The sequence below is a fragment of the Jaculus jaculus genome, chromosome 5 (genome assembly GCF_020740685.1).
Source record: "Jaculus jaculus isolate mJacJac1 chromosome 5, mJacJac1.mat.Y.cur, whole genome shotgun sequence".
NCBI classification, from domain to species: Eukaryota; Metazoa; Chordata; class Mammalia; order Rodentia; family Dipodidae; genus Jaculus; species Jaculus jaculus.
In genome coordinates this window covers 86,459,904-86,746,813 of record NC_059106.1, presented here as the reverse complement: position 1 = coordinate 86,746,813, position 286,910 = coordinate 86,459,904, and the positions used below count along the sequence as shown (strand labels likewise).

Sequence of the window (286,910 nt, the reverse complement as noted above, 5' to 3'; positions counted from 1 at the left end):
CAGTCAAAAAGTTTATGTGCTTGAGCTGGAGAGATGACTCCACAGTAAAGGCACTTGCTTGCCAAGCCTGGTTTGATTCCCTAATACCCACAATAAAGCCAGATGTACACAGCATTGCATGAGTCTGGAGTTTGTTTGCAGTGACAAGAAGCCCTGGCATACCCCTCTCTCCCCCTTCTTACAAACAAACAAACAAATAGATATTTTTAAAAGTTTGTTTGCTCACTAAATGATAATTATTATCAGTTGAAATGTGACCAGGATGGTGAGACATGAGGAATAACTCCCCACTAGAAATGAACAAAGAAACTGGAGCTGTATATCCTTGAGATAAAGAAATAAGAGGGAGGAGGAGTGGGAAATCATGGTCTAGCCTACTACAAAGTTAAAGTGACATCATAGAATAGAGGAAGAGGAAGCAAACTTATTCTCTGCTGCCAAGAAGTAATAATCAAACCAAGAGAAGAAATTTCAGTAAAACAAACTTCCACTCAGGATGAGGTAAATGTTCTAATAAAATAGACTTTACAACCATTGTTGGAGCTCCCTTAGAAGGTAGTGAGCTTTGAAATTTTCAAAGAAGACTCTGAATAGACATCCATTACAGAGAAAATAGAAAGGACCCTTTTCTAGGAATAATAGTATGTGACTCTGTAGAAAAATAACACAAGGCAGCTGGCTACATTTCTATGTGACAGATAATGGAGTGTACAGTATAAAAATATCATTCATCACCAGACTCAGCAACAAAAGTATCTCTGAATTACAGAACATGGACCCTGCTAATGCTTAGCATTCTTTTCAAATTTTATTTATTTATTTATTTATTGGGGGGCAGGGAGAATGGTATGCCAGGACATCCTGCCACTAAAGACGAACTCCAGATACATGCACCATTTAATGCATCTGGATTTATATCCATACTGGAAAATTGAGTCCAGGTTGTCAGGCTTTAAAGCAAGAGCTTTTAACCACCGAGCTATTGCTCCATCCTATGTTTAGCATTCTTTAAGGTAGAAAAAAAATGCATGTTGGCAGAACAGAAAGGAAAACACTGGCTAGAGTGGTCCTCCTGGAGTGCTAGGCTAGCCCAGTTTCCCCTTCATTCTCTTGGACAGGGCTATACCCATGATGTCAAGGGACAGAAAGGTTTTTCAGCACTGAGGAGGAAGATAGACCAACAGAGGCTACTTGCCCATTCTAACCAACAGGGAGCACTGTAGCCTACTGTCTGGTCTACCTACTTCCTTCTTAGAGAGAGAGCTATCTATGCATAGAAGAAGGGTAGAGTATATGCTGTGTGTCTAGCTGGTTACCACTCCACTGGTCATTCTGATGCAAGGCTAGGGCTGCTCTCTGAGACAATACTGAAGTCTATTTGCTCTCCACAGCTGCAGCCACAGGCTGCTAAAGCCCACAGCAGGGGAGACAGATGATCTACATTAATGATGCTCTTTTCTTTGGAGGGTGGGCTTTATCTGGGAACTTTCCCTATCCTTTTGAATGCACACTAGGGTCAAGATTAGCTTGTATTCTTTCACTGTAACTCAGTGATACACCTGAGGGCTGCCTTAAAGAAGCCCAACTCAGCTTTAATAGAGAGAGCAGGACCAACAAGGGAAGTGGGAGATTAACATTTGCTAAGCAGGCATCAAGTCATCTATCTACCACTTACTGGATACCATTATGTTGTATGCCAGGTATTGTGCTAGATGGTTATGTTGGTTCTGTTTCCCCTGCCTAAGTGGATATTCTCAAAAGACTCTCATGAAGTGAATGTCATTTACTGATTTCCCAGTGAGAATTCTGTGAATCCTTTCTTTGCATTCATATGGCTGTAAGAAAATGAATTCCCACTACTCTACACTAGGATTTCCTTACTTGTCTCCAGGTAAAATCAGGTCCAAAGAGAAGACAGATTAAAGCAGAATGACAAGTAAACAATGTCACATTTAGAGGTGGTAGGGAATAGGAAGAGGGGAAAGATCCTAAAAATCATCAGGCTCAGAGGATCATGTAAGGGTTTCGGTACTTCCTACCAACTGCTGCTGCTGCAGTCCTCTTCCTCCCCATCTCCTTCCCACACACCTGTCCAGTTCCTACTGGGAACTCCAGATCCTCCAGAGAACAGAGTTTGGGAAAGGGTCCTATTTATCATGTGCCATGCAAAAATTTCTAGCTGTACTAGGGCCCTGGAAGCTCAGCAAGGCAATCTTTTCAGGGCTCTCCTAGAAGCCCCAGAGTTAACTAATCTAGTATGTTCCTTGGTGATTCCTCCTTATGTAGACTAGAACCCAAGCCTACTGTGTCCCTCACTTACTCAGTGCCCTTCCTCATGTCTCTCCCTCCTGAGCACTGTGAGAGCATCAAGATTTGGAGTCCTTTGCCTGGCTCAGCTCAGCCAGTAAGGCTCCAGGTTCAGAGTGAAATAGGGGAAACACAGCACAGCTGGAGCAGCTTGAATTTAAGTCAGGTCAGTCCCTGCTCTTCTCTCTATGCTGTCAACCTAAACATGGGTCCCGGCTCTTCTGTCTACTTACTCTGCAGTTAGCAGCAAAGGATTTGGCTTTTGTGGGTTTCCAAGATCATCATCTGCAAAATAGGAATGATTTATATGTATTTCCCATCATTATATTGAGGATTAAATATAATATCTATGCAATACTTGGCACAGAGTGAAACCTCTGTCCAAGCCACCCAATAGCCCATCCCACCACTCTCCTGCTGGAGTTAGAAATCCCTTTTCTTTGGATCAAAGGGCAGATGAAGGTAAGCACACTTTCTTAGAAGAGGACATGCATAAAATGGTGGTTAGGAAAATACAAGTTGCACTGAAGGCTCACAAGTCAGGCCAGACACCTGTGTGACATCCTGTGGCCTCAGCACTTAGCACAGTTCCTGCAACAGAGGGAGGCTCCCTGAGTGGAATGAATGATGATGGAGTAGGTCACCCATAGGCCCTGAAGCCCCTGATGGGGAGGAAAGAGATGAGTTCAGGTTCCAAACAATAATACGGGTTGGACAAAATATTCACCCTACCTGATAGGAAACAAAATTGACAAGATTTAAAAGAAAGGGGGGAAGATTCTACAAGATCCCATATTCATGAAAATAGCAGCATGATGATCTTACCAACATACACCCCAGGTACCTTCTATGCTACTTTCTACCGGTAAGTGACAACTCAGGGATGGGATGGACTATGAAGCAGGGAGTGAAATTCTTGGCTAACTGGAACTCAAGGCTTCCTTGACCCACCCTTATCACTCTCACCAAACTCTAGGGTGATTTCCCCACTCTGAGCTGAAGAGGCTCAGAGCACGGTGAGTTATTTCTCCGTCATGCTTCACAGATGGTAAGTAACTAGGACAGGAGAGACCTCAGCAGATATTCAACTCCACACACCCCCATTGCCTTTGCGTTCAACCCCAAACCTCAAAGCCAAGCCTGGCCATTTCAGAGAGTTCTGGGATGCTCTTTCAGGCTTAAAATTTGCTTGTCCCAAATCTGTGATCTATTTTCAGCTGACTCCATGCCAATCTTCAGTCTAAATCTGCTTCTTGCCCTGGCAGCACCTGTCTTGGCTAATGCTGTCTTTTGCCCCTGTGTTGTTCAGAATGAAAAGCATACTACTGTCTGAGATCATTTTCTCCCTTCCCACACAGCTGACCAGTTCCCAAGGCCCATTGCTTCTGTGTGTGCAATGTGTCTTTCCTAAGCAGTATAATGGGCAGACTCTGGAGTCAAAATGACCTGTTTCTTATTCTCACTTCTAACACTTACTAGCTGGCTTTTGAATCATTTAAAAAAGTTTACTCGCCCATTGTCAAAGTGGGCAGGACTGTCCATTTCTTCATTCCCATGCCCTCCCTCCTGTTTACTTCCATCACCATCCCTGCCTGGATGGCTGGAGCAGTCCTTAACTGCCCTTACTGCATCCAGATGCTCTTCTGCCAATCTACTCTGTCCTTAAAATCTCTAGAAAACAATCTTCATGTGTGTAGTGCCTCTTTAAGAGTGGTTTTTCAAGCCAGGGAACTAGATACCATCATTTCATTTCTGTGTCTTTCACACCACTTCCATTCACTCTGCCATGCACTCTCTCTCTCATCTTCATCCACCATCTCTATTCCTTTGAAGTAACAGAAGCTTTTTTTTAATCATTCAAGACATGGGGCATGCTGGTCACAAACCTATAATCCAGCACTCAAAGCTTAGGTGGGGCATTGTGAGTTCCAGGCCATCCTGGGGTACATAGTGAGATCTTGGCTAAGCAAATAAATAAATTTAACTCACATATCCCAACTCCATGCCACCATCCCAGTCTTTGCTTGTTTAGCCACTATTTCACATGTGTGATGTCCACCTCCTCTGCTATCATTTATTTGGGAATAGAGATTCACTTGTTCTCATCTCTGCACCTCTCATAGCACCTGACAGAGTTCCATCTATTTAGGTTGAAGGCACACAGCAAATGTAGAAAAACAAAAGGAATAAGTGATGCTTGAATCCAAAATTCTATCCTGATCTCACCTTAATAACCAGACCCTAATTACAGATTCATCTTCCCCAAAACATTGACTCTGCTGAGACACCAGCCAGCGCTGTTCTGCTCCTGCCACGGCCGTCCTCATCTATGGAATTGAGTGCCAGCGCAGTGGGGGAGGCCACGTAGTTTGGTATAGTGCTTTGGACTTAAGAGTCAGCAGTCCTGTGTGGCCTTTAAGGCTGCCAGTTCCGTGGGGGAAGCTTATTTATTTGCGGGGGGGTGCAGATTTAGTGTCCAGCTTACATGGACGACTTGAGAATTAAACTAGGCTGCCAGTCTTTGCTAGCAAACACCTGTAACCATGGAGCCATCTTCCCAGCCCTGTGACCTTACTGTTGAAAGCACCATCACACTAAAATAGCTGCTGCTGACAGCATGACTGCTGCTGTTGGCTGCAACTACTAAAGATGCCAACACCGGTACCGCTGCTCTGCTGCCACCCACTGCTGCTGCTGCTGCTCAGCCCTGACCTTGTGCCACTTAGCTGCAGGCCCTGCTATGGTTGCTTGGACTTGCACAATCTCCTAATGACCTCACAACAGCCCTGTGAAGCAGGTGCCACAATCACTATTTCTCTGATGAGGAAAGAGAAGCACCGGCTAGGTAAGAACTCTGTCATAGTCTTCCGGCATTCTTCAGGCGGAGGCATCAGCATTTCCTCAGACTCTCGGGCCCTGATACTCACGTTCTTTCATTCCCCACTCCCTTCCACCTTTTTGTTTACAGTCCTAAGACTGACACTACAATAAATATTTAATGTGGGATGTAAAAAAATCATAACTCAGCCTCAGGGAGCTCGCTGGTTCATTTCTGTACCTATATGCAACATTTTGCCTTATTTTCCTGAAGCTGACTTTAGGCATTCTCCTTTGAAGCTGGACGTCCTTGCATGTCCTCTATCATGACTCTTCCTTTGAAAATGTGGCCAAGAACGAATAGGAGCATCTTAATGGGAGCACTTCTACCCTCAGTACTGGAGCAACAAGAGAGATATTTGTGGTATCGAGCAACTGGATAGGGGAATGTGAATAGACACAGCTCCTCCTACCTACACCCCCCTTTTACACTGCAGACCCTCTAGTAACACTCCTCCCCTTACTCTAACTGAAGACCTTCTAGTCACACTGATCCCCTTACTCTAAACTGCAGACCTTCTAGTCACACTCCTCCCTTACTCTATTCTGCAGTAAGTTTCCCCAATAAATATCCCAGACTCTCTTCCTCTACTCCAGCCACTTCCTAGCCTGAACTCCCAAGAACTCCAACTAGAAAGTCAAACTGATTCAGAGGTGATAGGAAACTGATATCTGCACCCAGTTCTGATGCTACCTGGCTGTATGACCCTAGGTACACCTCTAGCTCTGGATAAAGTACCCTCCTCCCTCGCCCCATGCTTCAGCTGAGTTTAGTTGCTTTAAATTTTTGATACGGGGCCATGGTTTTCAGGCAATATACTTCCCAAGTATTGTATGAATGATATAACAGATCTATTTTTCAGTATTTTCTCCCCTTCATTTGAGACTCAGGAAAACTTTGACTTCGTCCTTGGCTTTGCTTTGAACCTGATGTTTTTTGGCCATTAATCCAATGAAGTGTGTTGAGCATCTCCAGTCACCAGGTACCTCTCTACTCTCCTCTGCTGTCCTGCCTCCTACCACAAGGCCCCTCCAGCAAAAGTTTCATCTAATGCTCTGGACCTCATAGATAAACCCTCCTCTGAGCTTCTAAACAACCATTGCCTAGACATTTTGTTGGTCACTTAGCAAAGGTTCTTATCTTACTTTCTCTAGGTACTATCTCTATCTCCCAACTCAGTTTTGCATTATTCTGGGCTTTAAGATGACTAGAGGTGGTGAAAATCCCAATATTCTTCATCCTGGATGCCCCAGCACAAGGCCAGAGATCGGTGGTCGCTGGTTGAGAGCTGGCAGCTCTCACTGCAGATGCTGCACAGGAGGGTGAGCATGCCCGCTCACATCAGAATATTTATGTGGATCTCACAATACGCTGCTTCCAGAAGTTCACAAATGGAAGCAAACCCTTGAGCACCTAAGAAAAGTGGAGCAAACCTAGCTTCTAGGCTCCACATTGGAAATGATCAAATTTTAAGGTCGAGTGTCTATGGGATACTAGGAGAGATGACAGAGGTAAATGGACTGTGGCTGATTTCACATGTGGATGTGTGTGTGCTAATGTATTTGCACAATGAGCATCTTTTATCAGTAGTTTCTTGACATTTGGGCAGTTGTGATGTTTGTGTAGATGCATCACTGAGGATCAAGTGACAGATTGTTATTGATTCTAGGCACATTTTTACATTGACTCATAGTCAGAGGTCCTGGGTTAAGTTCCTCTTTGAAATTCTGTCTACTTTCTTGACATATCATCCATATTAATGGATCACCTTTGCCCAGCTCCCTGGGACTGTGCCCAGCAGGATGTCCAGGCTGCCTCCTCTCCTTCCCAATGTCAGTGAAGGCTGATCCCCACCCCCTGGACCAGTCCCTCTGGGTGGGGAGTTCATCAAGGACCATGTTTCCTATTTTTACTCCCAGGTTATTTCATGCTTCAGTTTTTTCCCTGTAGTTCAGCCTGGTGCCCCTATCTGCTTTTTCCTTTTTCTTTCAGGCCAGCTTTGACTAAACATTGGAAAACATGCGATGAGGTGATGTTATAAAGATAAGAGATACTACTAGTAATTCTCCCAATTTCTTCCCAAATTGCTCCCCCAAAGCTGAAATTCAGTGACTCCAGACCACTCATGTTGGCACCATCTCAGAAGTACTTAGCAATGGCCTGATCTAAAATAGCCTGAGTGTTAGCTGGTAGTTGAAAGTGGTCATGTGCACACATGTGAAATAAGCATTTCATTGCTGTGGCCCACAGAGCAGCTCTGCCAAGCTTGGCCCTTTGACTTTATTAAAGGTAAGTGTGTGTGTGGAGGGGATTCCAACATTAGGCCTTGTTCATCGTGTCCTCATTTTACAATAAGATTAATACTTACTCATCCTGATCCTTATATAGACCCTGTTGTTTGTTGTGAAAGACTAACCAAGAAGCCTGGGTTTAAGCCTTCACCTGCTATTATCCCCTCCTTGTGTCTCCATTCCCTCGCCTGTACTATGGAATTAAGGAGGACTACTTACATGAGTGGTCCTGGGTTCTCTGAGTTTGACACTATAGCACCACAAAAATAAATGCTGAATGCCAAGGAAAACCATCTGGATTCTAATCTCAACCTGTACCAAGAATTTATATAACTTCAGAGAACACTTTCTCTCTTTGTCTGTCTCCCCCCATCCCACTCCTCTCCTAATTTTTCCTAAAGATTGAGTTTCATCCTCAGCTCAAAAACACTGGTGGCAATTTTCTAACGGCCAAAGATTGTCTCTACCTTGGACATGATGCTAAACCAGAGACCTCTGGAGAGTTCAGACCTACAGGTAAGTGAAGAAATTTGCATATGAGAAGAGCAACACTACAGACCTAATTCATAGCAGTGCATAGTAGGCACCATGAAGCATACTTGAGCTTCCAGAGTTAATAGGAGTAAGACTCCTGCATCACTTCTAACACTTTCATGCACAAACCAACTATGGCTGCCCTAGGCCCAATAGAAGGCACAGCCTCATTTCAATATAGAAACTGCTTGTCAAGAAGCAGGAGAATCAGGGCTGTGAACGCATGATGTAATAGACTCACAACGAAATGTAGGCACAAGGATGTAGAGTCTGGTATATGATGGGTCCAGCTGAGAGCCCTGCTCTGCCATCTTGTGACATTGAGTCATTTTAATGGAAGTTAGTTTCTGCACTTATAAATTGAAATTAATTAATGCTTGGGTCAGAGGAAGGTTGCAAAGAATAAACAGAATGATAACACAGTACATATGAAATGTCTAGAGAGGGTAGTTTTATTCATAATTATAACCACATTAGTCTAATGTTTAGTACCTGTACTCTATTGCTTAGGAAGTCAGTGGAAGGAGCACCCTGGCACATTATCTGGAAGCTGTGGGCCCTAATTGTGGGTGGATAATGAAGGACCTTTCTTAAACAACAGTAGGTGGTCATCTGTCTACCTGCAGCAGCTTTCTCTCCCTTCTCATCATAATATTGTAACCAATTGCAGTCATCTATTCATTACAGTCATTCATATAGACATGCATTCATAGTATTTTAGTTTGGGTTTTTCCAAAAACAGACAGTGGGACAGAAACTTGGGAAAGTTGTTTATGTGCCAGGTGACACTAGGAAGCAAAAGTAAGAGTAGAACATTAAAAGCATGAGCCTGAAGAGTGGTTAAGGCATTTGTCTGCAAAACCAAAGGACCCAGGTTTGATTCCCCGGGACCCATGTAAGCCAGAAGCACAACGTGGCCTATGCATCTGGAATTTGTTTGCAGGGTCTAGAGTCCCTGACATGTTCATATTCTCTCTCTCTCCCTCTGTCTCTCTCTCTCCCTCCCTCTCTCTCTCTCTCTCTCTCTCTCTCTCTCTCTCTCTCTCTCCCCTTTCTCTCAAATAAAAAAAATAATAATAATTGGTATCAACTTCCAGTCAAGATGGCATCCACTTAACCACACCTCAGCTCCCAGGAAGGTAGTGAGACCTGAGGATATAAACTTCAGCCAAGCCACAGATGAACCCTCAGAGGAACTAGGGAGGTGAGCAAGAGCGCTGCTTCCATGCTGAACCTGACAATCAGCACCAGGGTGAAGGAGACAGACCCTGAGGACACCACTTACCAAAGCAAGGATCCAGAGGCTCTTAAGAGCTCATCACTGAAGTAGACTTTAAACCTACCCAACAAGGCTCAGGGAATTTTGTAGAAGAAGGAGTAGAAAGACTGTAAGAGCCATAGGGTGAGACATCATGCCCAGAGGCATCCCCCCGCCCCCGCCATGAGGGAAAAAACTGCTGCTCCCTTAACACATATCCCACAACCCCATGAGGAATACCTGTGACCCCACTGAGGAGGGTCCCCAGTGGAATGGGGTCAGGGACAAGGCAAAAGAGGGTATCAACACATAATGTACCTACCATGCCCAGCTTTAAAAATATTTTGAAATTTTACCAACTTCTGAAAGGCAAAAAGATTTTTTTGCTTGTTTTTGAGACAGGGTTGCACTGTAGCTCAGGTTAGCCTGGAACTCATTATACAGCCCAGGGTAGCCTAGACTCAAATGAAATTTGGGTACATTATGTGTTGCAAATAAATAAATAAAATTTAAGAAGAACCAATAGAGCCAAGTATGGTGGCACATGCCATTAATCCCAGCAGAGGAAGGAGGATTGCTATGAGTTTGAGGCTACCCTGAGTCTACACAGTGAGTTCCAGGTCAACCTGGGCTACAGCAAGGCCCTACCTGGAAAAACCAAAACAAAAAGTAAAAATAGGGCTGGAGAGATGGCTTAGCGGTTAAGCGCTTGCCTGTGAAGCCTAAGGACCCCGGTTCGAGGCTCGGTTCCCCAGGTCCCATGTTAGCCAGATGCACAAGGGGGCACACGCATCTGGAGTTCATTTGCAGAGGCTGGAAGCCCTGGCGCGCCCATTCTCTCTCTCTCCCTCTATCTGTCTTTCTCTCTGTGTCTGTCGCTCTCAAATAAATAAAAAACAAAATAAAAAAAATTTTAAAAAAAAAGCAAAAATATATGTTAGTGGGGTAATTACCAGAGAGGGGAAAGGGCCTTCCATTCCTGTAAAGACATTCTTAGCATTCCTCAGAGGTGAGGAAAATGTAAAACTAAGATGAAAGTGCCAAGGAGTTCATTCTCAACAAGTTGATAGCCATAGCAGGAAACTCTGGCAGCCAATACAGAACTCATATGTCAGAACTACCTCACAGGAGAGTAGAGCAGCTGGGTCATTTTCACAACCCCAGTCACTCTTGGTTAGGGTTTCTTTCAAGGTGTTCTTTTCTGCCATTGCCAGTGCACTGCTATGGCACAGGGGCAGACGAAAGGCAGAATGTGAGTGTTTCCTGTAGTAGTGATCACTGAGAGTGGCATCTATATCAAAAAGCCTCACTGTCACAACTGAAATTTGATCCCAGATATTTAGGAGCCAGCTTCATGAAGAAAATCGGTTTCTTTATGGATGTGATGGGGAAGAGTCTACCTGCAATTGCTGACAGGTCAGGAGTCCACAGGATGGACATGTCTGTGCTTTGTTTATGCGCAAGGCCATTTCATCTGTTCAGCATTACTGGCCACTCCTGTCACCTGAGTAGGAGTCACATCCTGCAGGCATTCAGTGCTTTCTCAAGGATAACTAATTGAAAGAAGTTAAATAGAAGGTGGGCTGGTTCCCTTAGTTTATGAGATGAATATTTTCTAGATTAATTATATAATATACAATATACACATGGCTCATTGAAATACAGTCTAAGTCCTTGATGGATTTTGGAATATTTCATTCTTCTGGCAAGAGGGAGACAGGTACACAATTTCTCATCTCTATGCACCAACAGTCTTCAGGTCTGCATTCCCCAAGGAAGGGGCTTAATTACTCCATAAGCTTCAGATTCAAGGGCTCCTCAATGCTAAGCTCCTGACAAACTGTATGAAAGTAAAAATGACAAAGATACCAAGTGACACAATTATCAACTATGCAGATTCTGCAGTAGTCAACCTGGACTGCTCACACCAGTGAGGTTCTGGACAGAAGTCACTGCTGCTGCAGCTTCCCCACCCAGCAGGTGAGGCTGAGATCAAGGCAGATTGGAGATTCAAAGCGTGGTCAATCTGACTACAAAATCCATGCCTATTCTCTGAGACAACCTATCTCTGTGTTCTCTCCCCTTAAAATGTTTTGACAATTTTGTTTGTTTTTTCAAGGTAGTGTCTCGCTCTATCCCAGGCTGACCTGGAATCCACTCTGTAGTCTCAGGGTGGCCTTGAACTCATAACAGTCCTCCTATCTGTGCCTCCTGAGTGCTGGGATTAAAGGCATGGGCCACCATGCCCGGCTTTAAAAATATTTTGAAATTTTACCAACTTCTGAAAGGCAAAAATATTTTTTTGCTTGTTTTTGAGACAGGGTTGTACTGTAGCTCAGGTTAGCCTGGAACTCATTATACAGCCCAGGGTAGCCTAGACTCAAAGCGATCCTCCCACTGAAGCAGGCAAGTATAATGAATAGCTTAGCTGCCAAGGACTCCACTTAGCTGGAACAATAACAGTCTCCTTTCCTCAGAAATGACTTAGCAACTTGTTGGGAGCCTAAGATCCCCCACATGCATGGAACTACACATGCATACTCCACTCCAACCTGTGCAATAAATCTCCCTTCCCCTCTTGAGTGAATCTCCCTGACCCTCCTTTAAATCATACTTTTTTCCTTTAATATTTTTATTTGTATTTATTTATTTGAAAGAGAGAAAGAGGCAGATAGAGAGAGGGGGGAAGAGAATGGGGTCACCAGGGACTCTAGCCACTGCAAGTGAACTCCAGATGCATGCAACACCCTGTGCATCTGGCTTACTTGGGTCCTGGGGAAATCAAACCTGGGTTCTTTGGCTTTGCAGTCAAGTGTCTTAACCACTAAGCTATCTCTCCAGCCCCGAAGTCATATTTTGCATGTGTGTGTGTTCACCTTGTGTCATCCCAGGCATCACTAGATAGAGGCGACAACAGAGAACCACCTAAACTATGCTCTTGGCTACTCTTCCTTCTTGTGGACTCCTTTAAAAAGAAGACGTGGACAGGGCCCCTGAACACTTGTCTACTCAGGTGGCTCACTGTCCCTCTTGACAGTGTACTATTGCTTTGCTCTTAATGAAATTTCTAGATACTTTACTTTTTGTGTATATTTTTTCCAATTCTTTGAAGAAGGCACAAAGAACTTAGAAATACTCAGAGACCACTGGGTACCACCTCAGCCTACAATGTGTGCCACTGCATCTGGCTTTGCAGTGTAGATTTAACTAGATAGCATCTCTAAGAAAATGTTTGTCTAGATGTTTTCGTTCACATTTGGGGGACTTCTGGCTGTTTATTTATTTTTATTTTTTCTTTAAATTTTTTTGGCTGCTTGGGGGAGAGGCAGGTGTATGTGCCCTTGCAGTGCCCTGTGTTCTCACCTGCAGTGGGATGCACTCTCCTGTTGTAACCATAGAAGAACATTGAGGGTACCATTCCATGTCTTCTGCCTGTTCTTCTTTGAGCTGGTGACTCTTGCTGATACTGGAGCTTGCTGCTTTATCAGCAATTCCCAGGTCTTTGCTCCCTACAGGACTGGGACTACAGATGTGCATGAGCATGACAGCTGTTTTATGTGGGTCCTGGTGATTCAAACTCAGGTGGTCTCAGGCCCCCTCAAGCCCTCGTGCTTGTGCAGGAAGCTTACTTACACTTGAGCCATATCTCCAGTGCTATTGTTTTTTCTTCACACAGGCTCCCACTATGTAGCCCAGCCTGGCAATCTTCCCACCTCAACTTCTCAAGAGCAGGGATTATGGGTATGAGTTGCCACACCAGCTCTGGGAAGCAAATATGCATTGGTTGCACAGAGCCATTCCTATATGCCAGCTCTCTAGAGCAACATTTCTACCCAGCACCTGTGCTGGTCTCTGCATATTTATCTAGATTTTATTATTTTGATGATATGGAGCATGAGTTAGTATTTCAATGAGTGGGATTTATAAAATTAACAAGCTTGTTCTGAGATACCACAGCTACATGATTGTTAATTTTGATTGTCAACTTGATTGTATTAAGAAACATGTAAGGGGGCGGGGACTAAAGATACAGTTCAGTGGTTAAAAGCACTTGTAAAGCCTGACAGTCTAGGTTTGATACCCCAGGACCCACGTAAATCCAGATGCACAGAGTAGCATATGCATCTGGAGTTCATTTGCAGTGGCAGGAGGCCTGGTATGCCTATTCTCTTTCTCCCTTCTCCTTCTCCCTTCTCCTTCTCCCTTCTCCTTCTCCTTCTCCTTCTCCCTTCTCCTTCTCCCTTCTCCCCATCTCTTTCTGCCCTTTCTGCCCTTCCTCTGTTTCTCTTAAATAATTACATAAAAACATTTTTAAAAAAGAAATAAAATGCCAAAGGAATTAGTGCAGCAGAACCCTGAGTGTGTGATGCCACTTTCAAAGATACTGGATCATAAAAGCTCTGACCTAGTGTGTGCATTAACCCTTTGACAGATTCGTAATATGATGGTGTAGTACGGAGTAACGAGAGGCAGGAAATGGGGCTTCCTTGGAGGAAGGAGGTAATTATGGGAAGGGTATCCCTGGGGGCTATATTTTGCCCTGACCAATTCCTGAATATCTTTCTTTCAGCTTTCTGTCAGGCAAGAAGTAAGGATCAGCATCTATAATACGTTCTCACCACCATGACATTCTGTCCAAGCTGATGGGCCAAATAACCACAGACTAAACACTCTGAAGTCATAGGCTAAAACAATTCCTAAATTATTATGTCAGATACTTTGATGACAGTTACAAGTAAATAAAATGATCTACAAATCAAGTAGCTTTCACAGGTGAATGACAGTACTGCCATCTCCAATTCTTAGTCCTACCCAAGCCAAGATCCACAATGTTTTCAATCATCAAAATAACTCCAAGAGGGACGACAGTCCCCCTATTGAATATAAGGAGCTGGAGATAGAGAATTGCATGCCCATTGCCACACTGACAGAACATGAAGAATTAAGATTCAAACTCACTTCAGCTTGGCTTGAAGATACCACAACACCGCCTATATATTTTCCTACCTCAAAAATGTGGCTTTAAAACTCATAATGTTCTAAGTAATAAAGTGCCCATGCTTCCAGATTCTTATTTCCAGACTAATTCTACTCTAGAACTTCAGATTTATATAATTGGTTACAGACATCCCAAACCTAAACAGCGTTCTTGATTCACACATTTACCCCCCCCCCAATTTTCTACATTATGCTACTATCCATTAAGTTTGTTGCTGTTCCTAATGCCTTCTCTTTAACCTTTTATATCTAGAATACTAATTGGCCCACAATATACCCTAAACTCATCCCTTCTCTATTATAGCCACTTTATAGTAAGCTTGTGTAACTGTGGAATCTCCTTAAAGATCCCTGTTTTTACTTCTAGCCCTCATAATCCATTCTCTACACACAAAGTATTCTGTAAGAGGGAAAAAAAAAACATAAATCGCCATTTTCCTGCTAAGATGCCTTTCTTTGTTCCCAATCATACTTACAACACACAGATCAATTGAAAACTGCATAGCTTAGCTTGGCATTTGTCATTCTACAAGATAGGGCCCTTAACCACCTTTTAAACCCTTACTCCTATTATATTGTGCCTTGTACTCCACACTCCAGCCACAGTGGCCTTCTTCCTGCCTTTCAAACACGGTAGATATCTCTGGGTTTAGCATTATCATACTAACTCTTCTTTCCCTGATTTGTTCAACTCTCATATTTTTAAATGTTCTTTCCATGATCACTCAGTTTGACTGGCTACCTAGACACACATGTCTTTCTAGGTCATTTTGCTTTGTGACACTTTACTGCTCCCGGGTGCAATTATCATGATGTCACAAGTATAGTGAACCAATGTGACAATCCATGTACTGGTCCAATAAAGTTCTTTTAACACAGCAGAGTGGGAGAATTCATGTAGCTCTGTACCAGGACTGAATAGGTACTGATGTACTGAGTATATTTATCTCTGATTCTTTTCTATGATGTGGATTCAAAGAATACTGTTACCTGAGCAATAGGCCAAATGCCAGGAGCTGTTCTGATGTTCTCTAGTGAACAGATCATATCAATAACTGTAACTAGGTGATCCTTTAGTTCCATTTACAGTAATACACCATCTTCTTTTGAATCATTTCCTCTTGTTCAGGTGTCAGATGGTGAATTAAATGGAAATATGATGGAAACTACAACCCCTCCATCTCCTAGATTTAGCATTACTACTTCTCTGGTCATGTTGATTTTATTATTTTTCCAATGAGGAGTGTAATTTTGGCAGCATTCACATTTCTGGTCCATCATGACTCTTATTCTACCAGTCATGAAATAAGAATATGATGTATGCCAGCGAGTTGACAAGTACATTTAGCTAATGTATGCACTCAGGTGGGTTCCCCAGTAAACTGGCCAGACTAGTCTACTGTGCTGTGCACATGAACCAGGACTCAATTTATTGCTGGTTTTCCTAAACTCTTCTAGTAAAGAAACTATGTTGGTATTCGATTCATTGTCACACTTTTCACAATGGCTATGGCATAGAAACAACCTACATATCCACTGACTGATGACAAGATACAGATACATACCATTACTCATTAGGAGATTCTGTATATGTTATACAGTAACATAAACAAGCTTCAAGGACATTATGTTAGATAAAAGACAAACTGTACATGACTCCACTTACACAAAATAAAGAAAATGGTCAAATTCATAATATGAAAGACTAGAATGATGATTGACAGTGTTGGGGGTAGGGAAGTGGTGAATTGCTAGTTAATAGTCATGAGGTTTCAATTAAGCAAAATAAGCTCTGGATATCTGTTGTGCAACAATGTACCTATTGTTAACAATAACATTCACTTAAGGTGTTAAGAGGGACTAAGGATATAGCTCAGTAGTAGAGTGCTTTCCTAGCACAAGGCCATAGGTTTGATCCCCAAAATCAAAAACAAAAATATTGAGAGGGAAAATAGTTATTCTCATCATAATTTGATTTAATTTCAAAAATTAAAGAGAATTTAAAAGACTGAAAATAATACACTGGTAAGAATATAGAGCAAGGACTATTGTCTTTGCTGCTAGTATGCCAATTGGTATAATTTTGGAAAATAATTTAGCATCATGCTAAATGTATGTGCTCCAGTGTTGTGGGTTTTGGGACTGACAGCATTTCTCAGCTCTAGGTAGCTTGTGTGTTGAAGCATCAGGTTTGCAATGGTCACTAAAAGACAGTCACTCTCAAATGCCAGTAGTTCTTTAGTTCTTTGTCTCCAGGTCACATAAAATGCTCAGCACTTTTTTTCCCCCCCTTTGGTTTTACAAGGTAGGGTCTTGCTTAAGCCCAGGCTGACCTGGAATTCATTATGTAGTCTCAACACTTTTTCTTAATTCCTTTTGTTTATTTTATTTATTTATTTAAGAGCAACAGAGAAAAAGAGGCAGGGAGATAGATAGAGAATGGGCGCGCCAGGGCCTCCAGCCCCTGCAAACAAACTCCAGACGCATGCACCCACTTGTGCATCTGGCTAAAGTGGGTCCTGGGGAATTGAGCCTCGAACTGGGGTCCTTAGGCATCACAGGCAAGCACTTAACTGCTAAGCCATCTCTCCAGCCCTCAACACATTTTTTAATGAATGTTGTCAGATACTTCTTATGCTGGTCCATCTGTGTCCTACTGACCAGGAAGTAGAATGTAGGAGAAAGCTGAGAGCAATTCTTGGGACCCCCCTGTTCTTGGCAGCTCTCTAGAGACCTGACTGAGGGCTTAACCTGCTGATCAAAAGGCTCTGAGGCAACCCATGGGAACTCTACTAAGATGTTCAAATCTTGCCGTGCATCATACCCATGTGTTGCAGTCTGGCTCACGTTGCTGGGAGATCACCCAACCAAGAGCAGCTTGTGGGAAAACAAGGTTTGTTTGGCTTACAGGCTCAAGTGGAAGTTCCACGATGGCAGGGGCATGAGCAGAGGGTGGACATCACCCTCTGGCCAAGACAAGGTGGATAATAGCAACAGGAGAGTGTGCCAAACACTGGCATGGGGAAACTGGCTATAACACCCATAAGCCAACCCCCAACAATACACTCCCTCCAGGAGGCATTAATTTCCAAATATCCATCAGCTGAGAACGTAGCATTCAGAACACCTAAGTTTATGGGGAACATCTGAGTCAAACCACCACATTCTGCTCCTGGCCCCCATAAACTGATAACCATACATGATGTAAAATGCAGTGCATTCATCTAACTTTAAAAGTCCCATAGTTTTTACCAATTTCAATGATGTTCATATATCCCCATAGTCCAAGATCTTTTAACTAAGCCATAATACCAAAAATAACCTCAAAAAAACCATAATGGCACAGAATAAATATTCACACTGCAAAAGGTGGCATTGGGCATAGCAAAGAAACATTCAACCAATACAAGATTTAAAACAACCAGGGCAAACATGAAACTCTGTAGCTTCAAGTCCAACAACTCTAGCCAGTGACAAATTTCCAAGTTCAATAATTCTAACCAACAACAAGTCTCTGGCATTCCAATTCTGCCCCTCCAGCTAGGCTACTCACTGTCTTGGAAAACTTCATCAGGCCGGCAGCTCCTCTTGGCAGCCATCTCGTGGTCCTGGCATCTCCACTGTGTCTCTAATGCAATCCACAGTTCATCCTCATGGCCCCATGGGGTCTCTATGCAGGCAACGAACAAAACCTGCTTCACACTGCCCATGGCCATTTCCAAAACACAAGACCATGTGGCAAACTCAATGACCCACTCTTTCCTGCATTTCTTATACTCCACAATACCATGTAGGATGCCAATTTCTTAATCCAAGGGGGGAATAAAGCAGTCTTTGAAGAACAGGACACTCCTTGAGCACTCAGGTCCCCTCAAAAGAATTGATGTTCTTCCTGTTGCCCCAGTGCAGGTCAGCTAGACCAGTCTTAAAGGTTGTAATCTCTCAGTTGCAGCTGAACAGGCAACAGTTCACCCAAAGATTTTTCTTTCTGTGCCATATCCCTCTGCTCACACCAGTACATTTCTATGCAAAGCAACCCTGCACAACTTCTTAGGACATGGGCATAAGAGCAAGCTTCTCACACAAACTGCTTGCCCAGTCCAAGCAAAGCTCTTTCTCACCCTCATAAGCCAAACCTCACAGTCCACAGTTCTTACTGCATTCAGGTCTTGCAGCTCTGACCAGAATAGTCTGTCAAGCTGTACTTACAGCACTGCAAGGCATCTCTTAGGCCAAGATTTCAAATCCTCCCACATTCCTCTTGAAAATCAGCTCCAAAAGGCCAAAGCCACATAGTCAGGTGTCTAGCAGCAATCCCACTCCTCAGTACCACTTTACTGTTGCAGTCCGGTTCATGTTGCTGGTAGAAATCACCCAACCAAGAGCAGGTTCTGGGAAAAGAGATTTATTTTGGCTTACAGGCTCGAGGGGAAGCTCCACAATGGCAGGGGAAAACGATGGCATGAGCAGAGGGTGGACATCACCCGCTGGCCAACATAAGGTGGACAATAGCAACAGGAGAGTGTGCCCAACACTGGCATGAGGAAGCCGGCTATAACACCCATAAGCCCGCCCCCAACAACACACTCCCTCCAGGAGGCATTAATTCTCAAATATCCATCAGCTGGGAACCTAGCATTCAGAGCACCTAAGTTTAGGGGGGACACCTGAACCAAACCACCACACCATGTCCTTGATGTTAAATAAGCCTATTTATTTGCTTCTGCCAATACTTGTATTAGCTCATTTTTTTAACTTTGTTTTATGTTAGCTAATATTTTGATTACAAATAATAAACTTTTTAGAGCTGGGACCATTAAAAACATGTAATACATAAGGACTATGGTGGACCTAGTTTTCTTTCTTTCCATCTGTTTTCTTGGGCTTTAGTTTTATACCAGGCATGCTGGCAGTTGAGATTCTCACTTTCACTGTCAAAGGAAGGACTTGATGAGTGGAGAGCAGGAGTTGTGTGGTTTGGTTTTGTTTTGTTTTTCCTGAAAAAGCCAATTAGTCAATATTTTAGGCCTTGCAAGCCATAAGGGTTCCATCCCATTTACTCAACTCTACTAGCTGTAGCATGAAAGCAGCTATATAGAATTGCTATGGTTTGAATGTGAAATGCCTCGCATGGGCTTGTGTTTGTGAACACTTGGTCCTTAGCAGTGGTGCTATTTTGAGAGGTTATAGTACCATTCACAGGTGGTGCCTCACTGGAATAAATTTTTAGGGAAGTATTTTATCAGTGACCACACAAATAACTAAAACAATAAACATAGCTGAGCTCCAAAGCAATTTTATTTACTGAAATTTGTGGCTGTACCCACACTTAACTGATCCCTGGTCCCTCTCCAAAATGACCCAATACAAAATGGTCTAATTGGCAACATTTTGAATGTTCTGAGGGGGAGAAAAGAACCCTAGGAACTCAGCTCTAACTGTGGCCCCCAACCCTGCTTTACCCAGCAACTTGGCAGAAGTGCAGAGACTCAGGTCCTGGTCCAGAGTCAGAAGCTCCAACACTGGGACTCAACCAGGTCTCCAGATTTTGCTCATCCACATTCCAGTTTAAAAACCACTGTTCTAGACTTGGTCTAGTGTCTAGTATAACCAAGAAAATTTCTACCCACTTGCTAAAATGTAAATTGTTTTGTGTAGCAATTTCTTCCAAGTTGGAACCCTTCTTTGGACAGCAACCTTTAGAAAGACCTAGAAGCCTAGGCTGTAAGGCAGGAAGTTTTGACACTCATTGAGGCACAAGAAATAAATAAGGCTGAGGCCCTCACATGTTTCAGCATGTTTCTGAATCTTTCAAGAGTCACAAACTGCTCCCCAAGGTGACAAAAGAGTAAGACCTGCTTTGGAGACTGACTAACCAAGGTTCTGCACATCATTCAGTGAGCTCCAGAGATGCAGTTTCTGTGAGCTGTCACCTATGCTGGGGTGGGCACTTTTGGTGATAGAGCTGCCGGAGTCCTCCATTCTCCTGAAAGTAAATCCTCACCCATACTCTGTAGGTAACCTGAATAAACTCATTGGCTCACCAAATTGCACTGTGGTACAATTGTTACTTTCGTAAATACACATTTTATTCATAAAAATTAAATTTCTCCAACCATAAGGATCAGTTTAAGAATGACATAATACAGGGAGAAGCTTCAAATTGTTTTGACCACTGGCATGGCAAAGGTGCCAGCCAGTTTTGAGGGAAAAATGCCAGGCACTAATACTTTCTGTGCTGAGGGCTCTGGAAAGGAGTCAAGAAGAGTAGATGAGACATATCTGAGAGGCAAATAGCTACCTGGTAGAGAAGTAGCTACTTGTCAACTGCATGTTTCATGACTTGAACACCTGGTTCCTCTGCCAGTGCATGCTGTTCAGTCACAGCCATTGTTCCTGAGAAAGGACAGTTGACAGTAGTGCTATAGAGATAAAGTAGCCATGCCTCTGTCAGTTCCTTCTGACCAGGGTAGAACAAGAGGAGAAAGTTGCCAGCCTGGGCAGGGCATCAGGACCAGGTAATGTTCTGATCTATGACTTTGTAACATCTTCTGTGCCTTCTTTCAGCCCCTGACACTAGTGACCCCAGCCACATTCACCCTATAGCAGGGCCTTGTCTCTAGTTAGAGAACCCTGCTCTTTAAAGGTTTAAAAGTAAGGAATTTCTTTTGTTCTGACAGCTTCTGCCTTTGATCCTATTAAAAACCTCTCACAGCAGAGTGACCCCAGTTAATAAAAGAAATTCTACCTAAAGATCCACTCAGCACCTCTCCATTCGAGCTGAATCAGAATCTTCAGTGCATATCAGCTGCAAAAATGCCCTGTTCAGCCAAGCATGGTGGTGCATGCCTTTAATCCCAGCACTCAGGAGGCAAAGGTGTGAGGATCACTGTGAGTTTGAGGCCACTCTGAGACTACAGAATAAATTGCAGGTCAGCCTCGGTTACAGTGAGACCCTACCTTGAAAAAACAAACAACAATAGCAAAAATAGCCCTGTTCAACCCAGAAAAGCTTCAACATTCAACTTCATTTACCTCTGCTTTCCTGTGCGTAAATGCCTAAGACATCAACCTCAGGACAAGACCACCATAGCACAAGGTCAATTGCTGGTGCTTCCCGGAAGGCGTCACTCCCAAAGCACATCCTCCCTCTGGGTGTGCCTCTTACGAGACCCAGGTGCAGATGAACTTTCTAGCTTTTGCATTTGAAACATTGTATTTGAAAAATAATTAATACAAAGGTGGCCCAGAGGTGTCCTAAGGAAAGGGTTTCTAAGAGCAAAACCAAAATGGTCCTTTTTCTTCCTGGTGTTCTGAGTAACTTAGACCCCTCCTCTTCCACACCCAGGCTTCATCAGGTGTCTGGCCAGATCCGCTAGGAATCCTCCCCCAGTTGTGTGTTGGGCAGGCTGCAATGCTTGTTTATTAGCAAAATGCATCTGATCAGAGAGGCCCGCTTGACAAGTTCATTACATATCAATTTAATTAGCTGATTTACATTTAATTTACATTTCAATTAATGTCTTTAGCAACAAAACGCTGCCTTAATAGGGTAATTGCCTGTTAGGCAATATGTAAAAGAATAAATACTCGCATTCTGAGGAAGAATTCTTATTTTCAATTTTTTATTACCATAAATAACTGAAATAATTATTGCTCTTAAGGGCCACGTCCTCATTTCCTTCTGGGCCTAATTATAAAGACTTAGTACCTCATTAAGTAAAATGGTTTTGTAGTCACAGAAAACCATCACTTCAATAGTGACTCATTAGTTTCAACAAAAGAGGGGAAAACTGAGATAGTAGACAGATTTAGGGGTCTGAGGGGCTCTTGGGCTTTTTGAGCCACACCAAAGTGATGTTACAGGGTGTGTGCTTGCACCACAAACCTGTGCTGATGGTCTCAGGAGAATTCAGTCAGTTTGAAGTATTTCTAGACACCAGAAACTCACTACCTCTGAAAGCAGACTTTATAGAGCCTGGTGTTTTCAAAGTTTCTTTCTTCCTTCCTTCCTTTCTTCCTCCCTCCCTCCCTCCCTCCTTTCTGTCTTCTTTTCTTTCTTTCTTTCTTTGGTTTATCGAGCTAGCCTGTAGCCCAGAATAACGTGGAATTCACTATGTACTCTCAGGGTCGCTTTGAACTCACAGTGATCCTCTTACCTCTGCCTCCCAAGTGCTGGGATTAAAGGCGTGCGTCACAACGGCACAAAAGTTCCGTCTTATATAAGATCAAATCTGCTCCTTTCTTTAACACAATTGTAGCAGGCTCCTGCTGGATAAATCGTTTTGCCAGAGGTATATAACCATAACTGTAGTACGAGAAACTGGAAGCTATGCCTGAGAAGGGGACCTTCAGAAGGAAAGTCAGATGGTCTATAAATGAGGAGAAAGAGATCTCTTGTGAGAGCTCGAGGGAAAGGCTGCCAGACAACGGAGTGAAGTCTAGAGAAAGGCCAGGACACAGGTTTGGTTGTGTGAAGTCAGTCACGAGGTCAAAGGGCCAATGAAGCTGGCTTGTGCCTCAAGAGGGCCTGTATGTCTTCCAGGAAGCTGAATTTCCGGAAAATATGAAAATGTGAGAAAGACAAGTCGTTGATAGCGGAAACGTTAAAGCCACAGGCTGTTGAGGATCGGGCTATCCTTCCTCAAAGAACCTCGGTAAACCATGCTGACAAGCTCCTCAGAGCGCTGCCACTGGCTCTGTTCACAACTGAGCAAATGCCACCTTGTGGGAGAAAGATGCAACAGCAGGAGGGGAACGGCCGTCCAGGCTTGGTCTGCATGTGACTGAGAAATCCCAACAGCCTTAGCAGTCCGCCCCCAGCCCCGCCCCCCGCCCCGCCCCCGCCGCCTTTTGAATCTTTCTTACAGCAAGGACGTGAGGGCTCAGGGAAGAAGTAATGGGCTTTCAGAAAATAACTCAAACAACAATGACACTGGGAGAAGGAGGGCGTTGAAAATGGGACCCTATTTGTACTGCATTTTTTTAAAGTTAACTTTTTTTTTAAGGTTATACTCTTATATTCCCTCTCTGCTCTGACTCCACTGGAGGCCCTCCACTGCGTGGTCCTGAAGGCCAGGACAATGGGGTAGAGAGAACTATTCCTCAAGCTACTCCTACCCTCCCTGCGGCCCTTACACTCTTTCCACTCCTTCTTGGGCAATGCTCCCTGAGCGCTATTTTGAAAACATTCCTTTCAAGTCCATGATCACTGCTGTCAGTCTCTGTCCCACTCAAAACCAGCCTGGCTTCCGTCAACCCTTCAGAAATGAAATGAAAAGATCTTGTCTATATTCCTTTCTGCCGGAGCCGCCATCTTCCAGTAATTTACCAAGATTACAAACAGAAAGGGAAAGAGGAGAGGCACCCGGTACATGTTCTCCAGGCCTTTCAGAAAACATGGAGTTGTTCCATTGGCCACGTATATGCGAATCTACAAGAAGGGTGATATTGTAGACATCAAGGGAATGGGTACTGTCCAAAAAGGAATGCCTCATAAATGTTACCATGGGAAGTCTGGAAGAGTCTACAATGTCACTCAACATGCTGGCATTGTGAACAAGCAAGTCAAGGGCAAGATTCTTGCCAAGAGAATTAATGTGCGTATAGAGCATATTAAGCACTCTAAGAGCTGAGACAGCTTCCTGAAATGGGTGAAGGAAAATGACCAGAAGAAGAAGGAGGCCAAAGAGAAGGGAAGCTGGGTGCAGCTGAAGCGGCAGCCCGCTCCGCCCAGAGAGGCGCACTTCGTGAGGACTAATGGAAAAGAGCCGGAGCTGCTGGAGCCTATTCCCTATGAGTTCATGGCTTAATAGATGTCCTAAATGAATCAGACCTATATTGTCAAAATGTTTTTCTTCATTAAAGTATGGTGTCCGCGGGCTGGAGAGATGGCTTAGTGGTTAAGCACTTGCCTGTGAAGCCTAAGGACCCCGGTTCTAGGCTCGGTTCCCCAGGTCCCACGTTAGCCAGATGCACAAGGGGACGCACACATCTGGAGTTCGTTTACAGTGGCTGGAAGCCCTGGCGCACCCATTCTCTCTCTCTCCCTCTATCTGCCTTTCTCCCTGTGTCTGTCACTCTCAAATAAATAAATAAAAAATGAACAAAAAAATATTTTAAAAAGTATGGTGTCCTCACTCACTCAAAAGAAAAAAAAAAAGGTTTTGTCTATGTTCCACCATTGCTCATTTTGAAATCACATTTCCACAGTTCCTTTTCACACTTGCCACTATTTCCCTTAGTCCAACCTCCATTTAGAAAAATATTTTTATTTTTATTTATTTTTTATTTTAGAGAGAGAACAAGAGAGAGAATTGGTGCTCTAGGGCCTCAGGCACTGCAGTCAAACTCTAGATGCATGCACCCCCTAATGGGCATGTGCGACCATATGCTTGCCTCACCTTTTTGTGTCTGGCTATTGTGGGTCCTGCTGCTTTGCAGGCAAGCACCTTAACTGCTAAGCCATCTCTCTTGCCCCTAGGACAAAATTTTAAGATCCATTGTCACTCTAATCTGAAAGCTGTCAGATACCACAATATGGAGGCAAGCTTTCCATCAAAGGAGGGAAGCTGTGAGGATGGCAGGAGTTAGGGTATCAACCTCCACTCTGTTCTTCCTGGCATTTCTCCCATAAACTTAGAGCAGTGACATCAGTCTTCCTAGAACCAACCATATTTTTAAATAAAAAAATATTTTACTAGTTTCTTTACTACCTGAAAGCAAAAAATTACGTAAGTTACTCTGGCATGACTGCATAAAAAGACTTAAGGAAGCTGGGTATAGTATGGACACTTGCAGTCCCAGCTGTTTGGGAGATTGAGGCCGGAGATCACTTGAGTCCAGGGTTTCAAAGGCAGCCTATGTGACATAGTGAGATCCTGTATCAAAAAAAAAGAACAAAAACAAAATTAAAAGGACAAAGAGATAACCTGTACTTTTATCTCTTCTCATAACTCCCTGCATGTGAGAACTGCAAATCCCACCAGTCACAGATGTTCAAATGGTAATTCAAATATTCCTATGAGCTGTACATGATATGTTTTAGTCAAATGTACTCTTCCCTTGATTTAAAAGGAAGTGGTATTCCTGGAAATCTTGCTGTATTAAGCAAGGCTCCCCTTCCTCCCCCTCCACGAAAAAGAGATGGATTTCTTTCTAAGACACGGGCTATAAACTCAGGCATTTATAAGCAAGCATTTCACCTATAACAGTAGGTGAAGGACAAGCTCTGTGGAGGCGGGACTGATTCTTCACTGGGTAGGACTACTTGGTATTTATGAATCTGGCCCACAAAGTGCCAGAAGCCTCACTCAGTCATTCTGACTACCATTTTCAAATGGCCCACACATTTCTGAAATGCCTACAAAATGAAATCATCCTCATAGAAAATCACTTTCCTAGAGCAATGCAGATTTATTATGCCCTTGTTTTTTCTTCGAAGCCTAGTTTTAAGGATTTCTTCCCAAAACATTGACTTCCTATCTTAAGTATATCAGTGCTGAGTGCCATAAGGATGGAGGGCTATTCAGGTCCTTGCTGGAGGGATTGCTTCTATCCCAAGTATCATCACATTTGAAATATCAGGCAAACTTCTTTTCCTTCCTTCTGACCTGCTTTACAAATTGTGAGAGGGTCCTTCTTATCCTCCTTGGGAATCCTGTCTATAAAATGCCCTCTATAACCTGACACTATATGTGAGCTTACTAGCCAGACTTCTAACAGCCAGTACCTGTGACTTTCTGCCTTCTTGACCATCAGAGCACAGTCTGCCCAGAGAGCATCCAGAAAGACCAGAATGAAGACTTAGCCAATAGCTGATGGGGATGGGTGGATAAAAACCCCACATCCCTTGCCCCTTGGATAGGATAACTCAAGTTCATATTCTACACTAGCTCTCAAAGTTCTTCAATGGGCTAAGGTTACCTTCCAGCTTCCATGAGGAAGCTTGCTTGACATCTTGGGTTGGTCTACTTCCTTCTCTGATTAGTGTTTCTTAGCATCATCTCCTCTGTAAACTACTTGCCCTGGGTAACTGAGAGTTCTGGGGATTCCAAACCAAGCCAGGAACACTGGGAGGGCAAAGCTTCCAATAATCTTGTCTGTATAAATACCTGAAGACCTACTGGGGAAAAGAGGGAGGAAGATTCAAGAACTAAAACCTTGAGAAAACCGTCATCACGCAAACAAATTGAGTTTAACGGGTGCCCTGAAGCAGGAACCATGGGTTTTCAAGGGAAGAATCCTGGAGAAAGAGGCCAGTGACTTTGGGAATTTTCTAAGTTTATGGATTTGCAAGGAAGAATCATGTCCTGCTCTTGACACTAGATACTGTCAATCATCTTCCAACTTGGTCATGGCGGACATGAACCACACTTGTCAAAAGTGAATATGAGGGCTGGAGAGATGGTTTAATGGTTAAGGCATTTGTCTGCAAAGCCGAAGGTCCCAGTTCGATTCTCCAGGACCCAAGTAAGCCAGATGCACAAGGGGGTGCATGTGTCTGGAGTTATTTGCAGTGGCTGGATGCCCTGATGTGCCCATTCTCTCTCTCTTTCTCTCTCAAATAGGTAAATAAAATACATTAAAAAAGAATGGATATGAAATTCTGTTTGTATTTTTGCATATATATACTTTTTTTGGAAACAGGATATCTATGAACCATAGACTAGCCTCAAACTTGCAATAAGCCTCTTGCCTTACCCTACTGAATTATAAGCACATGTGTTCCAGGCAGTTCCTTTGGTCCAAGCTCCAGTAACTTTGTTTGCAGTGGCTGGACAAGTTCTCTGAAGTCAAGCTAGGGAGATGGCATCATTAGGATTATGGCTGTAGGGACAGCAGAGCAGCAAGGGTACATGTTCACAAACACCAGTAAAGAGTGACAATATGGCAACTGTCCTTTGGGATGGGAATAGCATTTGCTCACACACAAGGGCACAAGAAGTGAAATGGAGAGGGACTTGAGCTCAAGATGGTCTCAATGGGCCCTGAGGACACCACCAACCACCAAAACTAATAGGAAAGAAGGGATCTGAAAACCCCAGTTTGTGAAGTAGGTGTTTGAGAGAGAGACAGAGAGTCCTTGGGTTCTGAAAGTATACTCCCACACAACAGCAGGGATGGAGAACTGTAATCTGATGAGCAAGGGTCATCCTTTGCTTCAGCTAGCGCATTCCAAAGCTGCCCTGTGACTGCAAAGTAGACAGGGGATTTCTTTTCCTCTTTAGAATTTATTGGCAAAATATCAAACGTTTTATAGGGCAAATGCTGCCACCCGCCCAGCTGTGCTCAGCGGTTACTGCCAGCGAGGATGTTGCAGTTGGGACTCACACTAGGGTAACTTCAGCTTTAAAAGCTCGCCTCTGACTGCATCCCTTCATGCCCTTTAAATGTTGCAAATCAAAGAGGCACACAGGGAGGCTGGGTGATTGGCAACCTGCCCACCATGGTGATGAGAATATAGCCCTTTGTGTGGCTAGAACAGCTAGGGATGAAGAGGGGGAAGGAACACAGGCAGCTTATCCAGGGCTCCAAAGCCCCAGTGACAAAAGAAGTGCATTCCCAGGCAGAGGTCAGGGAGGTGCTGAGGACACTTCACCAGAAGTACTAGGTAGCTTTGTTATGCATTGGGACTATAGTTCTCCTCTCCCCTCTCTTTCTACCTTCCCCTTCATATTTATTCATTAAATCACCATTTGAATTCTTGCTAAGTGAGAATACAGGACAGACAGAACAGATTTATGGTAGATGCAAGGAGTCTCAGGGCCTCTGACCTGCATTAAACCCTCTAGTAGACAGCCTCAGGTCACTGAGATGAAATTCTAGACCAGGTACGGTTCTGGAGGAAGGGATTTGTTGAAGATAGAGGAGAAGTTCCCTAATGGCAAAAGAAGCTGGCCCACTTTCACAGGCCCAAGCAGAGAGAGAAAAGCCCCAAGCCAAAACCAAAAAACCACCATAAGCAAGCAAGCACACTTCAGGAACTCCAGGCAGAACTCAAGCACTCCACATGTCTTTAGACTGAATTCCAAATCCACCCCCACACCTTAGGGCTGGACCCTAAGATCCACCCAGTGACACCTCCTCCAGCCAGGTGGCCACCGATCTAAATTACAAACTTTAATAAAATCCAGAATATGTTGGGGGCCATGCATTTAAACTGCCACATTTTTCCCCTGACCCCCAATAGTTTCATAACCATCTCACATTGCAAATTGGATTCAGTCCAATTTCAAAGGTACCCACAGTCTTTACCAACTTAAGATAGTTCTAAAGTCCCAAGTCTCATCTGAGATTTAAGATTATCTCTCAGCTGTAAGTCCGTAAAATCAAACAAGTTATATACTCTCAACATATGAAGGCACAGAGTAAACATTTTCAACTGCTATAAAGCATAATAGGGTAAGACTAGAACAATGCAAACTCAACAGCCATCAAGCAAACATCAAACTACTATAGCTCAAGTCTGATATCATAACCAGTGACTAACAGTCTTGAGATTTTCCAATTCCACCCCTCCAATAAACTTAGAGCCAAGAGAAACTTTCATCCCTAGCAGACAGCCTCCATGGTAGCTTTTGCACAGTCCTGGTGTAGCAGTCCGATTCAGGTTCACTGAGATGAACTTCCAGACCAGGTGCAGTTATGGAGGAAGGGATATTTATTGAAGCTTACAGATCCAGGGGAAGTTTCATAATGGCAGAAGAAACTGGCCTGCCTTCACAGGACCAAGCAGAGAGAGAGAGAGAAGTACAAGCATAAAAAGTCAAAAGCCACAGCACACTTCAGGAACTCCAGCTAGGCACACTTTGCTTATCTTTAGATTGAAATCTGAAAACCACCACACCTTAAGAGCCACCCAGTGACATTGCCTCCAGCCAGGTGACTATAGATGCAATCTACAAACAAATAAACAACTGAATATACTGGGGGCCATCTATTCAAACCACCACATTCCACCCCTGGCCCCCAATAGATTTATAACCATCACTCACTATTAATTGTACTCAGTTCAATTTCAAAAGTCCCCAGTCTTGACCAATTTAAGATATTAATATCTGTAAGATCAAACAAGTTAAACAGAGTAAACATTTTCAACTGGTATAAGGAATAGCAAGGAGAGACTAAAGCAATGCAAACTCAACCATCATTAAATATCAAACTTCTGCAGTTCAAGTCCAGTACAACCAGAGACTGACAGTCTCCAGATTTTCCAATTCCGCCCCTCCAGCTGAGCACAGTAGCCAGGGAACACTCACATCTCAGGCAAACAGTGCACTCCATGGTAGCCTTTGCACAGTCCTGGTATATCCAAAACATCTTGAGGTCTTCATGCAAACCACGGTCCATCTTCCAAAGGCTCTTTCAGCCTATCAGGCCCTACCTCATATCTCAGTGGCAGCTCATGGAAGCATGTGCAACTCACGACCACGCCTCGAATTTTCCATGCTTCTGAAACCAATACCAGGTATGCAGGACACAGCCATATTCTTAATTCACAGACAAAATAAATCATAACCTTGAAAAGCAAGTTCCTTCTCCAGTCAACTCTTTCCAAAAGTGTTTGCATTTCTATGATAGTCTTTCCTCAGGCATCCTTTCCATGGTAAAGCAATTGGACCATCTTCCTTTAAGACTGCTAATGTGTTTGACAATAGCAGATTCAGTAACCTACAACCAGTCTCAGTGCCTATAATTTTAACTTGCTTGAGGTTTTCCAACTTAAAATCTTAACTCTCTTAGCCCAATATCTCTAGCCAAGCACATCAGTCCATAACAAATTTAACCTTGATCAAACTCTCTGGGCCTGGGCAGCAGGACACAGCCAGCCCTTATGCCAGTAGCCCAGTTACAACAAAGTCCTGTGCAGTCTTTCCTTCCCCTTAGAAAGCTCATAAGCCAAGCCTTGAAGTTCAATGCTGTCTGCACTTAGCATTCGCAGGCTTTCATCAGAATAGTCCATAAAACTTGGCTTACCAATCCAGAAGACATTTTCAGTTGCAAGCACCAAGTCCATGCCTATTCCTCAAAAACAAAGGTTCCAAAAGATCAACATCCACATGGTCAGGTTTATCTCAGTCCATTCCTCGGTACCAAGTTCTGTAGCAGTCAGATTCAGGTTCACTGAGATGAAGTTCCAGACCAGACACAGTTATGGAGGAAGGGATATTTATTGAAGCCTACATATCTAGGCAGAAGAAACTGGCCTGCCTTCACAGGACCAAGCAGAGAGAGGGAAGTACAAGCCTAAAAAGTCAAAAGCCACAGCACACTTCAGGGACTAGGCACACTTTGCATATCTTTAGATTGAAATCTGAAAACCACCATCACACCTTAAGAGCCACCCAGTGACATTGCCTCCAGCCAGGTGACTGTGTTGTGCCACGACCCCTGACCAGGAGCCAAGACCCCCGGTCACCCAGGAGTCACCTAGAGGACCGCCACAGAAGCCGAGACACTCGAATGTAAAAGCAACAGGTTTCTTTTAATGTCAAGCTTAAGCAGGGACTCAATCCACACAGACCGACGCAGCGGGAGTGGGAGAGAGCCTCGACCTTCTAAAAGCAGGGGTTTATAAAGGAAAAGAGTGGGAAGGGGACAAAAGGGTTACATCACATAGCATCTTTTAAAATGATTGGTTCCAAGAAGGCGCGCGCAGGAACATTTCTAGTTGCTCATCTCTGGTCAGCAGACTGCTTGCAGATCCTATCTTTTTCAAGGGGTCAGAGGCCCCCAGAGCTAAGTATTTCTGGAATGTCCTGTTGAGCAAGCGAGCATGAGTTACAGAAGCAAAGGTCGGCACTTTAATCAGTTAGTTCCTTATCTGAGCCGAGCCCGGGATCCTCCTTTGTTCACAATGGTTTGTCCTACAATGGCAGTGTCATTGTTTAATTAGTTACGTGTTATTTCTTTCTGGTCTCTCAACTGTAGATGCAATCTACAATCAAATAAACAACTGAATATATTGGGGGCCATCAATTCAAACCACCACACCTGGTAAATCAAAACATCCTCTGGTTTCCATGCAAAACATGGTCCATGATCCAGTGGATTTTCTATCTTCAAGGTCATCACACCCTGCCTCAGATTGCATCTCAGCAGTGGCTCCTGGGACCATGTGGACTTTCATGACCACTCCACTCAGTTTTAATGCTTCCAAAACCCAATACCAGGTGTTCAGGACACAACCATACTCTAAATTCGGGGACAAAATAAATCATAATCTTGAAGAACAGGTTCCTTCTCTACTCAACTCTTTCCAAAAGAGTTTGCATTTCTACTATGGTCTTTCCTCAGGCATCCTCTCCATTGTTTTATTGTAAAGCAGTCAGGCCATCTTCCTTAAGATTGCTACTGTGTTTGACAATAGAAGATTGAGTAAACTAAAACCAGTCTCAGTGCCTATAATTTTAACTTGCTTGAGGTTTTCCAACTTAAAATCTTAAATCCCTTCAGTCCAATATCTTTAGCCATGCACATCAGTCCATTACAAATTTAACCTTGATCAAACTCTTTGGGCATTGGCAGCAGAATGCAGCCAGCCCTATGCCAGTAGCCCAGTTCCAACAAGGTTTTCTAGAGCCTTTTCTTCTCCTTAAGAAGCTCATAAGCCAAGCCTGTAAGTTCAATTCTTTCTGCACAGCATTTACAAACTCTCATAAATATAGTCCATAATAATTGGTATACCACTCTAGAAAGCTTTGTCACTAGAAAGTACCAAGTCCATGCCCATTCATCTAAAACAAAAGTTCCAAAAGGCCAAAATCAACATGCTCAGATTCATCTCAGCCCACTCCTTGGACTAATTCTATAGTAGACAGCCTTAGGTCATTGAGATGAACATCCAGACCAGGAACAGTTCTGGAGGAAGGGATTTATTGAAGAAGGAGGGGAAGCTCCCTAATGGCAGAAGAAGCTTGCCCACTTTCAGAGGTCCAAACAGAGAGAGAAAAGCCCCAAGCTAAAACCCAAAAGCTACCACAAGCAAACAAGCACACTTCAGGAAGTCCAGACAGAACTCAAGAACTCTACATATCTTTAGACTGAATTCCAAATCCACCCCCACACCTTAGGGCTGGACCCTAAGATCCATCCAATGACACCTCCTCCAGCCAACTATTTGTAGATCTTTAAACCTATTGGGAGCCATACATTAAACTATCACAACCCTTCTCCAATAAGGGGTTCACTTGATAATATCTTTCTTGAAATTGCAAGAAAGGCATTTGAATGGAAGCCCTCTGAAGATCCTGTCTGTTATCATTTTGACTTCTCTTCTGCCCCATTTGGCCTCACATGAAGTGAAAATGGAATGACCATGAACATTTTTGGAACATAGTTATAGAGAAGTTGAATTGAAGTTTAGATTTAATGTGTGTTATGGTCAGGTTCACACTGCTGGGATAAACATCCAAACCAGGGACAGTATGGAGGAGAAAAGGATTTATTTCAAGCTTAGTGATCTAAAGAAAATTCCAACAATGGTAATAGAAGCTGCTTTCATACATCCAAGCGGAGAGAAACAACTGAACAGCCAACCTAAGACAGAAGCAGCAGGCACAAAACCAAACACCACAGCAGGAACCCTGCCAGATGTCTTGTCTCTGCATACCTTTTGGCCGGAATTCAGATCTGCCTTCAACACACCTTAGGGCTCTGCCCCCAGTGACAGCTCCTCCAGCCAGGTGACTGGAAACAAGGTTTAATAAAACACTTGAGTCTATGGGGGAAATACATTCAAACTACCACAGTGTGCTTATGACATGATCTACAATCATTTGTCATGTAAAACTTAGTCCTTGCTAGCCATCCTGGATGTAGAAATGGCTTCTGCAAGCACAGATGCACTCACCCTACTGGCATGTACAGAATTATGACCACAGATATAAAAACCTCTGCTGAAGGAGTGATTTTACATGAGCATAGGTATGATTTGCATTGCACATGCAAGTACAAAATCTAACATGTTCACAAACATTCAGGAAACTTGACAACCCATGGCAAATAATGACTTAGTGTTGAAGCCACAATAATCTTTTCTGAATTACATGAAATAATATCCCAACTTTGATTGCCATGCCAAAAGATTTACTACTCTCCAGGTCCCACATCACCAGACACACAGTGACACAAGTGTACAAGGTCACAAATATACACAAGGGAGCACACACATCAATTTCAGTGGCTGGAGGCCCTAGCATATCAATTCTCTCACTCATTAAAAAAAAAAAAGGCAGTCTGTTGGGCTTGCCTCAAAGAAAAAAAATGTAAAATGAAGAGATCATCAAATAATAAACACAGGAAATACAAGAATAAATGTGGTAATATCTCAGGCAGCTAATTAATAAGGATATAATTTTTCCTGATTGTAGAATAAATTAATCTAGTTTTAATTAATATATTAATAATTTTGTTATATACATTGACTTTCCTAATTGTTTCTTAGTCATTATTAAAAGGGGGTATATAGTTTGAATATATGTCCCCCATAGACTGAGGTGTTTTATTAAAGTTTGTAACTAGGATCTCCAACTGCCAGACTGAAACAGGTATCACTGGAGGCAGATTCTGGGGTCTATCCCTAAGGTGTGTTGGGAGGTAGATCTATCTAATTTCGAGGTCAAAGGTATGCAGAGAAGTTTGAGATCTGCCTGGGTTCCTGCTGCTGGATGATTTCTGGTGTGTGTGTGTGTGTGTGTGTGTGTGCATGCGTGCACATGTGTGCTGATGTTGGAGCCTTACTTGCTGCAGTATTCCTCTATGCTTGAATTTATGAATGGGAGCTAGCTTCTTCCACCATTTGATAGAACTTCCCCCGGATCTGTAAGCTTTAAATAAATCCCTTCCTCCTATAAATGGTGTCTGGTTTAGATGTTAATCCCAGCAATATGGATCTCACTACAACATGGAGGGAAGGCTATTCTAATTATATAAGATTCATGATCCATAAAACCTGAATCCCCTCAGGAACAAAAACAGGAATATAGGAATAGTCAAGGCTTAGCCATCAGCAACAGCAATCTTAGAGGCCAATGAGCCAGCCTAAAAACAAAACTGAACAATTACACACAGCATTACTAAGAAACAACACTTTTACCTCATTTCCTGCCTCTAATTCAATTGTTTATATTTCCTATTCAGATATGATTTCTTGGGAGCTCAGCAGACTGTTCTTTTTCTCACATTACTTCCATTCTACCTTCTCCTCTTACACCAAAACCTAAAAATTTGTTCACTTCATTGTATAAACCAGTTTTATCCTCTTTTTTATTTTTATTTATTTATTTGAGAGAGGGAAAGAGGCAGAGAGAGAGAATGGGTGTGCCAGGACTTCCAGCCACTGCAAATGAACTCCAGATGCATGTGCCACCTTGTGCATCTGGCTTACATGGGTCCTGGGGAATCGAACCAAGGTCCTTTGGCTTTGGAGAGAAGTGCCTTAGCCACTAAGACGTATATCTCCAGCTCCTATAATGAGAGAAACAAAGAGAGAGAGAGACAGAGAATTGGCATGCCAGGGCTTCCAACCACTGCAATTGATCTCCAGATGTGTGTGCCATCCTGTGTGCATGTGTGACCTTGCGCTTGCATCACCTGTATGTCTGGATTATGTGGATCTGGAGAGTAGAACATGGGTCTTTAGACTTGCAGGCAAGTGCCTTAACCAGTAAGCCATCTCTCCAGCCCTCTATCCTAGGCTATCTTGGCTTTATCCCCTAGGTTTCTTGCTCATATCCATGTAGGAATCATAAAATTACTTTTTTCAAGTAAACATCCCAAAAGAAGAGTTGGGATCTCTGCTTCAACACCACCATTTCTTCCTCCACTTGGTCTCACTTTACTCTTTTCTATCCCCTTATCCTTTCAGTGTTCTGTTTGCTTTGTACAGTTTGGTTAAAATGATTCAGATATGCAGAACACATAAGAGAGACTGAAAAGAGATAGGATTCCAGAGGCCATGAGAAGGAAGGTCTTTCTAATTCAGTCTTATGCATGGTGCTGTTTTAAGTCATAATGGGGGGATGGATAGTTTTATTTTCTGTATTCATCATACTTGGTGGCATGGGCTCAATAAATGTTGATAAATGGAGAAGGTAGACAGAAGGAGTGATATATCAACATTGAAATTATTTCTTTTATGAATGAAACTTCCAGAGCTTTTCTGTTTTCATTTCAAAGTATTCTCCTACTTTTCTACCACATATTATGCCTTCCCTTAGACTTTGAAGAAGATGAGTTAGTCTGCCTGTTCAAGGACAGTGCCTCTTCCCTTGTCAGTAGTAGACACTCCTGAGTTCTCTAGAACACAGATACCTTACCTTCTGATTCCTAATTGCAGCATCTCTCCAATTCTCTATTGTCTGTATTTCTCAGCTAACAATCTTGCTCAAGTGACTCCTTTCCTTACACACATGTACTCCATGACCACCACCTTCTGGGCTATGTTCTTTGTAAGAGTCATGTAAGAGCTTGCCTTTATCCTACATTTACTCTTTCTATTGCCTTATTTGGCTTTTTTTTTTTTTTTCGGATCCATCCATTAGATAAAATTCAGCTGTCAAAATACATTAGTAATCAATTTCTAAATATATTAGGTAATTTCAATGCTTACTTATCAAAATCATAATAGAATGGAGCACTGAGGGCCATCTCCTCATTTCTCAAAATCTTTCTTCTGCTGGCTTCTGTGATTCAACCTGATGGCTTCTTCCTGGGCTTACTTACATCTGTCTTCTTCATGGCTACATCACGAGGTGATTTTTGAACAAAGGTTTTTATTTTCCACATTTAATTTCATGGGAAATAAAACCACCTTGGTCTCTGGGCAGACTCTACTTATTGTCCTGTTTGGACTACTGTTGCTGCAGTTTAGGAAGGCCACTGACCGCTGAGCATAGGACAGTGCGGAGGAGAGTGAGACATGATGAAACGGTGTGCAGAAAGAAGCAGGGCTGTGAAACCTGGAGGAAAGGTGATTACATGGGGACTGGAAAGGTGGGGGCAGAAAAGGAGGGAACCAGTGGGTTCTAAGCCACCCTGAAACATTAAAGGATGCTCTGAGCCAAATCTTCAATGAGGTAAGCTTTGCTTCTTTGTCACAGACATGTCAGAGATTCACACCACCAAAGCCCCAGCAGCCCATGTGACATCTTCATGTGAATTATAAGAAGGTGTTTCTTTCTCTAGTAAGTCAAAAACTGACACAAGGGAACCCAGGTTCCAGACCCTTGAGCAGGAAAGTGTCCTCTGCAAAACATACCTTACACTGCCTCATAGCAACACCACATAAAACAAGAGGCTTTTGCCACTGGAAGCATCCAACTAAATGACTAGGAAGTAAAATGTTTTGGCTTTGTAGAGACTTCTTATATTCTTGTTTGTGACTATTTGATTTTGGCTGTGAAGATGTGCTGGACTAAGGGAGAGGAGCACAGAAGGAGAAAATGTGGAGTGGGAGGGAGATGGAGAATGGACAGGGAGGAGAGAGATGAAAGAGACAGGAGATGAAGGAGAGAATGAGAGAAGCAGAAAATAAATTAATCATTTAAATTTACCTTCAAATATGTCAAAACATGCCCATGGCCTCCCTGCTATGAGAAAAGAATTTCTAGCAGTGTATGCCACAGCATTTCAATTCCTCTACTTGCCTCTATTTTCCTGTCTTGCTTAGTATTTGAATCTTAATTTTGTTCCTTAATTTTGTAGCCAAAATTCACCTTTTCCAGTGGTTCTCAGCCTGGCTACATAATAAAATCCTGTTGGGTTATTTTTAAAACTTGTTGAGTTTTAAAGCATAGGTGAAATTTAGAACCTTTGAATACATTCAATTTTTAATTTCTAGACAATTTTTGTCAGGGTTAAGAGCAACTGGTTTAAGCCAGCCATGAATACCCTTTTTCTATTTCTGAGATGCTCTGCTTCTAGTCTCCCTGGCCCTGCAGAAAGCTAGGTGACCTTGCAAACAGAGGTCTTCAGGGAGGCTTTTGGAAAAGCTTTTATTTTCCTAAAAAAAGAGATAAGCATGACTTTCTAGTTAATTGGTGTCACCCTTTCACCTTTTTCCTGGTGTGAATGTAAACAAGGAGCCTAAAGACAGACAGCCAGCAGAGTATACTCCCTTCCAAAAAGCAAACGCACAAAAATAACTGCAAACAAACAATAGGTAAACAATGTGCTCTAGTTAGTATGATGGTTAATACTGCCAACTTGACCTAGGAGTCAAATTCCTGGGCTTCTCTTGTGAGGAAGTTTCTACAATAAGCTAATTGATTTGGAGAAATCCACCCTAAATGTGGAAGGTACCTTTCCATGGGCTGGAGTCTTGGACTGAATGAAAAGGAAAAACAGAGCTGAGCTGGAACCTCTCTCTGCTTCCCCTGGTCCCCCCCCCCATAACACTCTCTCTCTCTCTTTCTCTCTCTCTCTCTCCCTTCCCTCTCCCTCTCCCTCTCCCTCTCCCTCTCTCCCTCCCTCCCTCCCTCCTTCTCCTCTCTCTCTCTCTCTCTCTCTCTCTCTCTCTCTCTCTCTCTCTCTCTCTCTGTCCTTTCTGACTGCTGGTGCAATATGACCAGCTCCTTCATGCTCCTGTCTGCCATGCTCCATGCTTTGCCTGCCATGATAGACTGCAGCTTCAAACTATGAGGCAAAAAGTCCCCTCCTCGCTTAAGTTGTTTTTGTCTGGTACTTTGTCATAGCAATGAGAAAAGTAGTGAATGCAGCTGGTGAGATGGAACCATGGAAATAACCTAGTCTTTTAACCAGATGAGTGTCTACAGTATCTCTCTCCTGACTTCTTTCAGATTTGCTTCATGAGAAAATTAATCTTAATTTTTAAGCCACTTGTAATTGAATTTTCCATTTGCAACTGAGAGCAATTTACCTGACTTTTGCGTATTTTGTTATCCTTAATACTTTATGATTTTTTTATCATCTCGGGAACATGAGAGGTATGTTAATGTTCATAGTTTGGAAAATGAGTGCTTTTAGGATTAAAAAAAAATTAAATGGATTAAAAAATAATAGTTGTACTAGGTTGCTAGAACTAGCACACCAAAGTACAGTAGATTGGGTATCTTAACTGAAATTTGTTTCTCAAACTTCTGCAGGCTGGAAACTTGAGATTAAGATGTTAAAAGGGTTGCTTTCTTCTGCAGCCAATTCCCATTGCTTATAAGCGGCTATCTTCCGGTGTCTTCACATGGCTGTCCCTCTGTGTATTATCTACATCCTAATCTTGTCCCACAAGGGCAAAAGTAGTTTGAACTGGTTGGTTCTAGTGAATACAATGCAGCCATCTTTAGGGCCATTACTCTTTTCAACACAACTACTCAGTGTGCCAAATATTTTAAGCTTGGTAGTTGTAAGTTAATGATAAATGGTACCTGCATTAGAATCTTCCTTGTCCCAGTGGTCACCTAGCACCAAACCAGAGCATTCTTTCTTGTCTAGAAATGTTTCCCTTGGATGGATGTGGCCTGTAGTCCATGTAATATCCACAGCTCTTTGGGAACAGTTGTGCTCAGTTGCTAGGGCCATTATCTTTCCTATAATAGAGAAAGTAGGGCTGGGCCTCAGGAGACCTTCCACTAGGTTGGAAAACATGGCCACTTTCAACAAGCATTTGTAACTGGGACTCAGAATTTTATAGTGTGCTCTCACATACCCACTATTTATTTTCCAAAAGCATGTTGGCCCATCACATATCCATTTTCCCTAAGGCTGTTATTTGAAAACCTGGAAGCGATCATTCATTGGCTTATTACTTTCTAAAGCTCAGCCAGGGGAATCACAATCAAATTCTTATTGACTGAGCTTGCTTATATTACTTAGACAAAGTAAATAAATAAAGCATTGCTCTGGATATGTATTATTACATGTAGTTATATAATATATCTTAAATCCAAACACATTTTTCCAAAGGGTATAATTTATACTATTTTATGTAAAAAAAAATCATGCTGCATGTTGATTTCTGCTTTATCTTTTTATTTCAAATTGTATCAAAAAAATTTTTAAATCTTGTTTCTTTTAAATCTTTCATACTATTCTTAGTGACAAATAAGTATAGTATTAATGGTTTATAAATATTCTTGACCAGAGCTAGAGAGATGGTTCAGCAGTTAAGGTGCTTTCCTGCAATGCCTAAAAACCCAGGTTCAATTCCCCAGACCCACATAAAGCAAGATACACAAAGATAAAGTAGCAAATATGTCTGGAGTCTGTTTGCAGCAGCTAGAGGCCCAGATGGGCCTGCTCTCTCTATCTCTCCTCTCACTGCTTACAAGTTATTATATATATTATGTGATATATATAGAGAGATATACACATATACACACATCCATATATAAAGTTTTTCACGGTAGGCATTCACTCTGTTCCAGGCTGACCTGGAATTCACTATGTAGTCTCTGTAGTCTCAGGATGGCCTCAAACTCCAGGCCATCCTCCTACCTCTGCCTCCCAAATGCTGAGATGAAAGGCATGCACCACCACACCCAGCTCAGATAAAAATATTTTTAAAAATATATTTGATCATCATCTTGGATGAGATAAATATGCTGTCAGAGTAGATTTCTATTCAACTACAAAATCACAAAAGCATTGTATGATAACATCTTTTCTACTATAGTAATATAACAATTACTGTGGTCATCATGATTATTTGGTAGCACATTATCTCTTAAACTAATCTGTAATATTTGTTATTGACAGTGATAAAATAAAATGTAACAATTAATGATCATTCTGTAGCTAAAAGAAGGCTGTCTTTGATGTTGGACAGCTGTATATTCAAATTTCTGCTCTATCTGGTACGATCATTGTCTTTGGGAAAGTTAATTTACTCCAACTTTGTTTTCTTTTCTGTTACATGGTGGTATAACTTGTCTGTAGGATTGTGTGAGGTATATAATTATGCATCTAAAGTACCTATACAATGCCTGACATATAATATTAATGAACAGTTACTATGGACATTATTATTGTTAATATTTCCTTTTGTTGGGAAGCAGAGTCTCTTATAACCCAGACAGGCCTCAAGCTCTCCATATAAGTTCAAGAAAAGCCTTGAACTTATGATCCTCTTGCCTCCACTTCTCAAGTGCTGGGATTCAAGGTGTCACCATCACGCCAAGCTTATGCCATGCTAGGAATTGAACATAGGGTCTCACACATGATAGGCACACACTCTACCAACTAATTATCTTATTGTTAATATTCTTATTATTAATGAAAACATTTACTTTGTTGAAGATCACTTTCCTTATGGATTTTGAACATGAATAAACATCAGTTATTAACAGAAGTGTTGAAAAATACCTTTGGCCTATCAATAATCTGGCCATTCTGAGTCACCATCCACACTTCATAAATGCAAAGTAGACAGTATAAAAAGGAAAAAAAGCTCTAAGTCATTTTCTTAAAGTATGAGGGAGGATTTCTGGGAAAGATTAAGAGCTTACATTTTTCATTGGACTTACTTCCTTTAAGATTTCATAGAGGATAAAAGGAAGAGAATGTGGAAGTAGTGATATTTCTGTTTTATCTGCTACCTGCACTAAATCTTCCTGAGATTAATTACAATGGTGCCCTTCATAATGCTGCTAATTGGGCAAATTTTCACCCAGAATTCTATGCCTGGGGATTAGAAACTGACATCCACATTTTTTCTCTTTTTTTCTTTTTGAGGTGAAATTTGAAGGCTATGGCAAGAGGAATCTCTATAAAACAGTAATAACACAGAGTAAAAGACATATATAATCAGGGCTTGGACAGAACTCATGATCTTTTTTTTTTATTATTCATGTTTTTTTTTTTTTTTTGTCCATGGGACATTGCTATAGAATAGTAGAGAATCCAAACAATTTAAGTTAGGGAGGTTTTAGAACACCTCCACTTGGAAGGCACTTTTGTGAGAAAGTAAGGAAGGAGCTGCTCTGGAGCTCGCTGCTGTGAGGAACCCTGTGCCTGGCATTTTGCATTTTGGACAAATGAGTGAGGGGAAGAACAAATACAGGAAATGTTCAGAAAATTGAAACAATGTGCCCAAGGTCACATATAGGTGGAAGGTGGCAAGGATAATAGTGACTTCAAATTGGTCTGAATTCAAGGGCTGAACTTTCTCCACTCAGCAGTATTGCCTGAGAAAAAGGTCCTTAGGGGCCAAATTCCCAACCCTCACAGAGATTTTCAACCCAACAAATTTGCAATGAAGCAACTACTGAGCATGGACTTCATTTAGTACAAGGAAAACTAAAAGAAAGCTAAGATGCTATTACTACATAGTAGGAATTTATAGTTATCTTGGGTAAAGATTTAGGCTAAGTTACTTGACCTCTAAATCATCTCTTATCCCACCCCTTATCTGTAGTTATTAAAAACATTATCAATTTTATGTGTATTTTCAAGCTCTACAATATATATAAAAACAGATGAAATGAGATGATTTGGCGTTTGAATCACACGTCAGTCAGGAGAAAGAAGTTCTCTTTTCCTTATTGATTTAATGCCTACACCTGCCCTGTGAGGTTGGTAAGGGATTATGATTATCCCCATTCCTCACGTAGGTTTCCCAAGCCAGGCCTCAGTGTGGATTTTCAGTATTCCACTGAGAATACAGCAGGGTATTAATCCCTTCAACACCTCCTGATTTTATTTTATTTTGACAGAGCCTCAGTATGTATCCCAATTTGGACTTGAATTTGTGACCTTTTTACTTCTACCTTCCTGGCACTCATATTATTGGCCTGTGCCACCATACCTGGAAAGAGGGAAGACATTTGTGACTTTTTTATAATTTGATTCTTTTTCATAATGGTTCAACTTAAGTGAAACTTTTCATAGAGCTTCTAAAATTAGAATTTCCAACAATGGATGCCCAGTTTTAAAAAGTGCTTATTAAAGGAACAGAAGCAAGGTCCAACTACTTTGTAATGTTTTACACAGAGCTCTTAGTGCTTCCAACATATAAAATATTATCAAAAGCAGATTTAATTCAAACTCAGATTTCATTACTTTTTTTTTAAACTTATCCGAATGTGTGAATACATTCCAGGGTCTCTTGCCACTGCAAATAAATGCCCTTCTAGCTTTATGTGGGTGGCTGGGGAACTGAACATGAGCTGGAAGGCTTTGCAAGCAAGTGCCTTTTACCACTGAGCCATCTCCCTAACCCCAATAAATATTAATTTTAGACTGCAGTTGGTATTTTCACATCCACTCATGGAGGAGTAACTGGGGTCAGATTATCCCTCTTGATTTAAATAAATATAAAACTGGAAGAAATATAGAAGGCAGCTATTCTCAGTCATTGGGCAATAGGTAGCCTGGATCTGACCTTCTAGATAATACAACCTCACAGGGTGATTGCCAGGATTGCCCAGCTCTTTGAAAGGAGCCAGTTTCCCATGCAGTGCAGAGAGCAGGCACCTAAGCAAAGAAAGCATGGTAACTCCATTGAACAGGGAGGCAAGACCAATTTAGTCTTTGAAGCAGATCGAATCTGCAGTCAGGGAATCTGAGAAAAGCCAGCTGAGCAGAGAAAGCAATGAGGAGTTTGCTCAAATACTAAAGGCCAAGGAAGACTTTTCAGACAGCAATTGCTATGGAATTGGGACCAGTACAGAAATATTTTAGGATCAAGCAGAGTTTAGGGGATATTGCAGTTTGGCATCTTCCAAAATTTCCTAAATGGGCTTTTTTTTTTTTCCTTTATTTTTTTTTTTTTTTTTGTTTTTGTTTTTTTGAGTTAGGGTCTCACCAGCTCAAGCTGACCTAAAATTCACAATGTAATCTCAGGGTGGCCTCAAACATGGCAATCCACCTACCTCTGCCTCCCAAGTGCTGTGATTAAAGTCCTGCGCCAACACACCCAGCATTTTTTGTTGTTGTTGTTCCTCTTAGGTAGTGTGGTAGTTTGAATAGCTGGCCCCCAATATATTCAGTATTTTATTAGTTTGTAGTTTGCATCTGCAGACACCTGACTGGAGTCAATGTAACTGGGAGGATTTTAAGGTGTGGTGGTGAGTTTGAGATTTCAATCTAAAGATATGCAAAGTGTGCCTAGCTGGAGTTCCTGAAGTGTGCTGTGCTGTGTGGCTTTTGGCTTTTGGCTTGTGCTTCTCTCTCTCTGCTTGGTCCTATGAAAGCAGGCCGGCTTCTTCTGCCATTATGGAACTTTTCCTGGATCTGTAAGCTTCAATAAATAAATATCCCTTCCTCCATAACCATGCCTGGTCTGAAAGCTCATCTCAGCGAACCTGAAGCTGTCTGCTACAGAAGTTGGTACAAGGAGTGGGCTGAGATGAACCTGACCATGTGGATGTTGGTCTTCTGGTACTTTTGTTTTGGAGGAATGGGCATGGACTTGGTGTCTGCAACTGAAGATGCCTTCTGGAGTGGCAAGCCAAGTTTTATGGACTATTGTGATGAGAGTTTGAGATGCTAAGTGCAGACAGTATTGAACTTTGAGGCTTGACTTATGAGCTTTCTAAGGAGAAGAAAGACTACAGATGACTTTGTTGTAACTGGGCTACTGACATAAGGGCTGGCTGCATCCTGTCCAGGCCCAGAAAGTTTGATAAAGGTTACATTTGTAATGGATTTATGTGCTTGGCTAAAAATATTGGACTGACAGATTTAAGATTTTAAGTTGGAAAACCTCAAACAAGTTAAAATTACAGGCACTGAGACTGGTTTTAGGTTACTGAAGCTGCCATTATCAACACATTAACAATCTGAAGGAAGATGCCCCAACTGCTTTACATTAAAACAATGTAGAGGATGCTTGAGAAAAGATTATCATAGAAATGCAAACTCTTTTGGAAAGAGTTCACTGTAGAAAGAACATGCTTTTCAAGGTTATGATTTATTTCATCTCTGAATTAAGAATATGGCTGTGTCCTGTGTACCTAGCATTGGTTTCAGAAGCATGAAAAATGTGAGGAGTGGTCATGAATTGTACACAGTTCCAGGAGCCACTGCTGAGATGTGGCATGAAGCAGGATTCCATAACTGTGCCTAGTCTGGAAGTTCATCTCAGTAAACATGAAGCTGTCTGCTATAGGTGTGGCCCACCATTATTTATTTATTTATTTATTTATTTCATTGACAACTTCCATAATTGTAAACCATATCTCATGGTAATTCCCTCACTCCCCCACCCCACTTTCCCCTTTGAAACTTCACTCTCCATAGTATCCCCTCTCCCTCCCAATCAGTCTTTCTTTTGTTTTGATGTCATGATCTTTTCTTCCTGTTATGATGGTCTTGTGTAGGTAGTGTCAGACACTGTGAGGTCATGGATATCCAAGCAATTATGTGTCTGGAGGAGCACATTGTAAGGAGTCCTACCCTTCCTTTGGCTCTTACATTCCTTCCTCTACCTCTTCCGCAATGGACCCTGAGCCTTGGAAGGCTTATTGAAACATTTCAGTGCTGAGCCCTCCTCTGTCACTTCTTCTCAGCATCATGGTACCTTCTGAGTCATCCCAAGGTCATTGCCATCTGAAAAGAGAGTAGAATTAATAAAAGGGTATGAACATTAAGAGAAGTGCTTACTGGGTAGTTTAGTGAGCACAATATATACATTTACCCAGATAGCAGCAGACATTCCACCCCTAGGAGTCATGACTACCCCTGTTGCAAGTTTTCAGTAACAGGAATGTATTCCCTTCCATGCAGTGGTCCTCCCGTCAAGATAGAGGGTGGTTGGTTTCCCCCATAACAGATGTGTCACTATTGCACCCATTGGCTCATTTGGCATGGCTGGCCAAATATAAGGCTTGCAGTGCCCACTGTTGGGTATCTTCACTGGTGATTTCTCTCTCTCCCATTGAACTGAATGCAGTGTGCCTTTTTCCAGCTTTCTGTCAGATGTTCTACATGGAGGAGGTTTTCAGCTCAGCTCCAGTAGGATTTCTCAGCTACCTTGGAGCCCAAGGATATGGAGTCTTCAGCAAAGGTCTGTAGGTTTTCAGGAGGTTTTATACAAAGGTAGTTGCTACAGTTAGAAAGAACACTCATACAACACACTGGGCAAAGCAAACTTATTCCTCATGGATGGGCAGCAAGCAAGTGCAAGCAGAAGCCTATTAGCTATGGCAAGCCTGTCCCTCAAGGCTCAGGAAATCTTCACCAGTGTGGATGAACTCTTTTATACACATGCCTCACTTCACCCTGCAGCTAAAAGATTCCACAACCACTATACCCTGAGCTAATATAACCTGGTTTCAGTGGGCTCAATGAACATAGCCCAAGTTACTAAAAATACTCTGTTGTCCTTATTCAGAATATTTTATTCTCTTGAACATTCTGCCCAAGAAATTTTCACCAAGCTATTGTCACCTACAGCCATACATCGATCTGCCCTCCTCCAGTTACTATTTCTGGTGTTGATCTTATAAGCCAGGAAGTAGCAAGGACCATGACCCAAATACCTCAGCAAATTTTATAAACAAGCCATAAGGCAACAGCATTTGGAAGTTGTGGCTTGAATGCAAAATGTCCTTCAGAGGATCATGACTTTGAACACTTGGTCCCCAGCTGATGTAGTGCTCTGGAAGGTTATGGAGTCATTAAGAGGTGGAAACTTGCTGGAGGAAGTGGGTCACTGGGGATGACCTTGAGATTTTATAGTCTGGTTCTACTTCCTGTTCATTGTTTCTTGATTGTGACTGAATGTGACTAGCTCTACCTTTGCTCTTGTCACCATGGCTTCCCTATTATGATGATATCCTCTCAAAATTACAACAAAACTGTAACTTTTCCTTCCTTGAGTTGCTTTGGGTCAGGTATTTGGTCCCAGTAAAATGTAAAGAAAACTAGAATCAAGAAGTGAGGCCATGCTGTGATAAACCTGACCACATGGTCCTACAGCTTTTGGAACTCTTTTGTCAGGAGGAGTGTGAAACTCTGGGCTAAAGAAACCCTTGAATTATGTACACAAAGCTTAATGAGCCATTCTGATGGAGACCAAGGAAGCTGAGAGAAATGTAGATAGCACAGGTCTGATTCATAAGGTTTTGTTGCAGGAGTTTTTTGTTTGTTTGTTTGTTTGTTTGTTTCTGAAAGATAACTTTAATGCCAGTATGAGTGAGAGCAGAGGAGTTTGCTTACCTGAGGGTCACAGAGCTTGAGATGCCCCTCCAAAGAAGCGCTGGCCCTGAGTAAAGATTTTATTTCTAGTTTATAGTTTTCATAGCCAAGGGGAGGGTCAATTTGCATATCAATTATTTCTGTAGTCAGGCCACCCTAACAATGAATTACATTTTACTTTGCTTTTGCCTAAACTGTCTTTCCTTCTTATCATCCCCCTGGGCCCTTTCTGGACAGTTCCCTCTTTCAGATTTTTCCATCTGCTGACAAAGATAAATTAAGCTCCTCAGCAATTAACTCTTACAGTAACTCAATGAATCAGTTTAACTTTTAGCTTTTTTTTTTTTAACCACATTCCCTCCTGTTTATCATCATATACCTTGTTATTTTGCATGCAATGGCTGGCACATCTGGCATATCACCTGAATTTTAATTATCATCATGCTAGATTAGAGGAATCTAGACAAAGCATTTAGAACATTGGATTTTAACATATTTCCCAGCATAATTATTATGAGAGGCCCCATTAAAGGAGGTAGCCAGTGTCCTCATGTAGTCTACATAGGGGGCAGGCTCAAGGTCTGGAGTACATCAACTGTAAGACCTCCAGAGTCTTGGGTAAGCATGACCTTAAGGGTCAAGCTTGTGATAGTTGTCATTGGGAACACTGACACTGTTACCATTAAATCTTGTATTTAATTAACAGCAGCAGGAACTGGTTCATGATTAATGCCCTTGAAAATATGGATGGAAACACAAAAGAATTATTATAATAAAATAAAGCCAAAGAAAGAGAGTGAAGAGGGCTTTCTCTGTATAATATTAGTCAACAGAAGTGACTGTGACTAATCCTATTGTGAGAAGAAGAGCACAGGACATTCCTGCAGTTAGAGGGAGGGGGCTGTACCACATTCCTCAAAAAGAAACAGATATTCCCGTGGAAGGAAAAGGATGTAATACAAGGAAATAGGAAAGAACTGTATCTGTTCAGGGGTGAAAGACACAAAAATCCCTTGGAACCAAGGTTTTTCTATGTATCCCATGTGGCTAATAAATGAGCTGATCAGCCCAGCAAATGGAAGGAGTTAGGATTCTACTCATGTGTCTGAATTTTTGACATCTCATGTTGAATTTTTCAGGCTTTTGTCATGTATGGGCCAATAAATTTCAGGATTGTGACAAGAGCATGGCCACAGTCTTTTTGGTAGGGGCAGATATCCTCCAGAGCTTGACTTTTAGGGGACACATTATGTCCCTGATGACCTGTTAGCTATTACAATTGGCTGAGGATAATATCTTCTTGCTACTTGTGTGATAAGTGTATATCTTTTGGCTGATGTGTGTGGGCCCAATTTCCCAAAGGAGCACCATAAGTGGCAGAGAATCTGACTTACCTCTATAAATTTAAGCAAAAAGACATCATCAAACAACCAGCACCACCAACATATGCAAGTACAAACAGTAAGAACTCTAAATTGATTTTACATCTTAGGGCTAGGCTCTAGATTTGCTCTAACTTGCTTTAGGACTTGGCTCTGATATCTGTCCTTAGTGATATATCTCCTTTTAATAAGATATACCAAGGAAAGATTGGACTAAGGTGAATCAATAATTCTAAGGTAAACATAATCAGTTAGGAAAAATTTTGGATATTTGATTTCAAGACAAACAGTGGCTGACTAATCAGGGCCAGGCAGAGGCAAATTTCATAACTTCATTTTTCTTTACCACTGAGTAGAACTCCATTGTATAAATGTGCCACATCTTCATTATCCACTCATCAGTTGAGGGACATCTAGGCTGGTTCCATTTCCCAGCTATTATAAATTGAGCAGCAATAAACATGGTTGAGCATGTACTTCTAAGGAAATGAGATGAGTCCGTAGGATATATGCGTAGGAGTGCTATAGCTGGGTCATATGGTAGATCAATATTTAGCTGTTTTAGGAACCTCCACACTGTTTTCCACAATGGCTGGACCAGATTGCATTCTCACCAGCAGTGTAGAAGGGTTCCTCTTTTTCCACATCCCTGCCAACATTTATGATCATTTGTTTTCATGATGGTGGCCAATCTGACAGGAGTGAGATGGAATGTCAATGTAGTTTTAATCTGCATTTCCCTGATGACTAGTGATGTAGAAAAATTTTTAGATGCTTATATGCCATTTGTATTTCTTCCTTTGAGAATGCTCTATTAAGCTCCATAGCCCATTTTTTAATTGGCTTATTTGATTCCTTATTATTTAACTTTTTGAGTTCTTTGTATATCCTAGATATTAATCCTCTATCAGATATAGAGCTGGAGAGGATTTTTTCCCATTCTGTAGGTTGCCTCTTTGCTTTTTTCAATGTATGCTTTGCAGTGCAAATATGAATGGGTCAAGGAAGAAATAAAGAAGGAAATCAAAAAATTTATAGAGTCAAACGATAATGAGAACACAACATATCAAAATCTCTGGGACACAATGAAGGCAGTTCTAAGAGGTAAATTTATAGCCTTAAGTGCCTATATTAAGAAATTAGAAAGGTCACAAGTAAAAGACCTAATGCTTCACCTTAAAGCCTTGGAAAAAGAAGAACAAGGCAAACCAAAAATCAGTAGACAGGAAGAAATAATAAAGATTAGGGCAGAAATTAATGAAATAGAAACAAACAAACAAACAAAAATCCAAAAAAATTAATGAAACAAAGAGTTGGTTCTTTGTAAGAATAAACAAGGTTGATAAACCCTTAGCAAATCTGACCAAAAGAAAGAGAGAAGAGATACAAATTAATAAAATCAGAGATAAAAAAAGGTATCATCACAACATTTTCCAAAGAAATTCAAAAGGTCATAGGGACATACTATAAAAACATATACTCCACAAAGTATGAAAATCTGAAAGAAATGAATAATTTCCTTGATTTATATGACCTACCTAAATTAAACCAAGATGAGATTAATCACTTAAATAGACCTATAGCAAACATGGAGTTCCAAACAGTTATCAATAATCTCCCAACTAAAAAAAGCCTAGGCCCAGATGGATTCACTGCTGAAATTTAAAAGACCTTTAAGGAAGAGCTAACACCATTGCTTCTTAAGCTTTTCCAGGAAATAGAAAACGAAGGAATTCTACCAAACTCCTTCTATGAGGCCAGCATCACCCTGATACCAAAACCAGGGGGTTAAGAAAGAACAAAAAAAGAAAATTATAGACCAATCTCCCTCATGAACATAGATGCAAAAACTCTCAACAAAATATTGGCAAACACAATACAAGAGTATATCAAAAAGATCATTCACCCTGACCAAGTAGGCTTTATCCCAGAGATTCAGGGATGGTTCAATATACGCAAATCTATTAATGTAATACATTGTATAAATGGGTTGAAGGACAAAAATCACATGATCATCTCATTGGATGCAGAGAAAGCATTTGACAAAATCCAACATCCCTTCATGATAAAAGTCCTACAGAGACTTGTAATAGAAGGAATATATCTCAATATAATAAAGGCTGTTTATGACAAGCCTACAGCCAACATATTATTAAAGGGGAAAAACTGGAAGCTTTTCCACTCAAAGCAGGAACAAAAAAAGGGTGTCTAGTGTCCCCACTTTTATTTAATATAGTTTTGGAAGTCTTAGCCATAGCAATAAGGCAAGAGACACACATAAAAGGGATACAAATTGGAAAGGAAGAGATCAACTTATAATTATTTGCAGATGACATGATTTTATACATAAAGGACCCTAAAGACTCTACTAGCAAACTGTTAGAGCTGATCAAAACCTACAGCCATGTAGCAGAATACAAAATAAATACACATAAATCAGTATCCTTCATATATACTAACAACAAACACAGAGAGAATGAAATCAGAGAATCACTCCCATTCACAATTGCATCAAAAAAAATAAAGTACCTTGGAATAAACCTAACGAAGGAAGTAAAAATTCTCTACAATGAGAACTTTAAAACACTAAAGTGAGAAATTGCAGAAGACACTAGAAAGTGGAGAAACATCCCTTGTTCCTGGATTGGAAGAATCAATGTGAAAATTGCAATCTTACCTAAAGCAATCTACACATTTAATGCAATCCCAATCAAAATTCCAAAGGCATTCTTTATGGAAATAGCAAAAACAATCCAAAAATTCATTTGGAATCACAAAAGCCCTCGAATATCTAAAATAATACTGAGCAACAAAAATAAGGCTGGTGGTATCACCATACCTGATTTTAACCTATACTACAGAGCCATAGTAACAAAAACAGTGTGGTACTGGCACAAAAACAGACATGTAGATCAGTGGAACAGAATAGAGGATCCAAATGTAAGCCCAAGTAGCTATAGCCACCTGATATTCAATAAAAATGCCAAAAATACTCATTGGAGAAGAGACAGCCTCTTCAGTAAATGGTGTTGGGACAACTGGATATATATCTGCAGAAGGATGAAAATAGATTCTTCTCTCTCGCCATGCGCAAGAATTAAGTCCAAATGCATTAAAGACCTTAACATCAGACCTGAAACTCTGAAACTGCTAGAGAAAAAGTAGGGGAAACCCTTCAACATATTGGTCTTGGCAAGGACTTTCTGAGTACAACCCCAATTGCTCAGGCAATAAAACCATAGATTAATCACTGGGACCTCATGAAATTGGAAACATTTTGCACTGCTGGTTTAATTTCTTATACACATCACGTTTTAGTAAAAATGTGTTTTTTGCTGGGTATTGTTTGCCTTTTTCTCACCTAGGCTGCTTGGTGTGGTTCCTAAGATACCAATTTAACCAGAAGCCCAAACATAGATAGTTAGTGCTCGATTTCATTGCCTACTAGCCAGATAAGTGCACCCAAAAGGGGGAAAGGGTTGTTGGTTACTGTGTTCCCATTCCCTTCAAAAATATCACATAAGTCTACCATGAGTTCTAGCCACCATGTATACAGTGGGAACAGCTGGGAGGTGGAATTAAGAATAGTCCCAGTGGTAGAGTTAGAGATTATCCAGGTGAGATTATAAGGGTAATGTGGGTTGCAGTGATGGAGGGGCGAAGTTTATGGGGGATTCTCAAAGTTCTGAACAGCAAAAAAACAGTAAGAAACATAACCATAAACATCTTTAGCATCATCGTTGAGTCTCTAGCTTATGAATCCTTAGTGTGAGTGGATCCTGCGGGTGTGCAATGGCTCATCACAGTCCTGGCTTTTCTTCAGGTGTGCAATCATCTGGATCTACATGTGGGTCAACAGGCTTCACATGGGAGTGATGTATCCAAGCGGGGATGCCATCCTCCTTCACAGAAGTTGGGGTGGTTAGTATCACGGTGAAGGATCCCTTCCAACCAGATTCAAGAGTCTCTTTTCAGTGTCTTTTGATGAGTGCTAGATCACCTGGCCTGAACCCATGGGGTGTAGGTGGAGGTGCCTTCTCATAGATGGCATACATCTGAGGGCAGAGATGGTCTTGCACCTGAAAGAAAGCTTGTATGGAGGAAAGGAATCTTTCATAATCAAATTCAGTTAACATTTCTGCTTTTTGCCTTGCATATATGACTTTAAAATTTTTTGTTCATTTTTATTTATTTATTTGAGAGTAGCGGAGAGAGAGAGAGAGAGAAAGAGAGAGAGAGGGAGAGAGAGAGAGAGAGAGAATGGGCACACCAGGGCCTCCAGCCACTGCAAACGAACTCCAGAAGTGTATGCTCCCTTGTGCATTTGGCTAACATGGGTCCTGGGGAATCAAGCCTTTAACTGGGGTCCTTAGGCTTCATAGGCAAGTGCTTAACCACTAAGCCATCTCTCCAGCCCCCATACATGAATTTTTTTTTTTTTTTTTTTTTTTGGTTTTTCAAGGTAGTGTCTTACTTCAGCCCAGGCTGACCTGGAATTCACTATGGAGTCTCAGGGTGGCCTCGAACTCACCGCAATCCTACCTCTGCATCCCGAGTGCTGGGATTAAAGGCATGCGCCACCATGCCCGGCTCCATACATGATTTTAAAAGGGGTCAGCCCCATCGTGAATGGGGAGTTTTGAACTCAGAAGAGGGCAAAGGGAAGGAGAGACACCTAGTCACTGCCAGTTTCAAGGATTAATTCAGTTAGGGTCTCCTTTCAGGTCCAATTCATCCTTTCTAACTGTCCTGAACTCTGGGAATGATACACACAATGAAGTTTCCAATTTGTCCCCACAATTTTAACTATAGCCTGGATTACTTGTGAGATGAAGGATGGCCCATTATCTGACCCCTAAAGAACAAGTAAACCATACCTTGGAATGATTTCATCTTACAGTTTCTGGACCAAGCTGTGGCAGTCTCATTCTTAGTTGGAAAAGCCTTGGTCCATCCTGAAAAGGCGTCTATAAATACTAGTAAATACCAGTATTCATATAAACCAGGTTTTATCTCTGTAAAGCCAATTTTTCAATTTACTCCTGGTTGGGTTCCTCTTCCTTGATTCCTGACTGAGAAACTCCACTTTTTGCATTTACCAGATGGCAGGCATGGCATCGGGCTATGGCTTCTGCTGCCTTTTCTCTCAAGTCAAAAACTTTAAGGTGGGCCCATCTAAGCCAGTCCTCAAACTTCTGTTGTCCTAGATGAGTGCTCTGGTGTATTTGTCTGATGAGTTGGCTAGCAAAGTCCAAGGAGATGATGATCCTTCTATGAGGAGACTTATACCATCCTTGTTCCTTATAGGCTGCCATGCAGGTCTTAATCCTCCATAGTTCTGAATCAATGTAGTTTGGTGTCTCTGGCAATGTTGGCACCACTATTGGAGGCAATTTTGCCACCAGGATGGTAGCAACCTGGAGGGCTGCCTCTCATGCTGCCTTGTCAGCCCTGTTATTCCCTTTGGAAGTAGGATCCTCCCCTTTCTGGTGACCAGGGAAGTTCATGATTGCTATCTCTTTGGGGAACCATATAGCCCACAGGAGGTCCAAAATCTCCTGTTTATTTTTAGTGGTTTTGCCTTCTGTCAATAGCCCCCTTTCTTTAAAAACAGATCCATGAACATGTACCATTGCAAAAGCATAACAGCTATCATTATAGATATTAAGTCTCTTTCCTTGGCCTAGTTGCAAGGCCTTGGTCAGGACTATCAATTCACCTTTCTGGACAGACATAGCTAGAGGGAGGGCTTCTGACCATACAGTTGTTTCTTCCATTGTCACTGCAGCTCTTACATACCAGACACCATCTTTAAGGAAGCTGCTATCACTTGTATATCAGGTCAGCTCTGCCCCTTTAAGGGGAATGTCCTTGAGAGGGTCCCTTACAGACTTCTCAGGATCTCTGAGCAGTCATGTATGGGACTGTCCAGGTCTGGTTCAGGTAACAGTGTTGCAGGATGGAGGGCCTGATTGGTGGCAAATTGAACCCATGGGGGGTTGAGAAGAAGAGCCTGATAATGAGTCTGCCTGGCATTGGTTAGCCGCCTGTCAGGGGGCTGCTTTAGCACTCCTTCAATAGCATGATGAGTAGTCACTCTCAGGGTTTGGCCCAAAATAAGTTTATCTGAGTCTTTGACCAATAAGGTGGTGGCTGGTATTATTCAGAGGCATGGGGGCCATCCCATTGCCACTGGGTCTAATTTCTTTGGTAGGTAAGAAATTGGCCTCTTCCAAGGGCTGAGAGTTTGAGTCAGTACCCCTTTATCTATGCCTTTGTTGTCATCAATGGAAAGATGGAAATGTTTGTGGATGTCTGGCAAAGTCAATGCCAGGGCTTCAAGGAGGGCCTTTTTCAATTGGAGGAAGGCATTTTCCCTTTCTGGGATCCATTCAAGGGAATTTTCCTGTCCCCTCATGGCCTCATAGAGAGGCTTGCCAATCTCTGTGAATCTGGGTATCCAGAGTCTACAAAACCCTACCAACCCCAAGAACTCACATACCTGTCACAGGGTCCTAGGATGGGGAATGTTGAGGACTGTCTCCTTGCAGGCTATAGACAATAGGTATTGCCCCCCCCCTTGAGTATGTCATTGTGGTGGGGTTTCTTTACTGGCAGGAGAGGAGTATTCCAGGTGGACCGACAAGGGACTAATATCCCTTGTTCCCAAAGTTGGTTTATGTGAGGTGTTATTCCCAATTTGGCCTCTCGGGGCATAGGGTGTTGGAAGACTTAGATTGGGCTGGCATTGGCCTTCAGTTGGACCATGGTTGGGGCCCAGTGCTTGGCCAGCCTGGTCTGATTTCTTTCTGCCCATACACCTGGAATCCTTTCCCATAGTTCCCTCAGATATGGGCTTTCAAGGGTGGCTTGGGAGGGAGAGTTATAGAGTTTGTATTCTTCCTCCAGTGGCAGAGTTAACACATGTACAGGACCATTATGATTAAAAACTTGTACTGCCTCAGGGCTGAAATGCATTTGTGGCCCCATTTTAGTCAAAAGGTCTCACCACAAGAGTGGAAATGGGCACCCAGGGATGACCATGAAAAAATGGGTTACCTGTGTCATTCCTAAATCCACATCTCTTCGGGTAGTCCATAAATATTGATTTGCCCCAGTGGCTCCTTGGATACATGTCCTTTGGGTGGACAGGGGTGCCATGGGCTGTTTCAGGATCTAATGCTGAGCACCAGTATTGACTAGAAAGTCTACTGGTTTCCCCTCCACCTTCAAGGTTACCCAGGGCTCATGGAGGGGATGTGAGCCGTCACATCCTCAGTCACTGAGTACTCCTATCTCTAGGATTTTAGGATTTTTGTCCCTTTATCTTTGTGGACATTCATTTTCCAAAGTCCCATCTCTTTGCAATAAGCACATTGGTCTTTTTGGAGACAGGGTTGGGGTTGTCCTTCCCCTCTCAATTGTGGGGCTGGTCTCCCCATGTTTCTCACATAAGTCATGTTTTTTAATTCCCTTGGGTCAGATTTTCCCATGGAAGCCAGTAGTATTTTGGCTGGGCCTCTAGTTTGTTTATCTTCTGGATTCTTTCTATTATTATACACCTTTTCTGCTATTGCTATAAGATCTGACATCTGCTTACTCATGAAACCATCCAGTTGTTTGAGTTTTCTGTAGATGCCTGGTGCTGCCTGGTTGACAAAAGCCATGTTCATGGCAGACTGATTTTCTCTTGCTTCCAGGTCCAGAGGTGTATAGGTCCAGTAGGCTTCTAGTAGCCTCTCTAAAAAGGCCCCCAGGCTTTCCTCCTAACTTTGTATAACCTGTTCTACCTTAGATAAATTTGTGGGCTTCCTTGCAGCCTCTCAGAGGCCCCCATCAGAACCTGGCAGTAGGCTTTGAGTCTCTCCTTACCTTCAGGGCTGTTGGGGTCTCAGTCAGGGCTGGGTAAAGGAAGGTTGCATCCATGACAGCCTGTCCAATTGTAGGTTGGCTATTATGTCCAAGAACTAGCTTATGGGCAGTGGCTAGAACCCATTCCTTTTCCTCTGTTGTAAAGAAAACCTGCAAAAGCTGCTAACATTCATCCCAAGTGGGCTGGTGAGTTATCATTATAGAATATAACAAGTCTAGGAGGGCAGAGGATTCTTCTGAAAACTTTGGATTCTGCATCTTCCAATTATACAGGTCACTAGAAAAGAAAGGGATATGGGCCATGAACTGTTGGCCATCTTGATCAGGGGTGCCTGTTGCTCACAAAGGCAGTGCAACCACGGTTGGATCTGCCCTCGTGGTCCAGGCTCATGTATGGGGAGGACTGATCATGTTTCCTTTGTTTTCCCCGGGGCCCTAATCAGCAGTTACCACTTGTGGTACAGGTTCTGGCAGGGCAGGTACATAGGGAGGCAGGTAGAGATCCTCCTTGGGGACAGAGGAGGCAAGAATGCTGGCTTATGATCCTCCAGTGGTTTAGATTCCTTAACAGGCAGGATGGCTGGGGCTGGCAGCACAAAAGGGGCTTAACCAAGGAGGAGCTTTCTACTAGGTATTGGCAGGCTGCGATGTATGGGACCTGGTCAGGATACCCAGGACTCTCATACATGATACCTTGAACTTTATAAATGGTGGGGAGGTGAAATGTGCCTCCCTCTGGCCACCCCAAATTGAAAGCCAGTCATTCATTTCTGCAAAGGATGGTTAGTTTCCCCGACCATACTGTTAAACCTAGATGGTCCACCAGGCATCTGAAATCCTTGAAATGTGACTGGATTAGGTCCAGTGGGGTGGAACTGGCTGCCTGTTCCATAGTACCTTTCAATAAAACTTTTAAGAAACCAGAAAAGAACAAAAAAGATAGAGACATACAGACACAAAAACAAATTTCCTGGGAAGTGAAAAAGAAACCAAAAAACACTGCAGACAGTGGCCTATCCCATAAATGGGTTCCACCAGATGGGCGCTTACCAAAACCAGCATTTACCAAAGCCAGAGTCAGATTGGAGCTTTCGGGCTCCACCAGATTGGAGCTTTCCATCCCTCCAAATGGTGGCCTATCCCATGAATGTGTGGGTTCTGCCAAATTGGAGCTCTCCAGCTCCACCAGGAGTGGGGTCCGGAGCATCCTCAGAACCCCCTCAGCCCCAAGGTAATTACTGGCTTATCAGCCTTACCTCTGTGGGCATCCAGATTGCACATGGATGTCAGATTTACCCAAAATTACACAAAGAACAGAGCAGACCAAAGACACACAGTACAGAAGGGCGTTCTGACTCACCAATCAGTGGAAAGCCAAAGGCTGTCCTGGAAATGCTCCATTATTGAATATGAGGTTCCCCAGTGATCCCGGATGAGCCCCCAAATATAACAAGAAGTGCTGAATACCCCAGACTCAAATAGTATGCAAAAGCAAAGAGAATTTATTCTGCAGAGTCAGCCAGCACGCAGGGATCAACCATTCATGCAAAATGATGATCCTCAGAGGAGCTCGCAGGCTCCTTTGAAGCACAGCTAGAGGAATTTGGGTGGGCTTAGGTAATTTTTTTAAATGATTGGCAAGGCAAACAGAAATTACAGTTGTGCATTTCTGATTGGTTGGGGCAGGAAGATTGCAGAAAGGCACAAAAGGGATATGTCTCCAGGAACTGACTTAGCCCCTGGGTAGTTATCTTTTTCGGCCACATGTCAGGATCACTGTTGATTAATAGCCTGCGCTTTCTCAGAAGTCTTGTTTTCCTCTCCAGGAAACTGGAACTTAGGCCTAGTTAGGGTGGCACCTTACTGAAGCCTGTCATGGTGTCACTTTTGCCCCTTCAATAAGGATAGGCAGAACATGTTAACAGCCTTGGGAATAATATTTTAGTCACATCTTTAAATCAATTGATTTGATTTAAAAATTATATGTTAGGAAAAGACAATACAAAGACAGTATAAAAACTTGGCTCTGTGTTTGAAAACAACTTTGGGTAGTCTGCATACCTATGTAGGTACCATTTACCCCCAAACTGGAAGCAGAACAGCAGAATTTAAGATAATTTTTTCTCAAGCATGGAACATGGCTTAAGTATCAATATATCTATAAGCAATGAACTCAAGATACCAGAAATGAGACAATTACTTAAGTAAAACCTTGAGTGAGAGTGATTCTATGCAGCTTAAGAGTAAAGCCAAACCTGGTCATTGTTGAGCTAAATTAGTCTGATTTTAACATATACTAGAGACATTATGACACACATAAAGTAATTTTTTAATCAAGTACCTTTAATCATTGAGCCATTTTTTAAGTTTAACAAAAAGTAATATTTATGATAGTAGAATATATGAAGCTTAAACAAACTATATTAGCATTGTTTATATATAACGGGCTTTCCTAGGACAGGAAGATCTTCCCCAGTTTTCCTAAGAATAAAGTCACAATGACTAAATCACCTTTTATAAGACACAGACATTAATCTCTGTGATAATCACCCAGTAAAACAGCATAAATAAAACAGGAACCATCTTAAGGTTACAGTGTTTTTTTGATTGTTTGTTTTACATACAATAACCTTATTAAATACTAAAATGTTGACAACTAGAAGAACAAAGCTAAGTTGGTTGAGAACTTTAAAGCCAGTCTTTTACAACCTTGTAACTATTAAGTGATGATTAACATCAGTAAGTTAGAGTTTTAAATTTATAACCTGAATATCATAAAATCCTGCAACCAGCCAGGGCCACCCTTTGTTAGTCTGATATAAGATCTAGGTTAATAGTCATCTTAATCTCAAATAGTCTGTAATCTGATCAAGTACTTTAAGACTTAGTGAATCTCTTTGTTTTTAAGTTTTTTGTTTAAATTTATTCATACCTTCATCTACATACCTTACAATCTGTGTAACAATTCTGTAATAATACTTTTATCAGACATTTAATATCCAACATTTAAAGTTTCTTTTTCAGTTTACCCTTTTATTAATTTATCTTATTATAATTACCAGAAAAATTTTATTGTCCTTATCACAAGACCTTTTAATATGACTATTTAAGCATTTTTTTCTATTGTCCTCAAGAGGCTCTTTGAAATTATCTTTTATAAAAGAGTGGACCAGACTTGACTTATATTATTTACTCAGAATACAGATTTTATTGTTGGTTGATTTTTGGAACCTCCTTTATCAGCTTTCTGAAATACATATTTTAAAAATAGGAAAGCAGATTAGAACATTATTAGAAGCTTTAGAAATTTTCTGACAAATTTAGTCTTGAGTACTTTTCAATCTAAACACAAACGTTGGGGCTGTTGTCTGCTAACAATTCCATAGAATCATAGGAAGATAAAGTAAACTTAAAACAGTTACAAATTTCTTATAATAATTCCCCATCTGCCCACAGCAATTTGGGACTCACCTATCATCATGTTGAGACCAGGACCCTGAGATTCCCTATGTCTGTAGATCCCCCACCACCACCCTTATTTCAGGGCTGCCTGGTCATCAAGCAGATCAAGCCCTGCAGGGGAAGCACTAAGTGACACACTGCAATTGCAGGTGCCTGTTCATGTGTTCTTCCCTATTTTGTCTTTTTGAGAGATGCCCCAGCCAGCAGCATGTGAGAGCAAGACAGACAAGTCCCCCAGGTTTTTAGCATTTGCCTAGGACTGGCTCCAGAATTTAACAATTTTTGATTGATTTTTCTCTTTGGGGAATACATCAAAACATCATAACCCTTCTTTTTAAGTGTGTAGGGACTCTCTCCTGTTAGGGATGTGGTTGGGTTTGGGGCTTGAGTGACTTTCACTTGTGCATTTGTTTATCTCAGAGGCATTTGTAAAACCTTGCAGTGAGACATTTATGTTGGTTTGTCTTTTTCCATCATTTAACTGCTTTCTTAGTGTAAGGCCCTGGAGTGGTAGAATTTTTCAGTAGCCCAGACATTATCTCCCTTTACCCCCTTTCTGTGGCCTTGGGTTTAGACAATTTTAAGTTCTGTCAGGCAGTACCTCATTACTGGAGAGTGTGTTAGAAGGCAGTTTTGTGGGGATGATCTTGGTCTTACTCTAGCTGAGCTGTTTCCCACTCCCCACCCCCTCACCCCCCAGAGAAAGTTTTGAATTTCACTCAGGGCTATGGGGCAGCTTCTGTCGCGAGCACTCTCAAAGATGATTGGTTGAGAGGATTCTGCCGGCGTTGGTCAATGATACTCAGACACTGGTATACTTGCAAAGGAGTTTACTGGGATGAAAGTCACACACAAGCAAGTCCAAACTATCACAAATAATATTATAGCTAATATAATATTCATCGCTACATTACTAACACAAGAATATTTCTAACGAGTCTAACATGTATACGACCTGACAACGCGAGATTTGAGTTGCGACATTTTACGACGTTTTACGACCTGTCCAACGCGGGGTTCGAGCTGCGACGTTGTTTACTTTTGGTTCGCTGTGCTTCAAGCCGAGTCTTGGTCCGCTGGCGTAAGCTAGTGCTTTGGCTTACGGATGATCATTCGGACAGCGTTCAGACAGAGTGTCAGGCTGATGAATTCGGATCGGTGATGTACTCGCGGGGGTCTCAGTCAGGACTGTTGAGCAACCTTTCAGTCAGTCATAGTGTCGGGGAGATTGAGACAATGGTTGCTGAGCAGCTGGGGTTTTTATACCTTCCAATGCTTATCTAATAGTTTCACACAGACATCTGCTAATCTCTACTATGTCACTGCACACAGAGTTTTGCTTACAAGCTTTGACTTTGCATTTTTTACTCTCCCAACAAACTTGTTTATCCTAAACTGGCCCTGGACCATATGGTGGTCCTTACATGCTCATAACAAACTCTAAATAAATAAGTAAATTGAGAGGATCAAATTTGCTCCAGTTTACAGCTTGGCCTAAGTTTTAGTTTCCTGAAGAGGCAGGCAAGGCTTCTGGAAAAAACCATGAACAAAGGGCATGCCCAAGGTGGTGGGCTCTGGGGGCTGAGTCAGTTCATGGATTCATGTCCAAACAAGCACAGGCATGTCCCTTTCATGCCTTTCACAATCCCTTCATGCCTTCTACCCCAACCAATCATAGATGCACAACTATAACTGCTACTTGCCTAGCCAATCATTTTAAAAGATTACTTAACCAGCCTGGAATTCCCCTAGTTGTGCTTAAAAGGCCCTGTGTTCCCCTCTCAAGGTCACCATTTTATATGAATGGTTAACCCCTGCATGCTGGTTGATTCTGCAGAATAAACACTCTTTGTTTTTACATACTATTTGAGTCTGGGCTCTTTCTTCAGCGATTCTTGGACCCTTACATAAATAAATAAATGTATGAGGGGGAGATGGCTATCTGGAGTCTATATGAAAATCATACTTTATATAATGTATGTACAAATATGTATGTGGCTCACAGCCCTAAGGCTACAGAATAATTTCTGTCCTAAGCAGTGCATGTTCAGGAAGGCTTTATCTTTATATTTGTTCTGCAGCACTAACACAGTGGGAAATTCATTGTGGGGGAAGTCCTCTACCAATCCCACTGTCCTAGACTGCATGATCAAAACAAACCATACTTCAGAAAGGAATATTCAGGAGGTTATAATACTAAGATGATGCAAGGAAAATTAAAGGCCTCTGTAAATTAGGAAGGCCAGCTTTTAATGTTTAATGACCCCCCTCTCCAGAGAAAACATTAAAAGTAACTATGATTGTAGACAGGGAAAAATACAATATTCTTTTGCTCTTAAAAGTTAGAAAATGACAATATCAGGAAGCTGTTATGAGCATGTAAGGACCACCATATGGTCCAGGGCCAGTTTAGGATAAACAAGTTTGTTGGGAGAGTAAAAAATGCAAAGTCAAAGCTTGTAAGCAAAACTCTGTGTGCAGTGACATAGTAGAGATTAGCAGTTGTCTGTATGAAACTATTAGATAAGCATTGGAAGGTATAAAAACCCCAGCTGCTCAGCAACCATTGTCTCAGTCTCCCCGACACTATGACTGACTGAAAGGTTGCTCAGCAGTCCTGACTGAGACCCCCGCGAGTACATCACCGATCCGAATTCATCAGCCCGACACTCTGTCTGAACGCTGTCCGAATGATCATCTGTAAGCCAAAGCACTAGCTTACGCCAGCGGACCAAGACTCGGCTTGAAGCACAGCGAACCAAAAGTAAACAACGTCGCAGCTCGAACCCCGCGTTGGACAGGTCATAAAACATCGTAAAATGTCGCAACTCAAATCTCGTGTTGTCAGGTCGTATACATGTTAGACTCGTTAGAAATATTCTTGTGTTAGTAATGTAGCGATGAATATTATATTAGCTATAATATTATTTGTGATAGTTTGGACTTGCTTGTGTGTGACTTTCATCCCAGTAAACTCCTTTGCAAGTATACCAGTGTCTGAGTATCATTGACCTTCACTGGCGAATCCTCTCAACCAATCATCTTTGAGAGTGCTCATGACAGAGTTTAAATAATTTTTCTTATGTCATCTCATTTATAACCCTGATTGAGCTAGTTATAGAGACTGGAAAAACACTTGTCTTTATCTAGCTAGTTACTGACACTGGAATATCATTGGTCCTGACGGGAATAACACAGGTCCTTCTGATGGAAAGAGGCACACCTCAGAATGGTATTGAGGCTTGAGGATTCCTCTTATGGGGATCAATCTGTGCCAGCTCCTCCAGACCTGACTAGTCATAATCTCAATTTTCAGTGTCTCCAGGGAGTTCTTAACTGGTCCAGACATCTGACTCAGTCTTGTCTCTTTTCATACATGAACTGTGGTCCAGGGTTTCACAGTCTCCTTGGGCCACCTGGAATTGGACCCTACAATCATGTCAGGGGCATATGCTTCCCAGTTCCAGGGACCTTTGGCAGGCTTGGAAATCCAGGAGCAGCAGTCCTTCCTGACTAACAGGGGTTGTGGTGAAGGAAAATTTCACTGGGGCCTTCAGAGGTGTCATAGAAATTTTCTGGAAAGATCACTCCAACATCAGAATGAGTGAAAGTAGAGGAGTTTGTTTACCTGGAGGCCAAAGAGCTTGAGGTCGCCCTCCAAAGAAGCTCTAGACACAAGCTGAGCTTTTTATTTCTATTTTGTAGTTTTCATAGCCAAAGGGATGGATAAGTGAACAAACAAGATAAGGTAATTTGTGAATCAATCATTTCTTAGTCAGGCCACCCTAACAGTGAACTCCATTTTGCTTTGTTTCAGCCTAAACTGTCTTTCCTTCTTATCATCCTTCTGGGCCCCTTCTGGACAATTCTCTCTTTGGGATTTTTCCATCTGCTGACAAAGATAAATTTAGCTCCTCAACAATTAACTCTTACAGTAACTCAGTAAATTAGTTTAACTTTTAGCTTCTTCTTCTTCTTTTTTTTTTTTTTTCTAACCATAGTTTCAGAGGATTGCAAGGACTCTATTGGGAACTAGGCTAGATAGAAGTAGTTTGTGTTATATTCTGGCAACGAAACTGACTGTGTTCTTCCTATGTTCTGAGAACTTAAGCAAGGTTGGATTTAAATATAATATTTGGTAGAGGAAATTTTAAGGCAGAATATCCTTGTGTCTGTGGCATGGTTCTTGTTTACTGTTATCATCTAAGTGTACAGAGAAAGAGAACAAGAAGTAGAGAAAAAAGATTTTTAAAATGTGCCATGTGGTGAGAAAGGAGCAAGTTTGAAATATCCCACTAAGCAAGTGCTGGTGATGAGAAAGCATCTATAATTGTTAAAGAGACTATCACCATTAAAAAGGAGCCTACTGATCTGCTACAATAGGAAAGATGCTCTGAGGCAATGCCCCACCCATTGAATTCTCTAGCATGTGAAAATGAGAATTCTTTTGAAAGAGGAAGGCCTCAAAGGAGAATGTTAAAGGAGTTTTCTGCTTCTGGAAATTAAATCTCTAGAGAAGTGTTTTGCCAAGGTCAGCCTGGAAGACATAGAGAGGCTGATAACCTTGTGGTCCAAGACAGCCAGGCTTCATCCCATGTTGATGTAGAGATATTATGTGGAAATTACCAAATAGAAATTGATACGTGTAAGCATAGACTGATAGAACACTAGAGCACAGAAGAAAGTATGAACACAAAACTTTGGGTGGTTAATATATGACAAATGTGATATCACAAATTAATGAGAGAAAGCATCAACTGCTGAGTAGATTTTATTGGGAAATCTATTTTGCTGTGATAATTGAAAGAAATGGGCTCATGACTACCCCTGTTGTAGGTTTTCAGTATCAGAGATGTATTCCCTCCCATGGAGCAGGCCTCCAGTCCAATTAGAGAACAGTTGATTTCCCCTAACAAACATGCCACTGTTGCCCCCATTGGCTCATTTGGCCTAGCTGGCCAAATTTAAGGCTTGCAGTGTTCCCTGTTAAGTGTCTTCACTGCTGATTTCTCTCTCACACATGGAACTGCATGCAATGTAGCTTTTGCTAGCTTTCTGTCAGCTGGTCTACATGGAGAAGGTTTTCAGCTCAGCTCTAGCAGGATTTCTCAGTGACCTGCAGCCCAAGTATGTGAAGTCTTTAGCAATAAGATATTGCCATCTATTTGTGGTGGGAAACCAAGGGCCTTGACAATGGCTTGCAATGTCTTGGGGGTATCAGGGACCTCCCTGGCCAACAATTCACTGGAAGGTATTCCATACCTGACACTGAAAATTTTCTAGTAACAATCTATGGTTTCTGAGTGTTCCATTGTCCAAAAAAGTAGGTTGCCATATGACTTATTTATATCCTCTTAGATTTTGATTAGCCCTCCCTCCACTTTTTCATTACTCAATCTCTTTCCCTAACCTCACAGAGGCCTTTTCACCTCCACAGAATAAAAGGCAAAAATGATTGTTAGCTATTTGTATTAAGTAAATTATGGTTCAAGTTCATTAGCAGATAAAAAGGGAAGAAGATATTTGCAGTGTCCAAAATTTAATTAATTTATTGACGGTTATAATACACAGGGCTCCTATAATAGATAAAAATCCCACTAGAAAAATAGACAAAGGACATGAGAGAAAATCTTGTAACTGTAAAATGATATGCTCAGACCTCTCAGTAATCTGAGAAAATCAATGATGAGATGATATTTTACAAGTTGGGGAAACCAAGAAAGGTCAATAATGGTAATGTAGAAAAAATGTGCTACCATTTTCACCTTCAAAGATGGCTAGTGGAATGTAGACTGGTGTCACTTTCTGGAATGACACCTGAAATGGTGTGCTTACATCCATGACCTAACAACTACTTTTCTGTTCATCACACAATATATGAAAAAAAAATGTTAAAGCATGAGGAAGGATATTTTCTATGTACACAATGGACAAAAATTATCTGAATGTATAAAGAAGTATTAAAAGTAAAAGATAAACAAATAGAAAAACAGTTATTGGAACTACCAGCTGTTCACAGAGTTAGTGGAAATGCTAATAAAACACAAGTGCACAACCTCAACAACAATCAGAGAGGCAAAATGAACTACAATGAGATGCCTACACCATGCATATAAAAGCATAAATGTTGAAAAACCCACATCATCAATGTGGACAAGAGTGAAAAATAAGTAGTTAGTTTGTTTCTGTCCAAACCATAAATTGGTGTGACTTTGGAAAATGGTGTAGTGTTACCTTTTGAAGTTCCACATGTGGAAAACCTAATACCAGATCAATCCAATTCTACTGTTGTAAACATACGTTAACAAATATGTCCTAGACTATTCATGACAACATTGTTAGTAAGAGCTAAAACATATACAGCAGTAATGATTATTCATAGTAGATAGGGTAAACCAGTATGCACTTATGTATTAGAATATTGTATGATAATGGAATAGATTTCAAATAGCATTAACATTGGAGAGGTCTCACAATAGAATGAGAAAGGCAAGTCACAGAACATCTAAGTATCAAATCTATTGAAATGCCTGGAGAGATGGTTCAGTGGGTAAAGGTACTTGGTTGCAAAGCCTACTGTTATGGGTTTAATTCCCTGGTACCCTTGTAAAGCCAAATTTAGAATGTGGCACATACATCTGGAGTTCATGTGCAGTGGCAAGAGGTCCTGGCGAGCCCATTCTCTCTATCTCTATCTAATTACTTATTTTTCATTCTTGTCCACATTGATGATGTTGTGTTTTCAATGTTTGTGCTCTCTATCTCTGTTTGTCTTAGATATTTATTTTTAACATCAGTAACAGAATGAATGGAATAGTATCTCTTGGACTTGTGTACACAAATGCAAAGTACTATAACAAAGGATAGTGGCTATTTCTAAGGCAAGGCAATGTTTACGCCTTTAAAAAAAAATGTAGGTTCTTACTCTAGTTCAGGCTGACCTGGAATTCACTATGTCATCTCAGGATCTCAAGGTGCCTTGAATTCACGGTGATCCTCCTACTTCTGCCTCCCCAGTGCTGAGATTAAAGGTGTGCAACAGCATGCCCGGCTTTTTTTTTAAAAAAAAGGAGGTAGGGTCTCACTCTAGCTCAGGCTGACCTGGAATTCACTATGTAGTCTCAAGGTGGCCTCGAACTCATGAACTCACGGTGATCCCCCTACCTCTACCTCCCAAGTGTTGGGATTAAAGGTGTGCCCCAGAACCCCCGGCTGTTTTTAAGGTACTAATACTGTCCTATTTCCTAACTGTGTACTAGATGCACAGGTATTGTTCACTCTTTATTACAATGTATCTGTTTCATAAACTTAAGTTTGTATAATGTATTTTGCAATACAATGACTTCAACATGGTTGGATTACACAGTCTTTTGGGTTCTTATCTTTGATGGTCTATGGCTAGACTCTGCTTAACTGTATATAATATGGATCCCTCCCTGAGAGTTGTTTCATCAGTATGCCCTAGATTCACAGGCTGGTGAATTAGACAGGAAACCCTTAAAGGAAAGACAGACGCACCAACCAATCACAGAACCAGTGTCTAGGAGTTTGATTCATGACGATCCAGGAGGCAGCTGGGATTTTACTGGTGTTCTTGGGTTCCAGGCCTGGTTCTACCTTTGTCTTGGGAAAATTTCTGAGTCTCAATTTCTTCATGACGTTTTTGTAAACTATGATGGAATTCAGATAGGAACTTAATACTTATTTAACAATTGTGAAAGCCGAAGCCAGGAGCGATACCGATACCACTAGTCCACGGTGCCAAAGCCACTTTGAAACTCTCCCAGACCTCAGCTGCGCCCCATTCGGGCCCACGTCTTGACGTCACAGAACAGCCCCGCCCACCCGGCATCCGTCCAGCCCCGCCCCCTGCCACCGGCCCCTGCGCTCTGGCTCCGGCCGGCCCGTCCTCCCGGCGCCTCTTCCGGCCCCGCCCCTCCCCGCTGCCATGACAACGAGTCCTCGCCCCGTGCTCAGCTGCTGCTCGGGCGGGACCCAGGCTGGACCGCGGGCCCCGGCGGGGGGGCCACAGCTGCCGCCGCCGCCACCTCGTCTCCTCCCCGTCCCCGCCCCGCCCCGCGTCTCCCCGCCTCAGTCGGGCCCGTGGCCGGGGTCCCTCCCCGCCACCCCACCCCGCACCGATGCCGAAGGTGAAGGCGCTGCAGTGCGCCCTGGCGCTGGAGATCCGCTCCGTGAGTACGGGCCACGCCCCGGCCGCCCCGCGGACGCCTCCCTGTGCCCGCAGGTCGTCCCTGGGGCGCCGCCACCCCGCGTCTCCCCTCGTCTTCTGGAAGGGCCCCGCCGCGGCCGCGCGCTAGCCTCAGGTCTCCGTGCCTCACCCCGACTTCCAGATTTCAGGTCGTTTGCACACTTCCGAGTTTCCCTCTAGCCTCCAACTCCCAGCGAATCGGGCGGGAGTTTCTCTTATTAAAGTTCCGCTCTGCTGCTGTTCTCTCGGTGAGAGACTACTAGGATGGGACCAATTTCCAAGTTTCCCATTAGTGTTAAGGTAGAGTCCCCAGCCCCAACTGACATGTGACATAATTGCACAAAGTTCTTTGCCTTCTCCTCCCAGGAGAAACCCAACAGTTTAGAAACCACCAAACCTCCCCAAACCCTCGTGACTCGGAGAGGAATACCCTCTAAGTCCCTTCAGTTCTCCAGGGCAGCTCCTCACTCTCCAAACTTGCAGTGCCATTCAGGCACTGTGCAGATTTGCTTACGAAGGTCCTTTTCCAACCTCGGCAGAAAACATGGTATGTCATCCCTCCTGCCCTCTGATGAGGGGCCCAGGCTTGGACCTTTCCAGGTGGTGAGGACTCTCAGCGCCCCTTGATAACCTCTGAAGATTCTTCCAAGGGTTCTTGAACTCCATTCTCTGCATTCCCTAGAGACAAGTTATTTTCCTCCTTAGAGCAATGCTCCACCGTTTTTCTCAGAGCCTCTCACCCTTAATTCCTCATTCCATTTCTTTTCGCTTCTTCATTCTCCCAAGGGCTTTTAAATCTCTACTCAGCCTTCTTGTTGGTATCCCAGCTTAAGTAGGGGGTGTAATGGTGTTTAAGTATTCCCTTCCAAAGTTCAGAGGCTACCCCCAAGGGAACCTCCTTGCATTTCCTTCCTGCAGACAAAGGCTTTGCTCTGCACTTGCTGGCAGCATCCCTCTCTTCCTGGCTGGCTGCCCTTCCTCACTTGAGGCTGCACCAGAGTCAACGTGGAGGGAAACCACATAACTGCTTCATGTCTTTTGTTCAGACTTAAGGAAGTCAAGAGTATGAAGCCAGGGTGGAGGAGGAGAAAGTTTCATGGACTCTTGCTTTCAGTTCAAGTCTTAAGTGATTTTACTTACAAACTACACTAGCCATCTCTCATTTCTGTGTTTTCACCATGAACTGTCTTTTGGACAATCTTTTGTCAAGTAAGATTAGTTTCAGCAAAAGAATGTGTAGTTTCCTAAAAGCTGTTGGCCCTGCAGTTAGTTAAAAACACTGGGGAGTTGGTATCTATAGACTTTGTTATTGGTTTTAGTTTCCTCCCTAGTAACCAATGGATTTAGCAGCATGGTGAGTGAAGCTGTCTCACAGGCCAGCTGCCTTCCCCTTCCCTTGACAATAGATTGCTAAGAGGAAGTAAGTTGTTGTAACTGATTAGTATCCCCAAGAAATCAGAGGCATTTTAGTTGACTATGTTGCTTACTTTGTATACGTAGTTCTGTAGGAAGAGAATAGCTGTGTAATGGACTTTCCTTATTCATCAAAGCTAAGGATAGTTGTGTTGATGCAACCGTGTTCCCACTTTGAAAATAATTTTACTGGACTGGAGAGATGGCTTAGCAGTTAAGCGCTTGCCTGTGAAGCCTAAGGACCCCCGTTCAAGGCTCGATTCCCCAGGACCCACCTAAGACAGATGCACAAGGGGGCACATGCATCTGGAGTTAGTTTTCAGTGGCTGGAGGACCTAGCATGACCATTCTCTCCCTTTCCCCCCCTTCTCTCTCTCTCTCTCTCTCTCTCTATCTCTCTCTCTCTTTCCCCCCCTCCCCCTGCCTCTTCTGTGTTGCTCTCAAATAAATAAAAAATAAAAACAAAATTAAAAAATATTTTCCTTGTTTGGGGAGAGAGAGATCGATAGAGAAGATGGACACACCACTTTGTGCATCTGGCTTTATGTGGATACTGGATGTGGTGGTTTGATTCAGGTATCCCCCATAAACTTAGGTGTTCTGAGTGCTAGGTTTCCAGCTGATGGAGATTTGGGAATTGATGCCTCTAGGAGGTAGTGTATTTTTGAGGGCGGGCTTATGGGTGTTACAGCCAGTTTCCCCGTGCCAGTGTTTGGCACACTCTCCTGTTGCTATTGTCCACCCTATGTTGGCCAAGGGGTGATGTCCAACCTCTGTTCATGCCATTGTTTTCCCCTGCCATCATGGAGCTTCCCCTCAAGCCTATAAGCCAAAATAAACCTCTTTATCCCACAAGCTGCTGGTAATTTCTACCAGCAGTGCAAACCTGACTGCAACACTGGGGAACCAAACCTTGGTTTTTAGGGTTTGCTGGCAAGTGCCTTAACTGCTGAGCCACTCTCTAGTCATCCCTTATGTTTTAAATAAACATTTGAGTCACAAAATTTTATTTCTAAGAAATCTTCATTGCATGTCATCCCTTTTATATGTAAGAAAATCAGGGTGCACCATGGCTAAGTTGTCTAGAGTTGCAGTACTACTTTTGGGTGAAGATTTAGAAGATGGTGTTTTCTGACCAGAAAATACCCTTTTAAATGGCTCTGATGCTCAGAAAGAGCAGAGAAGATCCATTACAACCTTACATATATGTTTACATTGTGAAATGAGTAAATAAACTAATTAACATATCTACCATGTCACTTTTGTGATGAGAATAGTTAAGATTTATAATGTTAGAAAATTTCAAATATGTACTATAATATTGTTAACTATAATCTACACTATGTATTGTATCTCCCCAACTTATTCATCCTGGCTGATATTTCACTCATATCTCCACATTTCCTACAACCACACTCAAACCCCTACTTTATACTTCTTTTTTAAAAATTTTTATTTATTTATTTGAAAGTGACAGAGAAAGAGGCAGATAGAGAGAGTGATTGGGTGTGCCAGGGCCTCCAGCCACTGCAAGGGAACTCCAGATGTGTGTGCCCCCTTGTGCATCTGGCTAACATGGGTCCTGGACAATCAAGCCTTGAACCGGGGTCCTTAGGCTTCACAGGCAAGCGCTTAACCTCTAAGCCATCTCTCCAGCCCCCTACTTTATACTTCTATGAGTTTGATATTTAAAGATTCTACTAATAAATGAGATTGTGTGGTATGTGTTTTAATATAGATTTTTTTTAAAAAAAGATTTAGATATTTGATGGGGGGCAGGCAGAGGCAGATAGATAGAATGGGCATGCCAGAGCTTCCAGCCACTGCACATGAACTCAGATGCATGCATCACCTTGTGCATCTGGCTTATGTGGGTACTGGGAATTGAACCTGGGTCCTTAGGCATTGCAGGCAAGTGCCTTAACTGGTAAGCCATCTCTTCAGCCCTAATATAGAATTTTAAGGGTATTATTTTGTAGTCATTTATTAAACTTATTATACTTTCTTGATCTAGTCTAAGACAGATAGGCAGGGCAAAGTAAAGTTATAACATAGGGGTACTACTTAGTACTTAACTCCTAAAATACTAAAATAATAATTTCTTGATGGTGAAAAACTTGTAACATGAAGGAACATTGGCAGTTTCATGCTCAACATTTAAAAAATTGAGAACCTTAATGTACAGACAAACTAATTTGTTGATATTTCTGTCTCTTTATCCTTTTTGTCCCTTATCTAGACAGCTTGCTGTTCAGACATCTTGCAGCTTCTGTGTCCTTACTTCCCCCTTCCTCATTTTGCAGCTAGAACATCCTTACCCCCAACCCCAAAGCTAATAAGACTTCCCAGCACACTCCACCCAGTGCACACTCTTGCTTCCAGGATCATAGTGCCCTTGGAACCTGAGGTGTCAGCATCTCAGGCCCTCCACTCTAAAGAAAGCCTGCTCTTTGACGTTGAGATTCCTGTCAGTCACTTCTTTCCAAACTTGCCTCCAAACCTTTTCCTTACATTATTAAATCTTGGGCTTTTTCTTCTTGCCATTTTGATGTCTTAGGTCTCCCTGATATTTACTACCATCTCTAAAAAGAAGGTTCTCTAACCAAAAACGTGATCAACATTAACCAAAGTGCTTAAACATACACACACAGAGAAGGCTTTTTTTTAATATAAAAATATTTTTAAAATTTTATTTATTGAGAGAGAGGTAAAGAGGCAGATAGGTAAATAGAGATAGAAAGAATGGGCACACTAGGGCCACCTTGTGCATCTGGCTTACATGGGTCCTGGCAAATAGAACCTGGGTCCTTTGGCTTTGCAGGCAAGCGCCACAGAAGTCTTTCATGGATGGTTTGGAAATTCACCCAGACCAACAGGCTTTGCAAGTAAGTGTATTTAACCATTGACCCATCTTCCCAGTGGTGCCCCCCTCCTGCCTGCTGCCTTTTACAAATTCTTGTCAACACATACTGTCTTTTGTCTTTTTGATTATAATAGACATTCTAACATGTGAGGTGATGATATCTTACTGTGGTTTCAATTTACATTTTCCTGATGATTAGAGATGGGAGCACCTTTTCATAACCTGTCCCAATCTTGAGAAATGCCTATTCAGGTCCTTTTCTTTGTTTTTCTTTTTCTCATTTTAAAATCAGTTTGTTTTTTCCTTGCTCTTGAGTTCTTTTAGTTTTGATAGACTGTGGGTACTAGCCCCTTATTAGATAACTGGTTTGTAGGTTATTCCATTCCCTAGGTTATCTCTTTACTTTATTGATTGTGCCCTTTGCTGTGCAGATTTGGTTTGATGCTTTGTATTTTCTTCTTGATGGTTATTTGAATGTTTCCAGGTTGTCATGGATAGCACCATGAGCATTTATCCGTGGGAAAAATCTTGTGTGGACATGACTTATTGCAAGACACTGGGCATGATATAGATAGAGATATAGAATATCTCATGTTGGATTGTGGCTTGATTTTTTTCTTTTGTCTTCTGTGGTGAAATTTATTTTTCCCTATCTCCTATATGCTAGAAACTAAATGTGTGTATGTGTATAAAGGATTTTTTTTTTGTTGTTGTTGTTCTTTTGAGGAAGTGTCTTGCTGTAGCAGCCCAGGCTAACCTGGAATTCACTGTGTAGTCTCAGGGTGGCCTCAAACTCATGGCAGTCCTCCTACCTCAACCTCCTGAATGTTGGGATTAAAGGTGTGTACCACCATGCCTGGATTATTTTTTTTTAAACTCTTTTCTTTCATTCAAAGCTTGGGACCCAATTCTTCCAATTTATTTATTTATTTTTGCTGCAGTTTTGTATTAATAGTGATCTCATATGCAGCATATGTAATGCTATAGTAACATGAGAGCAAAAACATTAAGCATGATGAAAGGTTTAGATGTGTCACACATTTTTTTGTTGTCCAACAGAGCCATATGATGTGACAGAAAGATATATTTCTGGAAAAAAGTGTGACTTATCTCAAGAAATTTTGGGGGAATGATAAGATCTGCCAAGTAACTTATTTTTGAAGAGCACCAACAGAGTTATATTTCCCCAGATTTACAGTTTTAATATTGGAAACATATCTTTGGCCTATGCTCACACCACTAGTCATCAGGAAAATGCAAATCAAAAACACAATAAGGTATCATAACCCCAGCATGCTAGAATGACTATAATTATCAAAAAACACAAAAGATAGCATGTGTTGGTAAGAATATGGAAAAAGGGGAGCCTTTGAATGCTGTTGGTGGGAGTATAAATTAGGATTGTCTTTATAAAAACAGTATGGGGATGGAGAGATGACTTAATGTTTGAGGCAGTTGCCTGCAAAGCCTAAGGACCCAGGTTTGATTCCCCAGGTCCCATGTAAGCCAGATGCACAAGTGGTACATGTATCTGGAGTTGATTTGCAGTGGCAGGAGGCCCTGGCATGCCCATTCCCTCTTTGCCACTCTCTTTTTCTCTCTTCCCCTTTCTCTCTATCTCAAATAAAAATAAATAAATAATTAAAAAAAAACAGAAGCAGGCTGGCAAGACAGCTTAGTCAATAAAACACCTTCTCTGCAAGCATGTAAATGCATATTTATATGTGATAATAATATTTTATTCTTAATTATTCATTTATTTTTCTTTTTATTAAGGCGGTGGTTTATTTTTGTGTGTAGGTAAGTTAAAAAATATTTGCTTTAAGAGGATGCTTTTGTAAATTTTCACTTGTTTATTTAATAATAATAATTATTATTATTTGTTAATATTACTGGGGATTGAACTCAGGGTCTTGGGCATGTTGGACAAGTTCTCTAGCCCTGACCTATATATGCAATGATTTTGGGTTTTGGAATGGAGACCTGTGAGTACTCACAGGGGGTATATTTAGAAATGGGACTATTAAGTCTTAGGCAGGTATATTTGTTTCCCAGGACTGCTGTGAAAAATTGCTACAAACTTTGCTGACTTAAAACAGAAGTTTATGTTGTCACATTTCAGAAAAGCCAAAAATGTAAAGGTGTTATCCGAGCAACACTTCTTGTCTTTAGGGGAGAACCCTTCCTGGCCTCCTCTGGTTTCTGATGGCTCTAGGAGTTGGCACTGTGGCTGCATCACTCTAGTCTCTGATCCAAGCCATGTCTTCCTGTATGGTGCCCTGTTATTCTTTGCTCTTCAGAGATAGAAGAATGTCAAAGTTGTTTTTTTCTTCTTGCCTTGTTAAGTAATATCCGTTGGTGGTAGGTGATACAATTTTTAGGCCTTCTAGATAAATCTTATTTTTTCGCTTTGCCTTTGTTCTCTTTCTGCTATTTTTTCTATTTTATATATTTTTTCTTTCTGAAAACTGTTACAGATTTTAAAACTAATTTAAATTTACAAGTAAAAAATTTTCATATTTTTATCATGTACTATAAATTTTTTAAATTAACTTTTAAAAAAATAATTCTTATTTATTTGCAAGCAGAGAGACAGAGAGAGAAGAGAGACAGAGAGAATGGGTGTGCCAAGGCCTCTAGCCACTGCAAACAAGCTCCAGAAGCATGCACCACAAACTAAGCTCCAGAAGCATCTGGCTTTCATGGGTACTAGGGAATTGAACCTGGGTCCTTAGGCTTCATAGGCAAGTGCCTTAACTGCTAAGCCATCCCTCCAGCCCTAAATTAACTTCTTATAGCTCTGTTACAGATATTTGCACTATCTAACCCTAAGTGTGTAGTCACTGACACCGAAACTGTTGTTGATGTGCATTCCCTCCTGTGCAGTGCAGGGTGCGCTTCTGCAATGCCCTGTGCCTGCTCTGTCTACACAGTGTGGACTCTTCCATGGCTCACCGACTTCTTTGTAAAACTTTGTCAGTGTAATTTTGTGAGGCAATAGTAATTTTAAGTCCCTTATATGAAAGCAGCACCTTTTATTTATTTGTTCTGTGGCTGAACATTTTCATCAATTCTGGTTTTGAGATACTACAAGCTACGCACCTGTGGACATTGCTTTGTACATACTATGGACAGTTTGTGTGGCACTTTTTCATCCAGCAGCATTGTTGGCATCTCATAATCTCTATGTTACTTGGGGTTTTATGTGGGAAGTCATGTTGCTGGCAGTCCATCAGTATTGTCATCTTCATAATCCTGTGTCTTATTTTTCCTTGGCCCTTACTCCTTGTGATCTCCTAAAAGCTGCATGATAATGCTAAATAGTAGAGATGGTGAAAGGCATCAATTTTTATTTTTTATCTCAGTTTGTTATACTTCTGAAGTTTCACCAGGAGGATTATATTGGCTCTTATGAGATTGCTGATAATGAATTCTTTTTGTTTAGTCCCTCCCCCAGAATTTCATGTCATTCAACCCAACATAAGTTTGGTTGTAAGGCAATTGTTTATTGAATTAAGACATTTTTATTTTTATTTGTTTATTTATTAGAGACAGACAGCTTACATCCAGCTTACATGGGACCTGGAGAATCGAATTTGAGTCCTTAGGCTTTGCAGGCAAACGCCTTAACTTCTAAGCCATCTCGCCAGCCCCATTTATTGAATTAATACAGGATGCTGCTATTCCTAATTTAAATATTATCCTGGTTGAATTATTTTAATGATTTTCAATCTTGGAAAATTATATATTACTCCATTAGACTGTCAGATAGGGTTTTTTTTTTTCCTATTAATTCTTATGAGAAATTCTTTTTAGTCAGGATATACTATTTTTCACTCTTAATTTGCTGAATTAGGCCAACCTTTTTTTTTTTTTTCAATCTATAACCATTTGTGTTTTAGATGAGATTTTTAGGTTTTTGGTTAATATTCGCTTTTTAATTTTTTTTGTTTTTTAATTTTTATTACCATTTTCCATGATTATAAAAAATATCCCGTGTTAATTCCCTCCCTCCCCACCCCACTTTCTCCTTTGAAATTCCATTCTCCATCATATTACCTCCCCATAACAATCATTGTACTTACATATATACAATATCAACCTATTAAGTACCCTCCTCCCTTCCTTTCTCTTCCCTTTATGTCTCATTTTTAACTTACTGGCCTCTGCTACTAAGTATTTTCATTCTCACGCATAAGCCCAGTCATCTGTAGCTAGGATCCACATATGAGAGAGAACATATGGCATTTGGCTTTCTGGGCCTGGGTTACCTCACTTAGTATAATCCTTTCCAGGTCCATCCATTTTTCTGCAAATTTCATAACTTCATTTTTCTCTACCACTGAGTAGAACTCCATTTTATAAATGTGCCACATCTTCATTATCCACTCATCAGTTGAGGGACATCTAGGCTGGTTCCATTTCCCAGCTATTATAAATTTAGCAGCAATAAACATGGTTGAGCATGTACTTCTAAGGAAATGAGATGAGTCCTTTGGATATATGCCTAGGAGTGCTATAGCTAGGTCATATGGCAGATCAATCTTTAGCTGTTTTAGGAACCTCCACACTGTTTTCCACAATGGCTGGACCAGATTGCATTCCCACCAGCAGTGTAGTAGGGTTCCTCTTTTTCCACATCCCCGCCAACATTTATGATCATTTGTTTTCATGATGGTGGCCAATCTGACAGGAGTGAGATGGAATCTCAATGTGGTTTTAATCTGCATTTCCCTGATGACTAGTGACATAGAACATTTTTTTAAATGCTTATATGCCATTCATACTTCTTCCTTTGAGAATGCTCTATTCAGCTCGATAGCCCATTTTTTGATTGGCTTATTTGATTCCTTATTATTTAACCTTTTGAGTTCTTTGTATATCCTAGATATTAATCCTCTATCAGATATATAGCTGGCAAAGATATTTTCCCATTCTGTAAGTTGCCTCTTTGCTTTTTTCACTGTGTCCTTTGCAGTGCAAAATCTTTGTAATTTCATGAGGTCCCAGTGATTAATCTGTGGTTTAATGCCTGAGCAATTGGGGTTGTATTCAGAAAGTCTTTGTCAAGACCAATATGTTGGAGGGTTTTCCCTACTTTTTCCTCTAGCAGTTTCAGAGTTTCAGGTCTGATGTTAAGGTCTTTAATACATTTGGACTTAATTCTTGTGCATGGTGAGAGAGAAGAATCTATTTTCATCCTTCTGCAGATATGTACCCATTTGCTGAAGAGGCTGTCTTTTCTCCAATGAGTATTTTTGGCATTTTTATCAAATATCAGGTGGCTATAGCTACTTGGGCTTACATCTGGGTCCTCTATTCTGTTCCACTGATCTACATGTCTGTTTTTGTGCCAGTACCATGCTGTTTTTGTTACTATGGCTCTGTAGTATAGGTTAAAATCAGGTATGGTGATACCACCAGCCTCATTTTTGTTGCTCAGTATTATTTTAGATATTCGAGGTTTTTTGTGATTCCAAATGTATTTTTGGATTGTTTTTTCTATTTCCATGAAGAAAGCCTTTGGAATTTTGATAGGGATTGCATTAAATGTGTAGATTGCTTTAGGTAAGATTGCCATTTTCACAATATTGATTCTTCCAATCCAGGAACAAGGGATGTTTCTCCACTTTCTAGTGTCTTCTGTAATTTCTCCCTTGAGTGTTTTAAAGTTCTCATTGTATAGATTCTTTACTTCCTTGGTTAGGTTTTTTCCAAGGTAGTTTATTTATTTATTTCCTTTTTTTGATGCAATTGTGAATGGGAGTGATTCTCTGATTTCATCCTCTGTGTGTTTGTTGTTAGCATATATGAAGGCTACTGATTTCTGTGTATTTATTTTGTATCCTGCTACATTGCTGTAGGTTTTGATCAGCTCTAACAGTTTGCTAGTAGAGTTTTTAGGGTCCTTTATGTATAGAATCATGTCATCTGCAAATAAGGATAACTTGATCTCTTCCTTTCCAATTTGTATCCCTTTTATGTGTGACTCTTGCCTTATTGCTATGGCTAAGACTCCCAAAATTATATTAAATAAAAGTGGGGACAGTGGACACCCTTGTCTTCTTCCTGATTTGAGTGGAAAAGCTTCCAGTTTTTCCCCATTTAGTAATATGTTGGCTATAGGCTTGTCATAAATAGCTTTTATTATATTGAGATATGTTCCTTCTATTCCCAGTCTCTGTAGGACTTTTATCATGAAGGGATGTTGGATTTTATCAAATGCTTTCTCTGCATCCAATGAGATGATCATGTGATTTTTGTCCTTCAACCCATTTATACAATGTATTACATTAATAGATTTGCGTATATTGAACCATCCCTGTATCTCTGGGATAAAGCCTACTTGGTCAGGGTGAATGATCTTTTTGATATACTCTTGTATTGTGTTTGCCAATATTTTGTTGAGAATTTTTGCATTTATGTTCATGAGGGTGATTGGTCTGTAATTTTCTTTTTTTTGTTCTATCTTTGCCTGGTTTTGGTATCAGGGTGATGCTGGCCTCATAGAAGGAGTTTGGTAGAATTCCTTCATTTTCTATTTCCTGGAAAAGCTTAAGAAGCAATGGTGTGGGCTGGAGAGATGGCTTAGCGGACCTCGGTTCGAGGCTCAGTTCCCCAGGTCCCACGTTAGCCCGATGCACAAGGGGGCGCACGCGTCTGGAGTTCGTTTGCAGTGGCTGGAAGCCCTGGCGCGCCCATTCTCTCTCCCTTTATCTGTCTTTCTCTCTGTGTCTGTTGCTCTCAAATAAATAAATAAATAAATACTAAAAAAAAAATTATTGATAACTGTTTGGATCTCCATGTTTGTTATAGGTCTATTTAAGTGATTAATCTCATTTTGATTTAATTTACGTAGGTCATATAAATCAATGAAAGCATCTATTTCTTTCAGATTTTCATATTTTGTGGAGTATATGCTTTTATATTGTGTCCCTATGATATTTTGAATTTTTCTGGAGTCTGTTGTGATGTTACCTCGTTCATCTCTGATTTTATTAATTTGTGTCTCTCCTCTCTTTCTTTTGGTCAGATTTGCTAAGGGTTTATCAATCTTGTTTATCCTTTCAAAGAACCAACTCTTTGTTTCATTAATTCTTTGGATTGTTTTTTTTTTTTTTTTTTTGTTTGTTTCTATTTCATTAATTTCTGCCCTTATCTTTATTCTTTCTTCCCACCTACTGATTTTTGGTTTGCCTTGTTCTTCTTTTTCTAAGGCTTTAAGGCGAAGCATTTGCGACCTTTCTAATTTCTTAATGTAGGCACTCAAGGCTATAAATTTACCTCTTAGAACTGCCTTCATTGTGTCCCAGAGATTTTGATATGTTGTGTTCTCATTATCGTTTGATTCTATAAATGTTTTGATTTCCTTCTTGATTTCTTCATTGACCCATTCATCATTTAGTAGTGTATTGTTTAGTTTCCATGATTTTGTGTATGCTATATAGCCTTTCTTGCTACTGATTTGTAGTTTAATTCCGTTGTGGTCAGATAGAATGCAAGGAATTATTTCAGTTTTCCTGAATTTGTTAAGATTTGCTTTGTGTCCTGATATATGGTCTATTTTAGAGAATTTCCCATGTGCTGCTGAAAAGAATGTATATTCTGCAGCATTGGGATGAAATGTCCTGTATATATCTGTTAGGTCCATTCCTTCTATGACCTCATTTAGTCCATATGCCTCTCTGCTTATTTTTTCCTGGGATGACCTGTCAATTGATGAGAGTGAGGTGTTAAAGTTACCCACCACCACTGTGTTTGGTGTTATCTGTGACCTTAGATCTAATAGTGTTTGATGAATTTGGGAGCATGCTAGATACATATGTTTAGGATTGTAATGTCCTCCTGTTGGAGTGTGCCCTTAATCAATATAAAGTGACCATCTTTATCTTTCTTGACTAACGTTGGACTAAAGTCTACCTTGTCAGGTATTAGGATAGCAATCCCTGCTTGTTTTCTAGGCCCATTTGCTTGAAACACCATCTTCCAACCTTTCACCCTAAGATAATGTCTATCCTTTGTAGAAAGGTGAGTTTCTTGGAGATAACAAATTGTAGGATCCTGCTTTTTTTTTTTTTGTTTTTGTTTTTGTTTTTGTTTTTGTTTTTGTTTTTGTTTTTGTTTTTGTTTTTGAGGTAGGGTCTCACTCTGGTCCAGGCTGACCTGGAATTAACTCTGTAGTCTCAGGGTGGCCTTGAACTCATGGTGATCCTCGTACCTCTGCCTCCCAAGTGCTGGGAAAAGGCATGCGCCACCACGCCTGGCTCGGATCCTGCTTTTTAACCCAGTCTGCAAACTTATGTCTTTTCGTTGGGGCATTGAGGCCGTTGATATTAAGAGATATTATTGAAAGGTGTATATTTATGTTTGCCTTTTTGTGTGTGTGTGTGTGTGTGTGTGTGTGGTTCCGGTTCTCCCTGTGCTCTCTTGTGTTAACTAGTATTTGAATATTGCTTGTTTTTTCTAGGTTCCTTATATGTGTGCTCTTCCTTTTCTTCAGCATGGAGGATTCTATCAAGTATTTTCTTTAGAGCTGGTTTTGTCTTCAAATACTCCTTTAACCTGCTTTTGTTGTGGAATGTGCTTATTTCTCCGTCTATTTGAATGGATAACTTTGCAGGATAAAGTAACCTTGGTTGACAGTTGTTATCTTTCAGAAGTTGGAATACATCACTCCACACCTTTCTGGCTTTTAAAGTTTGTGTTGAATAATGTGCTGTGATCCTGATGGGCTTGCTTTTGTAGGTAACTTGATTTTTCTCTCTAACTGCTTTTAGTATTTTTCCCTTGGTTTGTGTGTTTGGTAGTTTGATTATAATATGACGAGGAGAGGTTCTTTCCAGGTTTTGTCTGGCTGGGGTTCTAAAGGCTTCCTGTATCTGCATTGGTACCTCCTTCCCAATTTGGCGGAAATTTCTTATATGATTTTTTTTGAAGACACCTACTATGCCTTTGGAGTGGAATTATTCTCCTTCTACTCTGGCCTGAATTCTTATATTTGATCTTTACATAGTATCCCGAATATCTTGAAATTCCCACTCATACTTTTCTTTAAGTTTGTCTTTCTCTTTGTGCGACAGTATTAGATCTGCCACCTGGTCTTCTAGCCTAGATATTATGAAGTATCTTTCATCCATTCTACTGGTGAGGTTTTCTATTTTGTTTTTTATTTCATTAACTGTGTTCTTCATTGCTAGTAATTCTGACTCGTTTTTCTTTATTATTTCTATTTCTTTATTTATGTCTTATATTGCCTTCTTTATTTCATGAAATTGGTGTCCTACATCTTCTTTGATTCCTTTGATTTCCTCTTTAAATTTCTCTTTGACTCCTTTGATTTGTTCTCTGACTTGTTTGAACATATTTACAATCATTCTTTTGAAATCTTTCTCGGGCATTTCCTCTAACTCATTCTCACTGGAGGTCATTTCTGATACATTAATACTTTCAGGTGGATTTATATTGTCTTCTTTTTAGTGTTTCTTGTGTTAAAATATATATATTTTTGCATCTTGGATTAAATTAATGCTTGGATTTTCTAGCTAGCTGGGTATTCTTAGCTGTATCAATTGATTTGATGTTATATATTTTCAGCGTAGGAGCTTAAGGTGTTTGGTGTGGCTCTTAAGACTCACAGAGTATCTACAAAGTATCTACAAAGGTGCTCTTAGGGTTTGAGTTTCCCTGCTATGGGAGTGTTCAAGTAGGCTGAGTGGAATAAATATAGGTAGATTCTAAATATTAACGAAACACTGTACCCATTCAATCAAAAACAGCCCCAAGTATGTATGCCAGGGTAGTTATTATAACAACCAGATCCTCTGTCAACACAGAGGTTAAGATTTCTGGTCTGTTGAGGGATCCAAGTCAGCTTGTGATCAAGTAAGACCCTTCCCTGGTGCAATCCCAGTTACCTTGGATGATTTTGGTCTCAGTCAAGTTACTGCCTGGTCGTCAGGTTGCTGTTCTGATTTCTGGAGCTGGGCACTGGCTTTTCCTGCGGGCAAACAGAGCCTGGCAACTGTGGCCCTGCAGATCAGCATCCCCGCTGCTGGAACTGCTGCTGCTAAAGCTGCATCTGCTGGGTCCGTCAGCAGCTGAAGCTGCTACTGCTGGGCCCACTGCTGCTGCTGCTTCTGCTGCTGCTGTAGCTGCCACTACTGTAGCCACTGCTGCTGCTGAAGTTGCTGCTGCTGGAGCCACTGCCGCTGCTGCCACTGAAGCTGGTGCTGCTGGGTCTGCTACTACTGCCACTGAAGCTGCTGCTGCTGGGTCTGCTGCTGCTTCCGCTCCTGGGTCTGTTGCTGCTTCCGCTCCTGGGTCTGCTGCTGCTGGGTCTGCTGCTGCTGCTGCTACTGGATCTGCTGCTGCTGGGGCCGCTGTTACCGGTGCCGGAGCCGCTGATGTTGCTGCTGGGCTCTGCTCCTGCTTGGGTCCTGCTGTTGGCTCAAGTTGGCGTGGCCTGTCCCGGGACCACTACTCTGTTTGCTAGAGCTGGGTTCAGGCGGTGGGGGAGGGGAGGGAGCTGCAGCTGCTCTGGATCTCTCGCTGTTCCATGTGTTCTTCTACCTCCTGGTCTGCTCCTCTGTTGCTCACTGCCGCTCTCCCTTCACGTTTCCTGCGCTTCGGAGAGCTCTGGTGTGAGTGGAAAATCCCCGCACCTGGCTTTTCCTGTGGCTGTAGCCAAGCCTGGTGGCTTTCTGGTAGGCCGCCGCTGCCGCCACAGTTGGCAGAGCTGCCGGGGCTGCTTTTGCCAGCCTGATTTCCTATATACCTCACTTTTTAGTAAAAGTGTGTATTTTGCTGGTTTGTTTTTTTTGGTCTTTTTCCCCCCAGGCTGCTTTGGAGTGGTACCTACGCAGCCATCTTAACCGGTAGTCCGCTTTTTAAAGTTTTTAATTGCATTAAATCTGTATATTGCTTTTGGTCAAATTGCCATTTTCACAATGTTGTTTTGGCCTATCTACGAGCTTGGGAGATCTTTCCATTTTCGCTCGTCCTCCTCAATTTCTTTCTTTGGGTGTTTTTATGTTTTCATTGTATAGGTCTTTCTCATCCTTGGTTAATGTTATTCCAAGATTTTTTTGTTGTTGTTGCTATTGAAAATGGGACAGTGTCGCTTATTTCTTTCTCTGTATCTTTGTCTTTTACATTTGGAAAGACTACTGATTTTTGTGCATTGATTTTGTATACTGCTACTTTGCTGAGTAAAGGAGTTAATCACCTTTAAGAATTTTGAGATGAAGGTTCTCAGGTCATTTATATGTAGAATCATGTCGTCTGTGAATAGGGCTAACCTAACTTCTTCCTTTCTAATTGTATCCCTTTTGTTTTTCTCCTGTCTTATTGTTTGAGCTAGGACTTCCAGTACTATGCTGAAGAGCAGAGGTGAGAGTGAGGACAAGAATTTCAGACTGGTACTGAACTCTTAAAATTCAACTCTAGAATTTCTACTTGGTATGTTTAAAACTTTATATATCTAGTGATATGCTTCACTATGAGGCATTGACATAATTGCCTTGATTTCCTAGTATCTTTGGTAGTAGTCCTATCTTCTGGGTTTCCTGGGGAAGTTTCTATCAACAACTTTTTCTTCTTCTGTACATCTGCCATGTTCCCTGTTTCTCAGCATGTTGTAATTTTTTTTTTAAAAACTGGACTCTTTAAATAATAAAGCATTTTGTTATTCAGCTCTCCCCATACCCTAAGGCTATTGCTGTCTGTTATTTCAGGTGTTGCTTTTGCTTGTTCAGACACTTCTTTCACTAGTTGTGTAAAGGTATAGCCACCCAAGTCTTCACTCAGTTAGCTTTATGTCCTACTGGGGGTTGGAATTTATTCTTAAATGTTGTGAACCAGTAATTCTTAGCTTTTGCTGAAGATTACTGCACACGTTGGGGCACGTGCATGTAAAGCTATGCTCTCACAGGCAGTTTACAGCTCAGGCTTAGCTTCACACTCAACTTTACCAGAGCTTCTAGGCTTGCCAAAGGTGAGTTGTTAGGCATTCTCAGCTCATTTATGGGCATAAGATAGTCCTGTATAATGGCTAAGGTCTTTGAAATGGTCTACAGTATGATTACAGTCAACCACCTTGTTTCCTTTTTAAAAATTTGTCTCAAGCCAGGCGTGGTGGCGCACGCCTTTAATCTCAGCACTCGGGAGGCAAAGGTAGGAGGATCACCGTGAGTTTGAGGCCACCCTGAGACTACATAGTGAATTCCAGGAGAGCCTGAGCTAGAGTGAAACCTACCTAAAAAAAAAAAAAGAAAATTTGTCTCAACTGGTTTTGTTTTAAGTCCCCCCCTCTTTTTTTTTGCTTTCTTCTTTGAATGTGCTGAGTCTTCTAAAGAGTACAGAATTTGCAACACTGTAGGTCAGACAAAAGTCATGCTTTTTTGCATATTGCATATAGGAAAGACAATCCACAATTCTGATGTTGACAGTTAAAGCAGGGATGTCTGATAAGAATATAACATGATAATCTGGGCATGGTGGCACACACGTTTAATCCCAGCACTCAGGAGGCAGAGGTATGAGGATTGCTGTGAGTTCAAGGCCACCCTGAGAATACACAGTGAATTCCAGGTCAGCCTGTACTAGAGTGAAACCCTACCTCAACTCCCCTCCCTAAAAAAAACCAAAACAATATATAACATGAGCCTTAAATTTGTGTCAAAGATACAGTTAAGTTTTCACGGAGTTAGGGAAATAGTTCCATTGGTAAATTGTTTACTGCACAAGATAAAGTCCTGACTTTGAGTCCCAGTCACAGAAAATATCAACTATGGTAGCATGCACCTGTAATCTCAGTGCTAGGGAGGCATGGATCCCTAGACTTGCTGGCCAGGTAATCTAGTTTAATTGCTAATATTCAGGCCAATGAAGAGACCCTGTATCTATAATAGTTGGGCAGAATACCTGAGGAACCACACCTGCAGTTGTCTTTTGGCCTAGATACACACACACGTGCCTCCAACATGTTTGTCCACACATATTGTGAACATGCATACATGTACACACCATACACACATACCCATGCACATGCACCTGCACACAACATGGTTTCCCACAAACATAGGAACATGCATATACATGTGCACACACATGCATGGACACAAATACACTGACTAATAACAAAGTTGGAAGTAGATATGATTAATTTTAAATCATTATATTCAAAATATCATTTCAAACTTTAGTTAGTATAAAAGTTATTGAGATATTTTATATTCTTTGTTTTAGGTATTTAAAACCCAGTGTGCATTTTCAGTTACCTTTGGACTAGGTACTTCTCTAGGTGGAAGTAGATGGAAGCTGCCATGTGGAAGAGCACAGGTTTAGAAGTACTCTGACCGTTTCAGTTTTCAGTCGTCAGTTATGAATTTATTAACGAAAAATTAGCAAATAGTGAAGAAAATAGAATCAGTATCCTGGCACACAAATATTCTTATCTGCCATGTACAATGGAACATAAAGTTTTCCTCCTTTACTTAATGCCATCCTGTGTGAAGAGGGCAAAGCAGGTTTATCTAACAGCACCAATACTGATAAATACTGTCAGGCACTGCTCCAAGCTCTTTGCAGGTATTAACGTAATCTTGTGGCTCATTGACTTTGTGACCTCCAGTTAGTGAAAACCTTAGCTTTTTTGTGACTCTGTTACTCTTACATATAAATATCTGAAGTTTTACTAAATAAAATCTAAGCTTCTTAATACTGACAGTTTACTTTTTCTTATTATTTATTCATTGATAAACTATTTTCTACTCATATTACACAGCAAAATATAGGTTATATAAATATAATATAACAAAGTATTTCTACATTATAGGTATCTTATTAATCTATGATAATGTATGTTACCTACTATGAACATGAAAAGCACACTTGTCAGTCTCAAAATATGTGTGAAATATTATCATCTCAAAATATTGTAAAGGACTATATGTAAATGCTAAAATGGAAAATTAATGTACTACCCAGAGCTGGCTGGCACATATATAAATGAGAAAAATAAAAAATTTATGTCCTCAAGAAATTTGTTATAAAATAAAAGAGATATGCATAAAATGCTAGTTTATTAGAATGAATGCAGATAATGATCTCACTTTAAGAGAATGGGGGGTATTACCATGGGATGTTTTTTATAATCATGGAAAATGTTAATAAAAATTGTGAAAAAAAAGAAAACTGCAAAAAAAACCTTTTAGTTTATGCTAAATGTTTGAATCAGATTGAATTGAGTTATCATACCTGATAAGTTAAACAAACTTTTGTATAGGAAATGATAGTTGGCATATGGTTTTGTGGGGTTGTAATAGTAAATGAATGAGATACAATGGAAAAGTGAGCAAAGTTATGACTACTTATATTATCTAACATTACATTGCAGATAATGGAAAGATATGGGTTAAGAAACTAATGTGTTTTTTCAGAGAAAAATAGAATACTCCTTTCTCTCTTGAGTCAGGGTCTAATGTAGCTTAGGCTACCCTTGAACCCATATTCTTCTTGCCTCAGTGTTTTGAGTGCTTAGATTACAGGCATGTGCCGCCAAGAGTGGCACCTTACAATCCAAATATATTGTTAGAGGGTAGGTTATTATGTAATATTACTTTGTTAGTCTCAAATATTAAAGATCCTTTAATATCTACTTAATTGTATGGCTGATCATTGACATTGGAATGTTGCAGGTTCAAAGAAATTGCTGTGTTTCATTTTGAAAAACTGAATTATATCCCTATATTTTATATCAATAAGGGTGTTTAAATGTTATTTAATATTAAAATTATACTTCATTGAACCAGAAACTTTCAAGTTACTAGCTTGAAATTTTATCATATTGTTTCTTATGATAGTATCTATGTCTTGGCTATTTAGGATGATGGAGGTAGATTTGTGCTTTTCATCAGTCTTTATTTTTTGTTCTATAGTATGTTTGATTTCTGCTGAGTGTTAGTCCTTTGTGACTAAATTATGCAGAATAACTTTATGTCAGCATTCAGTAAAAAGTGGGAGCCTAATGCAGACTGTTTAAAATTATTGGCAGTGATCCCAAGGGCCAGTACATAGAGTTTTAAATGTGGCACAGATAACCAGAGGGAAAATCGTAGATTTCTCAGAGGGATGAAAATTATAACACCAACTCATTTAAAACTCTGTAAATACTAAAGTCTCTCTCTCTCTGTTTATGTGTTTCTATCTGTGAGCACTTGTATTAGGTTATGGCTACTGTTTTATGTAGTATTTGATATCATTTTAGTGAAGTTTTACAATCCTGTTATATTCATTCATCTAATTTCTCTCAGGTAACTTGTCCAGGAGTGGTGCTGAAAGACAAGGAGGACATCTATCTTAGTATCTGTGTGTTTGGCCAATACAAAAAGACACAATGTGTCCCAGCCACTTTTCCGCTGGTCTTCAATGCCAGAATGGTGTTTGAAAAGGTGAGTTCAAATATATGACACAACAGAAAAATCAAAGTGATTCCAGTTTTTGAATAAAAACCTGTTATTATTAACATTGTTTTTGCTGACTGTGTTTTGGTTTAATTCATTTATATAATTTATATTTAATTAAGATGGAAGTTTAAAAATAAATATGTATCCTTACTAATTGTTTCAGTTACCCTTTTTCTTAATATAGATCAGCCTGTTTTCTAAAATATTCTAGTGGACTTTGTGTAAACAGCAATAAAATGTCATGTTTTATTTCAGAATATCTTGTGGTTCTTCTTTTTGTAAGTCTATTTTCTTATCTCTAAATGGCTGTTTTTGATGATAATTCCAGTCCTCCTTTGTTCCCTCACTCCTTCTTCCCTCTCTTCCTCCTGTATCTCCTTCCCATTCTCCACAATTAATGTCCCAGTACTTGCTGTGTTCCATAGATTGTTGTAGGTATTAAGGACATGTGACAAACAAGGAAAAGTTCTCCCTTATTGCAACTTCATAAATACAGTAAAGGAAGGGCAAGGGGATTAGGGGAAATACATAGAATTTTGAAGGGTGGTCCTGGAAAGCAGTGACATTTATACTGAGCTTGGATGAGACAAGCTCTAGGGGAAAACACATTCTCAGGAGAGAGCTAACAAATATAAATGCTTGTGAAGAGTAGGCTTACTGAGCAGGAGGAACAAGAAGGGCCAGGTGGATGGAGGAGAGAGGTGAGAAGGTAGAGGGAAAGTTCTAGCAGGTGAGGTTGGAGAAGGAGGGTGAGCTTTCATGATGATCCTGGCAATTGGAGCGAAGATGATGGCTCTTACTAATGTCAAAAGTCTCCTTAGAGGCTGGGCATGGTGGCTTATTCCTGTAAACTAGGTATTTGGGAGGCTCTCAAAACCAAACTCTCTCTCAAAACCAGAACAATCCCAAAATTTCTTTGGTGGGGAAAGAAATTCTATTCTGAGAATAAGAATGGGAAGAACATAAGTCTTATTCATGTCTTTTCCTTTTGCTTCTCTTCCCCATCCTGCTTCCCTCATTCTCTTCCACAGGTGTTTCCTGAAGCAATCGACCCTGGAGATGTGGTTGCACAGCTCGAATGTAAGTTTTAACTTTAATTCCTGGTGTAAAACATGTTAGAATTAACATGCTTATGATGTTAATCTTGGGCTAGATAAAACTTTAGGTCTAATAAATCTGAAATATCTTGTGTCAAGACATTTAATACTTTTTAGAAGTTCCAGAATACACCTGGACATAATAAAAAAATGGTTGCAATGAGGCTGAAAATATTTCCTCTTTCTGATAGGTCTAAGGAAAATAAAAAATTATAAACTTTTTATTGGTCAAGATGGTAAGGGATGTTTGACAGATTCATGTTAACTTGGACTTTGCCATGCAAACAAAACTATATTTTTAACATAAGAGTTTTGCAAGTCAAGAGAGTGAATAGTAGATCAAAGCAGTACAGCTTAAAATATTTATGGCTTTGAATTTTGTATTATATTCATTATTTATAAACTATTTGAGAATAACAGCAAATTCTTCAGTGTTCTAGGAACCAACTACGTAGAGATGTATAGCAATACTAAAATGTACACCTGAAAAAATTCTTAAGGAAAAGCTTTTATTTTTCTTACAAGTAGAAAGGATTCTGGGATCATTAGGTTGGTCTCACACATGCATACCTGTGGCTCCAAAGCCAACAATCTTGGGCATTATCATCATTAACTGACCCCTTCACACTTCCCTCTCCCCACCCCATTCAGGCTCTAGTAGTTCAGAAACAGAAGTTGACACCATACTTGAAGCTGAGCATAGAGGATGAAGCCAGCTAGTTGACTAGTCCTCACGGGGCTTATAGTTTGCCGTTCTCCAGAGAATACTCTGTGGCAAGGGCCCTTGTTTCACTGATTGTTTCACAGCTGCTGTAAAACCTTGTCTTATATTTTCCACTGCAGCAAACTAAGTAGGTAGCCATTTTATACCAATGGGTTTATGTATTTTTATAATTTCCTGAACATTTGCTTATTATTTGGAAAATTGTGTCTTAGAAAAAAATGAATATAATCAATTTTCTCATTTTGAAATTCTTATGTTGAAAGGAACTTAATACTTTTTTTGAAGTATATAATTTGAAATTTTAGGGGAGTAGGATAATTTACTTAGTCATTATTATTTGAAAATTGTACTATTTACTGACTCAGATGTTTTCTTTAGTCTATATCTTGCCATCGAAATTCCACTTTTTATCCTTTCCAGATTTACATGCCTCTTTCATATATCTTTAAATATTGGAATTCTGTTTCTTCATGTCTCTGATGTCTTTTTACTTTACTTCTGTTCTCTCCTACATGATTCTCTTCAAAGCTTGTCTTCATGTACTACTTGTCTTCTGATTCCACACTAGTCTTTATCCAAATTTCTTGTGAATTTTGTTCTTTTTATTCTTTTACTTTTTCATTTCTGTTTTACAATTTTTATTTGTTCCCTAACCTTTTCTCATATGAAAAATTAATACACCTAAAGTGGAGAGGATAGAACCATGAAGTCCATGTCCCATCACGTACCTGTCACCATGGTTTAATAATTTTGACACATTACTAATCTCATTACATGTGCATTATGGCCACTTAAAACATTGTTAAGATATTTAAAAACAAATTTTATACATTATGTCATTGCCTTCACAGATAAAAGATTAATACAAAAATATAACCACCATGTTGGTATCATACTTAATTAACAATTCCACAATGATTTCAAATGTTTAATCATTATTCAGATTCCCCAGATGTCCCAAAATGTTGTTTTAAAGCATGTTTCTTAAAATCAGGACCCACTCAGGCTGTGATTCATATATTATAAATAGGCTGTTTATCTTTAAGATTATTATGACTTTCTGTAATAATGCTCCACACTTTTCTTTTGTTGTTTCTAATGCTGTGAAGTATAAAACCAGGCACTGGGGAATGTCCTACCATTTGTATTTGAATGATTTGCCTTAAAGCTTGTCTTACTATTCATTACTTATACTACATGAGCTGCTAATTAGACACAGAGCCATGATTACATTCAGGCATGTTTTACTTCATTTATTATTTGGCTTGGACCCTTAGCAGCTGATTCTGTGTGCTCATTGCATCATGCCAGTGTCATAAAGTATATTATTGTATCTAGTGATGCCAAGATTGTTCTACAGCTCCAGTAGCAGCATTCTGAATTCTCTATCACAACTTTCAGTCAGCTTTTTTATTTACTAATTTAGCATAATGGAGATCTACCTATTTCAGTAGGGACGTGTCAGTTACTTTGTTGTTGGGACTAAATACCTGACCAGAAGCAGCTTAGGAATGAAAGAGTTTATTTTGGGTCACAGTTCCAGAGAGTAGAGTTCACCATGGCAGGGAAAGCATGACAGGAGCAGGAGACTGGCATCACATTAGCAGAGAGGCAATAGACTGAGAACAGTAGGCAGGGCTAGTTTTTAATACTTAAAAACCTGCCCCCTAGTGACACACTTCCTTCAGCAAGGCTGTACTTCCTAAAGGTCCCACAACCTTCCCAAACAGTGACACAAATTTGGGATTAAGTGTTCAAACACATAAGTCTATTGGGGACATTTTACATTCAGCCTCTGGCCCTATAACTCATAGCCACCTAATGATGCAAAATACATTCAATACAACTGTGGAAGTCTTAATAGTTTTTACCAGTTCCAACATTGTTCCAGAGTTCACAGTCTCATCTGAGACTCAAGGCAATCTTCCAACTTCCAGCTCTGTAAAATCAAAGTTATGTACATTTAACATATAATGGCATAGAATACTCTTTCTCATTCAAAAAGGAAGGGAGGGATATGGGCATAGCAAGAAAAGATTGGACTAAAGCAAGAAGAGTGAACACAAGACCCTACTCCATGTCCTTTATCTGGATGTCATGATAAAATCCTCTGAATAACAGAAGGCTTACATAGCCCCACTTCTCCAGCTGTGCAGCCTGTACTTCTGTTATGGGCCAGAGATGCCTCCAAGCCTGCAGCTTTTTCTTGGCATATGTCCCATGGTCCTGCCTCTAACAATCTCTAACATCTGTGGTCTCTATTATAACTTAGGTTTGACCTTCATAGCTTCACACAGTGGTCTCACTAACAGGGATTCTGACCCTGCATTACCTTTTGGAACTTCAACAGGTCACTGGAACTGTGTAGAACGTTCCATAACCCCTCTCTTGCATCTTTCATTCTTCCAAAATGAGCACCACAAGCTGGTGCCTCAAAGTTCTACTGCTAGGTTGAGATGAACGCAGATGTAGAAGCTTGTGGATGTTTGGAAGCTTCTGTACGCTGACCTGGGGATGTGAGAGATCTCCTTCAACATTCTTCCCTCAGATCTTTTCCATTCAAAAGAATTTGTATTATTATCTTGATCTTGAATGAGTTTTGCCTTGTTTTTAGGGCAGCTTTCCTGTTTTCTCAGTTTAAAGCCGTTGGCTTCTCCTTAATAGTGGTAATCTTTTTAACACATATGCCAAGCAGCTTCTATGTCTGGGAATTAAATTTGCTGTATGTCTTTCTGCACCTAACTTTATTATTATTATTTAAATATTTTATTTATTTATTTGAGAGAGAGAGGGAAGAAGAGTGAGAGTAATGGGCAAGTATAGAAAAAGAGAACGGGTATGCTAGGGCCTCTAGCCACTGCAAATGGACTCCAAATGCATGTGCCACCTTGTCCATCTGGTTTATGTTTATTGAGGAATCTAACCAGGGTCCTTAGGCTTTGCAAGCAAGCACCTTAACTGCAAAGCTATCTTTCCAGACCTAAGTTTATTATTTTTACATATATTAATTATTTTTTATTTATTTGAGAGAGAGGATCACCCCCTCTTGTTGCTGCAAATGAAATCCAGATGCATGCACCTCTTATGCATCTAGCTTTATGTGGGCACAAGGGAATTGAAACTGGGTCAGCAGACTTTGCAGGCAAACTTTTAACTACTAAGCTATCTCCCTATCTCCAAACTTTATATTCTATGTCATTCTGTTCTGCATTATACTCTACACTGTACACTGTGTACTGTAGATCTGAATCAAGGTAGCTAAGAGAATCTGTGCCATATGTTTTGTTTTTTGTTTGGTTTGTTTGTTTGTTGATATGTCACTAGTCCACACTGACTTGGAATTCACTATGTAGTCTCAGGGTGGCCTCGAACTCATGGTGATCCTCCTTCCTCTGCCACCTAAGTGCTGGGATTAAAGGCATATGCCACCATGGCCAACTCAATGTTTTATGATTTTTTTAAATACATTATTTGAGAGACAAAGAGAATATGTGGGTATTCCAGGGCCCCTTGCCATTGCAAATGAACTCCAGATACATATGCCACTTTGTGAATCTGGCTTATGTGGGTTCTAGGGAATTGAACCCGGATTCTTAGGCTTTGCAGGCAAGCGACTTAACTGCTGAACCATTTCTTCAGCCCCAGATTCATTGTTTTTTATGCTGTGAACTTTCTTTCACAAAACACATTAATTAGTACATTACTTCTTCTCAGGACACAGGCAGAATGTGCTAGATTCTTTGTAAGGATGTCACATGAACTGCCTTGACCTCAGAATCTAGCTCAGTAGTCTTTTTTTCTCTTCTGGAAACTCATGAGTCAAGCTTTTACATTTCTTTTGGCTGTCTAAACTTTCACAAGCTGTTCCATTATAAACTGATTCTTTTTATGTTATTGTCATTCTTCTGTATTTATTAATTGGGCTTTTCATATAAAATACATTTTTTCTTACCAGAAATTTGGTTTCTCTGAGATATAATTCCTATAGAAAAATTAGGGCAAATATTTCATTCCCCCTGTCCTTTAACAAAATTAGGGAGGTTTGATTTACATACCATAGAATTTACCCCTGTAACTGCTATTAAGTGATTTCTAGAAAACTTGAAATTGTGAGGACTAGGAATGTAGTTCAGTTGTCAAAGTGGGCCTAGCATGCCTAAGTCCTTGGATTTAATCACCAGCAGTGCATAAAACTGGGCATGGGGCTGGGGAGATGGCTCAGTTGGTAAAGTGCTTGTCATGAAAGCATAAGGACATAGTATAGATTCCCTTAGCACCCCCATAAAATCCAGGCACATTGGTATTGTGATCCCAGCACTGGAGAGGTAGAGAAAGGAAGATCCCTGGGATATGCTGAAGCAGTGAGCTACAGGTTCAATGAGAAACCCTGCTCACAAGCAAACAACAACAATAAAAAATCCAAAGGTGAAGAGCAACTGAGGAAGACACCCAGGGTCACATTCTGGCCTCCACATGCACATTATGCGAACTCCCTCACATTTACATCCACTTACACTCCATCACATGTGTGTCCACATGCTCAAACACATTTGTCCACCTGCATATGAACATGTGTATACACATACATGCATGCCACACATGCTACATACATAAGGACATATAAAATAATAGCAATTATTTAAATCACCTTGCATGGTGGTACACACCTGTAATCCCTCTATCAAGGTAGGAGAATCAGAAGTTCTAGGTCATTCTGGGTTGTGTAGTGATTTGGAGGCCAGCCTGGGCTACATGAAACCTTACCTCAAAAATACACATATGGGGCTGGAGAGATGGCTTAGTAGTTAAGGCACTTACCTGCAAAGCCGCAGGACTTCATTTCAATTCTCAGGGACCCTCATAAGCCAGATACACAAGGTGGTGCATGTGTCTGGAATTCATTTGCAGTGGCTGGAGGCTCTGACATCATTCCCATTCTCTCTCTCTGTCTCTCTCTCTCTCTCTCTTTGCCCCCCCTCAAATAAATAAATAAAATTTTTTTAAAACAAAAAATATACATGTGTATATACTTACACACAAGCAAAATAAGATCATGTACTGTTTGCTACTCCAACCAGATGTTTCTATATAGTCAGCTCCTATATCTACTTCCACTCTACAGCAATATGTTATATATTTTTGTCTTTATAGACTTGCCTTTCTTAGAAATTTCTTTTTAAAAAAATTATTTTTTTAATTGATAATTAATTTGAGAGAGAGGGAGACAGAGAGAAAGACAGAAAGGGGGATGAGAGAGAGAGAGAGAAAGGGGGAGAGGAAATGGTATGCCAGGGCCTTTAGAACCAGAGTCCTTAGGCTTTGCAGGCAAATGCCTTAACAACTGAGTTATCTCTCCATCCCCCTAGAAATTTCTTAAAGAAGAGTTAATATAATATAATATAATATAATATAATATAATATAATATATAATAATCTTTTCTCTCTGGTCTCTTTCATTTGGAACAGTGTTTTAAAGGATGCTTTTCCATCCCCTTATTCCATTTCTTCTCCTCTCCCCACTTTCATGTCTGTTGGCCTTCTCCCCCCCCCCACCTTTTAATACCTCTTGCTCCCTTTCCATGGTCTTCTACCTATTTTCATAGCCTATACCCATCCTTTCTCCACTATTTACATACATAGCGACATTATAAGTTAAGAGAAAGAACATGCTTTTTGTCTTTCTGGGCCTATTTACCTCCCTTAAGTATAATCTTTCACAGCTCTATCCATTTTCTTCTAAGTTTTGTAATTTCAATATTCTTTACAGCTGAAAAAATGCCGTTGCATGTATGTATCACATTTTCATGACCCAGTCATTTGTTGATGGATGGCTAGATTAATTCAATTTCCTTGATGTTGTGAATAGAGCATGAATGAACATGGTTGTGCAATATGTCTGTGGTAGTATATGGGGTCCTTTGTGTATATGCCCATGTGTGGTATAGTTGGGCCATATGGTAGTTTGATTTTTTTTTTTGCTTTGTGAGGAACCTGCACGCTGATTTCCATAGTGGCTGCACCTGTTTATACTCACCAACAGTGAATAAAGGTTCCCCATTCCCTTCGTCCTTGCCAGCACTTGTTACTATTTGCTTTCATAATGATAGCCATTCTGACTGGGGTGAAATGGAATATCTTTATAATAAATCCCATCTGTGAGATTTCTCTCTGTTGCTTACACCTAGCCTAGATTGATATAGTTTTTGAGACTGTTTTAATTATCAGTACATTTATATCACATCTTTCTGAATCTGAGCTTAATGTAGGCTGGCAAAGTTGCAGTAGTTTCAAAACCTCCTGCCGTATTCTCAAGAATCAATGAATAGTCTGTACTCCACATTTTGCTTGGAGCCTTGAGACCTAATTAGAGTAGGACAGGGGTATGAGTTGCTGTTGACCTAGCTACACTATTCTACATTTCTAAGACCAACTAGGATCTCTAGTTGGGATGATGGAATGGATGCTGTGGAGGCAGCTCATAGATAGTTCTGCAATAAGCCTATGTAGTTTTGAGCCTTTATGCTTTTTTGAGCTTTTATGCATAGAGTTGTAACAAATGATTGACATTGTCCATTTAAATAAAGTATAAAACTGAATCCAAATATATAAAGTGATTGGATTTGTGTTAATGGAAGCAAAGAGAAGCATTTCAAGTCAGGAAAGTTGTTGAACCTTTGTGGCATCTGCAGAATTTATACCTACCTATTCTACTATCAGAATTGGGAGTTACTCATATCATCCTTCATTGTTTAGAAATGAATGTGTGCTTTGGATTAGTCTAAAACTGAAAGCTTATTAAGAATGTTATCTAATACCAAGTTGAACACTGTTCAGATGTCCAAGGGTACCTGAGGATGCTGGGCACATCCTTTAGTAACTTCAGATACAAGTAATTCCAGCAGTCTCAGGACACAGTAATTTCTTTAAATGACTCTGGTTTATTATTATTGTTGTCAGCATGATATAAATAATAATTAGTAGTAGTAGCAGTAGTAGTATTGCAATTAGTATTATTGTAGAACTAACCACTTCCATTTCACACCCTGTCCAGAGACTTTAGGGAAATATATAAATGATGTATATGTAGCAGTGATATTTACAGCTATGATAGGGCAATTTTATGTTCATAGATAATGTATTCTCTTGAAAAGTTTGTTTTGATCCTGTAATTTGACACAAAAAATTGTAATGCCTAAACTATAGTCTGGGAACTATGTTTAGGCAAGAAAGGCAATCAAAGTATTTTCTTTGTACTTTCTAGACTTAGGGTTTATTCCTTTCAGTGTTTTTCTCCTCATCCTGACTGAAGGGTTATAGGTTCTTTTTTTCTCCACTGTGACAGTTACACTGCCTGTTGAGAAGCTCTGCACACACATGGAGTGTGCTTTCTCACTGAGTTTCAGTCACTGTTCAAATTTGTCATCATAATCAGGCAGGCCTTCCTTTACCCACATGTATGAAATAGCTCTCCATGCTGACCAGTATAGTCCCATGTTTGTCTTTTTGCCTTCAGAGCCGTGTCTTCTGTACTAGGATTTTTTGAGAGTAAAAAGCTTATTGCAGTAGTTTGTATATTAAATTTCTCACAAGATCTGTGTATTAAAGACTTAGTCTCCATGATAACCTTATGGGGAGGTGAGGATATAGGACCTTGTACAACATACTTAGGTTATGTGCATGTGCCCTTGAATTTTAAGAACCTATCTCTTTTCTTTCTTCTCTCCCTCCCTCCCTCCTTCCCTCCCTCCCTCCCTCCCTCCCTTCCTTCCTTCCTTTTTTCTCTCTTTCTCTCTTTTTAAAATTGTTTTTGTTCATTTTATTTATTTGAGAGTGACAGATTGAGAGAGAGAGAAAGAGGCAGAGGCAGATAGAGAGAGAGAGAGAATGGGCACGCCAGGGCTTCCAGCCACTGCAAACTGCAAACGAACTCCAGATGCGTGCGCCCCTTGTGCATCTGGCTAACGTGGGTCCTGGGGAATTGAGCCTCAAACCGGGGTCCTTAGGCTTCACAGGCTAAGCCATCTCTCCAGCACAGTTTATTTTAAAATTTTCATTGGGAACTTTTTTGTTTGTTTTTTTGAGGTAGGGTTTCACTTCAGCTCAGGCTGACCTGAATGAAATTCACTATGTAGTCTCAGGGTGGCCTCGAGCTCATGGCAATCCTCCTAGCGCTGCCTCCCAAGTGCTGGGGTTTATCCTTTAAATTCCTTATAGGCGTGTGCTGCCACACCTGGCTGGGGACTTTAATATATGAAAATCCACAGATTGGTCATATTCCAACCAATCAGATTATCCTTTGTTATTCCCTCTCACCTACCCTTATTTCACTGAAAGGCCTTCCTCAGTGGGAATCATGAATGTACCAGCTGGTTCATGAAGGCACCAGAAGATAGTGCTTCACAGAGGGCCTTTCCACACTGTGGCTCTTACATTCTGTCTGCCCCCATCCTTCCTCAATGTTCTCAGAACCTTAGAGGACATGTTATAAGTCTTTAGTGTTCAGCTTTGGTCAGCCTATTATTGATGAGTTTGAGTTTCTTCACTGTCTACCTCCATCTCCATAGAGAAGGTTCTCTGGCTAGCACTGAGAGCAGCTCTCACATTTAATAAACCATTTCCTCTCTAATGTTTCCTGGGCCCTGGTGGGTGATAGAGATGACCAGTCCAGTGAAAGGCACTTGGCTTTCTCTTTTTGTCATTTTAATGAGACATGAATCTCCTGGGTTAGAGCCACCATCTGTTAAAAAAAAAAAAAAAATTACTTAACCAAGAATAGGAGCACTATTGATCAAGGAGATAAAGATACATTTAGAAGGCCTTTTGATAGATATAATGTCTTTGTTTAGCCAAAGAACAGTAGAAGCTTCCTTCTAAAGTCTATGACCTTCCAAGCCATAGGCATGAATTCAGTGCCATGCATGAATTTCCTCCCACAGAGTGGCTCTCATAACCCCCATAACTTACATGCCACTTTTAAAAAATATTTTTTTGTTCATTTTTTATTTATTTATTTGAGAGTGACAGACACACGGAGAAAGACAGATAGAGGGAGAGAGAGAGGATGGGCGTGCCAGGGTTTCCAGCCACTGCAAACGAACTCCAGATGCGTGCACCCCCTTGTGCATCTGGCTAACATGGGACCTGGGGAACCAAGCCTCGAACCGGGGTCCTTAGGCTTCACAGGCAAGCGCTTAACCGCTAAGCCATCTCTCCAGCCCTTACATGTCACTTTTGTACCTGTGGGTACATCTTGCCTGGATGGTTGATTTTAGCTTGCAGGATCTATTGCTTCTTTGTACTGTTGATAACTTTAATCCACCAGCAGGTTACATAGCAGTTTCCATCACTATGACAGCTAGTCAGCAGGGAGATGGCTTCCGTCTTAATTCCAGCTGTATTTCTCAATGTCGTACAACCTTAGCCTATGGTGTCTTTAGCAGTAGAGTCTTACCATATTATTCCAGTGGGTAACCAAGTGCTTTGGCAATGGCCTGCATGCCCCCCCCCCCGTAAAACAGCTCACTTTTGGGGGAGTGACTCATCTCTGGCACTGGGATTTGCCAGCAAAAACCTATGGTTTTAGAGTAAAGCTTTCTCCACCCATAAGGATACTTCCATCCTAACAGGGTACTTTCCATCAAAACTATTTCTGTCTCTCTTTTTAAGAAATTTCAAGTAACTATAGCCATATGCTGTCAACAGAGAGACCAAAAACACATGCTCGAGAAAAGACAGCATTTTCAACAAATGGTGCTGGAGACATAGGATAACTATATGTAGAAGAATTAATCTAGACTCTCTTTTCTCACTCTGTACAAAAATCTTCTTCAAATGGATCATGAACCTCAATATAAAACCTGAGACCCCAGCTAGATGTCTCTCTATAGTCAATTTCTATATCTACCTCCCACTAGAATGAACTATTAAGCTTTGTTTAAAAACAGCATTGTTAAGCTTCTTTAACAAAAAGGTCCACAAACTCTTCCACAAAACAGTTTCAAAAGCCTAGATATCACACGGTCAGGTTTATTGTAGGAATGGTCCCATACTCAACACAAAAATCAGTTACTCTCATCACTGTGAAGCAATACATGAACAGAAGTAACTCATGGAAGGAAAGGTTCTCTTTTTGGTTTACAGTTTTAAGAAGTGTGATGGTAGGAGAGACATGGTGGCAGGACTGTGGAGCTAGCTTGTTACATTGACAGCCAGAAGCACGAGAAGTGGGGCCAAGCTATAAAATCTATAAGCATACTGGTCTGTTGTTTCCTTGTAGTGTGTTTGAGTATATTGGTCTCTTGTTTCTTTGTAGTATATTTGATTCTGGTGTCAATACGATATACTTCTATGAAATGAATTATATAGTATCACCTCTTCACTAACTTTCTGGAAAAGTTAGAGAAGTTATTTGTCTTTAAATGTTCACTTGTAAAATTATCAGTTCTAGGATTTTTCTTCTTGGAAGAGTCTGTCTTTCTTTCCTTCCTCCTTCCCTCCTTCCTTCCCCCTTCCCTTGTTTCTTTTTTCCTAGGCAGAGACAGAGAGGAGAGAACTGAAGAAGAGAGAATGGGAATGCCAGGGCCTCTAGCCACTGCGAATGAACTCCAGATGCATGTGCTACTTTGTGCATCTAGCCTATTTAGGTAACTGGGGAATCAAACTCTGGGTCACTAGTCTTTTCAGGCAAGTGCCTTAACCACTAAGCCATTTCTCTTGCTTCCTCTTTGGAATTTTGTTTATTGAGTCAATCTTATTATTAGTTACAAACAGATACCTTATGGTTTATGATTAAGTTTTGACACATTTGTTTTTGGAATTTGTTAATTTCATCTAGGTTATCCAGTTTCCTGTATACAAGTATTCATAGACCTGTCCCATATTCCTTTTTATTTCTGTAGAATCAGTAGTAACATCTATATCTGTTTACAGTTACAAAAATGTCTGGACATTTGATAATCTTTAAAGAAAGCCAATTTTTTATTTTAGCACTATCTTTTATCTTTTTTCTCAGTTTTATTTATATTTGCTCAAATATTTAAATTTCTTCTGCCTGTTTTTTTTTTTTCCTCTAGATTTTTGTTTAGTTGATATCTTTTGGTATTCCTTATTTTGTAAAGTTCGGTTGTTGATTTAAGATCATTCCTGTTTTACTTTTTAATCAGTCAACTGAGCTACAACTCAATTTCTTCTTTATTATTATTTGTTTGCATTTGTGTAGGTATATGTGTATGTGTAGGTATGCATGCACATATGTATGTGTATGAATGTATGGAGGCCAGAATCCATGGCAAGCATTTTATTCAGTCTCTCTTATTTTTTGAGGCTGAACCTGTCTCTGAACCCAGAACTCATTGATCCAGCTAGACTAGTTAGCCAGAAATCCCTGGGAGTACTCTTGTTTCTACTTTCGCAGTATTGGGATTACAGGTAAATGCCACCATACCCAGATTTTACCAAACACTTTACCAGCTGAGCAGCTGAGTTCCAGCCCTCAGATCATTCTTTAAAAAAGAAACATATACATTAAATATTTTAATTGTATAATAATTATATACATAATATATACATAAATGTATATATGTATGCATACACACACACACACACGCGCACATATATGGGAGAATGGGCATGCCAGGAACTCCAGCCACTGCCAATGAACTCCAGACAAATGTGACACCTTGTGCATCGGGTTTACATGGATACTGGGGAATCCAACCTGGTTCCTTAGGCTTTGCAGGCAAGTGCCTTAACCACGAAGATGTCTCTCTAGCCCAGATGGTTTTTTTATTTAAAGATTTATTTTTATTTATTTATTAGAGACAGAGAGAGGAGGAGAGAAAGAGACAAAGAGACAGAGACAGCAAGTGAGAATGGGCACACCAGGGCCTCTAGCCACTGCCAATGAACTCCAGATGCATGTGCTACCACCTGCATCTGGCTTATGTGGGATCTGGAGAATTGAACTTGGGTCCTTAGGCTTCATAGGCATGTGCCTTAACCGCTAAGCCATCTCTCCAGCCCCATTTTTATTTTTAATGTAAGCTTTCATTGGTATAAATTTCTCTTCTAGTGTTACTTTATCTGTGTCTGATTGTTTGGTATATTGTATTTTATTTTCACTACTCTCAGAGTACTTTCAGATTTCCCTAATTTCTTCTTGGATTGAGTGCTTATCTAAATGTGTGTTTTCCAGTTTAGTTTTTGTTCCTGATTCCTCATTTCATCCTGTTGTCTGAGAAGAAATTGTACATCTATCCTCTTAAATTAATTGATGTCATAATTTAGTAGATTTGATAAGTTAGTAGAGCTAGGCTATCAGTAGCACTAGTAACATTTACTTGGTATCTATACGTGATTTATCCTGGAAAATGTCTTTATGTACTTTGATGTCTATACCATTGTTACTGAGTAGAGCATTTTGTTGTTTGCTAGCTTTTAAAAAAATTGTTCTTAGTTTATTGAGAAAGGGTCTTACTATATATCCTAGGCTAATCTGAAACTGCTACATTGCCCAAGCTGGCCCTGAACTTCTGATCCTTCAATTCAACTTCCCCAAGTGATGGGATTTTATATGTATGTCACCACACCTGGTCAGTAGAATATTTTACATGTGTACCAGATCTCATAGAATTAATTGCTGTTTGGTCCTCTATTTCTTTTTTTAAAAACTTTTTTATTGACAACTTCCATAACTATAGACAATAAACCATGATCATTTCCTCCTCTCCCCCACTTTCCCCTTCAAAAAAATCTGTTCTCCCTCATATCCCATCCCCCTCTCAATTAGTTTCTGTTTTATTTTGATGTCATCATCATTTCCTCCTATCATGAGGGTCTTGTATAAGGAGTACCAGGCACTGAAAAGTCATGGATATCCAACCCATTTTGTCTAGAAGATTGCATTGTAGACAGTCCTACCCTTCCTTTGCCTCTTCCACTCTTTCTGCCACCTCTTCCGCAATTGACCCTAAGCCTTAGTGAGTGTGATAGAAATTTTTAAGTGTTGAACACGTATCTGTTGCTTTGTCTTAGCACTATGGTGCTTTTTGGGTCATTCCAGTGGTCACTGCCATCTCAAAAGAGAAGCTTCTCTAATGAAAAGTGATAATAGCATTGATATATGTACATTAGCATTAAGAAAAGGGTTTATAGGGCAGTTTGGTGACCATAATATAGGCATTTAGCCTGACACCAGCAGGTGTTACAGCCCTAGTGCTCATGATCTTCCCTACCATAGACTATTGACTAGGATTTCAGTACCAGGAATGTATTCCCTCTCATGGAGCGGGTCTCCAATCCAATGGAGTGCAGTTGGTTTCTCCCATAACAGGCATGCCACTATTGTATCCATTGTCTCATTTGGCCTGACTGGCCAAACTTAAGGCTTGCAGTATCCACTGTTGTTTCTCTCCACTGATGACTTCCTTTTTCCACAGGGCTGCATGCACTGGAGCTTTTTGCAACTTTCAGTTAGCTGGTCTGCAGGGAAGAGATTTTCAGCTCAGCTTCAGCTTAATTTCTCAATGATCTTGTAGCCCAAGCATGTGGCATCTTCAGCATTAGGGGCATACAATCTGTTCATGCTGGAAAGCCAAGAGCCTTGACAATGGCCTGTAGTGTTTTAGGGGCATCAAGGACCTCTCTGGCTAACAACTCACTGGAAGGTACTCCATTCCTGGCACTGCAATTTTTCTAATAACAACTTATGACTTTTGGATACACCATTGTCCATAAAAATAGCTTTCCATATGGCTTATTCATACCATCTTAAATTTTTTTATTTTTATTTATTTATTTGAGTGACAGGTGTAGAGAGACAGAGACAGAGAGAGAGACAGAGAGAGAGAGAGAGAGAGAGAGAGAGAGAGATGGCCACACCAGGGCCTCCAGCCACTACAAATGAACTCCAGATGTGTATTCCCCTTTGTGCATCTGGCTAATGTGGGTCCTGGGGAATCGAGCCTTGAACCGGGGTCCTTAGGCTTCATAGGCAAGTGCTAAACTGCTAAGCATCTCTTCAGCCCCCATCTTAAATTTTGATTAACCCTCCTCCATCCTTCCTTTACTCAGTCTCTTCCCCTGACCTCACTTAGGCTTTTTCACCCCCAGTAATCTAGTCATCTGCTCATGCAACTAGGTGTGTGTGTGTGTGTGTGTGTATTACCATCCCCTTAAGTCCTTTCCGCTCTTCTGTACCTTATAGCCCCTTTCTAGCTCACTGGCCTCTGCTACTGATTTTCACTACAACTCACATACAGATCTAAACATTTGTAGTAGCCCTTGGCTTTCTGGGCCAGAGTTACCTTACTTAGTATAATCCTTTCTTGATCCATCCATTTCCCTGAAAATTTCATAATTGTATTCTTCTTTACCACTGAATTGTATGCCATTATATAAGTGTACTACATCTTCATTATCCATCTAGGCTGGTTCTATATCCTAGCTATTGTGAATAGAGTGCCAGTCAGCATGGATGTGCAGATATCTCTAAGGTAGTGTGATAAGTCCTTAGGATATATACCTAGAAGTGGTATGGTTGGGTCATATGGTAAATCCATTTTTAGTTTTCTCAGGAATCTCCACACTGATTTTCACAATGGCTGTACCAGATTACATTCCCACCAGTAGTGTAGAAAGGTTCCTCTTTTTCCACATCCTAGCCTACATTTATTGTCATTTGTTTTCTTGATGATAGCCATTCTGACAGAAGTAAGATAGAATCTCAAAGTAGTTTGAATTTGCATTTCCCTGATGGCTAATGATGTATTTCTGTATTTCTTCTTTTAGAACTCTATTTAGTTCCATAGCCCAATTTTTTATTATTTAGTTTTTTGAGTTCTTTGAATATCCTGAATATTAATCCTTTGTCAGATGTATAACTGGCAAATATTTCCCCCATTCTGTAGGCTACCTCTTTGCTCTATTCACAGTGCCATTTGCTATATGAAAGCTTCTTAATTTCATGTGATTCCAGTGGTTGGTTAGTGGTTTTATTTCTTGAGCAACTGGGGTTTTATTTAGAAAGTTGTTGCTTATGACAATATGTTAAAGGGTTTTCCCTACTTTTTCACTTAGCAGTTTTAGAGTTTCAGGTTGGATATTAAGGTCTTTGATCCATCTGGACTTGATTCTTGTACATGGAGAGAGATAAGGATCTATTTTCATTGTTCTGCCTACATATATCTAGTTTTCTTAGCACCACTTGTTAAAGAGGCTGTCTTTTCTCCAATTAATATTTTTGGCATTTTTTTTTTTATCAAATATCAGATAGCTATAGCTGCCCAGACTTATATCTGGGTCCTCTATTCTGCTTCTATCATACCTGGAAGTCTTCCTCTGTTTCTTATAGGTCTGTTTTTAAAGATTTTATTAAGTATTTTTAATTATGAGAGAGAATATTAATGAATATGAGAATTGAACCAGGAGGGCCTCCTGCCACTGCATAGGAAATCTACACATATACTTCATTTTGTACATTTGGCTTTATATGGGTCCTGGTGGCTTTACATGAATACTGGGAAATTGAACCCAGGCCAGCATGCTTTGCAAGAAAGTGCCTTTAGCCACTGAGCAATCTCTAGCCACCTTAAGATGTTTTTAAACATATTTATATATTTATTTGAGAGAAGAAGAGGCACACACATACATATATGGAGAGAGAGAGAATGGGCATGCCAGCACCTCTAGCTAGTGCAAACGAACTCCAGACACATGTGCTATCTTGTGCATCTGGCTTACTTGGGTCCTGGGGAATCAAACTGGTATTTTGACTATACAGGGAAGCACCTTAATTGCTAAGTCATCTCTCCATTCCCCCCTTTTATAGTTTTACTTGGATAAAAATAATATTTCCTGGGCTGGAGAGATGGCTTCGCCATTAAGGCACATGCCTGTGAAGCCTAAGGACCCAGGTTCAATTCTCCAGGTCCCACGTAAGCCAGATGCACATGGCGGCACATGCATCTGGAGTTTGTTTGCAGTGGCTAGAGGCCTTGGTGTGCCCATTCTCTCTCTATACCTCCCTTTCCCTGTCTTTAATAAACAAACAAATAAATAAGTAAATAAAATTATTAAAAAAATAAATAAATAATATTTCCTTATGTTATTTCAAACACATTTTAAAAATTTCCCTTTCCTATTACCTCCTTCCCCTTTTCCTTCTTGTTGACTTACCCCAGATTGGCCTCCTTTCTTCTTTCATACTACATGTTTCCTTAAGCTCCCACCTCACAGTATTAGTACTTACTTACTCATTGCTGTGAACAGCTTAACATAGGCAAGGGCTCAGCTTACAGTTAAAATACTTTCTTTAGGTTTCCTTAACATGTGGCAGAGGACAATGGTAGCAGGAGAAGGAGGTGGAATCAACAGTCAAAGAACTGCAGGAAGTGTAGTGGGGCTATAAAACTTGAAGGTCTCCCCCAGTGACTCACTTCCTCCAGCAGTCATCCCAAATAGTGCCACCAGCTAGAGAACAAGTATTCAAATCCATGAGGCCTAGATGGGAAATTTTACATTCATACCACAGCATACACTATTGAGTATTATATCAAGTATTCAATTATCTATTTTTGTAGAAGTGTTTACTTCCTTCAAATATTATCATATTTTTTTCGTGATCTTCCACTAGCTATGAAAATGGTTATAGCTCCTTGCTGAAGTGAGTATTTGATATATATATCATGCTATCATGCTTTGTCTCATAATGTGCATATGTGGGAGGGTATGTGAGGTGGTGGTAGTGTGGTGTGTGTGGTTGATGTATGTGCTGATGAGCTCACAGGCACACAGAGCCCAGAGGAGAACATCTGGTGTCATTCCTCTATCACTCACCTGTGTATTTCCTTGAGAGGAAGTCTTTCATCAAACGCAGTGCTGTACTTTGCAAGCCTCAGAGATTCTTCTTTCTCTGCTCCTCACAGATCTGAGGTTCTAGCCATGCATGGCCATGCCAAGCTGTTTACATATTTTTAGATGGTCTCAGACCCTCTCAGACCTTCATGCTTGTGGCAAACACTCTTCTGTGCTTTGCCATCTCTCTAGCCCTTATAATAGTTTTTATATAAGTTTTTCCTGAGGTTAGTATAGATACCCATTTATAGCTACTGTTTATATAGAACGTCTTTTTCCAGTCTTTTAATTCATGTCTGTTTAGAGTGGGTCAGACAACGTATAATTTGAACATGTGGTTTTATTCATTCCTTTGCTATTCTTTGCTTTTTTCTTTTGAACAAGGCCTTGCTATTTGGCCAGAGATGGCCTTGGAATGTCCTATGTAGTTCCAGATTAGCCTTGAATTCAGGATCTTCCCCCTATATATTGTGATTAAAAGCTCCAGCACCATGATAGTTTTAAAAACACATTAGTCTTTAAACAACAAAGGAAGCAATCTGTGCAGCTTAGCCTGTTATTCATAGCTTTTCTATTTTGATATTGATTTACTTTTTCTGTGATAGTTATTTCTTTAAATGGGTCTTGGTTACTGTTTTGCCCCTTTTATTTTACCTTGTAGAACTCCCTTGTGTATTTTTTTTTATAGGAAAAGTATAGTGGTAACACACTTTCCACTTTAGCTTACCTGGGGACAGCTTGATTCCCATTATTTTTAAAGGACAGTTTTTGATGGGTGTAGCATTTGCATGCAGTAGTTTATTTCCATTTCATTTTGAACCTGGCAGCTTGTAGTTTTGTGACCTCAAAACTTTCTGATGATCTTTTCTGCTTAAATAATCTTTGAAAAATCTTTTATAACTTTTCAGTTGGTTTTCTTACAGCCATTGAAATTGGGACAGCCTCACTGATTTCTTTCTCTGTGTCTTTGTCCTTTGCATATAGAAAAGCTACAGATTTTTGTGCATTATTTTGTATCCTGCAACTTTGCTGAAGGAATTTATTGCCTTTAGAAGTTTGAGGATGGGGACTCTTGGGTCAGTTATACATAGGATCATGTCATCTGCATGCATCTTCCTTTCCAATTTGAATTTATTTCTTTCTCCTGTTTTATTGCTTGGCTTAGTACTTCTAGTACTATGTTGAAGAGCAGTGGTGAGAGTGGGCTCCCCTGTCTTGTTTCAGATCTCAGTGGGAACTCCTTGAGTTTGTCCCCATTAAATATTATTTGGGCTTTAGAAGCTTCGTATATAGCCTTTATTGTGTTGAGATATGAACCCTCCATGCCTATTCTTTCCAGTGTTTTCATCATGAAGTGGTGGTGTATTTTGTCAAAAGCCTTCTCTGCATCAATTGAGAGGATCACATGGTTCTTATGATTCAGTTTATTTATGTGGTGTATTATATTGACAGATTTCAGTATGTTAAGCCAACCCTACATGGTTGGAATGAAGCATACTTGATCAGGGTGAAAAATGGTTTTGATGTGTTGTTGAATTTGGTTTGCAAGGATTTTGTTCAGGATCTTTGCATCTAAGTTCATTAGGGATAATAAGCCTATAGTTTTCTTTCTTTGTTGCATCTCTGTCTGGTTTTGGTATTAGGGTGATGCTAGCTTCAGCAAAGGAGTTAGGGAGGATTCCCTGTTCTCCAAATATGCGGAACAGTTTGAGCAAAATTGGTTTTGGTTCTTCAATGAAGGTTTGATAGAATTCAGCTGAGAAGCCATCTGGCCTTGGACTTTTCTTTTGGAGGAGGTTTTTGATTACCTTTAAATCTCCATGGATATGATAGGTTTGTTTAGGAGATTAATAATCTGCTCTGAGTTTAATTTTAGTAGGTGATTATGTTTATTGTGGAGTTCTCTGAGGTTCTTGAATGTTTAGAGTCATAAACTTCATGAAATTTGGCATTTTTAGCCATTTGTTTCAAATATTCTCCCTGCACCTTTCTGTTTCTCTTTTCCTTCTGGTACTTGCTATCTAATGCCTCCTGTTACCTTTCTGCAAATAGGTTTTGTGTTTACTTTCAGTCCTAGTCCTGTTTTAGCCATTATAAGGGCCAGCTTATTTGTCATTCACACCATTTTTTTTTGTTGTTGTTTATTGAGGTAAGGTCCAGGCTGACGTGGAATTCACTATGTAGTCTCACAGTGGCCTGGAACTCATGGCGATCCTACCTCTGCCTCCTGAATGCTGAGATTAAAGGCATGTGCCACCACACTTATTTTTTGGCATTTACACTTATTTTTATTATCTGTGTTACATTTTTATTTCATAGCTTCCTTATCCCACCTTTGTTTCACAAGTCACTGCTTTCTAGTTGTAGTGAGCTGTGAGTGGGAAAAGTACCTGATAGAATACTCTTATATCTCCTATTGGGAACTTACCTTTTTTATTTTTTATTATTGACAACTTCCATAATTATAGACAATAAATCATGATAATTCCCTCCTCTCTTACTTTCCCCTTTGTAACCCCACTCTCCATCATATCTTCACCCCCTCTCAATCAGCCTCTCTTTTATTTTGATATAGTCATCATTTTCTGCTATTATGATGGTCTTGTGTAGGTAGTACCAGGCAGTGTGAGGTCATGGATTATCAGGCCATTTTGTGTCTGGAAGAGTATTATAAGGAGCCCTACCCTTCCTTTAGCTCTTACATTTGTTTTGCCACCTCTTCCATAATGGATGCCTTGGAAGGTGTGATAGATATTTCAATGCTGAACATTTCTTCTCAGCACTATGGTGCCTTCTGAGTCATCCCAAGGTCACTGCCATCTGAAGAGAAGATTCTCTAACCAAAGGTGAGAGAAGAATTAATATATGGGTATGAACATTAAGGGAAGTGCTTACCAGGCAGTTTGGTGAGCATAATATATGCATTGAGCCAGACACTAGCAGGCACTACACCCCTAGGGTTCATTACATCCTGTCATAGGTTTTCAGTATCAGGCATGTATTCCCACCCATGGAGAGGGCCTTCAGTCCAATTAGAGAGTAGTTGTTTTTCCCCATAGCAGGCATGACACTATTGCACCAATTGACACATTTGGCCTGGCTGGTCCAAATTAAGGCTTGAAGTGTAGACTGTTGCTTATATCCATGGATGACTTCTTTCTTTCCCATGGAGCCGCATGCAGCTTTTTCCAGCTTTCTGTCAGCTGGTCTACATGGAGGAGGTTTTCAGCTAGGCTCCAGCAAGATTTCTCAGTGACCTTCCAGCCCAAGTATGTGGAGTTTTCATCAGTAGTGTCTGTGGTTGTTTGATTCAGGTGTCCCCATAAACTTATGTGTTCTGAATGCTAGGTACCCAGCTGATGGAAATTTGGGAATTAATGCCTCCTGGAGGCAGTGTATTGTTGGGGTTGGGCTTATGGTCATTATAGCCAGGTTCCCCTTGCCAGTGTTTGGGCACACTCCTGTTGCTGTTGTTCATCTGTTGTTGCCTAGGAGGTGAGGTCCAGCCTCTGCTCATGCCATCATTTTCTCCTGCTATCATGGAGCTTCTCCTTGAGTCTGTAAGCCAAAATAAACCCCTTTACCCCACAAGCTGCTCTTGGTTGGGTGATTTCTGTCACCTGACTGCAACAGTAAAGTTGGTACCAGAAGAGTAGAATTGTTGCTGCAAGAAACCTGACTGTGTGGCTTTGGCATTTTGGAGCTGCCTTGCAGGAGGAATGTGGATGAATTTGAAACCTTTGTCTAAGAGATGCCTTGCAGTGCTGTAAGTCCAGCTTGATGTAATATTCTGCTTAGAGTTGAAAGACCTGAATGCAGTAAGAACTATGACCTGTGAGGTTTGGCTCATGAAGGTGAGAAAACTGTTTGGACTGGGCTAGAAGCAGTTTGTATGAGAGGCTTGCTGTTATGTCCATATCCTAAGAACTTGTTCAGGGTTGCTTTGTGTAGAAATGGACTGGTGTGAACAGAAAGATATGGCATAGAAAAAGAAAAAAGAAATATTTGGGCTGAAACTGCTGCCTATTCAGTCACAATTGTATGAGAAATTACAGCCATTGAGATTGGGTCAGCTGACCTGCATTGGGACAACAGAAATAATGCAGTCTTTTTTTTTTTTTTTTTTTAAGATTTTATTTATTTTTTTTTTTTAATTTTTATTAACATTTTCCATGATTATAAAATATATCCCATGGTAATTCCCTCCCTCCCCACCCCCACACTTTCCCGTTTGAAATTCCATTCTCAATCATATTACCTCCCCATTACAATCATTGTAATTACATATATACAATATCAACCTATTAAGTATCCTCCTCCCTTCCTTTCTCCACCCTTTATGTCTCCTTTTCAACTTACTGGCCTCTGCTACTAAGTATTTTCATTCTCACACAGAAGCCCAGTCATCTGTAGCTAGGATCCCCATATGAGGGAGAACATGTGGCGCTTGGCTTTCTGGGCCTGGGTTACCTGACTTAGTATAATACTTTCCAGGTCCATCCATTTTTCTGCAAATTTCATAACTTCATTTTTCTTTACCGCTGAGTAGAACTCCATTGTATAAATGTACCACATCTTCATTATCCACTCATCTGTTGAGGGACATCTAGGCTGGTTCCATTTCCCAGCTATTATAAATTGAGCAGCAATAAACATGGTTGAGCATGTACTTCTAAGGAAATGAGATGAATCCTTTGGATATATGCCTAGGAGTGCTATAGCTGGGTCATATGGTAGATCAATCTCTAGCTGCTTTAGGAACCTCCACACTGTTTTCCACAATGGCTGGACCAGATTGCATTCCCACCAGCAGTGCAGAAGGGTTCCTTTTTTTCCACATCCCCGCCAACATTTATGATCATTTGTTTTCATGATGGTGGCCAATCTGACAGGAGTGAGATGGAATCTCAATGTAGTTTTAATCTGCATTTCCCTGATGACTAGTGACGTAGAACATTTTTTTAGGTGCTTATATGCCATTCGTATTTCTTCCTTTGAGAACTCTCTATTTAGCTCCTTAGCCCATTTTTTGATTGGCCTGTTTGATTCCTTATTAGTTATCTTTTTGAGTTCTTTGTATATCCTAGATATTAATCCTTTATCAGATATATAGCTGGCGAAGATTTTTTCCCATTCTGTAGGTTGCCTCTTTGCTTTTTTCACTGTGTCCTTTGCGGTGCAAAATCTTTGTAATTTCATTAGGTCCCAGTGGTTAATCTGTGGTTTTATTGCCTGAGCAATTGGGGTTGTATTTAGAAAGTCTTTGCCAAGACCAATATGTTGGAGGGTTTCCCCAACTTTTTCCTCTAGCAGTTTCAAAGTTTCTGGTCTGATGTTAAGGTCTTTAATCCATTTGGACTTAATTCTTGTGCATGGCGAGAGAGAAGAATCTATTTTCATCCTTCTGCAGATATTTATCCAGTTTTCAAAACACCATTTGCTGAAGAGGCTGTCTCTTCTCCAATGAGTATTTTTGGCATTTTTATCGAATATCAGGTGGCTATAGCTACTTGGGCTTACATCTGGGTCCTCTATTCTGTTCCACTGATCTACATGTCTGTTTTTGTGCCAGTACCATGCTGTTTTTGTTACTATGGCTCTGTAGTATAGGTTAAAATCAGGTATGGTGATACCACCAGCCTCTTTTTTGTTGCTCAGTATTATTTTAGATATTCGAGGTTTTTTATGATTCCAAATGAATTTTTGGATTGTTTTTTCTATTTCCATGAAGAAAGCCTTTGGAATTTTGATAGGGATTGCATTAAATGTGTAGATTGCTTTAGGTAAGATTGCCATTTTCACTATATTGATTCTTCCAAGCCAGGAACAAGGGATGTTTCTCCACTTTCTAGTGTCTTCTGCAATTTCTCGCTTGAGTGTCTTAAAGTTCTCATTGTATAGATTCTTTACTTCCTTAGTTAGGTTTATTCCAAGGTATTTTATTTTTTTTGATGCAATTGTGAATGGGAGTGATTCTCTGATTTCATCCTCTGTGTGTTTGTTGTTAGCATATATGAAGGCTACTGATTTCTGTGTATTTATTTTGTATCCTGCTACATTGCTGTAGGTTTTGATTAGCTCTAACAGCTTGCTAGTAGAGTCTTTAGGGTCCTTTATGTATAGAATCATGTCATCTGCAAATAATGATAGCTTGATTTCTTCCTTTCCAATTTGTATCCCTTTTATGTGTGTCTCTTGCCTTATTGCTATGGCTAAGACTTCCAAAACTATATTAAATAGAAGTGGAGACAGTGGACACCCTTGTCTTGTTCCTGATTTTAGTGGAAAAGCTTCCAGTTTTTCCCCATTTAGTAATATGTTGGCTGTAGGCTTGTCATAAATAGCCTTTATTATATTGAGATATGTTCCTTCTATTCCCAGTCTCTGTAGGACTTTTATCATGAAGGGATGTTGGATTTTGTCAAATGCTTTCTCTGCATCTAATGAGATGATCATGTGATTTTTGTCCTTCAACCCATTTATGTAATGTATTACATTTATAGATTTGCGTATGTTGAACCATCCCTGCATCTCTGGGATAAAGCCTACTTGGTCAGGGTGAATGATCTTTTTGATATACTCTTGTATTCTGTTTGCCAATATTTTGTTGAGAATTTTTGCATCTATGTTCATGAGGGAGATTGGTCTGTAATTTTCTTTTTTTGTTCTATCTTTGCCTGGTTTTGGTATCAGGGTGATGCTGGCCTCATAGAAGGAGTTTGGTAGGATTCCTTCTTTTTCTATTTCCTGGAAAAGCTTAAGAAGCAATGGTGTTAGCTCTTCCTTAAAAGTCTGGTAAAATTCAGCAGTGAATCCATCCGGGCCTGGGCTTTTTTTAGTTGGGAGATTATTGATAACTGCTCGGATCTCCATGTTTGTTATAGGTCTATTTAAGTGATTAATCTCATTTTGATTTAATTTAGGTAGGTCATATAGATCAAGGAAATCATCCATTTCTTTCAGATTTTCATACTTGGTGGAGTATATGCTTTTATAGTATGTCCCTATAATTTTTTGAATTTCTCTGGAATCTGTTGTGATGTTACCTTGTTCATCTCTGATTTTATTAATTTGTGTCTCTTCTCTCTTTCTTTTGGTCAGATTTGCTAAGGGTTTATCAATCTTGTTTATCCTTTCAAAGAACCAACTCTTTGTTTCATTAATTCTTTGGATTGTTCTTTTTGTTTCTATTTCATTAATTTCTGCCCTAATCTTTATTATTTCTTCCCGTCTACTACTTTTTGATTTGCCTTGTTCTTCTTTTTCCAAGGCTTTAAGACGAAGCATTAGGTCGTTTACTTGCGACCTTTCTAATTTCTTAATATAGGCACTTAAGGCTATAAATTTACCTCTTAGAACTGCCTTCATTGTGTCCCAGAGATTTTGGCATGTTGTGTTCTCATTATCATTTGACTCTATAAATTTTTTGATTTCCTTTTTGATTTCTTCATTGACCCACTCATCATTTAGTAGTGTATTGTTTAGCTTCCATGATTTTGTGTATGCTCTATAGCCTTTCTTGCTACTGATTTGTAGTTTAATTCCATTGTGGTCAGATAGAATGCAAGGAATTATTTCAATTTTCCTGAATTTGTTAAGATTTGCTTTGTGTCCTAATATATGGTCTATTTTAGAGAATGTTCCATGTGCTGCTGAAAAGAATGTATATTCTGCAGCCTTTGGATGAAATGTCCTGTATATATCTGTTAGGTCCATATCTTCTATGACCTCATTTAGTCCAGATGCCTCTCTGTTTATTCTTTCCCTGGATGACCTGTCAATTGATGAGAGTGGGGTGTTAAAGTCACCCACCACCACCGTGTTTGGTGTTATCTGTGACCTTAGTTCTAATAGTGTTTGTTTGACGAATTTGGGAGCCCCCATGTTAGGTGCATATATGTTTAGGATTGTAATGTCCTCCTGTTGGAGTGTGCCCTTAATCAATATAAAGTGACCTTCCTTATCTTTTTTGACTAACTTCGGACTAAAGTCCACCCTGTCTGATATTAGGATAGCAACCCCTGCTTGTTTTCTAGGCCCATTTGCTTGAAACACCGTCTTCCAACCTTTCACCCTAAGATAATGTCTATCCTTTGTAGAAAGGTGAGTTTCTTGAAGACAACAAATTGTAGGATCCTGCTTTTTAACCCAGTCTGCAAATCTATGTCTTTTCGTTGGGGCATTGAGACCGTTGATATTAAGAGATATTATTGAAAGGTGTGTATTTATGTTTGCCATTTTTGTGTGTGTGTGTGTGTGTTACTGGTTCTACCTGTGCTCTCTTCTGTTAACTGGTATTTGAGTATGGCTGGTTTTTTCTAGGTTCCTTATATGTGTGCTTTTCCTTTTGTTCAGCATGGAGGATTCTATCAAGTATTTTCTGTAGAGCTGGTTTTGTCTTCAGATATTCCTTTAACCTGCTTTTGTCATGGAATGTCTTTATTTCTCCATCTATTTGGATGGATAACTTTGCAGGATAAAGTAACCTTGGTTGACAGTTGTTATCTTTCAGAACTTGGAATATATCACTCCAGGCCCTTCTGGCTTTAAAAGTTTGTGTTGAATAATCTGCTGTAATCCTGATGGGCTTGCTTTTGTAGGTAACTTGATTTTTCTCTCTAACTGCTTTCAATATTTTTTCTTTGGTTTGTGTGTTTGGAAGTTTGAGTATAATGTGGCGAGGAGAGTTTCTTTCTGGGTTTTGTCTGGCTGGGGTTCTAAAGGCTTCCTGTATCTGTATTGGCACCTCTTTCCCAATTTGGGGAAAATTTTCCTCTATGATTTTGTTGAAGATGCCTACTATGCCTCTGGAGTGGAATTCTTCTCCTTCTACTATGCCCTGAATTCTTATATTGGATCTTTTCATAGTGTCCCGAATATCTTGAAATTCCCACTCATACTTTTCTATAAGTTTGTTTTTCTCTTTGTTGGACTGCATTAGGTCTGCCACCTGATCTTCTAGCTTAGATATTCTGTCCTCTCCCTCATCCATCCTACTGGTGAGATTTTCTACAGAGTTTTTTATTTCATTAACTGTGTTCTTCATTGCTAGTAATTCTGACTGGTTTTTCTTTATTATTTCTATTTCTCTATTCATGTCTTGTATTGCCTTCTTTATTTCATTAAATTGGTGTCCTGCCTCCTCTTTGATTCCTTTGATTTCCTCTTTGATTTCCTCTTTGATTTCTTCTTTGATTGTTTTCATGTGTTCTTTGACCTCTTTGAACATATTTATAATTATTCTTTTGAACTCTTTCTCAGGCATTTCCTCTAACTCTTTCTCACTGGAGGACATTTCTGATGCATTAATACTTTTAGGTGGATTTATATCGTCTTGCTTTTTAGTGTTTCTTGTGTTATAATGTATATATTTTTGCATCTTGGATTAAGTTAATGCTTGGATTTTCTAGCTAGCTGTGTTTTCTTAGCTGTATCAATTGATTTGGTGTAAAATATTTTCAGGGTAGGACCTTAAGGTATTAGGTGTGGCTCTTAAGACTCTCAGAGTATCTACAAAGATGTTCTTAGGGGTTGAGTTTCCCTGCTATAGGAGTATTCAAGCAGGCTGAGTGGGATAATATACTGGTAGATTCTAAAATTTAGCTAAACACTGTACCCATTCCATCAAAAACAGCCTCGAGTATGTATGCAAGAGTAGTTATTATAATGACCAGATCCTCTATCAACAAAGAGGTTTAGATTTCTGGTCTGTTGAGGTATCCAAGTCAGCTTGTGACCAGGTGAGACCCTTCCCTGGTGCAATCCCAGTTACCTTGGGTGATTGTGGTCTCAGTCAAGTTGCTGCCTGGGTCGTCGGGCTGCTGTTCTGATTTCTGGAGCTGGGCACTTGCTTTTCCTACGGGGCAAACTGAGTCGCTGCCGCCGCCTCTGCAGCTGTTGTAGGTGTCACCGCCGGAGCCCCCACCACTGCTGAAGCTGCCGTTGTCGTGTCCACCGCTGCTGCTCACCCCGAAGCCGCTGCTCTCCTGGGTCCGCTGCCGCTGGGGCCACTGGTACCGGTGCTGGAGCCGCTGAAGTTGCTGCCAAATTCTGCTCCTGCTTGGGTCCCGCCGTCAGCCCAAGTTGGCGTGGCCGGGTCCCGGGCCGCTGCTGTGTTCGCTGGAGCTGGGTTCAGGCGGCAGGGGAGGGGAGGGAGCCGCGGCTGTTCTGGTTGTATCGTGTGCTTTTACCTCGCGGTCTGCTCCTCCCTCCGTTGCTCGCTGCCGCTCTCCCCTCACGTTTCCCGAGTTGCGGAGAGCGCGGTGTGAGGGGAAAATCCCGCACCTGGCTTGTCCTGCGGCTCGAGCCGAGAGTCCGGCGGTTTTCTGCCGCTCCGCGGTAGCGGCGGGTAGCTGAGCCGCCCCAGAGCCGCTGTTCCCGCCTGTGCAGGCTCTGGATGCTCTATAACTCTTCCACTTCTCCGCTGCCGCCTCAACTTCCTATACACCTCACTTTTTAGTAAAAGTGTGTATTTTGCTGAGTTTTTTTTGGTCTTCCCCCCCCAGGCTGTTTTGGCGTGGTACCTACGCCGCCATCTTAACCGGAAGCCAAATAAATCAATGCAGTCTTTTAAAAGGGCCTGAATGCTAGAGGAGTGTCCTGTTCTTCAAATTCTGCTTTATTGCCCCTAGATTAACAAGTTGGCACCCCTCCTAGCACTATGAAGTATAGGAAATGCAGGAAATAGAGGGTCATTGAATTTACAACATGGTCTTGTATTTTGGAAACAGCCATGAGCAGTGTGAAGCAGGTTTGCCGGATGCCTACATGAAGACTGGATGGAGCTGTGAGGGTGGGCTGTGAGTTTTTGGACAGTGGAGATGCTTGGATGATGAGATGGCTGCTAAGAACAGCTGGCCCCAGATTAAATTTTCTGGAACTGTGAGTAACCTAGCTGGAGGGCTGGAATTGGAACTCTAGAGACTTGCTGGTTAGAATTATTGGACTTGGAGATTTGTCACTGACTAGAGTTGTTGGACTTGGAGTTGCAGAGTTTGATATTTGCTTCTTTAATTCTTGTATTGGTTGATTATTTCTTTGCTATGTCCAGTGCCATCTTTTGCAGTATGTTTATTCTATGCCATTATGGCTTTTTTTTTTTTTTTTGGTATTATGGCTCAGTTAAAAGATCAAGGAGTATGTGACTGTCTTAATATCATTGGGATTGATTAAAAACTATGGGGTCCTTTAAAGTTGGATGAATGCACTGCACTGCATTTTATATCATGTATGGTTATCGGCTTATGGGGGCCTAGGGAAGAATGTGGTAGTTTGATTCAGGTGTCCCCCATAAATATAGGTATTCTGAATGCTAGGTGCCCATCTTATGGAGATTTGGGACTTAACACCCCCTGAGGCAGTGCATTGTTGGGGTGGGCTTATGGGTATTATAGCCAGCTTCCCCTTGCCAGTGTGTGGCACACTGCCCTGTTGCTGTTGTTCACCTGATGTTACTCAAGAGATGATCTCCACTCTGTGCTCATGCCATTGTTTTCCCTGTCATCATGGAGCTTCCCCTTGAGTCTGTAAGGCAAAATATACCCTCTTTCCCACAAGCAACTCTTGGTCAGGTGTTTTCTGCCAACAATATGAGCCTGACTGCCACAGGATTTTACCATGTATTCCTGGTTGGAGACCAAGAGCCTTGACAATGGCCTGTAATGTTTTGGAGGCACCAGGAACTTCCCTGGCCAACAAATAACTCACTAGAAGGTATCCCATCACTGGAACTGAAAATTTCTTAGTAATAATCTATGGCTTCTGGATGTGCTATTGTCCAAAAAAGTATGTTTCCATATGGCTCATTCATACCCTCTTAGATTTTGATTAACCGTCCCCCCAAACTTTTTTTACTCAATCTCTTCCCTTTTCCACCCCCCAGTCATCTGTTCTTTTACCTATATTTATACAATATTATCCCCTTACATCCTATCCTCTTTTCCCTCCCTTATAGCCCCTTTCTAGCTTATTGGACTCTGCTGCTGAGTTTTATTCCAACTCACATACAAGTCCAAACATTTGTAGGTAGGGTCCATATATGAGAGAACATGTGACAATTGACTTTCTGGGCCTGGGTTACCTCACTAAGTATCATCCTTTCCAGATCCATCAATTTCTCTGAAAATTTCATAATTTTATTTTTCTTTAATGCTGAATAGAACTCCATTGTATAAATGTATCACATCATCATTATTCACTCATTAGTTGAGGGACATCAAGGCTGGTTCCATGTCTTAGCTATTGTGAATAGAGCTGCAGTTAACATGGATGTACAACTATCTCTAAGGTAGTGTGATGAGTCCTTAGCATATATGCCTAGAAGTGGTATAGTTGGGCCCTATGGTAGATCTGTTTTTGCTGTCTCAGGAACCTTCACACTGATTTCCACACTGGCTGTAGCAGATTGCATTCCCCCCAACTATGTAGAAGTTTTCCTCTTTAGGAACTTACTATTTTTGGCAGCATTATCCTCTAGGCCATTTTTCTTGTCTGTGAAGCTGTGAAGTAGAGGTTGAGGTGTTCTGATGATTTCTGTGAAGCTCACTCTTGACCCACACAAGATATTGTTAAATGTTAATGATGTATATCCTTCTAAAATTTATTTTTTTAATTTTTTGTTTATTTTTACTTATTTACTTGAGAGCGACAGAGAGAGAGAGAGAGAGAGAGAGAGAGAATGAGAATATAGGCATGCCAGGGCCTCCAACCACTGCAAACGAATTCCAGATGCATGAACCCCCTTATGCATCTGGCTAACGTGGGTCCTAGGGAATTTAGCCTCGAACCAATGTCCTTAGGCTTCACAGGCAAGCGCTTAACCACTAAGCCATCTCTCCAGCCCTAAAATTTATTTTTTAATTTGCAATAATGTCCTTCAAATGGTTGAGGTTGCATAGTCAGCATCCTAGTGAAAACTAGTATCCCTTTAAACACACTGAGCATATCCTAGGGTGATGTTTACTTTATTTAATGCCTAATGAAATTTTATTTCAGGAATTTCTGGATGACATTTGTCACTTGTGATCAAGAATTATGATCATTATAAGAACAGTAGACCACTTCTAATGAAATTCTTGTTTCAGCATTATATCTTCTCTATTTTCCATTTATCAATGGATAGAAGAAGCAGCATGATTAGAAACAAATATATCAGGGAATATAGGAAATTTAGGAATGAATAAAAATATGCATTTTGTTCAGTGGAGCAACAATTTTAGCAAAAATAATGAGATATGTAGCTATATAGTTAGAACATTTCCACAGGCATCCTAGATTTCTGGAGGCCAGAGGTCTTCTGGGTGAATTGTTCACATTTGTAAAACTTCTATTATTATTTTACTGATAAAATACATATCCAGTTAATTAAATATAAGAAATGTAGAAGAATTCTGAAGTTTTAAACTGACTAGGTGACTAATATTTTGGTTGAGGAATGTGAACTTGAACATTTTAGTAAATATGATGGAAGTGTTGCAAGAGAGCTTTTAGAAAAGCCAGCATAATGAGAACTCTTGGTAATACTTTCACTTCATTTTAAAAAGTATTTTGTTATTACTTATTTATTTGACAGAGAGAGGGAGAGAGTGAGCATTCCAGGGCCTCGTGCACGACCTTGTGCATTTGCCTTATGTGGGTACCAGGGTATCGAACCTGGATCCTTATGCTTCTCAGGCAAGTGCTTTAACCACTAAGCAATCTCTCCAGCCCTCATTGCATTTTTTGAAAACATTTTGTTCATGCGTTCTTGTATATATATGTGGTGTGTGCTTATATGTGTGTTGTATGTTGTCTATGGCACTCCGTGCATTTAACCTGTGTCGGGGGGTGGTGCTTGTCTGTGGTGATAGGAACAGAACATTGGGGGTCTTGCTTCATTGCTCTAATGTCCATTCTTGTTTGAATCAGAGCCTGTTACTGATACCAGAGCTTGTTTCTTTTTGTGAGCCTTGATGATTCCCTGGTCTGTGTTTCCCTTTATGAGAATGGGGTTACAGGAATGTGTATCTACACCCAGATGTTTATTATATGGCTTCTAGAGGTTTGAGCTACAGTGGTTTCATGTCCCCTCGGGCCTTCATACCTGCACAGAAATCACACTTAAATGCTGAGCCATCTCTACAGGTTTTGGTAATACTTTTAAAGTATACATATAGCACATTGTTATTTAAGGTAATTATTGATGTAGTTAGATTGATAGCTACCAAATTTGTTACTTTGTTGTCTTTACTTTAGATCCAATTTTTATTGTCCATACTTTTCCTGCTTCTCTGGCTTTAACTGAGCATTGTTAATGATTCTATTTTCTGTTGTTCCCTTGCATATCAAATACACCTTTAAAAAAATTACTTTTTTTCAGCAGTTGCTCTATAGACCAGATATACATTTTCAGATAACTCAAGACCACTTTCAAATAGGTATGCGCTGCTTCACAGATAGTTGCACATACCTTAAATAAAGAAATAGCTTTAATTCCCTGGAACCCTTGTGTTCCTGCTATTTTTATATATATATATATATATATATATATATATATATATATATATATATATATATATGTATTGTTATTATATATTATACTTTACATACATAAAACTACACATGCATGTGTTTAATGACATACATACTTGCATAATATATTGTGATTACTAATTTAGAGAAACTGTTGGTAGTTGAATTAACCAACTAGAGAAATGATCTCTGAAAGTATAGTTTTTGTTGGGTGAATTAAGAAAATTACTTTTTAAAATTTTAACTTATTCTATTTTTAAAATACTTTGTTTAAAAAAGAGTGACGTTTTATTTTTAAGTTACATGTGACTGAGTATGTGTGTGCCATAATATGTAAGTGTACAACTTTTGGGTTGGTCCTCTGTCTTCCCACCTCATTGGAGGCAGGGTTTGTTGCTCTGGATTCTCTCTACTATTATTGTTGGTTGTGTTCATGTAAATATCTGGGAAATTCTATCTCTGCCTTCCATCTCCCTGGCAGCTGGCAGTGGGTCTGGATTACAGAAGCTTTCTATAGCTACTGGATTAAAAAATTTATGAATTTCATGTATGAAAATTTATATGTTGGTCATATTCCCATACAATTATACTCTTGTATCCCCTCTCCCTTGTCCCCATTCCACTGAGAGTCCTCCTCATTGAGGTTATTAGAATTCACTATGAGGTCATGAATGCATCATTCAGTCTCTGGAGGGTGGGGGCAATGCCTCAGGATACTCCTTCTTACTCTGCCTCTTACAATCTTTCCACTTCCTCTTCCAAAATGTTACCCGAGTTTGGGTGGACATGTTTATAAGTCTACTTTGGTATTGAAATGTCTGCTTTGATGAGTTTCGAGTGTTCTCAATGTCTGTTTAACCATCTCTCTGGAGGAGGTTGTCAGGAAAAGTTTGAACAGTAACCATTGTTAAATCATCACTTCTTCTATGGTGTCTTGCAGGCCCTGGCAGATGTGATAGAGTTGGCTTGCCATGATAGACAGTTTTCTGATTGTATTGATGAAATTTTGGTTTTCCCAGTTGTTGCTGCCATCTCTTAACAAAACAAAACAAACAAACACAAAAAGGATTTTCAATCAAGAGTGAGAGCAACATGGATTAAAGGGGATGATCATAGTTGTTTAAAATTTGCTTTTAAAAAATATTTATGATTTATTTACTAAAGAGAGAGAAAAACAGGCAGATAGAGTAAATGGGTATGCAAGGGCGTTCAGCCACTTAATACAAACTCCAGATACATGTATCACCTTGTGCATTTTGCTTACATGTGTCCTGGGGAGTTGAACCTGGGTCTTTTTGCTTTACAGGCATAGGGCCTTGTCTTCTAAATAATGTCTCCAGCCTTAAGAGCTACTAGATTTTTTCAATGTCAGGTCTGGGGCTCAAACTCAGGTACTCCAGCTTGAGTAGCAATTGCTGTATACATGGAGCCATCTCCCTAGCCCTAAATGATCATATTTTTTTTTTTCTATGTAACTTTGCTTCTCTCTAAAAAAACCTTACTTCAGCTTTCCTGTAAGGCACACCTTACAGACAACAAATTCCCTCTTTATTTTATTTTGGTATTGAATGCTAATTTCACAAGGTACAGAAAAATTTAAAAGACATTCACTTTCTAATCTTCTTATTTTTTTTCCCATGGCTTATTTTTATTGCATGGCTTCTGAGGATTCCTCAGATGTACCTGTGACTCTCGTGCTTGTGTAGGCTAGGGCTTTACCCCTCTGGATTTTAGGATTTTTCACTTTCATTTTCTGAGTTTGAATATGGGTGTTCTCTGAGTTTCCTGGTTCTTTAGTTTGGTTTCTCATGCTGTATTGAGGGCTGTCCCCTGTCATTGCTTCAAGCATTCTTCCATGCTTGTTTGTATAAGGGAGAGAAAGGGCTTTCCTCTATTTCTTTACCTTCTACTATCCCTACTGTCTTTAAATTTGTACCTTTTATAGATTCTCCACAATTTTTGGATATTCTGTTTCTCTCTGATTTTCATTTCAGTATATACATATACATACATGCATAGCATACATTTTTCGATAGGGTCTTACTCTTACTCAGGCTGACCTAGAATTCGTTATGAAATCTCAGGCTAGCCTCAAACCTAAAACAGTCCTTACCTCTTCCTCACGAACGCTGGGATTAAAGGTATGTACTACCATGCCCAGATAAAAGTACTTTTATTTATTTATTTATTTGAGAGGGAGTAATGGGTACTCTAGGTTATCTTGCTGCTGCAGATGTATTCGTAATACATGCACTATCTTGTGCATCTAGCTCTGCATGGATACTGGGGAAATGAACCCAGGTTGTCAGACTTTGCAAGCAAGTGACTTTAATCATTGAGCAATCCATCTATTCAGCCCCTTGGTTTTCATTTTTGAGTTCTTTTTTTTTTCTTTTCTGTTACAGCATTTTTTATCTGTAGCATTTCATTTTTTATTCCTTTTTAGAATTTTTATCTCTTGGCCCACATACTTACATTATCCTTCTGTTTTTACCCACTGCTTACTTTGCCATTAGGCCTCTTTTTATAGTTTTCATAAACTTTTTTTTCTCCTCTCTCCCTCTCTGTGTATGTGTGTATGTGTGTATATGTTCCTCTCTCTACTTCTCTTTCTGTCATTGGGGATTGAACGTGCATGCCACATGCCACTGTACCCCTGAGCTATATTCCGTGCCCAAGTTCTTAAAAATTCTTGATGATCATTCCAACACTCCCGCCCCATCAGGCTGTGGTTCTGATGCCTCTTCACTCTCTTCCAGTGAGTCCTTTGCCCTTTAGTGTGTCATGCATTGATTTGTTGAAAGTCTAGAAAATACTTACCTAGAAAAAGAAATGGGGTAAATAGTTCCTTTGTAGGTATGGTAAGGTGTGAGGACAGAGAAGTGTTGTATCTTCTTTTGAGTATATCTCAGACTTTTGATGAGCCTCTATTCCTTTTTGTGAACTTCACTTGTTTTCCGGTCTCTAGACCCTCCCTAATTAGAAGAGCTTGCTGGAGCCACAGTTGGGCATTTCCCTATGTGAAACATTAGAGGAGGCTGTCTTTCCCTTTTCCCAAGTGGAAATCTCAAGGCCACTGTGATTGGATATATACCTTCCTTGAGAAGGAACTATAGAGCTTGCTGAACTTTTTTTTTGAGGCAAGCCCAACAGACTGCCTTTTTTTTTTTATGTGCACGCGCGCGCGCGCGCGCGCGCACGCGAGAGAGAGAAAGAGAGAGAGAGAGAGAGAGAGAGAGAGAGAAGGAGGGAGGGATTGAGAGAGAGAGAAGGTGGAAATTGGTATGCCAGGGCCTCTAGCCACTGCACTTGAACTCCAGAAGTGTGAACCCCCTCGTGTGTATGTGTGACTTCGTGCGCTTGCATCACTGTGTGTCTGGCTTACATGGGACCTGGAGAGTCAAACATGAGTCGTTAGGCTCTCAGGCAAGCGTCTTAACTGCTAAGCCACCTCTCTAGCCCTTATTGAACTTTTGAAGTCCCTTCACTCTTAGCCCCATGTAATAGACAGTTTCAGGTTCACTGAGATGAACTTGCAGACCAAGCACGGTTGTGGAGGAAGGGATCAGGGGAAGTTCCATAATGGCAGAAGAAGCTGGCCTGCCTTCACAAGCTTAGGGAAAGAAGCACAATCCAAAAGCCACACAGCATAGCTCCAGCTAAGCATTCTTTGCCTATTTTTAGAGTGAAATCCAAAACCCACTACCACACCCTAATATCTGCCTGGTGACACTGCCTCCAGCCAGGTGGCTGAAGATGCAAACTGCAAACTAATAAAACACTGAATATATTGGGGGCCATCTGTTCAAACTACCACATCACAGTAGGTTAGGCTTTACATGTCCCCAGTAGATGGGGTTGTAAAAGATAATTTTTCCTGAAGGCAGGCCTTGTCAAAAATAGAATGTCCAGGTATATTTTAAAATACTTGCTTTTCTTCCATAGGCTGAGGAAATTTTTGTCTAATATGAATAGTGAGGCTCTGTTAAAGGTGAAACTCAAAAATATCAGCCTACCCTATGACTATGAAATGGGAATTTGGAATATCTTTGAGAGCAGTGGAGCTATTCTTTGCTCTTGGTTATACTTTTAATTTTTTTGTTTCATTTTTATTTATTTATTTGAGAATGACAGACAGAGAAAGAGAGAAAGAATGGGTATGCCAGGGCCTCCAGCCATTGCAAACGAACTCCAGATGCATGCGCCCCTTATGCATCTGGCTAACATGGGAACTGGGGAACCAAGCCTCAAACCGGGGTCCTTAGACTTCACAGGCAAGCGCTTAACTGCCAAGCCATCTCTCCACCCCAGCTCTTGGTTATACTTTAACTCAGGAGTTGAAGTGCTGGACAGACAAGGTCAGAGAAAACTTCCAGTGAGCCAGTGGTCTCTACGTTGTCTTATGAGTTCAACAAATGAAATCCACAAACCATAGAGAGTAAGGTTTTGGAAATTTTTGTTACAGAGCTTAAGGAAAGAAGGCCCAGCTCATTTATAACAGAAGGGTCCTGAACAGGTAATCTATCTGGTCACACTGATCAGGGGTCTTTTATGGGAAAGGATAATCCTTTAGGGAAGGCAAAATCAGAGTAATCAGATTTCTAGGTAAGGAGTAATCTAACAAAGCAGTTATTTTTTTTTTTTTTAAGGGAAAAAGAGATACTAGGAAAAACTAGGCTCAAGAATATTTCCTGCTTTTAGCTAAGAACAAAACTGTTCTCTTTGATGGTCCTGTTTTCCTATAGTCTTCATTAGCTTGGTCCATCTGGAATTTTCTCTTGTGGACTTTTCCTCCAGATATTTAGTTACAGATCAAGTTTTTCTTGCCTTGTCATTCCTGCAGAGGCTGGAATTTGAGCTTTCTTGTGAACATTTTTTTTTGTGTGTGTGTGTGAATTTTTATATCAACCCGTGTTTCTTCATTTTGGGACAGACCTTTGCCCTGTCCAAGCTCCTTACATGACAGACTTTATTCATTTTAAGCGTATCTTGTCATTTAAGTGTGCTAAATATCATCAATGGCACTTTCTGAGAATGTAGAAGACAGCTTTCTGGATCTTTTGATTTATTTCCCATTATTTTTCTTAGTTTTGGTCCTAATTATATATTTTGCTATGTACCAAGGTGACTTTTCTTGAATACCAAGTTTTAGTTATTAGTTAGCTGATGTTTTTTTTTTTTAATATTACTTCTCAGTTTAAGGGTTTATTTTTAGTAGTGAACCAAGCCTAATGCCAGCCAGTTTATCAGGACACTGACTTGGATCTACTGATCCTCCCCTCTTTGGCTTCCTACTCCATGTGGCTGTAGTGGAGACTTTAAATTTCCCATGTGGATATTCATTCAGGGGCTCCTGTTCCTCTACTCCATGAGCTTTTTTTTTTTTTAATATTTATTTTTTGCTGGGTGTGGTGGCACATGCCTTTATTAGAAAGAGAGAAAGAGAAAGGGGCCTCCAGCCACTGTAGTCAAACGCCAGATGTGTGCAACCCCTTGTGCATGTGTCACCTTGTCTGTCTGATTACAGTGAGTTATACATGGGTCTTTAGGCTTCGCAGGCAACTGCTTATCTATTTGTCCAGCCCCTACGTGAACTTTTTAAATGTTGCTCTTAACTTCTTAGCCTTGTACCTGGTAGCTGCTTCTACCATAATAGTCAGATACCATCAGGGGAAAAACGGATTCAAGGCCCAGGATCATGTCTCTGAATTTCCTTCTCATACTAAGTTTCCCACTTGCAACTTTTTTAGTGTCTTATTTGGTATTAGTTGCATGCTTTTTCCTGGTGATTTTTTTATGACACTTATTCTTGAAGTACTTTCTCTCCTAGATTATTGTGCTTTTTACTTGTGACTTATGCTATATTTGGAACCTTTGTTCTATTCCTTCTATTTAGAAATTTATGTTTCCTTAGACACCTAGTTCCCAGTTTATATTACTTACTATTGGTGTGGATACTTGGTAAAGCATGCTTCCTCACAGAATTTTACTGATTGTCCAGTTGGATCAGATGTCATTACAGCATCTCTCATAGCCTCTTTTCCAATTCATTCATTAAACTTACGGATTACAAATATGTTTATGTTATTGCTTTAATGTTTATCCTTCTTGTAGAATTTGAGACTCCTAAGAAAAAGGGCCACTTCTTACTGGGCATGGTAGCACACATGTGTAATCTCAGCATGCAAGAAAATAAGGCAGGAAGATGATGAGTTCCAGTTCCAGGCTACAAAGAGGCCCTGGCTCAAACAAATACAGATAAAAAGAGAGAAGACCATACTTATTTACTTTAAAATATATTTTCTTTATTTATTTGAGAGAGAGAAGTGGGGGGGAGAGAGAGAAAGAGAGAATGGGTGCCCCAAGGCCTCCATCCACACTGCAATCGAACTCCAGATGCATGCTTGTACATCTGTCTTACGTGGGTCCTAGAGAATTGAACTCGGATGCTTGGGCTCTTAGGCAAATGCCTTAACCGCTAAGCCATCTCTCCAGCCCAACCATACACATTTTTATCATTATGGACACAAGTATGTATTTAGTATTTTTTCATAAGTAAAATACATAGGTAGAAGGTTGAATGAGATTTCTATTGGTAAAAATTAGCAGAATGTAAAGGAAGGGAGAAAACATACCTTTTCAATAGGTTCTTGGAAGATGGAAAGGATGTGATTTCTCTTTTTCCTTGTTTTTACAAATGTATTACAAATATTTCAAAATTAAAAGCACCAGGAGTCATAATATATCTAACAGTCATTGCTCTCTGATCAAGGTATTGATATAACTTATATTTATAAAATATGTACATTCTGGCTGGAGAGATGGCTTAGCAGTTAAGTTGTTTGCCTGCAAAGTCAAAGGACCTTGGTTTGATTCCCCAGGACCCATGTAAGCCAGATGCACAAGGTGGCTCATGTGTCTGAGTTCATTTGCAGTGGCTGAAGGTCCTGATGTGCCCATCCTCTCACTCTTTCTCTCTATCTCTGTCTGTCTCTTTTTCTCTCCCCAATAAATAAATAATAAAATATTAAAAAGTACATTCTAGTAAGATTAAAAACATACATATTGTCTACCCAGTGATTACCTTGATTTTAAAGTAACTCATTGTTATTAATGTGTTTACTGAAGGGAATTTTCCTTTAACTTTTCAGATGATACAGCAGTGTTTGAGCTCATACAGCTAGTTCCACCAGGTACTGTATCACTTATTGATAAGGTAACTGACATGGCAACTCATTTCAAAGAAATGCTGTTCAATGTCTCATTTCACCCTCTTTTCACCTACTTAAGAACAATGTGTAGGGTTTTAATCACTTAATCACTAAAATGTCAATAGACCAAAGCAATGCATGGAGAAAGGCTGACATAAATGACATTTGAACACATTATTTTAAAATTGAATTAGTATAATAACTAAATATGAAAAATTACCTGTTATTGTTTTAGGATATTTTTTGACACTCATGAAATCGAGCTTTTATGTTTTTCGTTTTTGAGATACTTTTGTGAAATTTAATGTTTTTGTTGGTAAATAAGTTTTAGTTTCTTTTTCTTTGATGTATTGACTGTTACTGGAAATAGAGAGGAATATAACATAATTCATGAGGTAAACATAGATTCCTACTTTATTAAAATATAGATGATAATCTTATTTTTTGATACTGATTTTTGGGATTATTAAGATGTCTGATATAATCCAATCCTTATTTAATATCACACAACATATTGTTGAACACTACCAACCACAAAATTTTGAATATTACATATATGCCTAATTCAAGTAGTCACAAACTGTATAAATTTCTCACTTTATATAACTTTATTTTCAAGCAGAGGGAAACAGACAGTAAGATTGAGAGAGAGGGGGGGGGGAGAGGGGGGGAGAGAGAGAGAGAGAGGGAGAGAGAGAAGAGAGAATGGGCATACCAGGTCCTTCTCCAACTGCTGCAAACAAACTCCAGATGCATGAACCACTTTGTTCATCTGGCTTAACTGAGTACTGGGAAATTGGACCCAGGTTCTTAGACTTTGCAGGCAAGTGCCTTAACCACTGAGCCATCTCTCCAGCCCAAATTTCTCACTTTTAACATATAATTTTTTACCCCATATTGGTCAACAAAAAAGTAAAAAATAGTAAAAATCATGGATATGGCAATTAAGGTAAAGGTGTATAAATGTAATGCCAATTTATATTTTCTAATTTTTTTCTAGGATTTTATTAGTTATTCATTTAGTTTATATGAATAGCACCATTCTTCCAAGAACAAGAAAGGCAATGACAAGTATCAACACATCTAATGTGTCTTTATTTTCATTTTCCTTTTGTAGAGGATAAACATGGCCTCAAGGCAGGGATACATTAAGGCATCAACCAATAAATATGTATTATTCTTGATGATTTTGTTTCTAAATAGAATATTTTGTTATAATTTGAATCATAGGATATCTTTCTTATAGTGGGTGAAACATTGTCTACATATGATGAAAATACACGTGATTTCATGTTCCCGGGTCCAAACCAAATTTCTGGACACCATGATTCAAACCGCCAGGTTACCATGAGGAGGATTTCTGGCCTACGGGTAAGTGCTTACTGTTTCTGAGTTATCTTTGATGTGGGGTCATTGACAAGAATTGCCACATGGGGGCTGGAGAGATGGCTTAGCAGTTAAGTGCTTGCCTGTGAAGCCTAAGGAGCCCAGTTTGAGGCTCGATTCCCCAGTACCCACGCAAGCCAGATAGATGCACAAGTTGGCGCATGCATCTGGAGTTCATTTGCAGTGGCTGGAGACCCTGGTGTGCCCATTCTCTCTCTCTCTCTGTCTGTCTCTTTCTCTCTCTCTCTCTTTGCCTCTTTCTCTTTCTGCCTATTGCTCTCAAATAAAGAAATAAAAACAAAATTTAAAAAAAAAGATTGCTACATAGGCCTCAGCCCTATACATGTGAAGAAGTATTTCAAAATTTAATTAGTCTTGAGGCTTGTATAATTCTGTTATTTGAGGTATCTGAAATGCAATGAAAATAACTGACAAATACATATACCATCTAGGATTGTAATATTACATTGCTTTAAGTTCTCACATTTCTCCTCTGTACCTTCATCCACCCATTTCTCTGTTTCATTTTTATTTATTTATTTATTTAAGAGTGACAAACAGAGAAAGAGGCAGAGAGAGAGAGAATGGGTGCCCCAGGGCTTCCAGCCACTGCAAACGAACTTCAGACGCATGTGCCCCCTTGTGCATCTGGCTAACGTGGGTCCTGGGGAATTGAGCCTCGAACTGGGGTCCTTAGGCTTCACAGGCACACGCTTAACCGCTAAGCCATCTCTCCAGCCCTCTGTTTCATTTTTGTTGTTGTTGTTTCTTTCTAAAGACTAGCCAACAAACACTTGAAAGATAATGTTTCTCATGCATCATTTAGGGAAATAGTAGTCAAATAGACATTTTCATAGAGATATAATTGACTAGCATACAAATTGAGGACTTTTGTCTGCTGTTACGTCATGTAAGTTGGAAGAACCACAACTTAAAATTCTGTGGTAAAGGAAAAGGTTCCCAAAGTGTATGCCCTTCCAAGTATGTATCTTAGATATATTCTTATAGCATATGGCCTTCTAAGTACGTATCTGAGATACAATTTCTCTGCTATGCCAAAAGCTATCTCCTTTTTCTCTTCTCCTTCTCCCTTTTTCTTTTTTGTGGTATTTGGGATAGAGAATATAGGGCTTTACACATGTTAGACAAGCACTTCACCACTGAGCTACAACTGCAGTTCAAGATATTTCTTTTTACAGTATTGTTAATAACAGTGAAAAACAGAAATAACTCAAGTGCCCATTTGTAGAAGGTTGGGTCCATTAATTGTAAAGTGTCTATAGACTATTTATATACCTACAGGTAAGAGCTACAATAAGCCTTGACTTACTTCTCCCATCCTTTCCAGTTATCTAGAATTGTGTTTTGGATAAATGTCACCGGATACCATACTGCCACAGCATAATACTCTCTCTCATCTTTTCCTACAACATTTTTCAACTTCTGTGATTTAATAGTATCTTCATCCCTAAAAATGTCTTCCTCTCAAGTAACCAAGAGATGCCCATGTTGTTTCACAGGAGGAAATGTAACCATTTTCTGGATTGAACTCACTGGACAGTTTTTAAATAAATTATGTAAAACACTAGAATAATGAGGCAGTATAGGGAAGTGAGTAGGTTTCTCTGTAGGTCTAGGTTTATGATACACTGTATCCAATGAAACAGCAAGCTCACCTTACTGGAAACTTAAAAGTTGACTAAAGTACTAAGTCTGACAATATTTTTGGGCAGGATATGTTCGTGTCTATTAGTCAGCTTTTATACTATAAAGGTCTTCAAAGAATATTGTAAGAAACTTGTGTATGCTTACAATGAAAAGCATCATATTTTAAGTGTGGTCCCTTTAAAGTGATTTTAAATGCTGTGTTATGCCAAGATGACAACTCCAGTGTGTGGACCATGACCAGCAATCTGTATTTCATCACTTAACTCAGTTATGTCTGCATGCACTTGGAGGTATTTGCTTACTAAGACAAAAAATAAATAGATTTAGGACTTCCAGAAATGCCACTTTGACGTATTTGACAGTTCTGTCTATATAAAATGAGTATCAAACTGGACAAAGTTGTCATAAGCAACTTTAGGGCTCTGAATACTGATTGACGAGTGTGGCAAGACAAATGAAGTTTTCAGGCTTGAAAATGGCAAAAGTTGGGCAAATGTGGAAGTAATTTGTGGTTTTCTTGCCTAGGATGCCCCCATCGCCTACCTGCTCAGTGAGAACTATAACTTTATGAGTGTGAACCTGGGCACAAGGAAGCAGCACCTTTGCTCATGGTGGTGCTAGAGGGATTAGAATTAATTTAAGACTGGGATAACTAGTTTGAGTTTTCTAGAGGAACATGGTAGATTCAGTTGGAGGCAGATGAAGAAACCACACAGTTATGTCAGACCCACTGTTGTTCTGATTGGGATGAGTAGCACACCTGCCAGGAAGTTATCAGAAGATCCTAGAAGTAAGGGAATTAGAGGATGGAGAGAAGTACTCTGCCTTTTCCTGGCTGACTGAAACTCCTTGTACCGAGGGGGCAAAGCCAAGAATGCTGGCTGCACTTTGGATACATTCCTTAGCCCATGCCTTGCAACCCTGGAAGATATATTCCCTAGCCCACACACTGCAAGCCCAGAGTTGGTAGATATATTTTCTAGCCCACCAACTGCAAGTCCAGTGTTGGTAGATGTATTCCCTGACCTCTTCCATAACCTACCCACACCAAGTTCAGAGGGTTAGAAATCTTGCCAGTTTATTGGATGACACCATAGCTGTGCATACACAAGTGTGACTTTTAGAAAGACCAGAGGAATTTGAGAGACATGGATCATTATGAAACTAGACAGCAAAATGGCAGGTATAAATTCAGCCATATCAGTAATTATATTTAAATATAAGTAGAAGTATACCAATTAGTCATTTGCTGCCCTGGCAAGCTACAGTTCACTCTTCAGAATTCTTGTGATTCTGAGCAATCATCTGAGAGTTCCAGCCTGTTCTCAACCCCTACTGTCAGAAGGGTTCAGCCCATTTCTGGAATTAAATCCTGGTGTTATTACAAATTTGCTTTGTAACCTTGGGACAAAACATAGTAACACATAGATATCATAGGATTTGTAGGTAGATGAACATTACCTTGCAAGTGATTAGAGCAATGCTTGGTACATGCAGATTATAAATATTTGTTGTGGATATAATGATGGCAGTGATGATGATGATAATGATATTTTCTCCCTAGACTATAGATATCTTAAAAACAGAATCAGTGACTTTTGCATCTTTAAATTTTACTCTTAGCACAGTATCTTCATGAACTTAATAAATGTTTATTGATTTGAACTGAACAAAGTGAATTTCATCTTAGACTTTCTAAAGGCATTGATATTTGAGATGGTATGATTTCATTTTATTTGTCAATTTAACTAGGTTATGGTATACAGCTGTTTGACCAAACAGTAATATAAATTATAGTGTACAGCTATTTGATAGGTGCCATGAAGGTTTATAGCTAGTTGACTTTAAAGATTATTCTTGTCAATGCCAGTTGGCTTCATCTCACCCAATCACAATAAAACTGTTTCTTGCTAATATTTAGCGTTAATATGTTGTCTTTAACAAATGAAGTATCTAACTTTGACAAGTGATGTTCCTTTAGATCATATTGTCAATACTAATTATAAATTTTTATTGTTAATAATGATGATCTATTTTTAAATGTCTGATAGTAACCCTCCATTTTTTTTTACTCTCCCAGGGAATTGCTCCAAAGCTGGAATTTTCTACAACCTCAGTGATTACTGAATGTCTGATAAGTTCCAAGAAGTGCCGCACTCAGGTTACAATTATTTAATCTAATTAATATCCTAAGTTATTCAGACTTATGGCCACTTGCCATAGTATATCACTTTGTTTTGTCTGCAGCTTTTTTCTTTTACTTTTTTGTTCAATCTTTGTTTAAGTAAAGTAGTTAACAGAGGTATTTAACAGCTTAATTATATCTTAAATATGAGGATGAAAAAAGCTCAGTACACATGATGGAGGTTTCCATATAGTTTCAAGCTGTTTATTTACTCATTTTACTTCATGGACTTTTATTTTTCATGAGAATGAAAGTCAGACTTCTAAAAAAGAATGTTGAATTAAAGAACCCCAGAAACCTAGATTGTTGTAGAAGTTATGATTACTACAATATCTTTTGGCAAATGTGATAGGTTCTCAGAGTGGGAAACTTAGTTTATTAAGTGTGGCTTCTTGAATGTGTCTATTTTATTTTATTTTTCGAGGTAGTGTCTCACTCTAGCTCAGGCTGTAATGTGTCTAATTTTTAAGAGACAGTTGCTCAGTTTGGTGACTGTACAGGTCCTGTTAGATCTAAGGAAGTTTGGATAGTCCAGCCTTATAAATATATTCTGTGCTTATGAAGATTGCCTTCACTACGCAAACTGGACCTATGGTCAGCCTTGGTGGTCTTGTATTGGACAAGATACTTGTCCAGAGATTATCTAACAGGTCCTGGCATCACCCATGTGTAGTTGCCTCATAAGGATATAACCTGTCTGATGAAAAGCCAGGAATTCAGAGAGCCTAGAAGACTCAACATGGTAGGACTGGACCTGCCATGGATGGAGTAGAATGCTAATTTGCTGTATTATTAGTTTTCAAGTAAATTTTCTAAGAATACCTGTGACTTAAAGGTAAAATGTAGTTATAGAACTAATAAAGGAAACGTTTTTATTTTGTTTAGTGAGATGTTTCATATTTTAGAGTTGGTCTTCAGTTATTATTATTATTTTTTTTTTTATGGTAGGGTCTCACTCTAGTCCAGACTGACCTGGAATTCACTATGTAGTCTCAGGGTGGCCTTGAACTCATGGTGATCCTCCTACCTCTGCCTCCTAAATCCTGAGATTAAAGGCATGCACCACCACGCCCAGCTCAGTTATTTATCTTTTAAACATGTCTGTTGGAGATCTAACAATCATGCTTGCCAAATGAAGAGATGATTTACTGACTGGGTTTTTGTTGTACACTTTACACATTTGCAAACTGTTGAAAGTATTTTCCCTAGGACTGACTTTAAAAAAAATTTTGTTTAGAATTTTAGTGTTTGTCATTTGATCTCTATTGAACAGAGGCTAAGAGAATAGGTTTTGCTATCAGGTAGTGTTTAAGAAAATATATTGTAGGGCTCTATGTGTAACTTGGTAGTAGAGTACTTTCCCCAGTATGCATGAGGCCCTGATTTCAATTTCATTCACATAGAGATAGAGACAGAAAGATAGGAAGAAAAGAAGGTAAAGGAGAAGAGGAGGAGAAAAAGGAAGGAAGGGAAACTAAAGAAAATATACTTCAGAAACATATCTGAACTCCTACTCCTCATAAGGCTGTCATGAAGATGAGAGAATAAATATAATTACCTGTCATGTCATATATAAAATTTTTTCCTCTACTTTAATAATGATATTTTTCAATTAGATAATTAGGGGTGATATATGACATAACAGTTAGTGTAAGATATAATATTCTAATGTAAGCTAGATACAGTGCCATATTTCATTTTACATTACAGTCTTTGATCTTATTTAAGAAGGTAATAGGGCTGGGAAGATTGCTCAGTGGTTGAAGATGCTTGTTTACAAAGCCTGCTGACCCAGGTTCAATTTCCCCAGCACCCAGGTAAAGCCAGATGCAAAGGGTGGCATATGTAGAATTTGCTTGCAGAGGCAAGAGACTGATACACCTACAAACACACACAACTTTGTAGTGTCAGGTCCCCTCAGACCCTCATGCTTACACAGGAAGTGTATTTAATTGCTGAATCATCCCTCTAGCCCTAAAAATGTTTTTTGAAAAAGGTGATAAATTTACTTTTGTCTAAATGAATATTAGTTACAATTCAGATTTTCATGGCTATAAGGTAGCTTGAAAACTTGATTTTTGAGATTAGTAAAACAAACTTCATAAGATTATTTTAATTTATAAACATGTTTGTACATTATTTTCAAATTTAAGGTTTTGTCAACAAGTTAATAGACTGAAAAACTGAGCATATTGCCATGATTATTATGGCGGGGGTGGGGAAGTAATTTTTCTTTTTGGCTAGTGCATTTCTAGGTATGTGGGTGGATGGGCCGCCTGGGATTGACGATCAAGTATGGTTTCTGCAGTTGGCAGAAATGTGAGTGGAAGGAGCTAGGGAGATGGTATAAGATGTACCACCCAGCAGGCTGTCACTCATCCATATGCTGAGGAGAGATTCTGAGGAGTAAGAGAGGATAGCCATTTAAAAATCTCATCTGGATCACACCTTCCAAGGCTCAGGGTCTAATGTAGAAGAGGTGGTAGAAAGAATATAAGAACCAAAGGAAGGTAGGGCTCCTTACAATGTGCTCCCTCCACACATAAAATGGCCTGGATATCCATGACCTCATAGTGCCTGACACTACCTACACAAGACTATAATAAGAGGAGGAAAAGATCATGACATCAAAATAAAAGAGAGACTGATTGAGATGGGGAGGGAATATGATGGAGAATGGAATTTCAAAGGGAAAGTGGGGGGAGGGAGGGTATTACCATGGGATATTTTTTATAATCATGGAAAATGTTAATAAAACTTGAGAAAAAAAATAAAATAAAAATAAATAAAATCTTATCTGCAAAAGTGACCTGGCTGTCAGAGGAAGTTACATAGTCAAATCTAGAGTTCTCTAGAGAGGGGAAAGATCCATAGATGCAGCTAGAGAAAGGAAACTTACAGTCATTTTGTAAATGAAATCACAGCCATTCTTTTAGGTTTGAGTTACATGAGCAGGTTAACACATGTCTTTGTGTAGGTACTGTATAGTTTATAACTTCCAGAAGAATGCAGCTTTCAGAAACACAATTTAAAGGATGGAGTTGGCTGCTTAGTATGGTATGGGGGAAAAAGTAATTTTAAGCATCATTGAGATGCACTGTTAGGAGTGTTGTTGTATCTGAAAACCAGAACTGAAAAGAGGTCTAGAAATTGAGATGATGAAGTTAAGGAATAGACTGAGTGAAAGTAAAAGAAATATGTGGGGGAAAAAAGATTTTGGCTGATTAAGAAATTGGCAGAGTTGTTGATGGCTTGGATCTGCACAGAAGCGAAATTCATATGCATAGAAAGAGGGTCCACTGCTTTAGTATATTAGTAAACCTCAAAGATCCTTTGTGGTTCTAGAATTTCTTACTTCTGAGAGTCAATGTGATGTCATAGAGGTGGATACTGATAAAAAGAAAAATTTCAAATTACTGAAGTCTTTGAGATAAGGTCCTAGGAGCCTATCAAAACTATAGAAGAAAATAATGTGATACTTTGGGTCTGTTTGAAATATAGGTTAGTTGTTCTAATTAGAAAACCATTTATCCTTTCCTATCTACCATTGACTTAAGAATTAGCTTCTAATTTTCTACCTTTGATTCATATTTGTAGTTTATTCACTTAGACAATCCTAGCATGCAGGAGGACGAGTTAAGAGAGGAAAGTGAAGTAAGAGTGATGGTTTTTTTCCTAAAGGAAGACAAAAATTATCAACTGTTCATTTCCCCAAATTGAAAAGCTTCTATAACTCTAGTAATATGAGAAAAATTACATTACTCACTTGTAATTCAATTATTAAGGCATCTAGTAGGAAAATTCTTTTTGAATAAATTTTTATTGCAACAACACAGCAAAATTATAGCCATTAAGGTTGTTTGCATTTTAGATAAGTCTCGCTATGTTCCCTAGCCTGGCTTCAAACTCCTATGCTCTAGAAGTCTTTCTTCCTCAGCCTCCCAAGTCACTATCTAATCCTATGCCTTGTGCCTGGCTCAACTATATTTTTTAACCTTAAAATACTCAGACTGCTAGCTAGTTTATAAGAAGAAAGAGTAACAATTATTAGAGTTGTACTCTTTCAAACACCCTTATTTTTATAAAAATATGGAAACATAAATATGGTATGATTGTCATTGAATTGTAAAGTTACAATTAGATCTTATAATCCTAATCTTTTACATAACTCAAGTAATACCTCTTGCTAAAATATTTATCAAGATATTCTTCAGATTTTCATGTTATACATGATATATAATTATAACTCAATAAGCGAGACTTATTTTTATAATTTTCTTCAAACTGATTTCACAACGAGATGTATTTTTCTGTCTTTTTTGTTGTTGTTGTTTTGAGACAAGGTTCTCTTCTTACCCAGGCTAGCCTCAAACTGTATACTCTTACTGCCTTAACCTCCCACCTAGTACCACAGACATACATGATTATGCCCTATTAGGTATGTATATTTTTAAAACAATGTTAAATATAACCCCTTAAATTGTATAGGAAATTGAGTATTCACATATAAATAATAAATGTTTGCATTATTTTTTAGTATGCTGAGAAATCATTTTTGTGACTTTGTTTCTTAAGTGTTTTTTAGATGATTAAGTATTAGGCTTTAATTTTCAGGAAGGCTTTGTTATACTTACAAAGAATGTTTGATACAAAAATCTTCATTAACTACTATAACAAGAGTTTCCTAGAAGAATATGGATTTGACTTCCCATAGTATCAGCACAGATTGAAAGAACTACTGTTATTTGGCTACCATAGCTTTTGTATTCCTTAATTAATTAATTAATTTTTTTATCTGGAGAATTTAAAAGTCTTCTATGTTAATTTTTTTCTTTATGTTTAGGATAAATTTCCTTACCATTCAGCTCCAGCTGAAAAATCCCACGGCAGATTGCAAAACAGAACATCCAGATCACAAAAGAAAAAATCCAAGTCACCTGAGAGAAGTAAATACTGCATAAATGCAAAAAGCTACGAACAGCCTACAATTTCTTCAAAATCACATTCTCCATCTCCCTATACAAAAAGACGGATGTGTGAGCTATCTGAAGACACCAGACGGCGGCTGGCCCATTTAAATCTAGGACCTTATGAATTCAAAAAGGAAACAGATAAACCTCCATTTGTGATCAGACATGTATGTACTCTCTTAAGTGTCTCCATCTCAAAGTGATCAAATCTGTCCTGCCACTAAAATATTATTTTGAAACATATTTTAGTTTCTAGGGTATAATAATAATTTTCTTTCTTGATCTCTTAGCCTGGAGCCAAAAATGGAAAATTAACTTAGAACAAAGAACATGCTCTTTTCAGACTAAAGCAAACAGAGATCAAGTCCCATTTGTGACTGATGCATTAACTCTTAAGTACCCATTTCCTTTTTCCTCATGCAGTGGGCAGCATAATACTCTACAAATCCAACTTGGTTGTAATTGATATTAATGCTAAAGTAGAAAAGGAGAATTTTAAAAGTGAAACAAATGTACTTCATGAAAAAGAGCCCATTCTAGCCTTTTAAAGAGTATAATGGAATATAGGTGTACTTTGAAAGTAGGTCTCCTGGAAAAGCTTTGAATAATGACTCTTTGAAGCAAATCATTATTTGCTGGTTTTATAAGAGAAGACCTTTCTTTGTAAGTGAAAAGAATTAAGTATAGCCTTGTCCTCATTTTCCCATGTAGAAACCTCATAATTATGGTTGAAGTTTAGAGCTTGTGTCCATATGACCAAGTATAATGTTTAACAAAGGAATGTGTGAAGCTTCACATTTCATGAATATTTATCTAAAAGTATTTATTTACCAAAAGTTTTCAAATTTATAAAATACTGTTTTACATATTTATATATTTTTCAAGATTTAAATCTATAGATCTGCATTTGCCTGTAGAAGCAGAAGCAAGAGTACTTTTGAATATACATAAAATATTTGAATGTAATATTTTTATTTTTTCTAAATTATAAAAATAACACATTTTAGATTTAGAATTTGCTCCATTGACAGTCAAATAACTTTGAACATGCACCTTTTGAATTTGTTTATGATACCCTTTTTAAAAAATATTTTTTGTTTGTAAGCAGAGAGAGAGAAAGAGAAAGAGAGATACAGATACAAATAATGGCCACATCAGGGCATCTACCCTCGGTTTATGAACTCCAGATGCATGGCCACTTTGTGTGTCTGGCTTTACGTAGTTATTGGGGAATCAAACCCAGGTTGTCACACTTTGCAGGCAAGTGCCTAAACTGCTGAATCATCTCACCAGCCCTGTAATACCTTTTTAAAGCTGTTTGATGTGCCCGTTGTATTTTTTATTTTGCCTATGAATTCTTTATTCCTTTAAGCTAAAGTATCACTTTTTAATTATACAAACTAAGGTGTAATATACATATAAATGGTGATATTTTATTAAGGTTATGATTATATTTTTCTGTAGAATTTGATTATAAGTTCTGGTCATGGTCTTTCTTTCTCTCTCTCTCTTTCTTTCTCTCTCTCTTTCTTTCTCTCTCTTTCTTTCTCTCTCTTTCTCTTTCCCTCGCTCTCTTTCTCTCTCTTTCTTTCTCTCTCTTTCTCTCTCTCTTTCTTTCTTTTTCTCTCTCTCTTTCTTTCTCCTTCCTTCCTTCTCTCCTTCCCTCCCTCCTTCCTTCCCTCCCTCCTTCCTTCCCTCCTTCCTTCCCTCCTCCTTCCTTCCCTCCTCCTTCCTTCCCTCCTCCTTCCTTCCCTCCCTCCTTCCTTCCCTCCCTCCTCCCTCCCTCCCTCCCTCCCTCCTTCCCTCCTCCCTCCCTCCCTCCCTTCCCCCTCCCCCTCCCCCTGTATATAAAAACAAGCAAGCATTATGGAGGTTAGCTATAACAATATTAAAAAAATGACTAACATTCAGAAAATGACTGTTCTCAAAGTGCTCATTATTACTTTTCATATCACTTTTCAAAATCACAAACTTTGTAATTTATTTAAAACCTTTTCCCCACTGATTTTCTGTTAACAAAAGTACATACTTCAAAGCCTACACTTAGGAAATTATTTATATTTTTGAATAGGAATTGAGTTTTGGAAGATTAGATCCCTCTGCAAATGATTCATACTTTTAGAAGCATTTGTAAAGTTGGAAATAAGGCATATTTTAGTATACACATATGCATAATGTTAACATTTTGGGATAATGAATAGTGCATTGTATGAGAGAGTTTCTTAAAAATAGGAAGTGGTTCTGTAATATCAATTAGCAGGCTTCTGAACACATTGATGTAATCATCCTAAAAGAGTTAAGCAGTCTTTTAAAAAAATGTATGCACAGGGGCCTGGAGAGATGGCTTAGTGGTTAAGGCACTTGCTTGCAAAGCCAAAGGATCCTGCCTGGCTCGATTCTCCAGGACCCACATAAGCCAGATGCACAAGGGCTCACATGCATCTGGAGTACATTTGCAGTGGCTGGAGGCCCTGATGTGCCCATTCTGTCTCTTTCTCTGTGCCTCTTTCTCCCATATAAGTAAATAACTAATATATATATATATATACATATATGCACACACACACATACATATACACACACATACATATTTTTTTTGGTTTTTTGAGGTAGGGTCTTACTCTAGCCCAGGCTGACCTGGAATTCACTATGGAGTCTCAGGGTGGCCTCGAACTCATGGCAGTCCTCCTACCTCTGCCTCCCGAGTTCTGGGATTAAAGGCATGTGCCACCACGCCCAGCAAATAAAATATTTTTAAAGAAATGTATGCACAATAGGATCTTTTGTGGTAAAATACATATAACATAAAACTGACCAGTTTAACTATTCAAGTGGTCATTTCAGTAGAATTAAGCATATATTCACAGTGATGTACACCTATGTCCCGACCCACGGGACCTCGTTATTCGTGGGGGCGAGGAGGACCCCATCCTGAAATAAGATGGGCGAGAGAGAGGAAGAGACTCAAGCAAATGTACACTTGTCAAGAGTCCAATTTTATTGAGCCACAGCGGCCTTTTTAAGGGTTAGGGTTAGGGTCTTGGGTGAAAGGGGGGGCGCTTGAGGAGGCAGGTGGTGGAAAGTTACAGAATCTTCTTGGCCTTTGGCCTAGGACAGTTTGCAGTTATTCCAAGAATTCACGGTATAGTTCTCAGGTCTCTGCAGTCACCAGGCAGGATGTTAATTAGTTAGGTGTGGCGGGGTGAGGGGATGGAATCAGTTAGGTATGGCAGGGTGGGGGGATGAGGAAAGGTTGGAAGTTGCTCAGGGCAGAAGTTATCTCAGGGCAGAGGTTATTTCAGGGCAAAGATCTGTTCAGGGCTCATCTCCTCGTCTCCAACACACCTATCTTATATGAGACCTTTTTAGATGTCCTAAGTAGAACTTTGCATTATCATTCCTTATTCCAACTTTCCCAGTCCTAGAAACCACTCATTTTTCTATAAATTTGGCCATTCTCTCTTTTCATACAAGTAGAGCTATAAATTTGGCTTTTTGTGTTTGGCCTATTTTATCTTAGCATAACCTTTGGGGGGGTTCATTGATGTTGCATGCACTTGTCTTCAGGTGTTTGTTGTGTGTGTCTTGCTTGTGTTTGTTCAATTTTTAGTTTTATGAGGAACTTTCAAACTTACTTGAGTAGTAACTGAGCCAAAATACATTCCTACCAGCAGTATGTGAGAGTTCTCATTGCTGTGCAACCTTGCCAACATTTCTTATATTTTTTTCTTTTTAGTATGTGTGTGTTGTGTGTTTGCATGTGTACTTTTACACTCTTTTTTTTTTTTTTCAAGGTAGGATCTCACTCTAGCCCAGGCTGACCTGAAATTCACTCTGTAGTCTCAGGGTAGCCTCAAACTCATGGCAGTCTTCCTACCTCTGCCTCTTGAGTGCTGGGATTAAAGGCGTGCGCCACCATGCCTGGCTCTCATGTGTGCTTTTAAATAATTTATTTTTATTTACTTATTTTACAGAGTCAGAGAAAGAGAATGGGTGCACCAGGGCCACCAGCCACTGCAAACAAACTCCATATGCATGCACCACCTTGTGCATCTGGCTAATATGGGTCCTGGGAAATCAAACCCGGGTCCTTTGGCTCTGCAGGCAAACCCCTTAACCACTAAGCCATCCCTCCAGCCCACATTTGTACTTTTATACATGTGTCTGCAGGTGTATATGCTTGTGTTTACACGTGCATGTGGAGGTCAGAGGGTAATAGTCAGGTGCCTTCCTCAATCACTTTCCACTTTTTTTTCACTGAGAAAGTGTCTCCCACTCACTAATTTGGCTAGTTTCACTATCCTGTCTCCTGAGTGTTGGATTACAGGAAAGCTGCCACACCAACCCATCACTTGTGATGGGTGCTGAGCTCATGTCCTCTTGCCTTCATGGCAAGTGCTTCCTTCACTGCATTATCTTCCCCAGCCCTCTGTTTATGACTTATTTCTATTCCATTGTACAAACAGATGCTACATTTTGTTTATCTGTCTGTTGATGGATATTTGGGTAGTTTACATTTTTGGTTACTAAATATAGTGCTTCTAAGAACAATTTGTGAACAAGTTTTGAGTGAATACTTGTTTTCAGCTTTGCATAAATAACTAGGAGTAGAGTTGCTTTATTATATGGTAATTCTATGTTTAACCTGAGGAATTGCCAACATGTTTTCATTCTACACCATTTTCATTCCATCACCAAAGTATGAGGGTTCAAGTTTTTCTACAGTCTAACAACCACCTTTTGTTTTCAGGCTTCCAGTTTATTTATTTATTTATTTTTGTAGTGCTGGGATTTGGAGTCCAGGATCTCTTGCATTGTATGAGAGGGCTCAAGGACTCTGTCACTAAGCAATGACTGCCTGTTTCATTTTTACTATAGTATTGTTAGTGAGAATGAAGGGATATGTAGTGGTGTGTTGTGGTTTTCTTTCTTGAGGTGGATGTGTGTGCGTGGATGTGTGGAGTGAGGGCAATATCTGGTGTCACATTCTATCACTCATCCATTTTTTTTCCTTGAGACAGAGTCTCACTGAACTTTGAGCTGCCAGTTTTAGTCAGACTGGCTGACCAGCAAGCTCTAGCAATTCTTCTACCTCTACTCCCCACAGGACTAGGCTTGTAGGCATGCTTGGGCATGCCTGCCTATTTGTACATGTGCTAGGGAATTGGACTCAGGAAGAGTTTGGGCCTCTTATGCTCTTGTCCTGGCAAGGCAAATGCTTTAACCCACTGAGCCATCTCCCCACTCCCACTGTTATGGTTTTGATTGGCATTTCTCTGATTAATGGTATTGAACATCTTTTCACTTATTTTTGTATCTTGTTTGGAAAAGCTGTTTTTTGTTCATTTTACAAAGTAGTTTCTAGGATGCTATTGTTGATTTGTGTGATTTGAAAATATTTTGTTTGATCCTATGAGTTACATTTTTAATCACTTGATAATGTTTGATTCACAAAAGGATTTGATTTTATGAATAGGCACATCCTTTTTATGCATTTATATATTTGTAACTTTTTTATTTTTAGCTAGAAAATGTTGTTGACTCTTAATATCTATAAACACGTACAAGTACTATTATAAATTTAAAAAGAAATAAGCAGCAAGTGGGCATTTTTTTAATACTAAGTCAGAGAAAATTGATTTTTAAAAGTTCATAATAGAAACAAATTCTAGGAAGTATGGTAGTAGATCTTTAACTTTAAATCCATTCTTTTAGATAGGCAAAAGTATCTCATTATGTTTTTGTGGAGTTCATTTTTGCTTAAAACTGCAAGTAAACTATTTAACTAAACTCTTAACTTGGAACACACAGTTGCCATCACATTAACCTGCTGTGTGGCCTGTGACTGTAAGTGCATGAGACTGATAACTGGAAGGGAACATCTAAACTCTCTTCACATTGCAATCCTGCTTCCTCTAGGTTGATCCCCCAAGTCCCAGGCCTGAAACTTTATATGGATCTTCTGCCAGAGACTGTGAAAGAGATGGATGGTCCAGGATGCACAATGGTAAGGTAGAAGCTGTCTTTCTTCATTCCTTGTTCTTTAGTTGTCTGAGCTACCATCAAGCTTTTACTCTGGCACTGGTTAATGGAAACACAAGTATTGCTCTATTAATGGATCATGTTTGTTGTACATTTTTTTTTATTATGTAGGACACCTATACAGGTACTTCCTGAAAAGAGCAGAATTCCTATGCTGCTATAAACCACTGACATTCAAAATGCACCTTAGCATGTTAAGTACTATATAATTTTCTACTCAGATAATTTAGTTGTGATATATTCAGCATCTTAGAAACTTGCTAGACTATGAAACATGTTGCTCACCTTTATGCTTATTAGTTTGCAGAATAGGTTCTGGGAAATAGTGTTATGAAAAGACTTTAGGCTTGTGCATACTTACATATAGCATGATTAAAAGAATAATTTTAATTATCTTGATGATTCAGTTTATCAGTATTATAATGAATAAATGTTATCATGAAAAAATCATTAGTATACACTTAGCAAATATTATTAGTGAAAAGGATATTACTGAAAGGATATATTCTTCAGGTTTAACTTACAAAAATAGGTTTTTATCTATAACCATAGGCCCTGTGTTCGATGGTTGGATAAGCTTCTTCCTAGGTTCAATATAAAGATGATTTTTTAAATTTATAAAATATTTATTTATGAGAGAGAGAAAGATAGAGAATGGGCACACCAGGGCCTTTAACCACTTCAAATGAACTCCAAATACATGTGCTACCATGTGTATCTGCTTAAGTGGGAATTGAGGAATAGAACCTGGCTCCTTGGGCTTTGTTGGCAAGTGCCTTAACAGCTGAGCCATCTCTCCAGCGCAAGATGATATATATATATATGTATTTAGCTTTTTGAGGTAGGGTGTCACTCTGGTCCAGACTGACCTGTAATTAACTATGTAATCTCAGGGTGGCCTTGAATGCTCAGCAATCCTCCTATCTCTGCCTCCCGAGTGCTGGGATTAAAGGCGTGCGTCACCATGCCTGGCCCAAGATGATTTTTTAAAGAAGTTTAAATTCTATTTAGATGAAAGATATTTGACTATTAATCATGAGGAGACAGTGGCTAGTAAGTTCAGCAAGAATTTACTGGCAAACTTTAAAGTTCATTTACTAAATACTGAAAAAGTCATACTGGAAGAAAAATGAACTAAGAAAGAAAAATGGAATCATGACATGTAGTGAGCTCTGACTTCTGCTATTGCTAAGCTATCTTGTATCATCTCTTTTGTAATGAAGAAGTGAAATGCTCTTTTCAGAGAACTTGTAGAGTTTGACCTTGTTTATTTATCTTTTAACATTGACATGGAGATAAATGTGGTAATTAGTAAGTCTTTTATGTCCAGAAGGACAGATTATGTGAAGTAAGAAACAGATGTTTCACTCTGTTTCCACTCTTTTTAAAAAAGAATTTTATTCATTTATTTATTTAAAATGGGGTGGGGGAGAGCGCATGCACCTCTAGCCACTGCAAATGAACTCCAGACTCATGTGTCACCATGTGCATCTGCCTTACGTGGGACCTGGAGAATTGAACCTGGGTCCTTAGGCTTCGCAGGCATGTGCCTTAACCGCTAAGCCATCTCTCCAGCCCTGTTTCCACTTTTGAAGGAAACTTTTGGTCATGGGAAATGGTCTATATGAATCAGACAATAGAAAGTAACTTCAGTATATTTGTTTGGAAGATTTTTTTGTGCATTTGAGTGCCTGTTTTTTTTTTTTTTTTTTTTCTTTCTCTGATTTGTTTCCACCTTAAAGTTTTCAACAAGACATCACTATGGACTGAAGTATAGCTCCTAAAACTTTGTATGTTGAGCCAAGTGACAATGGTACATACCTATAATACCATCAGTTTGAGAAGTGGATGCCTGAAGATCACAATTTCATGGTCTGGACTGGAGATATGGCTTAACAATTAAGGCACTTGCCTGCAAAGTCAAAGGACCCATGTCCAATTACCCAGTACCCACAAGGTGGCACATGCATCTGGAGTTCATTTGCAGTGGCTAGAAGTCTTGACACACTTTTCCTCTCTGTATCTGCTTCGTTCCCTCCTCTCTTTCTCTTTCAAATAAATAAATTGTTTAAAAAAAATAGTTCAAGTTCATCTTTAGCTATATAACATATTCAAGTCCAGCATGGGCTATATCTTCAAAATTAAATGAACAAAGCATAACAAGGGCTGGAGAGATGGCTTAGTGGTTAAAGCACTTGCCTGTGAAGCCTAAGGAACCAGGTTTGATTCCCACATAAGCCAGATGTACATAGTGGCACATGGGTCTAGAGTTCATTTGCAGTAGCTAGAGACCCTGGCATGCCCATTTCTCTCTCTCTCTCAAATAAATAAATAAACTCAAAGTAAAACCTTTAAAAAACAAAACAAAAATTTTATATGGCAAAGCCTAACCCCCAATGTGATAGTAGTTAAAAATAGGGCCTTTGGTTGTTAGGTTTATATGAGATTATGAGAGTATGGCCCCCATGATGTCATTAGGACCCCTGTAAGAAAAGACCAGAGAACTTGTGCAATTCTTAGTGCCACATGAGAACTCAGTCACAAGGCAGCCAGGAAAAGCAGTTTTACCATAACTTGGTCTCTCACATCCAGTTCCTGAGGTGTAAGAAATAGATTTTTACTGCCTAAGCCACCTAATCTATGGTGTTTTGTGATGGTGGCTGAAGCAGACTGATACAGACTATCATCTGTGATAGCTACCTATGATAGTAGGAAATTAACAGTGATATAATGTTAACTAAAACTAATAACATTTGCCAGTGGTCCCTGTTACATCACATTGACCTTCAGCTATCACATCTCTAAGACAGATGCATCAGTTCTTAGTTGTCTAGTGTGTATAATAACAGTAGTGCTTTTTTGTTGTTGTTGTTGTTGTTTTGAGGTAGGGTCACACGCTAGTCTAGGCTGACCTGGTACTCACTATATAGTCTCAGGGTGGCCTCGAACTCTCAGCAATCCTCCTACCTCTGCCTCCCAAGTGCTGTGATTAAAGGCATGCGCCACCACGCCTGGCTAACAGTAATGCTTTTGAATAGCTCAGGCCAATATTTTTGTAGAATTTTCCTTAATTTAGTTAGTTTGATTTTTTTTCCCTCATGATCAGATTGAAGTTACTTCTTTCTAGAATATAATTGAAGTGATGTTTAATTTCTATTAATTGGAGTCAAGGTGTGCCTGGTGTTGCTTTGTTACTTCTAATAGAAGTTCTTCTCACTTGATTAAAACAGTAGCAGTTGAACAGTGTCATTACTAGGATGTCATTATTTGGCTTACTTTTTCACATTTTTTTGTATATCTGCCTACAAATGAAAGTCCTGATACATGTGGCAAATCTATGCTTAACTTTAAAGAACACTGCCAATTCTTTTACAATGTGGATTCACCATCTTATTTTCCTACTATTAGTGTATGAGATTTCCACTTTCAGAACATCCTAGACAACACTTGTTATAGTCTTTCTTTTTAGCCATTCATTGGTATATACTCCTAAGAATGAAGGTAACAAAAGCATAGTCAGCCTTCTGATGTACATAGTCTCTTCATCCGTGACTCCAACAAACCATAGATTCAAAATACTCAGCAAGGAGCTGGAGAGATAACTTAGCATTTAAGGTGCTTGCCTGCAAAGCCAAAGGACCCAGGTTTAACTCCCCAGGACCATGTAAGCCAGACATACAATGTGGTCCATGCATGTGGCATTCATTTGCAGGGCTGGAGGCCCTGGCATGCCCATTCTCTCTCTCTCTCTCTCTCTGTTTCTTTTCTTTCTCTCAAATAAATAAAATCAAAATATATAAAAATCAAAATACTCAACAGGAAAAAATGTGACTATGTATAGATTTCTTTATTGTCATTATTTCTGAAACAATACAACATTTTATATTAGTATAAGTGGTCAAGAGTATGGAAAGTATTCAATAGGCTATGCATAGGTTATATGAAAATATCCAGCTTTCTATAGGAAGTTTAAGCATCCATGAATTTTGTTATCAGTGGGGTCCTGGAGCCCACTCCCTGATAAATGGTGATTGGTGACTAGATTAGAGGTCAGAGTAGACAGTTCAGATGAATGATGCACAAGACAGCAAGAGATGTGAAACACCTGTCCTCTATCTTTCCTTTATTGAAGGTTATATTCTCTGAGAGATATTAAATCTTGGTATTATTTCATAAAGCTAGATATCCTAGCTTTGTTTGTGGTCATAAGTGTTGGCTTATGGAAAAGCATTCCCCTTTGCTTGATGAAGATTCACATGAGAACAGGGACTAGTTTTAGAATATTGCAGGCATTAGATATGCGAGGATAGATAAATGATTTTAAAGGGTTAAAGGGATAGAAGCCCTCCAGAGATTAAGTATACACATCCTTCATTAGTTATTTTTTGCAATACGTCATCCAACTTATCAGAACAGAGTCCAATTTCCATGAACTCATGAAAAAGGAAGCTGCCAAAATAGAGATGGACACAAAGGAAACCCATACTAACTGTTCTGGTCAGAGTGGGGCTTGAGAATAACTTTAACAAAAATAATGAGTTAATACAAAGATAGGCTTTAGTTAAGGCCTATCTTGCTTCAGTTCAGAATTGGTCCCTAGGAAATGAGTGACATGAGCTTGTAGGTGAGGTTCAGCTCTGGAGAGAGCAAGGGTACAGCAGCTGCAGGTGATCAGATGAGTCCTTGTATGAATGTCTTTGAGGACCAAATGAACTTGACTTTCTTGTGGCTGGTTTTATAGGAAATGTTTTCACAGGCTATTATGTTAGTTACCACTTAGCATTTGATCTATAATGTCATGTCTGAGAAATAATATACTTTAATTCTGTATTCATTTGCTTAATAATACGGAGCTCTATTATCCTTATATTTATGGAAGAAGTATTAAAGTAACAAAAGACCTCCGTTCCATTGCTTAACCACCACAGATAGGAAGCCAGGCTCTTTAGCTGCTGTATCAGTCTGCTCTGGCTGCCATAACAAAATGTCATAGATGAGTGGCTTAAGCTGTTCACACCTTCATTTCCTCACATGTCAGGGCCTTAGAGATTCAATATCAAGATTCTGATGAGGTTGCTTATATTCTGTCATGATACTGTGTATACACACGACTTTATTATTTTTTTAATTATGTATTGCTATTGGTTGGAGGAGGAGAAACTGAAGGCAGGAGGGAAGGAACAAGATGGTTCCCTGGTTTCTTAAAAGCACTGAGCTGGTCATGAATGCCCATTGTCACACCTTTATCCAACCCTGATTACCTCCTGAATACCTCACACTGTGAATTAGGCCTTCAACACAGAAATTGGGGAAAGAGACAGAAAGTTCAACTTTTTAACATCTATTTAACATCTATTTCACAGATTATTGAAGAACACAACACAATTTATTGAATGTGTGTTTTCTGTTACGTGCTATTCTAGGTACTAAGATTGAACTGGTTAATTACTCAGGAAATTTAATAAGTTCAGAGACTTATTAATTATTATTTTTTATTTTTTATTGACAAACCATGGTATTTCCCTCCTGTTCCCCACTTTCTCCTTCACAACTGTACTTTCAATCATAGCCCCTCCCTCTGTCCATTAGTCTCTCTTTTAATTTGAAGTCATCATCTTTTTCTCCTATTATGAGGGTCTTGTGTAGGTATTGCTAGGTACTGTGAGGTCATGGATATCGAGGCCAATTTCTGTCTGGACATTTGCCTTGTAAGGAGTGGTACCTTTCCTTTGGCTCTTACATTCTTTCCACTATCCCTTGCACAGTGGACCCTGAGGGTTTGATAGAGATGTTTTGGTGCCAGACACTCCTTCCTTCCTTCTTCTCAGCACTGTGTTACCTTTTGGGTCATTGCATCTGAAAAGAGAAGCTTTTCTAACCAAAAGTGAGAGTAGCATTAATATATGACTATGAATATTACGTGCAGTGCTTTCAGGGCAATTTGGTGAGAGTAATATATGCATTTATCCAGACAAGAGCAGGCTTTATACCCTAAGGCTCAAGGTTTTCAATACCAGGCATGTATTTCCTCCCATAAAGCGGGCCTCAAGTCCAGCTAGAGAGCATTTGGATTTCCCCAGAGCAGATGTGCCACAATTGTATTCATTCGGTCATTTAGCTTGTCTGGCCAAACTTGAGGGTTCCAATGTCCACTGTTTTCACTGCTCATGACTTCTGTATGCCATAGGCTGCATACAGTGCAGCTTTTTCTAGCTTTCAGTTGGGTGGGCTACAGGGAGAAGGTTTTTTGCTCAGCACCAGCTTGATTTCTCAGTGACTTTGCCACTCAGGCATGCGAAGTGTTCCACAATAGGGCCTTACCATTCTGTTTCTCAAGGGAAACCAAGGGTCTTGGCAATAGCCTATAATGTTTTGGAGGGACTCCCTAGCCAACAACTCACTAGAAGGTATCCCATTCCTGTCACTGAAACTTTTCTAGCAACAATCTGTGGTTTCTGGATGTGCCATTATTCAAAAAAGTAGGTTTTCATATGTCCTTACTTGATTATCTTGAAGGATGATTGGACCTTCCTTCCCCCCGCCCCAGTGCTTCTTTTACACAGTCTCTTCCCCTGGCCTCACTTAGGCCTTTTCCCTCTCTCTAATCTGTTCTTCTACTTCCATATGTGCAATACTATCCCTTTAAGTCTTTCCTGCTCCTCCTACCCTTATAGCCTTTTTCTAGCTTACTGGTCTCTGCTACCAATCTTTGGTTCCAACTCACACCCAAGTCTACACATTTGTAGCTAGGATCCACAAGTGACATTTGGCTTTCTGGGCCTGGGTTACCTCACTTAATATAATATTTTCCAGATCCATCCATTTCCCTGCAAATTTCATCCTCGCCAACATTTATTGTCACTGTTTTCTTGATGGTAACCATTCTGACAGGAGAGTGATGGAATGGCAAAGTAGTTTTAATTTGCATTTCCCCTGATGGGCAAGGATCTAGAACACTTTTTTTGATGTTTATATGCCATCTGTATTTCATCGGGTGAGAACTCTGTATTTAGTCCCATAGTCCATTTTTTAATTGAGTTGTTTGATTTCTTATTGTTCTACTTTTTGAGTTCTTTGTATATTCTGGATATTAATCCTCTGTCAGATGTGTAGCTGGCAAAGATTTTCTCCCATTCTGTAGGTTGTCTCTGCTCTATTCACAGTGTCCTTTGCTGTACAAAAGCTTTGTAATTTCATGAGATCCCAGTGGTTGATTAGTGGTTTTATTTTCCTGAGCAATATTCAGAAAGTCATTGCCTATGCCAATATGTTAAAGGGCTTCTCCTACCTTTTCCTCTAGAAATTTCAGAGTTTCAGGTATGATATTAAGATCCATGATCGACTTGGACTTGATTCCCTAAGGCTCAAGGTTTTCAATACCAGGCATGGATTTCCTCCCATAGAGTGGGCCTCAAGTCCAGCTAGAGAGCATTTGGATTCCCCCAGAGCAGTTGTGCCACAATTGTATTCATTCTTCATGCATCATGAAATGCATAAAGACAGAGAAGGATCTATTTTCGTCCTTCTACATATAGATATCCAGTTTTCCCAGCACCACTTGTTGAAGAGGCTATCTTTTCTCCAATGAATATTTTTGGCATTTTTTTGTCAAAAATCAGATGGCTCTAGTTGCCTTGATTAACATCTGGATCCTCTATTCTTTTCCATTGATCGACATGTCTTTGTGCCAATACCATGCTCTTTTTGTTACTGTGGCTTTATAACATAGCTTAAAATCAGGTATGGTGATACTGCCAGCCTTACTTTTGTTGCTCAAAATTGTTTTGGCTATTCGCTTTGTGCTTCCAAATGAATTTTAAGATTCTTTTTTCTATTTATGTGAAGAAAGCCATTGGAATTTTAACAGGGATTGCATGAAATGTGTAGATTGCTTTTGGTAAGACTGACATTTTCACAGTATTGCTTCTTCCAGTCTAAGAACATGGGATGTCTTTCCATTTCCTTGTCTCTTCTAATTTCTCACTTGAATGTTTTAAAGTTCTCACTGTAAAGATCCTTTGCTTCCTTGGTTAAGTTTATTCCAAGGTACTTTATTGTTATTGAGGCAATTGTGAATGGGAGAGATTCCCTGATTTCATCTTCCACATGTTTGTTGTTAGTATATAGAAAAGCAACTGATTTCTGTGTGTATATTTTGTATCCTGCTACATTGCTAAAAGTGTTTATCAGAACTAATATTTTGCTGGTAGAGTCTTTAGGGTCCCTTATGTATGGAATCATACCATCTGCAAATAATGATAATGTGATCTCTTCCTTTCCAATTTGTATCCCTTTTAAGAGTGTCTCTTGTCTTATTGTTATAGCTGAGACTTCCAGTACTATATTAAATAAAAGTGGGGAAAGTGAACACCTTTGTGTTGTTCCTGAAGTTAGTGGAAAAGGTTCAAGTTTTTCTGCATTTTTTATTATGTGTTACTATTATGGCTGTAGGTTTATATAGGTTTTATTATGTTGAGATACATTCTTTCTATTATCAGTTTCTCTAATACTTTTACCATGAAGGGATGTTGGATTTTGTCAAATTCCTTTTCTTTTTTCTTTCTTCCTTTATTTATTTATTTATTTATTTTTATTTTTTGGTTTTCTGAGGTAGGGTTTCACTCTAGCCCAGGCTGGCCTGGAATTAGTCTCAGGGTGGCCTTGAACTCACAGCAATCCTCCTACCTCTGCCTCCTGAGTGCTGGGATTAAAGGTGTGTACCACCACACCCAACCAAATGCCTTTTCTGCATTTACTGAGATGATCATGTTTGATGATGTAGTACATTTATCTATTTGCGTGTGTTAAACCATCCCTGTGATAAAACCATGTTGGTCAGGGTAAATAATCTTTCTGATATATTCTTGTATTCTGCTTGTCAATATTTTGTTGAAAATTTTTGCATCTATGTTCATGGGGGAGATTGGTCTGTAATTTTCTTTATTTTTTGTTCTGTATTCGTCTTGTTTTGGGTATCAGGGTGATGCTGGCTTCATAGAAGGAGTTCTGTAGAATTCTTCCCTTTTCTATTTTATGGAAGACTTTGAGAAGCAGTGGTGTTAGTTCTTCCATGAAAGTCTGGTAAAATTCACCATTGAATCCATCTGGGCCTGGACTTTTTTTAGTTGGAAGATGTTTTATAACTGTTTAGATTTCCATACTTGTTATATGTCTATTTAAGTGGCTTATCTCAACTTGCTTTCATTTTGGTAGGTCATAAGAATTAAGGAAATCATCCATTTCCTTCAGATTTTCAAACTTAGAGGCTATATATTCTTAAAGTATGTCCTTATGATTTTCTGAATTTCTTTGGTATGTGTTATAATGGTGCCTTTTCCATGTCTAATTTTATTAATTTTTTCTCTTATCTCTTGCTTTTGATCAGATTTGCTAAGGGTTTATCAATCTTTTTCATCCTTTCCAAGAACCAACTCTTTGTTTCATTGATCCCTTGGATTATTTTTTTGTTTCTATTTCATTATTTTTTGCCCTAATCTTTATTATTTCTTTCCATCTATTGATTTTTAGTTTGCCTTGTTCTTTTTTTTCCCAAGGTGTTAATGTAAAGCATTAAATTATTTACTTGTGAACTTCCTAATTTCTTAATATAGGCACTGAGAGCTATAAATTTCCTCTTAGGACTGCCTTCATTGTGTCCCAATGTTTTGGCATACTGTATTCTCATCATCATTTCGTTCTATGAATTTATTGATTTTCTTTTTCCTTTCTTCAGTGACCCATTCATCAATAGTGAATTTCTGTATGTTCTGTAGCTTTTCTTATTGCTGATTTCCAGTTTAATCCCATTGTGGTCAGATAGAGTTAAGGGATTATTCCAGTTTTCCTGCATTTGTTGAGATTTGCTTTGTGTCCTAATATATGGTCTATTTTAATGAATGTTCCATGTGTTGCTAAGAAAAACGTATATTCTGCAGCATTTGGATAGAATGTTCTGTAGGTATCTGTTAGGTCCATTTGTTCCAGGACATCATTTAATCCAGATGTCTCTCTGTTTATTTTTTGCTGGATGACCTGTCAATTGATTAGAGTGGGTACTGAAGTCACCCACTACAACTGTGTTTGGTGTTTGTGTGACCTTAAGTCTAATAGTATTTGTTTGATGAAATTGGGAGGCCCCATGTTAGCTGCATATATATTTAGGATTGTAATGTCCTCCTGTTGGAGTGTTCTTTTAATCAGTATAAAATGACCTTCTTTATCTTTCCTCACTACTGTTGGTTTGAAGTCTGTCATGTCAGATATTAGCATAGCAACCCCTGCTTGTTTTCTCAGCCCATTTGCTTGAAATACTGTTTTCCATCCTTTCACCCTAAGACAGTATCTATCTTTTACTGAGAGATGAGTTTTCTGGAGGCAACAAATGGCAGGAGCCTGTCTTTTAATCAGGTCTGCAAGCCTGTGTCTTTTGGTTGAGGCATTGAGGCCATTAGTTTTAAGATTTATTATTGAATATATGTATTTATTCTCACCATTCTTATTTTGTAGTGTTTCCTGGTTTTCCTTTACTCACTTGTTTTAACTGTTGAGTATGGTTTATTTTTTCCTGTTTCCTAGTGTTTTGCTTTCTTGTCAGCATGAAAGATTCCTTCAGGTATTTTCTATAGTGTTGGTTTAGTTGTCATAAATTCCTTTAGCCTGTTTTTGTTGTGGCATGTCCTTATTTCTCCATCAATTTAGATAGATAGCTTTGCAGAATAAAGCTTGCTTGACAGTTGCTATCTTTCAGAACTTGGAATATATCATTCTAAGTCATTCTGGCTTTTAAAATTTGTGTTGAATAATCTGAGTTATTCTGATGGGCTTGGCTTTGTAGTTGACTTGCTTTTTCTCTCTAATTGCTTTAAGTATATTTTCTTTGGTTTGCATGTTTAGTAGTTTAATTATAACATGATGAGGAGAGGTTCTTTCCAGGTTTTGTCTGTGTGGTGTTCTAAAAGCTTCTTGTATCTGTATCGGCATTTTTTTCCCAATTTGGGGGATATTTTCTTCTATGATATTGTTGAAAATGCCTACTAAGCCCTCTGGATTGAAATTCTTCTTCTACTATACCCTGAATTCTTATGTTTGATCTTTCATAGTGTACTGGATATCTTGAAATTCCTACTCATACCTTCCTATTAGCTTGTCTTTCTCTTTGTTGGACTGTATTAGGTCTGCCACCTTGTCTTCTAGTTTAGAGAGTCTGTTCTCTCCTTTATCCATTCTACTGGTGAGACCTTCCACAAAGGTTTTTATTTGACTGACTGTGTTCTTCAGAGCTAGAATTTCAGCCTGGGTTTTTTTCAGTATTTCTGTTTTCTTACTCATGTCTTTTAATGACCTCTTTATTTCATTAATCTGGTTTCCTGTGGTCTCTTTCAGGAGTTTGTTTTCTTTTTTAATTCCTTTGATTTCTTCTTTGATTCCTTTGATTTTTTTGAGTATAGATACAATAATTTTTTTGAAATATTTGTCACGCATTTCATCTAAAACAGTTCCATTGGTGATCATTTTTGATGGATTTATGTTTTTTGGTGGGATTATATTGTCTTGATTCTTTGTGTTTCTTGTGTTATAGTGTAGTGACTTTTGCATTCTGACTTGATTTGATGCTTGTGTTTTCTACTTATCTGTAGTGTTCTTAGATGTGGTAATCCACCTTTATATAATATCAGGATATGAGTTTAATGTTCCAAGTGTAATTCTTGTACCCCAATCCAACCGCAGAAGTAATCGTAGTTGCTGAATTTGCTTTTTAAGCAAGTATTATAGTGGACTGGGTAAAGCAATTTATTGGCAAATTCTAAACTTTAACTGAGCAATATACACATTCAATAAAAATAAGCACAGAGTATGCAATTGTGGGGATTAAAAGAAACATAGTCTTATAAAGCCAAAGTCCCTAAGGGTGTGTGTTGTTGCTCTACACCCTTAATCCTGTTAGCTGGGAGGTAGAGAATTCTGTTCTCTTCTGGGTTCCAGGTCAGCCTGGATCTGAATCAGACCCTACTCTCAGAAATGGCAGAAACAAAAGACAAAGGCCCTACAGATCTGAAAGCATCAAAGGCAACAATATTCAACCTCCAAATACAGCTTATTTGAAAATGGTAAAGCCAAGAATATGCAACCCATACCTGCCCTGACATGGAAAGAGAGATTAGCTCTTCCAATGGAGGTCTATATACCTGTTGTTTTTTTTTTGTTGTTGTTGTTGTTGTTTGTTTGTTTGTTTTTTGGTCAGCCTTGCTAAGTTTTGGGGTGGCTTCCAGTCTCACCAATGCTGAGTGCCCACTTGATCTCTCTGTGTTGTGCTGTGGACCTGGGGTTCTGATCAGCTGTGCTAGATGCGCTGCCACCAGGGCCTGAATGCTGGAGGTTCTCCATCCTGATGGGTGGGGATGGGAGAGTTCAGAAAGCCTTGAGTTGCTCATGTAGTCATGCCCGTATCCCATTCAGTAGCTCCTTAGTTGATCTTAACTGTCTTTCCTTCAGATTTCTTGACTTTTCAAGGAGGCTGATGAGGTGGGAAAATTCCCTTGTTTGGTCTCTGCTGCTGCCACCACTTGGCATGCCTGGCAGGTGCTGCTAGGTGGGTACACAGATCACCGGGTTGCAACTACTTCAGTGGGATTCTGGCCATTTTCCTCTTTTTTGCTGGATCTTAGTCTCTCCTGTTTCTCAGCTGTGTCTAAGAATAACCTATATTCCTTCACTTTTCAGAAGAAGAGTATGTTTTGTTGTATTTGCTTAAATCCCTACCTAGGCTGGTTTGGTGTGGCTCCTATGCTGCCATCTTACCCTGAAGTTTTCCCTTATTATTTATTTTTACTTGATCACACACATAATATCTGACATGACTCTTGTCTTTTTCTTTGGGTAGATTTTCAGTTATTATGCCCATCTCAAGGTTTTTTTTTTTTAAACATTTTCAAAGTTTTCTGATTGACTTCAACTCTGAGGATTACCCTCTTTATACCTTTTTTATATTACTAATTGTGCCATTTTGACTTTCAGCCTGTTCTTTTATACTGCTGTTTACATTTTATAACTTAACCAAAATTCATTATGAGTACTTGATGGCTATGAGCCATAACTTTCATCTCCTGCATTCAGAATTTCATTGGTGCCTAATTGTTGATGAGAGTGAGTAAATGAGAATATTGGGGAACTATAGATCAAAGTAACAGCTTAATTTTAAAAATTGAAGAAAATTATAAGCCTGTTCAAATTAAGCCAAGTTTAAAAGTGGTTTGTGAAAAGCAAAAGACATGTTAATATATTGAAATTTATAGTATTCTGCTGGCTGCCAGAAAATGTTCACCAACTTCCAGAATTATCATCACAGTCTTTGAAATTATCAATTTTTTTTAGGATTAAGAGATATCCTTGTCATTCTTTTATTTCTTCTGCCTCTGGTGGTAATTTGGTACAGTTGCTTGGAGAGGAGAGAGAATTTTGACTAGACTTTTTAATACTTAATTTTGAAATTTTTTCTTGAAATAATTTTACTGCTACTCTGACATTAAATGGAGAAAATGGATTTGTGAAAAAAAGGTTAATATTTAAGTTGACTTCAAGCATGGTTAAGGACACCTAGAAAACAAACAACATTTTGTGCCATAAAATGAAGCCAAAGAATTTACTGAATAAAAACTACCTTAGGTCTCTATGCATATAGGTAGTTTTTCTGGATAAATATGAGAAATCACCAGTACCTTTTGACAGGTAGTATGAAAGATAATTATAAATTATGATCCTGACTCATTTAAGCATAACTGGTTTTAATACTTAAAATTGAGTCTTAAAGTTTTACTACTTTAAAGAATGATAAAACCCCAGCTCTGCATACACATGTAGTATTGTTATTTTAGGCGATGATTTAGAACTAGATTTAAAACCTGCCATGTGGTACTCACTGTCAGCTTTTACAGGTTATATAATGTAAATCCTTACTCTGACTTCCTGAACTAGGGTAATTATTGATTTTATGTTCTTAAAAAGGAAATGCAACAAAGATTTATTATATAACTTGACTAGAAAAAATAGTGCCAAAATTAATACAATTGAAAATTGAACCCAGGCTTGTTTGAGTTAGAATTTGATATTGATGGTGACAGTTAACATTTATCCTTGTGCCTTTTGTTTCCTTTGAAGTTAATACTAGTTCATATTTACTTAGAAATATATAACATAATCTGCAAAGCAGTATTTTGAAAGATAGCCATCAGGCAGATTCAAAATCTTGGCTTAAAAGTTTAAGCAAAATGTCCAAGATCATACAGCCAGTCCTGGAACCTAGAAAGCTAATCAGTTTGTCGACAGATGCATTCTGTGTTTTACCTCCCCCTACAGACGAAGCTGGCTGTGTTCCATTTTACCCACGTAACTAGCATGAAATCCAAGAATACATGTAGTTTACAATATTTGTCAATCTACAAAGGCAATTATCCATTTTATGTAGACAGTGGTTTACCAAAAAAAATAATAATAATAGATATTTCTGCCTGTGTTTACATACCTTGTGCATAGTGAAACAGCATTTGTGAAATCACTTAACTGCTAATGAATCAATACAGGTTTTAACTTGTTGGCTTATTTGTTGTATGAATGGCAATTATAGGAGCAGTGATAATATAGTCAAAAGTAAAACCAATTACTTTCCTTCTGATGTGTCATATTTATATGTTAACTCTTTTTCAGATCATGTTCATCTTGGCTGCTGCAGACCTAAGGAGTATAAGGTGTGTCAGATGAATTACTAAATGATAAGCGCTCTGGTTTTCAGATATCAAGCAGCATATGTAGAGGGTCAAAGAATCAAAAAATTACAAAAGTAATACTTGTCATGTTTTGGCAGCTGTTTTATTTGAACCTTAATTTTTCTATTTCAGAATACCTGTTCCTTTGCTACCTGTCTCGCAGCTAATATGCACATTTAGGTTGATGTTAAGACCACTACATTAGGATACCCATTTGAAAATTGCGCAGTGTAATGCAATTTGTTATATAAATAATTCTTCAAACTTTAGAAGCTAAATATAGTAAGTAGGAAGATCATAGTGAGTTTGAGGCTAGTCTGAGACTATATAGTGAATTCCAGGTCAGCCTGGGCTAAAGTGAGCCCTATGTCCAAAAACCGAAAAAAAAAAAAAAAAACCAATAAAATAAAAACTTTGCATCTGGCAGTGTTGGTCAAATATGTTGGGGTTTCAACCTAATAATTCGTTGTTTCAAACTGAAGATTTTTTAATCTACAATAATAAAGGACTTGTAGGTAAGTGCTCTCAGAGGCAGTTTCTTCTGTAACGCAAATAAGCAAGCAACACACCACACATGAGAAATAACTCCTACAGAGGTTTAATTGTGTGCTCACTGTCTCAGTGGGAACACTTGAAGTTCTCAGTATGTCAGCTGGGCTGAATGATGGATTAAGCAAATACCTGTTCACTTTCCTGGACCTTCCTCCTATAGACACAATAACGCGTAGAAAGATAGATATATGTTTGTGTCATCAGCTTTCAAGTTTGTTTAGCAAATGAAAAGTGACTGAAAAGGGTTCTGAAATCCTAGAGGACAAACTAACTCAGCTTTTGGGAGTTTCACAAGGAATTTAGAGTTCAGATAAATACCAAGAATCATTTCACTATGGTAGACAGACACCTGATGAGAGAGGTTGATAGGCGGCCTTAGAGGAAGGCACTGTTTTTATATGAGATCTTTGCATTTAATGGATGTCAAGATTGTCAACTGCCAGTTCACCAAAAGACTCCCACTGTTGCTCAATGGTCTGTTGATCTCAAGTGAAATTGTGAATGACATGGTGACTGTAGTATCTCTGCAGGTTAATCATAGTCATTTGTAAGTTTGTAGTCTTGAGGGTTTTTTAATTTATATTTTCTACATAGTTTAGAGTTGAACTGATTTTTTTTTTTTGAGAGAGAGAGAGAGAGAGAGAGAGAGAGTGTGTGTGTGTGTGTGTGTGTGTGTGTGTTGGTATGCCAAGGACTCCAGCCACTGAAATTGAACTCCAGATGCATATGCCACCCTGTGCACATGCGTCACCTTGTGCACCTAGCTTACATGGGATCTGGGGAGTTGAACGTAGGTTCTTAGTCTTTTCACGCAAGCGCCTTATTCACTAAGAAATCTCTCCAGCCCTAGTACTAAGATTTTTTTTTTTAATTTTTGTTTGTTTATTTTTTTTTTAAATTTAATTTATTAGTTTTCATTTCAGTGAATACAGGCAGTTTGGTACCATTATTTAGGCTCATCTGTGATCTACCCCCTCCCATTAGACCCTCCTTGTTAATGAAAATGGGTCATGCCTTGTGGAGTTAGCCCCCAGTTATTAGTATGATAAATGTCTCTGCAAATCATGACCCAACATGTAACTCTGACATTCTTTCTGCCCCCTCTTCCGCAAGATTTCCCTGAGCCATGTTGGGTTCATTTTTGGTGTGCTTCAGTGCTGAGGTGTTGGGGGCCTCTGGGGCTTTGGCTCTCTGATTTGGGTAGGAGTTGATTTTTCTCTGCGTTGATCTCCTTCCCCTTTGTGCTGGTATCCGGTTCACAGGAAAACATCACCCTTGCTTATTTCGCCAGTTGTCCTTAGTTTCAGTTTGGCCCCTTTTGAGGTATGTTGGGGCAGCTCTCTTCTTAGGATCTGCATCTATCTGGAAAAGAGAAGCAGATTCTACAACGGAGAGTAAGTTACCACCCGGAAAATTGAGATAACACTTACTTTTTTGATAGACAGTTTGATAGGTGTAGGCCCTCTTAGACCCCGTGATTGATGGTAGCTTGATACTGTAGAGTGGGCTTGTGTTTGGGTATGGTTCTGACTTGTTTCCCAGCTCCAGCTAAGGGTCTAGTACCACTGAGTGGATCAGTTAGCCAAATCAAGAGCAATTGATTCCTCACCATGGCTGTGTACCACTATTGCACTTGTGTGGGCATCATGTCCAGTTATTTGTTGCTAATTAGGTTAAACAATGTGTTGTTTGGACAGATCTTGGTCATTTCCCCCAGTCACCTATGTAGCGCCTTCTGGCACTAGACACGCTGACTGTCTGGGGACTGACTCTCTCCTGGCTTCCAGCCATGTCATTCCATTTTACGCGTCAGCTGTGTATGGAGTCTTCAGCAATAGGGTCTTATCACTGGCCTTTGGTGGGTCATCAAGTACTCTGACAGAAGTCTGTCATTGTTTTGGGAAACCTTGTAGGTTTCTCTGATCAAAAGCTCATTGTGGATGGTAGGCCCAAGCTGGATGTGGGGGTTACAGGTCAGTGTCCACTAAGAAATTGAGGAAAAAGATAACTAATATACAAGAGTTAGAGAGGAGAGAGATAGAAGGGAGAGGGGGAGAGGGAGGGAGGGAAGATGTAGGAGATTTAGGTCAGTCTTGATCCTACCCTCTCCAGTGTCTTGTGGTTCAGGTGTTTCCTGTAAGGGTCTAGTGAAGGTTCAGCCATTTGGTCTGTCTTTTAGGAAGTAGAATTTTATGGTACCATTGCCGTTTGGGTCCGGATTACTGTTTTCCACTCTTTGATTCCCTCCCCGCCCTCCCATCCATCTTATTATCTAGTCCATGAGGTGTTTGCTGGGTATGTAAGGCATCTTGGGCAGATTCAGTTTAGGTGTTGCAGATGAGTGAGACTATGTGTCGAATTTTTTTCTGTGATTGGGTAAGTTCGCTGAGAATGATCTGTTCCAGGTTCAACCATTTTTCCTCAAATTTCTTTATGTCGTTTTTTCTTACTGCTGTATAGAATTCCATTGTGTAGATATACCACATCTTTGTTATCCATTCTTCTAATGATGGACATCTGGGTTGATTCCAGCTTTTAGCTATTACGAATTGAGCTGCTACAAACATGGTTGAGCAAATCTCTCTGGCTTTTGGTTTGAAGGTTTTAGGGTACATGCCCAGTAATGGTATAACTGGGTCTGTTGGTATTTCTATAGTCAGCTTTTTCAGGAGTCTCCATATTGCTTTCCAAAGTGGTTGTACCATCCTGCATTCCCACAAACAGTGAATGAGTGTCCCTGCTTCTCCACATCCTCGCCAGCATTTATTTTCATTTGACCTTTTGATGTTGGCCATCCTTATTGGGGTAAGGTGGAATCTCACAGTTGTTTCAATTTGCATTTCTCTGATGATTAGGGATGATGAACATTTTCTTAGGTGTGTGTTTGCCATTTGTATCTCTTCCTCTGTGAATTGCCTGTTTAACTCTGTGCCCCATTTTGTGAGTGGGGTATTTGTCTTCTTATTGTTTAGACTTTTGAGTTCTTTGTAAATTCTAGAGATAAGGGCTCTATCAGTTAGATAACCTGCAAATATTTTCTCCCATTCTGTGGGTATTCTATTGGCTTTGCTTATTATATGCTTGTCTGTAAAGAAACTCTTCAGCTTCATATGATCCCAATGGTGGAGTGACTGTTTAAGAACTTGAGCCACTGGGGTTTTATTCAGGAAGTCTTTTTCCATTCCTATATCATGGAAGGTACTTCCTAAATTTTCTTCCAGTAGTTTTCGAGTTTCTGGTCTTATGTTGAGGTCTTTGATCCATTTGGATTTGAGTGTTGTGCATGGTGAAATGTGTGGATCAAGTTTTAGTTTCCTGCATGTGGTTATCCAGTTTGTCCAGCACCATTTGTTGAAGATGCTATCTTTTTTCCAGTCTATATTGTTTGGGCCTTTGTCGAATATCAAGTAGCTATAGTTGCTCGGCCCAAAATCTGGGTCCTCAAGTCTATTCCATTGGTCTATACTCCTGTTTTTATGCCAGTACCATGTTGTTTTTATTACTATGGCTTTGTAGTATAACTTTATATCGGGTATGGTGATGCCAGCAGAGGTATTTCTTTTGCTGAGGATATGTTTGGATATGCGAGGCCTTCTGCCTTTCCATATGAAATTTGAGATCATTTTTTCTATGTCTGTGAAGAACACTGTAGGGATTTTAATTGGAATTGCATTAAATCTATATATTGCCTTTGGTAGGATTGTCATCTTCACAATGTTAATTCTGCCTATCCAGGAGCATGGGAGGTCTTTCCATCTTTTCAAGTCCTCCACAATTTCTTTTTTGAGAGTTTTTATATTTTCATTGTATAGATCTTTTACTTCCTTGGTTAACGTTATTCCAAGGTATTTTATTTTTTTTGTTGCTACTGAAAATGGGACTATGTCCTTTATTTCTTTTTCTGTGTCTTTGTCATTTGCATACAGAAATGCTTCCGATTTTTGTGCATTGATTTTGTATCCTGCTACTTTGCTATAGGAGTTAATTACCTTCAGGAGTTTTGGGATGGAGTCTCTCGGGTCTCTTACATATACAATCATGTCATCGGCGAATAGCGCTAACTTAACTTCTTCCTTTCCAAATTGTATCCCTTTTATTTCCTTCTCCTGCCTTATTGCTTGGGCTAGGACTTCCAGAACTATATTGAAAAGCAGAGGTGAGAGAGGACATCCCTGTCTTGTTCCTGATTTCAATGGGAATTCCTCCAGTCTCTCTCCATTAAGTATTATTTGGGCCTTTGGAGCTTTGTATATTGCCTTTATTATATTAAGATGTGAACCGGCCATGCCGATTCTCTCCAATGTTTTGATCATGATGTGATGTTGTATCTTGTCGAAGGCCTTTTCTGCATCTATCTTAATGATCATGTGATTTTTATGTTTAAGCTTGTTTATGTGGTGTATTACATTGACAGATTATCGTATGTGAACCACCCTTGTGTTCCTGGGATAAATCCCACTTGGTCAAGGTGGATAATGCTTTTGATGTGTTGTTGGATTCGGTTTGCGAGAATTTTGTTGAGGATCTTTGCGTCTATGTTCATTAGGGAAATAGGCTAATAGTTTTCTTTTCTTGTGGCATCTCTGCCTGGTTTTGGGATTAGGGTGATACTAGCTTCATAGAAGGAGTTGGGTAGTTTTCCCTGTTCTTCAATTGTGTGGCACAGTTTTAGGAAGATTGGTTTGAGTTCTTCCATGAAGGTTTGATAAAATTCGGCTGGGAATCCATCTGGTCCTGGACTCTTCTTTTTTGGGAGGTTTTTTATTACGTTTTCAATCTCCATGAGCGTGATGGGTTCATTGAGGTGGTTGATCTGCTCTGAGTTTAGCTTTGATAGATGATATGCATCCAGGAATTTATCCATCTCCTCCACATTTTCCAGTTTTGTGGAGTAGAGGTTTTTGAAATAATTCCTGATGATTCTGCCGATTTCACTGATGTCTGTTGTGATCTCTCCTTTTTCAGTTTGAATTTTGTTAATTTGGAGTCTCTCCTTTTTTTGCTTGATCAAATTGGCCAGAGGTTTGTCAATCTTGTTTATTTTTTCAAAGAACCAGGTCTTTGTTTTGTCAATTGCCTTAATTGTTTCCTCCCAAAACAGAAGAGTCCAGGACCAGATGGATTCCCAGCCGAATTTTATCAAACCTTCATGGAAGAACTCAAACCAATCTTCCTAAAACTGTGCCACACAATTGAAGAACAGGGAAAACTACCCAACTCCTTCTATGAAGCTAGTATCATCCTAATCCCAAAACCAGGCAGAGATGCCACAAGAAAAGAAAACTATCAGCGTATTTCCCTAATGAACATAGACGCAATTCATTAATTTCTGCTCTGATTTTAATTATTTCTTTCCTTCTGGAGCTCTTTGGGTTGGATTTTTCTTGTTTTTCCAATGCCTTTAGGTGGATGGTTAGGCTATTGATTTGGGATCTTTCTGTCTTTTTTATGAAGGCATGGAGTGCTATGAATTTTCCCCTGAGGACTGCCTTCATTGTGTCCCACAAGTTTTGGTATGATGTGTTGTCATTGTCATTCAATTCCAGGAATTTTGCAATTTCATTTTTTATTTCATCCACTATCCATTTATTGTTTAAGAGTGTGCTATTCAGTTTCCAGTTGCCGTTGGGGCTCTTGTTGGTTTTTTTGTTGTTGATTTCTAGGATTATAGCATTATGATCTGATATCATGCAGGGAATTATGTCGGTTTTCCTAAATATGTGGAGGCTATCTTTGTGACTCAGTATATGGTCTATTTTAGAGAATGTTCCATGGGCTGCTGAGAAGAATGTGTAGTCTGTGGATTTGGGATGGAAAGTTCTGTAGATGTCTGTTAGGTCTAAGTGCTCTATGGTTTTGTTGAGCTCTCTTACTTCCCTGTTGAGCTTCTGTTTGGATGATCTGTCTATTACTGATAATGGTGTGTTAAAGTCCCCAGCTATGATGGTGTTGGTGGTTATTTCTGTTTTATTGTCAAGTAGGTTTTGTTTTATGAACTGCAGTGCCCCTGTGTTTGGTGCATACAGATTTATGATTGTAATATCCTCTTGATGGATTGTTCCCTTTACAAGTAGGAAGTAGCCTTCTTTGTCTTTTTTTGATTGTTTTTGGCTTGAAGTCAACTTTATCTGATATTAGTATAGCTACACCTGCTTGTTTCCTATTCCCATTTGCTTGGAATATTGTTTTCCACCCTTTCACCCTGAGGAGGTTTCTGTCTTTAGTGGTAAGGTGGGTTTCTTGGAGGCAGCAGATTGAGGTGTCTAATTTTTTGATCCACCCTGTTAGCCTGTGTCTCTTGATGGGTGAATTAAGGCCATTAATGTTTAGGGTGATGACTGTGAGATTTGATTTGATCCCTGTCATGTTGTGGTGGTAGAGGTGTGTTGGCATTTTCATGGAATTTAATTTTTTTTTTTTTCTATCTACTCTGGGTTTGGTTGCTGTGATCTTCTTCTTGTAGGCATTTGTGTTTGGTTATTTGTTTCTTCTCTGTGGAGAATTTCCTGGAGTACTTTCTGTAGGTTTGGTTTTGTGTTCATATAATTGTAAAGCTGAGTTTTGTCATGGAAAGTTTTCCTTTCACCATCTATTATAAGGGAGACTTTTGCCGGGTAGAGTAGTTTGGAATGAAAGCCATAGTTTCTTAAAGTTTGGAGAGTTTCATTCCAGGCCCTTCTAGCTTTCAGGGTTTCCATTGAGAAGTCTGAAGTAATTCTGATGGGGTTTCCTTTGAAAGTGGTGTGCTGTTTGAAAGTTTGGAGAGTTTCATTCCAGGCCCTTCTAGCTTTCAGGGTTTCCATTGAGAAGTCTGAAGTAATTCTGATGGGGTTTCCTTTGAAAGTGGTGTGCTGTTTTTAGGATTTTTTTCCTTGGTGTCAATGTTTAGAGTCTTAATGATAATATGCCTTGGGGAGTTTCTCCTTTGGTCTAGTCGGTTAGGAGTTCTGTTTGCTTCTTGAATCTTGATGGGCCTTTCTTTTAAGAGACGGGGGAAGTTTTCTTCAATTATTGTGTTAAATAAGTTCTCCATGCCTTTGGTCTGAAATTCTTCTCCTTCTGGTATTCCAATGATTCTGATATTAGGACGTTTAAGTGTATCCCACAATTCTCTCATGTTCTGTTCACAGGAACTTTTGAACTTACTGAAATTTTTAGACTCTCGAACTGTTTCTTCTATCCTGTCTTCCAGATCAGAATTTCTATCTTCCACTTCGCTGACTCTATTTTTGAGAGCCTCTAGTGAGTTTTGGACTTGTTCAATTAAGTTTGCATTTTCTACTACTTTCCTATGTATCACTTCCATCGCTTTGTCCAGCTCCCTTTTTGTCTCATTTTCTGATTTTCTTGCTGATTCTTGGAAATCATCCTTGCATTTCTTTATGTTTTCATTTAGTGTGGCCAGCTGATTTTTAAGGTCCTCTTTTTTTTCACTTTCCCTCAACTCTCTTAGCTCTCTTTGAATTCCTTCCAGTGTCTTATCATATTGCTCTAGCTTAGTGATGGTAGCATCCATATGATTATCTATCCTTTGTAGCTTTCCTGTCAGTTCTAGCAGTAGTTTGGTCAGGGTTGCATTGTTCATTGCTTCCACTTGATGTTCTGATCCTAAACACTCTTCTATGTTTTGGTTAGTTGTGATCCTTGTTGGACTGGGTGATGTGTCTGGATTTTCTTCCATTTTATTTTTCGTGTTATTTCTTTTGCGCTGTGGTCTACCCATGTCAGTGTATGGGCAGGTAGGTGGGTGGAGCAGCCTGGGATCTAGCTTAATGCGAATCCAAGGCAGCCTGGGGCTGTTGTAAGCAGCCTGGGTTTTTGCTCAGTCTTGCTAAAGCCGCCTACCTATAGCCTGGCAGGGGCACCAAAGTTGCCTGAATTCTCACCCAGTAGTGCACCTAAGCTGCCTGCCTTTGAGCTTGAAAGGGGACTGAGGTAGCAAGCCCTGAAGGTGCCCAGACTCTGGCTGGGTACACTGGGGTCTGTAAATAGTCTGTGCTCTTCCGCCTCAGGGGAGTGGGGGCTGGGTGGCGATGTATAGGTAGGGGATGGCAGCTGCGCTGACGCTAGTGACTCAGTGTGGACTTATATGGCTCTTGCTATGGGGTGGGCCCGTTGCACGTGCAATCGTAGTGCAGAGGCAGATGATGTGGGTACGGAATCAGGACACAGCAGAAGCTGACCGGTGGCAAGTGATGTGAGCACTGCAGCAGGGGATCTGGCAGCCACCTATTCACGGCAGGGGTGGCCCCCACAGGCCTGCGAACCGAGCACCACGTGGCTGGTCTACTCGCAGGATCAGAGAACAAGGGCAAGGTAGGAGGTCTCAGCTTCAGTGCAGCAGGCTGGCAGGCGTGACTGGTGGGTGCCCGATCAGAGCACAGCCATGCAGGATGTGCAGAGGGTGCATGGGCGGGTGGGCAGAAGGGGGCGCAGGGTGCGATGGTGTGTATGGAGTGAGTGGGGCAGGCGGCGGGGGGGGGTCGGGGTGCGCCGGGGCACCGGGCAATCAGGGTGGGGTGTGCGGGAGGTGGCAGGGCTCAGGGGGCGCGGGGTGGGGTGCCCTGGAGGGGCGGGGGGCGTAGGGCGCTCTGATCAGTTAGGGGGCGAGGGGCGCGCTGTTGGTGCGGGGGTTGTGCGCATGCAGGGGGGGGGTGTGCGGGGCGCGGCAGGGTGCAGGGCACCTGGGGGGCGCGGGGGGGGCACGCGGGGGGTCACGGGGTGCTCAGGGGGTCGCGGAGGAGCTTGCGGGAGGCGCAGGGGGCTAGGGGCACAGGGCACGTGGGGGGTACATGGGGTGCGCGGGGGGACGCAGGGTGCACGTGGGGGGAGGGGGCGCGGGGCACACCGGGGTGCGGGATGCCAAGGGACACCGCAGGGTGCTCTGGACGCGTGGGGGGGGTTGGGCTTGTGGGGGGGGGGTTGAGGGGGTCGCGCGTGGGGCGCGGGACGTGGAGGGGGGCGGGGTACGCTGAGGCACTCCGGGGCACAGGACGCGTGGGGGTGGGGTACAGGGGGCACGGGGCAAGCCTGGGCACGCAGGGGCGCGCCTTGGACTACGGGGGCGCCTGGGCCACGTGCGGCGGGTGACTAGTGGCGTGTGGGGTGGGGGGCGGGAGGCGCTGGGGTGGGGCGCAGGGGGGGGCAGGGAGCGCTTCAGGGTGCACGGGGCTCAGGGCGCAGATGCTCCGGGGCGCGGGCGCAGAGCACGTGGGGAGGGTGGACATCTAGGAGCGCGGGGCGCTCGGGTGGGTGCGGGGGGGGCGCCGGATGCTGCGGGAAGCCGCGGGTGCTCTGGACTAGCGGGGGGGGGGGGGTCGCGCGGGGGAGGGGGTCAAGGGGTCACAGGTCTTGCAGGGGGTGTGGAGCACGCTGAGGTAAGATTGAGTGGGGGACGCTGGGGGACGCTGCAGGACACCGCGGGGCATTGTGGACACGCGGCGGGGGTGGGGCGCACGGGGGGCGGGGTGCTCGAGGAGCGTGGGAGTGGAGCGCAGGGGGCGCGGAGTCCACCTGGGCGCCCGGGGCGCGGGACGCTCAGGGGTGCTTGGAGCACGCCTGCCGCGTGTGGGTAGGGAGCGTTGGGCACGTGGGGGGAGGCGGGGGCGGGGGCGGGGGCGGGGTGCTCGGGGGGGGGGCTCGAGTCACGTGGGGGTGGGGCGCGGGGGTCTCGGGGCGCACGGGGGCGCAGGGGTGCGTGGCATGCCTGGGCGCCCGGGGCGTGGGGCGCTTGGGGCCCGCCTGCTGAGTGTGGATAGGGAGCGTGGGGCGTGCGGGGGGTGGGGCACGCGGGGGTTGGGGCACGCGGGGGTTGGGGCGGGCGGGGGGAGTGTCTCGAGGCGCGCAGGGGTGGGGCGCGGAGGTCTGGGGCGTGCGGGGGGCGTGGGGGCGCGGGGCAGCCCTGGTCGCCCAGGGCACGGGAAGCTTCGGTTCGCTTGGGCTGAGCCTCTGCATGTATGGAGCGTGGTGTGCCCTGGGGGGGAGGGGCATGCTTGGGGGGGGCGGGGGGTGCGCAGGCGTGGGGCACAGGGGTTGTGGGGCACGCGCAGGCTGCCAGTGCGCCTGGGGCTTGGTGCGCACGGGGCGCCGGGCCCCTGAGGCGCCGGGCCGTGCCCAATGCGGGGATTCGCTGCGGGCGGGGTGGCGGGGCGTGGGTCGCAGGGGTGTGTGCTTCCCTCTTTTACCCCAATCTGTGCCCTCCCTCTTCAAAAAGTTCCGAATTTCCCTTGAATACTTACCTTTTTTTCCCCTTGTTGTTTGTAGTTCAGCTAGGCGGTCGCCATCTTGACCGGAAGCCCCTAGTACTGAGATTTTTTAAGGGAGGACATTCAATGTGGAAATCTAAATGGCAAAGTTTGTGAAGTAAAAGCTTAGGATTAATGAACACAAATGCCAGAGACTTAAAACAAATCTTGATAAGTAACAGTGATAAGGTATTCACCTAAGTGGATGAGCTGTTGCTCAGATGAAAAATCAATATCATTTTGAGAAGGTTGATGACTGATGTTTGCACCATTTGTTTTTCAAGTAAATGATGTTCAGGAAGATACTGAAGTAAATAATGTTGTTATTGACTGGTTTATAGCCTTGCTTTCCTGAGCAAGAGTTTCTTGAGGACCTTATAAGAACGTCATGCAGAAGATGGGATTGGTTATATGTTCTTCGATTTAAGTCTTATGAATACAAGTAGTCTTGGCTATCCTAGTTCATTAAATTATATTTTTCCATTAATGTGTTGTACATTAGTACATTTGACCCTGGAAACCTTGTAATTTTTAATTATAGAAAATAATCTTTCTGTAAAATTAGGTATTTTTTTGGTTTACTCATATATAGGCTTGGAACTAAATTTAATATTCCAATTTTGGTATAGGATTCTTAATTGTTTATAGAGGTAGAAATGCCTCATCTACAAATAATGAACTATATTTTTGCCTTTCATGATAATTATGTGTCCAGATTTACCAAAGTCTTCAGTGCCATGTTAAGTAAAAGTGGTGGATGTGACAGAGACCTTTGTAATTTACCTACTGGTCATGTATTATGTCTCTCATATTTCCAAGTCCTCTTGTAAGTAGATGGGCCTAGTATAAGCCAATGGACTGTGTGGGTATGTGTATGTATAGATCCCTTCCAGGGTACAGAAAAGTTGATGTAAACACTCCTCTTCCAGTAACAAGATTGCCATGTTTCCTAGCTTATATTGTTATTAGTCTGAGTCATTTTGATTTTTGAAGATAACCTAAGGGAAACTAACAGATATGAAAAAGGTTTTTAAGCTCAGGATAAAGGTTGAAGTGGATTCATTCATGGCCATCCTGATTCTCCTGAATACCCCTTCCATGCCTATATTAAGATGCATTTTCCCAAACACAGACTCTTTTAACTTCATGGTGAATGTTTTCTGTCCATGTACCTATGGCAGGAAAGCATTAGGAATGGCTTAGCCACTGAAGACACTGCTTTGCATGAGCAGTAAATATACCTTTTTATACCTTTTTCTTACAATACATTTAGTGAATTGTTGGTAACATAGAACCCCCTCATGCATCAAATTGCATATATGCCCAGCTCCAAACAATGGAATAAATTTCTCCCCTTCTAGTAACCACTCCAATTTTGTGGTCAATTTCTTTTAGATATGATCTCAATATATTTAGGATTGAAGTAACAGAGGGTCTTCTAGCCTTACCTGGGTTTAGATACATGCCCAGTTAGGCAAACAGTGTCCTCTATGGGAATTTTTAGGGAGAATCACCTATTTACCATCTTGTGCCTGTCCATGATTGGGGATACATATGATTAAAATCAGCTGTTCATGGAAAAAGCATGAACAGCAGAGAAAAGATTATATAACTCAAACGTGACACACAACCCAATGGACCACCCAAACTACACCCCTAGCAACCAGCCAGTCCGCTACTAAAGTCCTATAAGAGAATCCCCACACCACTTCTCATGCCTTTTCATTACTTTTCCCACTCAGGTGAACCAGTGGCACATTAGGTAGTATGCTGTATTCTTAAAGTTCCTTGCTTCAGTGTGTGTATGTTTGCTAGTTCTTTGGATAAGACACCGAGAACCCAGAAACATCCAGAAAGAGACTACCAACCATATTAGTAATATTTGACCCAGTTATTTTTACTCATTTTCTTTTTTTGGATTATTATTATTATCAACATATTTTGTATGGATACATCATGTGTTGGCACACCTTTTACCTCATCCCTGTCCCCATTCTGCTGGGAACTCTCCTCTGTGGGGTTTCAGTTATTTCCTATGGGTTTGTGAGTTATGTGTTGTGGGAGCAGCAGTCAGTTGTCTTTGGTTGGGGGAATGCCTCTGGATATGATGTCTCAACCTGTGGCTCTTACAATCTTTCTGCCCCCTCTTCCACAAAATTCCCTGAGCCATGGTGGCTGAAAGTTAAGTCAACTTAAGTTCTTTTAGGAACCCCTGGATCTCTGCTTTGGTAAGTGTTGAGTATCCTCAGGATCTTTCTCCTTTACCCCAGTGCTAATCGTCAGGCTCACCATGGAATCAGCACTCTTGCTTATCTCCTCAGTTCCTCTGTGGTTTCAGCTTGGTTGAAGGGTGAGGAGTAGTTTATCTCTTCCGGTCTCACTGCCTTCTGAAAAAGAACAGATTTTCCAATGGAGAGTGACGATAGCATAGTTTAAATGGGATAAGCATTATTAATTTGGGGAGCATTTGTTGTGTGAAACCCCTCTTTTAGTCAAGGACTAGTGAGAGCTTGACTATGGAGAGCATAATTGTTGTCTCCATAGGATTCTGATCTAGTTCCCAATTCCAGATATGGATTCCTTTACAATGAGTGGCTCTCATAGCCAATTAGAAAGATATTGTTTATCAATCTAGTCTATGTGTCATGTAATGGTATATATATATTTTGTGAGGGTGCTTACTTCTGAGTAGCTTAGACTTCTGGTTGCTCAGTCGGTTGTTGCCCACTTTCTCCTAGTAGTTCACATAGCACTTTCCAGTACTATACAGGCTAACCATCTGGGGAATGGCATTCTTCCGGATTCTGTCCAGGTTTCTCCATGCTCTGTGTTAGCAGCATATGGTGTCTTCAGTAATAGGGTCTTTCCCTTTGCCTCAGGCAGGTAATCAAATACTTTGACAGAAACCTGTCTACTTTTGGTCTTTTTTTTTTTTTTTTGATGCTGCATTTTAATTTTTGTTTTGTTTTGTTTTAATTTAATTTATTCGTTTTCTTTTCAGTAAATACAGGCAGTTTGGTACCATTATTTAGGCTCATCTGTGATCTACCCCCTCCCATTAGACCCTCCTTGTTAATGAAAATGGGTCGTGCATTGTGGAGTTAGCCCCCAGTTATTGGTACGATAAATGTCTCTGCAAATCATGACCCAAAATGTGACTCTGACATTCTTTCCTTCCCCTCTTCCGCAAAATTTCCCTGAGCCATGTTGGGTTCATTTTTGGTCTGCTTCAGTGCTGAGGTGTGTACTTTTGGTCTTTTTGATCAACAACTCAATGTGGGTAGCAACTAGTTTCTAAACAAAAAAACTAAGCTTAGGCTTCATCTCACCCTCTCCAGAGCCCTTCTTTTCAAATGGTCTCCCCTTATTCCTGTTGAGGGATATATCTTTTAGTCTGTCTCCAAGGACAAAGGTTTCTATGGCATCAGTTCATTTTAGATTTAGTTTTGTGTTTGTTTTTCCCCACCCTCCCCTTCCCCTCTTTCCAAACCCTTTTATCCCCATTGTCTGGGCTGTGAGTTGCCTATCAGGTATGTCAGCAATTCAAGATGGTCCAGGTTAGGAACTGCAAATGAGTAAGAGCATGTAGTATTTGTCTTTCTGTGATTGTGAGAGTTCACTGAGTATGGTCAATTCCAAGTCTATCCATGTTTCTACAGTAAATTTAGTTGTATCATTTTTTCTTACTGCTGAGTAGTATTCTGTTGTGTAAATGTACCATCGCTTCATTATCCATTCATCTAATGCTGAGCATCTGAGTTGATTCCAGTTCTTAGCTATAATGAGCTATGCAACTATAAACTTGGTTGAGCAAATATCTCTGTAGTGAAGCATTGAGCATTTAGGATAGATGCTCAGTAAGGGAATAACTGGGTCTGTTGGTAGCTCCCTGTTCATCTTTATCAGGAATCTCCATATTGATTTCTATAGTGGTTGTATAGCTTTACATTCCCACCAGCAGTGGATGAGTGTTCCTGTGTCTATACATCCTTCCCAACATTTGTTGGTGTTAGATTTTGTAATGATTACCATCATTGCTGGAATAATGCGGAATCTCAAGTTGTTTTAATTTGCATTTCCCTAATGGTTAGGGATATTGAACATTTTCTTAAGTGTGTGTTATTTCTTCCCATGAGTACTCCCTATTCAGTTCTCTGCCTCATTTTTGGAGTGGGTGGTTTTATTTTTTATTGTTTAGTTTCTTGAGTTCTCTGTAAATTCTAGATATTAAGTCTGTCAGTGGTATAGCTGGTGAAGATTTTCTCCCATTCAGTTGGTAATCTGTAGGCTCTGCTTATGGTATGTTTGTCTGTGCAAAAGCTTTTTAGATTCATGACATCCCATTGGTTGAGGGATTGTTTAATTTCCTGACTACTGAGGTTTTGTTCAGGAAGTCGTTCCCCACTCCTGTACTGTGGAGAGTTCCTCCTATTTTTTCTTACAGTAGGAGAAGAGTTTCAGGTATTATATTGAGGTCTTTAATCCACTTGGATTTGATTTTTGTATATGGTAAGGTGAATGGGTCTAGTTTCATTTTTCTTTTTTTTCAATTTTAATTTTTTTATTATTCTTTTTTTATTGACAACTTCCATGATTATAAACAATATCCCATGGTAATTCCCTCCCCCCAATGTTCCCTTTTGAAATTCCACTCTCATCATAGACCCCCCCCATCAGTCTCTTTTATTTTCATGTCATGATGTTTTGTTCCTAGTATGATGGTCTTGTGTAGGTAGTGTCAGACACTGTGAGGTCATGGATATCCAGGCAGTTTTGTGTCTGGGGAACACATTGTAATAATTCCTACCCTTCCTTTGGCTCTTACATTCTTTTCTTCATCTCTTCTGGAATGGACCCTGAGCCATGGAAGGTGTGATTGAGATATATCAGTGCTGAGCATTCCTCTGTCACTTCTTCTCAGCACCAAGGTGCCTTTTGAGTCATCCCAAGGTCACTACCATCTGAAAAAGAGAAGGTTCTGTAACCAAAAGTGAGAGTAGCATTAATGTATGGGTATGAACATTAAGAGAAGTAATTAATGGACAGTTTGGTGAGCATAGTATATACATTTAGCCAGATAGCAGTAGACATTACACCCCTGGGGCTCATGCCTACCCCTGTTGTAGGTTTTCAGTATCAGGAATGTATTCACTCCCACGGAGCAGTCCTCCAGTCAAATTATAGTGCGATTGGTTTCCCCCATAACAGATGTGCCACTATTGCACCCGTTGGCTCATTTGGCCTGGCTGGCCAAATTTAAGGCTTTCAGTGTCTACTGTAGGCTGTCTTCACTGGTGATTTCTCTCTCCCATTGAACTGTATACAGCATGGTTCTTTCCACCTTTCTGTCAGCTAGTCTGTATGGATGAGGTTTTCAGCTCAGCTCTAGCAGGACTTCTCAGTGACTTTGCAGCCCAAGTATGTGGAGTCTTCATCAATAGGGTATTACCATCTATTCCTGCTGGGAAATCAAGGGCTTTGGCAGTGTCCTGTAATGTTTTGGGAGCATCAGGGACCTCCCTGGCTCACAACTCACTGGAAGGCATCCCGTCCCTTGCACTGAAAACTTTGTAGTAACAATCTATGGCTCCTGTGTGTTCCATTATCCAAAAATGTAGGTTTCCATATGACTTATTTATATCCTCTTAGATTTTGATTAGCCCTCCCTCCACCTTTCCTGTACTCAATCTCTTTCCACATATGGTTACCAAAATTTCCCAACCCTATTTGTTGAAGATATTGTCTTTACTGCAGTCTGTGTTATTGGCACTTTTGTCAAAGATAAGTAGCTGAAGTTACTTGACCTATGGTTTGGGTCTTCAGTTTTGTTCCATTGGTCTATGTTTCTGTTTTTATATCAGTACCATGCTGTTTTTGTTACTGTGGCTTTGTAATATAGCTTTAGATTGGGTATGGTGATACCTCCAGAGGTGTTACTTTTGCTGAGGATATGTTTCCTGAGGCCTTCTGCCATTCCATATGAATTTTGAAATCAGTTTCTATCTCTGCAGAATGTTGCTGGAATTTTTATTGTTATTACATTAAGTCTGTATATTGCTTTTGGTAGAATTGCCATTTGCATAATATTAATGCTACCTATCCAGGAGCATGAGATCCTTCCATCTTCTCAAGTCCTGCTCAATTTCTTTCTTGAGTTTTTTATGTTTTTATTATATAGGTCTTTCACATCCTTGGTTAGTGTTATCTCAAGAGATCTAATTTTTTGTTGTTGCTATAGAAAATGGGACAGCCTCTCTGATTTCTTTCTTCATATATTTGTCCTTTGCATATAGAAAGGCTATAGATTTTTATGCATTGATTTTGTATCCTGCCACTTTACTGAAGGAATTAATCACCTTATAAGTTTTGAAATGGAGACTTTCAGGTCCCTTATGTATAGGATCATGTCATCTGCAAATAGGGCTAATATGATTTTTTCCTTTCCAATTTGTATCCCTTTTATTTCTTTTCCTGTCTATTGTTTGGGCTAGGACTTCTTGAACTATGTTGAAGAGCAGTGGTGAGAGTGGGCACTCCTGTCTTATTCTTGATTTCAATGGGAACTCCTTGCATCTTAACCCGTTAAGTATTAATTGGGCTGTAGATGCTTTATATGTAACCTTTATTGTGTTGAGATATAAACCCTCTGTACCTATTTGCTCCAGTGTCTTGATCACGAAGTGATGTTGAATTTTGTCAAAGGCCTTCTATACCTTAATTGAGATTATCATGCGGTTCTTATGATTAAGTTTATTTATGTGGTGTATTATGTTGACCAGTTTCCATATGTTGAAACATCCCTGCATTCTGGGATGAAGCCTACTTGATGAAGGTGAATAATGCTTTTGATATGCTGTTGAATTTGGTTTGCGAGGATTTTGTTTAGGATCTTTGCATCTAAAATCATGAGGGACATAGGCCTGTAGTTTTCTTGTATATTTGTCTGGTTTTGGTATTAGGATGATGCTAGTTTCATAAAAGGAGTTGGGGAGGACTCCCTGTTCTAACAATATGAGAAAATTGGATCCAGTTCTTCAATGAAGATTTGATAGAATTTGGCTTTTCTTTTAGGGGAGGTTTTTGATTACCTTTTCAATCTTGATGGATGTGATATGTTTCTTTAGGAGATTATTCTGCTCTGAGTGTAGTTTTGGTTGGTGGTATATGTCTAGGAATTCATCCATTTCTTCTAGCTTATCTAGTTTTGTGGAGTAGAGGTTTCAGAAGCATGTCCTGATGTTTCTTCCACTTTTATTGATATCTCCTGTGACCTCTCATTTTTATTTCTGATTTTGTTAATTTGAACCTTCTCTTTTTTTATATGTGCAAATTGGCCAGGGATTTATCAATCATTTTTACTTTTTCATAGAACCAGCTCTTTATTTCATTGATTTTTTAAAATTGTTTTCTTAGTTTCCAACTCCTTAATCTTGATCTTGATCATTTCTTTCCATTTGGAGCTCTTTGGGTTGGATTCTTCTTGCTTTTCCAATGCCTTTAGGTGGACAGTTAGGTTATTAATTTAGGGTATCTCTGTCTTTGTTTTTTTAATTTTTAAAAAAGTTTTTAAAGATATTTCTTGTTCATTTATTTGAGTGACAGACAGAGAGAGAAAGAGGCAGGGGGGGGGGAGAATGGGCATGCGAGAGAGAGAGAGAGAGAGAGGGAGAGGGAGAGGGAGAGGGAGAGGGAGAATGGGCATGCCAGGGCCTCCAGCCACTGTAAACGAACTCCAGACGCGTGCGCCCACTTGTGCATCTTGCTAACATGGGTCCTGGGGAATTAGCCTCAAACCAGGGTCCTTAGGCTGCATAGGCAAGCACTTAACTGGTAAGCCATCTCTCCAGCCCCTCTGTCTTTGTTATGAAGGCATTTACTGCTATGAATTTTTTCCTTAGGACTGCCTTCACTTGTCCAATAAGTTTTCATAAGTTGTGTTTTTATTATTATTATATTCTAGGAATTTTACAAATTCTTTTTTGATTTCTTCCACAACCCATACATTGTTTTGAAATATGTTGTTCAGTCTCCAGGAGTTGGTGGAGTACTGGATGTGTCTCTTGTTAATTTCTAGCTTTAAGCATTGTGATATGTTATTCTGCCTGAAGTTACTTCAATTTTTCTGAATTTATGGAGCCACACTTTATGGCCTAATATATGGTCTGTTTTGTGGAAGTTTTCGTGGGCTGCTGAGAAGAATACTGAGAAGTATTCTGTAGAGTTGGGGTAGAGAGTCTTTGAATATCCGTTAAGTCTCGTTGATCTATGCTGTTGTTGAGGTCTATTGTTTCCCTGTTGATTTTCTGCTTGGATGATCTGTCTAATGATGATAGTGGAGTATTGAATTCTCAGACTATGATGGTGTTGATGTTTATGTCTGTTTAGTTGCCAAGTTGGTTTTCTTCTATAAACTCGGGCTGGAGAGATGGTTTAGCGGTTAAGCGCTTGCCTGTGAAGCCTAAGGACCCCGGTTCGAGGCTCGGTTCCCCAGGTCCCACGTTAGCCAGATGCACAAGGGGGCGCACGCGTCTGGAGTTCGTTTGCAGAGGCTGGAAGCCCTGGCGCGCCCATTCTCTCTCTCTCTCTCTCTCTATCTGTCTTTCTCTCTGTGTCTGTTGCTCTCAAATAAATAAATAAATAAAAATTAAAAAAATATATATATAAACTGTGGTGCACCTGTGTTTGGCTCATAGAGATTTATGATTGTGATATCCTCATGTTGGATCATTCCATTGATGAGTAAGAAGTGTCCTTTTTGATTACTTATGGTTTTAAGTCTATTTTATCAGATATTAATATAGCAACATATGCTTGCTTCTTGTTCCTTTTTACTTGGAATATCATTTTACAGCCTTTCACCCTGAGGAAGTGTCTGTCTTTAGTGGTTAGGTGGGATTCTTGAAGATAGCAGATAGAACGGTTTAGTTTTTGATCGATCCTGTTAACTTGTGTCTTTTGATGGGTGTGTTAAGACCATTATTGTTTAAGGTTACATCTGTGAGGTTCTATTTAATCCCTGGCATGATGAGGTGCTTTATGGGGTTTGTTCCTTTCTTTTGTAATTTTTGAGCCTGGTCTAGTTTTGGTTATTGAGATCTTCTTTTTGTAGGCTCTTGAGATTGGTAGTTTGAGTCTTCTATGTGGAACATTCCCTGAAGTATTCTTAATAGGCTTGGCTTTGTGTTCATATAGTCATATAGTTGACTTTTATCTTGGAAAGCTTTCCTTCCATTACTATTAATTATAAGGGATATTTTCACTGGTTATAGTAGCTTGAGTTGGAAGCCAAAGTTTTTTGGACTTTAAAGTGTTCCATTCCAGGCTCTTCTGGTTTTCAGGGTTTCCAATTAGAAATATGACGTAATTCTGATGGCATTGTGTTTGTATGTAGTGAGTTGTGTATATCTTGCTGCCCCTCGTATCCTTTCTTTGTTTTCATTGCTAAAAGTTTTAACTATGCTGTGCCTTGGAGAGTTTTCTTGTTTGGTAATGTCTATTTGGTGTTTTGTGAGCTTCCTGTATCTGGATGGGCTGCTCTTTTGAGAGATTGAGAAAATTTTCTTCAGTAATTTTGTTGACTATGTTCTCTATCCCTCTGGCCTCTCCTTCTGGGTACCCATGATTTGGATGTTTGGTCATTTTAGGGTATCTCAAAATTCCTTCATATCCTGTTCACATGATTTTGAACTTAGCAAAATTTTTGGCCTCCTAATCAATTTCTTCTGTCTTGTCTTTCATTTCAGAGTTCTGTCTTCCACATGAGTAACTCTGTTGGTGAGGGTTCTAGAGAGGTTTTTAAAAACCCTATTTGATTTTGATTTTTTTTGTTTTCTTTTGTGTTATTTTGCATTGTTCCCATATCTTTTTTGAGGTATGATTTCAGTTCGAGTTCTGATTTTCTTGATGCTTCCTAGAATTCATTCTTGCATTTCATCAAGTTTTCATTAAGCTTAATAAGTGGTTATTAATGTATCCCATTTGTTTACTTACCTTTAATTCATTTTCTCTCTTTTGAGGCTTTTAATGTTTCTCTCAATTAAGTTAAACCTAGTGTCAAAAACTGATTGATTACTCTATGAGATGTTCAACGTTATTTATGCAATTATTGGTTTTTGATGGCTTGCTTTCAGTTCAGTGATTCTTTTTTAATTATATTTATTTATTTGAGAGAGTGAGAGAGGGAAAGAGGTAGGCACAGAGAAAGAGAGAGAGAGAGAGAGAGGAAGAGAGAGCAAGAGAGAGAGGGAGAAAATAGGTGTGCCAAGGCCTCTAGCCACTGCAAACAAACTCTAGACGCATATTTCTCCTTGTGTATCTGGCTTACATAGGTACTGGGGAATTAAACCAAGGTCCTTTGGCTTTGCAGGCAAATGCCTTAACCATAGCCTTAACTGCTAAGCCATCCCTGGTTCTTTTGATCAGGGTCACATTGGTTGACATTTTTTCATTTTGGGTTTCAATTTCTGTTGATTTCTCTATGGTTTTAATTGAGGTTTTCATTGTGGGACTAGGCATCCTTGGTCTCTCAGTTTTCTTTCTTTCTTTTCTTTTCTTTCTTTTTTTTTGAAGTATTTGTCCTTGTAGGATTTTCAGTGGGTGTTTTGTTTTAAGTATGAACCATATTGGTATACCTGGGAACTGGGAATAGGGACCTGGGAGCCCTGGTATACTCATTCCACTTACAAGTATTCTTCAGCACACAGGGATCAGGTGTTGGGGAACCAGGAGCTGAGAAGCTTGAGAGCCAGTGGCAAGAAGCCAGCTCCTACAGAAGCCCTGTACCCTCTGGCACAGAGTAGGGATATGAGTACCCAGGAGACAGTCAATCAGAAGACCCAAGCAAAAGACCTACTCTTGCAACCCACACACAAGGATAAGGCTGCCCCAAGGCTTCAGTAGGAGTACCAGTACCAGGAAACTGGGAGGTGGGGAATGAACTGGGAGCTCTGGCCTACTCAGTCCAACAGTGCACCCACTGGAGCAGACAATCTGGGAGTTGGGGGTCCCGGGACCATTCATTTAGGAAGGCAGAACAAGGAGCCTGCTTTGGCAGCAAGCTGACAGGGTCCAGGTAGCCTCAAGCCAGAAGCAGGGTTACTGGGACTTGGGAACGAGGAGCTCAGGAATGAACCAGGAGCACTGGCCTGCTCACTCTGCCCACACCCTCAAGTGCAAGAGATCCATTCGTTTATTTTTGTGTACTTACTGGCTGTTTAAATTGCTTGTCAGAAATGTCTGTCTAGAATTGTATTGTCCATTTATTGATCCAATTTTTTTTTGTTTGTTGTTAATAACATTTGTTTTTGGTTTTTCAAGGTAGGGTCTCACTATAGCCCAGATTGACCTGGAATTCACCCTGTATTCTCAGGGTGGCCTTAAACTCACAATGATCCTCCTAGCTCTGCCTCCTCTAAGTGTAGGGATTAAAATTGTGCATCACCATGCGAGGCTTTTTAATAACTTTTTTTTTTTAACTTCTTTACATATTCTAGGCTAGTTCTCTCAGGCGAATAGCTAGCAAGGATTTTTTTTTCCTCCCATTCTGTAGGCAGTTTGTTTTGCTTTACAGAAGGTTTCACGTCTTATTTTGAGGTCTTTATACATTTTTCATTTTTTTTTTGTACAGAGTAAGCAATTAGAATCTAGCTTAAGTCATCTGTGTGGTTACCCAGTTTTCTCATGTCAATTTTGGAACCACCTTTCTCCATCCACATCTTTTTTGGCACCTTTTAAAACAAATCAGGTGGCTGATTTTCTATATAAGTATGATTCTTTTTAAAAGCCAAGTGGGCTTATTTCTAGAGTCTTCATTCCAATGGCTTATGTGTCAACTTTTGTGTCAGTGTCATGCTATTGCTGTGACTCTCTTTAGCTCTGTAGTATAATTTGAGATCCAGTGCTGTATCGCCTCCAGCTGATCTAGTTTCTGGACCATTGGGGTGCTCCAGGACTCCCATATGAAGTTGATGGTTGCCTTTTCAGTTCTGTGAAGAAGACTGTTGGTATTCTGATGGTAATGGTTTTGAGTCTGTAGATCACTTTCAGTAATATGATTCAATCCATGGAAACAGGAGCTTTTTCCATTTTTTTTCCTTTGGTGTTTATAATTTTCATTGTAGAGACCTTTAACTCCTTTGCTGGCTTTTTGTTTTATTTATTTATTTTATCTTATTTTGGTTTTTCAAGGTAGGGTCTCATTGTAGCTCAGGCTGACCTGGAATTCACTATGTAGTCTCAGAATGGCCTTGAATATGCAGGGCTATCCTCCTACCTCTGCCTCCCGAGTGCTGGAATTAAAGGTTTATGCCACCATGCCAGTGTGTGTGTGTGTGTGTGTGTGTGTGTGTGTGTGTGTGTGTGTGCGCGCGCGCGCTTATAGTCCAGAGGTCAACAATCAGGGTCTTATTCAAATCACTCTCCACCTTATTCTTTGAGACAGGGTCTCTTACTGAACCTAGAGTTTACCTATTTGGTTGTACTACCTACCTAGTGAGCCCTAGGGTTTCCCTTTGCCTCTTGGTGCTGCAATCACAGACACATACCATGCCACCACACTTGGCATTTCACAGTGATATTAGAGATCCGGTTCAGATCTTCACACTTACCCAGCAAGCACTTTACCCACTCAGACACCTCCACTGCCAAGGTCTTTAAGATATTTTTAGTATTTATCAAAAACTTATATAAAATAATGGGTTCATTGTTCACATTTGTATACATATATATCATATACTTGGTCCATATTTGCCTCTACCTCTCTCTTGCCTCCCTGCTGGTCCCTTTCCTCTTTCCAAGCAGTCCTCCTTCTATTTTCATATATATGAAATAATGTATATACAAATATAAAACATTAACATATAATTGTGTTAAATCTAGATTCCACATATGAGAGAAAACATGATGGTTGTCTTTCTTATTTCATTCATGTCTGGCTTATCTCATTTGGCAATCTCTTGTTTCATCCATTTTCTTACAAATGACATAATTATATTTTTCTGAATTTTGTTGAAGGTCATGTAGACTGATTGTATAACAAGGATATTGTAAACTTCAGGTCTTTTCTGGGGTCTTGGCTCTTTGCTGACTTCCTCACTTAAAAGGACAGTTTTTTCCCTGATTCTTTTTTCCCCTTCCACTTATCAGCATTTCTACTCTCCTTCCTTACTTTACTTCTTCTGATGGTATTTAATAGTCTTTAAGGTAATTAGTATTTTACCTATCTGGTTTGTTGTATGTGTATTTTAAAACCATTTTTCTTTACTAGAATTTTCCTAGTTCCACAGTGACAATGATTTATTAACTTGTCATCTTGATATATTTGTTTATCACCAGAATAAATGATGCAATCGATAAGGTTTATAGGTAGAATGTGAATCACATTAGGCCTGACTTCATAGCTACACCAATCTATCACTTAGTCTATGCATATTTATGTACAACCATCCCACCCTGGTCAAAAGCTTTTTAAGTTAATAAAATGCAATCACGTTGTAATTATATATGTATATATATTTAAACAGGTTATCAGGACACCACATGGGAGAGAATTTGATGACTCTTTAGACAAATGTGAAGAGTTTTTGAGCCCCAGGCCATGCAGCAAGCCCCAGCATTCTGCGAGAACCTTGCTAGTCCACTCAGCACCCTCCACAGCTCAGAAACATTGTCCAAGCCCTGTGTTAAACAGAGCTTCTTTCAGGGACAGGTGATGTGTAGTTGCCATTTCTTTCCTTGTCTTTCGAGTAATAGCCATAGAAATGGAAGTCAGAAGTTATGCATATAAAACAATTATTAGTAAAAGTAAATTTTGTTTTAAGCCTTCTGTAATATTGTTTGGTTTGAAATATATATTATATATTATGTAGATAATTGCTTCCCAGCACAGTTCACTAAGAGTAACTTTATTAACCAGACATACATTTCTTTAATCCCAATAGTGTAGTTCTTAAAGGGGAAATCTGGAGCATGTGATAGACTGTTTTTAGTAGCTCATAGTGATTTAATATTATGGGTGTGCCTAAAGTAGTTAGTCACCATGGTGGTCTGTACATGATTGTAAGGCATCTAGTTTTCTCACTTAACTTCTCACCAGATTCCCAACAGAATCTTAAGCATGCAGGTTCCAGCTCTCACTCTAAAAATGATTTGACAGCTTTAGTCAGATTGTTATAATTTTTCTTGTCATAGTTAATAATATTTTATCTCATCTTTTTAAGCTCTTGGATATTTAAAAACTTTTCTGGGCTGGGGGGATTGCTCAATGGTTAAGGTGCTTGCCTGCAATGCCAAATGAGGCAGGTTCCATTCTGCAGGACCCATGTAAGCCAGATACACAAGGTGGCACATGTGTTTGTAGTGGTGGAGGCCTTGACACACCCATTCTCTCTCTCTCTCTTTTTCTCCCTCCTTCTTTCTCTCACATAAATAATAAAAAATTTAAAAAACATTTCTAGAAAGTTTTAACCTTAAGAAATACATTTTTAAAATTATTTATTTATTTATTTGAGAGCGACAGACACAGAGAGAAAGACAGATAGAGGGAGAGAGAGCGAATGGGCGCGCCAGGGCCTCCAGCCTCTGTAAACGAACTCCAGACGCGTGCGCCCCCTTGTGCATCTGGCTAACGCGGGACCTGGGGAACCGTGCCTCGAACCGGGGTCTTTAGGCTTCACAGGCAAGCACATAACCGCTAAGCCATCTCTCCAGCCCAAGAAATACATTTTTAATCTCTTGACTCTCAGTCCATCTTTACAGAGGGTACGAAAAAGTAATCACTGAATTCTTAAAGCATCATAGGGCCATCCATTGGAAATAATTACCAAAGATTTAATTAACTGTAGAGACTGTATTGAAAGCTCAGCATAAAATGGATAACTCCAAAGTCTGTCTGGCATTGAATACATTGTTCAGAGTGGGTATGTTGTATGTTTCCTCCTTTGCTTTGTCAGCATTTTAGGGCTGAAGAGATGGCTTAGTGGTTAAGGCTCTTGCCTGCAAATTCCAAGGACCCATGTGCAGTTTCCCAGGTCCTACATAAGCCAGTTGCACAAAATGACACAAGGGCACAAGGTCACACATGCACACAAGGTGGTGCGCATGTCTGGTGTTCAATTGCAATGGGTGGAGGCCCTGGCACACCAATTCTCTCTCTCTCTCTCTCTCTCTCTCTCTCTCTCTCTCTCTCTCTCTCTCTCGCTCTCTCGCTCTCACTCTCTCAAATTAGAAAAAGTCCATTTGCAGCTGGGTGTGGTGGCGTATGCATTTAATACCAGCACTCGGGAAGCAGAGGTAGGAAGATCACAAGAGTTTGAGGCCACCCTGAGGCTACATAGTTAATTCCAGGTCAGCCTGCACCAGAGTGAGACCCTACCTTGAAAAACATAAAAGAAAAAAGAAAAGAGAACAGAAGAGAAGAAAGGGGAGGGGAGGGGAGGGGAGGAAAGGAAAAGTCCATTTGCCTTAAAAAAATTGGAAAAAAACTATATTTAGAGATAAACTTATAAAGAATTATGTATGGAAGTTATTAAAATGATCTGATATGTAGACATATTCTTCCAAAGACATGTCAAACATAATTGTTAAAGCTGTTTTTTAAACATTGAGAAAATGAATAGTGTAGCTGAGAATAAGTACTGGATTTCATAACTTTTTTCCTCATTGTTGATTTAAGGAAGAAAATACATTATTTTAAGCTTGTATAAGCTATGTAGGGATTAAAAAAAGAATGAATTTCTGTATCTAGAATTTTAAAATTTGGAAAAAGTTTTGTTTTTTTCTTCTTCTGTTTTAAGCTTTCTTTTTTTCTCCCCACTGTCTACAGATTCCACTCTGATTGGTGTTCACCTCCAAATTGTGATGAGATCCATGACCGGGTAAAAACTGTCTTGAAATCACATCAGGCTCATCCAAGACATATATGTGTTAGTTTCTAATATTTTCTCGTGAAGGCTTTTTCTAATAGGGCCAGAAAGCCAGCTGTGATGCTTGCTTACAGGTTACAAGTTTTAGTCACTGAGAAGAAAAGAGCATCGTGTATGTGAAGGAAACCATTTTGTTGTCTATATACAATGTAACTAACTTAATAGTTGACCAGAGTCATGTACAGTGCTTTATAAATTTATTATTTTAGTTTTGTGCAAGATGTTTAACATAGGCCATATGCTCTATAAACAGTGTCATAGTAATTATCATGTTAAGAGTCAGTATACAGGAACTTTGTGATAATCATTGTAAAGCCTTCAAATTCAAGGCATTATATTGGTTCAGTGTAAAGAATTCCATTTGCTAAAGTGCATTTGATTGTAAATAGTAGGCTACAGAGAGGGGGAGATGAGAAGTATCTGTTTTGAACATAGTTTCCTACCTGATTTGTATATTAGTATTCAAAAGAGAAAAAAATCAGGTCAAGTTTATTAGGCTTAGTATTAATAGAGAACATTAATATAAGAATATTTTCTGAGATTGAAAACTTTATTTACATTCTGGGCAAGTGGAAAATAATAGTAGTGTAGCGTAGTCTTTTTTACTTTTAATTTCTTCATTTAATTTAAAAAGAAATTGTTACTCATACTTTAAAGTATGTATAAGTCATATGTCTTTATTTTTAACATGAAGATTTAGTAGTTTTATGTGGCTTCTTGTGGATTTTGATTGTATTAATGAATTTTTTAGATCATTTATTTTCCTTTGATCTAACTGTGTAAGTTATTACTTATTGTTGGGCCTATTAATCCCAACATATATGCATAGCATATTACTTCTTTGATGTTTTTCCCAGTAATATTGAGGCACAGAAACTTACAACTTTTTATTATCATGTATTTTAATTCTGTATATGTGAAAACACATGTTATTTTTTATTCATATAGAAACTGTTATTCACTTTAGTCCCATATTTCCCTATTCCTCTTCTTCCCTGATAATTTTTTCCATCTGGGATCCTGAGTTATTTTTCTTTGGCCTGAAGAACTCTTGTTAATATTTCATTTCAAAATAATCTCCTGGACAGGAATTCTGATTTTGTTTATTGAAAACATCTTGTCTTTACTTCTCTTTACTAAACATAGAATTCTAAATTGTTAGATGTTTTCATTGGCATTTTAAAGATGCCATTCCATTCCTTTGGGTTTGTTTCTATTTTTTAAAAAAAAGTAGCTGCTTTTTCTTTGAAGTAACATGAGTTTTAGACCATTTTGTATTTAGTATTTTCTCCTTGTCTTTGTACTTAGTAGATCACACACACACACACACACACACACACGCGCGCGCGCGTGCACGCGCGCCTGCATGCACATGTCTACATGTGATTTTTTTTAAATGAATTTCCGATTAGGTTTGCAAAACTTATTTCTTTACTTTGTTTTACAGAATATATAGCCATTCTTTTTATAAAAACATCTCTTTGGTCTTTTTCTGGAACTCTAAATTACATTTACATAAGATCTTTATGCCATTTTTATATGTATCTTACACTTTTATCTTTAGTCTTTCTTTTCACTTGGATCTTTTCTTTTAAGTGATTCCCTAGGTTGCTAGTCTTATGTTTTGCTGTGTTTCCATTGATGTTATAACTCCCTGATAGATATAAAGTACTATAACTGGATCAATAAAACAATAATTTCATTGTGTGTCTATAAAGAAGTTGAATTTGTTGCTAAGAATCTTCTAAGAAAGAAAACTACACAGTAGATGTTTATGTGGAAAGTTCTACCAAAATGTCAAGGAATATAACACCAGCCTTGTAACATGCCTAAAACAAGGAAAATTTCCAAAGTCATTTTAATAAGACAACATTACTCTAAAGTTACAACCAAATAAAATTGGAATCAAAGAAAAATATTATTCAGTATCCCTCATGAACTTATACTCATACAGGTTCTTAACAACTTATTAGTAAATCAAACCCACAATGTAGAAAAATATACATTATAATTAAAGATACTCATTCCAGAAATACAATACAATTGTCTTCTTAACAGATTAAGAAAAATCATGTCTTCTCTATGAATTTTTTGTTGTTGTTGTTTTTGTTTTTCAAGGTAGGGTCTCACTGTACCTCAGGCTGACCTGGAATTTGCTAGGTATTCTCAGGGTGGCCTCGAACTCATTGCAATCCTCTTACCTCTGCCTCCTGTGTGCTGGGATTAAAGGTGTGCTCCACCACGCCCAGCCTCTGTGAAATTTTAAGACACAGAGCAAGTACACAACAAAATTCAGCCCAACTCATAACTCTTAGTGAAGTGAACAAAAATTATTTTGGGAACCTGTAAAACCTGCAGCTAACACCATATTTAATAGTGAAAAACTAAATACTTTCTGTAAGTTTAGAAACATGTGAGACTACCCTGTTTTGCCATTCCTTTCTCATCACACTGGATGCTTTAAACAGTGCTTTTAGGCCACGGTGAAAAGCATAAAGATTGGGTGGGGAGGCAAAATTTTATCTGGGAGAGATATAATAACCTATGTAGAGCAGTCCAGTGCATCTATCACGCTTCTTCTATTGAAAACTATGCCTAATGAGTTTAGCATACAGAATTCAAAGGAAGTCAGTTTCTTTGCTACATACAAGCATAGAGCAGTGGGGATTTTAAATTGAGCAACCACCCATTTCCAGTAGCAGTAAATTGAAGTGCTCACATGTAGTCCTAGCTAAGTATGGGTGGGGCCTGCATCCTGAGAAGGTAAGGCACTGGGAGGAGAGGAGAAGGAAATGGAGCAGTGTACCAGATTTGCATTAAGTTCAGTAACTGAGGTCTTCACTTGATGATGCAGTAAGGTAATTTGTTTTTTTCAGAGCTGGGTTTGAACTCGGGGTCTTAAGCATGCGATAAAAGTACTTTTTTCAGTGAGCTATATTATCAAACCTTGCATTTAATTTAATCAAAACCCTAGCATAATTCTTAAAACCAGAAATTGATAAGCAGATTGTAAAATGTATGTTGAAAGACAAAGAAACTTGAAAAAGTTAAACAATTCTCCAAGCTGGTAGACTCATCTCTCAGGTATAATACTTGTATAATACTAATAACAAAGACAGTGCCATGGTTACTAAGTTATAGGCAGATATGTCAAAGGAATCGGATAGAGATTCTATAAATAGGCATTCACAAGTACAAATACAAAGATGCAAAGTCGTATAACCTTGTATGTTTTGCCTTGTCAACAAATGGACCTGTATTTTTTCAAAAAACCCCTTGGCACATAATTCAAAATAGACCATAGATGTTATGTATCAATCTATAAAACTTTTAAAGGGAGGCATAGAAGAAAATCTGTACAATTTAAATTTGGAAATGAGTTTTAAACATGACACCGAACCTACAATTCATAGTGGAGGAAAAGTTAAGCTTAGCTCATTTAATGCTTGCCCCATGAAAGACAAGACACGTAAGAGAATGAATGGAATGACATAGTATCTAAGTTTACCAAATGTAGCATGGTAATACAGAGTGAGACCATTTAGGAACCTCAGTGAAAAATATCTTTTCTTTGTACAGGAGCTGTAGCCACTTTTTGCAACTTTTATATGAATATAAGTTTGTATTCCAAACTTTTAAAATTAAACTATTGAGTTCCTCATTTCAGCCCTCTGGAATTTAAGTAGGAGTTGGTACTTCTAGGCTTCTCCCACCGACAGATCCTGAATGTCTTTCTTAGTCTTGGGCAAGTCAGAAGAGAACCCTGTCTGCCTCTCAGACACTTTCTTAGCTTCAACTCCCTCGGCACAGCTTCAGACATTCCCTAAGCATTTGGAGGAGCACTCAGCTCAGCTTTGCACCCTTCATGTCCTGCTAGAATTTGGCTGCTTGAGCCTTTGGCTTTGTCTATCAAGCATGTTAGATTGTCAAAACCCTGCTGATTCCTCTGTCCTGCAGCACTGGACATGTGGTTGAAAGAAGCATAGACTCAACATTCATTCTGTAGTCAAACCCCACAAATGCTCCTAAAAAATATCCAGCTGCCATAAGCTTACTTCTTTGAGGTGGTCTCCTTTTAGGAATCTTGTTGCTGCTATAAAAATTGTTCAGGCACTTTATAATATCTTAAAAGAAAAATTATACTTGTAAGAAAAATATCTTACTCAGAAGTAGAAGACTTTCACACCAATTTTTAAAATTAATCTAATTTTATAACTGCCTCTGGCTTGATTTTTATAGATGGAAGGTAATAATGCTGTTCATGTCAGCTTATGCTAGCGTTTGTTTCAAAGTAGTCTTAAGAGAAAATGAGCACAAACTTATAATTAGTCAAAGGCTTCCTGTTTGTGTTCACTTTCAGCGTTTTCACTAGTACTGCATGCTTTGTATAGCACTGTGCAAAGCTAAGAGGCTATTTTTATGAAATAACATTTCCTACCTGGTAAGTACAATAGTTTAATGAACCACTAAAGGGAATGTAAACAGTTTGAAAGAAAGAAAACAGTATTATAAAGTTTGTAATGAAATATGTGAATAAGAAGTATAGCCATGAATTATCATACTTTCAGAGAAAAAATTGAAATTGATTCATATTAGTGAGTGTTTATTAGAGGCGAGGCATTCTGCATGTATTATGCTATCTGGACAATAACTTGTAAGTACTATTAAGGAGAAAGTATTGCTTTAAAGATGAGAAAACAATTCTCAGTAAAGTTACCTGACTTGCATAAGGGCATACAACGATGTTAGATGGTATAGCTAGGATTTGAAGCCAGGTAATACTCTAGAGATAAATACTAAGTTCAGTCTGACATACATAATCCCAGCAATATAATCAAACATGTAAAAATGGGCTAGCATGAGATCCCTGGAAGCATACATGTTCAGAATAAGGGATAAGTGAGCATCCATATACCAGAGATAGACATTGTGAGTTGAAACATAGTTTCCTTGGATACAGATCAGACAAAAAGTCCATATTGGTCATATTTGGAGAATACTTATACACAGATATATACCACGTTAGATAGAAATCTTCCATGTGACTTTTTTAACTACATAAAGAATTTTTCTAAATATTAACCGTCTGTAACAGTAAAAAGTCTTTTGTGAATCATTAAATAATTAAATAATAATGTCAGAATTGCCTTTTGCTTGTGTATAATGTGTATTTGTGTGTATGTGGTTGTATTTATGTGTATATGCCCATGTGGTGCCCCATGATGTGCATGCTGTGGGGTGCACTTGCCTGCTTTAGCCAGCGCAGAATGCCAGGCATCCTGCTCCATAGCTCTTCTACCCATTCTTACTGAGCTGCAGTATCTTTTTTGTGGAGCTTGATGTTCTGAGCAAAGAGATTCTCATGTCTCTGTTCCCCTGAGGCTGGGGTTACTGGATATGCTTTGCCACATATAGCTGTTTATGTGGATCCTGGGGATTGAACTTGAGTGTTCTCTCAGGTCTTCTTTGTCTCTCATGCTTGCACAGTAAGTGCTGTTAACCATGGAGCCATCTCTCCAGCTCAGAAATTTGGTGAACATTAAAAAAAAAATGAAGAGAACCAAGCTGAACATGGTTGTGAACTATGATCTCAGTATGTGGAAGGTTGAAACAGGACAGTCTAGAGTTCAAGGCCAGGCTAGGCTACATAGTAAGATCTTATCTTATAAAAATTTCATCTTGAAAAATCTAATGGAAATTAGTGATCAGGGTATATTTTATTGAAAATAAATCTCCAAGCAGCAAAAGAGTCAAACACTCAGCATTTTACTTAACACATTGGTTCAAGAAAATTTAAGTCACGTAAAACCATGTTATTTCAATAGTTTCTTTTTTTGTTTTATTTTGTTTTTTGGTTTGCTTTGTTTTTTTTTAATGTCTAAAAATGGATAATTTACAGTTCTTTAAAATGAAAATGTCCTTGATAAATATGTATTGTGCCCATATAAACTTCTGTATAAGAATATACTCTCATGTAGAAGTCTATATATCAACTTCTTTTGAAAGTATTTAATAGGAGTTACATATCACTATATACAAATTGGCCACCATGTGTGTGTGTGTGTGTGTGTGTGTGTGTGTGTGTGTAGGTAGCTGGATGGTGTGTTGGCACACACCTGTTATATTAGCCCTTGAGGCTCCTGGGCCACCAAGTGAGAGGCTGTCTCAAAAGCAAACCTGCATGTGGTAGTGTACACCTTTAATCCCAGAACTTGATAGGCAAAGATAGGAGGATCGCCATGAGTTCAAGACCACCCTGAGACTACATAGTGAATTCCAGTTCAACCTGTGCTAGAGTGAGACCCTACCTCAGGAAATCCTGAAAAGAAAACACACACACACCAAACAAGGAAACATTTAGGAAACTCTAAAAGTCTAAAAGATTAAAAAAAAAATGCATACTGTCTAAGCTTACCTTATATGCAGATAAAGTTACATGCTGACAAATGTTATATATATATTTATTTCTATGTACGGCCATATTTTCTTTGACTCCTGTATTAACCAAGGGTATTGTGCAGTCATTTGCTACCTTTTTGTTGCTGTTGGGAGTGCAAACCCAGAGTTTCACATGTGCTAGTCAAGCTATAGCTGCCAGACCCCATTTATACCTTCTAGTCACACCCACGTTCATTGTAATGTTGGGGGCCAGCTGCTGGTGTTTCACTCTAGGTCTGCTATGGTAGTTTCCTTATGGTTAAGATTTTTCCCATGCATTTTCAATAGGGTGTGTGTGTGTGTGTGTGTGTCTGTCTGTCTGTCTGTGTTTGTGTGTATCTGGGAATGCAGCCCAGGGACTCATACATGCTAAGTAACCAAGCAACACTCCAGTACAGCTTTCTCTCCTGATTCCCCTTACTTATCTGTCTTCTGGTCTATGAACTCTGACGTCCCCACATTTAACTACATTTTCTAAGAAAACAAACCCTCCTCAGCCCCACATTCCATTCTAGCCTCTTCTCTTTCATAAATTCACTTCTTATATGTCTGTGAAAAGTTCTTGAAGCTGGGCATGGTGGCGCATACCTTTAATCCCTAAACTATGGAGGCTGAGGTAGAAGGATCAATATGAGTTTGGATTTAGAAAGTTCTTGTTACAAAATACTATTGACCTACCTTGCCTAGAAATGCTTGTTTCTTTAAATAAAACTCAGTGTGGGAATTGTGAGGAACATCCACTTAAAGCAAAAGGTTTTTCAGCCAGATCATTGAAGATAAAGGTGAGAAGTTTAGACTTTGTCCAAGTCATGATGCCAGAGGCATCTGTTAGGAAGGCATCAAAAATTGAGGCCAGCAGGAAAGCCATTTTCCAGAGTAGTCTCCACTACTCAGCTGTGGTGTTTCAGGTACAGGGTTGCCAGGTCTTGTAATTACTTTTATATTTGAATAAATATCTTGTCAACTCATTCAAATATAAAATATAAAACAACTTGTGGACCAAACAAAGCATATATGCCAGCTGTCAGTTGGCAACACTTCTTTTAGAATAAAAGTAGAGCACCACTGCAATGTCTGTGGCAAGTGTGTGTATCCTCAGCACTTTCTGTAAGGAAATTAACCTATAATGTTGTGGTCATTGGGCTGAGAGCACGAATACATTTGGAATGAGATTTACCAAAATACTAAAATGGAAGAATGAATCAGAAAGGATGTGTAATTTGCCAAGAACTTATAGTTTAGATATTATAGCTCAAACTGGATAAATAAATTTAATTGAAATGTGGTAAATTGCTACTGTATGCTAGGCACTAAGTCTCTTTATTCAGGCTTGAGAACCTTCAAAGATACTTGCTATAGTTTCATCATAGATTTCCTCTATTTATAGATTAGTATTTATAACATGCTTAGGATAATAATTAGGTAAAATATTCAATCATATTCTTTAAAATATCTTATTTGTTTACTTATTTTATTTGAGAGAGAAAGAGAAGCAGAGAGAAGGAATGGGGTATTCCAGGGCCTCTAGCCACTGCAAATGAACTCCAGACACATGCATCACCTTGTGCATCTGGCTTTTCCTGGGTACTAGGGAATCAAACCCAGATTCTTAGGCTTTGCAGGCAAGCATCTTAACAGCGCCAGCTAAATGGGATAACCATTATTAATTTAGAGAGAATTAAAAAGATTTAGACACTCATAGTCTAAGGTTAGTGGGAGCTTGGCAATGGAAAGTAGAATCATTATCTGGATATGATTCTGACTTGTTTCCCAGTTCCAGATATGGCTTCCTTTCCACTGAGCAGATTTGTTAGCCAATCCAAGAGCAGTTGGTTATCCAACATAGCTGTGTGCCACTATGGTACTTAGGTGAGCATCACTTCAGGTTGTTTGCTTCTGAGTCACTTAGAATTTGAGTTTCTTGGACAGTTGTTAGCCCCTTTCCCCTGATAGCTCATGTAGTGCCTCCCAGCACTAGATGGGCAAATTATCTGGGGACTGGCTCTTCTCCAGTCCCTCCATGGCCCATGCTGACAGCATTTGATGTCTTCAGCAATAGGGTTTTACTGTTAACCTCTGGTGAGTAATCAAGTGCTCTGACATAAGTTTATCTTGTTTGTTTTGCGAGATCTAGTAGCTCATTATGAATGTAGACCACATCCTGGTACAGGGAATTACAGGCCCACGCCAAGGGAACAGTAAAAAGAAAAAGCCAGAGAAGAAAGAGAAACAGGAGAAATTTGAGGTTAGGTTTCATCTCACTCTCTCCAGGGCCCTTCAATTCAGGTGCTCCCCCGAAGGTCCACTTGAGGGTTCCATCTTTCAGTCTGATTTCCAGGATGTAGGATTCTATGGTACCAGTTCAGTTTGGTTTCAGATTTTGTGTTCTCTACCCTTCCCACCTATTCCTTTGCCTCAAGCCCTACCTTCCCTATTGTCTAAGCTTCAAAATAGTATTAGGTTATATCAGCAACTTGGGCTGATCCAGGTTAGGAACTTTAGATGAGTGAGATCACAGGATGGTTGTCTTTCTGTGACTGTGTTAGTGCACTTAGAATGATCTGTTCCAAGTTCAAATACTTTTCTACAAATATCATTGTGTCACTTTTTTCTTACTGCTGAGTAGAATTCCACAATGTAGATATACAACTTCTAGGTTATCTATTCATACAGTGGTGAGCACATGGGTTGATTCCAGTTTTTAGCTATTATGAATTGAGCAGCTGTAAACATGGTTGAGCAAATATTACTGAACTGAGATATAGAGCTTTTAGGATAAATGCCTAGTAAGGGAATAACAGGGTCTGCTGGTAACTCTATATTCATCCTTTCCAGGAGTCTCCAGATAGATTTCCACAGTTGGTGTACAAGCTTACATTCCCACCAACAGTGAATGAGGGTTCCTATTTCTTGACAGCCTTGCCAGCATTTGTTTTCATTTGATTTTTTTAATGTTTGCTATCCTTAATGGGATAAATCGGAATCTCATGGTTGTTTTAATTTGCATTTCCTTAATGGTTAGGGAGGTTGAACATTTTGTTAATTGTATCCTAGCCATTTGTAATTCTTCCTCTGAGAACTCCCTATTTAGTTCTCTGCCCCACTTTTGGAGTGGGTTGTTTCATTTTTTTATTGCTTAGTTTTTTGAATTCTTTGTAGATTCTAGATATTAGGCCTATATATTAGGCTTCTGGAGAAGATTTTCTCCCATTCAGTGGCTCTGTATGTTTGTCTGTACAAAAGCTTTTTAGCTTCATGAGATCCTATTGGTTGAATGCTTGTTTAAGTTCCTTGGCTACTAGGGTTTTGTTCAGGAAGACCTTTCCCAGTCCTACATTATGGAGAGTGCTTCCTATTTTTTCTTCCAGTAGTTGAAGAGTTTCAGGTCTTCTATTGAGGCCTTTAATCCATTTGGACTTGGTTTTTGTATGTGGTGAAATGAGTGGGTCTAATTTCATTTTTCTACATATGGTCATCCAATTTACCCAATACTATTTGTTGAAAGTACTGTCTTTTCTCCAGTCCTCATTATTGGCACTTTTGTCAACGATCAGGCAGCTGTAGTTGCTTGCCCTAAAGTGTGGGCCTTCAATTCTGTTCCATTGGTCTATGTTTCTGTTTTTATTCTAGTACCATGCTATTTTTCTCACTATGGCTTTGTAAGATAGCTTTAGGTGAGGTATGGTGATGCCAGCAGAGGTGTTTCTTTGGCTGAGGTTATGTTTGGATATCCAAGGCCTTCTGCCATTTCATATCAATTTTGGGGTCATTTTTTCAATCTCAGTGAAGAATGATGCTGGAATTTTTATTGGTATTGTGTTAAATCTGCATATTGGTTTTGGTAGAGTTGTAATTCTCACAGTGTTCTACCTATTGAGGAACATGGGAGGTCCTTCCATCTTCTCAAGTCCTCTTCTATTTCTTTCTTGAGTTTTTTTTTTAATGTTTTTATTATATAGGTCTTTCCTATCCTTGGTTAGTGTTATTCCAAGGTATTTAAATTTTTTTGTTGCTATTGAAAATGGGACAGCCTCACTTATTTCTTTCTCTGCATATTTGTCCTTTGCATATAGAAAAGCTACTGACTTTTGTGCATTGATTCTGTAACCTGCCACTTTGATGAAGGAGTTTATCACATTTAGAAGTTTGAGAATGGAGACTTTTGGGTCACTTATGTACATATCATGTCATCTGCAAATAGGGCTAACTTGACTTCGTCCTTTCCAATTTGAATCCCTTTTATTTCTTTCTCCATATTGCTTGGGCTAGTACTATGTTGAAGAGCAGTGGTGAGAGTGGGCACCCTGTCTTGTTCTTGATCTCAGTAGGAACTCCTTGAGTTTCTCCCCATTAAGTATTATATTGGCTTTAGTAGCTTTACATATAGCCTTTATTGTGTTGAGATATAAACCCTCCATGCCTATTCTTTCCACTATTGTCATCATGAAGTGGTGTTGTATTTTGTCAAAGGCCTTCTCTGCATCAGTTGAAATGAATATGGTTCTTATGGTTCAGTTTATTTATGTGATATATTATGTTGATTGATTTCCAGATGTTAAACCATCCCTGCATCCCTGGGATGAAGCCTACTTGATCAACGTAGAAAATGCTTTTGATGTGTTGTTGAATTTGGTTTGCAAGGATTTTGTTCAGGATCTTTGTGTCTAAGTTCATTAGGGATATAGTCCTATAAATTTTCTTTCCTTGTTGCATCTCTGTCTGGTTTGGTATTAGGGTGATGCTAGCTTCAGAAAAGGAGTCGGAGAGGATTTCCTGGTCTCCGGTTATGTGGAATAGTTTGAGAAAAATTGGTTTCAGTTCTTCTGTGATGGTTTGATAGAATTCTGCCAAGAAGCCAACTGGTCCTGGACTTTTCTTCTTGGGAATGTTTTTGATTAACTTTTAAATCTCCATGGATGTGATTGGTTTGTATAGGAGATTAATCTTCTCTAAGTTTAGTTTTGGTAGGTGTATGTGTTATCCTTTTCACCCAAATTATTTAATTTTGTACAATAGAGATTTTGGAAGTATGTCCGGATGATTCTTCCAATTTCATTGATGTCTATTGTGATCTCTTCTTTTTCATTTCTGATTTTGTTAATTTGAGTTCCCTCTCCCCCCCCCCCTCTTTTTGCTTGATCACTTTGGCCAGTGGTTTGTCAGTCTTGTTAATTTTTTCAAAGAACCAGCTATTCATTTCATTCATGTTTTAAAAATTGTTTTCTTAGTTTCCATTTCATTAATTTCTGCTCTAATCTTGATTATTTCTTTCCCTCTGGAGCTCTTTGGTTGGATTCTTCTTGTTTTTCCAGTGCCTTTAGGTGGAGAGTCAGGGTATTGATTTGGGATCTGACTTTGTAATGAAGGCATTTAGGGCTATGCATTTTCCCCTTGTGACTTCCTTCATTGAGTCCTATAAGTTTTGGTAGTTTGTGTTTTCGTTATTGTTCAAATCTAGGAATTTTAAAATATCTTTTTTGATTTCTTCCATTCATTATTTAAAAGTGTGTTGTTTAGTCTCCAGGAGTTGGTGGAGTTCTTGATGTGTCTCTTGTTAATTTTTAGCTTTAAAGCATTGTGATCTGACATGATGCAGGAAGTTACTTCAATTTTCCTGACCTTTTGAAGGCATGCTTTATGGCCTAATATATGGTCAATTTTGGAGAAGGTTCAGTGGGCTGCTGAGCAGAATGTGTATTCTGTAGAGTTGGGGTGGAAAGTTCTGTAGATATCTCTTAGGTCTAGTTGATCTATGATGTTGTTGAGCTCTATTATTTCCCTGTTGATTTTCTGCTTGAATGATCTGTCTGTTGATGATACTGGATTTTTGAATTCTCTGACTATGATAGTGTTGGTGTTTATTTCTGTATTATTGTTGAGGAGATTTTGTTTTATAAATTGTGGTGCCCTTACGTTTGGGGTATATATATTTATGATTGTGATGTGCTCATGTTGGATCATTCCCTTGATGAATAAGAAGTGGCCTTTTTGTCTGTTTTGATTACTTTTGGTTTGAAGTCTATTTTATCAGATATGAATATAGCAATACATACTTTTTTATTTCCATTTGCTTGGAATATCATTTTCCAACCTTTCACCCTGAGGAGATTTCTATCTTTAGTGGTGAGGTGGGTTTCTTGAAGACAGCAGATAGAAGTCTCCAGTTTTTTTGATCCATCCTCATAGTTTGTGTCTTTTGATGGGTGAGTTAAGACCATTAATATTTAAGGTTATTACTGTGAGGTTTTAATTAATTCCTGCCATGGTGAGGTGTTTTATCAGGTTGAGTCCTTACTTGTGTTTTGTACAGTTTTGAGCCTGGTTTGTTTTTTTGTGAGCTGCTTCTTGTTGGCTGTTGAGATTTGTTGGTTGACTGTTCTGTGTGGAATATTCCAAGTATTTTCTGTAGGTTTGGCTTTGTGTTCATATAATGATAGAGTTGATTTTTTTCATGGAAAGTTTTTTGTTTTGTTTTGTTTTGTTTTGTTTTCACTGTCTATGATGAGGGATACTTTTGCTGGGTAAAGTAGCTTGGGTTGGAAGACATAGTTTTTCAGACTTTGAAGTTTCTATTTCAGGCCCTTCTGGTGTTCAGGGTTTTCATTGAGAAACCTGTTGTTATTCTAATGGGACTGCCATTCCATTGTATGTTGTGAATTGCTTCTCTCTTTCTGATTTTAATATTCTCTCTTTGTTTTCATTGTTAAGAGTTTTAACTATGCTGTGTCTTGGAGTGTTTCTTCTTTGGTCCTGCCTGTTTGGTGTTCTGTGGTCTTCTTGTATCTGGATGGGCCTCTCTTTTGCAAGATTTGGAAAATTTTCTTCAATAATTTTGTTGAGTATGTTTTCTACGCCTGTGATCTGGATTTCTTCTCCTTCTGGTGTACCCATCATCCAGGTGTTTGGGCATTTTAGTGTGTCCCACAGTTCCCTTGTACTCTGTTTACTTGATTTTTTGAACTTAGCTAAGTTTTGGCCTCCCAATCAATTTCTTCTGTCTCACCTTCCAGGTCAGAGGTTCTGTCTTCCACATGATTAATTCTGTTGGTGAGTGGTTCCAGAGAGATTTTTATAAATTCTATTTGATTTTTCTTTTCTGTTATGTTATTTTATATCATGTCCATCTCTTTTTTTCAGGTTTGATTTCAATTTGAATTTTGATTTTCTTGATGCTTCCTATAGTTTATTCTTGTATTTGATCAAGTCTTTCTTAAGCTTAATTAACCAGTTTTTGAGAGCTTCCATTTCTTGACTTACCTTCATTTTATTCATATCTCTTTGGAGGGTCTAATGTTTTCTTCAATCAAGTTAAACCTACTGTCAAAGACTTAATGCTCTAGGAGATGATTCTGTTCAATTTTATTGATATGATTGTTGGTTCTTTGATAGTTTGCTTCAAGTTCAGCAATTTTTTTAATCAAGATCTCATTGTTATGTTTTCATTTTGGGAATGAATTTCTGTTGATTTCTCTATGATTTCATTGGAGGCTTCTGTAGTAGGACTAGTCATCCTTGGTGATCTCTCAGTTTTCTGACATTTGTTGGCCTTTTTTTGTGCTGTTGTCTACCCATTTTAGGAAGACTTTTTATTTTATTGAGGAGGAAGCACCCTCTGACTCAGGTGAACAGGGATGTTGGTACTTAGATTCCACACCACACACAGGGACCAGGCCTCCCTGAGCAAAGCATAATGGGACCTACCAGAACCAGGGGACTAATAGGAGTAAGGAAACAGTGATCTGGCCTACTTCATGCTGTGCCCTCTAGACATAGACCAGTGCAGTCAGTCGTGTGTCCTGACTGGCCAAACTTAAGGCTTTCAGTTTCCAACATTTTCACCACTGATGACTTATGTCTCCCATGGGACTGCAAGCAGTGCAGCTTTTTCAGGCTTTCTGTCAGCTCGTCTACAGGGTGGAAGTTTTCAGCTCAGCCCCAGCTTGATTTTTCAGTGACCTTCCACCCAGGCATGTGGCACCTTCAGCAATAGGGGCTTACCATCTATTTCTGGTGGAAATAGAGTCTTGGCATTAGCCTGTAATTTTTTTTCCCCGTCAAGTATCTTTATTTTATTTTATTTTTAAATTTTTTTATTAGCATTTTCCATGATTATAAAAAAATATCCCATGGTAATTCCCTCCCTCTCCCTAGCCTGTAATTTGGGGGGGGGGGCATCAGGAACCTCTCGGGTCAACAACTCACTGGAAGGTACCCATCCGTGGTACTGAATTTTTTCTTCGGTAATTCTTACTTCCTCTGTAATTAGTGCTTCTGTGACCACAAGACTTTTTAGCATTTCCTTTTGTATGGTCCTTGGAATTAAGTTTTCCAAAATTTGGTCCATATGAAATATTACTTATTGAACTGCAGTTTTGGAAGATTTCTCTTTTTGGCTCATGAAAGACTTAAGTTGGTAGTTTATATTATCCTTTGGTTTTTTTAAAAAAAAATTTGGGTTAATTTTTATTTATTTATTTGAGAGTTGACAGAGAGAGAGGGAGGCAGATAGAGAGACAGAGAGAGAATGGGCGCACCAGAGCATCCAGCCACTGCAAATGAACTCCAGACGTGTGCACCCCCTTTTGCATCTGGCTAACGTGGGTCCTGAGGAATCGAGCCTTGAACCAGGGTCCTTAGGCTTCACAGGCAAGTGCTTAACTGCTAAGCCATCTCTCCAGCCCTTTATCCTTTTGTTTGAATAGAGAAGTTGAGAAGTTGGCTGTTGGTGTCTATGTTATTTTTCATTCTTAAACTTTTAAGGTTGATAAATGTAATTTAAAGACAGAAAATTGCATGAATGATTTTTTCTTAAGGGCCACATTTTTTTAAACTAACTAGCCATTGGGGTATAAGATCTAGGTAGCCATCGTAGTAGCCCTTCATGCAACCTTAAAACATAGTTTTTCCTCATTAGAGTAATCCAGCATCCTTATGTTTATAGAAATTAGTTCCTTTTTAATGATATTATTTCCCAAGTGAGAATTTGTGTTTTTTTTTAAGTAAAATATACCTTTACTCTGTTAATCCATAGGCTTTTGTATCTGTCTGTAATTATACTATTGTATTTTATGTATGAAAGAGCTGGATTATTTCTGGTTTTTGGTTTTCTTTTTTGATGTAGGGTCTTGCTGTAGCTCAGACTGACCTATAATTCACTATGTAATCTTAGGGTGGCCTTGAACTAATGGTGATCCTCTACCTCTGCCTGCCTAGTGCTGGAATTTAAAGTGTGTGCCATCAGACCCAGTCTAGATTATTTTTTTCTATAGAATTTACCCTTGGATTTTACTGGTAATATTCCTAGGGTAAAATAAGCATGTAGCATAGGCAGTGTTCACATTAAACTCACTGTGAGATCTAGTGGGTGATCAACTTCATTTTCATTTCAGGTGTGATGCTATGTCTTCCATCAGACACATGGTATCTAGTTTTCTCTCTCACCTTCCTTTTTTCCTTCTCACCTCCTTCTTCTTCCCTTTTCCCATTCCATTTCCAAGATATTTTAAGTAGGTGTTCACAAAACTATCCCTGTTTTCTTATCCACTTTTGTTTGATACTTCCAGAAATAGAAACTGCTTCATTTATTTTGCTACTTGTTAGCACTGACCATATTGGAAAAGCAAAAAAAAAAAAAAAATCCACTTTTAATTTTCCAGTTTTCACAGTATTTTATTTTTGGACACCTGCCAAAGGTGACTATGGTTTTCCCTTATTTTCTTTTTAGATTATCATGATTTGTGATTTGAGCATATTTGATGTGTTTAGTTTTGAACACCATTGTTGGTGTTCAAATGAATTGAACTTTGTCCAAGCAGGGAATCTCGTCAGGCTGGCTCTGAAGATTTAATAGACTTTCCCAATTCCAAACCATCTCAAAGGCACCAGATATTGTTGGAATTAGTATATAACTAAGTCCTCATCTACTTTATCAGTAAAGTAGCAAGCTATTACCAAAAGAATAAAATATTGAAAATGTTTATTTATGACACATATATTCCACATTTTATTGTTCCTCATCTTACCACAGTTTTGTTTGTTTTCGTTTTTATTTGAAGAGCATGTGCCACAAAATATTACACAGAATCTGTTGCACTCCTCTGCTACAGTTCTGTGTGTAAATACTCAAAATTCATTGTTTGTTTTTATTTTGTAATCTCGGTAATTTTAGTTGTTGGAAGTTTTTTAAATCAAATTTCTAATAAAGGAGTCATATGCCAATATTCCATTGTTATTGCATGATAATGGCATTTTGTCTGTAGCTTTATGCCTTTAGTTTGGTTGGATATAAAATTCCTTTACAATATGTTACTTGTTTCTCTCCACCGAAAATGATTTTCAGATTTGTTCAAAAAAACATTTTATTTTCTTTGTAAGTTTTTTGGTCTTTTAAACCAGGAATTTAGATGTGTTTGTATTGTGATTTTCTTTATTTCTAAAGTTCAGTGAGCATACTGAAATAGATCCTAGTAATGGTTCTTGTGGGCTGATTTTTTTCCATGTGTGTTGTGTGGCTTTGGGCTCCTTGGTTCCTACTTCCATCTCCCTGGAGAAGGTTCTCTGGCTAACTGTGAGAAAAGCATTCATATTTAAGCCACCACTTCCTCTGTAATATTTCCTGGTTCCTTGAAGGTGTGCTAGGCACTTGGCTTTCTTTCCTTATCATTCTTACAGGTCTTGGATCTCCCCGGAATTCACTGCTATCTGTCAAAAGTGGATTTTCTAAACAAGAGTGAAATTGATGAATGACTAATGAAGATGTGGTACAAATACACAGTGCACTTATATTCATTGGTAATGAAATTATGAAATTTTCAGGAAAGTGGATGAATCTTGAAAAAATTATGCTTCTAGATTACCCAGGCTCAGAAGACAAACACTTTTTTCTCTCATATAAATCCTAATTTGGAATCATTTGTTTTGTTTATAAGTTGTTGTAAGTATTGGCAGTACTGGTTAGAGAACTAAGTGAAGCTGGAGAGAGAAGAAGCAGGGAGGGTTTAGAAGAAGAGGGAGCAGGGCTAAAGAGATGGCTCCGTGCTTCAAGGAGAGAATAGTAGACAGGCAAGTGAGGGACAGAACACTGTAGTAGAAGGGTCTGAGGGAACGGGGGAAAAGGAGGGGAGAGAGAAATAAAACCAAAGATGGTAAGAATTAGTATTATAGAAACCTACCTCATTGTTAGCTAATTAAAATATATAATTCTCTTTAAAAGAGAGAAATGCACATATTTCTGAGAGTAAGGCTTACCAGGTGTGTATGTGGTGTGTAACTCATATGTATGTATGTATGTACATACATACGTATGTACATATGTATGTATATATTAAGAAGGTAGAAGTACTGTCTAGTACTATAGGCTGTTGCTGGTATATCTCAGTGCCAGAATTGGATTACCCTTCACAGTGTGCTGTTGGTCAGGGAAGCTCATAAGGCCCTCAAAAACAATATAAGTAATTGCCAAAGCACTTGGCTCCCCACCTGAACTAAATGGTAAGGCCCTATTGTTAAAGACAGCACAAGTTGTGGTCACAGGATATTGGGAGATTAAGCTGCAACTGAGATAGAGCCACCTCCCTACTGACTAGCTCTCATAATGCAGGAAAGTTCTTCCAGCTGTGTGAACAAGCAGTAGATCCTGCAAGCTGTTAAATCAACCGTACAGACAAGATGTTCCCACCTGATCAATAGTGGCTGTTCTCTCATTAGAGTTGAGGCCCACTCAGTGAGAGAGAATTCATACCTGATGCTGAGAACCAAGTCAGAAGCCTATTGCTTGGAAGGTCATAGACCCTAGAGTGAAGTGTCCACTGTTCTTTGCCTAAAAGGAGAGCATATGCATGTCAAAAAGACTTCTAAATGTCTGTTGTCCCCTTCGCTCCATTTTGTTTGTTTTTCTTGTGGCTATTTATTATCAACCTATCTAAGTTTATTCATTTATTTATGTTGCTGATAACAATATTCTTTTGAACCTACTGAATTTTTTTATTTTGGTGATTAATGTATTGATTTCTGAAATTTCTTTTATCTATTTTGTAGATAGCATCTTTAAAAATTCTTAAAATAATCATAATTATATCATAAGGTGTTTATCTCCTGAGTTCCAGTATCAGGGATGTTTGTGATCATTCTCTTTGTGTCTTTTTACTTTTATTTATTTAGCAGAAATAGTGTCTTGACTTTTTGTGCAGTTTATTTTTGGATTAAGCTCTAGACACTATGTTTAAAATGCTTTCAATTTTCCTCATGATGACAGGGTTTTCTTTTTCCTCACCTAGGCAGGTAGCATCAAGGACTAATAAGTTTGATCCAAAAAGGACTGACCTGCATTCAGGCTATATTGATATTTTGGTAAATGTCCAACTGTCCTTAAAGTCCTGATAACTCTCAGTCTATCTCTCATTTATGGCATTGGCCTTCAGGTCTTCTTGGTACCAAGAGACAAGGCAGTTTCTTGCTTGTCCAAGGTAGTAAATTGACATTTAATCATTTGAAAGCAACATGTACCCTGATGGTACTTGACATCAGAGAGCACAAGGTATAGTTCTCCACATTTTTACACTGGTAATTTCAGAAATTAGCAAGTGCAGTCACGTGCCACATAATGTTTTCAGTGGGTAATGGTCTGCATATATTATGGTAGTCCCATAAGATGATAGTACATTGGAATATCAAGACAGTCTTGTGTACACATAGTGATTAACTAGTGATGTGTTTCACAGAATATGTACCTGTTCTTAAGTGATATGACTAGATTTCTGTCCCCTTTGTTCTCTGTTTATTGTGACACCAGCTCTGCATGATTACTACAATGCCTGCAGTTTTCTCAGCCCACCAGCCCAGCTCTGACTAGCTTCTAGCTGCTCTTAGAAGTCAAGTTGTAAAGTGTCAGTCACAACTCCTGTTCAGAGCTTCCAATCTCTCCTGCTGGGTATCAATGCCTTTTAAATATCTCAATTAGGGCTGGAGAGGTGGCTTAGCAGTTAAGCACTTGCCTGTGAAATCTAAGGACCCCAGCTCGAGGCTCGATTCTCCAGGACCCATGTTAGCCAGATGCACAAGGGGGTGCACGCGTCTGGAGTTCATTTGCAGTGGCTGGAAGCCCTGGCACGCCCATTCTCTCCCTCTCTGTCTCTCTCTCTCTCTGTCTCTCTCTCTCTCTGTCGCTCACTGTCTCTCTCTCTCTCTGCCTCTTTCTCTCTCTGTCACTCTCAAATAAATAAATAAAAATGAACAAAAATTTTTTAAATATCTCAATTACATGGTAGGTTTCCTTTAACTTTCAAGCATTTGGGGCGTTGGCTTATTTGTCCCCAACCAGGCTTCAGAAGTTAACAGATATCTTGACAATGAATCTTTCTATATTTAAGGATTTTTTTAGTCTTCAAGTTTGCTCCAAAAAGTTCTGCCTATTTTTTCATCTGTATACATTAATGTCTGATTAATGTCTGGCTCTGTGTCCAGGACTGAGTTTTCTTGGCTTAGCTTATCTCAGCTGTCCCTGTCTAGTTTACAAACTAGTTCTGGTGCCAGCACCTTATTTTCACTCTGCTTCTAGGGATGTGGTGGTTGGTGTTTCCTGTACCTCTTGGCCTTGTAGATCTTTATTTCTTTAACACCATGAGACCATAGGAAGATTCCTTTGCTTTTCAGATATTTTGGTGTAGCTTTATACCCCACAGTCCCAAGCAGCTTTCTAAGAAGTGTCATGGTTGAGAAACTGATGTGTATCAAAGGCCTTTAAACTTAAGTTTTGTCTTCCATACTCAGTCATCAAAAGCTTCTCTTGGTTTCTTGGTATCCCAGGAATGACCCTCTTCAAATGGCTGTGGTCTTCAGCTTCTAGCCAATGCCAGTCTTCAGCTGCTTAAGGAGAAATGGAAGTGTAGACATTCACTTCTCTGAATGGCTTGCCCTTCTGAAATTGAAGGATTTGTGTCTTCAATTTTTTCTTCACCTTATACCTTTTAAAGTATTATACATCTTTTCAAGTTTCCTAGTTTTCAACAGGAATAGTGTTCTGCCACGAACTATCCATCTAACCCCTGAGAGATTTATGGATGATTTATGAGATTGGTGGCTCTCTGTTTGTTTTCTGCTATTACCTTACATTTTCATATCTAATTGGTTAACTGTTTTCTGTAGATCAGAGGTCTAACACAGACCACAAAGGGCTAAAACCAAACTGTCAGAAGGTCTGTGATTGTTTTTTTCCTTTGTTTCCTCCATTTGCAAAGTCAATGATAATACATCTTCTTGATCTTATTCTGAGTCACATCTCCTGATGTTGTGTGAGTGTGTGTGATATGACATATTTATGAGATACAATGATATATATTTATGAGATGACTTGACATATGTATGAGATAGTGATTCCTATCTGCAGTCCTAAAATTAGAAGAGAAACAACCATAAAAGAAATGTAGTCTTTTTGCTTCTTAGGACAGAGCTCCCCTCCAGACATCCAGGATGTAGGCCAGCACCAGGGCTCTGCATGAGGAGTATCAGCGATTCTGTTGTTGCTCCCTTTCAGGACAACTGTTTTGTTTCTTCCCTTTACCATGTCTTTCTCATCCAACCATAGCTAGTCAAGCAAAAGAAGAAAGTTTGGAAACAGAAGGCTATTCAACCACTAACTAAAAGCAAACTAATTTAACTATAAAGTTAAGGGAAAAGAAATAGCAACCAAATATATTGAGTTATTTTATAATGGTAAAGCCTAGAAGTTTTAGCAATTCTAAATTTGCATATACATTTTTATAACTTTTTAACTGACCCTATTATTCGCTGCTGTTGTTACAGTGAATGCTCACCCCACAGTTTCATGTCATCAGCAAATTTTTTAAAACATTTCTTTATAGTCTGTGTTTAGTTTTCTTAAAAAGAATGAAACTTTCCTTTATTGATGTTAATCTTTCTGCATATTTTTGTTACTGGTTCTATTTATTTCTTTTTTTAAAAATTTTATTTATTTATTTGAGAGAACAAGAGAGGGAAAGAGACAGAGAGAGAGAGATAGCCTCCAGCCACTGCAAACGAACTCCAGACGCATGTGCCCCCTTGTGCATCTGGCTTATGTGGGTCTTGGGGAATTGAACCGAGGTACTTTTGGCTTTGCAGGTAAATGCCTTAACCGCTAAGCCATCTCTCCAGCCCTGGTTCTCTTTACTTCTATTCTTGTTTGACTAAGTCTAAATAGTTTGGAATGATATTTAATATTAAATTATGCAAATTAACATACTTATGGATTGCTGTGAATGATGTAGCTTACAAAGCTGCTCATAGATTCATATTTCTTAGGACCTAGTATATGACTATTAGAAGTTAACAACAAAGGCTTACACATGTATTTTCATAACAATTAATTTGTTTTTTTTCTGTCTTATTACTGCATTTTAAAATTACTTTTATTTATTTATTTGACAGAGAAAGAGGGAGAGAGAGAGAAAAAAATGGGCATGCCAAGGCCTTTAGCCACTACAAAAGAACTTCAGACACATGTGCCCCCTAACATGGTCGTCGTTGGCTTTGCAGGCAAATGCCTTAACTGCTAAGCCATCCCTCCATCCCTATTACTGCATTTTGCGTCACTATTGGCAAGTCTAAATCACTTCTTTCAGTCTCAGGTGCATGCTTATATCTGCATAATTTCCCAAGTACTTGTGCTTCAGAGCATGAATGCAACCATTCTGGAATTCATGAGGATAGATATAGTGTTACTAATTCACACATCTTGAGTCAGCCACTCTCAGTCACTCATTGTCCAAGAAGTATCTACTAGTTGCTTAGCCTTTGAAATAGTGTTAGCAAAACTATCATAAAACTTTATTCAGAGACAATAAGTTCTTACCATTTTGCTTCTTATCCAAGAAAAGCATTTAATTCAATTTCTTATAATTATGAGGGATAGAGGAGCCTTTCCCAAAGAAAAATGAGTATCATATTAGAAGCAATGAAGAAATTAATTATGAAAATCTTTAAAATGTTTCAGGATGAGAGGGACCCAGAGAAAGACGATGAACTGGAAATGAAAAGAGGTCTTCTGTACAGAGACTCTGCCTATGACAGCGACCCTGAATACAGGTATGGGTTTGGTCGGTGCTCTATACAGAACTATCCCATAGCTGAAGTGAAAAAAAGATCTGTTTAATTTAGTGAACTTGTAAAAAAGTTTGGCTCAAAAGTATGCTTAATATTTTTTTTAATTTTAGCTATGTAAGTTGCTATTACTGAAACTTTTTAATAAAAATAAATATAGTCACCTACTGGTGATGGTTTCCATTCTGCTTAAGGCTCGTGTGACTAACCTGCAAGTTCATATGATGCATTTATCCTAAATTAAAATAGTGCCCATAACTTTAGATAATGAGTAAAACCTTTTATAAGAGAAAATTCTGTTCTTCAAGCCTGAAATATCAAGGATCTTAGTAATTAATAACATTTTTGCAAGGTACAGATTATATTTCCTACATATAAACAAGACGTAAAGAAATGTATTTTAAGAAGTACCCTGCATGGTTCTGATATAGGTACTATGAGAACAGTATTTTGAAAAGCACTGTTTTTCATTTAAATTTTGATTAAATTTTCCAGTTTACCAGAGAATGTTAATGACTAAGCAAGCTTCTGTATATCTCAGAACCTTCAAATTGGAGAGTTAAGTAGAATATCAAAAAGTTCTGTCTGCACATCTCTAACGTCATTTTGTATACTTGTCACTTATATGCATACTTGGACTAACAGGATGGAGTGGTCAGAACGTCAAAACCCTTATGAAAGTATGTTTAGTATTAGCTTTAGATACAGCTCCCATGTTCAGGGTATTATTTTAGTTTTATGCCTAATTCCTATACTTGTATGTAAGTGGTGGAACTAAAGGGCATGCACTTCTCAAAGCAAATAATGCAGACTTCTGTACCTTAGCTGTCTGAAGTTCATTTCTGTGTCCTTTTTCTCAGAGAAAAGAGATGAGTGACTTAGACTTACGTGAGCAGATTTCCAGCTCATGATAAAGGAGGTGATAGAATGACAGTCTGTCTACCCCTTATCCTCAGACAAGCTTACTTTTATTTTTAATTTTTTTGGTTTTTCAAGGCAGGGTTTTACTGTCATCTAGGCTGACCTGGAATTCATTGTATTTTCAGGGTGGCCACGAACTCGTGGTGATACTCCTACCTCTGCCTCCCGAGTGCTGGGATTAAAGGCATGTGCCACCACGCCTGGCATAAGCTTATTTTAAAAAAAAAACTCTGTTTATCAAATGTGGCTCCAACTAGTAGCATTATCATCACCCTGTTGGATGCCAAAGTCTTTGGCCCTCACATGAGATGGACTATATCAGTATATCCTGGAGTTAAGCCCAGCAATCTGGATTATAATAAGATGATTCTGATGCATATTTAGGTTTGAGAAACATTTCTATCACTTATCAGTGCATTTTAATGCTATCTAATGACAATTTGGCTTTATATGATATCTTTAAAACAATTAAATGCTTTATAGGCTTTGGCTATTAAGACCATAATACAACCTCCTCCTCTTAGCTATTCTGAACTCCATGACCTAATCTTTCCCTTCCTACTTTCTTTCCATCTGTCCACCCATCATCTTGAGCCAAACAACATGTTCAGCACTTTTCTACATGCATTACCCATCAAGGTTTTGGCATGATAGAAACCATTATTCATGTTTTGACAGTCTATCTCTTATGATAGACTCTTATGATGGACATACATACATGCATGCAGTCTTTAAAATCTCTTCCTATTCTTTGAGTATAAGTGGCAAATGATCTATATTTTACTATTTATACAACCTTTTAGTTCTTAAAATTTATTCTTTTGGTCAACATAACCATCTTAACTACATTGTTCCTTTTACCATGTATATCACCCTATATAATTTTACCTCAATTATTTATGGGAATCTGAGTTATTAGCTAAACATAGAATACTAGATACTTGGTTTTCATGTGATAATAAGCAACACTTCAGACCCTCCAGTCCTCAGGTAGTTCACAACCCTGTCCTGAGCTTAAAATAATACCCTTTGTCTTTTAGCCCATTCCTAGTTATGTAAAATGTTTCTCTCTTCTGAATTTACTATACACATTTAAGAAATAAATTTATAATTTGTATCTTATCAATATCTAGAATGTGAAACTGTTCAGTTTTCTTATATTTTCCTGGCCTCTGTTCTTTTTTGTCATTTTTTTCCTAGTCAGCATTATCACAATTAAATAGGAGATTCTTTATGCAAGCACAGATCCCTCAGAAGGTGTTGAAAAGATGAGCATTCAATGCAGTAATTATCAACCCTGCTTTGAAAACCATTTTGTGGTCTTCAGCCTTGATGCAGTATTTTGTAGCACATAGTAAGAATGCACTAAATGTTTTGTATGAACGGGTGGTGAAGATACTCTTGGTAAAATTATAAGTGTTGTCTTTAAAAGTCTGTTGTGAGTGCGCAGTTAGCTCAGTCAAGAGAGCACGAGACTCTTAAAAGCCTATTGGTACAATAGGATTTTTTAGTGTCACATTTTAAACTTAATGTACAACAATAAAAGCAATTCAGTATATTCACAACTGATTAAAGAATTCCATGTCTGGAAGTCAGTATACTGCTTGTTATCCTGAGTGCCTCTACTTGCACTGATGCTTAGACTCCTATACTAAGACAACACTGTCCATACCTCTGTTTTGCTTAGATATTTTTTTTTTCAGAGAAAGTCTCATACTCTAGCCTAGGCTAGCCTGAAATGTACCATGTAACCCAGTCTAGCTTCATACTTGTGGTAATCTTTCTGTTTCAGCATCCCAAGTGCTGGATTACAGGCATGAACCAGACTTCTAGTCTGGACCAATTCTTAAGTTTTCTCTAGACAACTACAATATTGTTTATAAAATTGAAAATTTATAGATTCCTACCAAATTTTGCTGCTCAAATAGCATTAGAATATCTGTTTGGGCCACTTTTGGTCTTTCATACAAAACCTTATCGTGTTATAGTAGGTTTTCAAAGTATATCCAAAGTTACTTATTGATTGCAAGATACTGAGTTGATATTTTCCATTAACTTTGAGAACTGTGTTGTTTAATAGATCCAAAGCAGTAATAAATCTGTGTCTCATAGTGACATGTAGTACCATATGGGCTACAAACTATAAGAACCCACACCATGATTTTATAGTTAGTGGCCTTCCTAACTATTTACCTTTCAGAGAGTTGGGGTAATGATGTGTTATAAATTCAGACTTTAGTCTACAGCCATACCACCCTGAATGGCCTGATTGTATATGATCTTAGAAGCAAAACAGGGTCGATCCTGGTTAGTATCTGGGTGGGAAAAATTAGGACCTCAGTTGAGTAGGTTTACCCTCAAAAAATACATTTCAACGAAGTACATTATTGTTTAGTCATTAGTATGCAATAAAGTCAAAGGTCATAGATAACAGTGAGTAGCACATGGCTTTGTGAAGAGAAATAAAACTAGAAAACAACTAAGCAAACCAAAATCAGTACATGGGATCCTGTGTACCCTATGCAGGAGGGACAGAGCTACCTGGGGTTTGAGGATGGTAAATATGTTTGCAGAAGCATGATGTGCATGCACATGTTTTTGTTTGCTTATTTTTTTTCCTGTGTGATATGACTAAACTTGTCAAAAAAAAAAACTGTTTGAAGCAAAAGTGAGACTTAGAACTGAAATGACATTGTGTGAAAATTTTATATTAAGTTAGCCCATTATTTCTGTACAAAGCTAATGAAAAAATGTGCTCATTGTATCAAAAGTATAGCATTGAAATTTGGCAATGACCTTGTGAGAATTATAAAAATTATACTTTTATTCCAAGCCTAGATTGTTTTAATTGCCACTTTAAAAATGATCAGATAAGATAAGTATGATGATATTCATATCTTAAAATAATTTTAATTGTCAGGCTTTCAAAATTATCATTTTCAGAGCCAGGTGTGGTGGCACACGCCTTTAATCCTAGCACTTGGGAGACAGAGGTAGGAGGATCACAGTGAGTTTGAGGCCACCCTGAGACTACAGAGTGAATTCCAGGTCAGCCTGGGCCAGAGTGAGACCCTACCTCAAAAAAAAAAAAAAAAAGAATATCATTTTCAAAATTATCCCAGTATAAAAGAAATGGTACCAAATGTAAAGAAAATGTACCAAGACATACCCAACATTACTAGAAATCATAGATAGAATACCATTATAGCAAAGCCATCTCTCTAAAATATATTATCATGGTACAGAGAGGTTAGAGTCTTTAAACTTTTCCTTGTGAACTATATAAACTATAGCAGAAGAGTATACTTAAGGTTTGCTTATTCCAAATTATAACAGTGACAATCATCATAATAATAAAATGAATATTCATTTACTACTACATAAGAAATAGGAGAGAACCCATTCTTTTGAAGCTATCTGCCTCTGTATTAGTTGCTTTTCTCATTGCCGTAACAAATGCCTGACAATAGAAACTTAAGGAGCATGAGTTTATTTCAGTTTAAAGTTCTAGTATACGTGGTCCATTGTGGTGGGGAAAGCATGGTGCCAGGAGCAGGAAGCCACTGGTCACATTAAATTCACAACCAGGAAGCAGAGAGTAATGAAGGATGTCTTCAGCTAGCTTTCCCCTTTTTATAAGGTCTAGGACCCCCATCAAATGGGATATAGTGTGGGTCTTTCCATTTGAATTATTGAATCTAGAAAATCCCTCACAGACATGCCCATAAATTTATTTCCAAGGTGATTCTAAATCTGTCCAATTAACAAATGAAATTAATCATAACAGCTTCTAATTAATATCATCTCTTTCCACAGATATAAAAGCTACTGTGACTTTGCTCCTTCTCTAGAGTTATGCCACACATGTATCCATCTGAAAGCATTAACATTTTAGTAGCCCTTATTTTAAATTTTGTAAAGGAAGAATTATAGAGTATTCACAGATGGCTTTTTTTTTCCTAAGTGAGTTTTCAGTTTCATCCATATTAGTTACTTCCCCATTGTTGTGAGAAATCTCTGACAAGTGCAACTCAATGAAGGGTATATTTTGGCTCACTGGTACAGCCCAGCATGGCAGGGTTGACCTGGCAGCAGGAGCATGATGTAGCTAGCTACTAGCTACACTGGATCCACAGTCGGGAGGCAGACTGGTGAAAGCCAGTGCTCAGTTCCCTTCCTCCCTTTTCCTTTACTATTCAGCCCAGGACCCCAGCCTACGGGATGGTGCCACCTGTGTTCAGGGTGGTTATCCCTCCTCAGTTAAATATCTCTGAGAATATCCTCACAGCCACACCCAGAGGTTTCCAGTCACACTACCTTTCCTGCAGTGGACACAGACCACATCTGTTTAGTGTTCTACTGTAGATAGAGTTAGGTTGTTACTGGATATTAAAATGTTTGTGCACATGTACCGTGAGGATTTTTGCCAGGCAGCTAGAATTAGAATTAATGGAACCAGTAGCACATTTACCCACAGTGAGCATGAAAGTTACCATCATTCTGTCTCCCCACCAAAGCAGTGTCATGCTGGGAGAAAATGAAAAGGATGTTCTCTGCCCTCCCCAAGAGTTCCCATTTTAAAATTGACAATAAAAGTAAAATGTTGGGATGGACAAGGGAATGCATTTTTTCATAAATAAATGTATAAAGATGTTATTTGTCATATTTACTAACCAGGAAATACAGTTTTATTATTTCTTATAAGCTTAGGTAGCCTCATAGTATATAACAACTTATTTAAGTATTTAATTTATTGAAGTAGGCTAATTTTACTTATTGAAAAATAAACCCAGTCTTTGAAGAAATAAACAATTTATCTCTAGAAAATATGGTAAACTTAATTTTTATGATAGTAAAATTCTAACTTTGGTATCTTTACAAAAGTATTATCAATACTCTGGAACAGCCTTTGTTTTTCTATTCACATAACACCTAACCTAGTGCCAACCTATGCTATCAGTTCCCTGGCTTTTCTCTTTACTTCTTCAGATTCTTAGGACTTTAGGGGACCACTAGTACTTCAAAATCAGACTCTTCTGAGCAATTTCCTTTTTCATAAATGGTTCATATTTGGTCCAATTTTCTACCTCCTCTTTTGGAACCATGGCAATATGGCTTAATAGAAACAGCATTAGAGACACAGACATAGCTCCTTTCCCCTGGCTGTGTCTAACTAGCATCTGAGTCCTGGGCAAGTCACTTAGCTTCAGTATTTCACTAAGGTTTTCTCTGGTATTGGAGTAGAAACCAGGGCTTTTTGCCTGGTAAGCAACCACTGTTACATCCTCGGTCCACTTGTTCTTTTTAGGCAGGGTCTCACTAACTTCCCCAGGCTGACCTTGAACTCAACTCTGTAACCGAGACAAGCTTTAAATTTTTGATCTTCATGCCTCTGTCCTGTGCCACCAGGATTGGCTTTTATCAACTTTTACTTTCCACATTTACACATTTGTAAATGTCATGAGAATGTCCAGTAAATATACAGAAAGTACTTAGAAAGTACTCAGAGTCTCATAGCTTTGGTGTCCCTGGGAACTGTTGTACTGTACACTTCACATATCCTTTTTAACTTCTGAAACAATCCTCCCATTGAAGCTGAGGTTCTAAGATGTTAAACATTAACCCAAGAACCCTCAAATTCTAGAAAATTAAGTTCTAGGGATGTTGGGTTTAGAGGCTATCTATCCTAATACTACCCAAAATAGGATGTCTATACTCTCATTTACCATGCTACACCTTCTTGTTCTTTCCTTTTACTGGTCTGGCACTGTTTCACATGAATAGTTTTGCACTCTCCTGTAATTGACTCAATTGTGGAGGCATATGCCATGTTGTGTTTTCTTTCTCATAGTCCCACAGAGCATCATATATCAATGAAGTACTCCATAAATATTTGAATAATATAAGGTATCTCTAATTTAGTGTTCTCATTGTTTTAAACTTTTCATATCATTTTTTATAGCTCGTTTCAGCGGCCACGTGGCTCTTTCCATTTGGATGATGGCGAATACTGGCCCAACAGAGCAGCTTCTTATAAGGGAAAATCCCACCGACCCATTTTTGAGAATAGCATGGACAAGATGTACAGGAACTTATACAAAAAAGCCTGTAGTTCTGCTTCTCATACACAGGAAAGCTTCTGAGACCATCTACCAGAAACTGTGTGATTGTCCTTGTCAATCTCTCAATGAAAGCATTTGATGTGACTTATATCTGTATTCCTTTCTTTCCACAGATGGTTTACTGAGTAAAGTAGTTAGACTTGAAACCAGCTCACATGGTAACTTATCATAGACAAGCCTTTCTTATTCCAGAAATACACACTTTCAGATGTCAAAGCTCTGCAGGACAGTCACACCTTCAGCTGTGACAAGGAGATTCTACCACACAAGTCCTTCCCATGATCTGCAGATTGAATAGTTCTTTGTAGAAATGTTCTTCTGCTTTTATCACCTTGTAATTTTCATAAATTCATCTTGGTATTGCTAAAATTCAATTATTAACTACCTTTTCTTGATAATGAGCAAAAAGATATACTCTACAGAAATGAAGTTCAAGAGAGTAAACCTTGCTTTAACTAGCATTATCAGCTTTCCCCTTACAAAAGGCTATTTATATTTCATAGCTTATAAGAAATAACTTACTTTTTATATCTTGTGTACTCATTTACTCCTTCCCTGGAAAAACCACCCGAGTTACTGTATCAGACAGCTTCAGGTTCACTGTGGTGAACTTCCAGACCAGGCACAGTTATGGAGGAAGGGATATTTATTGAAGCCTACAGATCCAGGGGAAGTTCCATAAATGGCCGAAGAAGCTGGCCTGCCTTCACAGGACCAAACACAGAGAGAGAAGCACAAGCCTAAAGGTCAAAAGCCACAGCGCACTTCAGGAACTCCAACTAGGCTCACTTTGCATATCTTTAGATTGAAATCTGAAATCCACCACCACACCTAAAGAGCCACCCAGTGACATTGCCTCCAGCCAGGTGACTGAAGATGCAATCTACAAACAAATAAAACAACTGAATATATTGGGGGCCATCTATTCAAACCACCACAGTTACCTAAAATGCATAACTATCTGAGGTAGCTAAGAAGAGTTAGCTAGAATAGAAGAGGACATGGATGAGCCAAAATGTAACCAATTTATGATTTCTGCATGATTTCTTCTAGGACATTACACACTGATGCACACTTTTTTCTCAAAAAATTGATTTTCTTGGTAAGTGTGTAGAAAATCAAAGAAAAAAGAAAAGATTTATATTATATTTATATATATCTGGTATTTTCATAGGTTTCATATGACCCAAGGAACTAATATCCTCACTTTAAAGTGGAATCACAAAAGGAATAAATAATACAGCAGTTTTTTTTCCATAGACATCATAAAACCTATTGGTTAATAAAATTAATGCCTCCTTTTTCATCTTAACACACACTTGTGATGTGAGTAACAATCAGAATGTGTTTTTACTAGAGAGTAAAGGGAGGGCAGCAGAGAGTAGGAAATAGGTGAACATTGCATATATAGTTGTTACTAAGAGTGTTTTCTTAGGGCTGGATAGATGACTCAGAGGTTAAAAACACCTGCTTCTCATGTTTGATGATGGGAGTTCATACACCCAGGTTCCATGTAACATTGTACACAGTAGTTCATGCATCTATAATCCTAACATGCCCACAGCAATGGGAGGCAAAGACAAGAATTCTGCTGTTTTGGCATCCACAGCAGTGAACAAGAAGAGGGATACCCCAAACTCATCAAGGCAGAAATCCAGAGGTTGCAGAGAGCTCAACATTCAATCAGACTACTAACATGGCCATCAAGGTTCTGGGATCATTGTAGAAGAGGGGGTGGAAGATTGTAAGAGCCACAGGATGGATAGGAATATTCCAAGGCATGCCCCCAAGAGGACTGACCGAGGCCTTCAGGACCCCAGAGTGGATACCAGTAACCCCACTGAGGAGGGTGCTCAGTGAAATGGGGGTGAGAAGGGATATGAATATAACCTTTTAAAAACTTTTAAAAAAATAAAGACACTATTTCAAACAAGGTGGAATGTGAAGACCAACACCCTAGTTCTCTGACTTTGATGTGTGTGCCATTTTTTGGTATGGCAGAATGTAATGTATAAAAAGGAGTATCATAGAAAGGATCCAGAAGTCCTAGGCTTTTAGTCTGTCGCTGCCATTTTCCATCTGAATCTCTTGAATTGCAAGGTGCTTAAATGAAGCACCTTGGCTGTTATATGAAAGAGTGTGGAGTAGCCCCCAAACCATTTTCTGTTGTGCCAAATCACTGATTTAGTAGGCAATTATAGAAACACAGATAGGATTATTTTATTTGTCATGTTACTTTAAGGATATCTGTAATACACAAACATATAACACATACCCTTCTCAGGAAGCCATAGGTAGGATAACAGGAATGAAAAAGGGATGCTATAAATATGGCACTTGCATGCTAGTAATGTTTGGCAAATTTAGGATAGGGCTCCATAGTCACAGAAAGCATGCTTTTAAGAAATCACCATATACAGTTGCTAGAGGGGCTGGACAAATGGCTCAGTGAATCAAGCACTTGCCACATAAGCATGAGGACATGAGTTCAGATCTCCTGTACCCACATGCCAGGTCCACCAGCAGGTGTCTGTCACCCCAGCAATGGGGGAGACAGGACTAGGAGAATCCCTAGGGCTGGCTGGCTGGCTAGGTGAACCAAATTGGTGAGCTCCAGGTTCAATGAGAGACCCTGTCTTAAAAAATAAAGTAGATGGGAGCCAGGCATGGTGGCACACACCTTTAATACCAGCACTCATGTGGCAGAGGTAGGAAGATTGCCATGAATTCTAGGCAACCCTAAAGCCACATAGTGAATTCCGGGTGAACCAGGGCTACCTACCTCAAAAAATTCAAAATAAATAAATAAAAATAAAGTAGATGGGGCTGGAGAGATGGCTTAGCAGTTAAGGTGTCTGCCTGCAAAGCAAAAGGATCCCAGTTTGATTCTCTAGGACCCACGTAAGCCAGATGCACAAGGGGATGCATGCATTTGGAGTTCATTTGCAGTGGTTGGAGGCCCTGGTGTGCCCGTTTTCTCTTTCTCTCTGCCTCTTTCTCTCAAATAAATAAAATATAAAAAAATAAAGTAGAGAGCAATTAAGGAAGGTACTTAATAGCAAACTCTGTCTTCTACACACATGCACACCTACACACACGTGCCCACATACATACAAATACATATGCATGTACACCTCACAAATTCAAAAAAGAAAATAAATATATTTTAATGTAAATAAATATAAATAAATTTTCTATATCTTTATTGAATTAATTCAGAATTTCCTAACCTAATAAGCACATAACAGTATTTGTTATTTGTTAGTTAACATTCCTTCCCTTCTAGCTCCACATCCCCTGCCCCACCCCCAAAATGTCATTCTTAAGTATGTTTGGACAAAGGCTAACAAAATGCTGCACAACATTATTGCTGAGCTCTCTATGTCTATGTGTTGTATGGTGATGTTTTACACAGCAAACTTTTAAATCTTAACATGGAATAATGTTTTTAAAGCCATATCCTGAGTTTAAATTAGTGTATATAATTAAAAATGAAAAATTAATCTGTTTAAAAGCTACTGTTTGGCCAGACATGGTGGCACATGCCTGCAACACCAGCACTTTGGGGTAGAGACATCTGTGTACACTGTGGGTTCTAGACCAACAAAGGCTACATTGTGAGTCCCTAGTAAATATGTCCGTCAGAGAAAATGTTAGACTATCACAGAAAATTTCCTGAGTAGGTACCACAAAAATTATTTCACCTGTCTGCCATTAACCATGACATGGACCACAAAAAGTAGGAGTCAAAAGGGAACTTCAGAAATTGATATTCTAAAAGGCATTTTCATGTGGATTTAATTTCATGCCTGTAATGAAGGATGGAAATAAATTGCTCAGTTTATAGCATCTTTGGTGACTGTCTTCCATTCCATAAAGGAAGGGTAAATCGGTATCCCATTACTGTGAGTTCTCATGCTATTTTATCTTTAAAGAACAAAACATTTAAGTATTGATCCTTTATGAAAATTAGAAGGTACAAAGATTTACTTATTAATTTGAGAGAGAGAGAAAAAAAAAGAGGTAATAAAAGAGAATGGATGTGCCGGGGCTTCTCGCCACTGCAAAAGAACTCCATATGTATGTGCCACCTTGTGCATCTGACTTACATGGGTATTGGGGTGTTGGACCAGGCAAGTGTGTTAGCTACTGAATCATCTCTCCAGCCCTATTTTCTTATTCTTTTGCTATACTTCCTACAAATCTAGTAATAATCATTGCACTTAATATGAAAAAAATTTCTTCCTTGAATGTGTTTCCTTCTTTCTATAAAAATGAGGGCGATGGCTTACATCTGCAATCACATCTCTCAGGGGGCAGTATCACCATGATTTTCAGGCCAGCCTGGGCTACAGAGGTAAGTTCAAAGTTAGCCTGGGCTAGAGTGAGACCCTACCTTAGAAGAAAAAAACAGGGCTCAGAGGAATGGCTTAGCCATTAATGAACTTGCTGGCAAAGCCAGAGGACCCATGTTCAATTCCCCAAGACCCACATTAACCAGATACACAAGGGGGTGTATGCATCTGGAGTTTGTTTGCAGTAGCTGGAAGCCCTGGTGGGTTCATTCTCTCTCGCTCACTTTCTTTCTCTCTCTCCCAGACTCTAATAAATAAATAAAAATAAAATCTTTTAAAATCAAAATTAACAAAAGGACTTTTAAGAAAGGAAATCTTAAATACACACAAAAAATAGATATACCTTAGAGTTTGAGTCTTCCTGGTTATCTTAGGTATATATAACCTTGAGTTATTTCTCATTGGAGTTTGGTTTTCTTACATATAAAGTGATCAAGAGATTAATTGAAAATGATCTCTAAATACTCCCACATTTCTATAATTGTGCAGTAGGTGAATGTTCAGGAGGGTCCTAGGCATGAGAATTATGATCTGACTTCAAAGATTAAGCCCCTGATTAAAAATCCTGAGCAAAGCTGGATGTGGTGATGCATGCCTTTAATCCCAGCACTCAGGAGGCAGAGGTAGTAGTAGTAGGCTTGCTGTGAGTTCCAGGTCAGCCTGAGCTACCTCAAAAGCAGGAACAAATACAGAAGTTTTATCATTGTAAATATTTGCTGATAGTTTATTTTGATATAGCCATTTGAAATATGATAGATTGTTTTTTTTTCCATACTCACAGAGTTATACAGCCATAACCATAACCAAGTGGTGGAATTTTTTATCCTGTGCACACCAGCAAGCACTTCCCATCATTCTCTCCCTTCAACTCTTGGGAAGCATACATCTGCTTTCATCTGTATTTTTCTTTTAGGGAGTTCATATAAATGGAGTTACAAAGTATGTGACTTAACTATGTTTGTCTTCTTTTACTTAGCATGTTTTCAATGATCATCCATGTTTATACCATGTTTCATAACATTATTTCTTTTTATTGCTAAGTAATCCATTGACTATGGCACTATTTATCTATCCATCCAACTGATAGATAGCTGGGTTATTTTCACTCTTTCAGTATTATGAAATAATAGTTTATATGAGCATTTATGTTCAAATTTTTATGTAGATATCTGGTTTCACTTGTTTTGAGTGTACACTTTGGATTTGAATTACTGTGTTATATGTATATCACTGCTACCATGTTCCAAGGTCACAAACCTTCAGGATACTAATTAGTTTTTGACACCAAGGACCTTAGAAGCTCCCCCATCTATCATGAATCCCCATAGCTTTTGCTATATGTGGCCCTTGTTTTTCACCTATATGGACCCCAGATGTCTCCCTTTCTCCACTGGAATTACTTCAGCCAGTACCACTGAGGGCATCCTGGCCTTTATTCCAGTGTAGTCACTGTATACATGCCTCCACTGGAAGTGACCCTACCACCAGTCACAGTTTTCTCACCTTGTATGCCTGTGACCAACTCTTGTGTCTGTGTGCATGGACACATCTGCCTCTGGCTACTGCCACAGAGCATGCAAGCACTTCTGGTTTTGAATTACTGTATGCATTGTACATCCAAAAATGGTGGAGAGTGCTGTCTGCTTTCTGGTTCTTCTCCCCTGAGAATAAAGAACGTGTGGGTGAATTTTCCCACCAGTAGCCTTATTTGGAGCATTTGCCTAAGCATGTCTGGAACATGCACCACCAAGGTGCACCTTGGTCCAATTGGTAGCTCATCTTTGTTTAAGCTGACTAATCATGACAATAGAAGGGGATGCCCCCTCATTGAAAAAAAGTCCAGTTTTGCTGGAGCAGTGGATTCTGGCTTCAGATCCTTTCTTGGGGAGTCAGTTCTCTCTGCCTTTTACTTTCACTTGGAAGTTTTTCCTCTCTTTGACTTCTGAACTTTCCCTGCCTTTTAATTCTTTAATTGTGAGATCAAATGAACCTGACCCCTAGGCAGTAACCAGAAGATCTTTAGTACTATGATTTTATCCATCCACTCTATCCTGCCTGTTATGGTTTCTTTGGACTGAGTGGATTTCTTAGTCACCAGTTAATAAAACTATAATGTGCAAAACCATCATTTAAATGTAAAGTGGAGATAAAGCCTTTCCTATACAAAAGTCTGGGAAGTAGGTTAACAGTAGACTTACACATTTAGGGAGTTCTTCAAATAGATTAGAAAATGTGAAATGGTGACATGATAGCATATGAAAGTATAAATCTCACAAAAAGGATAAGTGTAGAGTTCAAAATAATATAATACTGTAATAATGATGTGAAATTACCTATAACCCTAATATAAAACTTAAAAAGTCAAAAATATTCAAAGTATAGCCAGAGAAATTCAGAAATAAGTTTTCTCTCCAGGAAGAACATGAAGTAAGTCATAAAGCAGGTAAAAGTTGAGGAAGTTGTACAAATGTCAGCGTTTACATTTTAACAGCTTAAAATGGATGATTGTAACTATTGGAAAATCCACACAAGCTCCGTGGTAACCAAGGGAAAGCCTGGGTATACATACACTGAAGAAGAGAATCAAACTAAGCCATGACCAAAAATAAACCATAAAGGAAGTCAGGAAGATAGGAACAAGATAACTGCAAGCCAGATGGAAAACTTTCAACAACATGACAACAAGTTGTTATTCATCAATATTTATTTTAAATGGAAATGAATTGAGGTGACTCAAAAGGCATAGAAGAGGCTGGAGGGATGGCTTAGTGGTTAAGGCATTTGCCTGCAAAACTAAAGGACTCGGGTTCAGTTTCTCCAGTACCTATGTTAGCCAGATGCACAAAGGGACAAGGGGGTACATGCTGTAGAGTTCATTTGCAGTGGCTGGAGGCCCTGGCATGCCCATTCGCTCTGTCTTTCTCCCTCTTCCTCTCCCTCCCTCCCTCTTTCTGAAACTCACAATGATGCTCATACCTCTACCTCTTGAGTGCTAGGATTAAAGGTGGGTGCCACCACACCCAGCAAGGAAGAAACCTTACACATTGATGGGATTGTAAATTGGTGTAGTCACTAGGGAAATCACTGGGATGTTTCTCAAAAAAACTGAAAATAGCACATGATCCAGTTCTGCTATTTCTAGGCATATAGACCAAGGATGATTTTATCTTATTATAGGGATATTTGCTCTATTCAGAATTGGAAATGGAATCAAGCTAGATGTCCATCAATTTGTAAATAGTACCTAAACATTATGGAAAATTTTCAGCCATAAAACATGCAATTATGGTAAATCAGGCTCAGAATGAGACACTTCATGATACCTCTCATATGTGGAACCAAGCATCTTATTTTTATATATTTGTATTTACATGGGCATGAATGTGCATAAAAGCCAGGAAACTAGAAAGAGGACTATGAGAGAGGAGGGATTGGTATGGTAATAGTGCACATGGGATTTGAAAGTAAAAGGAGAAAAACTTGGTGTGGAAGTTTTTAAGCAGGGATAGAGATGGGGGAAATAAAGGGGAGGAGTAGGAAAGTCAACTAAACCTGAGCATGTAAGAAAATACTATAAAGAAACTTGCTACTTTGTAATCTTTGTACTGCTGGTAAAATGCAGAATGATGCAGCTGCTGTGGAAAACATTCTGGCAGTTCCTTGTGGCTAACAATGGTGCTAACCATATGACCCGACTTAATGTCCAGGTGAAAAGAAAATTCATTAGTACACAGACTTACACATGTAAATGTTTATAGCAGCATTTTTAAGAAGTAAAAGTTGTAGACAACTAAATGCCAATATATTGATAAATGGATAAAGTCTGTTACCACCATACCATAAAATTACTTAGCCACAGACACAAATAAGTCACTGGTCCATATAACATGGGGTAATCTTGAGGACATTCTGCTAAGTGAAAAAAGCCAGACACAAACAATCACTATCTTGGTACATTTTCTGCTGCTATAACAATATCTGAGATGTCATATTTAATGAGCAGACATTTATTCACACACAGTTCTGGAGGCTCGGATATCCAATACCAAGACAGCAGAATCTGGCAAGGACTTCATGCTTCATCATCACATGGAGGAAGACATGAAGATGAGAGGAGATAATGGAGTCAACCATGCTCTTTTGCAACAGCACTACTTCCATACATGGAGGTGGAGTCCTTGTGACTTAATCTTTACTTCATAAAAGTCCTTTCTCATTTAAAAATATTTTTATTTATTTATTTTCAAGCAGAGAGAGAGAAGAGAGAGAGAATGGGCATGCCAGGGCCTCCAATCCCTGCAAATGAACTCCAGATGCTTGTGCCATCCTGTGCATCTGGCTTTATGTGGACACTGAGGACTCAAACCTGGGTTGTTAGGCTTTGCAGGCAAAGGTGTTAACTGCTGAGCCTTCTCTCCAAAATCCTGTCTCTTAAACTGAACTAGAGCTGGAAGCTTCCTTCTTGTCAGGTAGCTTTCTTTGTATCAGGTTGTGCTGTGCAAGCTGCAGGGGTTGAAAAACCCTATGGACTGTCAGGCAACACATGTCCACTTGTGTAACAGTGGCATGAATGTTATAGGAGTAACAAACTGCTTCCTGACTGGTTTTGAAGCCTGTTACAAAGGAGGAAATTCATGCCTGGTATTGTAAATCTGGGACATAGGCCCTGTGGAGGAATGTACTACTCTAGTAATGCTAAATAGACAGCATGTCAAGCTGCCTTCTAAACATCTAGATTTTTTCCCCCACAGATTACTGTTTCCTGGACTCAATCACAGAAGTTTATTACTACAATGGACATATAAAGCCAGATACACAAGGTAGCATATGTGTCTGAAATTTGTTTGCAGTGACTGGAGGCCCTGGCACACCCATTCCCACCCCCCCCCCATAAATAAACTATTTTTAAAAACCATCTGAGATGACATGATCACATATATAGGAAATTCTGAAGATACTACCAAAACAACTGATGTTCGATAAAGTATTGGGGAATCAAACATGGGTCCTTTAGTCTTACCAACAAGCACCTTAACCACTAAGCAGTCTTTCTAGCCCTCATCTCAGATAGTTTTACATCTCCCTCCATCAGTATGGATGACTTCTAAAGTTTATGTATGCACCTTCCTTTTCTCTCTGTGTCTCTGTTTTTCTCTTTGCTTTCTCTCCCTTGTCCCCTTCTCATCCCCTTCCCTGCTTTCCCCTCTGCTCATACCAGTCTCCCTTCCCACTGGTGCCTTTAGCATGTACATCTGGAGCTGTCTGCAGGAGCAGGCTGACATCGTGCATCTGTATTTGCAGGCTCCCTCTCTCAACCTCTTCCTACTTCTACTCCCCCTCCTCAGTCACACTGATTACTCCACATATTGGTTTCAGAGCCTCTCTAAGGCTCCCCCCTACTCCTGATACTAGTCCTGTGGAGTGAGGGGATAGGAGTATCTCTGGGACTCATTGGTCAGCCAGTCTGACAAAAATATGGCAGCCCTGGGCTCAGGGAGGACCCCTCTCCAGGAAACACGTGGATACGGGCTAGAGGAAAGACACCCATGTTGTCCTCTTTCCTCCATAGTGCACATAGAGTGGTTGGACACATCTGTACATACATATATGCACACATATACAACACCACACATGCTACAAATACATGCAAAAAATAATTTGGGGCTTGGCATGTGGTAGAATGCTTATCTAATATTGGTGAGTTTGGGTTTGATCACCAGTAATTCAAACAAAAAACAAACAGAAATAACTAGCAGTTACTTGTGATTTTCTTTTTTGTAGTCAATGAATACAATCAAGTTGGTACCATCATCCCTGTCCTCCCTCCACAGGGACTCTCCTTGTTTGGTATATGGGTCATGCATTGTGGGGTTGGCCTTTAGTTTTGGGTAGGAGGAAATGTCTCTGCATGTCATGACATAATGTGTGGCTCTGACATTCTTTCCACCCCCTCTTCCACAAATTTCCCTGAGCCATGTTGGGTTCCTATCATGTCTGCTTCAGTGTTGAGGTCTTGGGAGCCTCTGTGTCTCTGGATATTGGCTTTGGTAGAGGTTGATTGTTCTTTATATCTATCTCCATCACCATTGTGCTGATTCCTAGTTCTCCAAGAAAATAGCATTCTTGCATGTTTTCCCAATTAGTCTTAGTTCCAGCTGGGGATGAAGTATGACCAGGATCTGAGTCAATCTGAAAAAGAGAAGCTGATTCTCCAATGGAAAGTAAAGTTAGCACCAAGTAAATGTGATAACCATTACTTTTTAGAGAGAGTTTAATGGAGAGCAGGCTCATTGTTGGATATGGTTCTGACTTGTTTCCCAGCTCCAGCTAGGGGTTCCACGCCACTGAGCAGATCACTTAGCCAAATCGAGAGCAGTTGGTTTCCCCATGGCTATGTGCCACTTTTGCACTTGAATGAACATCACGTCAGGTTATTTGCTGCTAGGTAGGTTAGACCATGCATTGCTTGGGCAGATATTGGTCATTTTCCCCCAGTCGCTCATGTAGCACCTTCTGGCACTACATGCACGGTCTGAGGACTGACTCTCTTCCAGCTTCCAGCCACGTTACTCCATGATACATGCCAACAGTGTATTGTGTCTTCAGCAGTAGGGTCTTACCACTAATCCATGGTGGGTCATCAAGCTCTCTGACATAAATCTGTCTTCTTTTGGGAGTGTAGGTCTCTGATTAAAAGCTCATTGTGGGTGATATCCACTTGATGTTATCAGGAGTTACAGGTCAGCACCCAAGAAGGGAAGGAAGAAAAGGTTAAGTGATATAAAAGAGATAGATGACAGAGAAGAGGGAGAGAAAAAAAAAAAAACAAGCAGGAGGAGAATGTTCAGTTTTCTTCATACCATCTCCAGGACCTTGTGAATCCAGTGTTCCTTCTAAGGGCCTGGTGAAGATTCAACCATTTGGTCTGTCTTTTAGGATGTAGAGTTTTATGGTACCATTGCTGTTTGGGTCCAGTTTTTGTGTCCTCACCCCATCCCTTACTCTCCTTTCCCTCCCCCTCTCCCTACTGTCCAGTCCTCGAGATGCTTGCTAGGTATGTTGGCAACTTTGTGTGAATTTTTAAGAAAAATGGTCTCAATAAAATTTGGTCTTGAGTTTTACCATTATATGCTTTGAGCATAAGTATATATATTTTTAAATTTTGGGTTTTTTTTTTAGATAGTATCTCACTATGTAGCCCAGGATGGACTTAAACTTAAATTTGGGCTGGAGAGATGGCTTAGCAGTTAAGACACTTGCCTGCAAAGCCTAAGGACCCAGGCTCAATTCTCCAGGTCCCAAGTAAGCCAGATGCACATAGTGGCTCATGTGTATGGAGTTTGTTTGCAATGGATACAGGCCCTGACACAACCATCCTCTTTCTTTCTCTTTTTCTCTGTCTCTCGTAAGTAAATGAATCTTTAAACTCAAATTTCCCATTGTTGTGATTACAGGCAAGCTTATATGCTGCCATGCTCAGTTTAATATTTGAAATCTTTGTATGTATATACATTTATGCTGGGATATCTAATATAAATGAGCATAATAGGAATGTGTTCTGCTAGAGCTTGTATACTTGAATGCTTAAAAGTTTCTAGGGGATTGAGAAGTTGTGTTTCTTTTACTCACCACCCTATAGTAGTGTAATTTGCAAAGTTGTTAAACCAAGGAAACTAACCCAGTATTTATTAAGGGTTGGATCTATACTTGATGACTTGCATGCATTAACTGATTTTTCACATGTCTTGTGCTAAAAGAGGCATGCGCCATTTGAATTTTACAGGTTAGGAACTGAAAATTAAATTGCTATGATTGTTCAGTGACAAATCATCCAGTAATGATCAGTCTTGGACTTCATACTCAGATTGCTATAGTTCCCATGCTTTAAAATGGTGGCTCTGGTACCCTTGTCAGCATTACCTAAGTGTTTCAAGATGAAAACTGAGGGCTGGAGAGGTGGCTTAGTGGTTAAGACGTTTGCCTACAAAGCCAAAGGACCTAGGTTCAATTCCCCAGGACCTATGTTAGCCAGATCCACAAGGGGGCACATGTGTTTGGAGTTCATTTGAAGTTGCTGCCCATTCTCTCTCTCTCTCTCTCTTTCTCTCTCTCCCTCTTTCTCTGTCAAATAAATAATAGTAATGTGCTAAAAAAAAAATCGATAGAACTGGGGTAATTGCTCAATGGATGAAATGCTTGCTGCATGAGCATGAGGACATGAGTTCACATACACAGTAGCTATGTAAGCACAACTATGTATGCAGATTACACCTGTAACCCCAGCTTTGGGCAGGGAGAACCAAAGAATCCCTGAAGTTTACTGACCAGCTAGTCTCGCCTAATTGGTGAGCTCTAGATTCAGTGCAGGACTCTGTCTTAAAAATGGTGGAGAGCAATTGAGGAAAACATCTGGCCTCCACAAATAACACATGTATGCATGCTTCCACCGACACACATGCACCTACACACATATGAACATGCATGCATACTTGGATGCACAGCACATATTTATGCACATAAAAATAATCTAAGAAAAATTTCTACCATCTAAACACTAAGAGTGAATGAAATCATATAATCAATTAAAGAGAAGCAATAACATCACTGAAAACCTAGTTTAACTGACCAGAGAGTTCCCAGAGAATAGATGTGGCATGTGGGAGTGATAGTTCAAGGTTTAAAAATTAGTTTTTCTGGACTTATGATACAGTTCAGAAAAAAGATAAGAAAAACCTTTAAGGAAAGATAGATTTTTGGAGGATATACAATACAATTGAAAATAAGCATATCATATTAGAGGCTTCTAAATTCATCAAGGAAACTAATTCCTCACTAATTTTCCAGTTTGTCTTTTAAAAGTAAAATGAGTGATATATACTTACAAAAGATTAGAGGTGTGTGTGTGTGTGTGTGTATTTCTACTATCAGGTTCCCACACCTACACAGCATACTAGGAAAAGTACATACAGTTTTCCTGAACTTTATTTTTGTCTACCTGTGAAATAAAGCATAAATAAAACTTGCCCTTCATTCTTCAGAAAATGTGAAGATTTAATAGTAAAAATGTTTGTGCACATTCTCTGATAAATTTTAGGCCCCATCATAATGCAGTGCTTTTATGAATGATTTGGGAAAGGGGCAATGCATTTTGAATAGTGTGCTTCTGTCAGGATACAGAACTGGCAACACTAGAGATGAGTAGACTCAGGCTCTCCTCTGAGCCTGTCATCTTGTTAACTAACCTGTATGAACACATCTTCTGACCACTAAAAGGGAAGATATCTTCATACTGTTGTGATTACTTAAGGATGCAGTGCCCACTGATCCCCACACATGATGCACGGAGCTCAGTAAAGGTAGCATAATAACCAAAGTTCCCAGTCGGCAGTGTGAAGATCCTACTGCAGAAAAAGAAATGGATATGAGATGTATGAATGAATGTAAACAAGTATTTAAAGTTATTTGAAGAGATGAGATCAAATTATATTTTTTGTTCTTTTTTTTTTGAAGCAGTCCTTAAGTTGGATAGTTACTAGATTTATATAGTTTCAATACTAAAATGGAGAGAGTAATTATGCCTGGGTTTGAGTTTTGTACTGTGGTAGTACCTGGAAATCTTGAACCTGTTTTATTTTTTAGCATATGTGCAACATACATGTGTGTGCATGTGCATGCCAAATGACATTCTCAGGTTCTAATTCTCAGAAATGCCATCCATCTTTCTTTTTTGTTGTTTTTGTTTGTTTGTTTTTTAAGGTAGGGTCTCACTCTAGCTCAGGCTGACGTGGAATTCTTCTGTAGTCTCAGGGTGGCCTCAAACTCACAGGGGTCCTCCTACCTCTGCCTCCCGAGTACTGGAATTAAAGGCATGCGTCACCATGCCTGGCCCATCCATCTTTTTGAGATAGGTTCTCTCATTGGCCTGGAGCTCACCAATTAGTTTTTACTGTCTGGACAGCAAGCACCGGGGATCCTCCTATCTCTGGTTCCCCAGTGCTGGATTACATGCACATGTCACCACACCTAGGATTTTTACACGGGTTCTGGGGATTGAACTCAGATTCCAATGTTTATAAGCCTTTAAACCACAATTTTGTTACCCATGAAATAGGAATGATGTGAACCTAGGATGGCAACTGGGAAGGATATGTGAGGTACAAAATCTTATTAGCAATAGCTTTGACAAATAATAGATTTTGTTAAAAAAATTAGTTGATCTTACCTGACAATAATTGCATTGTTTTGTGCACGAATCCACCTGGTCACAGATATCTTAAGATGAACACTATTTTGAAAATTCTGTTAGCCTTGTTCATTGGATAGTGAGGTTGGTTCTGTGTGGAATTCATAAGTAAAAATACATAATTTTGGTCTCAGAGAATATTGTCCATTTATGTAACTTTTCATTAGCTAAGGTATTATTATCATTAGTTATAGTGGGGTTTTTGTCATTGTTTATTTGTTTTCAAGGTAGGTTCTCTCTCTAGCCCAGCCTGACCTGGAATTCACTATGTAGTCTCAGGGTGGCCTCAAACTCAATGGCAATCCTCCAACCTCTGCCTCCCAAGTGCTGGGATTAAAGGCATGCGCCACCACGCCTGGCAGATAGTGTTGTTTTTAATATATTCATTCATTTTTGAGAGTATGCCCTCTGAAACTTCTTTTAACTTTTGGAAGCTTGTCTGTGTACTTTGAGATTAGCACAGCTATGTTTTATAACATTAACCATATAATGCTGATTTCGAGGATGTTAGAGATGTAAGTTAATCATCTGAATTCAACCCAAGTGACCAAGATCATGTCAACTTAGAGGAGGAGTTATACAGCTCTCAGAAGCTTTTAGTGAACCTGAGAACTAGAAAGCTTCAGGTTGCTGTGATGAACTTCCAGAGGAAATACAGTTTATGGGAGAAAGGGATTTATTTAAGCTACAGATAAAGGGGAAGTTCCATAATGGCAGAAGAAGCTGACCCACTTTCACAGGCCCATGCAGAGAGAGAAAAGCAACCAGCGACCGCCGCCAACATAAGCAAGCACACTCCAGGAGCATTGGGCAGGACTCTGGCACTTTGCATACCTTTAGACTGGAAGTACAAATCTGCCCCCAAACATACCTTAGGGCTTGTCCCTAGGATCTACCCACAGTGACACCTCCTCCAGGTAGGAGGCCAGAGATCTAAATTACAAGCTTTAATAAACTCCTGAATCTATTGGGATACATCCATTCAAACCCTAACAGCATGCTTGAGCAATCACCTTTTCCAAAAGATTGTGTTATATGCACATGTGTGTGTATTTATATATACATGTGAGTATTAAATTATAGCTATCACATCTCACTAATTGTGAATTACCACTGTCCAGAAGAGTAGCCTCATGGTTATGTACATGGGTTCTAGAATGACTACTCAAGTCCGTGAATCAACTACTTGATTGTATGGCCTTAGACAAATTGTCTAACTTATTTGGGTCTTACTTAGCTCATCTGTAAAATGAAAATACTACCAATCTCATGGGGTCATTTTAAAGATTAGTTAACCATTATTAAGTGCCCAAAACAATGCCTAACCCATTGGGAAAGCTCTAGAGAGGATCGTTGATATTATCATTATCATATTATTATAACTAATTACATAGCTGACAGTCTATTAAACTCACTGAAGATGTTTATTTTTAAAGCAAATGCTTAGTATACTCCTTCTGTTCATTTTAAAATTAATTGTGTCATTAAATAGACAGTCATTTTTAGAAGGAACCTGCCACTCTATATAAATGGGCATCTTAAAATATTTTGAATTTTCCTAAGGGATAGAAAAAAATTTGCTTTCCATTTTTGTTTTGTGGCCCACCAGTGGCTCACATGTGATATATTCTTACAACTGTGCTGCATAATGAATGCATTTTGGCATAAATGCTGCATAATTTGAATGGGATTTTCTTGATAATCTTAAACAAAAACAGTCAAAAATTATCTCAGTTCCATTGGAAATCCAGAAAGGAATTATTTTTTCCAAATAAAAGAAAAGATACCAGTTTGTGAGTTAGGAAGAATTTCCAAGTGTTTCTGATGAGAACAGAGAATAAAAAGGACATTTGAGTTTTTTTTTTTTTTTTTAATCTAACACTTAAAGCCTTGGAACAGCTATGTCTACTAAACACTTAAAATAAATAATAGCCTGAGTTTCATATAGCCAAGGTGTTACTTACTTTTCTTTTTTTGTGTGACCAAATACCTAACAAAAATACCAAAATACCTGATTTAAGGAAGGAAAGCTTTATTTTTGGCTAAAGTTCTAGGAAATTCAGTTTATTGAAGTCGGGTAGACAAGCCACAGCAGTGGAAGCATGAGGTTGCAGGTCATACTGCATCTGCAGTCAGGAAGTGGGGACAGTCTAAGAAACCTCAAGTCAAACCACAGTCTCCCACTACCTCAAGGGCCTACTACATGGTAACCAGTGTTTAGACACATGAGCCTATGAGGGACATTTCACATTTAAAACACAGCAGTCCCTGTAGACTCATAGTCATCTCATAATGGAAAATACTTGAAAAATCCCCACAATCTTTAACAGTTCCAACACCTTAAAAGTCCAAACACTCTTTGGAGGCTCTAGGTAACCTCTTCCTGTGAGTGCTTGTAAAATCAAACAAGTTGCATGCTTCTACCATACAATGGCATAGAGTAACCATTTCCAGTTCAAAATGGAGGAGTAGGTAGATGGCACAGAAAGATTAGACCAAAGCTCGGCAGAGCAGACACATCATCCTTCATGTGTCTGTCAGGCAGCTGGGGCTCACAGTAGAAGCATCTGAGCTGTAATAGCTTTGGGCAGCTGTGTACCTTCATCCCTGCTATCTACAGCACACAGTTCCTGACTTGGGCCAGCTCTGCTTCATGATTTCCGCCTCCATGTGCATTCACCAATCTGGCATCTTCATGTAAGTGCTGTGTGCTAACCAACTGCTCTGCTGGAGCTCCTTGTCCTGGTATCTTCAACGTCCTGGAGTCTCCACTGAAACTTGGGCTTCACCTTCACAGCTTCATGAAATGGCTTCTTGGAGCCTCCTTATACAGAACACAGCATCACCACACATTGTCTGACAACATGAGCCTCTGACTCCCTTACTCTTGCATAGTTCATGCCTGCAAAGCCATTACCACATGGACAAACCTGTCAAGTTCACTGCCATGCCAGCCTGAGTTGTAGCCTGGCCCTCTTGGACCTCAGACACATTAGTGTGTGCTGGCCCTGGGGGAACATTTTTCAAGGTGGTTGTTTTTGAGCAGGGAGCCCATTTAGCATCATTCTTAGCTTAGGCACTCTCCTTTCAGTTGAATTTGCATTTTCACAAGCCAGAGCCTTTAATTGGTATGCTCTTCCTTTAAGGACTTCTTTCTTATCTCATTGCAGAACAAAAGCTGTCTCTCTTTCATGGTACTAGTCCCTTTAACCATTATAGAAGCTTTTGCACTAGACTTGTCTGAAGCTTTCAACTTTCCTCTTCCTACCAGATAGCGCATTTTTCATATATTTGCCCTACTTGTCTCTCACAGGGAGCAGTACCCATAACACAGCCTGAATGCTATCCTGTCTTTAAATGACCTCTGCCAAACAAATTAGCCCTTTACTTTTTAATGTTGCCTCACTCAGATCTCAGGACATGGCACAATACAGCCATATTCTTTGCTAAATTATCACATGAAGGGCTTCTATCCTAGTTTCCAATAGAATCTTTGTTCCCCTCCATCATGAGCTGGGCCTCCACTATTGCTGTTTCTTCATTCTAGCCTTCCAAATTACCACTAGAATGGTTCATTGCACTCTACTTATAATCTTCCAGGACTCCTCTAGCCTAAATCCAAAATCTTCAACACTCTTCACATAAACCAGTTGCAATAGCCAGTGAACCATATGATTTGATTTGTCTCATCAACAACCACACTAAAGGAAACAAGTTTTTGTATCAGTTACTTTTCTTGTTACTGAGACAAAAATTCCTCACAAGAAGCTGCTTAAGAGAGGAAGAGTTTATTTTAGATTACAGTTTGAAGGGCATGGTTCACAATGGCAGGGAAGACATGGCAGTCAGATAATGAGGCTGCTACTGGTTACATTGTTTCTGCAGCAAGAAGCAGAGTTGTAGATAGGAAATGGGGTCAAACTAAGAAACTCACAGGTCTACTCTCAGTAATCTATGTCCTTCAGCTAAGCCCCACCTCAAAGTCCATCCCTAGCTTGGCACTCTTCAAACACATAAACTTATTGAGAACATTTCACATCCAAACCACCAAAGCAGTATTCATTTTTAAGCAGTTGTATATATTCCCTTGTGTCTTTCCATAACATGTTTATAAATTATGGTTAGGAATTATAATTTATATTTTGCACACATGAAAACTCAAGTTTAAGTTAATTGTCTCTTATAGTTCATGAAGTAGGACTGCAGGAGGATGAATAAGGATTTAAATCCGATCCTTAGTTTCTTTTCATAAATACCCTGTGGAACTTTCTATACTATCTTCTTTTCCTTAGGTATTAGACTTAATGTTGCATTTTAAGATGTTGAACTTCCTTTTCTAGTATACATCTCTTGTTGGAAGAGGCTAGATTTCCATTCTTCAGAACATTTTTTGTTTATAAACGTTTTCTTCATTTGTGTTTCTCTTCTGTCCCTGTTGGACAACCACACACTTATTGACCCACCTTATGAGCATTGAGCAGGGAAGGAAATTAACCTGATTAATTTCAGCCTGTTAGCATCACTTCTATAAATGCTTAGTAGTGAAGAATATATGGAATGTAAAACATTCAGTGATCTAGTTGCCATAAATAATAAAAAAATAACCTTAATTTGGAATGGACTTTTCTTAGAGAACTGGAATGACTGAGTCATGTCTGACTTTATAACACTCTGATCAAAAGCTGTGAGGCTCTGGGTTATTTATAGTGGAGATCACTGGTTCATAGTTTATCATAATGATAAGAACTGATCACCCAGGAAGCATATTTAAAACCTCTTAACCTCCAGAGATACGGAAGCAGTAAACTTAAGATCTATATTTCTGAGAATCACTCAGATTTGAAGACCATGAGGTTAGCACTTGTTGCCTCTGCTGTAATAAGAAGCATGCATAACTTTTTTTTTTCTGTTGTTAATTTTTGCTTTTCTAAGTCTCGTGTTCTTTTATTTTTTACTGTTTTTTTTGGGGGGGGGAAGGGTTTCAAGGTAGGGTCTCACTCTAGGTAAATATTTCAAGTTTACTTGTATGTTTGAAATGGTATTTTCTAATTTTATGAAGCAGTACTACTTAGAATTAGGAAATTTAGAGGCATAGAAACAATGGAGCAACTCAGTCATGTTTTGGTATATTTTACTGCACTATACTGGACATTAAAAAAAATTGAATCTCATTTTTACAGATATTGTATCATACTATTTGATATTCATATTCATTTAAAATGATACATAAATATATTTCACACTGGCAGTCTAATAGTGCATCTATATACCATTGGTAGCTTAACAATACCACTAGTGTGAGGTACTTAATTTGTTTCCTAATTGTGTGTTTATTATATATTTAAACTGGGAAAATGCATCAACATGAAAGGTAGGTCATGTGGTATACTCAGCCAATGTGTAAGAAGAAAGTGGCTGACAGAATGTTCTCCCTTCCTTGTTTGTTTGTACCAGCACTTTTTATTGTTTACATACATTTTATTCTCATTGCCATTTTCAGAAGCTTTATTTGCCTCACTTTCTTTTTTAAGCTTGAATGAAGCTGAAATATAAAACCCATCTGTGGAGCATGTTGAGCATTCACATTGAAGGCTAGAAACTCATTTTTAATTAAAACTTTATTCAGCACTCATGGTTCACTCTGTCCTGTTTTTATTATGAAATGCTCCAGCCTTCTTCCTCAAACACATATGTCTTGAGCATTTCAAGATGTGTCTTGTTGTTTGTGCAGAACCAGTTCCTCTGCCATCAGCTCGCTGCCATATGTCCTAGCTGCTCATTTTGCTCCCCTTTCTGGCATTATGAAGGCAACAATTTGTACGTAATGCCAAGGTTTTTTTTTTTTTTTTTTTTTAAATTCCCTTCTCTTTCATGAGAACTCTCAGAGGAAGAATAGCAAACTGGGGACACTGAGTCATAAATACGCTGGCATGTTTGTTCTTACATGATTATGAACGATTTAAGTTTCTGCTGAGAGGAAACACAGGACATGTTCCCAGTGACACCTGCAGTTTGTTTGTGTGCTAACTGTGAATCATTACAGTGAAGATACTTCCCGTGGTCTTTAGCAACAACACACATTATAGAAATGGCAGCTCTCTAGTGCTGAGTGTTAAACCAAATGCAAAGTCTGGGCTGGAGACAGAGAAAGGAAACAAACACCAGCTCCTCCATTTGTTTTCAGCAATGCACCATGGTGTTCTTATCACAACATCTCTTGTAAGCATTGCCCATCCCATGCCAGAGGTGTTTGTAAAAAGCTATGTTATGCCTCAAATTAGTCATAATTAAAGATAAGCTAGCTTAAAAAGTAATGGTCTTTATGTTGAATCTAAATTAGAAAAGGCAATAACTGCTAATGGCATGAGAAAGTTTTCTTACCTTTACAAAATTATTAGTCAAAATGGATTCTCCATAATCTAAATTGTTAAATTTATCAAACCTCCAACCATGCGGACTTTAATGACTGAAGTCTGTCTGAATTTTTAAAATAATTCTGAGATGTGTTTTAATTTGTTGTAATTTGGCTGGAAAATGGATATAATTTTAGATATGTTGAAATATAATTAAAACAAAAACCGCATATATTTACAGTGTACATGTACACATGGATGAGTCTGGCTTACCACCAGGAATGTAAGTTACTTGGCTTGCCAGCACCAATGCAGGACATTGAGACAGGGCAGAGCCACTGTGTCTGCAGTGACACTCCTCCATGCGAGGATCATTTTGTGTTTTTTGCTGTGTTATTAGTTCATCTAATTATATTTTGCAGTGCACTGACCCAGAGCTTTGCACATGTGGTTTTGGTTTTATTTTTTTTCTTTTGGGAGGTAGGGTCTCACTCTAGCCCAGGCTGACCTGGAATTTACTCTGTGGTCCCAGACTAGTCTTGAACTCACACCACTCCTCCTACTTCTGCCTCTTGAGTGCTGGGATTAAAGACATGGGCCATCACACCTGGCTGATTTCAATATCAATGTTTATTGGTGAATATCTTTTCTTGTGTGATAATTGGTGCATATTATTTCAGAACTCCATTTGCCTCTTCAGAATTTCCACTTCTGGTGTAGTGGGGTCTTGGAACCCACTGCACTGATCTGGTCCTATCTATCCTGTCACAGTTTTTGAATTCTCCTGTCTTGGAGCAGGGTGGGCAGCGCAGTGTGGTACAGTAAAGACATGGATTTGGTCAGAGCCAGCAGATGTACGCATTGACTATGTGAGTTGGTAGCAGAATGTCGCTTCCTCATCTGAAAAAGATGAAGCAGGGCTGGCTTTCAAGGAAGCCACGCTGCACAACCCTTGGAACTTCATTCATGCTTTGAACTGAGGCCTCCCCTGCCTCATAGAGGATCAGACATGATAATATACATACAGTGTCCACACAGTGGCAGACACATGGTAAATGCCAAATGAATATTAGCTACTGTTAATTCATAGCTGTAAGTCATGAACTCATTTGAGATTCCATTAGCCTATAGTTTGATCATCAAGCAATCTGCATGCTTCTCAGATTAATTTAAATAGGATGCTTAATCTGCTATGCATACAATTTGTTGTATAGGAGGTATACAAAGAAAAAAACATAGAAACCCAAGGAAAACAGAATCAAATGACTAAAGCTCCCTCTAATATTTTGAATGAGCAATTTCACTCCAATCTTGGCTCATCTGATTAATGCTGTGACATACAATTCTCAAATATATTTATTTAGATGACTAAAGCCTCTTGTCTGTGACTATTCTGTATTTCCACTGGGAGTGCTTCCAAACAGCTCTATGACCCTGCAACTTAATGAGGTTTATTTTTTCCTCCCCTTTTATGTCCAGAAACAAGGCTATTTAGAAAGAGTTAGTTGATTAGAACATCTGACTCAGAAAATGGGATGGCCGTGAACTTGGCTGAAGACTCAGAAACATGGCTAGGGGAAAACAATGATTACCAGACTTCAAATGTCAGCAAACACTTCAGGGTTGCAGGAGAGAGAAAATAAAACACATAAGGCCTAATGGCTTTTTCTTTGGGAGTCTTTGGGGCAGGTAGGATGGAGTTATTTGCTGAACACATGGTAGCCTTTTTGTTACTTGCCAACTGGATTAATTGAAGCCTATTCTGAATCTATCTTGAAAAACACATAAAAAGTAGCCATTAGCTCTTCCCCACTATGTGAGAGAAATAGAGAGTTTTGTGTCTCAGTTAGAGCCTGCCTCAGAAATCTCAGCATAGCTGAAGATAATAGCAAGTACTACATCTAGACAAACTTTCATGCACCTGCTTGGCCATATAGACCCTGTCCCAGACTCTGAGGCCAGAGTTGGGTGTGCAAGAGGTTGACTACATAGTGCCTCTAGAGGCTTACCAGTAGGAGGGGAGAGAAAAGTGAAGAGCTGGGCACCAGGGGAAGTTGAACTGAGGTGTGGGCCTGATCATGGACTTGGCCAAACCCTGGGGAGCTCTAGCCAATCAGAGTTGCCTTTGAGTGGCTGATGTGGCCAATGCCTTTCTACATATTAGCCACCTTGTGCAAGGCAGATCCTCTGGCAAGGTGGGTCTGTAGCTGAGACAGGCCCTCAAGAAGCTGGCAGCTGCAGGCTGGCTCTCCACAAAGCTGTCAACATCTGGATCTGGAGTTCCATTTCTTTTCAAGAAGAATGTGGTGCCTCATCTTCCTGTCTTCACCCCCTTCAACTCCAACATCAAGTTTTACTGTAACATGTAATCCATACCTGTTCATGGAAGCATGACTGGACACAGACTCCATTCTCTTCTTTCAGTTTCCCCAACAAACATTATCTCTATTTCCCAAATTGCCAGCATCACTAAGCAGCTTCTCCACTCCTAGCACAAAACTATAGTCTGATGCTGGGTGTGAGATCAGCACTGTTTTTCCCAAGCAAGTACTACACAGCTTCCATATGCAAATACAAATAACTATTTACCAGTTCCCCTGGGGCATCCCATAGGTGCCTAAAATTCATTGTGCTCAAACCTAAACTTGTCATTTTTTCCTTCTGTCTAAAGATCAAATTTATTTTCTGCATCTCAATGTTAAAATGTCTACTTTCTAAGTCTGAAGCCTGAGAACTATTCTCAATCCTCATTTTTCCTAGAATCACTAGGACTAAAGATTTTTGATTCAGAATGATCTTTTAAAATTTTTATTTATTGTTTATTTATTTGAGAGAGAAAGAGAGACAATGCGTGCAACAGGGCCTCCAGTCATTGCAAATAAGCTCCAGATGCATGTGCCACCTTGTGCATTTGGCTTATGTGGGTCCTGGGGAATCGAATCTGGGTCCTTTTGTTTTGCAGGCAAGTGTATTAACCTCCAAGCCATCCCTCCAACCCAGTGGTATTTTTTAAAATTTACTTTTGTTTATTTATATGAGGGGAAAGAGAGAGAGAGAATGGGCATGCTAGGGCCTCCAGCTACTAAGCCATCTCTCCAGCCCCAGCATAATCTTCCAAATTCAGTTCTCCTGTCTTCCATTACTACTGTCGTAATTAAGCTCCCATTCAAAGGAAGGTATCTTTTTATAAATGTACTAGTTTATGTTTTTTCATTACTTTTAAATTTATTTTTGGTTGGCACATTGAAAACACAAACTCAGCCTGTGGAATTAGCTCAGTGGGTAAACTACTTACCTGGGAAGTCTTAAGTACCTGAGTTGAGCCTGATAGCCACATAAAATGCCAGATGTGGCTGCACATGTCTATTATCCCAAAAATGGAGAGGTGTAGACAGGCAGATCTCTGGAGCTCACTGGCTATCTAGTCTAGCCTAACTGGTGAGCTCCAGACCAATGAGAGGCTCTGTCTCAAAAAGAGGTGGTTGACATACCTGGCCTTCACCTGGACATGCATGAACCCACACATGTGCAGCAGTCATATACACATGCATGCCAACCACACACGTGCAACTGCCCAAAATTTGCCAAATCAATGGGACACAATGTAATGTAACTACTAATGGCTTTAAATTAAACTAATATATTCTCTTGGTAAAGTACTTTGTGATGTAGCTTAAGATGAAAACCAAGTTATACCATTGTGCAGCTTGTAGAAGCTTTATCCATCACTACCATCTGTGCCTTTACCATGCCCTCTGTACTCACTAAACAGCACCCTACCCTTCCTTTCTTTCCTAGCCCTCTGAGAACTTCTGTTTTCTGTCTCTCTAAAATTTTGTCTGTTCTTAGTGTTTCATATAAGTGGAAACGCTCTTTATAACATAATGATAATTTTTTATACCATCAGTTCTATTAGTGTTCTTGTACTTCTAATGCTAGATGAATTTGCACTTCTTTATACAGAGAGCAAGTTTCTAGTTATGTGAATTTTTCTTGAGAAAAAAGTCACAAATAGTGGGGATGCTATTTTGAAGCAGCGAATTCATTTGAGTTACTTTCATATTGTTGGTTTGCATAAGTAGTTGGAAATTGCAGGGAAACTGCAACTTCAGCTGATGAAAGGAAGAACGTTCCTATTGTGTGACCTGGTAATGGAAGTTGTGTCTCAGGAGGCCATCAAGTCCCTGTCATATCACAGGACCTGTGCAAGCGGAGGACTGAACTTCACCTGTGAGGAGGACTTCACAGGAACTTGACCTGGGCTAAGAAGACAGGAGGGCTGCCCCAATGCCCTGTGGGGTTCTGACCATTGAAAACCTGTAATTCTATAATTTACGTACAAACTACACTGAGAGATGGGCTGAACCTTTTGTATTCTATTCAAGAGGTAAGGTATGAAGGTATTTTCCTCATTTTTTTCCTCTTACAGCAAAAGTTACAGATTTAATATAAGATCACAGTAAAAAGTGTGACATTTCCACTTTGTGAATCTGGGCTAACACTGAGATTTGATTTTGAAATATGAAAGTAAACTGTAACTACCTCAATTTAAGTCACTAGGATTTATATTTATACGTAACCTTTAAAGTTCTTCCAACTTTTCACCCCAGAGAAAGCAGGAAATTACAGTCATCTTGCAGCTGGAAGTCCAGAGTGACACTCCTTTCAGGTTAGTGGAAAGATTGACACTGCTTTTCCCCTGTACCCGGCAGTTTCCATGGCTTCCGAATGATATGAATGCTCCGACCTGAGGACATCACTATAAGTTCCACATGCTAAATGAGTGCTTCTGCAGCCCAAACTCAATTGCAAATAATTTTCGACAACATTTCTTCATGGTATTTTTAAGAGCACTATTTATTTCGTCCTTTCTCAGCCCAAAGCTGCTTCTTAATGTTATTATTGCTTGTGGCAAAGCCATTTCAACTTTCTGGAAATGAATCTTCAATGTTTTCCTGTTTGTGCTGTCACACGCAGGATGGTTTAGGACTTACTCCTCATACTCATGACTTTTCTACCCTGCACTCAGTGTGACATCAAGTCACAGAACCACGTGGTGTCAATGTTAGAAGGGTCTAATCTTTACACCTGCTCCCTAATTTAGGATGAAGAGGTTAAGGTACGCCCAGAGGTTCATAAAGCAAGTAATAGCCAAATTAAGCTAGAATATAATCTTTGACCTTTAGAATAGTATTTTTACTGGTTCTGCCTGAAGTGAGTAGAGGTGGTTAGAGCAGCAACCCAGAAACATTATAGATGTAGCCTAGTGGACAAATAGTTTCCTTTCAAGGGACCTGGTATAATGTCTGACATCTTAAAACACACACACACGCATGCATGGGCACATGTACTGAAGGCTAAGGACTCTGATGAAATACACATACAATAGTCTAGGTGACTTCTTTTCCACTCACCCATTAGCACCTTAAACCTGATGCAAGAGGAGAGTGGATGGAAGGTGACAGGGTTAAAGGGTCCATAGGAGCAATGTGGCCAGTGAGGCCAATGTGCCACTTGGGGACTGAATTACAAATGGTGACCATTGTCTTCTGAGACCTCTCAAATGCGTTGGTGTCTCAATGTTAAGACAGAAAAGACTGCCTTATATTTATTGAGTGCTATCCAGCAGCTCACAGTTGATTGTGACTGGTCTCCTGAAGAGTGACAATACTTGTCTACCTGACTCTAGTAGTTGTAAGAATTTAATGTGACTTCATAGTCAGCAGGGCTTTATAATGCTAAAGATTATGCCGATACTATTCATGCTTATTTGTGAAGTCTTGGTTATAGCTAGGAACTTGGGAATAAATAGAGTGGATATTATGGAGTGAAATTATAAATCATAAATTTACTCCATAACAATTTAGTACTCATGAATTCACTTATTCAGTGGATATTTATTGAGCTCTTACTGAATATCCCAGTACTGTCTAATCTCTGGAGCCATGAAATGCCAGCCTTTAAACAGTATCAGTCTATGGCAAGGGAGAGATGAAGCTAACATGTGATTGCAATGGAAGAAATAATCAGAATACAAGGCCTGCAGGGTTTCATAGAAAGGACATAACCAACTGTGCTGGTGAAGAGGTATCAGGAGGAGTTCTTAGGAAGAAATAGTCCCCGGATGAGCAGGAACTAGAAGGCACGGGGCAGGAGGTCAGGGATGAGTGTTCTGGGCACAGAGAGTCATGTGGACACTAGTGAGGGTACAGAGAGGGCTATTGGGTGAGAGGACCTTAGAGACCCCTCTAAATGGTGACAACATGACAGATTCATTTGTAAAGATGTATATGAGCATTACATTTGTGCCCATGGTAGACAGATGCACATCCTGGAGGTGATTACATGTTTCCAAATGTCTGCTTTCCACCAGCCCCTATGTCATGCCTGGCTTGCTCATGGCCTTTGTAACATCTTTTATCTCAAAGTATATGGGTAATGGTTGACACCTTGTACTACTGTAACCATATCCAATCTTTGCTGAAGGGCTCCAGTTTTTCCCCCATAAAATGTAGGGATTTTGTTAGCTATCTGGTCACTGAGGTCCCCTCCAGGACTGAGCTTCACCTATTAGCTTCTTGCACTGCATCATTTCATTGTTTGCTTCTGATGCTTCCTGCTCACAACCTTTTCATCCTGTGAACAAGCAGCTCTTGGAATTCCCCCTTGGGATCCAGAGCTGGGCCGTGAGAATAGAACTTAGACCACCTGACTGACAGCTTGGGCTTGCTTCCTTTTCTTCACATTGTTGCATTATTCCATCATAGTAATTGAAGGAGAAATGTCCTAGTGCTCTGAGTCTAGCTGGGGTGTCCAGCTGGCTTCACAGACTAAACACCACACAGCATTGTTGTCTAGCCTAGAGCCTAGCTCATGGAAGGTTATTTGTAATATTCTGTGACAAAATGAGAGAAATGTGCATTATAAAACCTCACAGCTGGAGGCCACAGCAGAGATCTCTTTCTATGTATTACTTACATAAAACTCTTCCCTATGTCTGGCACCTTCCCTCCAGTTCTGCTCCTTGTGGTCAGCAGCAGGGTTGAGACCTGATGGGCTTCTTTTGCTATGAGGAGGTCTACAGCATCCAAGCTTTGCCCTCATTTCATGAACTCTGAGACTAAAGATGAAATTTCTGGCTAAAAGATGCTTGACTTGGTTTTATAGAAGTGGCCCATGAGACAAGATTCTAGGGTTTTATTTGGGTTGATATTTAAGGTATTCCAGCAGGGAAGTGAGGGAAGGAAACAAAAAATGAGGAGAGCTGAACAGGTGTGTAATGGTCATGTTGGTGCCATAGGCATCTAGAGAATTGAGCCTCTGAAAATAGTTCACAAGCAATCAACTGAGTTGTCTAACTGGAGGACAGGGTACCAGCTGTGCTTATCCACCAACCCTGCTTCCCATGGGCTCAGGATTGCACCAGGTGTGTTAGTTAACTCCTTGCACTTACAGGAGACTGAGCATCCTTCTGCAGCCAGAGAAAGGCCCCAGCAGAGAGTTTCAAGGGCTCTCAACAGAAAGTCATAGGAAACAGGGCTCAAGAGCACCCAGGGAATATGTAGGGCCCTATCAGCCTCTGCTCCACTGGCCAACACGCTCGGTCTCTCCCTCCCTCCCCCTCCCTTCCTCCCTCCCTTCCTCCCTCCCTCCCTCCCTCCCTCCCTCCCTCCCTCCCCCCCCCTCTCTCTCTCTCTCTCTCTCTCTCTCTCTCTCTCTCTCTCTCTCTCTCTCTCTCCTGTCCCTTGTTAGTAAATCTCATAGCTCGGCATTGTGGACCAAATGCTCAAAGAAACCATAATTATGAGGGGAAATTAAATACATAGGGCTGATATTTACAAAGGAGCAACTGCTATTTCCTATATTTTGGGAGCCCATTAGACACTCTTAATACTTTTGTATATGCTGTCCTTCCACTTTTTTTTTTTAATTTTTTATTTATTTATTTGAGAGCGACAGACACAGAGAGAAAGACAGGTAGAGGGAGAGAGAGAGAATGGGCGCGCCAGGGCTTCCAGCCTCTGCAAACGAACTCCAGACGCGTGCGCCCCCTTGTGCATCTGGCTAACGTGGGACCTGGGGAACCGAGCCTCGAACCGGGGTCCTTAGGCTTCACAGGCAAGCACTTAACCGCTAAGCCATCTCTCCAGCCCTGTCCTTCCACTTTTTAATGACTTCTAGAAAACACCACTCTGTACTCCAAAGCCTGGCTTTGGTATCCACTTTTCTAATCCCTGTAGCATCAGTAATTATTCTGCTTGTGGTTCTGATGGCATCCTGTGCCAGCTTCACAGGAGTGCCACTCTGCAGTGTCCTGCCTCCTTATGTGTTTATCCCACCTGCCAGTGATGTCAGCAACAGTAGCAGATGCATATTAAGCACTTTAGTTATGCTCCAGACACCGCTTTAAGTAGCTTCTGAGTTAATCTTCCCAACAACTCTTAAATAGGTCATTGCAATGCCATAACCATCTCCTCTTAAAGAATAAAAACCTAGCGACATTTCCAATGTCATGTGGTTAGCAAGTGGCAGGGCTAGGACTTGGTTCCTGGTCAACCTTGTGGCTCAATTCTTAACCTCTATGTAGAACAGCCTCTCCATAGGGAGGAAATGGAAAATAAATTATCCCCTGTACGCTAGGGATGTTTACATCAATTTTTGGAAGGCCTCATGCCAATCTTAAGAAGATAATCTGTGTAGAATCTTAGCATTAAAAGACAAGATTTGCACTTCAGAAAGATCACCCTTGCTGTGCACAGAATGAAATGGAAAAAGAGAGCTGAGGCCAGAGTCAAGGTGCCACTAGGATGATCAGATAAGGAACCTGGGATTGGAGGGGTCAGAGTCAAAAGTCTGTTGAAATGGTTAGGAAAGGGTTTAAGATGCCTACGTGTATCAAGGAACCTCCTCTGTGGGACAACATCCCATGCCTCCCAGCCACTGCACCTGTTGTTCCCCACCATGCATGGTTAGTGCTCATGCCCCACACCAGTGGGCATGTGTCTGAAATGAGCCTGAGCTCTGGATGCTGCCTTCTGCTCACTGTACAAAAAAGCATAAGTATAGGCAGTGGCCCTGGCTTTGTGAACCCTCTACTGCTGACATTTTAAGCTCCTCTCATTCCTTATGATGTTGTGAGTTTTTCCACTTCTGTGTTTTTGATATTTGATTTTTCTCTGGCAAAGATTCTCTTGCTCCCTTCCTTCCTTTGAGATGTAGATGGTAGAGGGTGAGATCATGACTTGGACACTGTGTGTTCTTATGAGCAATTAGTAGGAATAAAATAGTCAGAGGGGGTAGGGTAGGAGATGGTCTACTAGAGTTGGCAGTGTGATCATGAATCTTTTGGTCAGCTGAGGTAGAACTGGAGCCCGGTGGAGGTACAACAAAACCAATGAGGGGGCCTCTGGAAAGGAGGACCAAAATGGAAGAATGAGAGGAGAGAACCTGGAGGAGGAAGAGGGTCCATAGCAGGCTGTAGAGGAAGAATAATTAAAAACAGGAGGGTCAGTATTAAACTTTATGTCAAGCTTCTGGGCTCGAAATTCTTCTCCTTCCAGCCCTTCATTATAACTTATTGCTCAGAAATGAGTTTTGTAGGTAGTGATGGTATTCATGGCCTCATAGTGGTGGATGTTACCTACACAAGACCTGAATAATAAGAAAAAGAAATGATCACATCAAAACAGAAGAAAGGCTAGTTAGAAAGAAGGGAATCAGTGAAGGGGGGTTTAGAAGGGGAAGTGGAAGGTGGTGGGAGGGGATTATGATGAGGGTATATCGTCTATCTGTATGGAAGTTCTCAATAAAAAATTGAAAACAAAATAGTGACACTTCACTGTTACCACTGCCAAAGTTACCATGATGCATTCATTTTCATATTTATTTTGCAACTACCTTAAAAATATCATGTAGGGGCTGGAGGGATTGCTTAGTGGTTAAGGCACTTGCCTGCAAAGCCAAAGAACCCAGCATTGATCCCACAGAGCCCACTTTAGCCAGATACACAAGGAGGTGCATGCATCTGGAGTTCATTTACACTGGCTGGAGGCCCTGTAGCACCCATTTTCTCTTTCTCTGTCTCTCTCTTACTCTCCCTCCCTTCCCCTCTCTTTCTCTGTCAAATAAATAAATATAATTTTTAAAAAGTATCATGTAGAACTGGGCATGATGGCACACACCTATCATCTCAGCACTGAGAAAGATGAGGCAAGAGGATCCTGAATTTGAGACTAACTCAGGCTACACAGACTGTCTCAAAAAAGGGAGGAGGTACCATATCATGAATGCATAGAAAGAAATGTACAACTGTTCTTGGGCTTTCCCTTCTTCCTGATTACTAAAGAGGATTCTGCATCTGAAGAATGTAGTGCATAATCTGAAGTAAGAGGAAAGACTAAATGTAATGGACTATAATAATAATTATAATTATTATTATTATGTTTTTTTCAAGGTAGGGTCTCACTGTAGCCCAGACTGACCTGAAATTCACTATGTAGTCTCAGGGTAGCCTTGAACTCACAGCGATCCTCCTACCTCTGCCTCCCAAGTACTGGGATTAAAGGTGTGCGCCACCACACCCGGCTTGGACTATTATTTTTGGACTGTTATTTTTAAAACAATCTTTGTTCAGGGAAAGTGAAAGGGAATGATAAGGCACACCCTTCAAAGGCTTGGTAACACAGAGAATGCAATATGGTACTAGGAAGTCATGAAGTTGTTTTCTCTACAGAGATGAGAGATGCAATCAGGGAGATTATGAAGAGAACCATGGACTCAAGACAACCTGGGAGAGAAGTGATAAATATCTAGAATTTGCAGAGTATTAGAGTTAGGAAAGACGTAAGCTGTAGTAGAAGTTACTGCCAGTGTATGCACTTGGCTTCCCCTTAAAGGTGTGGGGGACAATATGAATAAACATCTGAATTCTAAAGAAAGAAAAATAAAATTATGAAATGTGCATGGAAATGGATGAATCTGGAAAAACTATTCTAAGTGAAGTAGTTAAGGTTGAGAAAGTCAAATGCAGCATGTTTTCTCAGCACTAAATCCTAGCTTTAAATGTTTAGATTTGGGGCTGGAGAGATGGCTTAGCGGTTAAGCGCTTGCCTGAGAAGCCTAAGGACCCCAGTTCAAGCCTTGATTCCCCAGGACCCACGTTAGCCAGATGCACAAGGGGGCGTTTGTTTGCAGTGGCTGGAGGCCCTGGCGTGCCCATTCTGTCTTTCTCTATCTGCCTCTTTCTCTCTCTGTCACTCTCAAATAAATAAAAAAAAATATTTTTAAAAATGTTTAGATTTGTATGTGACTTGGCGTAAATGTCAGTACTAGAGGCCAGGGAGCTAGAAAAAGGCCAGGAGGGAGGATTTAGTGGGAGGGTACTTTAGATGTATAGAGGGAAGAATCCTGGGGTTAAATGATCTAAGTGGGGTCAGGGGAGGCTATTGAAGAGAAGAGGAGCTGGAAGGAGGATTAATCAATATCAAAGAGGTTATGAATAAGCTATATGGAAAGATACTTCTTCACTAGCTAAAATATATGTGTGTGTGTGTGTGTGTGTGTGTGTGTTTTAAAAAAAAAAGAGGGAGTTTGGGCTGAAGTACCCTGTGGGGAGAAACCATAGATTATTAAAACAAAATTTCAGTGCCAAGGGTGGTATACCTTACAGTGAGTTGTTGGTTAAGGAGTCCCATGATATTCCCAAACTTTTGCAAGTCATTGTCAAGGCTCTTGGTTGCCCACCAGAACTAAATAATAAGACCCCATTGCTGAAGACACCACATGTTTTGGCTGCAGGTCACTGAGAAATCAAGCTGGAGCTGAGCCAGAACCACCCTCCCAGTTGACAAGCTGTCAGGATGCTGAAAAGAGCTATTGTAGCTTGTGTGGAGAGAAAAGTCATCAATGATCTTAACCAACAGTGGACCCTGTAAGCTTTATGGCTGGCCAGCCTGGAAAAATATACTAACTAGTACAATGGTGGAATGACCATTGTGGAAGAAACCAACTGTCCTCTGATTGCACTTGAAGCCAGCACCATGGGAGGGGATACATGCCTTGCACTGCAAATCTAATCAAAAGTCTATGGCTGTGAAGGTCATAATCCCTAGGAGAAAACCATTATTTTTCAGCAAAATGGGTATATTGTGGCCACTAAAGTTTCCTCTAAATATTTATTTTTATGCCCATATATTCATGTTACTCTCACTTTTTATTAGAGAGGTTTCTCTTTTCAGTTGATGGTGACCACTGGGGAAACTCAAAACTTACCAAAGGTGCTGAGAAGAAATGACAGTGGTGTGTTTCTCATTAAGTAAGATATCTCTATTGTACCCTCCAAGGCTCAGGGACCATTGTGGAAGAGGTGATGGAAATAATAAGAACCAAAAGAAGGGGAGGAGTGCTTTTCAATACATCCTTCCAGACAAAAAGTGACTGTGGTATTTACCACCTCACAGTAGCTGATGCTGCCTACATAGAACCTGGACAAGAGGAAGGAAAAATGATATCATCAAAATAGAAGAGAGATTGGTTACAAAGATAAAGGAATTCAGCAGAGAAGGGATTCAGGGGTGGGGGAGTGATAATGTGTGTCGGGGAAAACCCCAGTTCTCAGTCAGCATCCATGAAGAAAATTGAATACTTACCTGAGGTCTATGGAAACAAAAATCAGAGGTAGAAGCAACATGAAGATTTCAGAGACGTTGCTATGTCTATAACCCCCAAGATGAGGTGAGAGATGGCTGTGAAATGATGTTCACAGGAGGCATGGAAGAGAACCAAGGACAGAAGTGGGAGCATGGACAGATGGCTAGGAGAAGAAAGACCAGTTCTTAACAGTGTCTTTGCCATCCATTCTAGATATCCAAGAATCAGTTGTTTCTGCTCTACCTAGAGGAGTCCCCTCCCTACCAGACGGCTCCCCGAGTCCCTGCTCTACCTGTCACAGATCACAGTCCACAGGGCATAGGAGAATTTATTATTCCAACAAACATTTATTGATGCATGTTATTTCTGACACGACTGCTGGTCTCTGCCCCTTTACACACACCATCTAGGAGGAAGACAAAATTAAGAGCATGGTGTGATTGATGCCATGAGAAAGCAGGTCCATGGGAGCAGGCACTGGAACCCTGACCCAGTTTGGAACATTCTATCAGCTTGTTGGGAAAGACCACTTAAATCAACCAAGGTCATAGTGTGTTCCATGGTGGAAAGATTCTTGACAGGCAAAGGCAGAAGGGCAAACACCCAGGAGCAGCCTCCAGGCTGACCTTGCTACCCCCAAGCCCAGAGCAGCACATCTGGATTCATCTTTCTTTCAGCAGATTGTGTCTGTCCAATTGGGGTCAAGCTTAATAGAGGCCATGGAGAGTATGCAAGAGTGAGAGGGACAGTAGGAGAGCAAAATTAGACTTGCGAGCGATACCATCGTGTTATACTTGGATTCCGCCTTCCATCCCCTCATTCCTCTGAGTCGTCAGCCACAACTGTGGAGCCACCAGTGGAATCATAAGGTCTTCCTTGGCAGACGCATGAAGCAGCACACTTGGGTGCTGACAAGGGCGAGAGGTGGAGGACCTAAGGGGGAAAGAGGGGGAAAAGTAGGAACATGCAAAGATGCGTTGGATTTTTTATACAGATTTATATACTTTTTCTCATTGCCTTTACTTTTTTAACCTAAAGACATGTGCATCCAGTAAAGGTCCTTGAATAGACTGATGAAACAGTCTGTGAGGCAGGACCACACAGTAGTGTACTGGAAAGATTTGGAGTCGGAAGACCCAGTGAAGCTTGCCAGTCAAAGACTTCTCTTTGCAGCCTCCATTTCTCTACTTGCCAAGTGTCTTGGACTGCACTCTTGGTCTCTGTGGTCTTCTGTTTCAATAGCAGGGTGGGAAGAACCTGTTTCCAGTCTCAGTGGCTGGGGTTGAGCTGTGTTTGTTAAAGTTAAATGTCTGTGAAGTCACGCAAAATAGCCCCAGAGGAAAATGTTGATGGCCAGCAAAAGGATGACATTGACATTGCAAACACTTCTCCTGAGTGGCTCCTCCTCGATGCTGGTCAGCTTCTGCTCCCAGAGAGCCTACAGAGCCAGCCCCATGGCTGCCTTCCCCATGGTGTCTGTGGGGCTGGGCCACAGGTCAGAAGAGGGAAGGGAGCAAAGACAAAGGGAGACAGGAAGAAATGATGGAGACACAGAAGATTAGAGAAGTGATTAGAGAATTGGGGATGGTAACATACATAAGAAAGGAGTGGAGTACCCATGGTTACAAGGGGGCTTTGCTCAAAGCACAGGCTGAGTGCTGACTTAGCTCCTAGGCTGAGCTCTGAATTTAATCACAGCATCCAAACCATCACAATACAGAATCATCTTGCTGCAGGGATGGTGTGTGTGCTCCAGAGGGAGCTTGGTGCCATTCATCCCGATTGAAAGGACGTGTGTAAAATGAAGACGAGAAAGGAACACTGCCTTTCCTAGAAGAAAGGTGAGTCGTTGGAATCAGACACACCGCATCCCCTGATATGGGACCAGACACTATGCTGGAGGCCAGGAACTTAGCCCCAGGGTGAGCTCTGCCTTCAGTCAAGTGTGAGGCCATATGGGAAGGTCGCAGCATCTCTGAGCGGCAGGTGCTTTCTCCCCTTTGTGCCTCACTTATGCCCTGTGTCCTTCTGAGAGTTGTTTTAAGCATCAAATGAGCATGGAGGTTTGGCAGCACTTCAAAGGTTACCAGTGCTGGAGCGGTGTAGTGTGAGTCACAAATGCACATGAGCTGCTGGCTTGTAGGCCAGGCTCCCCAATGCAGAGGGAGGGGCTCCGAGGTTGAAGTCACAGGGATCACATAAGATGAAGTTTTAAACAAAGATAATACTAATAGTGACCTACAGTTTCTCAAAGGTTGAGGATGACAAATTGGAGTATTTGTCTTCTATATATTAGTTGTTTGTGATATACTTGTGGGGTAGGTAGTTCCAATTATTACTTAATAGATAACTTGTTTGTATGTGGTTATTTTAAAAGTGGTACTACATACATAAGATAAAATTTACTCTCTTAGCTATTAAAAAAACTGAGCTTAAAAGAAGTGATAAGGAAAGTATTTTTCAAAAAATAAAGTAAATAGCATATTTAAATAAAATGAATATAAATAGCTTTTCATGGAGGCTAAAAAGAGGTATCAGAAATGAGTGATTTATTATAGGAATCACTTTGGGGCATGGTGGGTTCAACACAACCATGGTGTGTTAGAAATATAAGAAGCCTGGGTCTTGCCTGACTCTCCCACTGTAGAAAAAGTCTCAGAGAGGGCAGAACCCTGCGTAAGAACCATAACATGAATTCTGCATTTTTTCAATTTTTTGAGGTAGGGTCTCACTCTCTAGCCCAGGCTTACCTGGAATTCCGTATGTAGTCTCAGGGTGACCTTAAACTCACAGTGATCCTCCTACTTCTGCGTCCCAAGTGCTAGGATTAAAGGCGTGTGCCGCCACACCTGGCAAATTCTGCATTTTGTTTGTGCTGGGCTTTATCATTTCATTAGTTGGCCCAAGCTTGTCTCTCTTTTGAGTCCCATGGTGGCTTTCTGTGGTAAGGGATGCATGGCATTCATGTGGGATCTCACCTGCCCAGAGTCCCATTCCACCCAAGTAGGTTTTTGTGGTGGTGGTTGCTTCCCCCCCCCCCCCCCCCGAGTTAGGGTCTCACTCCGGCCAGGCTAACCTGGAATTAACTATGTAGTCTCAGGATGGCCTTGAACTCACAGCCATTCTCCTACCTCTGCCCTTCGAGTGCTGGGATTAAAGGTGTGCACCACCATGCCTGGCTCACTCAAATAGTTTTTAAGGTGTGTACATTAATAACTCATTAAGTCCACACCTCTCTAAGACCTATGGTACATGTACCTACTTCTTTCCTGTTAAATCTACTGTCTTAAATTTCTTTCACATGTGTGCGTGTGTAGTGTGTGTGAATATGTGCATATGTGATCACATGTGTATGCACATGCATGTGTTTGGGGAAGGTGCTCATGTACATGTGTACATAGAGGTCAATGGCAGATGTCTTACTCAATCACTCTTCACTTTATTTTATGAGAAATGGTCTCTCACTGAACATGGACAATCCCCAGGGATCCCTCAGTCTCTGCTTCCACATTACTGACAGCAATGACCAAAATTCCACATGGGTGCTGGTTATCTGAGCTCAGGTCCTCATGTTAGTGCAGCAAGCACTTTACTCCCTGAGCTATCCCTCCATTCCTCTTCAAATAAATTTAGACTTTATTTTTAAAAAAGGTTTTATTTTGTTTATTTATTACAGAGAGGGAGAGAGAGTGGAGGGAGGGAAGAAGGGAAAATTTGCCCACAAGGACCTCTGGCTACTGAAAACGAACTCCAGATGCATATGCTACCATGTACCTCTGGCTTACATGGGACCTGGAGAATAAAACCTGAGTCCTTAGGCTTTGCAGACATGTGTCTTAACTGCTAAGCCATCTCTCCAGCTCTATAGACTTTTTTATTTCAAAATTATTCTGTGTGTCTTAGTCTTCTACAGGCCTTGTCAAAGGACTTCTTTCCTGTGTCTGTGTCTTTCAGTAGGAAGGCACCACTGTGCAGGGCAGTGGTCTGCTCTGTTCCTCACTCCCCTTGGTGGTAGTTTATGAAGGGATGGGTAAGAGGTGAAGCACAGGTTTCTCTTGTGAGATATGGCTGACTCAGGGCCTCTTCCTCTGTGGCAGCTATCCACAGAAGAAAGGAATTCTTTTGTTTCTCAGGGCCTCCTCTGCCCTTAGCATAGGAACCCACAGACAGTATGTCTATCTCTGTGATTCTAGTCATGGGATCCAGTTGTGGGTAGTCCTTTTTTCCCTTTACGAGACGTTTGGCATCTTTTTCTTTTCCTTCCTTCCTTCATAGCTGCCCCATTATACAACTGCTCAAAAGATTGTCTTTCCAAGTTATGATCTTGTAGTGTTGGGACAAATTTTGAGACCCTAATGCTTGATGCATGAGGAACTCACAGAATTTGATAAAATGACAAAGGGTTACATTTTGCCAAGAAAAATACATCAGAACTAACTGGAGTAACTGGTAAGACCAGGGAAGGTGGCTTTATCCGGTGGTGGTGCTGCTGTGTGTGTGGTTGCTCATGAATGTTTACAAAGAGATGTCATCTACTTTACAGCTACTTGCTACAGTGGTCCACTGACCATTAACTGATGTAGCTTGGGCAAGAAGTTGTGAGCCTTAGACCTTGATGGGGCTCTGCAGCTTTGTATGCCATTAAGTGTATGTGAGTGGCCATTTGTCTAGTGTGCACACCCTGAGGTAAAGGGTCTCAAAAGTGAGAGGCAACTGGGCATGGTGGTGCATGCCTTTAATCCCAGCACTTGGGAGGCAGAGGTAGGAGGATCGCCATGAGTTTGAGTCCACCCTGAGACTACTGAGTGAATTTCAAGTCAGCCTGAGCTAGAGTGAAACTCTACCTCAAAAAAAAAAAAAAAAAAAAAAAAAAAAAAAAAGGTGAGAGCCTGCCCAGGCCTGAGTGACAGTGTAATGCCCCAGATCCAGCCAAAGCAGAATGGGGTGGCAGATCCTCACCAGCAATGCATGTTCAGCAAATTTTGTACTGATCATCTTGTTTATTAACTCACTGAAATTATAAAACGCTGGGCATGCCCAGAGCTGACAGAGAGCTAAGACATTTTTAAAGCCTGGTGGAACGCTGCCCAATCTGATGAAGAGTAGCTCATGGAGGAAACCCAAGTCCTTCCATGAACCAAGATCCTCTAATGGAGGCATGAAGTAGATTTCGCACTTAAAATGTAAATTTATTGAATTTCTCCTTCATAAGGGATAGATAAATTGATTGTGGACTCTTAACTTACAAGCTGATGTAACTTTTTGAATTTTAACTTTTTAACTGGGAATATTATCATTGAGAAATCTCAACAATGTTGCCATTCTACCATAAGGATATCTTAATATTATTACTTAATGTCTCTGTATGAAGGTTGTGGCTCCACTATGGCTACAGAGACACATTTTATCTTATAAATTAATTAATCTACCATTCCAACACATTGTAGAGCCTCTGGGAGGTGGACATCAGCAGCTCCAGGTGCTTCATAAGAATGGTTCTGGTTTTGAGGTCACCCTGTGATGACACATGCCTCTGTCCTCCCTTAAGGGGCAGCTTTGCTTCTGTGTAACTACAGGAAGAATGGTCAAGCCCAGCGGGGAATAAACATATGAGTAACAATAGCGATTAGTGGAGTAGGGGAGTGTATTTGCCATGTCTGATGTTCCTGGCCATGTGGAGGAAACTCAATATTTCTAATACTCTGGTTTTCTTCCCATGGGTTCATTCAACCTAGGGGAAGTATGGAGGACTCTCTGTTGATAGTTTAGAAGAATAAAAAGGACAAGTTTGGCTCACTCACTTTTCACAGGATATGACATTGGTCAGGTCTGCTGGACACCAGATGGGAACCTCTGTTTCATACTGGGTTCAATATTAGAACCTGTACTTCCTTTTGGATATAAAGCAAATCTATCCATCTTATCAGTTAAAAGTGTGAGCCATTTCACTTGGCTTTCTTCTCTTCTTTCTATCCTAGGATTCAGCCAAGGTTTCAATCCTGGTACATGTACTATACCTTCCTCCCAGATTTCTCTCAGGTTTCAGTGCAATTATACCAAAGATGCATATGCAGCCCCTTCATAAGCTCACACTGGGTCATCTTTGCTGACCCTGTTACTCTTCTGCTTACGTATGGAACAGGATGGGGTTAGAGATGGAACAGAGCCCCGGGTGCCTCAGGCTGTCTTGTACTTTCACATACACTGTCTCTTCTGTCCAGCACACTCTTCCTCAACCACTAATCCTTCAGGACTCAGCCCGCATGCCACTTAATTAGACACAGTAATGGAGGCATTACTGAGCTCTTATGGTGTCCTAATGCCTGCTCCTCTGTGCTGGGCAGCCTTAGGCACAGGAAATAACCAACACGGGATCTGAAGTTGGGGCGGGGCGGGGGAGTAACAAGGACACGTGAGCAGTCGGTGTTCTAGCAGGGCCATTGTTATTATTTCTCTTTAAACCGCCTCTCCTTGCTGTAAGCCCAGTGAAGGCAGACCTATATGAAACTTTCTGTTATATCCTTGGAGCTGTCATACTTGAACTGACAAATGTCTTTTAGTTGAAGGAATATGATTCTCAACTTGATGCTTTAGTGAGGAGCCTAGAAGGGGTTGTGAGTTGGTCCAAGTTTCCAGGGACAAGGTGGATGACAGACATTTTTTCCAGACACTGTGCTGTGTGGGAGGGACAGGGGCATTATACTTACAGGCTCTGTGACCCTCTTGCAGAAGATGGCCAGCAGGAAGAGGGCGGTGATGGGTGGGGCCAGGTAGCTGGTGTCATACTGCATGTAATGGAAGAGCGCCGACTGTTGGAACTCTGGATGATGGTAGCCAGAAGATGCTGATGACCACCAGGGCCACCACAAATACCCTGGAAGAGTGAGCACAGGGAAGCATGAGGGGATCAGCTGAACCAGGGCAGGGTGCGGTGATACATGGGATGGGGAAGGGAGTGGAGAGGGTGGGTGGTCGCAGGACATAGGTCAGAAGGTAGAATCTCAAATCCTAAGATGCAGAAATTTAGACAGATAAAATCCTAGACATTAGAATTTCAGTATTCAAGAAAACCAAAGTTATTTTCTTTTTGTAGGTAGAGTTTCACTCTAGCCCAGGCTGACTTGGAATTCACTATGTACTCTCAGGCAGGCCACAAATACACAGTGGTCCTCCTACCACTTCTTCTTGAGTGTGGGGCTAAAGGTGTGCACCACCACTCCTGGAAAAAACTGGATTTCTAAAAACTCAGAATTTGTATATTGGATGACTTCAAGCTTGTGCTGCCCACTCACTCGCCAGCCGCCCACCCAAGTGAAAGGCTAGCCTCTGCTTGGGATGCCTTTGCTTCTCGTGTGGGACCACTCCTTCCTCTAACCTTACACTGAGTCTAGGGAAGGATGTATACTTCTTTCTCTGAGCCTCTTCATCTGATCCTCACTCAGATCTAAGTCCCCAAATCATTCTTGATACAACTACATGAACAACTGAGCAACAAAATATATGACCAGCAGATGGCGCCAAACCCACACGAATCAAAGACTGCCGGCAAGCCAGCAGCTGACATGGGGAAGCACTTTTCTTTTGAAAGGCGTCTTCAGGCCCGTCCTTTCCTCTTTCATTTTCCTTCTCTCAGGCCCTGCTAGAACACCGACTGCTCACGTGTCCTTGTTACTCCCCCGCCCCGCCCCAACTTCAGATCCCGTGTTGGTTATTTCCTGTGCCTAAGGCTGCCCAGCACAGAGGAGCAGGCATTAGGACACCATGCAGGCAGAAAGCACCCAGGTGGAAGGAACAGTGAGTGCTACCTAAGCGCCCATCCGCCAGAGGGCTAGGGGTATGTCTTTAGTTCAGAGCCTAGGTTAATTACGCGGCGGAGAGTTTAGAACGGGTCACTGGACTCTGTGTAATTATCAATCCCTGGTCAGTGGAGAACAGGAAAAACGACTCACCAAATTATCTTTTCAAAAGCATAAACTGATAGGTACAAGATAAAATTCGACTCTATAGCTTGGTGTTCTGAGCTGGAGACAACTTTCCTGTGGACATCTCCCTTGAGACAGTATTCCACTGTTTTTTGTGTTTCCACCCTGTTCATTAAGCTGGGACACCATGCGAGCTGTGTCCCCTGGCAGTTGGCATGGTACATGGTGGATATTCAGAGTACGTGTGATGGTTTGGATTAGCATCCTTCAAGGGACCATGCGGGTGAGCTGGCTGATGGAACTCCTACTGACACACTTCACCTGTTGTTGCTCCTTTGTCATCTCTCAGTCACCCTATTGGTCCTGTCCAAGAGGAAGTAAAACAGGCAGGGAATAGATTTTTATCTCCTCTATCCTGAAGGAGGAGGGGAGTGGCTCAGGGTGGGGGAGGGACTCTCTCAGGGTGCCATAGAAAGTCAGCTGTGGAACTCAGGTGTTCTCCTTGCCTGCCTGGGGCCCAGCCAGCCTCCTCCAGGAAATTCAGGGACAAGAGTGGAGACAGGGGAGAAGGTCATACAAGGACGGGGTGCTCTGGAGAGAGGAAGCACGGGTCAGGCACCTGCCCACCACCATCAGCTCCTGCTCCATGGCCTGCCTGCGGAAGCACTGCCACACGTCCATAGTGAACAGGGTGCATCTGCTGTTGAAGACCAACGTGAGTGAGCTCGTGAGGGCGGCGGGGATGACTGCGATCATCAGGCCCCACAGGCCTGGGGAGAAACAGCCCCAGTGGACAGCCAGCCCAGCAAGGCTCTGCCCCCACCCTGCAGTGTGCAGCAGGGTCTCACAAACTCAGCAGGGATGGGGTGGCATGGGATGTGTTGCTGAGTGCATCATCTGGTGAGGACGTAGAATCTGGAGCTGGAGGCCAGGCTCTGGCCATCCTTGCCGTGGCCTGAGGGGCGGGCTCATCTGCCCTCCTGAGTCTGGCTTTCCTTCTCTACTCCACAAGACTGTGAGACAAGGAAAGCTGAGGTTTTCTGCAGTCTTGTCTTGCTTTTAGAGCTGTGGACCTGGGAGTTGAGGGAGGGAGGTGGTTGCTAACTGTTAACTTTTGAATGTTTGTATTTCTTTTCTTTTCTTTTTTTTTTCCTCTTTTAGTGTTTTGCAGCAATTGTAGTTGCCAGCTAAAGGCCCAGCCTGGGAGCAAAAGCCTGGGCTTGTTTCGAGGCTGTGCAGGGAACTAGCTAAATGAATGATACTTAAGACTAGGAGCAGTTTCTATTCAGGTCTGTTTTTTCACCTGAACAAAGGGAGAGTGGGGTTCCCTGATACCTCAAGTCTCTGACTCCAAGTTTCAGCAAAGATGCCTGATTCTTCCTGAAGAGATGACCCCAGCCCTGGTCCCTCTCAGGGCCTCTTTCCCAACAAATCTGCATGCTTAATTATCTCCTGGATTTCACACTGCATATCTCACAGGTGTCTTAGACTCAAAGGTTCTCCTCTGTTTTTCCCTGGTTGGCAATATCTTTCTGGTCCCCCAAGACATCTCAGAGTTCTTAGGTCCCTCTCTCCTCTCTAATTCTTTCTCATCTGTCCTCAGCCGCTCTGCCCTAGTGGGGCCTCCACTATCTTCACTATTTCATTGACTTATTCCTGCTTTACAGAGGAAACGTCCTTGCCTCCATATCTTTCAAAACCCACTTTCTAAAGACCAAGATTTGGAGCCTCATTAAGTCTTTCTTGTCCTTAAAATACAGCAAGTCATCAAGTCCTTTCAATTATGTTTCATAAATATCATTAAATGTCTCCTCATCTCTAAAGCCACTGATTTATTGAAGCCACTAGTGCCATTTGCCTTGAATACTGAAGAGACCTCATTGACAGCTCCCTGTCCACTCCAGCACTCTGTCTCTGAGCTGAATCCTCCAGGCAGAGTGGTCCTCTAAAACACATCTAATTATTTGTGCAATGGTCACAAGTCTCCCCATTGCCCTCCATTGCTCTCACAGAAAAGACTGTATTTCACAGAATGAGACTTGGCCATGACAACTTCCTTGTCCTCCTTCCCCATGCTGCTGACTCCACACTTGATACCCTCTTAGATCAGACCTCATGGTCTTACCATTGTGGTCACTTGCACATGCAATGGCTCCCTAGAATGATGTTTCCCATGCCCTCTGTTTCTTCCCAAGGTGCTCCTTGTGACTTATGTCGACTACCTTCCCTCTGGGAGTTTGTCCTGATGCTCTCCAGTCCAAGTCAGTGGCTCCTTAGGTTCCCCTGATCACCACTATGTATCTTGTGAATCTAGGCATAGAGACTATATAAGGCTGGGAGCAGAAATATGCCTCTGATATCCAACACAAGGGCACATAGCAGGTGCCATACAAAATCTTGTAGCAATATTGTTTGTGAGAGTGAATGTGTATGTGCATGTGTGTGTGCGCACGCACATGTGTGGATGTGCATGCACATGTGTGTATGAAAATGCAAGTTCTTTTTCTTCCCAACCATTTGTAGTGCAGTTCCTCTTTGGATAATGGAAATTGGAGGAGACAGGTAGGAGTGGGAAGTCAGGACGGGGAGATGGAACTCACCCATGGGCATGAGAGCCATGACCAGCTTGGGGTAGGTGATGTTAGAACATCCCAACATCCCACTTGAGCTCCACACACTCTTTGATAGATGTCAGGGTCCACATAGCCAACCTCATCTGCAGAAGAAGGGAGCTGTGATCCAGTGACTCCTCAGATGGGCTCGGTATATTTGACAGTATTAGAAAGCTCATCCAAGACTCCAACCTTGTTTAGAATGTCAAGGGGCAAATGGTGTCTGATATTCAGATTTCTTGCCTATAAACTACACTGCAAAGCTTGATTGAGTCCTTTAAGAGTTTAGCCATATATTTTCCATTTAAAAATATTTTTTGTTTTTTAATTTTTTTAATTAATTAGTTTTGTACTCAGTGAATACAGTCAAATTTGTACAATTGTTAGGCTTGTCCATGTCCTACTCCATCCCCCTGGTCCCTCCTTATTGAGGTATATGGGTCATGAATTGTGAGGTTAGCCCACAGTTATGGGTAGGAGAAATGTCTCTGCATATCATGACCCAACATGTGGCTCTGACATGCTTTCCACCCCCTCTTCTGCAAAATTTCCGTGAGCCATGTTGGGTTCATTTTTGGTCAACTTCAGTGATAAGGTGTTGGGAGCTGCTGTGTCTCTGGATATCTGATTTGGTAGGAGTTGATTGTTCTCTGTGTTGATCTCCTTCACCCTTGTGCTGGTACCCAGTTCACCAAGAAAACAGCACCCTTGCTTGTTTTGCCAGTTGTTCTTAGTTTCAGCTGGGGCCCTTTTGAGGTATGATGAGGTGGTTCTCTTCTTAGGATCCGGGTCTATCTGAAAAAGAGAAGCAGATTCTCCAATGGAGAGTAAAGTTAGCACCATACAAATTGGATAATGCTTATTTTTTTTATAGAGATTTTAATTGGTGTTGGCCCTCTTGTAGCCCACAATTGGTGGTAGCTTGATAATGAAGAGTGGACTTTTGTTTGGATATGGTTCTGACTTGTTTCCTAGCTCCAGCTATGGGTCCCGTTCCACTGAGGGCATCAGTTAGCCAAATCAAGAGCAATTGCTTTCCCACCATGGCTGTGCACCACTATTGCACTTGTGTGAGCATCATGACAGGTTATTTGCTGCTAAGTAGGTTAGACCATGAGTTGCTTGGAGACATATTGGTCATTTTTCCCAGTCGCCCATGTAGCACCTTCTGGTACTAGATGCACTGACTGTCTGGGGACTGACTCTCTTCCAGCTTCCAGGCATGTCATTCCATTTTAGGTGTCAACCACATATGGTGTCTTCAACAGTAGGGTCTTACCACTAACCTTTGGTGGGTCATCAAGTACTCTGACAGAAATCTGTCTTTCTTTTAGGAAACCTTGTAGGTCTCTCTGATCTAAAGCTCATTGTGGATGATAGTCACATGCTGGTACTGGAAGCTACCGGTCAGTGCCCACTAAAAAAAGGAAGAAAAAGATAACTAATATAAAAGAGTTAGAGAGAAGAGAGAGGGGGAGAGAAAGAAAGAGAGAGAAGCTGTAGAAGATTAAGGTCAGTCTTCGTCATTTATTTATAAGGAGAGAGAGAAAGAGTGAATGAGCATGCCAGGGCTCCTTTGTCACTGCAAAGAAACTCCAGATGCATGTACTAAAGAATTGAATGCAGGTCATCAGGCTTTGTGATGAAATGCCTTTAGCTGCTGAGCCATCATCTCTCTAGCCAAGTCTATGTATTACTTTTTATATATTTGATATGTGTGTGTGTGTGTGTGTGTGTGTGTGTGTGTGTGTGTGTGTGTGTCTGAGTGAACATGTAGAGGCCAGAGGACAACTTCTGATGTTATCCTCAGGGACACCATCTACCTTTCATGAAACAGAGTCTCTCACTGGCCTGGAGCTCACCACTTAGGCTAGGCTGGTTGACGAGCAAGCTAAAGGAATCTTCTCTGCCTCCCCAGCACTGGGATTACAAGCACATGCCACCCTGCAGGGCATTGAACTCAGGTCTTCATGCTGGTGAGACAAGACTCACTGAGCCATCTCCTTGGCCCCTTAACCACATATCTTGATAAAAGCAGATATCCTTGGAAGGAGGAAGTATGCTTTTTTCCCCCCACAGGAAGAGGAAAAAGGTAAAACTGACATTTAGATACAAATTTCCTCACCCAGATACTTAGTAAATGTTTAGCTCATGAAGCTTAAAATGGTAACCACGTATTAATAGAGAAATTGTGCCAGCTCCTGCTCTGGTCCAAATCACCCATGCAACTTCAAGAGCAGCTGACCTGGGTAGAGGGCCTGGCTGATGATGCTGGGCATGACGATGAAGAACATGGGGAGGATCTTCAGATAGACCCCAGCACTCAGCCTCCTTTAGCATGGGACAGACTCTTGGCAGAGAGTGCTGTCTGCACGATCACCTGAAATGACATCATGGATGTGTGTGGAGGGGCTGAGCTCAGCACAGGTGAGCCCCATCTCTGACTGCTCCTCGCTGCTACTCAGTCCTGAAATGAGGTCTAACCCTCCATGCATCCAAGGTGTTTGATCAGCAGTAACCACTCACTTTCTGCTGGGCCAGGCCAAATCTGGGTAGGGACATTACCTAGTCTGTACACTAACACCAGGTGGCCAGGATGGTGAGCCCAAAAATGAGACTTGGCCAAGGGAAGTCCCCTCTCACAGGGTCTCAAAACATGTAGAAGGCATCAGGCCATGGGAGATGACAGGTGGTGCTGGGGACTATGACATTAGGAATGGCTTGCTTGTACTGCTGTTGTAGGCCTGGGTACCAGCCCACCTCATTAAAGCCTGTGGGGAGAGACACAGTGAGAAGAATGTCCAGAGACCTCCTGGAACACATATTCCAAGCTTCATGTGGGTCCTGGTTGGGACTAATAGGAGAATTGGGAATGAGGAAAAGTGCAGGGTCTCAGGCTCAAGATTCTTGGCTTAGAGCAGAAAGAATCTGACTTCTGGGAAACTCTGGCCTGGAGAAGAAACACAACCCCATGCTTTGGGAAACTACTGTTGGCCACAGAGGTGACAGACAGATCAGAGGGTGAGGGTGGATGCATTTCAGTTTCTTCCTTACCCAGAAACATGAGGACCAGTGCTCCCCCAACCATGATCACTGTCTGTACAGCATCTGTGTAGATGACAGCTGTGAGCACCCCCTGAGAATCCAAGGAAAGGAGCCACCAGTCAGCACCCACAGAGGCTTCCTCTGTGGGTACCCGCCCACCCTTAGCCATATTAGGAGACATGAGAAGACACAGAACCCCAGCAGTGGTAGGACATTACCCCCTCTGTCCCACCCTGAAGGAGGAGAGGCTCAATGGTTCAATTGCTCCAATGGGGCTCTATCTGTCCCTGACAGTTTCTGACCAGGGTCATCACAACATCTACAACTTGCCCTCCATGTCCCTAGGCCATTTCTTTGCCTGTGCTGTTGGCACTTGTAGAAAGGTTCTCTGCTTTCTCTTTATAAAGCCTACTAAAAAAAAAAAAGCCCATCTTTCAAACACAACTTAGCCATAAGACAGGGTGGGTCTGTGGCCTTCTCTGGGGTGACCCAGACCCAGACTGTAGTTTGCTCATCTTTTCTGGTCAGAATTGTTCCTTGGCAGGAACACTGAGTGTCTCCTTTCCTACTTCAGTGTGGTTGTGACTCCTCATCTGTGCTTTTCCAACTGCCTTTTCTCTGTGCCACCATGTCTTCCCCCTTTCCTCACCAGCTTTGTCAAGATCAACCCTCTCTGTCCATCCTTCTTTCAGTCCCTCTGTGTCTGCTACTGACTGTGCTGTCTTCTGTATCTGTGTCTCGGAACTGCACGTTGATATGATTTTCCCCTGCCCTACCTGCTATGTAGACTGCTGTCACCACCACCAAGATCACTGTGGAGACACAGAGGTTCCAGCCCAAGGCCATCTGGTTGAAGAGGGCTCCAGAGAAAATGTCAGTCTGCAGAGGGGCGGGACCCATGATGCAGGTATCCTGAGGCTCCCAGGATGGCTGCTGTGGGGACACACCTGCTCAGCACGCCAGGTGCTCAGCCTTCATCACACAACGAAGACTAGAATGAAGCGCTGTGCTAACAAGTAGGGGCTGGACTTTGGAGTGCCTTGGGACTCAGGCAGGTATTTAATGAACTAGACTTTGCAGACATAGAGGGGCAATGAAGTTTAAAGTAAAAGTGTTGCATTATGCTTTGACACTAAGAAAAAACTGCTTCCCCACCATTTTCTCATGTCTGCAAGAGATCTTTTTCCATCTTTGCAGTGCCTTCTAAAAGGGATTGTTTTGTTTCCATTGCTGACACCTGCCTCTAGTCTACAATGTACTGTTCCAGAGTGAGGAAAAGCCTACAGCTTTGGAAAGAGCTGTTGGGGTGAAGTGGAGCCCCTGCCAGCCCTGTCCTGACCCACCCCCATCTGGGAATGAAACACCCATTTGTACCTTCATATCAAGTCTGGAGAGAGGAGCTTCAGAGGGTTTGTGGCAAGAGTTTAGAAGTATACCAAAGCCTTCCATGTCTAGAAGATGGTCTAGGCAGGAGGACATTTTAAAGGGAGGGGTGAGTTACTCCTGCAGAGGGATGGACACTAGAAGGCCAAGATCTGAAGCATGAGAGGCTGCACAGGGACTCCTGCTCTGGGCACACCGACTGCCATACCACTCTTATTCCCCATCCTCCAGTACCTGCGAGTTCCTTCTTCTCTTCCTGCCTCTGTATATGGACGTGATCCCAGGGGTGAGCTCCTTCTGCAGTGTGTTCTCGGGCCCTGTGCTCCTGTACAGTACTGGGCTGGGCCTGTCTGTCCCTACTGAGATGGTGAGCTCCAGGCAGTCATGCTTCTGCACCCCTGTGACCAGAGACTTTCAGAAAAATGGGTAGGATCCCTGAGGACTTTCAGAAAAATAGAGAGGAAGTTACTAACATCTGACATCAGATGTCTTTTCTGTCAATGTGTTTTTTGAGGAAACAGAGTTCACTGTAGGCAGAACAGCTGAGCTCTGGTAGCAAGACAGCAGAAGTTCAAGAGAAGTCAGTCTGATTTAGGAACCCAAGAGGCATGGACAGAACTCTGCTTCTGCACTGACACATTCAGGGTCCTGAACAAGGCTCCATGTCATTGTGGTCCTATTTTCTCATCTGTTCATTGAGATGTATAGAGCTGTTTCTAGTGACCCTGGAGTTCTAAATCAAAACCAGTAGACTAAATTACCGACAAGGTCTCCTTAGCCTGTTGGTGCTCAAACTACTATGGGATTGATACAGCTAGAAGGAATACGGTTCAAGTCCTTGGGTTTTTCAAGTCAGGTACCTCTGGATCTATGTCATTCACAGCACTCATCAGGCATGTATGTGAGATACAGGCCTAACAGTCGGCTTGGAAGGGGAATCTTGCAGTACAGATCCCTTAGGTGAAGTGCAGACCCTGGGCTCTCATTGCTACAACATATGAAGGAGGGAGTTCTACAAACTTCTGTACCCTGCTCACTCTGAAACCACCAAGCCACTGGGTCCTGACAAATTCCAGAGCCCTAAGAAGTTCAAAATTTTTCTGTATCTGTCCAACCCTACCTCATGAACAGCTTCCCAGCATTTGTTGAGGATGGCCTGGCATGGCTGTAGGGAGCTCTCCAAAATTTATCTGGTCCTCCGTGGGAAGAAAGTAAGTAAACCATGAGTAGCGCTGCCTCTTACAAGGGATCACCAAAGAGATGTAGAAGAACCTGGGATTATGACCCTGGAGCCATAGGAAAGCCTGGGGCTGAAGCTTGTGACTCCACTCACTGTTCCTGTCCCGCCCCACAGCATGTCCTTTCCTGGATTCTGGCTTATTTGCCACCCACCTTTGCCTTATGTCCTCATTGCAAGACCTCACCATTGCATTATCATTGCTTCTCTGTGTCCCTAGGTAGTAGAAGACTCATGGAAGGCAGGAGTTTATCAGATGCATTTCTGCCTCTGGTATGTGCCAGAAAGCATAAAGTTGTCCTTATCACCAGACGAATGTGCACGAGTTTCTGAACCAATATAAATTGTCATTAGAACTATATCATCAGCTGTGGTTAAGTTTGGTTGTAAAACTTGCCCAAAATTAAAAGTAGCTTAAGCATTTTTGTCACTCTTTTTTTTTATTAACAACTCCCATGATTATAAAAAATATCCCATGATAATGCTCTCCCCCCCCCTTAACCCTTTGAACTCCATTAGCTTAAGCAATTTTATGTAAAAATACGGACCTGGGCAGAGCAGGACTTGTGAGCTACTTAGGGATAAGGACATAATTTTCACTCTTCAGTTAGGAGAATTGGACTCTGATAAGACAGCAGGTCTCCTCAGGTCTCATGATGAGTTTAAGACCAGGCTTGGAGGAGCCTCTAAGCTCCCAGCTACACCACCAGTCTCTTTTTCACCATCCTGAACAGGGGCTGCTTGGGGATGAGGGAACATTATTGGAAACACACTGTGTATACAACAGAAACTCAGAAACAAGTAAGATTTAATAACTCCCAAGGATGTTGGAAGAGTAACCTCACTCTAAGGCTCATACTGAAAACTTGATGTTAGGTTCTATTGCACAAAGCATGACTGACTTCTGCTTATGCTGTGATATTCACATGTCCTTTCCATCCTTGTACGGATTAGCTGTGGGTGTTGACTTACTTTTGTATGGCTCCCAGTTCCCCTGTATTCCCATGTATGGGACAAATGAAGTGGGATGGGAAGAAGCTGTCTTTGCAGCCTATGGCCATGGGAGTGTAAACTTTTACTCAGAGGCCTCACTAAACCTGCTAAGTTTAAGGAAAACCATTTGGCATGTTCTGAGGTGGTCAGCTAGTCACTGAATCCAGTCAGACAATGAAACCAATTCATAAATGATCAATAAAACATTAATTAACCCTTAATTATTAGTATTCACTCAACTTCTACTGCATATCCTGTGTTTGGCCTGTGAGAATAAGGTAGAGACAGATTTTTTTTTCCTCCTTGGGGAAATACAATGGGAGCACTTAGGACCAGGAACAGAGGAGACAAGAGGGACATGAAGGACAAACAGGCTTAGACTACAGAACCTTAGCTTATGAAGCTTTTGATCTGAGGCAAGTGATTTGGCTTCTTCTGCCTCCATGGTTTCTGTACATGGTGGCATGGTTGCTAAGAATGTTAAAGACTATGAAACACCTTGTCCTCTCTGGGTCCCTGGGTCTCTTATTGGTGGTGACTGTCAAGAGCTGGGTGAATGCACACAAATACACCTGTTTAAAATGAGATGGGACAGAGATTTACATGTGAACTATTGTATAAGGATTTGGCTTGAAGAGCCCATAACTCAGGATTATGTTTTTGTGAGGAAAATTGCAGTACCAAGCCATGGCCACCAGGGGGAAGAACAGCGAACATTCCAGGGAACCACGGCCTTCCACTCAGTCTTGTTCTGTGTGTGAGGCTGAACATCCGCATGTAGCATTTTCAGCTAGTCAAGGCACCCCCTAGGGTTTATGGTTTACAGCCAACATGTTGAATAACCTGAGACATTCCTGGTACACAGAAGACAGTGCATCAGAAAAATTAGATGTATTTTATTTTGTATTCACAATCTTGTTCTGAAACTTCCCAAATTCTTCATGTAGCTTTCCCCAAACCTTTCTCCCCTTTCCTTTCTCTCTCCCTGTCTTTCAGAATCTGCAAACTTTTCCAGCTCTGAAACATTTGGAAACCTTCTCTGGAATGCTGTGATTATTTCTGAAATTTTCTGGAATTTCCTGAGACAAACTGAAATCTCTGTTGAAGTCTTTCTCTGATTTCATAGTTGCATTGAAACCATATACACTGCATCTTGGGGATTCAGCCCACCTGTCCTCCAATAGCTCGTTTTTATTTAGCAGATAGAAGTTGGTCAAGAAAGGTGCTGCTTGTATAAATACTTCCTCCCCACTCACTATCTCATCACTCTTTACTCCCTCCTAGATCTGAAACACATCTTTCTTGGATTAGAGGAAGGTGTGGATCAGATCTCTAGCCTCCAGGAAAGTTCTGGACCAGTTTGGAAACAGAAAGGAGTCTGGGAACAGTCAGAACTAGGCTTGATTTTCCATTACTCATGTCACTGATTTTGTGGTCTTTGGCCAACTGTTTTGTACTCCCAAGTTTCTCTTTCCTAATCTAGTGAAAGTAATAATGGAGACTATGTGACTTTTATGATAATTTGAAGCCATAGATTATTTACCACAGCTATATGGTTATGTTTGGGAAGAGGTAGCCAAATACAAAATGCCTGTAAGGATGGCCATGGTTCATGATTCTCCATAGTTATGAGTTCAGAGAATGGAGATATCTGTGTGTTTCATGTGCCCTTGGGGAGAAGGAGTAACATGGAAAGCCTCTTGCTTTTAAGACGGTGCCTTGTGTAAATCCGTATCATTGCCTCCTCCGCACTTTCTGTGGGATTGTTTGCAAAGACTTTGTGTAATGTGCAATGCTAATAGTTGGGCACAAGGTGGAGCCAAATAGCAGGTTTCAGAATCTACCCTATTAACATTAAGAGAGGACATGCAAAGCAGTAGGTGGCACTTCCAGATAATATCTAAAGCATAAACCCATCTGCCAGCAGAATTTAGCATTAAATGGGATATGTTGGGAAGCCAGGAGCCGATTCTGGCTTTTTTAAATGGTTTTTCAAGGTAGGGTCTCACTTTAACCCAGGCTGACCTTGTCGTCTCAGGGTGTCCTCGAACTGATGGTGATCCTCCTACTTCTGCCTCCCAAGTGCTGGGATTAAAGGCGTGCGCCACCATGCCCGGGCATGTCTATTTTATTTTATTTTACTTTATTTATTTATTTTTTTATCAAGGTAGGGTTTCATCCTAGCCCAGGCTTACCTGAAATTCTTTAGCTCCAGGCTGGCCTTGAACTCACAGCAATCCTTTACCTCTGCCTCCCAAGTGCTGGTGTGCGTCACCACACTTGATGTTTTGTCTTTTGATAGTATATCAATGTGTTTAATATTTAGGCCAATGTCATATGATAACTAATGACATAAATGTTCTCTACTTGCGTTGTCCAAAATGTTAGCCATTAATTGCATACAGCTGCTGAACGCTTGAAGAGTGGCCACTATGACTCAGGAGCACATTTGAAAAAGTAACTCAATTAAATATACATGGCCACTTGCGATCAGTAATTTCTGGAATGGACAGTGCATAATTCTAAAACACTTCAGTTTTTCTACTGATAAATAAATACTCTTCAACTTAGTTTCCTTTTGAATTTTGGCTTCTAAAGATGAATTAGTTGAGCTATTTCTCATATTTCATCCAGTGACTTAAGGTGGGAGGTGTAGAAAGAAGCACAATGAATTCATTAACACTATAATAAAGTGAGCCTAATAGTGAGCACAAATCCAGAAAGAGGTGTTTCTTGCATGCATATTGTGTGGTGTGCATGTTTGAGCATATGTGCATGTGTGCACATGTGTGTGGGGTGCACAAGTAAGTGTGTGCTTATGGAGACCAGAAGTAATGTTATGTGTCTTTACCAATCACTCTCCATTTTATTTTTTAAAAACATGTTAGGGCTGGAGAGATGGCTTAGCAGTTAAGGCACTAGCGTGCAAAGCCTAAGGACCCAGGTTTGATACCCCAGGACCCATGTAAGCTAGATGCACAAGGTGGCACACATGTCTGGAGTTGTTTGCAGTAGCTGAAGGCCCTGGCATGCCCATTCTCTCTCCCTTCTCTCCTCTTTCCCTCTCTCTCTCTCTCTCTCTTTCTCTCTCTCAAATAAATAAAATTATTATTTGAGAGAGAGGGAGAAAAAGAGGCAGAAAGAGAGAATGGGCACACCAGGGCCTCTAACCACTTCAAACAAACTTCAGACATGTGTGTCACCTTGTGCATCTGGCTTTTACATGGGTACTGGGGAATCAAACCTGGGTCCTTAGGCTTTGCAGGCAAATGCTTTAACCACTGAGCAATCTCTAGCCCTCCACTGTATTTTTAATACAGTGTCTCTCACTGAACCTGGAGCTCACTGATTTCAGTAGACAAAGACAGGGATTCCGTGTCTCAGCCTCTACAGCTCCTGTGTTACAGGTTTTTATGTTGGTGCTAGAGATCTGACCTTAGGTACCTGTGCTTGCACACACAGCAAGCACTTTACTAACTGAGCCATCTCTTCACCCATTGTTGCCTTTGTTTCTGAGTGCTAACCAGGTGCAAAGCACCTTCTAATGTGGTCCAGTCTTTATAGCATTCCTGAGAGATTCTGAATAAGAAAAAACTAAGGTTCAATGTGACCAAATGGGTTCTTATTTGTGGCAGAGAATTTAAGTGCCATCTAGGTAAGCCACTCATCATCACAGAATGCTGATGAAGGGTTAGAGGAGAAACAAGTCACACCAAGCAGGGCTGCTGTAGAAGGTCTTCTAAAGAAGGATTACTTTCAGCTGGGCAGGAATAATGTAATAGTTTTTGTTTAAAAAATGGTAGGAGGGTAAACAACATAACAGGGCTCTCAAGCAGAGGGACAGTACAATACAGGCCAACAAGGAAGAGGCAATATTGAAAGCACATTCAACACATCCACATTGAAATCAACCCAACTTTAGGCAGTTATGCTCCTCTCCTTTGTAAAATGGGTTAGGCTGGCTCTCATCTAGACGAAAATCTATATACCTGTAAGAAAAGAGACAAGGTCTATGCCACAGAGAGCATCATCTCAATCCACTGCTATGACAGAGAGAATGAGAAGCACCCAGAGCAGGTGGAGGACTGGGCAGCCCATGGATCAGCGGAAGGAGGCTCCTTCATGGTGAATGTTTGAAGTGCAGGCAAGTAACCACATGCACTTAAATATCAAAGGAGACTCAAACCTATTAAAAGATGAGCTCTAGAGTATGCATAGGAAGGCCAGAGGAGTGGTGGAGACCCGTGGTTCTCACCATTAACAAGACATGCTTCTTCTTTATACTTTACCTGTATTTTTTGCAAGGTTGACAAATCTAAAAAAAAAAAAAAATCTGATGATTAAATAATTAATTAAGTAATCCTTTGACACTGGTTATGTGCCACCACAGTAAAGTGCTTCAAAAAGACATCAACTAAAGTCACTTGGGGGAATCAGGAAATATTGCATGAAATTGTGGTGGTTTATGCTTCCATGACAACCAGAAGTGGCTCTTCAGCACCCTAACCGTTTTTAATCAATCTGCTAGATGGATGTTCTTAAGAAATGTGACCTAAATGAATTCTTTGGCTGAAGAGCTATCAGATTGGATAAGAACTAATTTACAACTCAGAGAACTGAAAGCTAAGAAGTTAGCTGTTATAACTGACATCATCTATCAAGATTATATCTAGGTCCTCAAGAACTATCCACTTGAGTGCTGCTCCTTTGACAGTGCACCCAAATTTTTACCCTGGCCTTGTTCTTAATAAAGTATTTCTGTTCCTAAAAATACTATATCAGGCTGGAGAAATGGCTTAGCTTTTAAGGTGCTTGCCTATAAAGCCAAAGGACCCAGGTTTGATTCCCCAGGACCCACATAAGCCACATCCACAAGGTGGTGCATGCATCTAGAGTTTGTTTGCAGTGGCTAAAGGCCGTGGCATGCCCATTCTCTCTTTATCTGCCTCTTTCTCTCTCAAACAAATAAAATATTTTTTTTAAAAAATAAGATTATATGGTAAATTTAACATTTAGCTTCAGGATAATCAAATTTAAAAGGGAAAGAATTTCTTATTTATTAATTTTGATTCTTTTCTCTTTCCCTCCCTCCATTCCACACTTCCTTACTCTTTGGCTTGGCTATGGAAGTAGTATGGAGAAAAAAATACTGTTTTTCTTTTTTTTTTGTTGTTGTTGTTTTGTTTTGTTTTTTTGAGGTAGGGTCTCAAGCCCAAGATGACCTGGAATTCACTATGTAGTCTCAGGGTGGCCTCAAACTCACTGCAATCCTCCTACCTCTGCCTTCTGAGTGCTGAGATTAAAGGCATGCATCACCACACCTGGGTTTTTAAACCACTGTTCTTAATGGATCTGAAGTTCTGCAGAACCTAGTATCTATAGAGCTGGGCAGAATGAAGAGCTGGTGTTTGTCCAGAAATGCAGGCTGCAAATACTGGGGATACTTACAGCACAAAGAGGGGAGGTCTGTGTACAAACAAACCCAGTGATTACCTGGCTTTTCTGCTGGAAAAAAGAGAGGATGTTTCTTAAAAAACAAAACAAAAAAAAACCCTGAATTGTCAAGCTAAAAAGGTTCAAAGTAGGAAAAGGAAAGTTGTCAGGTATTATTTTCCTCAAACTAGATCCTTGACTTGAAAGCCAAGGTTTTCTACCATGCTTCAACCCTGAGGAAATAAGAAAGGAGAGATGGTCACTTTGAGTTAGCACTGGACAGAGGCAAACTTGGAGGAGAAAAGACATTGAGCTTCTGGAGGTGTCCCAAGCCTTCCTGCCTCTGCTGTCTCCAGCTGCAATAAAAAGCTTGCACACAAAGACCCCTTCTCCCCCACCCTAATTCTGCTGAGGATCTTTGGTGGGGTTATTTTTTTTAATTTTTAATTTATTTATTTGAGAGCGACAGACACAGAGAGAAAGACAGATAGAGGGAGAGACAGAGAATGGGCGTGCCAGGGCTTCCAGCCTCTGCAAACGAACTCCAGATGCGTGTGCCCCCTTGTGCATCTGGCTAACGTGGGACCTGGGGAACCGAGCCTTGAACCGGGGTCCTTAGGCTTCACAGGCAAGCGCTTAAGCGCTAAGCCATCTCTCCAGCCCTGGTGGGGTTATTGGTATTCATTGTGCGGACCAAGAGGCCTCAGTCAGTCTCTGCAGTGGTGGGAGAAACAGGGTGTCTCAGACTATTCCCACCCACCCTGAGGCTCTTACAATCTTTCCACCCCATTTTCTGCAATGCTCCAAGCTTTGGTGGGCAAGATAGAGCTCTGATTTGCTGTTTCTTTCTCTGTAGACTCTGAATCTCTGCTTTTATGAGGTTTGAGTGACCACAGTGTCTGTTGCCACTTCCCTGGAAATGGTTTTCATACTAGCTGAGAGAACATTACTAATGTTACTGCTTCACCTGTACTGACTTCTGGGCCTGAGTAGATGAGGTGGAGATGAGCCATCTCCTGGTAAAGAGTTTGGCTCTACTTGATATATTAATGTATCCTTTTTCTCCCCAATATCCGCTTCCAGGCCACATACTATCTGGGTCTCTAGATTCATCATTTTTAGTTGATTCTGCTGTGATAATATTTCTTTGTGTCTGGTACTCTTAAATTTGGATTGTTCTTATTTTTTAAATGTCTTCAGCTGAATGGTTAAGTCATCGGCTTGAGATATCTCTGTTTCTTCAATGAGCATTTAGTACTATATACTAACCCTATTCACAGATGACATGAGTCTATACTTAAACAAATTTTTTATAAAAACTCTACCAAAAAACTTCTAGAAGTGATAAATCCTTTCAGCAAAGTGGCAGGATATAAAATTAATGCATGAAAGTCACTTTATCAATGACAACAAAAGAAATCATGGAAGCTTTTCTGTTTACAACAGACATACATACATACACACACACACACATACAAAACAGTATCTTGGAATCTCTCTAACCAAAATAAAAGATCTCTACAATGAAAACATAAAAACATTGATGAAAGAACTGGAAGAAGAAATGAGAAGATGGAATGGACTTCCATGCTCATTGATTGGAAGAATTGATATTGCTAAAGTGGCCATCATACCAAAAGCAATATATAGATTTAAAGCAATTCCAATTAAAATCCCAGCAACATTCTTCTCTATAAAGAAGTCTCACAGTTCATATGGAAGCAAAGAAGGCCTTAGATGGGCCAAAATGTACTCAGAACAAGGAACACCTCTGGTGGTTTCCCCATACCTCATTTCAAATTATACTCTAAGGGCAGAGGAATAAAAACAGCATGGAACTGGCATAAAAACAGACACACAGATCAATGGAATAGAATTGAAGTTCCAGGTATAAGTTTGAGTAACTACAGCTACCTGATCTTTGACAAAAGGACCAAAAACACTCACTGGAGCAAAGACAGCATCTTCACCAAATGGTGCTGGTGAAACTTGATATCCACATGTCAGAAATTGAATTTGGACCCCTTCTTCTCACCTTGCATAAAAATCAACTCCAATTGGATCAAGACCTCAATATTAGACCTGAAACTGTAAATCAACTAAAAGAAAAAGTAGAGAGAACAGTAATATATAGGGTAGAAAAAGACTTTCTGAATAAAGTTCCAGTAGCTCAGGGAATTAGGCAAACACTCAACAACTGAGACCTCATGAAAATAAAAAGTTGTACAGATAAACAAACCATCAACAAAGTCAATAGATAATCTACTGAGTGGGATAAAATCTTCACCAGCTATACCTTTGCTGAAGGTTAAATAACTAGAATCTCCTAAAATATCAAAAATCTAACCAATAAAAAAAATCAAGCATGCCACTTGAAAAATGAGACAGGGAGTCAAACTGAGAATTCTCAAAGGAAGAAATATAAATGACCATTAAGTACCAAAGAGATGCTCAACATCTCTATACATCAGGGAAATGCAAATTAAAATTACTATGAGATTTAATCTCATTCTGCTCCATCAAAAAATTAAATGACAGCACATGCTGATGGAGGTGTAGGGAAAGAACCCTCATCCACTGCTGGTAGGAGTGCAATCTTGTATGCCCACTACGGAAATCAGCATGGAGACTCCGCAGAATACTGAAAATAAATTGATAGAGAGATCTTTGTCCTGACAATGTGCCTTGGGCTTTTTGTTTTGTTTTGTGCAATCCTGAGTTAATTTCCATTTGGTCAACATAATGTAGTCTACCTGTAGTCTCTGACTGTGATTGGTGAGTTGGATACAGTCCAGACTATATCAGAGTCTGAGAAAGCCATTGTTTCTGCAGGTTTCACAAGAGCAGTTCAGGCAGGTGTGGTGTAAACAGAAGAGTATGTGAGTGTACCCTCTGAGGTTACTGTTGCAGTAGGAGTAATGGCTCTTATGGTATGATGGGAGTTTCTATAAGACACAATTGATATTTGCTCTGTTGAAGAAGTTTCTGTTACTGACTGCTTCAATCATGATGATTGAAGCTCTTATCTTCTGATTAGACATTGACGTGTATCCAGGTGTTTTATGGGGGAAAGTGAAGGCCAGAATGATTGCTCCTCTTCTGTGGTACTCATTCCTAGTCTTTTTAGCCAAATGTGGTCTTCACAAGGTATGGGTGAAACCAATGCAGAGGACCCAAGTATCGGTGGTATTAGTCAAAGTTGTGATATTCCTCTCTACTACTACTGTGTATGTATCTGTCTAGGATATGGACCTCAGATTCTCCCTAGGTATGTATGCCCAGTGATGGGTTGATACCTGACAGCTTTTCTCTCTCCTAACTCCATCAGTTAGTTGATGGCCCCATCAAGGGTTCATGCAAAATCAAGTCATGGTTGAAGCTGGACAAATTTTTTCTCAGCTGGGGTAGGAGTGTAGATCAGTGTCAGTGTATATACCCAGCAGGCCCTGTACTGAATCTTTAGCACCACAGAATTAATAATCACAGGAATAGTAGATGTGAGGAAACCTACAAAAAGGAAAATCTCAGCTGAGGAACATTATGGTGGCTTGAATGTATAATACTTCCCATAACCTCCTGTGTTTGTGATTAAACCTCACTTTTTAAGTCTTTTATTATTATTATTATTATTATTGTTATTATTATTATCAACATATTTTGAATGGATACATCATGTGTTGGTATCCTCTTTTTCCTCATCCCTGACCCCATTCCATTGGAGACACTCCTCAGTGGGCTTGCAGGTATTCCCTATGGGGTTGCGGGTTATGCACTGTGGGAGCAGCCTTCAGTTATTTTTTTGGTGGGTGGAGAGGGAATGCCTCTAGTCATGATATCTCAACCTGTGGCTCTTACAATCTTTCTTCCTGCTTTTCTGTGAAATTCTCTGAGCCATTGTGGGTGAGCTTTAAGTGTGCTTCAGTGATGAGCTCTTAGGAGCCTCTGGACCTCTGCTTTGGTAGGTGTTGAGTGTCCTCAGGTCTGTCTCCGTCACCCTGGTGCTGATGATCAGGTTCAGCATGGAAGCAGCAGTCACGCTCCTCTCATCTCCCCAGTTCCTCGGTGGTTTCAGCTGTGGCTTGGCTGCAGTGGGAGGAGCAGTTTATCTTCTCAGGTCTCACTACCTTCTGAAAAGAAGAACAGATTCTCTTAAGGACAGTGAAGTTGGCATAGTTTAAATGGGATAAGCATTATTAATTTATGGAGAATTTAATGGATGTAACCCCTCTTTTAGCCAAAGACTAGAGAGAGCTTCACACTGGAGAACATAATCTGTGTCTCCATAGGATTCTGATCTGGTTCCCAATTTCCAGATATGGGTTCTGTTACACTGAGCAGATCTCTTAGCCAATTAGAAAGCTATTGGTTACTCACCAAGGCTGTGTGCTGCTATTTCACTGTACGACTCATTCTTAATCCTCAGCTGGTGGGTCCTTTGTGAGGTGTATCCTCATAGAACGTGATGTGTTACTAAGCCTTATGTATGTGATAGCTCAGTTCTACTTGCTATACTTAGCTCATTCTCTCTACTTTCTACATTTGAAAGTGGGTTGTCTGCTCCTGCAATGCTTTTCTTGGCATAATGAAACTTCCCCCTTGAAGCTGTAAGCTGTAAATAAAACCCTTCTTTCCATAAGCTGATTCTGGTCAGGTGTTTTGTCCCAGCAATGAGAAGGTAATTACTATTGAAAATTGGTACCAAGAAGTGGAGCCACTGCTATGGATAGATGCCATCTAACTTGCCAGCAAATTGCTGGCCATTAACTCCAAAGAATGATGTCATATTGATAATTCAGTGTTAGTATTTGCTGCCAGAGTATTTGGTACTTAGAGGCAGCTACAGCTAAGTTAGCCAAATTTCTTCTAAGATTTATACAAGTAAATGTTTTATACATTTTGCAATTATTTCAATTTGTGTAAGTTAATATAATGAGTAAGAAAATATAGATTTGCTTAAATTCCTTCAGGATACATGAGTAAAATATAGACAAGTATTAATATTAAGTCCCCAAGCATCATTCTAAGGGAGGAAACATGGTACCAGAAAGTACTCTGTCAATAGCTTTAGAGAAAGAACACTTGTAATTGACTATTAAATATTTAGTTGGATTTTGGGAGTGAAGTTATCTGTGCAGTAATCTTCCTAAATTGTGTTTCCTTATTACTAAGTACTATTAAAGTAGGGTCTTACTGTAAGCTCAGGATGATCTAGAATTCACTATGTTGTAGCCTCAAACTCACAATTATCCTCTTTCCTCTGCCTTCTGAATGCTGGTATTAAAGGCATGAACTACCACACCTGGCCACCTCGTCCATTTTTTACAGGAACCTAGATTTCTTAGGAAATATTTGCCTTTCCTTCCTTGTCACCTTGGGAGATTCCAGCTTCGTAACTCAGGAAAAGTTTCTAGGAATCTCTACCTTCATATACCAGACAATCAATTGCAAGCTAAATGTCTGTATGCCCAGTAGAAAGAAAAGTTAAAAGATTTTGTGATTTGTTCTCAATCACATCTTAACCACATGGTGTGATTTGAACAGCAGATTCTCACTCTCAGCTCTTTCTGTCATTTTAAATAGATTAATTCTCGAGCCTGTTTTTAAAACTTCTCACAAAGGGGCTGGAGAGATGGATCAGTGGTTAAGTGCTTGCCTATGAAGCCTAAAGACCCTGGTTCGAGGCTTGATTCCCCAGGACCCACGTTAGCCAGATGCACAAGGGGGCACACACGTCTGGAGTTCATTTGCAGTGGCTGGAGGCCCTGGTGCACCCATTCTCTCTCTGTCTCTCTCTCTCTCGCTCTGTCTCTTTCTTCCTCTGTCTGTTGCTCCCAAATAAATAAATAAATAAAATTAAAAAAAAAAACTTCTCACAAAGAATAATCCTTCCTAAAGCTTAGTGCCAATAAGTTCTGCAAGTATAGATTTGTTTAGTTGGTGTTATTTCTTTCTTTCAGGTGTTCTGTTGGTTTATTAAAATGAAAGGTTAGTTTCTCTTTCCCTTTGCATATAAATAATGGGATATATTTTCTTAAAAAATCCATACACAAAAAATTATACATACACAATACACAGTAGGAATATTTGTGTTGGATGATGTTTGTGTCATGTGGAACAATCAAGAATTTATGAGAAAATAAGATATAGATATAGATTCTTTTTCCCCTCAAAACAACAATGGCACTTACAAGGATGTCTCATGCAGAGTTCTTAAGATTGACCATAACAGAGGAAAATAGCCACTGTGGGAAGAGTATAGAACTGATTCATGTGCTTCTTGTATTTGGACCCTTATTCTAGTTTCCAGTGGTCTAGTGACTTTGGATAAGCTATATGGCCTACAGGAGGCACTAAGATTCATTTAGCTGGAAATTCTTTTTAAAATTCTAAAGTTTATATGAATTAGAGAAGGTAAATTTTAGGTCTTTATAAAATTCATTGCATTGGTCCAAGATAATATAGTCCTGCTAAATTCTGAGACAGCAGATGACATAACTCAATAAATAGTACTCTGTTATTCAGGTAGAGCCTTGAAGGATGGGGTAGATTATTCTCTTTTCCTGTTACAAGTATAGAGAATTGCCCACAAATAAGCCACCACATCCTGCTACAGCATGTCTTCTTGAGTGTGGCGGACCAATTCCTTTAGTAACTGTCTCCATAAACTTCAAGGTACTGGCGGTGCACCAAGACTTCTGTGTGAAGAACAGACTTCTCCATGAAGCTTGCTAGGCAAAGGCTTTCGAATTCCCTATGGTGGACATAAAGGATCATTGGCTAGGAGTCAGACCCTATCTTTACATTGTCAGTGCTTATAAACATATACCACAAACCTGTATTTCCTTTGCCTAGCTTCTGCCACCAAGGCTATAGACATTCATTATCTTGTATTTAAAAGGATAGATTAAGGCTGGAGAGATGGCTTAGTGGTTAAGCACTTGCCTGTTCGAGGCTTGATTCCCCAGGACCCACATTAGCCAGATGCACAAAAGGAAGCATGCATCTGGAGTTCACTTGCAGTGGCTGGAGGGCCTGGCGTGCCCATTCTCTCTATATCTATCTACCTCTTTCTCTCTCTGTCTGTTGCCCTCAAATAAATAAAAATAAAGTTGTTTTTTTTTTTTAAGGATAGATTAATGTTGGTTGGAAGTAGTGCAGAGTTGGTAATCTATATTCTTCAGCTCAAATCAATGGACTTAGGGGATGACCCAACATGGTAAACAACAGAGCTAGAGTTAAGGAGAATGCTTAGTTTATGTTACTATGTAGAAAACCAGTACAGCCATGTGGAGCTGCAAGAACAATTATTAATGTTGCTTCTCACTATCCTATTGAGAGTAATAATAGGGCTTAGGCTTAGTTATCCATTCAAATATTTTGTAAATATTTCTTTTTTGTTTTCACAGAATTTATTTTAAATGGTTAAAGCAAGGTATCAATTGATTTGAACTTGAGATTACACAATGCAATGAACTGAAAGGACAAATCATTGTTATTTAATCCCATTTAGACTCTGCTAATGTGTCTAAAATGGTTTTAGAGCAAGAACTTCTTGATAGTGTAGTCAAAATTAAAAATGATCAAAACTGGGCTGGAGAGATGGCTTAGCGGTTAAGCGCTTGCCTATGAAGCCTAAGGACCCCAGTTTGAGGCTCGGTTCCCCAGGTCCCACGTTAGCCAGATGCACAAGGGGGTGCACGCGTCTGGAGTTCGTTTGCAGAGGCTGGAAGCCCTGGCGCGCCCATTCTCTCTCTCTGCCTCTATCTGTCTTTCTCCCTATGTCTGTCGCTCTCAAATAAATAAATAAATAAATAAAGAACAACAACAAAAATTTTTTTAAAAAAATGATCAAAACTAATTACAAGCTGAAATGTTCTAAATTAGCTGCTTATTTTATTTTATTTTTTTATTTTTAAAATTTATAATCTTTTTCTTTTATTAGTTTCTATTCTGCAAGTGCAGGCAGTTTGGTACCATTATTAGGCTCATCCGTGACCTACCCCCTCCCCATTGGCCCCTCCTTGTTGAGGTATATGGGTCATGCATTGTGGAGTTAGCACGCAGTTATTGGTATGATAAATGTCTCTGCATATCATGACCCAACATGTGGCTCTGACATTCTTTCCACCCCCTCTTCCACAAAATTTCCCTGAGCCATGTTGGGTTCATTTTTGGTCTGCTTCAGTGATGAGGTGTTGGGGGCCTCTGGGGCTCTGGCTCTCTGACTTTGTAGGTGTTGATTTTTCTCTGTGTTTGTCTTTTTGCCCCTTGTGCTGGTATCCAGTTCATCAGGAAAACAGCACCCTTGCTTGTTTCGCCAATTTTCCTTAGTTTCAGCCAGGGTCCTTTTGAGGTATGATGGGGTGGCTCTCTCCTTAGGATCTGCAACTATCTGAAAAAGCAAAGGAGATTCTCCAACAGCGAGTAAGTTAACACCAGGACAAATGAGATAGCCCTTACTTTTTTTATAGAGTTTAATAGGTGTAGGTCCTCTTATAGCCCATGATTGATGGTAGCTTGATATTGGAGAATGGGCTTATGTTTGGATATGGTTCTGACTTGTTTCTCAGCTCCAGCTATGGGTCTCATACCACTGAGGGAATCAGCCGAATCAAGAGCAGCTGGTTCCCCACCATGGCTTGTGTGCCATGATTGCACTTGTGTGGGCATCACAACAGGTTATTTGCTGCTAAGTAGGTTGGACCATGAGTTGCTTGCACAGATATTGGTTGTTTCTCCCAGTCGCCCAGTAGTACCTTCTGGCACTAGATGCACTGACTGTCTGGGGACTGACTCTCTCCTGGCTTCCAGCCATGCCATTCCATTTTACGTGTCAGCTGCATATGGTGTCTTCAGCAATATGGTCTTACCACTAACCTTTGGTGGGTCATCAAGTACTCTGACAGAAATCTATCATTCTTTTAGAAAACCTTGTAGGTTTCTCTGATCAAAAGCTCATTGTGGGTGATAGCCCCATGCTGGTACTGGGATGTGGTATATCTACAATGGAATTCTATACAGCAGTAAGAAAAAATGACACAAAGAAATTTGAGGAAAAATGGTTGAACCTGGAACAGATCATTCCCAGTGAACTTACCCAATCACAGAAAAAAAAATCGCCACATAGTCTCACTCATCTACAGCACCTAACCTGAATCTACCCAAGATACCTTACATACCCAGCAAGCATCTTATGGACTAGACACTAGGAGGGATGGGGAGGGAGGGGAGGGCACCCAAGGGGTGGGAAACACTAATCTAGACCCAAATGGCAATGGTACCATAAAATTCTACTTCCTGAAAGGCAGACCAAATGGCTGAACCTTCACCAGGCCCTTACAGGAAACACCTGAACCACAAGACACTGGAGAGGGTAGGATCAAGTCTAACCTAAATCCTCAACATCTTCCCTCCCTCCCTCTCCCTATCTCCCTCTCCCTGTCTCCCACTCTCCTCTCTAACTCCTATATATTAGTTACCTTTTTTCCTAATTTTCTTAGGGGGCACTGACCTGTAACTCCTAATTGCTTATTTAAAAAATTATATCAGTAATAAATGGATCAATTTTATTTTTAAATGACATAATAATATCATCAGAAATGAACATGTTGGACAAATTTTTTCTCTTTTAAAAAAGAAAGGCCCATGTTATCTAGGCCAGAGTGAGTAGAAACAGTTCTATAGACCAGAATGACTTTAAGCTCTCTATTGTCTTTCCTCAGCTTCCCTATTGCTAGGATTACAGGCATGTACCACTGTATCTGTTTCTAAATTTTTCTGAATCTTCCTTTAGTTCTACATAATTTACTTTGGAGTATTGGAATAAATAATGTTGTAGTAGTATTTGCATACTCTGTATCCTTTACTGAATAAGTTTATTTCTTTACGTATTTTGAAAATTTATCATAATTTCATCTCTTATGTACCAGAATTTGAAAGTTTCATGTAACAGTATATGTAAGAAAATTGAGAGAGCTTTAGAAAAATTGTAAAAGAGATCATTTGGGGTTCATAGATCCCAAAATAACTTTTGTTTTATCTTGTATATAAGCATTAGTTTTATTTTACAATAGTTTTTCCTTAACAAAACACAACATATAGTGATTTAGTATTATGTCATGAGAATCTAGAGAGAGACAGATACAGAGACATAGGGACAGAAAATCTCTTTTGATTATAACTTCAACAAATGCCCACTCTGTTCCAAAATGACATTAAATTAAATTAGGCTCTTTTTTTTTTCCCCCCAGGAGGCCGTTAGCTTTTGCAGGCTTCCTGTCTGCAGGAAGTATTTTTCTTGTTTCCTTCATATAAGAATTCTAATTAATTTCTAAATAAAAGTTGTTTCTTGTAGCTTTTGTGTAATTATCTCTGGCATCTCACAGAAGATCAATTTGTTGTCAAACAGGTTCTTATGTCAACTACTTGCCTTTAGTAAAATGTGAATTAACAATGTATGAGTAAATATTTTTTGTGTTCCTTTACAGATCTGCTATAAAACTTGAAGGACTAAATGATCATCAGACTTCCAGAAGGAATGACAGATACAGAGACCACAGTGGAACAGTATGGTAGATCTCAGAAGAAAATAATTACAACCTCACAAGTTGATAGATGGCTAGACAATCATGAAGGATAATGATATATTTGTGTATTAAAATTTGCATTCCCCATTTAAGTCTTATAGAAACTACGTTAACTCAAGAAGGTATAAATGTCATCAGAACATAAGGCAGGAGTATAATGAAAATACAATCAGTAATATAAATAGAAGTAATTATCTGGAGGTAAAAACAATCTTATATCATTAATTAAATGTCATATTTATGGTTAATGATTCATGGTAACCAAGCATCTTATTTTTAAAAGAAAAGTGTTTTTAATCTAGCCACAGAAAGACAAATACCACATATTCTCACAGATTTCTGGAAGCAGTCAGTCAGTCTCCTATAAGAAGAATAGAATGGAATAGCAGTCAGTGGAGACTCAGAGGGGGAGGGAGGAAGGAGACAGAAAGAAGCTCAACTAAGGGCAGCAAGACACGAAGTGGAGGAGTTACTGGTTTTGAAGAGTAGGGTAACTACTGGTTAAAGGGATATATAATATACGTAAAAATGAGTCAAAAATACAAAATTACCAATACATAAAGTGGTTAGTGTTGAAAAGATGGAAATGTTCATTCCCCTTGTTTGATCAATACATGTTTTATGTAGATATTGATACAGGCATTCAGGAGCTATATATGCATATAGGATATAATGTACTACATAAAGAAGAATAGACACTACTTCAGGAAGAACAACCTCCACCATTTCCTTGAAGATTTCATGCATATTGCAATCAGCATTCTATTATTACTTTTAGTCTTATAAACTATTATCCCTACAACATTTCTTGGATATAATGATTTGTGTTTGGGCTGGGAACATGGCTCAGTGGTTAAAGATGCTCTCTTACAGCCTGCCAGTCCAGGTTTGATTCCCCAGTACACACGTGAAACAAGAAACAAAATCCTGGCACATATATATATATGGCATTCATTTACAGCACCAATAGAGTCTGGTAACCCACCTTCAACATATATGTGCAAATAAATAAAATATTTTTTAAAATATTTGACGGTGTTAAATTGTGTTCCTGACCAACAAAAGCCCTTTATCAAAGTCATTTTATAGCCAGGGTAAAGAGTGGCCACACAGAAGAGTAAACACTTCAAGTTAGAAAACACGTGTATTCTCTTATTGTCATTATTAGTATTATCAACAACAACATTTTGTATGGATACATCATGTGTTGGTACCCTCTTTTTCCTCATCCCTGTCCCCAATCCACTGGGGACACTCTTCAGTGGGATTGCAGCTATTCTCTATGGGGCTTTTGAAGCAAAGCTTTAGCAAAGTAGAAAAATACAATACAACTTGATTTAATGTGAAGTTTAACTTTCAAAGAAAAGCAAATAAGCAGCTTTTATTGTCCATTAGAATACTGTCAATTAGATTTTATAGTATCCCCAGATAGCGCATCTAAGAATGTACCACCTATACGTTTTAAAGTTTGGAAATTCCATGCACATATACAATGCATTTTTATTACATTCACCCCAAATTCTCCCCCTCCCACTCATGCTGAACCCCTTCTCCATCTCAACTCACTAGTGCCTCTTCTACTTTCATGGGTTTTCTTGTGACCCACTTAGTTTAATCAGGGTTGCTTGCATGAGCATGGGTGGAGGGTTATTTTCTATGTGTAGGCACCTGTGATAGTTAAGGTGTTGTCAACTTGATCTGTTTAGTAATACACAGGCTGCTTCTAGGAAGGATCAACTAAAGGAGGAGGTCTTTCTCCCAGGGTGAGCCCTTGCCCCAGAGTGGGCGCCCCGCTCAGAGAGGGACTTGATATAAGGAAGCTCTGGGTAGAAGAGTTCCCTTTTCCTTCCTTCCTTCCACTTGGCTGCCGGAGCTGCTCCCTACCTTCTAGCGTGGATTGAAGACCAGTACGGACTAAAGACCAACATCAACTGAAGACCCATGTGGATCGAAACCCAGCGGCTCCTCAGGAAGCCTCCAGGCTTTCTGGCTCCTCGGGAAGCCTCCAGGCTTTCCGGCACCATCTGCAGTGCCGGGTCAGGACTGCTGAGGCATCTGGCCACGTGGACTGAGCAGCTACCAGGTTCGGTGATTCTCGGGCCTGCAACTGCTATTGGACTACTGTAAACTAACCCAATAAATTCCCTTTATAAAATAATTCATTCTAGTAATTCTGTTCCTCTAGAGAACCCTGACTAATACAGCACCTTAGCAGGGTCTACATCACTGAAGAAAATGAGCTGTCAATAGTTCATTAGGAAGGGCTGGAGTTTTAGGAGCCCCTCCACCATCCATGAACTTGTGGAGGCAAACAGCTTCTATGAACTGTTGATTGCAACAGCTATGTAATATCCAGATGACTGTGTCTCATAGCTCTCTTCCCCATCCTCTGCCACTTACATTCTTTCTGCCCTCTCTTTCATGAAATTTCCTGAAACATGGAGAGGCTTATAGAGGCATCATCTTTGGGGCTGAGCACTCAACAATTATTTATTCTCAACACATTGACCACCTGACATTAACTGACACTAATGTAAAAAACAAAAAGTTTCTCTGCCCAAGTCTGAGACAGCACTAATATTGGGTGTAAACGAATATGTTTAGAAAGCAGTCTGACCACATGTCCATTTAGCAAAACAACAGTAATAGATTTCCCCCATCTTCTGGGTCTGTGACATTAGCAGACATGGGCTTTGACAAATTTATGGTACCAAGTCTGAATTTCCTCCTGTGTACTGGGCATCAAGTCCAATCAGGAAGCTGTTGGCCGTCTTCAAATATTACACCAGTGGGCACATCTTAACTGGCTGATGGGTATGCAGGGTCCACAGTAGGGTAAAACTTGATAACTTTTCTTCCAGAGCAGTCTGTTTATCACTTTCCTGCTTAAAGCACGTTTAATTTGCATTTTCTTGATAGCTAAGAATGTTGAACACTTGTTAAAGTATTTATTAGTAATTGTATTTCTTCCTTTGAGAACTCTTTAACTGAATTGCTTGGTTTCTTGATTTTAAGTTCTTTGGTGCTCTTTGTATTTTCTAGATGTTAGGCTTCATCACATGTGTAGATGGCAATGATTTTCTCCATTCTGTATAGTGCCTAAACACATAGTTGACAGTTTGCTTTGCTGTACAGAAGTGTTTTAATTATATGAGGTCCCATTTGTCAATTATGGATGGACCTTATTCCATTAGAGACTGTAGTCCTATTCAGAAAGTCGTTACCTGTGCCTATATCTTGTGATTTTCCCTGCTTTTCCCTGTAGCACTTTCAGAGTTTCAGGTCTTATATTGAGGTTCTTAATCCATTTAATATTGATTTTTGTGCACAGAGGTTAGGATCTAGTTTCTTAATGTAGATATTCAATTTCCCCAGCACCATTTGTTGAAGATGCTATCTTTTCTCCAGTTGTATTTCTGATATCTTTGTCAAAAATTAGGTGGTTATGTGGATGTAAATCCAGGTCTTGTATTCTAGTCTGTTGATTCACATATCTGCTTTTGTGCTGGAATCATTATGTTTCACTCCTATGGTTAAGTAGCATAACTTGAAATCATGTATAGTTATATATCCTGAATTATTCTTTTTCCTCAGGATATCATTTGCTATCTGGTGTCTTTTGTTATTGAATGTAAATCTTAAGAATGTTTCTGTTTATGTGAAAAATTATGCTATAATTTTAATTGTAATTTCATTTAATTGGTAGATTGATTTTGGTGGTATAGAACTTTCCAAAATATTAATTCTTCTGATCCATGGGCATGGGGCTCTTTCCATTGCAATGTCTTTCTCAATTTCATTCTTCATTGTTTTACAATGTAGAAGTCTTTTACATCCTTGGTTATATTTATTCCACGATATGTGATTATTTGAGACTGTTGTGAATAGAATTGTTCCTGTGATTTCTTTTTCCAAAATTTTAGCATTGGTATATTGCAGGTCACTAAATTTTACATGTTAATTTCGTATCCTGAAACTTTGACAGACATGTTTATTGGCTGTAGGAGCTTTTCTGGTGAGGCCCTTAGGGTCTCTTATGTAGAGCCATATCTGCAAATGCGTATATTTGAATTATTTTTCTTACTTGTATCCTTTTTATTTCCTTTTTTGCTCTTAATGATCTAGCAGTTAATGCTTATATTCCATATTCTTTTCTACATCTGGGTGGTGTGTACTGAGCTTTTGGAGGTTCTCCTTTGCTATTTGGTCCAGGTATTGTATTATCAGGTATATTTTATAGTGTTTCTATTTGATATATCTGTCTTAAAATTAATTTTAAGACATTTTTCTTAGAAGTACTTTTTATTATTATGTAAGAGTTTATGTATCATTTTATTTCCAAATTTTGTTATGATATGTAATGCTGTTGAAAATTACTCAATCACTAACATGCATTTTTAAAGTTCTTAGAAAATATAAAGCTTCATAATTAAAGGCTGTTTGACTTTCAGTTTTATTTGAAATCCTACTTTCTGCATTTTAAAATTTCCCCTCTTGGGTGGGAGAGATGGCCTAACAATTAAGGTGCTTGCCTGCGAAGCCTAAGGACCCAGGTTCAACTCTCCAGGTCACACATAAGCCAGATGCACAAGGTGGCACATGTATCTGGAGTTCATTTGCAGTGGCTAGAGGTCATAGTGCACCCATTTCTCTCCTTCTCTCTCTCCCTTTCTGGCTCAATATGAACAAATAAGTAAATAAATAAATCTTTCCCTTTTGCTTAAGGTGAATTACAAATTTTCCATATGTATGTAAACACTTAACATGTGATCATCACTCTGCTTTTAAGTTTCTGCTTAATGCCAAGAAATACCTACACACTCATTTTTGTAACATTATTCAAATTAGTTGAGATATAGAATCAGTCTATGACTCCATAAACAGGCAATTATAAAAATGTGATATGTAGTATATATAAATAAAATATGATGTTATATTATATATGTATATATTAAGCCTTATATTAAATGGTTAACTGAAATAACCCAGGCAAGAATATAGGTATCATAAATGTTGCCTGCCATATGTGAAAGCTTAAAACAGAGAATAAAAATTACTAGAGATTAGAAAGGATGGTAGAGCCAGGTGTGGTAGAGAACACGTTTAATCCCAGTACTTGGGAGGCAGAGGTAGGAGAATTGCCATGAGTTTGAGGCCACCGTGAGACTACAGAGTAAATTCCAGGTCAGCCTAGACTAGAGTGAAACCCTACCTCGAAAAGCAAAAAAAAAAAGGATGGTGGAAGGAGTGGTAAAAAGGTGATTAAATTTGATCAGTGGAAACTGGATTACAGATATGAAAATATCATACTAAATTCTATCAATATGTATAATCAGTATAAATTAATATAAATTAATATAAATTAGATGTTAATAAATGCTA

General features: G+C 40.0%; 2 protein-coding genes and 1 pseudogene across 5 annotated transcripts; 2 read left to right on the top strand and 1 right to left on the bottom strand.

Moving 5' to 3' along the window:
- Positions 1-23,592: 23,592 nt before the first annotated feature.
- LOC101609099 lies at positions 23,593-24,100 on the top strand (annotated as a pseudogene).
- A 43,053-nt stretch (positions 24,101-67,153) lies between these two features.
- Spata6 (spermatogenesis associated 6) lies at positions 67,154-214,806 on the top strand. 4 transcript variants are annotated; one of them, XM_045150889.1, is made up of 14 exons: positions 67,154-67,268; positions 82,921-83,018; positions 86,873-87,010; positions 88,057-88,105; positions 127,357-127,398; positions 128,663-128,787; positions 132,551-132,631; positions 137,499-137,792; positions 143,545-143,632; positions 158,368-158,408; positions 182,743-182,927; positions 185,043-185,142; positions 207,569-207,660; positions 214,559-214,806. In XM_045150889.1, exons 3-14 carry the CDS (start codon positions 86,996-86,998, stop codon positions 214,737-214,739), a joined length of 1,293 nt encoding a protein of 430 aa, XP_045006824.1. In that variant the 5' UTR covers positions 67,154-67,268; positions 82,921-83,018; positions 86,873-86,995; the 3' UTR covers positions 214,740-214,806. The 4 variants fall into 4 exon arrangements, with proteins under 4 accessions (XP_045006824.1, XP_004663304.1, XP_004663302.1 ...); XM_004663247.2 differs by lacking the exon at positions 82,921-83,018 and having other exon boundaries at positions 67,156-67,268; positions 185,043-185,094; XM_004663245.2 differs by lacking the exon at positions 82,921-83,018 and having other exon boundaries at positions 67,156-67,268.
- A 34,829-nt stretch (positions 214,807-249,635) lies between these two features.
- Positions 249,636-262,796, bottom strand: Slc5a9 (solute carrier family 5 member 9). The gene is given in 11 exon segments (XM_045149142.1): positions 249,636-249,755; positions 255,025-255,121; positions 255,123-255,191; positions 256,859-257,009; positions 258,840-258,897; positions 258,900-258,955; positions 261,097-261,165; positions 261,168-261,231; positions 261,417-261,622; positions 261,906-261,987; positions 262,647-262,796. Coding segments are annotated over 11 exon segments (1,122 nt in total).
- Positions 262,797-286,910: the final 24,114 nt, after the last annotated feature.

Excerpts from the sequence above, each read along its gene's own strand:
- Spata6 (XM_004663245.2), top strand. The coding sequence starts at position 67,218 with ATGCCGAAGGTGAAGGCGCTGCAGTGCGCCCTGGCGCTGGAGATCCGC. Across the intron at positions 128,788-132,550 it reads GGAGGATTTCTGGCCTACGG|GGAATTGCTCCAAAGCTGGA; the intron begins GTAAGTGCTTAC and ends TTACTCTCCCAG. Across the intron at positions 185,143-207,568 it reads CTCATCCAAGACATATATGT|GATGAGAGGGACCCAGAGAA; the intron begins GTTAGTTTCTAA and ends AAAATGTTTCAG.